The following is a 244,322-nucleotide window of genomic DNA, read 5'->3' on the forward strand; positions in this document are numbered from 1 at the left end:
AATAAAAAAAGACTTTCTACCTAGAAACTAAAAAAGGCTTCAGTTAAATACTTGTTGGGTAAAGGGTGAAATACAAACTGAAATAATGGAATTAAAAATAATAATAATGAAAATACTATGTATCAAATCAATGAGATACATTTAAAGCAGGGTTTCTCAACTGGGGGTGATTTTGGCCCCCAGGGGAATTTTTCAATGTCTGGAGATATTTTTGATTGTTACGAGATGCAGAGGCCAGGGATGCTGCTAAATACCCCTCAATGCACAGGATAGAACCCCACAATAAAGAATTATCTATCCAAAATGTTCATAATGCCATGGTTGAGATACCCTGACATATAGAAATTAGGAGAAAAAAATCCAGAGATCAAAACAATATAGAAGAAAAAAGAGTAAAAATAACAAATTAAATTCAATAATCTAAAAAAAAGAACGATAAAATAAACCAAAAGAAAGCACAAGAAACAATGAAATTGAAGCAGAAATTAATAGAGAATACAAAAATAATACATCTTATTAATAAACCCAAATCCTAGCTCCTTAAAAAAATTAAAACAGACTAACCTATAACTGGCCTAAGAAAAAAGGGAGAAAGAATGAATATACAAAATAAGGAACGACAAGAAGTAATAATCATCAAAAGAGAACAATTTTCTTAAATCATGAGGCTACTTGCAGGCATCTATAAAGATAAATCTGAAAACTTAGATGAAATGGATAATTTTCTAGAAAAACAGAGTTTACAAAAATTTATCTAATTAGAGATTGAGAATTTAGAGTGGTTTCTGTATAAGAAATAGTTTGTTTTTTGTGCTTTTTAAAAATCCCATGAAAAAGCAACAGGGGTCAGACTTTGACTACTATGGAGTAAAGAGGTTGGTGAATCCTCTTCCTAAAACACAAGACCAGGCAAAAATTAAAAACAAACAAACAAACAAAAAAGAAAACCTAAAACCAAAACCAAAAACAACCCATAACAATTAACTCTGGAAATTAACCAAAGGCAAAAAACAAATTGAGAAGTATTTATTCATGATAAGTTAGAATTCCACTTAAGGACAATGGGAGTCTGTGGCTTCTTACCAGATTCTGCTGCCATTCTTCCTCTACCCCCATCCCCCAGGTCAGCAGGTACAGCAGTTCTATCACTGTGAACTGGCCATGAAACAGAAGCCTTAGTCCAAGAGAAAATGTGCTTGACATGGCTCAAAACTGTGACAGGTTGAAAACCTATGACAATACTGTCAGTAAAATTCTTATGAATTCAGTAGGAAACAAATGGGGAAAACCCCCACAGCGTTGCAAGCCTAAGGATGTGGTTCCAGTAGAGGTGAGCTGCAGACTAGCCAAAAATTTATGGGAAGATCATGGAAATGAAAGAAACATAGAAGGGTTAGGTTGGCTTTACATATCTCTGGCTAACTGGGAAACTATGAGGAATGCACAGGGAAGATAAGGGAGGGCCTTGAGGGAAGTTAAAGCTGAGGAAGATTTGAGGACTGACTGGACTATGAATGCACTCTCCAACGCACACACTGATCCACTGGAAGAGGGTGAAAGACTATGGCTAGAGTTATTTAAGTACCACCACTGCCCAAATTATTGGTGACCACTAAACTATGCAGACAACAGTGAGTCCTAGTGAGCCAGGCTAAAAAATAAAAAACTGAACACAGACATCAACATTCACATACTTGAAATGAGATAGATTCTGGAATACAGGCAGGTTGCAAAAACAAAAACAAAATGAACCCACAAAAAAAGCCCTCAGGAGAAAACTGGAATCCAGTATAGATATATTATCTAAAGTGTCCAGTTTTCAATTTAAAAAATTATGAGACAATGCTAAGAAAAAAGAAAGTATGCTGGCTACTCAGGGGGAAAAAAAGGCAATATAAATGGATTCTGTATGGATCCAGCTATTTTATTAGCTGACGAAGACTTTAAAGCAAAAATTATAAATATGTTCAAATAATTAAAGCAATATAATTTAAAGAATTAAAGAAAAATACAACACTGACTTAATAAATAGGAAATCTCAACAACAACAACAAAAGAAAAGTAAAAAAAAAAAGAATCAAATGGAAATTTTAGAGTCGAAAAGTACAACTGAAATGAAAAATTCACTAGGTGGGCTCAACAGCAGATTTGAGATAGCAGAAGAAAGAATCAATGAATCTGAATACAGATTAATAGAAAAAGACTAGTATGCAAGACAGAAAAAAAACTGAAGATGAACAGAGCCTCAGAGGCCTGTGGTACAAAATAAATAGTACCAACATAAACGTAATGACATTCCCAGAAAAAGAAGTGAGAAAAAGGGGAAGAAAAAAAATATTGAAAGAAATAATGGCCCCAAATGTTCCAAGTTTAATGGAAAACACTAATCTACAGATTCAAGAGCTAAATGAATCCCAAGTAGGATAAACATTAGGAGATCCAGTTCTAGATACATCATAGCCAAACTGTTAAAAACCAAAGATAAAGAGAATATCTTGAAAATAGTGAGAGAGATCCATTCACATACAAGAGAACAATATGCCTAATGACTGACTCCTCATCAGAGAAAACAACAAAAAAAAATCAATAAAACAGAAAGCTGGTTCTTCAAAAAGATCAACAAAACTGATGAACCTTTAGACTAAGAAAAAAAGAAAAATTACTCAAATACAATTACCTACAGAAATTAAAAATGGTTAACAGAAAAATACCAACGGTTTTATGCAGCCAAATTAGACAACATGGTTGAACAAATGCTTAAAAAGACAAAATATTAAAACCGACTCAAGAAAAAGAAAATCTGACCAGGTCCATAATAAATGAAGAAACTGAATAAAAATAAAAAATATGCCCACAAAGAAAAGGGTCAGATGGCTTCATAGGTGAATTCTACCAAACAGTCAAAAAAGAACCGATACCAATTCTTCACAAACTAGTCCTAAAAATAGAAGAGGAGGAAACATTTTCTAACTCAATCCATAAGGCCAATATTACCTTGATATGCAGTCAGGCTAAGCGATTACCAGAAAACTACAGATTGCTATTTTCATGAATATAGACACAAGAATCCCCAACAATATAATTGGCAAACCAAATCCAGACACATATGAAAAGGATTATATGCCATGACTATGTGGAATTTATTTCAAGAATCCAAGGTTGGTTTAATATCTGAAAATCAATAATGTGTAACACCATAATAACAGCATAAAAGACAAAACCACATGACCATTTCAATAGACATAAAAAAAGCATTTGACAAAAGCCAAAACTCATTCATGATAAAAATCTCAATAAAAATAAAAAATTAAATGAAGTTAACCTGCTTAAGGGTGAAAGACAATGCTTTCCCCCTAAGGCTGGGAAAACAATTTTGCTTTTACCACTTCTATTTAACATGTTATTGGAAGTTCTTCTGTTGCAATAAAGCAAGAAAAAGAAATTAAAGTTATATAGATTGGAAATGGAAAGTAATGCTGCCATTATTCAGAAATGCCATGATACCATATATAAAAAATCCTAATGAGTCTATAAAAAAACAACTGGAACTAATGAACAAGTCTGCAATGTAGTAGTATACACGATCAATATACAATAATAAATTGTATTTCTAAGCACTAGCAACAATTTGAAGATGAAATGAAAACAATTCTACTCACAACAACAAAAGAATAAAATATTTAGAAATGAATTTAACAAGTGAAGTGTAAGACCTATACACTGAAAATTAAAAATATTTCTCATGAAATTAAAGAAGAGATAAATAAAAGGAGAGAAATGTCATGATCATGGACTGTAAAACTCGGTAAGTTATCTGTTCCCCATAAATTCACTGACAGATTAAATTCAATCTCTATAAAAATCTCAATAGATGTTTTTGGGGGTAAAAATTGACAAAATGGGGGCACCTGGGTGGCTCAGTCGTTAAGCATCTGCCTTCGGCTCAGGTCATGATCTGGGGGTCCTGGGATCGAGCCCCTCATCTGGCTCCCTGCTCTGCTGGGAAGCCTGCTTCTTCCTCTCCCACTCCCCCTGCTTGTGTTCCCTCTCTCGCTGACTGTCTCCCTGTCAAATAAATAAATAAAATCTTTTAAAAAAATTGACAAAATGAACCTAAGATTGATATGTAAATGCACAGTACCCAGAACCGCCAAAGCAACCTGGAATAAAAACAAACTGGGAAGACTTACAATATCTGACTTCAGATTTTACCATAAAGTTAGAGTAAATCAAATGAATATGGTATTGGCATGAAGACAGACATATATACCAGTGAAACAGAGTAGAACATCAAGAAATAACTCTTTTTATTTATAGCCAATTGATTTCGACAAAGATGCCATGGCAATTCAACGAAGACAGAATGTTTTCAACAAATGATGCTAGGACAAGTGGTGTCCATATGTAACAAAATAAAAATAAAAACAAAAAAACTTAGATACCTACACAATATACCAAAATTAATTCAAAATGGATCACAGACCAAAATGTAAGAGCCACAACTACTACTGACTTCTAGTAAAAATATAGGAGAAAAATCTTTCTGACCTTAAGTTAGGCAAAAATTTCTAAGATCTGACGCTAAAAGCATGATAAAAGAAAAAAACTGATAAAATTGAATTCATCAAAATTTTAATCTTTTGCTCTTCACAAAAACTGCTTTATTAAGAAAATGAAAAAACAAGCCATAGACTGAAGGAAATATTAGATTAGGAGGATTTGTATACACAATACATAAAGCACTCTTATAATTCAACAGGCAGCCAGATAACCCAAGTTAAAAATGGACTAAAGATTTTTTTCAAGTAAACTCTACCCCCAACATGGGACTCAAACTTAAAACCCCAAGATCAAGAGTCACATGCTCTACCAACTGAGCCAGTCACCCCAGAAATGGACAAAAGGTTTGAAGAGACATTCCACGAAAGAAGATATACAAATCGTCTCATAAGCACATGAAAGGATGCTATTAGTCATTAGGAAATGTAAATTAAAACCAAAATAAGATACCACTACACACACACCAGAATGGGTAAAATCCGAAAGACTGACAGTATCAAGGATTGATAAGGATGTATAGAAACTGGAACTCTCACACATTAATGGTGGGAATGTTAAGTGGCACAGCCCCCCTGGGGAAAAACAGGTAATATCTTAAACATAAATTTAACATAAAGGTTAAATATAAAAAGCAATTCCACTCTTTGGTGTCTACCCAGGAAAAATAAAAATATATGCTTATACAAAGACATGCACGCAAGTGTGTATAGTACCATTATTCGTAAGAACTTCAACTGAAAACAAACTAAATGTCCATTAACTGATGAATGAAAACCCGTGCAAGGAAATACTTGTTCAGCATTAAAAGGAAAGCACTGGTACATGCTATTACGTGATAAGCATAAAAAAACACAACTGAAAACATAGGCCATGTGAAAGAAACCAGACAATTCCCCCTTCACACACATATTGTATGATTCCATTTACATGAAATTTCTAGAAAAGGCAAATGTGCTACTGAGAAGGACCCAGCATCTCCTCAGTGGTACTGTTGCCCGAAATGCAAAACTTGAATCAAATCATGAGAAAAAAGTAGGCAAAACTTTGGCATCCTACAAATAACTGGCCTGTGTGTTTTTTTTTTTTAAATGGTAAAGTCATAAAAGACAAAGGTCAAGGTACTGTTCCAGAAGGAAGGAGAATAAAAAGATATGAAAATGAAATGTAATGTGTGATCCTAAATTGAATTTAAGATTGGGATAACTGAATAGTAACACTGGGATAATTGGTGAAATCTATTGACTGTGGATGAGGTACTAAATTTCCTGATTTTTGGTAATCCGTCCTGTGGTCATGTAAGAAAATGTCCTCGTTCTTAGGAAATATACACTGAACTACTTAAGGGTAGAGGCACATGATGTCTGTAACTTACTCTCAAAAGGTACAGAAAAATTAACATACATGTAGTTATACATGAAGAGAGAAAGGAAATGATAAAACAAATGGAGCACAATTAATGAATGTAGATGTATGGGAGTTCATAGCACTTTTCTTGCAAGTTTGAAATTCTTATATCAAAATCAAGCTATTTAAAAAAACCTACATATGGTGGGACTGAAGTGTCTTAACTCACTTTTTTCTGCATATTTACTTCTGTTACACCAAAAACATCTTTCTCAGATATTGTCCTTCCTCAAAAATGTCTCATGGCCTCTGATGCCACAGAATAAAGTTCAGATTACAGTCCTTTACACTCTGGTCCCAATGGACCTTTCCCACATCGCTTCTCAAATTCCTCCCCAAACACTTTCAGATCTGTCTCTGCTTATGCCACTGCTGGGAAGGTCTGACTCTGAAATCCTCATCTTTTGCAGTTCAACTCAAATGTCCTTTCTTTTATCCTCCCCCAATCCCCAAAGCCAAGCTCTTTCTCTGCACACATCCTATGCTCACAACTCCTCTCGCTCCTTTTTTACACTTTATTCATTACACCTGACTTGCATTCTTAGCCCACCGGCTGGCACCCGGCAGGTGCTCAACCTGTTGAAGTCCTACCATAATTTTATTCTCTAACCTTTCTGCTAAATACGTAAAATAATTTTCTGTTTTAAGTGAAGGAAATAATCACATTTTGATTGTTAATACAGCACCTGCGCAGGAAATCAAGATCAAGCAGTGATATAGCCACTGACAGGGAATAGATGAAACTGGTTGAAAATATTTTTCATATCATCAGTGACCTTCATCTGAATTTACATATCTCTTGGCTATGGGGCCTCCTGACTTCAAAATTCACTGAATACTTGACTGTTAATTAAGTTCTGTGTACAAAGGCAAAAACAGATATAGACTTGGGCCCATTGGTAGATATAGCAAGATTATTAGAGTAGATAAGATACGTGAGTGGATCATTAAATTCTTTGAAATTTTCCTGTTTAATTTCCTTAGTCTGACGGAAATGATGCCCACAGAAACAGAGAAAACACTGGGAGGCAGATTATTTTCCATGACTGCATCACAAAACAGGTCCTGAGGGCTCAAGCAAGCCTATGGAATGCACTGGGGGAAGAAAAACAAAATTAAGAAAGGGAGAGTAATGGGATGAAAAAAATACTAATTTCCTAATCTTAAGTTTATAGGAAACTGGTGTGAACAGTGGTGTTAGGAACGAGGGAAGCAAGGAGATATTTTCAAGACCAGGCCAGCCCAGTTCAATTCTGCAGGCTTAAAGTCACAATGTGCTCTGCTGTTTATTGTTATTTCCAATGCACCCAAACTTCTAGTATTCATATTCAATAGAACTGATCAGGAAAATGGGCTGCAAACGCATTCTGCACCTGTCTTACGAACATAACACTGAATTACAGAACTGCAAAAATACACACACCTGTTAATCAACGTCTTGGTGATAGTACAATCAGGTTAATTAAAAGCATCCCCAGGAAACCAGAAGATCGTATAATTTATATAATCCAAGAAACGAATTTTGTTTAAAACATCACATTTCGTATGTACACGTATCTGGAAGCTTGGCATAGTCCACTTTACTTCCAGGCCTCCAAAGCGGTCTCGACCCTTCAAAGGCAGTCCAGCTTCTCGGCCACACACGGGTCTCCCAGGGCGCAGGTGCGCGCCCGGGGCCCCCTCTGCCACCACCGCAGCCGCGACCCACCTGCCGCCCTCCCGCGGCAGCTCGCCTCCTCAGGGCCGCACCTCCCTCTAGCCCCTAGGGAGCCGCAGCGGGTGGGGCGTGCGGCCGGCGGGAGCACCCCGTCACCTCTAGCCCTCGCCCCCACCCTGCCTGTCCCTCCGGAGGCTACCGGACGGGGACGCTCCCCTGCCCTCAAGGAACTTTCCCTTATATGGGAGCGTGCATACAGACCCCAGTCCTCTCTCCCTCAGTCCCCCGCCCGCCGACAGCACCCCCACTTACGGCGCGGACCGGGGGGCGCCCGCGACGCCGTCTCGCACAGGCCGGAGCGGCCCGACTCGGCTGAGGTCGCTGTGCGCCGGCCGCCACCCGCCCAGCAACTGCGGAGCGCAGGGCCGCGGCGTCTCCGGGGCAACCGGACGCTCAGGGAGCGCGGGCCGGGCGGCTTCCGGAGCGGTCCCCCGGCGTCCGCCGCGCGGGAAGCCCAGGCCCCGCCGCCTCGCCCGGGAGTGGGGTGGGGCAGCCTCCCGGCAGAGCCATAAGGTCGGGGTGCAGATGCGGCAGCGGTTTCTGCTCCAGAACCCTGAAGATGCCCCGAGGAAGGCGCTCAGGAAACATTTACACTACTTCTCCTTGAACGCCGTGATTGCAGGCAGTCCTGTCCTTTCCAAGTCCTCAAGAGCACGGAAAACGAAGCCCACCTAAACGGTGAAATGAGGCCGCTTCCCCGCCTGGGCAGAGACCTTCAGTTTGTCAGAGGCTCTCTTACTAGTCAGTACTTCCCAGTCCTGCTTTATTGTCCGCACTCTTGGGGAGGCTCTCCAGTAACAGGCAGCTAGCGGCTGCGGGGCACACTGCGGCCATGTCCACAGTTCAGCAAGCACTGTGGTACCTGGAGCGGATTCAGAACCCGACAGATATGCCACCCAGGGGGAAGCAAGTCCGGCAAATAATACGATGAATGCCAGATTGAAGTAAATGGATTAACGCTGCACAAGCTCGTTTTTGCCAAAACTTACCCATCTTGTTCCCAAATATGAACTTTAAAATACTGTATGTTAATAAGCACATACATACTTGTTTAGCATCAATAAAACGCTCCCCATCATGCGGGATTTAGGGTGGTCATGCTTCCCCTTCTTCCCTCAGGTGACTGTGCTCTTCCTCATCTTCGATTTTCCATTTGCTTCGGAAATAAAACCAGAAACCACCTTTATCTCTTTTCTCTTTCAAGACCAAGTATACTCCCAATAAACTCACATCTACTCATTTCTGCCCTCATTAGGCCATAGAACCTATTCTCAGTAAGGATACAAGTCACCACCGACGCACAAACCCAGAGGCCTGTTTTCGTGGGCGTGTCTGGTCGCTGCAGTTCCTCGAACTGTTGACTGTGGAGCTTGCAGCTCCTTTTCTCATTAGGAAGCGCTCCACAATCAGGCCCAACTTTGTTTTCTAGCTTTGCGCCCGTCGCTGTGCTCCAGGCGCTCTAAACCAAGCTCAGGTGCATTTACGGTCACCGCTCCCCGAACCTGCATTCAAGGTCCTTGAACCTTAGTCTAACCTACAGCTCACTACCCTTTCGTCCCGCACTTGATGAACTCTTCATCTGTCAACAACCTGGTTTATATATAACCTTCCACACAAAGGCCTTCTTTTTCCCAAAGCATAATTAGGTGCAGCCTTTTGTACCTTTTTTTTTTTTCATCCAAGTGGGCTCCTTGAATACTGGAAATGATGCCTTTTCCATCTTTTTTTCCAGTGTCAGTGAGGTGCCTGGATAAACTGTTAAATGATATATGTTGGTTAAATAACTGAATATCTCGCAAAAGTAAAAAGAAAAAAAAGTCTTTGCAATGAGTTTTGACTAGACTTAATAAGCTTTAACTGTAAAGTTATTTTATGCAAATCCTTTTATTCTAGTACAAAACACTTTGAATAAAGAAAAATGCTTTTTGGTAAAGCCAAAAAATTAAGACAGGAAGTTAATTTCTTTTATTTCGAGAGATTGTGAAAATCAGAATTTGAAATCCAACTGCTGGAGAAAATAAATCTAATTTCTGGGGGGAAAATTCTTCATGTATTTTAGAGAGCAGTGGATACACTGCTTGTATTCTGTGTAATACATACTTTAGGATAGTATTTAAAGGAATACACTTTGAACCGAGTGGCCTGGGTTCAAATCTTAGCTCCACCTCTTATCAGTTATATTTTTTCGCAAGTTATTTAAGCTTTCTGTGCCTCAGTTTCTTCATTTGTAAAATGGCATTAACAATACCTACCCACTGGGCTGTTCTGGGGCTTCCATGGGACAATCTGGTAAAACACGTAGAATCACACCTAACACGGATACATGCACTGCATACTTACTATATTCCCTCAAGTAATACTCTTAGTGCTTACCCATTATTTTGTATAGCGTACATTTTCATCTTTCTTCAGTAACGGTGAAAACTGCTATCTGTCCTTTCTCTCCTCGTCTCTCCTAGAATCCGTGTAAGCTGAATGACAGCAACAGGCCCAGAAACCACTGATCTCATTCTTCTCAACACTACTGCCTAAGAAACTAGCTAATTAGATAGACAGCTTGAACTTCAAATGAAGATGAAATATATTGTCTCCAACATTTAGGTGAGTGGCTCTTTTCCTTTTGAGTGAATAAAGATCCTTCATCAAAAGTTACTAGGTGGAGCTACAAAATTTGCATTTTTAAGAGTCATCAAAGATTATCCTGAGGCATATATCCTTGGAAAACTTATTTAAATTCAGGTCAACCAATGTTTCCCACATAGGGACTGCACATCAGAATAATCTGCATGACTTTATAAAAATAATAGGTTATTGGGCTTGGCCCCCAAAGATTGATTTCGGGGGTCTATGTTTTTAAAAAGCCCATGAGTAACACACAAACCAGTAGTTTATTTTCTGGAAATAATTTCAAGTGTTTGACAGTTAAATATGATTGTTAAATTTTTTGAGATGTGACCCTTTATATAACTTACAGGACTTGGAAATTAGAAAAAACAGTGGCCCAGAAAAAGGATCAACAACCTGGTCAATAAATGTCAAAAACGGAATCTTGATTTCTTGAAAATCTTTTCCATGAGTCTGTTTTTCAACAAGTTGACAAAATGTTATACTGGCAAAGATGCGTTTTTAAAACAGTCATTATTCAGTCATTAATGCTAAGATCAGTGACAACGTATTTATTTGGGAAAAGAGATACATATACACAACTGCTATGACTATTAACACCTATATGATTTAGAAGTCATGTTTTTAGATAAGGAAACTGTTCTAGAGTCAACAACTTACCTAAAGTCACAGAAAGGTAGTGGGACTAGCAAAGGTAGAAATGGTGCCTCATGATCCACCATCCAGTTCTTCCCACCTAATTGTCCCCTTCTTCAGTCTCTAGAACTGCATTCCCCAACTCTCCCCTTCCTTTCCATAATCCGGGAGTCGGCAAACTTTTTCTGTAAAGGGTCAGATGGTAAATATTTAAGGCTTTGTAAGCCATAAAGCTTTCTTGCAACCACTCACCTCTGTCACTGTAGCACAAACACAGCCATAGACAACACATAAATGAGTATGTGGTGTGGTGTTCCAATAAAACTTTATTTACAAAAACAAGTAGTGAGCAGGATTCGGCTGAGGTATGTTTGCCGACACCTGCTCATACATAAGACTATGAATGTTTCATTGATTTTCCTGATCAGAAAGTTGAAGATTTTATAAAAGATACCCCTTTAGGAAACTGAGATGACAGTCAAATAAAAATATGATCTGAGGGACCAGAATGGGTATATTGGATTCAATGCAGAATAATTAAAAAACTGTTTTTCTCCTTAATATATTTTAGTCTTACTCTATATAGATTAAGCCAGATGACAAGCTACTATACAACCGCATGTTAAAAAACATGTTTATTTTACACTATGTACAATCAGGAATATATTTAAAAGCATTATCAGTTAAAATAAATGAAGACCATAAATCACAATTTAGTTTGTTCCTAGTGTATATACCCACATTAAAATATAAAGAACATATACCAAAAAAGAGCCAAAGTGTGCATTTTGCTAAAACTTGGTATATACATATTCCATTGGGAAAAAAGCAATAAAAAATGACTTTAAACGAAAACTAAGTTCCTGTGATGTGTAGTAACCATTATATTTTTTATATGAGGTAGTAACTAAATTATTTTGGCCATGTGTTAATACTCTAAGTCAAAAGAAATACGAAAATGATCATAAAATAAGGCCAACCAAAGTAAAAATTTCACTAGAAATTTGAACCACTCCACTGTATGGAATGTTATAGGTCTTCAATGTGATTCTATGAAATGTTTAGTGTGGACTCTTTAATAATGCTAACTTATTTTTTGTGCATACTGTAATTCAGACAACTGCAGTGTTACACCACGGTACCGCTATTCTGGGATTCAAAAATTTTTCAAAGGTATGTTTTTAAGCACAGATAAACAATCTTACAGGATTCTGCTTAAATATAAAAAGACCAGTTACTACAACAGGTGGTTAATTGGTTTGTTTCACATAGAAAACAATCCAAGTACATTTAAAAAAGATGTTGTGGAGCCAAATGCACATTGACAATGTCACAGCTTACTTTTGTGACTTAATACATCACATATCAATACTTTGTGCAAATATAAACACCAGTGTACTTGCATTAAAATTAAAAACAAGATTATAAAATGATTATAGCCTCCATTACAATTTGGAAAGTTACAAGATCTGTATTCATATTACTAAATTACATATAATAAAAATACAATAGTGTTAAATGTACGGTTTCATTGCCAGCATCCCATTTTGTAATATAGACACACCCAAGAATATACTAAGAATTCTTAAAATATTAACCCCAAATGCATTTTCATTAACATTTACATCTGTACAGATAAGACACGTACTTGTACATCTCATAAAAGTACATTATCTACATAAATTCGTAGTGTATGTCTTCAGCAATATGAAGTTTCACAGAAAAATACTGCCTGTATGTACAAAGATTACATAACAATGAATTAAGCACTTGTGTGGTTCAATATGCTAAATATATCCATACCACTGAAAACAAAAATTCTCCCCATCTCGTCTCATGCCACAATAAATTACAAGGGACTGAAGCCAGGTCACTGCAGCCTCTGTACAGCTTCAAGCTTTCGTCCACGGTGCAGCAGTAGTGCTCGTTCCAACGTTAACTGTCAAAGCACAGTCTTCTTCAGTAACTGTTCTCATGGCCTGCTAGGATGTATAAGTTGCTATTTGCCGTGGGGTTATCAGTTGGCCTACTTTCCAAAACCACGACCCTAAAGGTGATAAACAAACAGAAGTTATTCTTGAAAACTACGGTTAGCAGAAACATTTTCCATGGCTTCTTCATTTTATGCCTCCATAAATGCTGTTTGATTTGTGGGCAGGAAATGATTTGCAAATCACTATGATTAAAGAACCAATTCCAGCTCCAGGAAGTACTTTTGCTGCCCACCACCTCCCACCTCTAAGCCAGTGTTGTAAGAGTTAGAGGTGGGGAAAACCTGTATTTGGAATAATCTGGGGGAACTTAATTCTCACAAAGTATAAAACAACCTGTCGTTCAAGAATCAGAAAGTATATCGGAATAGAACCCAAAAATTCTATTTGGCACTAAAACCAGAAAGTTTTATTTGTTAGCATATGGTATTTTCCTCTTTCTGGTGCTGTAAATCATACTTTAGACAGCACGTTTAATGCAAAATCAGTACTGACAGATCTATATATTCCTGTTACTTGGAAGATCAGGCACAGTCTCAAAGGCTTTATAACTTCCTGACTTGTGAATTCTTTAGTGTGAAAAATACAATGTTGAATATATTACTGTAGAAATTTCAATTCCCTTGAAAAAAGAAATCAGTTTCTTGCTGGATTTATAGAATGCATTTAGTACTCCATATTTAATACAACCCCTTTCCATACCTGTCAGAGCCAAGCAGTCTGAAAATTCTTGTGTTATCTGAAATTTCTTGTGTTACCTGTTCAATTAAAATACAAACTTAATTTCTGGATTAAAGGCACAAAATTTTATATGGGCATTCAATTTATAACTCTATAGAAGAGAAATATAATTCCTAAGATGAAAACAGATCCCTATCCCTGCATGAGTGTTAGTTTGTTAAGTCAGCACATAGATACATCAGTTAGTTTAGGAAAAAAGTGCCTAATTTTGAATTAATCATAAAATAGGAGCGTAGGAAAACTATTTACTTATTAAATTACAGACCTAAAGGGAAAAATTTAAAAGCAAGCACGCAGTCCATTTATTTATCGGAAACCCGTCAGTTACGTTAATGCTAACAGCAAGGCCAGTGCAGTAGCAAGCCACCCAGATCTGGTCCTTTTACTTCAAAGGCGGCACTGTGGTATGATGGGAGAAACTCAAGACTGGAATTTGAATCCCAGTTCTCCTCCTCACTAGCTATGACACTGGGCAAGGCAGTAATTTGCTGAAAATGGGTTGTCTTCTGTAAAACAGGAGAGAAAATCTCTACCCGGCAGCAGTACTGTGTGGTCTTACAAGCAGTAGTGGGTATAAAGCCGAGCTAAGGCAGCGCTCAACAGATGATTTTTCTCTCTTGCATCTCCCCCAGCCTCCCGAAATAGTATATTCTGATGTTATATATTCTTTAGGAAGTCCTCAGTGAGACCCATTACCAGTTGGGGAGTTAAAGAAAAGTCTACGGGAGAAAGAAAAACCCACTATGCCACTATTTGTTGCTTACTGAATACAAAACATTCCAAATTGTTATGACAGTAACTTCTCCCCACAATTTTATAGGCTGAAAAAACAATTTGATTTCCAAACTAAATGTATTCCATTAGTACCTCTACAATTAGTTATTCTGGAAACACCAGCGATTCTCAACCTCTTTCGGAACCCAGCACACCTGAAGGATACAACATGCTCACTACAGTGATAGTGGCTCACCATGACTGATCTTCATTGTGTTTTGGGGTTTGCCCACTAGAAGGACATAACATTTTTAGAGGAACAGTACTCAGTAAGGGCTGCCGGCACAGTTTGAAAAAGTCCCTCAGGTGATTTTTTGCACAATCTTTTTCTTTTTCTTAAACTGCTCTCTGGTATCCTGCTTACAGAGTCTTTCTTTCTCTGCCCAGTGTTTATTAGTTGTTGACTGTTCTTATCTCCCTGCTCAATTCCCCGAGGTGATTTTAAAAACATCTTCCTGAGCAGCCCTCTTGTGGGAATAACTACTAGAAACACATTAGCTATGAAGTTTCTTTTCTTTTCTTTAAAGATTTTATTTTTAAGTAGTCTCTACAACCCAACTGGGGCTCGAATTTACAACCCCGTGGTCAAAAGTCGCATGCATGCTCTACTGGCTGAGCCACCCAGGTGCCCCTATGACTTTTCTTGAATACTTACTATAAGCCAGGCATTATGCCAAGCACATTACGTGCTTCCTTTCATTTAATCTTAATAACCCAATGACGTAAGTACTATTTTGTTATCCTCAATTCACAAATGAAAAGTACGGGCAAAGAGAAGTTAAGTGATATGCTACGACCACGGTCACAAAACAGCAGGGTGGAGACCTGAACCCGGCGTTTCAACTCTGGAACTCATGCTCACGGTCCCTCTGCTATAATGTCCACTTGGTTAGAAGAAATATTCCGAGCTTAGAATGACAGTTTAGGACACAAATGAGCTACTTTCTTGCTTGAAGCACCTAAGGTTCTCCTTTCCTTCCTATGCTCAAGAGAAAGTTGTACTACTGAAGACTGGTCTGGGGTACTGGGAGAGTTTCTGATGATTTTACTGGCCTGGATATCCTTGGGGGCAACATCTTGCTCACATCTGTAACCCCAGCACTTTCTGGTGGAAATGAGGAGCAGAACAGAGTATGTCCTAGGACTTGGGAGTTAAATTGTTCCTAGAGTTAAATTAAGGTAGGAAGAAATGGGGGCGGGGCGCCTGGGTGGCTCTCTCGGTCAAGCGCCCGATTCTTGATTTCAGCTCAGGTCATGATCTCAGGGTCGTGAGGTTGAGCCCCGTGTTGGGTTCTGTGCTCAGCTCAGAGTCTGCTTGGGACTCTCTCTCTACCTTTGCCCCTCCCCTACTTATGCTCTTTCTCTCTAAAATTTATATAATATATAAAACATATGTGTATGTAAATATATATATTCTATATATAAATATATATATTCTATATATATATAGAATATATACATATATATATGAATAAAATCTTAAAACAATCAAACCAGAACATACAATTGGCATGTCTCTACCAAAGCATCTATTAAAAAAGGGGGGGGGGGCAGCAAAGAATCTTACAAATGTCAAGTGAATCAGGGTAATTACCAGGCTGAATACAGTAAATATTAATAAAGTGAGCATATCAAGCATTCCTCGTATCATTTAAGAATTTTCCAAAGTTAAAGAAAATTGTTCAAATAGAATTTGATAGTTTCATGACTATTTAATGGACACAATTTTTAAAAGATTACTTACCTCATTAGATCTAAAACTTCTACCTTGCATTCCGTGTTTCCAGAAAGCTAGCACACTGTCTTGTAGGCAAACTAGCAGGCAAGAACAGCTCAGTTACTGTTAATAGTACAAAAGTTCAACCGATAAGCATCATTTTGTCCCTCTATCTTGCATAGCAATACTTCATTTAGTAACTAATGTCAGCTATTCCATATTTACGTAGTATCTTTACTTTTGAAATTAAAAATATACATATACCAGTTAGAACTTATTCATCTTTTTGGCAAGAAAAAAGAAAATTCGAAAATATTGTTCTGTTTACAGAAATTTTTGTTTTGATAAAATGACAATATTTGAAAATAAGGTATTTCAAACAGATAGAAAAATATGAGAATAACACAGAAACATGTACCTACCATTTAACTATCAAATCCTAACATTTTGCCATATTTGCCTTTTGTTTTAAATAAAACCAAATACAGCTGACATCCGTATACAACCCCTGCAATCCCATTCTAGCCCTTCCTTCCTCCCTGACATAACCACTATTACCAATTTGGTGCTTGTCATTCTCATGTTTGTTTTTACTATTACTACACAATATCAAACTTTATATTGAATGCTTCCAACTTTCATACAAGTGATCTGATGAACATTTAAATTGTTTCTAGTTTTTTGTTATTAGCATCTATAACTAAAACATTCTGTGCCTCTTCTTGAATACATGTGCAAAATTGTCTAATTCTAGATACAAAATTATTGGGACACAGGCATATGTACTTTCTAAAAATATTAGCTTTGCTTTTAATATTTACATATTTATATACGTATTTTTATGTGTTTTCAGTGAGGAAAATATCTAATTTTGTTTCCTGCAGATAACCAGCAGTACCAGCATCATCTGCTGAATGTCCACCACTGCCCACAGACATATGCTGTAAGTTTCCACTTAACAGGTAGGCCCATTTCTGAACTTCTCTTGTGGTGCCACTGTTCTGTTTATTTGTCCCTGTGTTGATCCCACACTGTCTTAATCATTATGGCTTTGTCAAAGTTTCAATACTGAGTAGGGCAAAATATTCATCAAAATTTTACTATTCTTGGCTTTTGGTACTTCCATACAAATTTTCAGATCAGCTTACCAAGTGGCACAAAACATCTTATCAGGATTTTTATTGTAAATGCACCCAATGTGTGGTTTAACTTACAAAGAACTGACACCTTTCTCATATTCAGTCTTTCTATCCATGGACATGGTATAGTTCTTGATTTGTTTTCAAATCTTCCGTTTTTAAACAATAATTTGGAATTCCCTAGATAATGGTCTTAAACATTTTGATTACATTTATTTCCACATACTTTATTGCCATTGTCAATGAGATCTTTTTTCCTATAAAAAATTTCCTAATTACTGGCACACTGAAAAGCTATTCATTTGTTTTAGTCACATCCAGCAACTCTGAATTCTTCTAGTGGTTCAGTAGTTTATTTACAGCTGTACATTCTATATAGATAATCATACCATCAGCAAAAAAAGGATCTTTTACTTTTTTCTTTCTAATCCTCACAGTTTCCTTTTCTTGTCTAGAAAGACAATGTTGAAATGTGATGATGGCAGGTATTCTTATCTTGTTCTTGACTTTAATGGGAGAGTTTGATCACTGAAATATGAATATTTTTTAATAGGCTTTGCTAGATGAAGAACATTTCCTTCTATTCCTAATTTGTTAAGAAGCTGGGTTTTTTCCCCTTAAATCATGAATGACTTCGATTCTTTTTGTGTATTTACTGAAAAATTATGTGACCTTTTGCTTTAAAAATTTAATGTGCTTTATTACATAAATTTTCTGATGCTGAACGAACCATCCTTATTTTTCTGAAATAAAGTCTTATTTGATGATGTGGAATTCTATTTGCTAGTACTTTGTTTAGATTTTTTCAAAATCTATATTCATGAGACTGGATTATTTTGTTTTCTGTACTAATCTTGCTTGATTTTAGTATCAGTGTTAAACACTGATTTGTTCAGCACTTCTTCTTTGTCAATAATCTGAAATAGTTTGTATAGGAGAGCGATGATCTCTTTTTTTTAAGAGCGGATAAAAATTTCCTATAAAGCCATCAGGCCTAGGTGAGGAGAGTCTTGGTTACCAGGCCCCTCAAACAAGGAGCATAGTTCTGGCTCCCATCTCCTGTGGGATCCTTTTAGTCTTCTTTATCACCAGGAGCCCAGCACATCTGTTGGCTTCAGGCCTGCATACTGCTTTGAGTTTCTGTTCTTTATCTTACTTTGGCCCTGGCTATGTGTTTTTAAGCATGGATTCCATTTTAACATCTTGAAGAGCTTTCCCCTCATTACTATCATCAGCATTTGCTTGCTGGCAGAGAGGCATTCTAGTCGGAGGAGAGAGTAAAAATAGAACCAGGAATAAGACAAATGAACTATCTGCCCCTGGCCCTACCCTCAACCAACATATATATGTGCAAATATCTTTCACTCATAACGAAGACCAAAAAAATTGTGTCTAGTTAAATACTGAAGTAGCTCTCATTCATTTTCCTAGCACCATCTCATATATGATCATTTTTACCTAATTTTTCTAGAATCTGATCATTTTAGAATACTGGTTCTGTAAGAAATCCTTTTTCAGAAAACACTCTAGTCAAGCAAAATGTGACAATGACGAGGAGATTCCACAATCTTATGGAGATGCTTAAAATGCTCTGATCAGCAAATACAATAACAAAAATACAACAGAATATCCTAAGTCCTAAATTTTAAAGTACTTATAGGGAAACTCTACAGGAGTTTGGAGGAAATGGGAATTCATAACTGTGTCATGAAAAATAATATATAATTGTTTCTTTTGAAATGTCAAATTCTCTAAGGAGGATAACATTATTTATAGATTATATCAGTTATTAAACTATTTCAGAGAATGTATAAAAGTGAAGATGATACTGACCTCATATTCATCATAGCCTGTATTTTAAAAAAATGTGTCCTTAGTAATATCCCTCTGTAATTTCAGATAATTATCAGGTAACTTATTTTAAGCATTTACTACTGCAATCAAACAAGAAATACAAAACTTTCACTTACCTATTGATTCAATCCGGAAATCAAAGGTGAGTTCAGATGATAATTTTCTGCTAGATTTTAATCTTCCTTGGAGATTTACTATTTTTATACAACCTAAAGAAGGTGGGGAAAAGTCACTCAGAAACGAAGATAAAATAAAATGTGTTAAAGGAAGATGTTTGTAAATAAAAACTTACAGTCCAAGCATACAAGAATGGTATCTCTCTCCAGTTGGGTTACATGAGTAACGCTTGTCTGTGGGCTATCTGTAACACAAACAAACTCAATAAACTTACATAAAAAAGTAATAGCGAAATCACAGAGATGTAAATACAAGAATTCTGAACATCACTGAATTTGAAATGGATTTAAATTTTTGGTTATACATATGTAGTGGCTGGGCCAGGCTGCTTGGGTCTTAACTCTCATGCAGTGCTACTAAACGAAGTGAGTGCTCGGTGGAGGGCTGACTATTGTCCTTACTACGGGTGATGTCATCATTTCTAGTCATACGTGAAATCAGGAGTCTCATCTTCTATATTACGGTTAGGAATGATTTCTGCTTTTAAACTCAGAAGGCCAGGGACTATGCTTTGTACACCATTATATGGTAATGCTTGGCACCACACGCAATAAATATTTATTGAGTGAATGAATCAGAGTGTCAAACAAATTACTTCAAGCACAAATGAATTAAAAGAAATACTGAAGTATTTTGAGAACTATCAAGTATTACCAAAATGCAAAGAGGCATTATTTTTATTATAATGATTTATCAAAATTCTTACAACCTGACAATGTTTAAATGATGATTTGCCATAAAGTGAAAAGCAGAATATCCCAAACTTTGTATGAACATCAAAACTAAAATTGCTGAGCTATAGCGCTTTTTTCGGGCCTTATATTTCCTGTAGAGTGAGTCTGATGACCTATAGTCTACCATTTTCTCCTTCCCACAGTATTTAGTACTAGGCCATCCAAGGACTGCCATATTTCAGACCTTCAAACGTAGTTTAGACCCAGTACTTCTGTAACCAACCAGGGTTGAAAGAACATGGAACAAGCCAGCAAATCACATCTTTGTAGCTCTTATACACATGGGTGAAAATTAACAATCTGAACATATCTATACAATCTACTTCAGTTCAGGAAGCCAGTCTAGCATTACTAGAGAGAAAGTTAGGAAAATAAGGTTTTACCAACTGCTTCTATCAGTTAGTTACCAAACACTGGAATCATCTAGAGAACTTTAAAAAATACTGATGCCTAGCAGCCACCTCTAGATTTTCTTATTTAATTGGGAGTCTGTATGACTTGAGGTATCAGGAGTTTTAAAAGCTTCCGAAAGTAGATTCTAAACGGCAACAGAGTTTAGGAAGCCACTGGCTTAGAATTTCATATGATTCTAAAGTCTAACTCTGCTTTCTCTCTCACTCAATTTTTATCTTATAATCTCAAAACCAGAGATGAATGATACTTATCATATTTAACCTTAAATAAACGGATTTCCTTACAGTAAGAGAATGAAGTCAAAGATTCCAAAGAAAGGTACCCACAGCTGTACAAAATTCTTTTGTGAAGAGACTAGGCCCTTCATTTAACAATTAGTAGAAAAGGATTTAAAATTAAAATGCTTGGGAGAAATAAGGCATTAACTGAAATTCACTAACAATAAAGTACCAGTCACCCAACAATGCGTTCCTATTAAACAGGGAGGGAGAGATCCGGAAAGCAGGAGTGCACCTGCTGTCCGAAAGAGAAGATGGGTGTCTAAGGGAATACGCAGTACAGACACTTGGAGGGAGCCAGAGAAGCCACATTTGTTGCTAGGGGCAAACCATGTTTTCCTTCAACAATGTGTCCTTAAAGGAAAGCTGTTTCAAGTCTCCTGGGCTTCAGTAAGTCATGTAACTGTCTCTAGGTTTTTGTGAATGTGTTTGTGATTTTTTTTCACAGCCAAAAAACCTCAACTCTGAATTTCTTTCCTTTTGTGAACACTCAGGCTTCCAACAAACTCCTGACTAATCAGTATTTATTGGCAAACTGGCTTCTTAATATTTCCCTAAGAACCCAAAGACTCTGACAAAAAGCCTCTGCAAGACCTTTAAAAATTGCCTTTTAGGGTCGCCTGGGTGGTTCAGTCAGTTAAGTGTGACTCTTGATTTTGGCTCAGGCCATGATCTCAGGGGTCACGAGATCGAGCCCTGCGCTGGGCTCTGCACTGCGCGTGGAGCCCAGTTAAGATTCTCTCTCTCTATCCCCGTCCCTCTACCCTCCATGCCCCCACTCCCTGCTCTCTCAATAAATAAAAAGTGCCTTCTAAAATGGTCACTGTCTATTTTACAGCAAAACACTGTACAATGTTATTTTTTAAGGGAAAAACAGCAAAAAGAGCTCCACCATAACACAGTGCTTATAAATAAGAAAAAAAGATTGTTCAGGTCAACCTTTTTCAAGTGTAAAAGTTCAATCAGATTTATTTACCACAAAACACAAGTTTTATTAATGTGTACTGACTGCAACAAAATCGAAGGTTTCAAACTATAATCAAATTTTTGTAAAAAGCTCATTAATTGGAAATATTTCCTAAGATACTAGCTATGAAGGAAAGATCTGCTATGCAACTGGACAACACAGATCAAAATTTAAGGAAAAACCTTATATAAAAGAATTATTTTCAAGACTCTCTAATATTTCAGAAGGAGCTGTTTAATTATAATTTATGTCCTAATTACAAATCATTAAACATGTATGGAAGTTACTGCATAGTACCTGTGTATGAATTATAGGAATATCATGGAAAATAAACTATACTTAATGCAGTTTTTCCTTTTATTTAAATAAACTTTTCTAGGCCTGAGGTATGTGTGTATGTGTAGTTCTCGGAGTGTGGTTGCTGTATCTGAATCCTCAGCGCCACATGGGAACATACAGAAATGAAAATCCACAGGCCCCACTCTAGATCTACTGAAAGGAGAACTGGTGGTGGGGGCCAGCAAGCCTCTGGGTGATTCCGACGTATACTCAGGTTTGGGAATGCATGATGTTTTAAATGCCTCAAACAAATTAGCTATTTTAAAGCAAGCCATCTTCTCTTTATTCCAGTTTAGTAAGTTATTCTAGATTGGCTTTTTATGCACTGTTTTTGCCTAATGAGAGATATGGTAAATTTATTATTTATAAAATCAAATGTATTGGCCTTAATTCAATAAAAATCACAAACCTGATTCTGTAAACCATGAAGAGGTAGAATTTGGATTGACTGTTTCAAATCGAACCACTTGGTTGAAGTCTCTCCCTCTACTGACACCAACACAGACTAAAGGGTACTCTTGTTCCGGAACTACCAGCATCTCAAACACTCTAAGTGGACATGGTATAGGAAAATCTATGTGCTAGAGAGAGAAACAAAAATATATTAAACAAAGGAAAACAAAAGCCAAATAATTTCATGAGAACATTATTAAGAATTTTTAGCTTTATGAAAATATAGACAATAACTCTCTACTAAAAAGACTGCTCTTGTCACAGAAACTTTGGATATGCAGAAAAATACACATTATAAAGTATTTGATTTTAGGTTTGGCACCATAAAATTTTTTAAGTTAAAAATCACCTAATTTTAGGACATTAGGGCTGGAAGGGAACTTGTAAGTCACCTTTTCAGAGGTGAAAACAGAGACCCAGAAATTTGGTGACCAGCCTAGGGTCCCCCATCCCTTTGTGGCAGAGTCTCCTGCCGCCCGATATGATGCGCTTCAGTTATACTCCCTGTCTTCTTATCCAGCTGAGCACACACGGATAAGAGCACTGAAACGCTCATTAGCAAGAAACACTCCTCTTGTAAATGGACAGAAAAAAAACACAAATAAGAGAAATTTACCCTTATAGCTCAACTGACTACTCATAAACTCACAGTTATGATGCAACCAATTTTAATTTTACATAACTTCAAAATTATTTTTATATTGCTACAAAGAGACTAAATAAATTCCTATTTCTTAAGTTAGAAAAATAGATGGAGAACATTAACGTCATCAGTCATCAGGAAATGGAACTACGAGAGACTATCCATATAGCCACCTGAATGACTAAAATGCAATGACTGACAATAACAAGTGTGACTAGGAGAGCAGCAGACGAATGCTCACAAAGTGATGGGGGCCTGACCTGTATGGCAGAGCCACACTGGTTAACTACACTATCTGTTCCCGTTGAAGACACGCAGTCATACTCCGATTATATGTTCTAGAGAATACGAGCATGCACGTGCAGAGGAGGCATATGCAAAAATGTTCACAGCAGTATTGTTCAAATAACAAAAACCTGGAAGTAACCCAAATGCCCATCACAGTGCATAGATAGAACAGTGGCATATTCACACAGTGGGAAATTACACAGCACTGACAACGAACGAACTATAACTACATCCAACGACACAAACACGATGCTGCACAAAAGCCAGACATGAGTGAATACACACTTTATGATTCCACTTACACGCTGTTGAAAGATCAGGTAAAATTAATTCTAATGTTTAGGGGTGCGTATTTATACAGTCAAAATGGAAAGGAAGGGAGCTGACTTGACAGGGGGTACCATGGGGAGTTCTGAGGTGCTAGCGATATTCTTCACAATAAAAGGTTCCCTCCCAAAATATCGGTCTTATACATGCTTTAACAACCCCACTGTTAATATATTTATATTTTTGTTGCTCATATAAATGGGCTGTATTTGCATTTTATTTCCCAAAAGGTTAGCATTACTAGTATTTAACAAAGCTACTGAATTTATTTTTTAATCTGGCAACTCATAAATTCTAAAGAAAATAAAGTCTGGAGAAAAGAAACAGGTGAAATGGGGCTACTATAACTGCTATTCTTTAGGTGTTAGAAAATACAATGTGGTCCTTGTGGTTAGAAGGTGAAGCTGTCTGTGCACCTGTTGTCCCCACCCATATCCCTTCCTTCCCTGGGACTGCCAGACACTCCTCATCAACACTCTCCAAATCTCCTCTCTAGAAGCTTTCCCATTACCTGGGGAATACGCTTTGCCTAAAACCGGTCAGATTTTTAATAAGGCAAAAACATTCGAAATAATCCTCTTTGAAATGTGATAAAAGCAGTAAAGCAGAAAACAAAGCTCCTGTTCAATTTTTTTATCAGCAAATAAGAAAACCAACAGATTCTGAATAATTCTATTTAGCTTCTAATAATGTGTGTTAAGTCATTAACAGAAGAGGACTCCCGTCCAAGAGCTCTAAATCCAGTTGCTACTGGTGATGGTCTTTGAGGCCAGTGACTTTATCTTACTCACTTTTGTCTCTCTGGTTAAAAAGCACTATTCCTGGTTTATAGTAAGTACATAATTGTTTGCTGAGAAGGTCTTTAATTTCTAACTTTTACTTATGACGAAAATGTAGTCTAATGAAGGAAAAACTGTCAGAATGTCATTAAGAGGAAGAAAGACTACAGAAAAGATGAAAATGTTTTTGAATACATCTTATAAGACTGTAGAATAGAAACATCATAAAGAGTAATCCAAATAATGTCAAACAGAAACAAAATACCCACAATATCTTGAAGTAGACAGGGGAAGGAGAGTTGGGTTAAGATTCAGGGTAAGAGCCCACAGAGAGTTAAGGGAGTTTAAAGAAAGTGGGAAGGTGCGAAGTCTCGAGGGAGATTGTCTTTTTTTTTTTCTTTTTAGATTTTATTTATTTATTTGACAGACAGAGACAGCCAGCTAGAGAGGTAACACAAGCAGGGGGAGTCGGAGAGGAAGAAGCAGGCTCCCAGCGGAGGAGCCTGATGTGGGGCTCGATCCCAGAATGCCGGGATCACGCCCTGAGCCAAAGGCAGACGCTTAACAACTGAGCCACCCAGGCGCCCCATTGAGGGAGACTGTATTCTAAGTGTAGTATCTTAGAACAGTGGCAACAGGCCTCATTAATTAGGCAGGCCAGGCTCCCTGGGATTACAGAAGTCGTGGAAAAAGAAGACGTGGATGGGTAATTTTTACGCTTCCCATGTCTTCAAAGTATATATTCTCTCCTGCGTGTTCTTCATACCTAAAATTCCTTTAATAGAGAAAAGCGTCTTTTGTTATGTTAGGAATAAGTGGTATAACATATCAGGTAACACAGAAAAATCATTCATCCTAAGGTTTAATCAGACTGTATCTATGAACACTGACATAATGAAACTATTTTTCATCCTGATAGAGGCTAGGAATGAAAGGAATAGAGAGGACGTATCTAAAACAGACTAAAGGGGTAAAGGCAGAGAGAAGACAGGGAAGGACTGCAAAAAAAATCAAACCGGGTACACTTTACCACTCCATCTAGGAGAAGGCATGCTTTGTCAAGTGGGTAAGAACAAAGAGGCGCCAAGAACAAAACAGTTTTTGCCATAAATGGGCTGTATTCAGAAGCTCTGCCACAGACAGTTTATAAGGTTATTTATTTTTCCCCTTCAGCTTTTGGTTTAAATAACTTTTGTTTCAGTGATTTGTGGCAATAGCACCTCAATGGGTTCAAAACTCTTGAAGCTGTTTTTCCATTTCTTTAGCCCTACTTAATGCTGAGGTTAATAAACAGTGATAGGAAATGAAAAATAGATTCCTTAGTCACTTACAGAAATTCAAACAGCAGGAAGCCAATACTTTACATATCCTAATGTTGTATTATAAATCTTAGGAAGAATCCACCCCAATTATATTCTGACCCCAAGTTCCAGGGAGATCTCAAATGCTCAGGAAATAACACTACTTAACTTATATAAAATAGCAAAGAAAACAGCTTCAAAAATTCATTTGGTATTTCCTTGGTGTGAGTGAACCATTTTATTAGTTTTCCCCCCAATTTTAAGTTACAGCTGAGTAATGTTAAATATTTTAAAGAATAGTCATTAATTAAAGATTCTAGAGAAACATAGGCACAAAAAACCATCCATGGGAAGGCCTGGGCAAATTAACAGCTAGGCATATAACCGAAATAAATAAGGTCCCGCTCTCTATGGTTATCCCTAGTCCTCTTAGGCCAAACACCAACCTGGAGGTTGCTTCTCTGCTGTGATGGAGCAGGTCAACTAGAGAATACATTCAAACAACATTCCACTGCTTCTTAACACCTCCTGTTCTGGACATGAGACTGTATGTGAGAGGCTATTTCTCGCTCCCACTGCCGTTTCCCTGAACTATTTCTCTAGTCTCTTTTAAAACTTTTATCTGGCCAACTGATTGCCTTACAATTGGGCAGATTTTTACTACCCTGCCACATAATCCAAAACCATGAAATTAACTTGAGAAGAAATGAGAAAAAAAGAAAAAATGGGTTTTTTGGTGAAAGAGCAGGAAAACTGACTTAATGAAGCTTTTATACTAAGAATTACTTAGGTTGCTTTTCATGCTTACCTTAATTAACATAAATTTCTGCATTGGTTCAACCCATTCTAATAAAACAATGCTAGTCTGAAGTGCCCCACATAGGTACTTATGGCCTGTGTAAGGATTTCGCACTGTCAAGGCAAAAAAGTATATGTAAGTTCCTTTGCAACACAAAGTCCTAACAATAGCAGTTGCATGCTCTGAACACAAACAAACAAACGCTGGCTGCCAGTTCAATTTCTTAATTAGACTGCAGGGTGAAAACACTTTCAGTAAGAGCTGGAAACTCCTCCATCACTTGCAGGAGTTTTGTCTTGAGCACAAATGAAGGTGGTGGTTGTTATGGGATCTGGCAGTGGGAAGAGAGATTTTAGGTCTCATGGTAGCGGGGAGATTAGGTGAGGCAGCGAGATCCCGAATGAAGGATCCTAAGTAGATCCGGGGAGAATATAGCACAGTAGGGACAGGTGACTAAGGGTGCTTTCGGGAGCAATGTTCAGAGGCAGTGATGCTTTGGTTCCAGCAACATGAAGACATTATTAATCAAATCTCAAAATATAGGTTTAAAAATAATAAAGCCTCAAAGGTTTTTAAGGGAAGGAAAGAAAACTCTTTTTTCCTTTTGCTATATGCAAATAAAATAGATGGTTGTGATGGGGGTGGGGGAGGAATTTAGGATCGTGGTGTGTGAACAGGGAGACTATAACCTTCACGTCACAGGCATAAGGTTTCACATACTAAAGGCATGAAAATATATGCTGAATGAATAAATGCAGTCTCATAAGCCATTGCCGAGCAGCATAAGAATGATAAAGAACAGGCCCCCTGGAGAACAGGGTATGATAAAGAGCTGTAATAAAAAGTCATCCTACTTTCTCCATTTATCCAGTCAATAAATTATCTGCAAAACAACTGTTATGTGCAAGGTACTACATTAGGTTTAGTTTACATGGAGACTGAATGGCCAAGACATTTGTTTTACTTAAGGGGGAAAAATAAACTATTACTGGCAGAATGCCCTGGAGAAGTACTGTTTTATACTAGATTTAAAAACGAGTCTCATAGTATTTTCTTATCTACTCTGCAAAGCAGGACAGCTACATGTTATGGATCAGTTTACTTACCAACACAACATTTCTGACACCACTTGGTTTCAGGGATTTTTGCTGATACAGCAAATTTCCTAAATGTAAATGAAAATGAATATATAATACATGTAGGTGAAGTTAGTATATGATAATGGTATCATTACAGATCAGTGGAGAAAGGATGAGTTGTTAAACCTACTAGGTCATCTATAAAAAATAAGAATACACTTGATCTGTTTCTCATCCCTCTCCCATCAATTCCAGATAGATTAAGGATTTATTAAAGTATGAAAAACAAGACTATGAAATATTTAGATTTAGAAGAATATAACCTTGGGATTTCTTTAAAAAATGCAAAAAGAACAAATTATGCAGGAAAATATTAATAAACTTTGATATATTTTCATGAATGGATCCCTATCACCTTAAACTACAGATGACAATTTGTTGAATGAATTTGTTGAATATATTAGTAACTTTGGTTTATCAAAAGATACCACTAAGAAAGTAAAAAGATAAGCCATAAACTGAGGAAAGATATTTTTGGCACATGTAATAAATTTAAGCTATGTAAAATCTTGTCTTACCACGAAAACAATTTGTAAGAACTTTTTTTAGACATTTTTATTTCTCTACTCAGGAAGAATGGGGTATAGATTTTCTGGCAAAGGTCCTTTAGAAAGGTTCTGCAAACATTTGATTCAAACTTAATATGTAAAAATCCATTTAAAATAAGTTTTTAAACTACAATTAAAAAATACATATAAACTCAAATGTCTTTTATAATGAAAGTTGATAAAACAGACTGTTAGTGCTAGGTTGTGCACATGTCAAATTATACTTCTCCATTTCTGTATACATATTTAAACTTCTTTTACATGTGTAAACATGCCACAGATTAGATGTCATTGGTCTGCATGTCTTTTAAAAAACAACAACAACAACAACAACAACAACAACAAAAAACAGAGTTGTGCTTTGCTGGTAATAAAATAGCTAAGCATGCATGCTCAATACCACTCCAAACAAGCTCAGAATAATCATGCTGGATGCTCTTGTCACTGTACAACTGGCAGCTAAGTAGTAACGAAGTATATAATGCTGAGGAATTGTAATTTTAGCTTTTAATATGTTTTATATACTGATGTTTATGTTTATAAAAACTTTAGTAACTATTGCTAACATTTACTAACACCTTACTGTTTGCCATGAATTTCACATGTTCTGTGTCAGTCCCTCCATGAGATAGGTCATAGCATAGGAATCTGAGGGTTAGATTTAATAATTTCCTCAATGTCATACAATTAGCAATTCTAGGAAGAAAGAATTTTAATCTAGTGTCTTAGTTTAACGGTAGCGTTCATAGTGATACAACTTAGGAAAAAAAAATCCATTTCTCTTTTTATGATTCTGGATCAGTTTCACTAAAGACTATTCTGAGCTTGCAAGAGAAGATGTTAAAATTTGTTGCCACTTGTAAGTACTTTATCTGTGTGAATGAGAATTTTGTTAATAGTATGGTACCTAAACAATGACACAAATTTGTCAGATACTGAGGCACTAAATGACAACGTGCTCTAAAACACCTTGATTTCAAATTTTGGGTTAAAGCACCTATTGTTCCCCTCAACTATGTTCATGTTGGGAAGAGTTTTAACGTTCCAATTCATGCATCCCATTAATATTTATAAAAAGGCCCCTTTCGTATACAGTGAAAATTTCATACAGCTTAAAACAAAGCAAAAATTCTCCACACCTTTAAATTAAGTAAACTGCTTGAACCAAAGTGCTTTTTCAAGTTTAAAAAAATCTAAATCAAGGTTTTGATAGATTTGCACTGCAACGAGCTTAATGTTCCTGGCCCACACTTGTGAACTCGTCCCCTGGTCCCAAGGTTACTCAGGGGTTAAGTTACTGAATCTGTCAAAACCAGGAGGATTAACTAACTGCAAGGTTCTGAAAGATTGTAAAGAATACCACACAGTCAATACAAGATCAACTACGAAGTACAGCTTAGTGTTAACAATGATGAAACCATTCCAAACAGTTGTGAGCAGCACAATGAAATGTTATAAGTTTATAATTTTCTACAGTGTTCTACACAGACTTACCTTGCTTTTAGTCATGATTTTACAGTAAGGCAATAAAATTTATTTACCAGCACCCAGTTAACTAGAATCCTAAGTGAACCAACATTCTCAGTGTATTTGATGTGAGATATTTTAGGGTGCATTACAGACACGGTTCAATTTTACCACGCCTGACAACGATGACAACAGATCTTATTAAGAGCCTACTGGGTGCCAGAAACCATGGTGGATACCATACATACATACTTTTATCATTTTAAAAACAACTTTGCAAGATAGGTGTTTACTGGCTCCATTTTATAGATGAGAGGTTGTATAATTTATTCACGGTCCCAAACCTAGTCAGTTTAGGCAGGATTTAAATTCAAGTCTACCTAGATTCTAAAGCTTACGCTTTACTACAGAGGCTTTACAGTACAATACAATGAGTACCTAGACTTATAATGAGAACCACGGGACATTATAAGATGTTCAAAGGAAGTTTAATCTGTGCTCACTTTGCAGTAGAGGAACTGGTACTAATACACAGATCAAATCTTACCATGCAAAAAAGGTTTTCACATTTCCTGCCAGTAAATGAGAGAATTAAGAGTAGATTTTACAATAACTGATTCTTGATAACAAAACTGAAGACAGTGGGAAGGACACATTGGTGAGTGCTACTAACACTGAAGACTGACTGTAACAAAGTTACATGAAATGACAGCCCAGAAGTAAAGCACTCTTAGAGGTAACATCTTCCTCTGGAAATTCCTTAAAGGAAGAGGTCATATATTATTCCGTTTTGTTTCAGGTATATACTAGGAAACTTTCTTCACGTCTAGTATATTCAGTAAAATTTGAAGAACTAAAACACAGCTACAAATAAGCTCAAATAAGCTATATATGTCTCTATTCTGACAAAATGATATAAAAAAGTGAATACATTAAAATTTATGTGCTTTACATTCCTTGGAGGGCTCTTGTACCTTACATATAGTTTTATTATTTTTTTTAGAGATTTTATTTATTTGACAGAGAGAGAGAGAACATGAGCAGGGGGGAGGGCAGAAGGAGAAGCAGGGTCCCCGCTGAGCAGGGAGCCTGACGTGGGACTCGATTCCAGGATCCTGAGATCATGACCTGAGCTGAAGGCAGACGCTTGACCGACTGAGCCCCCCAGGTGTCCCCCCTTACATATATTTTTAAAGCTTGGGGTCAGTTTCCATGCCAGAGGAATTTAGGATTATCAAGTTAGACAGCTAGATGGAGATGTGCTATATAAGACAGAAAATCAACAGCACCAAGTGGCAGCTGGGAGAAAAAGAGGGAGATAAACTCTATGTGAAGAAAGAAACTCCCTGACCCCATTCTTGGGGCTAGTAATAGCTAACTCCAACTGTAGATATTATAATGTAAGTCTAATAAATCAAGTTCATGGTTGCAACTCTGAGTCATCGTGAAAAGGCTCAATTAAACTCAATGTGGTCTATTTTAAGAAGACAGAAAAGCATGCAGTATAACTTTTAAATGATTTTCATCAAAAAGGTTAATTTTTAAAGTCTTTTGCACAATGGGGCAAATTTAAGCTCTACTGTAAACTCAGCAATTGAGAACAACAGCTTTTCAAGGTACTTGAAAGCTAAGGTTATACATTAGTTTGTCTACATAATGATATGGTAAAGGAAGAATGGCTATAGTATAATGTTTTTGTAAAATACGATTTATACCAGACTCAGAGACCTTTTGGACAACAAATGAAGTGCAATATAATAACCAAAGGAAGAGAGAGAAAAATGAAAAATTCCTGAAAGTAGAAAAGCAAAACTCCTCAATTCCTAAGTAATTATCTTCTAATGTAAAAAATTTGATTTAATAAATCATTTTGATTTTCTAAGTTTAGAAACTGTACTTAGAAAAAAATTCACTTCATTCAAATTAACACAAGTATGTCGAAAGCACTATATGTGATGAAAAATTACTAGCAAATTATAGAAAAAAATTAGTTTTAACCTTGTAGAAAATACTAATCAGTTTTAAAATTCCAGAGGTGTCTTCAGTTCAATTTTTTCATTACACATGATTTCTATTAACCCAACCTGAGTGCTTTTTTCAATTTTTGTAGTATGACTATTATTTAGAATTAATTAACATATTATCTCTAAGGATGAAACATAATTAAATATACAGTTACCTCGGCAGTATTCTGTCAGGGAGTTTGTGTGCTGGAATAGACACAGGTAACTTTTGCATTTGTCTTGCATAATCAAAAAGCCCTGGTAAATTATGGGAATAAAGCTGAGAAGCTTTACCTGTAAAGAAAAATAACCATGATATAAAAGCTAATAACATAAATAGGAACACTTGTAAGATATGTAAAAACTATAAGACTTACCAGATATTGATAGTAAGCAATTGTTCATTACATATAACCATGTACACCTTCGGGGGAATAGCTGGTTAAAAAAAAAAAAGTGCAGAGTTTATAAAAGATAACAGACAAAAGAGTAATGTAAATATGTACATAATTAACCATGTAAGCTGTCTTATCAACAGGCCAGTTCTTAAAAAAGAAACTTATTTTTAATAGGAATTCATTTTAGAAGACATTTAAAACAAGACAACATACATACACATACATTTATATGGGAGAAAAGTAAGTAAATTAGCAATGTAATTTCATTACCTAAGTCTCAACAAGATACGATTAGTGTGAGTCTCCCTTATGGTTAAGAACTATAAAATCCCAAACTACAAGGGGAGAAAGGACATTTTCAAACAATGTCTACTCCTTTATTTTGGTTGTGGGGTTAAATAATTAACTTTCCTGTGTACTTCTCCAAACACGTTTGTATCTAGGCATTCGGACATGCATGGCTTCTGGAGCAGCAGAGATAGAAAAAAGGATCACGGTGCAGTGGAACACAGGGTATAGAAACACTGGGTATGGAGGAAAAAAAGGTTGAGGGAATATGATGAAAATGCACAAATAATTAAGAATATAGATACGGAATTCATTTCTGAAATACAGTCCAAAAGAACTGAGAGGCACCTCTGGAAGTTTGAAAGTGATTATTATTTAGGGCAAAGAAAAGGGGATTCCACGGAATGCAGTCCATGTACTTTGAAGGAAAAACATAACTGCTCTCATTAATACATTTTATTATGAAGCCCAGTGGTATGTATTGCCATGAGCACCGGGTGTTATACGCAAACAATGAATCATGGAACACTATATCAAAAGCTAATGATGTACTGTATGGGGACTAACATATCATAAAAAAAAAAAAGCCCAGTGGTTCTCAAAGTGGTCCGTCCATCCACATCAGCATTACTAGCATCATGGAGGCATTTGTTAGAAATGCAAATTCTTGGACCTCACCTCAGACTTACTGAAGTAGAAGCTCTGAAGGTGAGCCCAGCAATTTAGGTTTTAACCAGCCCTCCAGGTGATTCTGACGCATACTGAGGTCTAAGAGCCACTGTTGACTATGATTAAGCATTCTGATTTCACAAGCCTGAGTGCCGGGCTAGCTCTGGAAGCTCCTACTCCAAACAGGCTGGGATGTGGGCAGGGAATGAAGGGATGAATGAAACATAGCAAGGCCTCAAAGGGCTTTACTTTATTAAAGCACAAAGTCACAATGAGGGCCCTGAATAATTAAAGGAGAAAAGGTAATAATAAAAGGGAAAGAAACAAAGTAAAACCTATTTTATATAAAACCTGATTGTTTCATTTATTTGCAAAATATACTCACATAAAGTATCTAATTTCTCCAAACAAAACATGTCAATATAATTTCAAAAAGAATTATTACGGAAATATAGTTGACATACAATGTTATATAAATCTCAGGTGCACAGCAGACTGACTGGACAATTCTATAGCTTATCCAGTGCTCACCACGGTTAAGTGTAGTCACCATCTGTCGCCATACAATGTTATTACAATATTACTATGTTCTCTAAAATGTGCCTATAGCTGTGTCTCAGACTGAAAGGACATAAACATTTCCTACTTTATGCTCGTCATAAAAAATTCACAATGGAATTGGGAATTCGTTGGCTCCCTTGAGAAAATAAGGCAGAAAGAGGGGCAATAACTTATTATAAGCCAGACAGCAGTATGTTATCAAAGCAGAAGAAAACTGATTTTTATTTAATACTGTCTTGAACTGGGTTGATCTTCATAAAAAAACTTAGAAAGTATTTCTCTGGTATTAAGTCTATAGCTTATTGTGAGGAAGCATATACACAAAGTATCAGGGTAAGACACAAACGCCTCCATGATAAATTACCAACACAGAGACAATGAAAAAGTATTGATGCAAAGTTTTAAGTGGATTTCACATTGGATTTTTGTTTTCAACCACATTTAATAAAACCTTAAGGCTTTTCTGGATTTCTAATGTCTATTTCCCTAAGCAAAGTAGGCTCTAGGTGAAATAATCCGTTAAATGAAAGTACACAGTAAAGAAGAGTGGGTTCTACAAGGCTGCGTGGACTCAGACACCTGCTTTCTCAGTGACTGTGACTTTGGATAACGTGATTTCTGCGAGTCAGTGTTCTTACTTGTAACACAGAGCGCCTATACCTAACAGAGTTGCTGTGGCAATTAAACCAGAAAAGGGCGTGGAAGACTGGCGCACGCGGAGCACTCAGTGAATGTTAGCTATAAATAATAAAAGCAGATAAAAAATTTAAAACCAGGATGCTGTTCGGTGTCATTTCCTCTCCTTCCAGCATCTTCTCCTATCTAGCAGACTCATGCCTCCTGGTCTCTTTCCCCCAGAGGACAGAGAAAATCCACCTAATAATTTAATAGCAAGATGAAAAAAAACCTCAGGATCTCACATATTCTCATTCCCTACTCTCAAAGGCTTCCTCTGCGAGGGAAAAGGTTTCACTTCATAGGGCATGTATAGCTCAGAATATATTATTCAAACAGTGTAGTTTCCAGCGCTGAAGCATCTCAGGAGATTACTTCCTGCAGACTGGGACCGGGTGGGGTTGGTGGGCACCTTCACTTAATTGTCCCTTGAATTAGGTAGATAAATGCTTACCCCACCTATGCATGAAGTTGGTCTTGTTCCTTACAATTAATATTGCTACCTGTAAGGTGATTTTTAGATATATTATATCCAAGAAAAATATTACTACCTTTGAGTTATTTACTAATTATTATAAGTAACAAGACCCTTTTCATTTTTCTCTAGTTCCTAGTATTTTTCAGCCACCTCACTGTATGTCACTTCCAGATTGAAAGATTTAGAGTATATCATGCAGTTGAGGATTTTGTTAGAAAATCTAATTTAAAAATGCTGCTTCAAGTAGAAAAGACGGAAATGTCTGGTTATGAAGAAAATACCATTACTTACAGATTTTTTTTCTCTCCATTGTATTTGTAATCAATTTATATTGATAATAGACAATCAGTTATACATCCCACAGGCACCCAAAACTCAATGTGACCAAACTGCATGCAGTATCGCGCCCTTCTAATCTACTTCCCTTCCTGTATCCCATACCCTGACAGGTGGTACTGTCGTTCACTCTAGCTGGAGACCTGGGGTCAACCTAGACTTTTCCTGAGCCTTCACGTTGAAGAGGTCATTTAATATGGCCAATTCTAGCTCTTTAATCTCTCTCTAGGTCTGGTGTTTGTCTACAGGGGCCATACAAGTGGGAGAGGCAGTGTCGTGAATTAGTTAAGGACACAGACTCTGGAGCCAGCTGGCCCGGGTTCACATCCCATCCAGTTCAGCTACTTAATAGTTGTGGGGTCTCTGAAAAGTTACTGATCCTTTCTGTGCCTCAGATTTCTCATCGGAATGCTATCCATGATGGTATCTATCTTTGAGAGTTGCTGTGAGATTAAATATGCAAATTATGTAAAGCGTTTAAAAACAGCATCTAGCAATGGTGCCTGGGTGGCCCAGTCAGCTGAGCATCTGATTCTTGGTTCCAGCTTAGGCCATGATCTCATGGGTCATGGAATTGAGCCCTGCTAATCAGGGAGTCTGCTTGAGATTTTTTTCCCTCTGCCCCTCCACCCACTTTCTTTCTTTCTCTCTCTGGAATAAATAAATAAATCTTAAAAAAAAAAAATGTTGAAAACAGTATCTGGCACATAGTAAGTCTTATATAGGTATTACTTCCTAACACCATCATTATCGTTTTGCAGGTTGGTTAGCATTGCTGGCCTTTGGGTACTAAATGCCAAAAGCTTCCCCCAATCACTGGGACAAAAGAAATGTCCCCAAGCAATTTCAAACCCCACTTTTTCCTTTCTGTCCTCCCCACTTCTGCCCTGACTCAACACTTCTTCACCCTTTGACCAAAATCTCTCCTGCCATCTCTCACCACACTGCAAACAGACCGTTCTAAAACACGGACCTGGTCATCAGCATGGTACATGAAGCTCGGGGGTTTGGCAGCTGCCTTCCCCATCCACCTCCATTTACTGTTACTACTCTGCCTCATTTTATACTCTAGTCAGACTGTCTGTTCATGGTTCCCTGTCCTTGTCGTTTTGATTCACAACTCATATTTATCCTCCATCCACCACTGCCACGAATGGTTTCTTCTCACCTGCCCACGGGAGGTGCTAGTGACTTGCAACTCTGTGGCCTCTACCTTGTGCTCACTCCTAGCATGACACCTGAATGCTGCAGTGACTGCTGTGTCTCGTTCTCTATTACATCATGAGGTCCTGCAGGGCAGGACTAGTCCTGTGAATGTGTCCTCAGTACCTGACAAATACAACATGCTCTCTGAAGCTCTGATGGATCAAAGAGGCAGAAAATCCTAGAACTGAACCTTATTTCTTGTCTAGTATCTATATATAACTTTAAAAAAGGGAAAATACAAAATAACACACCTGTTCCATTGATGTTTCATGAAGTTCATTAAGATTCAAAGTATAAATCCCTTCCTCGGCACCAAATATCAAGTACTGATCTGAAATGACAAAAATAATTCACCGTTCTGATATGTAAAATACTGTCCAAAAGGATTTATATACAAATTAAGTAAATATGTATCAACATGAAGAAAGAATTACTGTGATTGATAAGCAGTAAATATATATTTTAATACAAGTAAGTGGCTAAATACTCTACCTTAATGAACTGAGCTATATGTAAATACCAGCCTCAAAGCAGAGAGGAAAACTTTTATGTCAAAGAGGTTTTGAAGTCTGGAATGCTAGGGCTCCTTACTCGTCAGAGGCTGCTGAGGCCTGGCAGGGAATCTATAGCTTCTTTTCTAAAATTCCTTTAAGACAGGATCATGTACAATCAGTGTACAGAATATGAGTAAAGAAGAACTGATACAGATTAAAAATATTTTTTGCAGATGGGCTACCATTTTTAGCAGTAACATCAAAACACCAGGATCTTAAAAAAGAACAAATAACAAACAACAACAACAACAACAAACCAGGACCTGGCTACTGCCTATTCAAAAAGTACCCTAAAACTTGGATGCACACCTACTAGGGTACTCAATATCTGCTGGAAGATGGCAGTTTAGCCATGGTCCTGTCTGATCTGCTTTTGATAATAGAAAACAACAGGTCAAGAATTTCTCCAGACTAAACTGAAGCATGCTGAGAACAACTTAAAATGCGAGGAGCACTCCTCTACTGCCCAGTATTTAGGATTAGTGCCGGCAGATTAAAGGCATAAGCTTTGTGGTCAGACAATACAACCGAACTGGGTTCAAAGTGCAGCTCCAACCCTGACTGGTAATGAAACAATGAACCTCTCTGAATGTCATTCTCCCTACTTGTGAAATACAGTTCCTACACCTTGGATTTTTAAAAGATTTAGTAAGAAGACGTGTGGGCATGTATTCATGTAGATCTTATATAGTGAGAGCATGCTGGTAATCTTTAAGTCAGTGACTGATGACAACGATCCTTATTACAATCCCCTTTAAGGTGGAGAGGTCCTCCAACGTGTTCACTACACCCTGGACCCTTAGCTGTTAAACTCCTTTAACAGCTGTACCTAAAACACAAAGATACGTGCAGCTACAGAAAAAACTTCTCTGGAAGAAATTAGGGTGGCACAAAGTATATGGTTTCACTCTGTTGACATGGGGACCACAGAGTGAAATTTCAGTGTCACAGGTCACCTCAAACACTGCTGATAACATAGAGAAACATATTTACCCTAAATAATTTTTAAAAATTATAAGAAAAATTTTTCAGAAAGGTATTCAGAACATGAAGAAAACTGAATGCTTTCATGGTCTCAGTTTAAAAAACAATTAGAACGATAACAGATATAAACATATAGTACTACCTCTTGTATCTGGGTTTATCCATGATGTTGCACAGTGAATTTTCAAGGGACATCCATTAAAAACCTTTGAAAAACATGCACCCATCTGGAAAAACAAAGAATAACCAAGTAATACAATATTCCCTGATAAGAAGGAAATCATAACCTCTACAAAGGCAAAAAGTTTCTTATTTCATTTCATGACTTAAAATGTTATTCATCATTAAATTTAATATTACAACATGAAAGAGGTATAGTTGATTTCAAATTCATATCATTTACTTCAAAACATGGGTCTGTACCCGCTTTCTAAAAAAAATAAGAAGAAGCTTTATTTATGTTAATATTTATGAAGCCCATTTACAAGTCTTTCATATAATAAACACCTTATAAGGAAATACAGAATCATTCATTTGAATTTTTTTTTGATCTTCAAAGAGTAAAATGTTAATTTTGGAACTGTTGTTCAGGTTAGAATAAATAAAGAAAGCTTATTCATTTAATCACTTTTTCTACCAACAACTTGGGGGAAAAAGAATACAAAAATATCTGGTGAGAAGAAGTGCATTGTGCATCATTTTATAGCTGGAATATTTTCTTCACAAACATGGAGATGATACCCAGAGACAGAACACATTACTACAGTTAATTATAAGGGATTAAAAATATTAACATAAAAAAAGAAAATTATAAACCTTAAGATTTCCTTTTTCCTCATAGAAACCTACCAACCAATACTATTAAGATTTTGGTACCAAAAAACAACAACAACCTCGCAATACCAGCAGGTGTAGGAGACCAATAAAAAATGTTTTTAAGGTGTAGGGCAGAAATTGTATCATTTAACTAATTCCAATAATTATTTTTTAAGATAGCTGCCAAAATTTGTATGTGGAGGTGCTGCCTAACCCCTAAAAATCCAAATTGACAAAATGAGGTGCCAAATAAGCAAACCAACCCCAACCATAAGCTAGTCCGGAAGCTGATCATACCTGGCTTTCCGGTTATGAGCTCTTCCCTGTCAACCGCGCACCTGACCTGAGAGCTTTGCGCTGTAGACAAACAGGAAATTGTGTCCTCTTGTTTAAGTGTCTCTGCTAGACTTGGGAGCCTTTTACTCTCCAAACTTTTATTTTTTTATTTTTATTTTTTTTAAAGATTTTATTTATTTATTTATTTGACAGAGATAGAGACAGCCAGCGAGAGAGGGAACACAAGCAGGGGGAGTGGGAGAGGAAGAAGCAGGCTCATAGCAGAAGAGCCTGATGTGGGGCTCGATCCCATAACGCCAGGATCACGCCCTGAGCTGAAGGCAGACGCTTAACCGCTGTACCACCCAGGCGCCCCCAAACTTTTATTTTGTAAGATAAGGGATAAATATTCAGATCTTTAATACTAATTACAAAGTGGAGTAAGAAACTAAAAAGACTACAAAAGAAGAGTCGAGAGGGTACAGACTAGAAATGCAGTGGACACCTTCTAAATTAGCGTCACACTACATTTTAGGTTACAGGTTTGCAGCGGCAAAAATGCAGTTCTATCTATACTGATGCACAATTACACTGAGCTAATATAATTTTAATTCTAAGGCAGCACGGTCTAATAAAACAAAACAAAACAAACCAGGACAGAGTAGAACACAGGAGTGTACCTAGGAACTGGGTGGAGTTCTGTGATCTTGCAAAGATTCTGGGGTCTCAGTTTTACTCACAGTCAAAATAAGAGTTTGGGCCAGATGGTCCTTTAATGTTCCTTCTAGTTTTAAACTTCTGTTTTTGATAATTGAGAACACTAGGAAAAAATGTGTCAATCTACATTTTGTACTTCCTATTGTACCCATGTGCCTTAGAAGATATCAACACATTTTGGGATAAAGGAGCTTTAAAATGTATAATTTACCATAATTTTGTCTTGTAAAGCTACTTTTCAGATGTAACATTTAAATTAGCAATCTTCTAGATTTTTTTTTTATTAATAAAGGAGATTCTTTCAAACAGATAAAAATCTAACCAAAGATACACAGTCAAGCAATTATCTGTCATTGTATTTAGCTTGAAAACAACCTAGTTGATATTTATACTTACATGCACTTTAGGTGTTGGGGGTAGACCATTACTAATAGGCTTCTAGAAAAAGAATACATGCATGAATATACTTCTTTTGTTGCTGTTTGGTGTAACAATACTGTAGTTCAAACACACGTATCAAAATAAAATACATGAATACTTTCTTTTTGTAAAACGAAACAATACAGATAAGGCTGAAAAGTTCCCTATAGCCCTTGTATAGTCCACTTATTCCTGGTACTTGTCCCCCCCGCGCCCCCAAAAAAACTGGTTTAGAGTGTACCCTTCCAAGCCTTTTTTCTAGACAACGATATGCACTCATGTATTTGTGTATATTTCCATACCTCCTTTGTATGAATCCCCACAGAAAACACTGTGTGTGTGTGTGTGTGTGTGTGTGTGTGTGTGTGTGTGTGTTTTAGAACATGAATAGTTACGCACTGTTTTATCAACCTCTTCTTCGCCTTAATGCTGGATTTTGGACAGATCTTCCTATCAGTACACACAGATCTGGTCCATTTGTTTTAACTGTAGCACGGTATCAACATAATACTTTACTTAGCTATTACCTAATTATTACGGATATTTAAGTTATTTTCCATTTTTTACTATAACAACAATGCAGAAATGATCACCCTTGCATATACCTTACTATGGAATGTGTGAATAAATTTTTTAGGGTATGCTGTGAAGAGAGAAACTATTGGAACAAAGGGCTGTACCCTTTTACATTTTGGCAGATATTGACCGCCAAACTGTCTGAGTGCTTGCTCATTTCATATCATACCCACCAGCAATGTAGGAGCTCCCTGGTTCCTTATGGTCTTACAGACACTTAATGTTACCAAACTGATCAGTAAAAAATGTTTTCTCCTTACTTTGCATGGCTCTGATTGTTAGGAAGATTGAGAATATTTAAAAAACAGTTTATTCTCTTCTGTGAATTGTCTTTTCCCATTTTTTTAAACTGAGTTATTTTTTTCTTATCTATTTGTTGGAGTTCTTTATATAATCTAGATTTGAATACTTTTAAAAAAACATTTTATTTATTTATTTGTCAGAGAGAGAGAGAGAGAGAGTGAGTGAGCACAAGCGGGGTTATGGTAGGCAGAGGGAGAAGCAGGCTCCCCGCTGAGCAAGGAGCCTGATGTGGGACTTGATTCCAGGGCACCTGAGCTGAAGACAGACACTTAACCAACCAAGCCAACCAGGTGCCCTAGATTTGAATACTTTATCTATTAAATATATTACAAATGTCTTAACCTAATCTGTAAATTATCTTAACCTTGCTTACAATGTCAATTGAAGTTTTACATTCTGATGGATTCAAATATATCAATCACTGGTCAAAGTATACTGATAATTATAAGGAGAGTAAAAATAGCATAATCGTTCACCTACAACATGCTCAAGAATACCAGATATTTTTCCAAGGGGCTGCATGCCTGGAGTATACGACGTGTCCCCTGGAGAAGGAATCTCTTTGGAGAGAGATGATACTTTATTTATTTTTTTAAATGTAGTCTTTCCTAATTCAAGATAAACTCAGCCACTTTTTTTTTTTTTAAGATTTTATTCATTTATTTGTCAGAGAGAAAAAAAGAGAGAGAGGGCACAAGCAGGGGGAGTGACGGGAGAGGGAGAAGCAGGCTCCTGCTGAGCAAGGAGCCCGAAGTAGGATTCGATCCCAGGACCCTGGGATCATGACCTGAGCCAAAGGCAGATACTTAACCGACTGAGCCACCCAGTCGTCCTGAGATGATACTTCAAACATAAATTTTATGAAAGTCTAGATTTCTTTGGAGGTTAATCTAAATATTTTAAGGAATGACATCCTAATTTTTTTTCAATCTAAGTCAAAATTATCTAAATGATGTGACAAAAATTAACTAAAAAGCTACTTTCATATACATGATACAGATGAAATATTCTATGTAGTACTACTTCTGTAACTACTGATACTTTTGAAATTGAGACTATTTGAAATTTTACTTCATAGATATGTGTATGAGGATGTACAGCCTATTATGGCCACTAATTTCTGATAATGTTTTTCCATTTTGCAAATAATTTATGTACTTAGTTCTATATTGATGTCCTTAAATTATGTTAGATCATCTACTTCAGCAAAACATTTTTAATTAGGGAGCTCTGAATGCCAGATTTACATTAAGTATCGACAGAACTGGCTATAAATAATTTCAAGCTGCAGAAACTGTAATCATGTTTCAATATATCATGGATACTGTTTATCCTATAATACAGTCATGGACATATTTCAGAATTACTGAGACTGTTAGTTTCACTACTACCGTATAGCAGTTCCTTACCCTAATCACACGAGCTAACACAGTGATAAAAATGCATACATAAAAAATGTATACATCTCTCAAAGGTTCTTATGCTGCACTATAGAGTCATAAGGCTGTATATTTCTGTACCACTACATTAAGAGGGCTGCTAAAATTTAAACTGATGAAAACAAAAGGGCCCTGCTCGGTTGGGCAGACTTCATAAAAACTTACTCCTGAAGGGCATTTTATGCTTTTGTTAACAATGTCCTACCTAAATTTCACAAATTACAGTGGATAATCCCAGTTAAGTGCTTTAACTGAAAATAAAAAATGGTATATCATATTATGTCATGAAATCTTAAAAAAGTTGATTAGATATAGTACAAAAGCCTCTAGCAATGTGCTTACTACATAAAATCATAGCTATATGCACATAAACATTTTAAATGTATTATAAATATCTACAAAAACAAACTTTAGTATACACAAAAACTTTAAAAAAATACCATCTCATCTCATGCTGAATTGGGGATTTTAAGGATGTTTTGTTGTTTTAAGTTCTATGATGACAGACAAATGTCTTCTGATGATGAAGAGCAAATTCTTCACAAATGTTAAAATACTTTAATCCCCGATAAATAATATTTATTTATCTGTAACAGGAATAGCTGTTAAGGTTAATTTCATCTTTCCTGAAATGATATTTTATACCTACTGGAAAATTTTCCTCCTTGTTAGGTATTTTCTTTGAGTAAGAGTAGTAATACCATGAATTATGTAGCCTACAGTTAAAAACTTGTCCTAAGTTCTAGCTTTCCTTATGTGTCCATGTTCTTCTTCCCGTAACTTTTTTTTTTTTAAGATTTATTTATTTATTTGACAGAGAGACAGCCAGCGAGAGAGGGAACACAAGCAGGGGGAGTGGGAAAGGAAGAAGCAGGCTCCCAGCGGAGGAGCCTGATGTGGGGCTCGATCCCAGAACGCCGGGATCACGCCCTGAGCCGAAGGCAGACGCTTAACGACCGCGCTACCCAGGCGCCCCTCCCATAACTTTTTGAGATTGAAAAAAGAACTAACTTTTTAAGAATCAATCTTATCTCCATGAGAATAATAATAGTTACCTGTATGCAGAAGGCCACATTTTATAATACATCATTATAACCAACTGGCCATCATTCAAAGTTTGCCACAGCAACGTTACTTTTTTTTAAGATTTAAGCAATCTATTATTATAATTAATATATTAAATACCATATTGTAAAATATGTAATTGCTAGTTTCATTAATTATAATAACAAAACTAACTTAACTATGAGAAAGAAAAATACAAGGAGAGCTTATAAATATAAATACCTACTGGTACATCTTTCTTTTCTTTCCTTGAAGGGTTTGTGCCTCTGTGTTCATTCTGTTGTTGATATAATGAACCATCTCGTTCACCATTTAACTGGAAGGAGCTCACTCCATTTCCTTCAGTGAGATGTTTAAATATATTTAAAAAGGATTAATTTTCATGAAAACTTTCATTCAGAAAATTACCAAGTAGGAAAGAAAAATCCGATCTCTCAGATGGTTTTCTGCCTTCATTTGGGATCACCCCATCAGAAATATTTAGTAATGAAGAACGAGTCTGATGCACATGTTCTGCTCCTTACATCTCTTTTTTCATATAGACAAATTTACAATCAGGTTATGTCTAAGCACATGTATTTGTGTAAAAGACAAACACTGAATATATAACTACTTTCAGGAAAGGGGCAATTTACACTACGTTATCCAGGAAACTTTAATTATTCTTTTTTAAATTGCGTCTTATGCATAATATGCAAGAATATAGTATTAAAACAACATCTAGGATTAATTTGGAGGCAAACACCTAGCAATACTGACAATCTTTTTCTAAAAATGATAAAATAAAATGAAGAAGTTAGAGTACCCTCCTCTTTTTCTAAAACACAAGTAGCCTACAACCAAAAACACACCGTCCTGTTTGGTCAGAGTTCAGTCTCTTCAGTTGCCATGCTAAGATAAATGATGAACTGAACATTCCCAATTCTCCAGAGGGAAGAGGCTAGATATGAGATGAGAAACAAGGACATCTGAATCCCAGAACGGGTCACAGGTAATCCTGTCATATAAACACTACAAACCATGTGACAAAAAGCAGAAAACATCTCTATAGTTGTTGTCTTCCTCTTCCCCTCTCTCAAAGAAATTTCAAATACTCTCTTAAAATAAAGATACCCTCCATTTTTTTCACACAGTACTAAACCCTGGTAACATGCTTATCTCACCCTCCCTTCCCCCATTACCTAAAGCAATTGGCTTTTGTGGAGGTAATCTGGGAGGTGGTGGTCTAGGCGGAACTTGGGATGGTTTTGCTGGGCTCTCCGACGTGGGACATCTCTTGATGGTTCCTTGATTATCATCCTCAGTAGAATGAGTTTCCTGTGGTATGAATATGGACTTAGGCTGAAATAATACAGAAAAGGAGACCAATGATTAAACATGAAATTATTCATGTTTCATTCAAAAGGAAAAATATGAAACATTTTTCCTGAAGTAAAAAGTGGGATAATTAAAAAAAGACAAACAAATATAACCACAATCATCTATATCATGGTTGGTAACTTGTTCATGATTTTTTTTTGTGGATCCCAAATGAAAATAAGCTACAAAGAAACTATTAATACAGTACTACAGTGGCAGAACAATCACACATACACACACACGTTAACTCAAATTGAAAAACAACCCTGCTTACCTTTGGTGGCAAAGGAGGTGGAACTTTCGCTTTCATGGTTGAACTATAAAAACATGACAGTTCAGAATCAGAATTGAATTATTACTAAAATATAATTAATTTTTCATAGATACGGAAGAAAATTTGCATAAACAAGTTCCTTTTTCTGAGATTATGAGCGTTTTCCAAAATATTCTGTGAAATGCTCAAGTTATACTGAATGAAGTTTTATTCAGAAGTAATTAAGGAGATATGTTTTCTTGGTTTCAAATTAAAACAGGAAAAGATAACTACAATTCCAGTTTATATCAATTGGAAGGTAATTATAATAAAAACATAAGCAGCAATTAGTTTAGGGAAAAATAGCAAAATGATATAGTATAAAAATATATTACAATGTAAGCTTTTTACTACTTTTAGGTATGAAATATCTCTGATAAAGCTCATCAAAAGCTACGTACATTTGCTGCAAAATTTTAGGTAGAATTTATTTGATTGAAGCTAAAATTCATTACAACTCAGGATTGGCATTTTAGATGTACAAAAAAATTAAAAGATGATCGAGCATTAACTCTCAGATGAGGAGAGGGAGGCCCCAAGAGGTTAAGTGGCCTGAGTCAAGGTCACAGAGTAGTGAGGTACAAAGGAAGACCTATGCCTCCATGCCTCCAGCTGCTAGTCAGGTGTCACTCTACCATGAAACTGCACCTTTCTTAAAAGGGGGAAAAACAAAAATCTAAAAAAACTACGTATCAATGCTTACATAAGTGAAAATATTCCCTCTTTAAAAATACACTTATATCCAATGTATGTGTTTATTTAAAACATATCAGATGAAATTTATTCAACAAAGTACAAGCCTCTGTAGTTGTAGTAATAATTATAGCATCTACCAATTACTAATTTACAACATTAAATTACAAGATATATTTCCTGTGTTTGTCATCAATTAGTTTCTTTCAAAGTTCTTTGTCATCAGTCAGTGCTATGAACTGAGTTTTGTCCACCAAAATTCCTATCTTGAAGCCCAAACCCCCCACGTGATTATTATCTGGACACAGGGCTTCTAGAAGGTAATTACGGTTAAAGGAGGTTCTAAGGGTGGTCCTGACCCAACAGGACCTTATAAGAAGATGAAGAGATTACTCTTTCTTTCTCTCCATGTACACATCAAGAAAAGATGATGCGAGGACACAGCAAGGAGGCAGCTGTCTACAACCCAGGAATAGGGCCCCCTACCAGGAACTGAATGGGCAGTTACTTTATCTTAGACACCCAAGACTCCAGAGCTGTGACAAATCTCTGTTATTCAAGTCACTCAGTCCATGGTATTTTCTTATGGCAGACGGAGCTAAGACAGACTTGCTTGGTACCAAGAAGTGGGGTACTGCTATAACAAATACCCAAATATGTGGAAACAGCTTTGGAACTGAGTAACGGGTAGAGGCTGGAAGAGTTCTAAGGTACATGCTAGAAATATGGACTTTAAGAGTGATTCTGATGAACGACCAGAAAGAGGAGAGATGGAGGAAAGTTTCCATCTTCTTAGAGAATATATAAATAATCACCAACAGAATGTTGGTAGAATGTGGACATTAAAAGCCATTCTGCTGGGGTCTTAGATGGAAATGATGAATATATTATCGGAAACGGGAGGAAAGGTAATCCCTCTGAGAGGAGACAACTTGGCTGAATTGTGCTCATATTCTAGTGTTTAGTGGAAGGTCAACCGAGGTCATAAGAGTGAGGTCCTCATGAGACAGGAAAAGGGGGAGAGATTTCTGTCTCTGCATGCCTGGACTGAGGAAAGCCCATGTTGAGAACATGGTGAAAAGGCAGCCACGTGCAGGCCTGAAAGAGACCTCTCACCAGGAACTAAACTGGCCAGCAGCTCGAGCCCGAACCTCCCAGCCTCCAGAACTATGAGATCAATTGTTTAAACCACCAGGCTATGGTTATTTTGTTAATGTTGCTTGAGCTAACACAACTAGAATAGAGAAAGAGATAGAAACTGTGGTATAACCCATAATACTATGTTACTAATGACATTAAGATTACTGCCAATATTAAGCTGTCAGATTTATGAAATTAAACCAAATGACACGTTTTCGTTTATCAAAAACAGAAACAGAACTTACTGTTTAGATTCATCATCATCCCCTTCATCATCTTCTAAATGCGCCACATGCCCTCTAAGGACAAAGGATAATTCCACTGTTACTAAACGGACTTTACCAAATGGCTTAAGAAGAAATTTTAGAAAATGCAGGAAGGGCTACTGCAAGACAGAATTTTATTTCTGCAGCTTTATAGTATTCAGAATTAAACAACAACAAGACAACCTTCGGCTACGTGACAGAGAAGGGGGCAAAGAGACTTTACTCATCTATGACATAAAGTTTTTTAAGCTTAATTAAAAATCAAAATTACCGCTGATGTAATTCTTCTTCAACAGACTTCAGAAGACTCCTTAAAAGAAAACAAAAGCAAGAACAAAAAATGTGAATAAATAAGCAAAGGTATAGCAAGTACATATTTTCATCACTTTTACCTTACCCACAAACTTTTAAATTACTTTTTACTGTTCATTAACATCCGCTACAATGATCTCTATACCATAGGACGTCAAGTTATATTTAATAATATATCTATATTTTCTGTTGCTAATGTCTTTATACATGTATTTGAAATGAACAAAATAAATCCTAATGTTTACTGAAAAATACCAATTCAAACAGAGAACAACCCACCATGAAATGTCACAATAGGACTGACAAAACCATAATTGCAGGGTCATAGTCAGGGGTTTCCAGGACTCAAATTTTACCTGGAACATTTTACCTGACACCTGAAATTATATTTTCTTTTTCTTAAAATAAGGAAGGTGACACACTTTAAAAAAAACATGCTCTCAGGCAATCCTACAAAATGAAACTCAACAGGTTGGATCTCTGCAAAAGCATGCATGCATGTGATGTGAATACATGAATGTAGTAGCACTTGGCTTTCACGGAAGACGCTCACTTACCTGAAGCATCTGTTCTCCAGTGGTGTACTGGCAAACACATTTACACTTTTGGGAGACTAAGCCTGTATCAGACCAGGTGTGAGGATTTTATCATTAGGAGCAATTTATGAAACTTTGATATTCAGGAATGTAAGAGAGCACTCGTGGCATTCCTGAAGTTCCCTTACTTCTTGTCACTGCAAGTTCATGCAGCGTATTTCCTATGTTACACTCTTCAAGCATAAAAACTCCATAGCTTTCTTAAAGCCAATGGGATAGGAGGATACATGGTTACCAGATTACGGAGGTGAAAGTGAGTCAACAGAAAACTTACTCTCCTTGAAAGTTGTAAGGCAGTACCTTCTAATCATTCTCCCCCTCTGATATGTATTGGAAAAAACTGCCCTTAGAATTATCAAAACATAAAACCAGAGAAACTGAAAGGAATGGTTAGCTGGTATAAACAATTAATAGAACAGATTTTGGTCTTCAAATATCTTAATTAGGCCAGCTTACTAACAATCTAAATATTAAAAAACGACAAAGCTCTAAATCAAGTGTAAATGACATGGGAAAGCCATAAACTAATTGCAAATCCTGTTCTGCAGATCAAAAAAATTGCGGTATTTCAGTCAAATCTATCATCTAACTCACAAAGCTCTTCAGGGGCCAGCTCTAGGAAGGCAGGAGCCTCTGACTAGAAGCAGGATGGCAAACCGATGCCAGGTTATGAAGCAAAGTGAGCCTGAATCTGAGTCCTGCCTCTGTCCCTGTAAGCTGCGTGGCCTTCAATAAGTTATCTGCAATGCTTCAGTTTCCGTATCTATAAAACAGGAATTATAACAATTATAACCTACATCGAAGTGTTTATCTGATACACTGAATATGGGTAAAATGCTTAGAATAGTAATTCAGAATACACTAAGTACTCAATTAGTATTTTCTTTATTATGACTGACTGAGCAACATTTCTTTAGCAATTCTGTAAGTGTGGTCTAGGGATCTCCAAGGTCCCTTGGTCTCCTGTAGGGGGTCTGCAAGAACAAAACTATTTTCATACTGCATATAATAAAAAAAGCATTTACCCTTTGCACTCTTGTTCTTTCATTGAGAATGAAACTCTGGAGTTTTCCAGAGATTACAAAATGCATGTTAACAGAACAGATTAATAGCAGATACGAGAATCCAGCTGTCTTCTACTAAGCCAGATATTAAAGAGATTTGCAAAAAATGTAAAACAATGACACTTTTTTTTTTTTTAAAGACTTTATTTATTTAGTTGACAGAGATAGAGACAGCCAGCGAGAGAGGGAACACAAGCAGGGGGAGTGGGAGAGGAAGAAGCAGACTCATAGCAGAGGAGCCTGATGTGGGGCTCGATCCCGTAACGCCGGGATCACTCCCTGAGCCGAAGGCAGATGCTTAACCGCTGTGCCACCCAGGCGCCCCAACAATGACACTTTTCTTACTATTACTTTGTTTCAGAAAAATCTAGCTGTTTTTCATAAAAAATGTTATTAGTGGGCCTCAACAAAAAGTCAGTTGAATTACACTGACATATATAAAATCTATTATCACAATTATTTGCTGCTCCTAAGTCTCATGAGAGGAATCAAGTGGTGTTACAAGGAAGGTATCATAAAGCGGTGGCATTTAAATTGATCCTTAATGATGACAAATTTTTTTTAATACACACACACAAAATGTTATTTATGATAACATGTAACGAGTATATTACTATTTTAAATAAGTAAATATTTTGAAAAGTTCTCAGTGTAAATTTCTGATACTATAAATATTGACAGTTTTAACCCATAGAAACAAAAGCTCACTGGAGTTCTCAATAATTTTTAAGATTGTAAAGGATCGTGAGACCAAAAATTGAAGAAGCACTGCTTTAAACTATTCTACTAAGTTAAACATAGTAACTCTGAAGTATACAGTGGGCTTTTATATCCTTTTAGAAGATATGAAAAACACTTTCTTACACACATGACAACAGTTTTGGGGGCACCTTTTTCCAGCAGAGAATATTCAAATTTGAAAATAATTAAAAAGGAAATTCAAAATGTAGTTTATTTTCAATTACCATATTTAATTGGACTTACATGGCATTCCACTTTTTAAAAAAGAATCTTCCTGAGAGTGTTAGGTTCTCCAAGAATAAGAGAGAAAAGCTTAATAAGATCATAGAAAAGCAGCTAGCCTATGCCTAGGGACTCACGTAAATTTATTGTTTATTTACTTGTAAATCTCCTACTATGTGTTACAGATACTTTGTTAATACAGTTATACGATTCATGAAGTTTTAATGAAAAGTAGGATATATGATTTGCTTTTCAGGCTTTACAAAAGAAAAAATGAAACACGGCTAAATCTGCTAGGAGGTTCATTTACAGTAAATACTGTATCTTGAGAGCCCTAGAGAAATATGTGACACTGATTTAATCACTAAGATTGGGTGCTCTACAATAAACAGTGTCAATATTCACTAGCCCATGTGGATTCTTCTGTTATGGAAATTTTAGAAAGTAATGAACAAAATAAAACAGAACGATGCCCACAGATACTGAGAGTTACTAAGTCAATCGAAAATAATTAGGAAATCTGGATGAAAAGTTAGAAATGGAACAATATGCAAACATAGATTTAACTGGTGAAGTGAAGAAACTTATACAGGGAAGTAAAAACCACAGCCAAAATATTCAGCATATTCAAATTAGCTAAGAAATTCACGCTGCTGGTTACTAAAATCTGAAATTGCCTAAATGGCTCAAAAAAAATCTTTATTGTCCCAATTATATTTGAAGACAAAACAAAAAAACTTCCTATTTCTTTAAAACCAAAGAGCAATTTTATTCACTTGTATTCACTTGCTCTTAAAATCAACAATTACTTACTGAGTAAATACTACAGATAAGGGCAATTAATAAGTATTTATTAAACCCCAACTGTCCTAAATGCTTTGCAATGATTACTACATTTCACCCTTAGCACCCTACCAGGCAAGAACTATTATAATCCCCATTTTACTAGAGAAAACTGAGGTTAATTTCTCAAAGTCACATAGCTTACAGGAAGAGAGCGTTCTGACTCCAGATCTGACGTTTACTACTACTACACACAATTGTGCCAGGAACTGTGTAATTCAGTTTACTCTTTTCACCATTATTTAAGTCTTTAGAAGAGAATCTATCGTTAGAATTTCTGCTCTACATTAAAAACAAAATCAGAAATAATTTAGTTTTCTTTTAAAAATAGTATTTTTTTGGTTTTAAATGATCAGAAAAGTTGATCCTAATAATAACAGCATTCAAAAGAAAAGAAAACCCAGTAAGTCAAAATACATATCATTCTTTTAAAAACAAAACAAAACAGGGGCGCCTGGGTGGCACAGCGGTTAAGCGTCTGCCTTCGGCTCAGGGCGTGATCCCGGCGTTACGGGATCGAGCCCCACGTCAGGCTCCTCTACTATGAGCCTGCTTCTTCCTCTCCCACTCCCCCTGCTTGTGTTCCCTCTCTCGCTGGCTGTCTCTATCTCTGTCAAATAAATAAAAATAAAATCTTTAAAAAAAAAAAATAAATAAAAACAAAACAAAACAAAACAACCAAACTATCTTAGTTCCTGTTTGGTCTGGAATAGGTAGAAACCCATAAATGGAAATCTGTCTGCCTGATCACCTATGGAGAAAGCAGGAAATCCTGTGAGTTTTAAAACACTGCCTAGTCACAAGAATAAAGCAGACGTATCAGTACAGTAAGAGAAGTGCTACATCCATGCTCATGTCACATGTATGTATATACCTGTACACGAAACACAGCCAAAGGTCAAATTTTTGGCCAACCTACCTTGCCAGTGATTCGTTATATAGAATACAGTTCCTTAAGCAGGGATCCAATTAATCAAAAAATGAAGGTTGGGCAAATTATTAACATTTTACCTAGCCAAAGTAACTATATATTATGAAAATGTCTAACAATTAGAAATGGGAACTAAGGAATCTGGAAAAGCATTTAGTGATGGGTCATATTTTTTTTTGCATTCCTGCAAGTATATAATTTAAAAATAATTTCAAAATGAACCAAAAAAGGACAAATGAAATATTTCTCCAAATTATCCACTGTCTCTTAAAATTTGCTAACAAGGTCCTTAAAACCAGTGACTTTAAATTTAGACAAAACAACATAAAAAGCACTTCAGAATTTTTATTTGCTAACCACTATGAGACAAACTTTCTTTGCTGTCTATCAACGAATCAGGACAGATTACAAATAGCACATAGTTACTCTTTAGATAAAATTTCATTTGTCTACGAGGGAAATTTTAAGCTTATTTTCCATTTTAGGAAACCTAAATCAGGTTAATTTAAAAAAAAAAACAAACACCTCATCATATTTAACTGAAGTTTTAGCTTAAATCAAAACTAATGCATTTCTCTAGGTTGTCATTCAAAGTCTTTCCTCAGTGTTGAGAAAAGAGGGTGTACTGAAACACTGAGTCTATAAAAAAGGAGAGAGACATGATTTTGCATTACCTTTAAATGCGAGCTACTCGTCTTTAGTCACCATTTCTCAACTGCTTAAAGTATGGATGTAAGTATATTTCTCAACTCTCTAATGGAAGTGAAATCATATGTTGAAATTTTAAGTTGTTCTGATTATTAAAATAGTATCTACCTTGCTGGGAGATTTTGGCAATTTAAACAGTATTTCCTTACAAATTAGATTTTATAATGACAATCTATTCACGAACTCGGGAAATAAGAACCTACTGGGAACAGCAGAGTCCTGTCCCCTTCCCTTGCTGACTCAGGACTGCAAGCACCTTAAATTGTTACACCTTGTAAGCTGCCTTTTCACCACAGTGCTGCACCATCCAGACAGGTGCCTGGCATAGAGGAGGCCTTTAATAATTGTTGGATTTACTTCTTGCATGAATTGATAATTCTTAAGACACCAGACACATTTTAACTACTACCTACTTTTTGAAAAGCTCTTAATGGCTAAAAAGTCAGGATAAAGGTTTCTAAACAGTATGAATATTCCCAGCTATTTTTAGAGCCAACACACGTGGGACATGACCAAAGCAAGTTTTATAAGGAATAAACAGGTCAACTTTAAAAATAAAAGAAAAAAAATCCTGAAACATATATTGTCTTCAGTTGGAATGTACTTCATTTTTTTCTAACAAGTAAGGTCTACAGAGTAGCATGATATAAAAAACTTAAGGTGATCGTCCCCATTATGACAGCTACTGACTAAATAATTAGCAAAGTAGCAATGAAGAAAAGTTAAAAGCATATTATAAAACATATCTACCAGACTAACACATTTAATTCTGGAAATATTAAAATATATTTATATATTAAATATTATATATAATAAAATATACAATAAATATAAATACATAATATAATAAATACATTAAAGTATAAAGTAACTCAATTGTGAATTTAAATTTAATTTAAAAAGAACTTTACTTACTTGTTTGCACCCAAAAAGTAACTACTTTGGTGTCCTTGTCCATATTCTAGCTGTAGATCCTAATAGTATAAAATAACATATTCAGCAAAAGAGTAGTATATTACAAATCATGATACACAAATAGATATATTTTAAAAGAGAAACCCCAGACTGCAAATAAATCTGTATTGCTATATGTTCTTTAACAAAAAAAAGGCATAGTAGGACTTCCAACAATGAAAGATGTCAGAAGTTTGTAATTGTGATTTAAGTATTTATTTAAGTTCAGTATTTTTCTGGGAACTTGTCTGAATAATAAACACAAGTTTCATTTATGGTTATTGCTTTTGTAATTAAAATTTGTAAAAATCAGTTTTTAGAAAGAAAAATGCTCAAATAAGATATTTGACATCAAGCTATAATGAAGCAAAAATGAGTACAGAAGAAAACAAGCAACAAAAATCTTGACCTTGTATATAAGATCTGTGATAATTATGTATATATACACATTGACATATTTCTACTATTGCTTCACGCAGATGATAATTTTTTAAAGATATAGAGTAGGGTGCTCTTTTTAAGTAAATTACATAGATGAATATGCACAAGGTTGTAAATTATCCTTAAAGGATTTTTAATAATTTTTTAAAGAGTTAAGCAGAAGAACTTCAAATGAGTATTACCAAAGTCGTTCCTTAACTAAACATTTCCACTGAATGCTACAGGCTGTAGAGAGTTAAGAAGTGAAATTTAAAGGGACTAACAATATGTATCAATTCAAATGCCATTTCGAGAAAAAAAAAAAGTTTTCTAACAACCATGGAAAGTACAAAGTAAAGCTTCACTTCCTCCCTTTTTTTAAGTCACTGTATTTCAAGCACGGTTTTAACAATAAAGGGGGAATATTTAACATCTTATGTGAATTTTATTTTCATCAGAATATAGTGTACTTAAAGTGTTTTCTAATTACAGAAGATATTGCCAAATGCACAATCAGGATTTAGCGCAAAAGATACTTCCTTTGAGTAGCCTTCCAAGACTGTGCACGAAAAGGTGCGACCTTTTCCATGTCTCCACAGCATTTAATACAAGTTCTCCTCTAGCACTTAGACTGTCTTTTAATTAATTTATTTACCAGTCTATAAAAATAGGAGCCAGGCTGTGAGCTCCTCAAACAAAGGGAAGCTATTAAATCCACCTTTCTTTCCTACAGCCCAGGGTCTAGAATAGTACCTGGTATACACTAACTAGGCCCTTAAATAAATGCTTATTTATTTTCTGTTTATTTTCCTGCAAATGGACAACTAACACTTCAGCCTTGTTAAGATACACAAATTCTAGATCACAAAAAAATTAAGCCTAGGAATATGAGGGTTCTAGGCAATACATTGCATTTAAGTGAAACGCACTTTAACGTTTAAGTACTCAAGCACCTGTCAAAAAGTTAACTGATGAAAAACAGAATCAAAATCCTGGTTCAGACAAGACTCAGATTTTGTCTTCTTCAGTATTTCCGTGCTTTCATGCATAATAAATGGTCTTACCAGTGACAGAAAAGTAATATATCATAAACAAATAAGATCAGTCAACTCTCACACTGGTATCACATGAAATTCTAATGAAAAAGGATACCTGTTCTAATTCATAATAATATATCTTAATGGGATGATAGCACTGTTATCATAAGACTGCCAAACAACTATGCTGCATAATTTAAGTGGTCATGACTTTGTACAGGAACCTTTAAACTTCGGCATTCAGTAAAGAGAAGGACTAATCTCAGTTAACGCACTTCTAAATTCAAGTCTGTTTTCTTCAGCTATAGGAAACTGCACCACCTCTACCATATCAGCAATCTCTTTAGCCAAAAGACTCTCTTAAGCCCTTAATCGAATAATGGCTTCTAGAAGTGTGCATTTGTGCAGAGTGGCCATGGTTTCTGTTACATAAACACAGATGTGGCTGTTGTAGGAACAGTCAGCTTATGATACATGACAACTACCAGGTTGATGACAATGATTTTTAAAAAAGTTAATTGAGATTAGCAGACTACTTAGGAAGGTAAGAGAAGAGTCTAAAATAACTAGTGTAGTATTTTAATAGAAAATTGAACATAGGTTCATATGCAGAATAACATTCACGCCAGGGAGAAGTTGCAGATACATTCAAGTCAGATGATTAAATGCGTCATGTGTCAAGCCCTACCAGGAAAGCTAAAATTAAAAGGGGCTCATTCTTTATTAATTCCTTCTCCATAAATCAAGTTATGTTTTTAGCAACCATGGAACAAAAACAATCTGCTAGGAATGTCATCAAGTAAAAGAATTACACTAAGTCCTTTTAGTAAGTATTGAATCTCATTTAACTCAACTAGTATTTACTTAGAACCTATTATATGCCAGGAATTCAGACAGTAAATCATTCAAGGAAAATGAGAAGAAATAAAAAGAAAAGGCAGAAAAGTAAAACTTGGGCAAAGTTAGTAGCTATTTATATAGCTTCAGAACAGTCTAAGAAAGATTGATCTAAAATGCTTGTCAAGTAGTACTTGGAAGCTTTTCTATAATAGAAAAATGCTACCAAAATCATGCTTGGAAAAGCACTCAAGATAACCCTAGACGATGGTATAACACAGCAATCCTTTGTAAGCTAAATAATAATATATTTGAACATGCCAGGAGAGACATAAAAAAAAATCAGTAGCACAAATGAGACATCAGCTTATTAACGAACGACAATGTTTAACTACACTGTAAAGTCAAATAAGTAACAAGGACTGAAAACATGCAACAGTCTCCTCGTATAGATTCAACTTGAGTGCTCATGCAAAAATTGAAGGTGGTCACTCTAGCCCAGTGAAAATATCTTTTTTGGGTCAGAAAATCCTAACTTCAATTTTAATGAATGGGGAAGCACAGACAGCATCTAAATAAATAAATAAAGGGCAGAACACAGAACATAGGAAAAAGAAAATATATGATCAAGAAAATCTTATTACGGTTTTTTCACAAATCCCTTGGGAGGTTGCAAAGTCTACACCTGATGAAAAAACAGCAGGAAGTTAACAGAACTGGCTACCGAAACATAAAAGAAAAAATACTTCAATATATTTTAACCAACAAAAAAGAGAATAGCCCGAGGAGAGTTTTTTCCTCATCAAAAAATGAGAAAATTGTGATATGAATAAAGTCATTTTAAGATACCTTTTAATATTGTAGATAATTTATAGAAGTAAAAAAAATGAATTGTGGACAAAGCAAAAAAGATTTTATTTCTCAAAAAAAGAGAAGCCCGTGAGGTCAGAACACTAACAAATGAACACTAAGCAGTCTTCATGACTCTTACATGGCAAACTTGGAAATAGAGATCAGAAGGGTAGGTTTGCTGTTCCAGAAAATGTCCTGTCATTGTGCAGCTATGGAATGAATTCTCCTTAGAAACTGTCTTCATTATGTACCAAGTAAAAAGAGTAACCACGGCACATAAACTTAATGATAAGTAATAGTTTAACAAACTTGAAATAAAGCTGGCATTTACTGTTTCTTTTTCAAAATAAATTTAACTTTATTTTTAGACTTTATTCAATTCTGACCTAATTAAGGGGTAATCTTAAAGTACTTTTGTTAGGGTTACTGATAATGATCAATTGGGTGTATCTTTCTGATGTCTTTAATTATAATTTAAATATTTTATTCTTACTTTTTCAGGCATACTGTAAGTTTCTTCAGAGCAAAGATTATGTTACTATTTATGCTCCTCCACAGCAATTAACATAGTGTTTTGTATATAAGTAACTTTAAATATATTTTTCTTGGCATATAGGCTAAAATATCCAGTAAAATTAGGCAAATTAGAAAAAAATTGGCCATCAGTTAAACAGATATATAATCCTTTAATCTGAAGACGGCATCTCACATCAGATAAACCCATTTTATGGTTATGGGCCAAACGCTTACTATTTTTTAAATAATATATTTTATTGAACCAACATATCCAAAGTATTATCATTCTACCATATAATAAATATAAAAATGATTAAGGATATGTTTACATTTCTTTTTTTTAAAACAGAAGTACAGTTGACACTTATTACATTAGTTTCAGGCGTACAACATAGTGATTCAAAACCTCTATACGTTATGCTGTGCTCCCCATAACGGTAGCTGCCATCTGTCACCATACAACATTATTACAACACCACTGACTATATTCTCTATGTTGCACCTTTATCCCTGTGGCTAATTGGTTCTGTAACTCGAAGACTGTACCTCCGATTCCCCTTTACCCATTTTGCCTATCTCCCACCTCCCTCTCTTCTGGCAACCACCAGCTTGTTCTCTGTATTTATAGTTCTGTTTCTGTTTTTTTTTTTTTGGCTTGCCTGTTCATTTGTTTTGTTTTTTAGATTCCACATGTGAGTGAAATCATATGGTATTTGTCTTTCTCTGATTTACTTCACTTAGCATACCTTCCAGGTTCATCCATGGTTCTGCAAATGGAAAGATCTCATCCTTTTTTTTATTGCTGAGTAATTAATATTCCTGTGTGTGTGTGTGTGTGTGTGTGTGTGTGTGTGTCTACCACAGCTTCCTTATCCACTCATCTGTTGATGGACATTTAGGCTGTTTCCATAATTTGGTTATTGTTAATAATGCTGCTATAAACATCAGGGTGCATGTATCCCTTTGTAGTATTTTTGTATTCTTTGGGGAAATACCCCCGTACTGCAATGGTTGGATCTTAGGGTAGTTCTATTTTTAACTTTTTGAGGAACCTCCATACTGTTTTCCAGAGTGGCTGCACTATACACCCCCACTTAACAAGTGTACAAGGGCTCCTTTGTCCCATATCCTTGCCTTGTTAATTCTGGACTTTTTGATTCTCGCCATTCTGACAGGTCTGTAGGTGATATCTCACTGTGGTTTTGATTTGCATTTGCCCAATGATTAGCGATGCTGACTATCTTTCCTTATGTCTGTTGGCTATCTGCTGTCCTTGGAGAAATGTCTATTCAGGTCCTCTGCTCATTTAACTGGATAGGGGTTTGTTTGTTTGTTTTTTGTTTTGGTGTTGTGAAGCTTTTTTTTAGGTATTTTGGATATTAACCCCTTACTCAGTATATCATTTGCAAATATCTTTTCCCATTCGATAGGTTATCTTTTTGTTTTGCTGATGGTTTCCTTGTCTGCAAAAGCCTTTTATGTTGGTATAGTCCCAATAATTTATTTTTACTTTTGTTTCCCTTGCCTTTGGAGACATATCTAGAAAACTGTTGCTAAGGCAACAAAAGAGATTATGTTTTCTTCTAGAAGCAAAATTCTTACTATTTAATTATTGTATCATGGTGAGGTTTTTTAACTGGTATCTTCTCAAAATTTGCAGACCTCTTTTACTAACGATTCTGGAAATCAAGCTCTGTTCTCTGGTTTCACACATTATGATTATCTAACTTAAAAAATCTGTATTGTAATAATGAAAACTGAGATGTAACAGTCTCAATTCATTTACAAAATTATAAAATGAATACCCTTAGCACTTAAAACAATAAGAAATCACTGATGATACGGGACTTTTAAGCAGCAAAGTCTTTAACGGGGTAAATGTTTTGGGGCGCCTGGGTGGCTCAGCTGTTTAAGTGTCCAGCCTCTTGATTTCAGCTCAGGTCATGATTTCAAGGTCATGAGCTCCAGCCCCCCATGGGCTGCACTCAGTGTGGAGTCTGCTTGAGATTCTCTCCCTCTCCCTCTCCTTCTGCCCCTTCCCTTGCACATGCCTGTGCAGACTCTCTCTCTCTCTCTCAAATAAACAAATAAATAAATAAAATCTTTAAAAACAAACGAAAAAAGGGGTAAATGTTTCTCCTGGGTCCCAAAAGATGTACACTTGTCATCTTGGTGCCAAGTGCCTACTAAGATGACAGCCAGACATTCTGGGTTCATCAGGTTTCTAGTGGCAACAAGTATTTGTAACAGTTGGAAATCCTGCTCACAGTGCCAAAGTGTTAGGACTGATAAAATTAGGCAATTGAAATAGCTATGGACACTTCACACCCATTAGGATAGCTATTGTTACTCTCACACACACAGACACCCCGAAAATAACAAGTGTTGATGAGGATGTAGAGAAACTGGCGCCCTTGTGCACTGCTGGTGGGAACTGTAAAATAAAAACAGCTGCTATGGAAAGAGGCACGGCATTTCCCTCAGAAATTAAACGTAGAGTTACCACATGATGCAGCAATTCTCCTTCTTGTTATATGCCCCAAAGAACTAAAAGTAGAATCTCGACAGGTATTGCACACCCAAGTTCAGAGCAGCATTATTCCCAATAGTACAAAGGTGGGAGCAATCCAACTGTCCACTCATAGATGAACGAACCAACAAACTGTGGTAGAGAAGCGCACACACACGCACACACACACAGACACAAACATCATTCAGCCTTAAAAAGGAAATTCTGACACACGCTACACATGGATGAACCTTTAAAGATGTGACATGATGCTAAGTGAAGGGAGCTAGTCACAAAAGGACAAGTATTATACGATTCCACTTATGTAAGGTATGTCAAAGAGACAGAAACTAGAATGCTGGCTGCCAGAAGCTGGAAGGAAGGGGGAATGGGCATTATTGTTTAATGGGTAAGGAGCTGCAGTTGGGAAGACGAAAATGTTCTCAAGGTGGATAGTGGTGACAGTTGTACAATATGAATGAACTTAATGCCGCTGGACCGTACACTTAAAAATGGTTACAATGGTAAATTCTGTGTTGTGTATATTTTACCACAATAAAAAAATAACTATGGAACATATATATACTGCGTAAAAAGAGAGATTACGAGTGCGAGCTCAGTATTCGTGGAAAAAAACTCGATGACATGGGGTAGAGGTAAGACGGACAGTGGTTAGGTCTGAATTCCTAAGCCAGGCTGCCCCAATCAAACCCCACCTCGGCCATTATTTAGCTGGGTGGTAAGAGTAATTTCAACTTCTTTAGACCTTAAATCCCCTCATTTGTAAAACATGGATTTTAAGTTAACACATCAGAAGTGTTTAGAATGCCTTGTTTAAAAACCCATAGATAAATGTTAGCTTTTATTACCATCAGAAGTGAACTCTTAAAGGTTGATTTTATAAATTGTAGAATCTGACAAATAATGGCATTCATCCCTCTTCTGTCAGCACTATCTAACTCGTTAACTATCCCTAAAGCCCTCTGTCGTAAGAAATCCTGATGACTTGGGGGTAGGGGCAGTTCCAGGGAACAGAGCCCAGATAACTTATTCAGGTTACCAGGCTAGTTCCAGAAACACAGGCCACAGAAAAGAAAAACTGGGATTCTAAAGACTATGTTTCTGGGTTTGTTGTTGTTGTCTTTTCTAGACAATATTAATAAATAAGTCAATTTAAACTTTTGATTCTGTGGTTTTTTATTTCCACAACAAATTTCACTAATTGTCATTCTAGCCTACATATGTGTAATTCTGAAAAAATCTTTAATCCGAAAGTCACGGACTGTTTTCTTCAGACATTTCATCTCTCTTTCCCCTTTGGACAGTTAATTCCCAATCCTTATACTTTCTGGTCCTCTCTGGACGATTTGATGCACTCTTCTTTCATTTGTGACAGTCCATGTACTGACTCTTTCAGCTTTTCTACTGCTTCTTCCCTCTCCCATGTTGGTTCTACCTTTGACTGCAAAACACAGGGATCACCCACTGTGGTAACCAGTTTCCTACACTCCTTCCTCCTTCAGCCCTAACTAGCGAACACACACAATCTCATGGTTTCATCTATCATTTCTTCTTTAATGACTTCAATTTTCCTCTTCTGAGCTAATCCCGTAATTCCAGTAGTAGTATGACCATTTCCATAATTTCAGCTCTTTATCTGCCATCTCTCAAAACTGTGGTCCGTGCTGATGAGCATTCCCATATCAATTCCCATGAAACATTGGAGGCATCCGCCCATTCTCTTCCTGAAGACTCTATAATGGTTCCTACACTACAATGAAATCAGTCTTAGTCCCTTCCGGAAGCCAGATAAACCACATTAACCCAAAAGCTTTTCTCCTCTGATTTCCACAGCACCTATTACATATGGTAGCCTCTTATCATTAACACCACCTGTTGGCAATCCACTATATAATATTGTTGTATGGCTGACAGTTTATACATCCAAGTGTTTTCTGCCCATCAAGACAGCAACTTCCTCCAAGCGAAATTATGTGTAAATAGTCCCTTCCATGTTCTACAAATATTACAGGGCATAGATTTAAGAATTTATATAATCATTTAAATCAACCAGATTTGAGAGAAGTATGTTATTACAGCAGAGAGAAAGGAAAGAGAAGGAAAATTCCAATAAAAAGGCAAAAAAGTATAATCTAGGAGTAAATATGCAGGCAACTTGGAGCCCTGGCTAGGTACAGAGAAAAAAGCCATTTAAAAGCAACTATTAAAAGTATTATTTATTTAATATTTACCAGGGTTAATTTTCCTCTTTTCTTACCTAATGGTAACACAGCCTTAATATTTGTAACTTCAGGGGGGCTTTAAAATCCAAATTTCGGCCTGAGAAAACTGGATATTACCTAATGCTACAAAGTTAAAATTTCATCTAAGACTCAATTCATTGTTAATTAGGGATGTTATTTTTTAAAATTATATATGCATACATTGATATGTAATATATAAACGTAATATATGTGATACATAAAAGTAGTTTAATATATATGAATGGATATGTGTGTGTATATATATGTATGGATGATTTCTAGTTCACTAAAATAAGTCACATTATTAAAACAACATTTTTATAGGAAAATTTAATTTAAAAAATACATTTGAGAAAATTAAGTACTTTTCATAAAAAAAGGAAAATTAAAAAAATTTTTAATAATATATTTGAGTAGATATATTTAACTTGTTCTGGAAAAAATGGCTATATCAATATACAGAAGCTTGCTAAATGGCAGGAATGTATAAAACAATGCTTAAACTGGTTCATTAAAATTGGACAAAATATTTGATCAAAAAAACGAAAAACAATTAAGACTAAACAATGCTGACAAAGAAAATCAGAAGATGAGAAATACCAGATTAGATCTTGCAGTGTAGTATATTTCTTCTGAACTGTCCAAAAAACCATCACTGTCGGGCTGTTTAGCAGAGACCAAGAAACCCAAGTTATTTACACTTAGACTAAAAGCCACAAATTCACAAAGGGAAACTGTCACAAGTGAGGTAAGTCCTGCTAACATAATTTTATTAAGGCAAATGCCAAGTCAAATCATATTAAGGAGCTTCTAAAATAGCAATAATGCAACGACTTTGCTCTGTGATGCAGTTATTGAATTAGTACAGAATTTAAATACATGCAATGCCAACTTAAAAAAGGAAACAGAAAACAAACTCCAACTGACTTAATGAAATGCTATTAGCATTTAAGAACATCACGACTAGACTACTTTTTGTTCTTAACCTTCTCCATCCTCTATGTAAATGTTGGGCTTAAGTAGTTTAATATCATCATTTTACGAATTTTTATTTGACACTCCTTTCCTCCATGCTGGTATACTGAATTAGAATAACTCCATAATTTAAAGGCTAAAGATTCACTTTGTACGTATGCCTTTAGTCAAGTGGGATAAAATAAGCATTAAATTTAAGAAGAAAGTTCCCATTTCAATCATTAGTACTTATTAACAGTTACTTTCTTCTCAATATTGAAAAGAAAAAAATGAAACATGTAATCTGGAGCTGCAGGAAACTAATTTCATTAAGATTAATTTTGTTTTTTAAGTCTTATTTTTTATTCTTCCATAGAATATTATCATCTCAAATATCTGCAAAACATCTTGCTTCTAAGACCGCTTCTAAAAATATATTATCGTATATCTGGAAAGGCATATATAAAACATTAAAAAGAATCATGAAAAGAGCATTCATACAGTTAGCAAAGCCTTAAATGAATGCAGATTTGATCTACTACATATGCCTCAGTCTCTCCTGAGTTTTAGTCCAAACAGATTTGACTCTATCCTCATGTTTAGAAAACTGGCTTACATTCTTAAAAGGCTGCACATAAATTCAGTGAGATGTGCTTTTATTGGTCCAACATTCTGATTTAAAATGGTGGCATTTGTCCCAATAAATGCATATACAAAAAGCCCCTCAAACACTGAGAAACAAAAATGGAGGAAAAAAAAAAAGGCCAACATTAAAAACATGTAATCAGGGAATGGTAAAACTAGTTTCTCCTAATTTTGAGAATATTTAATCTCAGCAACACAGATTTATTTTTTATAAATTTCAGAATTACTTACCTTTTTATTTCCCCAAATGCTTTTGAAAATATCAGTAACTAGTAGTCAGTACCAATATCACAAAGACTAATTAACATCTTTATTTTCAGTGTTAACATTCCAAGACTACACTACTTACAAGTTCATGATGTGGTTCTGTTTCCTTCCTTAAGGGTGGATCAAATTTTACTTGGCCAACTAAAAAAGAAAAGAAGTAAAGCCATGATCTGTTTCTATGTTCTTAATGATGTAATAATTTTAAGTTACTCTATGGCAGAACATATAATTTTATCACCTACCATACAGCGATTACAATCCAAAGATTTAAATGAAAAAAATCTGTTGGCTGAAAAAAGCCCAATAAAGTCTAGGCAGGATAAGAAGCTTAATCTGTTAATCCTAGGCCTCTTCCACAGTAAAAAAGATTAGCAAAATTACAATCAGGATCTAACTTGCTACTTCGCTGTGACCCAGCATTAACTAGAGGCAAACTTAACTCAGGATTTAGGTGGGTAGACAGCAAATGAGGCAGGCTGCTGTTGGAAGCCAGCCTGCAAGATGGCCTCTAATGACTCTTGCCCTCCTGGTGTTTATAAATGTGTGCAGTCCCTTCTCATATCACCAAAGTTGGTCTATGTGACCAAATGAATATGGCAGAGTGATGGCCTATCACTTCCAAGATAAGGCTTCTTCAATAGTGGACTCCTCATGCCTGTCCATACATGATCACACATCAAGGACCACGGGATAACTTTTAGTAAGGTATTAAATTAGAGGCCTAGTGAACAGCTCTCACCTACATTTGTCATCAACTAGGAAAATTAAATCTGTAATAGAGTGAGATGAGGACAGTTTGTGCATCTATCTGCTTTGTGTTATTATCACATGTGAACAGGCCTGTTTCCCCCACATGTATTTCTTAAAGTAAGTTTTTGCTTATCATATTTAACTGAAGGCAGAGAGGATTCTCAAAAGGGAAAGAATAACACCTTTTCTGCAAATGAGTCCATTTTCACATGTATGTTGCCTAAACACCATTTAGTTTAATAAAGAGAAAACCCTGGTTGCATGGAGAGATACCATGTAACTGTGAACATAAAACATTATCAACAGGAACAAATATACACAATTATTAAAATAATTTTCCAAAGTCTGTCTTTATAGTCAACAGCATCATTAACTATTCTATCACATCTCACATAAAATCATGAAATATTCTAAGAAAGCAGATATTAGAAGACTGCATAAGATTTAAAAGCCTCAAATATCAAACTCGTAAATTATTCAAAGTGGTGGCTGCTACCTCAACACACCAGGGATATGACACCTTTCTTACTGGCAAATGGGGGAAAAGGGGGGGGGGTCCATCATACTTCACCTGCTCCCATTAAAGGGAGGGCATATCAGAATCTCAGAGAAACTGGGGTATAGGCATCTAGGTTCAAATAGCATATAAAGGCATACGCAGTTAGCAGCTGAGAATCACTAATATAAATTTGTAAAGAATGATTCAGAAAGAACTGCACTTTACAATAAAAAGCCTAATATAATTTTTTTGAAGAACTGGATAACAAGATAAAAGTACTTTATATTAAATTTTCAATAGTACTGAACATAAAAAGTTTTCTAAATCAACGACAAAGGTATCACCATTTGTATTATTAAAGAAATGACAAAGACATCTTCTAATTGCTTTATGTCTATTAAAAAATAGGAAATGCTTATATACTACGGTTGTCATTTTCAGAAAAATATGTCGGAGGGAAATTAGCAAATTTAAGTGAGCTTTAAAAGGTAATCTTAAATATGGTCACACAACCATATGCTGGCAAACAAAGTACCAAATCCCAGTCCTGAGCTCTTTGTACAATGCATGGTGCTTTCTTTCAAGAGTTTCCTCCTCTTAGGAACATTTTCAAGTAGCACCAGCACAAAGCTTTTCTACCTAGTTAATACACAGTGTATGGTCCAGCGGAAGTTTCAAAGGAAAATCTGCAAAGGATGTGCAGTGTAAAATCCACACAAGTCTGAGGAGGTGGTCTCTGAAACAGCAGTGTTGGTGAAAGACCACGGGGCTGGAAGCTGAGAGATCCAAGGCTTGCTGTTCACGTGGTGTATGACTTTATCCCACAGGCAAATCTCTGCATCTTGGCATTTCTTTTGTTTTTTTTTTCTCCTATTAAATGGTGACAGTGTCTGCCACTACTTATTTAGCTTTTCAGACAAAGAGATGGCTTCGTCGTAAAGCATGAAACGTACTATTATTATCATTACTAATCTAGCCAAAAATTGGCAACAGTTTCTTTACAGTAGTTATCTTAAGTTACCATGTTACCTAATTTCACTAAAGTCATTTTGGATATCAGGTCCCTCAGGACAAATCTTTAACCCACAAAAACTGTTATCAGAAGCCTCACTGCACTAAATTAGCATTCTAAGTCATAGAGAATTAATGCTTCCAAGAAGAAAAAGGTTTAGGCACGATTACCACAGACTCCTGCTGGCAGAATTTACCACTGATGAGCTGACAGTACCAGATTCCATGGAAATGAATGGTCCGTCTCAGTGGGCCCGTAATGCGACTGTCCGTGAGAAATACCTGGAGGGCTCTTTTACAAGACAGATTCCTGGGCTGACCCAAGAGCCAGTGAATCAGGATCTGTGGAAAAGTGGGGCTGGGAACCCACTTTTAAAGGTGCTCAGGTCACTCAGATGCTAAGCCAGTTTGCAGATCTCTACACTTCTCCTTGCTATTCAAAGTGTGGCCCTGGAACCATAAACATCTACATAACTCGGGAGCTTGTGAGAAGAACCTCGAGTCCCGTCGCAAAGCCACTGAATCAGAAATGGCACTTCAACAAGCTCTCTAGGTGAGTTCTACACACTTACCAGTTTAAGAAGCACTGCCTCAATCACTTCTGTCCTGCCTAGTCAAGGAATTTTATTCCTCCTCCCAAACAATAACAACATAAATACATCCCCTTTCTTGCCACAGAAAATTTCTCAGGAATAATATAAAAAGGGAATTCTTACTGCCTTAGTTAAACTCTACCTTTAAAAAGATTTACTAAGAAAGACTATTCGGAAGAAAATGAAACAAAAATAATTGTAACTAAATTGCAACTTGAAATCTTATTTCTCACTGTTAAATTATGAAGCGTGTATAGTATATACTTACAGTTTATCTCCGAGCGTGTTTTTTCTTCTCTTACATTTCTACTTGTTGAGTGAATTCTATGTGGTACAGCAACAAGAGGCTAGGAAAGACCAAAATCAAGGACATGAAGCATTTGATAATCAAGTCAGAGTCTGGCCCACAAAACTACTCAAATGTGAAAGAGATATTCCATTTTATGCAAAAATGGGACAAAATATCATGAATCTGTGAATATTTTTTTCAAAAAGAGGCAACTACAAACTGGGAGCTTCTAAGATTATGGATATATTTTATCCATAGCAGGTTCCCAATAAATGTTCTCTGAGTTGAATATATATAAATATATAAAATCGAGTATTTCAATAATTCAACAGCTGTTCAAAAGCTGCAGCTTTCCTTGTTGCACAAGAGAATATTTTAATTAAGAAAATCTGCCTCAAGTTCTTTTATGAAAAAGAATGAGATAAATAAATGAAATGATGCTAAAGGTATTCCTGATTTGTGGTCCTTTTACTTAGTAAACATAATTTTTCCCCCTTTATGTTTTTTCTTGTAGGAGCAGTGCTCTATTTTCTTTCCTTTCATTATATTAAAATCTCTCTGTGTGGGGCGCCTGGGTGGCACAGCGGTTAAGCGTCTGCCTTCGGCTCAGGGCGTGATCCCAGCGTTATGGGATCGAGCCCCACATCAGGCTCTTCTGCTATGAGCCTGCTTCTTCCTCTCCTACTCCCCCTGCTTGTGTTCCCTCTCTCGCTGGCTGTCTCTTTCTCTGTCAAATAAATAAATAAAATCTTTAAAAAAAAAAAAAAATCTCTCTGTGTATCGCCACACTCAGAGAGAAACAGCAAGGTGGAGTGGTGATGAGTTCTTACTGCTATATCCGGGGCATTCCTCCGACCTTTCGGGGAGTACAAGGGGCCCTGTCTGTAAAACCTCTGCAGCTCCATCCCATACACTTCAAGGTCTCACCTTAAGAGGTGATGTGAGCATCTATTTCATGTACCAAACAGGTTTTTTTCTGTGTGTGAAACACTTTCCTTGAAGTTATTACCTTTGAAGGAGATACACGCTTAGACATTCTTTGTGGAAAATGTAATTCACAAACACTTGAGCTCAAATGATCAGATTTGAAAGGCAGATCAAGAACAGGACCCAAGTTAACTAGTCTCAGTACAGGCACATCTCAGGAAATAAAGCCATATGAATCTAAAAGACCCCAAACACTGAAATACTGACAGTAGTAAAATAGTAGCAAATGTCATTTCAAAAATGAAGAATTTAAACTTTACACGTACACAGTGATTTGTAGTTTACAAAGTGCTTTCATACACCTGAGCTCATTTTGTCCTCAAAATAAATTTATGAACCTAGTACTACTCTTGATTTTATAGATAAGAACACTGAGACTCAAAATTAGGGCACTCAGCTAATTAGATGCAGAGCTGGGAAAAAGAACCCTGTACTTCTGATCACAATATACACTGGCAAAGATAGGCATCGTGTCAGGCTAGTCACACAGATTGCTATTATCAGTGAACATAAATAAAACCTATGATTGCCTATGAGAAGAGCTTTACTTTCCCAGCTTAAATGGTATCACTATAAAATGATTAATACTCAGAATGCTGTGCATAGTAAATGGGTTAACATGTAGGAGAAGAAAATTATATTCAGTAAAAATAGGAATCACCATTACTGCAGTGTGTGGTACCTCTACAAGAGAAACTACATGGGAACCCAAACTTCCTTCCAGCACTGTATGACGCATGATGAATTTCAGAGACTGTGGTAGAGCTGTGATAGTAGAGGTGCCAAACATTTCCAAGAGTGGTCAGCCTCCATACAACAGGCACAGTATCACAGCAAAGGCTGACATGCTAGTTAGATACATGCAAATTGTGAGTGACAACACAGCACTCAGCAATTTCAATTACAAAGCATCTGTAAATAATACGATTATGAATTTCTCTGGGAAAAGCATTCTCTTAAACTATGATGAGAAGACAAGTACTCCCTCCAACCTACAATTATAATACCAACAACACAGTCTTCATAAGAAAGATGAATTTCTTTCTCTGCCACATGAGAAAACTTCAGAAGAAGATTCCACCGACTGCTTCTGTATTGGCTTATTATTTCTCCTCTTTAAATACGTTTTCAAAAGGACTTCATAATTTAGTAGGACAAGTAAACAGGATGAGCTAAGACACAATGATGCAGCATTCAGTGCACTGGGAGAACACAGATGGTCCTTGCCTTGCAGTCTCTCTTTTTTTTTTTTTTTTAACATTTTATTTATTTATTTGAGAGAGAGAGAGAAAGCGAGCAAAGAGGAAGAGAGAGGGAGAAGCAGACTCCCTGCTGAGCAGGGAGCCCCATGCGGGGCTTGATCCCAGGACCCTGGGATCACGACCTGAGCCCAAGGCAGACGCTTAACCAACTGAGCCATTCAGGAGCCCTGCCTTGCAGTCTTAATATGCACGAATTTCAGTTACCACGATTTAGTTAAATTACACTGATCCTTGAACAACATGGTTCGAGTTTTAGTCAGGAGTATGTTAATTGTATGATATTCTATAATATTCAACATATTAATATCATATTAATTCAGTACATTCATTGTAACTGCATGATGTACAAACTTCACTGCTAGCTCTCCACTCAGGCCACAAATCATGTGACTAACAGATGCACGTCATGTCCAGTGACTAATCACATCACTTCTTTCTAAGTCTGTGACTGGTCACTGAGCATGTTGGTCAGTTCATGCACAGACAGCAAAGTGGGTAGTTGTGCTGCCTCCTTGGCTTCCAGTGATAAGAGTCAGGTGACATTTTAATAAAAACTGGTAGCTGAAAGAGGGAATTAGCCAACAAAGATAAAAGCACTGAAAAGAAATAAAAAGTGATAACCCAAGGATAGCGCTGGCAATATAATCTGAATCTAACACACAGTTACAGAAGGAAACAGCTGACTATGAGAACGTGGACCCCGCTGCTGCTCGGGAGACTAGAGACGTACAGCCGGAGAGCTCAGTGAAGGTGAACTGACTGATATAAATGAAGAAAGCAGTTGTGATTAAAAAAAGACGAAGAGGCCCCAGAAGGAGTGGCGTTAGCAAAAAATTTCAGATCACAGGAATATGAACACTGAGATATTTCATGCACTGAAAGTACACAGGATAAAATGTTGCAAGCTGATCCAAACTCAGAAAGGACGAGGACATTCACCAAGGCAGAGAAAAGATACTCTCACTCTGTCATAAAGTTAGGACAGGAAGAAGGCATGCACTGTGCAATCTACAGTGAGTAGGCTACTCGATAATTAGTAGTAGCCTACTTACCAAGTGAACAATTAGGGTTTTAGTCCCTAACAAAGCAATCCTATGCTTTCTACTAACCACTAATCATTCATGAGGTACTGTACAAGGATTCTTTTAAAGAGGAAAACTGAACAGGAATTTTGAGTATATTCTAATATCCGGTTTAAATGCCTCCCGTTTGTGTTCTCTCTTTTATAGTGGCTGATGACTACTCTGAAGTAACTACAGTAATTTCACCAAGTGGTTTAGATGATTATGTCTTTGCCATTTGCAGAAAACAGTCACCCAAAAGAAGCCCGTAAGAAAAATCCAGCACATGACTTCCCTAAGAGGGACCAAGTCAAAGAGTTAATTATTCCCTTAGGAGATTTTTATTTAAATTAGACCCAGAACTTCAAAAAATTGATTCTGAGATGCACATACCTATATACAGGTGTTAAATATGCTAGCTGATAAAAACAATTCCTACCTCAGGATCATCATCATCTAAATCATGGTAAGTGGAATGATCTGGATTATTCACTTTATCCAACAGTTCAATTGCCAAAGACCGTGTCAAAGGTTGTGTGACAAACGGGTGCTATAAAAATAACATAGTACAGAACACGCATTAGAAACCTGATTGGATGACATTTTATCTTTTGAAAAAAGACATATTTCAGGGCAAAAATAATACCTGTAGTAACTTCTCAGCAGTAGGTCTTTTTTTTGGATTTTTGGTAAGTGCCATTTTCACAAAATGATGAAAACTATTTGACCTAAGAAATTTTGAAAATTAGATTTTTTAATTTTAAATATTTTTTTTTTACTCATGATGATGAAGTAAATAACACAGAAATACTTACCACTTCATTTTATCCTTTAGTTTAGGAGGCTGAAAATTACTTTTTGTCATTAGAAATAACGCTCTGAAAAATCAACAAATCATTACACATCATTTTAAGATTTCATATTTTAATATATAATATAAATAATTCTATTACTATTAAATAATTCTATTACTACTAATAAGGTAGAGCAAGACTAAGAATATTATTTGTTCATGATGTAATAAATACTGGGCAGGGGGAGGGGATTACCCTTAATTTAAGCACAGAGTTCTTCAGTTATGACACACTGACCTCATTGGGTGCAAGTCAAACATAGGCGGCTGAAGCTCTGCAAGTTCTATGGCGGTGATTCCTACTGCCCAGAGATCACAGAGCTGATTGTACCCCCCTTTCCTCTCAACGGCTGCAACTTCTGGAGCCATCCTGAAGGAAATATTCCAGGAAAACAAAACAAAAATCAAGAAAACAACTTCTGTTTATTGTATTTTCTTTCGTATTCTCACCAGAGGCACCTGGAACTACCAGTATCTAAGCTGAGGCCTATTTAGGCCCTGATATCTGAAAAATATGTAGTATTTCGAAGATCGCTTCCAAGATCTTGACTTGGTAAGATCCTCCACCCCAAGACCTGTCGACTCCTTAGTTACTTTACTATACTTACTATAAAGGTTTATAAAACTTCACAATTATAATATAGCAACATATCCCAAATTTGTCCACATCTCCATCTTTTCCTCTGTACAACTCTGCAGAATTTTACAGAGAAATAACATCTTGCAATAAATGATCTATAATTTTTAGCTCCACCCACTTACACCAATAAACTGCAATCTGGCCTCTGTTTTCATGTGACCAAAACTATTTATTGGGGCATCAATAATCTTCATTTGGTACTTAACTCATATTTACTATAAAGTTAATTGGCAGTTTCTCAATTTTATTATAATGGTGGAAGTTACAAAAATGAGTGTTTGCTTTTTAAAACTGTATTTATTTAGAGGAAAGTGACCCAAACTTAGCTTTCTTTTTTTTAACTTTCCTATGTAGTCTTATTCTAATTATATCTCTATAAATTAGTATTTAACTGATTTAAATGATTATACTGATTTTCAAATATAAAAATTTTAAATCCTAAACAATAGCTTTAAAAATAACCAACTCTTACATATCAAAAGGATGATTTAATAAGTAGCTTTACAAATACACATTTGTCTTCCTAGTATGACTTCAGACAAGTCAAGTAAGTCAGTGAAGTTAAACACACACACACACACACACACACACACACACACACAAAAACCCTCTAACTTTCAAGGTGCTTGTTCTTAAAATCTTTCTAATCTTAAAGTACTGCTTAAAAATATTCAAATTATTGTAAGAAAAGTAATTTTAAAGTATGTCAGTTATTACTTTATTGATGGCTAGGTTCCAACTTGTTGCTGGGAATGCACTAGCAGAGAATCAAAGTGCATCAAGCTGATATGCCTGGCTTGCTGTGTGAGGGGACGTTCTCCATTCCTCTGTAAAAATATGAGTGGAAGTATGCAGCCAGTGTACTTCTACTTCTGCCAGTTAGGCTGTATGCTTATCACTGTCAACTGAGCTCATCTCTGAGCCTGTTTATTCATTATATTATATGTATTATTATACAATAATATAAATATTTAATTAAATGTTCTGAAAAAACTGACTTGTTATGGAGTTAAAAAGAGCAAGTTATGAAAATTAAAGTGAATGCTTTCGAAAACCTTGTTAAAGATAAGTTTCTAAAGACAAAACCAAAAAACCTGGCAAACTAGGTAAGAATATGACAACTATAAGAGACTAGGAAGGCTATAGACTATATAATTCCATTTGTACGACATTCAGGGAAAAGACAAAACTATAGAGACAGAAATCAGACGGGTGTTGACAGAAGTTAGGGATGAGGGAACAGAATTTACTAAAAGGGGACAAAAGAATACTTCCTTGGGTGGCGGAAACCTATCTTTTATACTGATTCTGGTGGTATTTCTCACCACCACAGCACACAAGTTTCTCAACCTTGGGAGAACTGCACACCTAGTAAGGCTGAATTTATACCTCATACGTCTGGCTTAAAAAAAGTCACATGCTTTTTACGTCCAAGTTTTCACTGCACTTTAGAGAAACACAACGTGGGAAATACAGCTGAGGCACTGTGGGTGTAGTTTATTAGGTCAGAACTCTAATTAGTGAGCCACTCAAAGAAAAGGCCTTGGTCCTATGGCAAAGAAAAGAAAAAAGTACACTCATATGCCTTAAATTAAAATAAAATGTTTAAGGTACATATGCATTTATTTTGAGATATGCCACTGAACAAACATTTTTTATGACCTGAGTTAACGGCCAACCTTAGTCACCTGGGACAAGAGATTCCATTCTGCTCTACATTCCTAGAGTTCATGTGGAAAAGACAAGATACTAGAAAGAGACATGAAGTGTGAGAATGTTCTCAAAATTTACTTTGCCTAATTCACAATTTCACATGCTCCCAAGATAGTTCCTACTTTCTTATAAGAGGAATAACATTAGTTTTAATCTCTGAAGCCAGAGTTGGAGATCAGTAATCAACAAACATTTACTAAGTATGCGTAAAAACCATGCTGGACTCCACAGAGTCAATGAATTCCTTTATCTATCAAGGTTCCCAAAAGCCATTATCCATCTTTTTAAAGCCTTTTCCACTTAATGAAAATAAACACGATAAAATATTCTTTGGCTGTGTAATCCATCCAAAAGTGTACACGCCTAAACTGCTTAAGCTACTGATTATCTTCTTAATCTGTTTTAGTCCTAAAAATTTTGACCAGTCTATTTTTTTCAAGAAATGCTGTATTCAATAATGATAGAAAAACAAAAAGTTATATTGTCAATTAAAATACAATTACCAATATGGTGTACCAATGAAAGACTTCCGTTTGGCAATTGTAGCTGTAATCTGTGCAGATACTCCAAAATCAGCTATTAAAAAAATAAGAAACATTTAGGGGAAAAAAAGCTGAGGGAAAGTAAAATTATTTACAGTAACATGAGAAGAAACTTTTAATAGTTCTTTTCATTAAACTAATTTCACAAAATGCGATATTCTTAAACATCATATTAAAATTTTTAACTTCTATGGGTTAGCGCTAAAATACCACAAAGTAGTCAGTATGTATCACAGCCAAATAGATTCCCATCTATCCCTGCATGAATCAAATGACAACAAAAGTCAAGATCAAATGACTTTCATGAGAAAGAGACAGCTGAGAAAATTTAAGCTGCCAGACTTAATAAAATCATAATTTCAAATTCCCAGGACCTGAAATTCAAGGACTATCACTGGAAGGGACCCTAAGTAGCAATATATTCCGTTCACTTCCTGCCACTTTCATGATGACTGACATCAAACAAGCTAATAATCTACTGGCAAATCTACCCTAGCTTGAAAAAGACATCCAAAAAGAATATTCTACAAAACCTCACCTCAGCAATACATTCTAATACCAACACCAATCACTACCAGGAAATCTGTTTTTATGTAGGATTTGTTGCTATTCTTGAAGTATGTTGACTTCTAAATATTTTCTAGTTTTTAATGGTCATTTCTAAGTCCTTATCAACCAAGATATATATAGGTTGTCTGCCAGGAAGGCACATAATATTAACACAAAATATTAAACTGACAAACTGTTCACTAAGCCATCAATAGTTAAACACTTTTTCATCTTTAGAGGTGGTCTGGAAAAATTTTATTACTCAAGTGTTAATTTTCAGATACATACTTTTAAATCTGATTGCTCCTACTGTAGGCTATAGTTCTAAATAGTTTTATTCGTGCTTTTACAAATGTTATTGAATTCTAATTTATCTTATAGTAAAATGTAATTCAAAATAACTTTCTTGTTTATTAAATACTTCATTTAACACCTAACAGCCATGATTTTATTTACAAAAACTACTATGCTATAAATATTTCCAGTCTTAAACTTTCAAATTCAGTTATTATTTAGGGTTTAAACTCTATTTCAGTCATAACCAAAAGTTACAAAATAATAAGTACAGTTTGAAATAAACAACATCCAGCATCGATATTACATTCTTATATAAGTAATACTGTATTTCATTTTAAAAGCTAATGTAAAGAATGTAGGATTGCTGGTATAATTGATTTTTTTGGCTTTTATTTACCTTGTTTTTTGGTTACCAGGTAATTTTGTACAGATTATTCTTACTAAAAGTCACATTCCTCAGGTTACCGGTAAAAGAATCTCTAGAGAATTATTATTTTATTGTATCTTTACACCAAATCTGTCATACGTGAAGGGCAGACTTTATCCCCATTTAAGAGAAGAGAAACCAGATACAGAGAGGTTACATATGCCCAACAATGAGATTTTCACCTAAAAATACAGAAATGCTGAGGGAAAACCTAGTCCTAACAGAGGAAAATATAAACTTACTATGTTCTGGAATAAATTTGCACAAATGACAAAATTTTAATTTACTTACCCAATTTTACATGACCATTATCCGTTAACAGAATGTTAGCTCCCTTCAAAGTGAGAACATTTTAAAGTAAGAGACATTTTCTCAGACAGCACATAGAATAGATCAAATATACATATTTAAAATAATCACAAGTGGCAGCCCTAGACGTAGGAATACTTGAAATTTGAAGTATCCCCAGTTAAAATGTTACATCATTATATTCACAGGAAAACTTATCGTCTACATTTTAGGCAATTTGACTATTCTTATAAAATTTCCACCTTGCAAAAGGCTGCTATTAACACGATATGAATATTATTATAAAAATGATGTATTATTTTTCATCTAAGCGTTATTTTCTTACAGATCATACACTGTGACTGCACTAAAATGTGACCTTATATCGGCATTTTCAATTCCTTGTATTACATTTTAAACTTATTTCCTGTTCAAAAACCCATAAATTTCCCTTTCTAGGAATTGATCATTGATGAAACAGTGCTGGTATGGAAGCCTGAACCTTGCTGCTTAGTACATGGCGCTGTCTATCCTAACGTGTCTGCCCACAGCTTAGGCCCGTTCAGAACATAAACATAAACAACGAGCCATAGGCCCACCAAATTAAAATGTCACCTATCTGCATGGACTGTGAGATAACAGTTTCTCCCCCGGTTTCTGGCATGGCCTTCTGGAAACCCTGGTAATTTCCTAAGTGACAAGAGCACTGGGAGCATCTTTTGTCTAATATATGGTCTCAGACCCTGGTTCTTGACACAGTGCTCTTGAAACATTCGTAATTTGGGAGGTGACAAGAGTGTCTCCTGTTCTAATGAAGCAACTCTGGGTGGGCTCCTGGACAGCTCCTGGATGAGGGATGGTCACCGGAAAGGCCAAGCCATGATTGGAAGCTTGGAATTTTCAGCCCTGCCCCACATTCTCTTGGGAAGGGAGAAGAGCTGAAAATGGAGTTAATGACTGATCATGCCTCAAGAGGAAGCCTCCACAAATCTCAATAGTATGGGGTCTGGAGAGCTTGCAGCCTGGAGAACAGGCTTAACTGACTGACACAGCAGGGATTTTAACTTGATCTAGGCCCCAGCTATCTAGATGTCTGCTGCAGTGCTCAGTTTGGTCCTTCCCCAGCTCCAGGTTAATGTTCCTAAATTATAGTTGATATCATATCACGTGCATCTATAGCCCTTGATGCTCCCTTCTTTCCATCCTTCCGTTCCTCTCTCCCTGAACAACCAAGTGCTATTTCAAGTTCTAGGGTTATAGTAATAAATACAGTAATAAATAAGAATCAGTTCCAGCTCTCAGGAAGTTTACATTGAATAGGAGAGAAAGAAAATCTAAAAATGAATACACACATACACAAACGAATGAATGGACACAAGGAATGATTCAAAGGCAGGATCAGATAAGTACTTTAAAGACGGTGATATCTGAGCAGAGATCTGGATGAAGTGAGGGTACAGAGCCATGCCAAAATCTGGGAGAAAAACACTCCAGAAAGAGGGCACAGCACATACAAAGACTTGGTGCCAGAATGAGTTCCACATATTCCAAAAACATCAAGTTTGGTGTGGCTGGAACAGAATGAGTAAAATGGAGAAGAGTGTGAGATGAGGTCAGAAAGAAAAGCAGGGGCCAGATCATGGATAACCTTATAGGCCATGGTAAAAAAAAAAATCCGGATTTTACACTGAGTACGGTAGGAAGCCAAGGGTGGTTTATAAACAGAAGAGTGATGAGCTCTGATTTAAAAAGAGCACTCTGGCTGCAAGGTGGAGAAGTGACTATAGAAACACTCGAGCAGAGCAGAAGGATGCTCCGGAAGTGCAGGTGAGAGAACAAATCGGCAGACCAGGGTAGAAATAATGGTGATGGGCAGAATCTCCCCAGTTAGGCTCCAACTCTGAAGTTCACACAACTCTTCATGTAACAGAGCACGAAACCACCTGGTCAAGCCCATTTCCTGTTACTCTCATACTTTCTCTTCTCTTTAATAATACGGTGCAGCTTTTATGCTCCCTAAAATGACCCTGCAATTTCTGACATCTGTATCTTTGCTTACATTGCTCCCTCTGCTTAGAAGGTACTCCAACCTCCACTTGTGACAAAAATCTATCAGTCTTTTCAGATCACCTAAGTGCTGATGACACAGTACCTTTCTTCATTTACTTATGTTATGATCTCTTCTCCTTTGAAACTCCAAAGCTTTTTGCTTATGTCTTTTAAGTGGCTTATAAAAAATACTTAAAGGATCTCAGCAGGTGATCTGCCAGTCTGCTGAAATTTCATGCAAAATATGAAGGCATGTGCATAAGGACATTTCCTGAGAAGACAGTCATGGCTTTCATCAGAGACTCCAAGAGCAACAGGATACAAAAAAAAAAAAAAGTTAATAACCTTTACGCTAAAGAAAACTTCAGAAAACAAAAGGGGGAAAGAAGTAGAAGAAAAGACGAATGAAGAAGAAAAGAAAAATAAACGAAAGGAGAAAATAACTAAGTTGGGGAGATGGCAGTATGTTTAGAAATAACTTCAGGAGTCCTGCCATAGCACCTAGTTTACCACAGAGCTAACCCCAGCACATCCAGTGTACCTGCTCTTCTCTGCCAGTTAAATCGAAGACCATCAGAAAATGTTACAGTTGAATTTACCCATTTTGAGACATTATTAATGATAGTTCCTTAAGACTGCCAAAGTTTACTAATATTCAAAGCATGAAATGTTCTAAAAACCCTCACTTAATGGAAGCTGACGATCTAATTTGCTTTTTACAAATAACTACAGATTAACTAATACAGGTTATTACAACACTAATTCACAAATGTATACTTTAAAAGGGTAATTTTATGGTATGTGAATTGTATCTCAATTAAGCTGCTTAAAAAGGTAATACAACTCTCAAAAGTATCACTCAATTTTATTATAGTAACATAGTTCAGGTAAGAAATTCATCAAATAGATTAAGACAATTGCTCAACAGTTTGATCCGAGTATTTAAAAATGAAGAGAGGCCATGAAGTTAAACATATGATGTATACCTTTATATCTCTGTGCATTTTTCCTTTACTGTGAAGATAGCATAATCCCTGGAGTTTCAAAAAACAAAAAACAAAAATTAATGAGACTTTATTACAGAGCATATTTCAGGATGTGAAGTGATCAACTGAATAGTTAATAGTAGTTTCTCTTTTTTATTTACTCATTACAGAAAGTCTAGTGGTTATCAGTAACTCATTTTACTGAAATAGTCTAAAAGACAAAAGAATCAAAATGAAAAAGGCAAAGCTCAGCTGGAACCACTAATTTTCTTAAGACAAATACTTTTTACTAAACTCTGCAAATAGTCTGAAATAATGTTTAAAAAGTATAAATATAATTAGTATTAGAATGAGTTTCAATTCCTCTAAGAGTGCTTAATTTTCAAGCCTTTCTTTGGTATTAAGAGGAATATAAAAACATAAAATAACAAATCCATAGCACTTAAATTTTAGGAGGTCATACTATCACACTGAGGCTTTACAGTGTTTATTTGCAAATATAATTTGCGTTTACTACACAAATAAAAATGTTTTCAAATCCAAGAGTTTAACAAACTAGAATGCTCAATCCTTACTTAACAGATAATGCACAATTAATCACCAAATCTAATAAAGAATGGTACTTTTTAATTAGCACTGCATTTACCTGTAGTGTTTCTCTGCTAACATATGCAATTTGCAGTTCTGACAGAGGTCCCGTTACTATAAGAGAAGAAAATTATATTAGTGAAATTAGTCAAAGCATGTTTTTCAGTAAATGACGAAGTTTTACTAGTTCCATTACGCAATAGCCCTGATACACCTCAACAACTGTACTACAATGTAAGCTCCACGAGGGCAGGACTTTTTAAAACTGATTTTCTCATTGTTGTATCCCCAGTGTTTAGAACAGTGCCTGGATGGGAAAGCTGCTAAATCAATGTTTGTGGAATGAATAACAGACTGAAATAGTCTCTGAAATTAATTATATTTTCATTTTTGCACCTCACTATCAATATTACCTTTTAAATGTTAAAAGAAATAAATCATGGCCAAGAGGCTTAGCTACTTTTTATTAAAGCTTTTCTAAAATTGATATGTAATGCATGTATTAAGGCTAGGTTTTTTGTCTGTTTGTTTGTTTGTTTAAGAGGGGTGGGCAGAGGGGTGCATGGGTGACTCAGTCAGTTAAGTAACTGCCTTTGGCTCAGGTCATGATCCCAGGGTCCTGGGACTGAGCCCCACGTCAGGCTCCCTGCTCAGCAAGGAGTCTGCTTCTTGCTCTCCCTTTGTGCTCTTTCTCACTCACTTTCTCTCAAATAAATAAATAATTCTTTTTAAAAAGGGCGGAGGGAGAGGGAGAATCTTAAGCAGGCTCCACACCCGGCACAGAGCCTGAAGCAGGGGTCAATCTCACAACCCTGAGATCATGACCTGTGCCAAAATCAAAAGTCGGTTAACTAACTGAGCCACCCAGGCACCCTGCATTACAGATGGTTTTAAGTCAATATTTTTCCCCTAAAATTATTTGCTTTATAGCTATAAAATTAATATGTTCACTATAAAAATCCAATCAATAGACAAGTCTGGAAAGTAAAGGTCTCTTCCTTACCCAAACTATTACTCGATAATAGGCAATATCAATAGTTTGGCCTAAAGTCTACCAGATAATTTTATATAGAGACACATTTTAAATAATGTATGTATAGATCTCACAGAAGAATATGAACGTAATCATATTACACATACAATTCTAAAACCTGCTTTTTTCACTTACCATGGACAACTTTCCATATCAATACATATAACTCAATCATAATATTTAAATAATATTTCTCTGTGTGCATCTATCCACTACTGAAGACATTTAAATAGTTTTCTCTTTTTCCCTACTAATCACTTTAGAATAAAGTCTCTCCACATTAGGTGGGAGAGACTATTGAGACAATTCTAAAAAGTGAATTAAATTCCAATGATGGAGTCTTTTGCTAGATAGTAACCTCTTTGTAAAACTGTTTACTTTGGGGTATTTGTGGTACTTTACAATTGTGAAAGAGAGAAATCTATTTCACTTTAGTTTTGTTAAGGACAAGTCTGGGTTTGAATGTCTGAAGATAAGCCATATAACTCATTCTTATGGTTTATAAGCCCCTCTCATTCAAGAAGATGGGCCTCCTTTATATTTTTGTTTCCACAATATGGCAAACACCCTGAAAACCCTGAAAACAACACCTAGAAATGACAGAAAAGAATATTTTAAATAACCTTTTAAATTCCTAGCTAAGTTAAAAAGTAAGAGGCTTTCCCAGGAGCCAAAAACAAAAGGGGAAATGAAAATCAGAATGGTAAAAATGTGAAATTAGATTCTAGCTGTCTCTAAGGGAAAGGCCAATCTTAGTAAGCTGGGGCTTTAGTTTTATCCCCTACATGGGAAACAGAAGAAAAGGCCATTGATCTGTAGAGGAAGAGTTAAAACAAATATGCCCATAAAACCAGAACCTTCAAAGGGCTACACCCTCATCTTAAAAGGGCAGACAAGGACAAAGAGAAGACTGGGGATTTTGTGTCATGGCCTAGGATCTGGATAGGGGAAAATATCTTCTGGATTCTGTCACCACAGGCCTCTTCTTCACTCAGGTTTAGGATTCAAATATATTGGATACACCGAGGTCTTGGAAAAAACACCACCACGACCTAGACTACCACCGCTGTGGAAGGACCCACTCTCAAAAGCCATATGGAATTCCTNNTGAAGAAAAAAGTAAGTAGATGAAAAGCAATTCCCCAGAAATGACACAACAGAATGTAGAAAACTGTTAAAGAACAATATTAAACAGAAAGAAAAATGTTCAATGGAAAATAGAGGAAAAAATGCATTATATTGGGACAATGAAAGGTTCCAATGTTAGTTCTTCAAAGAAAAAGTAAACAAAAGGAGAGAAGAAACTCATGAAAAAGTATAAATTCAAAACGTATCCCCCCCCCCACACCTGTGATAATTCAAAACATGTCCACGAATGCTTTGATAGTTTCCACCTCAAGTGTTGGAACTTAATTCCCTTCCTGAGTATGGGCTAGACAGAAACGACTTGTTCTAAAGAACAAGATATGGCGGAAACTTCTCCCACTACATCATCAAAGGCTTTGTGGCTTCTTCCTTGCTCTCTGAGAGGGCATGTCTGGGGAAGCCAGCTGCCATTTCGTGAAGACACTCAAGCTGTCCTACGGCTAGATCCACAGAGTAAAAAACTGAGACCTGCCAACAGCCATCAAGGACCTGAAGCTTTCTGCCAACAGCCATGTTAAGTGAATTAAAGTGAAAGTGAATTCTCGAGCCCTACTTAAGCCTGCAGAGGACTGCAGTCCCAGCCAACAGCCAGACTGTAACTTCATGAGAGAACTTGAGCTAGAATTACCCAACTAAGCCATTCCTGAATTCTTGACCCTCAGAAACTGGGACATAATATTTGTTATTTTAAGCTGCTAAATTTTGGGATCATTTGTTATATAGCAACAAGACAACTAATACAGTTCCCTCTTGTAAGAAGATTTAAATTTTTAAAAAATCGTATGGAGTGATGGCATTAAGAACAGTAAAACAAAATATAAAAATTGGTTTAATGATACTTTAGAAAGCAGAAATAAAAAAAAGGAGAAACAACAAAGAAAAAAGCAGGCTTTGCATATTTTGCATGACAGATCAAAATATGCTTTGCATACACCTATAAAAAAGCAAAATCCCACAAGCATTAGGGCTATTAGAAAAGAAGAACTTCTCTTTCACTAGATGAGGTAACCCAAGTTAGTACACTACTCCCACAGAATGACAATGTGATAAAAGAGAGAAGAGAAAGAGAAACACAGAAAGAAACTGGAAGTATCTGTCTTATGTGGCTGTGCAAGTAGACAGCACTACAGACTAGCCAAAGAAGAGTATACACATCGCCACGAGGAGGTCATTTGGTGGAAATCAGGATGCAGTCTGGAGTGAACAGAGACTAGAGTTTTGTATAAGCATGTAAATCCCTTGTATGTATGTTTGAGAATATCCAGGGTGTTGCAAAATTATTGTTTCTTCCACTGACCCACTTGCTGAGCAGTATAAATAAATCAGTATTAAGAAATTCATATTACTTTGTTATTTCCAACATTTGATTGAAATGGAATGTCAACAATCATGATAAAATGATTTCTGTAACTAAACTCGTCTTCTTGCTTCTTCATGAAGAAAGCAGAACCAGATACCTAAGAGCAAGCATATATATATATATATATATATATCTGATGGAATTACTTCAAAATCTGAGAAAGACTGAAGAAAGGTATGCTTAAAAAACTAAAGATGTAAAAGAAGGAATGAAAAATTACAAGAGAATAAGACACAAATATAAAATGAAGGGAGGCTTGAAATAGAATCAAATACTTTTTAGAAATGAAAAAATACAGTCACCAAAAATTAAAACAGCTGTACTAACTACAGCTGTAAAATCAGTTAACTATAAGATGGTTCTGAGTATCCTCAGTGCTGTACAGAGGGATTAAAAAGTGCAAAATATACAGCTGAGTTTAAGAGACACAGAGAAGGTCTAATGTCTATCTAGCTGACATTCTAAACAGAGAGATCAGAGAGACTGGGGTAGAAAAGATCTGAAGAGATAATAACTGATAACTGTCCAGGCTTGATGAATAAACTAAATCCTCTCTGGTAAGCACTTTAAGTCGTAAGCAAGAAAAGTAAATGTAAATCCATGTTTAGATACTAAAAACACCAGAAATTAAGAGGAAAAAAAATCTTAAAGTCAATTAGAAAGGAAGATCACCTGAAAAGGATTAATACGTAGTTAGAGTGACAGAAGATACCAACAACTATAGAAGGTAAAAGACAGTGGTCTAATATCTTCAAAATGCTGACAGAAAATATCTGTCTATGCCCCACTTAAACTATGATTGAAGAGTGAGGGTCAAAGACTGAGCTTGCTCCCCTGGAAGACCCAGCTGAAAGAACTTCAGGACGAAGGAAATTAAATGAATAAGTATGAAAAAAAAAATTGTAGGCAAATTAGTCCAAATTAAGACAAAAAAAAAAAGGGAAATAGCTTTTTGAATTTTGAATAGCTTGCAGAAACACTATGTCCTGCAACACAAAATAATGCCAAGTATTTCTCAAGTTTCACTGAACCTTTGAAATCAAAATGTCATTAATAAAAAAATTCTGAAATATAAAGAACAGCCATACATAATAAAAAAATATTCTCAGAAAAGAAATAACTTTTCAAAAGCAGAAATGTTCTCATGTTCTTCCACCTGGCTTTCCAGGTTCTCCGTATCTGACCCTATTCCCCAAATAGAGACCCTACACCAATGACAGTGACCTCACACGTCACACCTGCATGTCACTGTACTGCTGTTTCATCTCCTAGGATGTACTTCTACCTCTTCTTTCTACCTAGAGTGTACGTATCTTTTAAAGACCAATTAAAAACCCATTTTCTTCATTAGCCTTTGAAAACAATTCCAGAAAATCTATCACTTCCTTTTTCCCATTCCAGCTGTAGTTAGTAGTACTTTAAAATGCTATTACATTAATCTTTATGGTAAGTAAAATCTACACCAAGAAGATACAGTAAAGTGAAGTGAAATAGAGGCAGTAAAATTCCTACCCAAATAGTCTTTTAACATCTGCTTTATTACAATCAACCCCAAAACTACTTAGGAGGCCCTAATGGGAAAACCTGAGCACAAATCCCATATCAAGAAAAATAAAAAAATTTCCCAAAATATTTTCTCGTAAAATTGACATATGACTTATAAAATAGTATTTTATTTTACATTAATCAAAAAGCACAGCTCCGTAAAAGAATAAACCTACTCTGCAGTTCGTGACAATAACCCACTCACAGAACCAGGATGGGACAGGAAGAGAGAGAAAAAACCGTATACACTGTTACTGTACTTCATACATCTTTCTTACATACTCCACTGAAATCTCAATTAAAAAAGCTTTAATAATTTTTAACTCCCCAGAATCTAGTATTTAAAAAAGTAAACAATTTAACTGATGCTTCTTAAATACATGAGAACAAAAATCAGTTATCTTTATATTAATACTATTCATGTATTAATTGGATATTCTTTTGGCTTAGTGTTAACCATCAAGGCCTTTACATGTTTCTTCAAACCTGAGTTTGAAATTTTGAACTATATATAATATGTCTTCTTTACAATTAGCAAATAATTCAACTGCACATAATTCTGCAACTTACAATGCAAGTGCTCCTTTCATCCGTATGGATCTTAAATTCTTTTATATTATCTAAACAGTAATAAAACATACTTTCCTCAAAACAACATTAATGCTTTAATATAGTAAATAATTATACTTTAAGAAATTCTACTGAATGTGTATAAAACATAACTTTTGTCTTACCATGATAAATATCCTGTAAAGAACCACCTCCACAAAACTCCATGCAAATCCAAAGTTTATCTCTCCTATAAAGAGAAAATAAGCATGTATCACACTGTTAGGATTAAAATTATATGAGGTAACAAGTATTTTAAGGTTGTATCCTATAACCTTGAAAAACCACATACATGCAAAGTGCTAAGTAAGAAAAAAGCTAGTTAATCTCTATGCGTAAAAGAATGACTTAATATGTTATTATACTCAACCCAAGGTTTTAATCCTTAAAAATACACCATTTGTAGGATATAAAAATGTCATCAGGTACATCCAAATGAGAGGAAATTTCCCTTTAGTTAAAAGCTTCCCCTCCCCTATAGCTTACCCATCTACCCCAAGATAGTATTATAAAAGTTAAATGTTAATTAAAACATTCATACCAAAAACTATGTAGAAAATTCATTACAGAATGCTAATAAATCTCAAAGCATATCACTTTAATAGTGCTGTCATCAACAAAACAGACAAAATGTATACTTTATCCTCGCATCTATTCAACAAAGTTCTTTCCAAAATAATCTGTTAAAATTTATCACTGTGTTTAGATAGCATTTCTCTCTCACACTCACTTAAGATACCATAATCACAGTCAGAGGAGAAATGATTAGCAAAGACTTAATGGCTTATTCCTGTTCAATCTTCAATCTTCATTACTTCATCTCAAAATGTACCAGGAAATATACTATTCTTAGGGGACAGAAATGGAATAGGAAGTCTGAACTCAGTAAGTTTAATCAAATGCAGAAGATTCTGCCTTACTATGTCTCTTTCTCACCACTGCATTCACAGGAACTAGAAGAGCCAGCAAACGAATATTTCATAAATGAATGAATGCAACAGTGACTGAAAGAAAAAACATATGGATTAGATCAAGAGTCAGCAAACCATAGCCAGTGGGCCAAATCTAGCTTGCTGCCTGATTTGTACTGATCAGAAACGAAGAATGGTTTTTATATTTTGAAATGGTTGGGGGGCAAAAATCAAAAGAAGACTACTTCTTGACATGACAATCACATGAAATTTAAATTTTAGTGTCCATATAAAGTTTTACTGAAACACAGTCACACTCATTTATGGCTACTTTTGAGTAACTGTGACAGAAACAGACAAAGCCTAAAATATTTACCATACAGTCTTTTACAGAAAAGACTCCTGGATTAGATTATAATTTGATTAAATACATAATCCAGACATGTATAAAGTTCTATGAGAACCCAGAGGTAAGAATACCTAGGAAAGTCAAGGGAAATTACGAAGGAAGAGATATTATTTGACTTGGGTCTTGAAGTTAAAGTAGAAATTCATCATAGAGACAGGGAAGGGGGCTGAGCAGAGAATGAAAATTTGAGAGAAGATGCCACACTTGAGAGATTGTGGGTGGTTCAGTGTGAGTGAAACACAGACTAGTTGAGACAATGGCAGGAAAGGGAGCGAGAACAGGTTGGGTCACTCTGTAAAATAATGCTTGGTTTATAAACTCCTGTTTAGTTATCTTCATCCGGACAGTCTCTACATTGTCAATGTCTTTTAAAACGCGGGCTCCAGAATCAAGTATTGTTCTAAGTGTTGCATAAACAATGCAGCTGTTATCAGGAGTAAGTCACACATGGTGGTGGTGGTGAGATTAACCAGACCTAAGAGGTGAGCTGACCTGGGTGAATGTGATGGGACAATGCAGCATGTAACAAGGGAACACAAGTATCTGAGCACAAAGGTCAGCAAACTTGGAGTACAGAGTGAAAAAATACTGTGATTCTAGAGGCAAAGCTGAATATCAAGAAGACTGGAAGAAATCTGAAGTCGCTTTAGTATCTAAAATTCCCAGGTGGTCCACACACCAACGAAACCAAGGCATGACAGTATGTTACAGTATGAGCTAGCGGCCCCGTGGCCTGCTTTTGAGAACTCTGAGAATGGATGCCAGGTGCTGGCAGATGTGTGGCCTTATCCAAAAGAATGAAGGCATTTATGACTGGTGATTGCTACAGAGGGAGAAGTCTAACTACCCCAGAGAATCTAACAATTATCTCCTTTATTTGAACACTTATATTTCTATTCACTTGGCTAAAGGCTATCTTCAGGTTCTCAGCAACTGCTCTAAAAACTGCTGGTTGGCAAGGCTGAAGTTAACTAAAATCTCTGGATCTTTTCTTGTGTAAAAAGTAGTCAGATGATTTTCTCCAGCTCCACATTTACCTGGTTAATTAAAAATATGCAGAGAACTTCATCCTCATTTGTTAAATCTCATTATTTAAAAACAAAAAAAAGTCTTGATTCACATACTTTGTTTCTGACATATATCTTATTAGCTCTCCAATTGTTTTCCTTAAAATACCTGAGCACAGACAGTGTGACACACATTTCTAATTGGAAACACCCCTCTGTGCTCCTACCCACACACTCCAGAAGTGGCTGATTGAAAGACCCTGAGCGGAAGTCTACCTTCCAGAGGCAGCTACTACAAGGGCTTTGCTTTTAAGCTATTTTGATCTGTATGAGTGATTGTACTAATGAGCTTAAGGAATGTTAGAAATATTTTTTTCACTGATGACATAAATGCTACTCTGTATAGATTGCTTACAATTACCATTTGGCACCTCTCTCTCTGCCTTTGCTTAAACTGAGGTGTAAGACTGGCAAGTCCACCAACCAATAAATTTGGGAATGCTGCTTTGGCTCCAGCTTGATATGTGTAGATGCAGGATACCACAGCCTGTTCTTTCTAGGTTAGCTGGATCCTTCCTCGAAGAACAGGGATTCTCAAAGTGTGGTCTGGGGGCTCCTGAGGGGAAGCCTTTCAGGGAGTCTTTCAGGGGGGCAGCAAGGTCAAAACGTTTTCATAATAACACTAAAAAGCTATTTTCCCTTTGTACTCTCTTGAGAATCCAGAAGAATTTTCCAGAAGCTAGACAAAGTGATGATGATGTCATCCCTCTGACAGCTACTGCAATATGTGCTTAAGTATTCCTTCTCCAAAATTTTCTGAAGTTTTATTCTCTAATATAGTAAATATCAATAGATATAACCCACATAAACAAAAGCTCTTTGTGGTACTCGATAATTTCTAAGAGTGTAAAATAAAAGGGTTCTAATACCAAAATGTTTGGGAACCACTGCTCTAAAATATTTTCACATCTGCCCCAAATGAATCTTTCATGTAAAATACCTGTCCCGGGTGCTTCAGGAACAGGTACTGGGGACTTCCTCACATATCTTATAAAAACTGGGGGGATGGCTGTTTTGGGGTCTGCTCAGGATAAAATGAAATAACATGTAAACTGCTTAGTACAGGACCCAGAACACAAACCCAATAAACGTATGCTGTTTTCTACTTCTTTTGTTATAATTCATCTTGCAGTACATTTATGTAAGTCACCTAAGTTGCTCCTGGAACTGAACGAAGATATATATAAATAAAACTGGCATTTTAAGAAGATGTGGTCCATATCTACAATGGAATATTACTCAGGCATCAAAAAGAACGATTTTACAACATTTGCAGCAACATGGACGGGACTGGAGGAGATAATGCTAAGCGAAATAAGTCAAGCAGAGAAAGACAATTATCATATGGTTTCACTCATTTATGGAACATAAGAAGTAGGAAGATCGGTAAGAGAAGAAAGGGAAGAAGAAGGGGGGGTAAACAGAAGGGGGAATGAAGCATGAGAGACTATGGACTCTGGGAAACAAACTGAGGGCTTCAGAGGGGAGGGGGGTGGGGGAATGGGATAGGCTGGTGATGGGTAGTAAGGAGGGCACGTATTGCATGGTGCACTGGGTGTTATACGCAAATAATGAATCATGGAACCTTACATCAAAAACTAGGGATGTACTACTGTATGGTGCCTAACATAATAAAAAATTTTTATTAAAAAAATACTGTTTACTTTGAAAAAAAACTGGCATTCTCTTTTTCAAGAAAACAAAACAAGGAGATGGGATTGACTGACATGACTTCTTACTAAAATCACGCTAATCACCACTTCTTTCTTTTAAGTGCTCACTAATTATCTGATTAATAATTTATCCTACTGGGGGCTGATGACTGACATCAAGTTTAACAGTCTACTTTGTAGAAATCACCTCTTCATTTCTTTTGCAAATTGGTCACTGATGATCGCTAATATTTTGGTACCTCTCCTATTTGTCAAAAGACACTCACTGATAGTGGGTACCAATCCTATTTGCTAACTTTTCAGTATGATAAGATATAATTTATCTAAGTCTAAAAGCTTAGATTCACTCAAAAGTGTCTAGCTGTTCTATAATTATCTCCTCACCTATGTTGTGTTTCCATCCCTTCTTAATAAATGCTTTTCTTACCCTTTCCAATTTGAAAACGATTCTCCTCAGTAGAGAAAATGGACACAGGAAATGAGTTCTTTGCTTCCTTACATATTTCAATATTACATCAGCCTCCACTTGATGCTGTTCTATCCCCTTTTCCCATCCTGCTTAAAAACGTGATTTTCTAGTCATTCTATGAAAAATAACTTTTCAAACTTAAAAAATCAGAATTTGAGAAAATATATACTATATATATACTTTACTTTTTAAGATGCCTAAAATATTTTTAATTTATAACATTCTATTAAGTCTGGTATTATTATCAAAAAAAGTTGACTATTCAGAGTCTATCAGAAAAAGGACTTCCATCTGTTCCATGAAAGACCCCCTTGTGATGACAAATCTACATCTGCTTTTGGTCATTCACCAAGCCATCTGCCTAATAGGAAAAGGACTCAAGTCAATTGGCCCATTTTATGCAGGCCAGTACCTTCTAAAATCTTTGGCCCTAGGTATCTGAATTGAAACAACCACTGAGGTAAATATTCGAGGTATCACTAAAGGTATCAAATTTCTTTAGAATTCTTTTCTCTTATTTTGTAAAGTTGTCTTTCTATCTTATAAGGAATAGAAAAATAAATAAAGGGGGGAAGTTCACCACTTTAATCTTCTAGTTGAATGCTTACTAGAGCATACAGGAACTAACACTCTAATATTAATTCTATTTCACTGAACTGACAATCTTACAATTTCTAAAACATACTTTTTAACACATCAGACTTTAAACCAATTAAACAATACAGAATTTACATATTTTGCCCAAATATAACATAATTTAAAAAGTAAAATAAAATGTGAGCAAGATCACCAAGAATCCGCAGCTCTAGAATGTCTGCTAGAAACCGGCATACCAAATCATTCTTGCTGAGATGGGATGGCCAGCCATGGCCCCACACTGCAGTCCCCTGATCCCAGTACTTAACTGTGGGTTATCTTGGTGAACAAAAGTATTTGCTAATAGCCACTCCACCATATTCAGCAAAATAATTCAACTCCTAACTAGAACTATCAATGTGAAATTAAAAAGTTTAATAACTGCTAGTTGTTTTAATATAGCATAAACTTATTTAATGTGAACTGAATTTAAAATGTTCTGGTGTATTTTTATATTTTTTAAAGATTTTATTTATTTAGAGAGAGAGAGTGTGTGTGTGTGTATGTGTGAGCATACGCGCGTGTGAGCAGGGGGAGGAGCAAGGGAGAGAGAGAAAAAGAATCTCAGGCAGACTCCCCTGAGTGTGGAGCCCAACAAAGGGCTCGATCTCACAACCCCCGAGATCATGACCTGAGCCAAAATCAAGAGTCCGACGCTCAACTGACCCACCCAGGTGCCCCGGTGCGTTTTTAAACAGACATGCAAAAACCACTGCCTTCCAAAGGTTATAGGTAATTCATCTATCTGCTTCCCCTTTAACAATGAGGGATAGTTCTGTATTCAGGGATATAAGGTAACCTATTTATCTATAATTATACCTAACAACCCCCAGTTCAACCTACTAATTTCCAAGGAATAGGTGACTGAACAGCAAACCTATGGGAAGTATACTTCCCATAAAAAAAATCAATGTACAGTTAAACCAGTTTTAGAAATGTCATGTACTACAGTCTTCTCTTGGAAATTAAAATGCCACTGATATATTAAAGGCTCTAAGAAATCCTGCAGTGAGGCAGGGGGAGCTGACAGAAGGAAAGGAGGAAAAGGTGAGGAGAGGAGACAGCAGAAAGGAAGGAAGAATGGGGATGGAGAAAGTTGGGAAGTGGAGAAAGGGGAGGAGGAAGAAGGAGATTAAAAAAGGGGAACAGATAGGAAAGGGGAAAGGAATAAGAAATATAACTTCTTTAATTTTGTTTCGTTCACTACTTTCCCAAATTACTTATTCCATAGACACATTTGTTCTGTAGGAAACACACCAGCAATACCAGTATAAGGAGGTATTCTCATAAGAGAGTTCCACCAATTTTTTTGCTTAAAGCAGTGGTTCTCAACTGGGGGTGATTTTGCCCCTCAAGGAATACTTGGCAATGTCGAAGACATTTTGGGTTGTCACAACTGGGGAGGTGCTACCAGCATCCAGTAGAGGCCAGGGACACTGCTAACTATCTTATACGGGTTTGAAGTAACTGCTATTACTACGACTCCCATTGTACTTGAAGGAAACAAATGATGCTTGTGGCAGTATAACCAAAAAACTAATAACAAAACAGGAACACTGTAGAAAACTGGTGAAATCAGTACGAAGTATCTTAGTTTGGCTAATGGTATTGTACCAAAGTTGATTTCTTCGTTTTGACAAAAATACCATGGTTACATAAGAGGTCAGCATTAGGGAACACTGAGAACTCTTTGTACTATCTTTACAACTTTCATGTAAATCTAACATGTTCCAAAATTAAAAGTTTCCTTTTTTAAAAACAGGTAGTTAGTTGTAAATTAAAGTGAACTTAACTATAATTTTTATTTCCATAGTGTGAGCACTCAAAAAAGCATTTCCAGTTATTAAGATCCTGTGGTTTCTTTCCCTCTCCGGCCTCACCTTTAGCTCTAGAAAAAAATTTCTCCCAGTTTCTATGTAACTCAAGACACAACCATCTCTTTCCTGGATTACTATAACAAATGTACTGTAATAAAATGAACTTACTCCCTTTCTCAATCCCCTACACACCAGGTCCCTCCTCCACAGAATATATCACTCTGTGTTAAAATTTTTAGCGAGTATGCTCAATACCTACACGTCCTAATTAAGGGATAAATGGTTCCTTTTTGGCCACATCTCCATGGCTTACCTACTGCAACTACACCCTTTCCTTTTAAGCTCTAATGAAACTATTAGTTGTCTCCTGAGAACGTCATGATTTTTTTTCATGCATACATTTCCTTTGCCAGACATTACGATTTTCTACTCCCTTACTTTGACAAAATTAGATTTTCTACCATCTTCATCACTTTGGATCTTACATGGAAATTATTATGGCACCCAGCATATTATGTTGCAATTATTTGTTCATGTGTATTTCTTCTATTAGATTATGAACTCCTTACAGGCAAGGGGTGTGTTTTATCTGTCTTTACATCTCAAAAAACCAATACAGCACTCTATACATCCTGAGAAATGTAAAAACACTTTGTGAATAATGGTGGTGATTTACAAATGTTAGGAGATAAATTATGCTCACCCTAACTAGTACTCTTGATTTCAAAGGTTTAAAATATCTGATCCAGGGGCACCTGGGTCCCTCAGATGGTTGAACGTCTGCCTTCAGCTCAGGTCATGATCCCAGGGTCCTGGGATCAAGCCCCATGTTGGGCTGCCAGCTCAGTGGGGACCTGCCTTTCCCTCTCCTTCTGCCTTTTCCCCTGCTTGTGCTCTGTCTCTCTCAAATGAATAAAATCTTTAAATATAATAATAATAAAATATCTGATCCAAATGAAGTTTTTTACCGTACGGTTCTGATCTATTGGCTTATTTTTTGAGAAGCATTTGTTGTTTTTCAACTGCAGCTTTAAGAGTTCAAACTGGAGAGAATTGTCTCAATTTTCTTAATTTGTTCTGAAAGGATATGTTGGGCTAGGAATGCTTAGAAGGAACCTGAAGAGTCATTATTCACTTAAAAGAAGCAATAGTTAAGGTCTACTGGGAATAAAGAATAGGTCTATGATGATTTAAATCTGTTGTTTTATAAATACACACAAATCTACAGAAAAAATATAAATCAAACCAAGACTATTTACTTCTGTAAACTTCAGAGAGAAATTTTGTCCATTCAGTCCTTCTTGTACAGTATAGGTACTTAAGCATTTAAAAGACAATAGGCTTTTAATGATATTGAAGAGAGGAGTAGGGAATGCCCTATTAAGAATAACACTAGTGGGGACGCCTGGGTGGCTTGGTCGGTTAAGCGTCTGCCTTTGGCTTGATCCCAGGGTCCTGGGATTGAGTCCTATATCAGGCTTCCTGCTCAGTGGGAAGCCTGCTTCTCCTTCTGCCTGCCACTCCCCCTGCTTGTGCTCTCTCTCTCTCTCTCTGACAAATAAATAAAATCTTAAAAAAAAAAAAAAAAAGTTAACACAAGGCATTCTGTTTTTCAGGAGCTCAGTTTCAGTACTTCTTCAGGAAATGAGCATAGCTCCATTATTATAAAAGAGGCTTCTGAACTTAATTATATGCTGGTCATCTATTCATGAAATTCATAGAGTAAGTCTGAGTTCCTGAAGGGGAGATGTATTAATGGTAAAACCACATTAACTCAATTTCCTCGATTCTTTTGTCTTAATTTGTTGTAACAGGCTATAATGGCCATAAGAAGGAAGAAAGTTGCTAAGAACAGTATATATTTTAGGGGGTTTATATCAAGTTCAAAAAAATAAGCTCATTGTCTTTTGTAAAATCATTTGGTAATGAGAAGGAATCCAAGAAACCATGTTCCCTTTGAGATGAAATCTGGCCTTCCCAGGCTGGGAAGTACACCAAAAAGACAGCCAACCAGGGATCTGCAGGGCCTGGTTTAGATCCATCCATCTTTGGATGACCTTTAAAGAAGTCATTGACCCATGGGGCGCCTGGGTGGCACAGCGGTTAAGCGTCTGCCTTCGGCTCAGGGCGTGATCCCGGCGTTATGGGATCGAGCCCCACCTCAGGCTCCTCCGCTATGAGCCTGCTTCTTCCTCTCCCCCTCCCCCTGCCTGTGTTCCCTCTCTCGCTGGCTGTCTGTCTCTGTCAAATAAATAAATAAAATCTTTAAAAAAAAAAAGAAGTCACTGACCCAGCACCCCATTTTCTCATCAGTAAAAAGCATGGGCCTGGTGACAAGACCCCTTACTTAGTTCCTTCCAGCTCTAACACCTTGCAAGTCTAATCATTAGTATTCCATACTCTAAATTTGGCTGAGTCTGGACTTTAATTAGGAAACAAGGGAAGAATCTCTACAGAAAAGAAGAGCTAGAGAGAGGATTAATTGCTACTCTGTTATACTATTGTTTGCTTTCCTATCACTTTTATCAGCTATGCCAGTTACAGAATAAAATCATCTATTTAACCAGGATTTCTTATGTTAGATCACGCAACTCCAAACTACCACAGATAGCTCTGTTGAAAAAATGACTCTCATTCTGTCTGTTTTACTTTGGTTTCTGGGCAATTTTGCTCTGCATATTCTTATATTTGGATTAAAAGTACCCTTTAAAAAATTCATCTAGCTATACATAAAACATAAATTGTGTATTTTCTGTATGTACATTATGCTCCAATAAAAAGTTTACTTTAAAAAGGATATTCAGAATATAGTCAGAATACATTTCCTGAAATCTAGAAGTAAATACAATTTTTGTTAAGCATAACTTAATTGGCTCTCTCGTAGCATGTCTAGAAGTAAAAGTTAATGGGTGTGTCACTAAAGAGTTGCACTATTTTGCTCCAAGCCAAAACCAAGATGTATCAACAAAAATGGATATAAACTCAAGAGGAATTCACATTTTAGTGGGTAACAAGAACAAACTTTTTGCTGCCGAACTTGTGTAGGAAGACTCGCCTAAGTAACCCAGACAAATGTCCAGTTTTAGTTTAGTGTTAGGGGTTTTTTCCGGGGGTGGGGGGTGGGGGGGCAGGGGCAGTTTATTTCCAGCTCTTTGGCAAGTAAGAGAAAGACTAAGTCAAAAGTCATATGATCCATGAGCACAATAGTACAGAAAAAACTAGAACTCGAATCTGTCAGTAACTTGAAATTGGACTATAAACACTTGATCAAGCATCTTATTTATAAAATGGAAATAGTATCTACCAGAGTAGTATCAGTGTTGTTGAAAAGATCAAATGAGATACTAATATGATAACACTTAAAAATAGTTAAGAAGCAGAAATAGTAATAGTAGCAAAAGTAGTAGTAATAGGGGTTAGTATTTATGAAGCATTATATTTTAACCACTGTTCTTAACACTTTATATGTATTTACTCATTATCTTCATAGTTATCATGTCATGTATCTATGACTATCCCCATTTTATAGATGAGGAAATGGAGGGTCAGAGTGTTTAAGTAATTTGCTACAAGTCATTCAGTTAATAAATGATGGAGTCATGACTCAACCAACCCAAACAATCTGACTCAGTACTCAAGCTCTTAACTACCGAATATGCTATTGTCTCAATGGCAAAAAGACCAAGGTTAACATATAAATGGATGAGGCTATCCCGGAATAATAGGTTAAGCTTTGAATGGTCCCATAGTTTCAGAAGACTCAGACCATGTTTGAGAAATACTCTTAGATAAAAGACCTGTTTGTCCTTGGGGGAGAAAAACATTTCGTGATGCTTCTCAATTGAGTGTAAGTAGGTCATTTTGTTAGGACCAGTACCAGTAAAATTGCTTTGAAGTGATGATTTTAATGCATTGGCACAATCGATTATTTTTATCACAAACTTCACGGATTTTAAAGACTGTTTCTGGGGCACCTGGGTGGGTGACTCAGTCGGTTGAGCACCCACCTTTTGGTTTTGGCTCAGGTCATGATCTCGCAAGGGGTCAAGCCTTGTGCTGGGATCTGCTCAGCACAGAGTTTGCTTCAGATTCTCTCTCCCCTGTCTCTCCCACTCTCTCTCTCTCTAATACATAAAATCTTTGTAAATAAAAAAAAGAGAGAAAGAGAGAGACTGTTTCTTTGACCTAATACAGTAAAATTGCTTGTGCTGGGTCTGTCCATAAAATAAAGACTGATGCAGAAACTGTGTAAGGTAACTGTTTGAACCACTCACCATTAAAGTGGTTTTAAATTGGCTGTTATAGAACCCATTCAAAATGTGTTAACAGTCATTGACCTGGGAGTAGTTCCTGTCCCTATGTTAACTGAAGTCTCCATTAAACCCACTCTTCAATCTTAATGAAGGTGGGGCAATCAAAACTGTTCAAGGGTGGTTAGAATCAAGAAGAGTTGTTCTGGTTGGCTTTTTGCGAGCTGGGTAGAAGAGAGAGCAGAACTGCCCTGTCTTTTCCATATACGCTGTGACTGCATCAGGACAGAAGTGGGGTTTTTTATACCTGGATCACAGGACAATGGAAGCTGCAATAAGCTACTTCCTTATATATCTCACAGTAAAGCAGAATAAAATGTTGAAGAGTTTTTTTTAATACATAAGAAAACATTTTCCAATCCTCCTTTGGGGAGGAACCTTAAAAACAACTAGGTCACAGCATTCAGCTATAACTGCACACAGAAGTGAATGGAAAAACAGGATTTGACCTCGAGGTCATCCCCTATGGACTATGACCTGGGGAACCCGGCGTGGTCCTGCCAAACCAAAGAGGCCGCAAATTCACGGTCTAAGTTTACTTTACGATCTGGGAAAGTAAGAATCAGTGAAATAATTACAGTTCCTAGTCCTTTGGACAAAATGAAGGGAAGGGATGACGCAGTACCTGGAGGCCAGAAGCACAAAAGGAGGAAAAAGTCTCCACTAAAACCCTAGCCGTTAGAGGTGCTCCTGACTTTCTAAATCCACCCAAGTCCAGAAATAAGGGGCAGTGTGATGGCATGGTTAGATCTCTAGTCTACCACAGGAAGAGTAACCGTGGAGGTCAATTTTTACTCGTCAGCCTCCTCACTGAAACCACATCCAGAATTCCCAAGAGTACAAGATAAAAATCACAGACTACAATATTGGTCACAGAATTAACATAAACAGGTCAGAAATAAAAATTTCATTCACTGAAAGTATTCTGTATCTTCAAAGCATGAAGAAAATTACAAAACATGCGATTAGAGCTAATTTTATTTTGTTAAATGTATTAGGTGATGGGAAAAAATGTACCTGAGATAGCTTCCAAAATAAGCAACAATATTTGGGTGTTTACAGTCTTTCATCATAATAATTTCTTGCTGTACAACTGCGAAGTCTTCTCCTAGAATAAAAAACAAGCATGTTGAATATTCAGTAGGGTAAGTTTCAAAAGGTCAACTTGTTTCAAAACATAATAAATAATGTTACTGATGTTATATTTAATTACATTTTCAATCTTGACAAAAGTACAGTGATTAAAAGCGTGAACGCTGATCCCAGACTATCTAGATTCAAATACTATCTCTGTCCCTCATAAGCTGTGTGAGCTTGAGCAATTTACTTGACCTTTCTGTGCCAATTTCTTCCTCTGCAAAATGGGGACAAAAATAATCATAACCATCTCATACGGCTGTTGGAAAAGTTAAATGGGCTAATATATGTAAAATGCTTAGAACAGTGCCTGGTACAGAGTAAGGGCTATAGCAGCATTTGCTTTTAATATTATGCCTTGGACATAATCATCATATAATTCACTAGAAAACATAACATGGCTTTGTTCTTTTACTACCAAATAACACTTAATACAATTTGAGCACAAGGAAGTAATTCTTTTTTAAGTTAGGGCAGGAACCCTTATACACCAGGAGTGTCAAACATACCTCCCCAGGCTCCTGAGCTGAGAGGCCTACCCTCCAGCAGTACTGGATTACCAGATGGCCCACATACACAGGCTTCTCTTGGATTCAAGGGCCTTGCTCCAACTGCACTGGGATGCAGAATGGGATTCTATTTAGCCTGGTCGGACTATTAGTAAATAATCGCTCTCCTACTCCCTTCTTGCCCAAATTCTTCAAAATAAGATCTAGCAATCCTATAGCCGTGTCACATGCTCTGGCTCCTGAAAGAACACTTGTGATAGAGAAAAACACAACTGCAGTGAATGCAAATGTGGTGAACCAGAGACCGTGCAGAAAGAACAAATGGAAGGACTTACATCCTAATGAAAGTAGCTGTGCATTACTAATTCAGTTTTTAAAGCATTATATACTATGAATAGCCTAACTAAAAGTATATTGATAGCAAAGTAAGAAACAGGTTTCCTAAGTTAAGCTCAAATCGTATCAGGTCATTATGTCAAGTCCTGCCATTTCTTGCCTTGGCATTTTCCTACTCTAAATGTAGCTGAGACTTAAAGTAGCCTAGCCGTGAACCATTTGAACCCTGTGTCAAAACCCCACCCTACTGGGGCGCCTGGGTGGCAAAGCGGTTAAATGTCTGCCTTCGGCTCAGGGCGTGATCCCGGTGTTACGGGATCAAGCCCCACATCAGGCTCCTCCGCTATGAGCCTGCTTCTTCCTCTCCCACTCCCCCTGCTTGTGTTCCCTCTCTCGCTGGCTGTCTCTCTCTCTGTTGAATAAATAAATAAAATCTTTAAAAAAAAAACAAAACCCACCCTACTGCCCCAGTTACAAGGGAAGAAGTAACAGAGAAAAGACAGTATGTCGGGTTCTTAATTTCTGCAATCAAGTGAGTACAAAGTCAAAGATTTCCAAAGGAAGAAAAACAGGAAATTTCTAGGTTTCCAAAACTTCAGAAGAAAATCACTGAACTAGGATCCTCTTCTGAGTTTACTTCAGACCATTAAGAATTCCTGATTTTCATTATATTAAGAAAAATCCAATTAGAAATAATAAATTTAAATAATCTAATTAGAAATAATAAAGCCAAATAAGACTAACACCAATTTTCAAGGATGTACTAAATACTTTGAAAGTTCTAAATTTTGCTTTCACCTCCCCTCTCAATTGAACTTTCCCCAAACCAGTGAAGGGGTTACATGAGATCAAAGTTGATCTAGTCAGAATGAACATTAGGACTTTAGTTTGATGGTTGGAGGACAGCAGCTCTCTTTCTGGGGGTAGTCACTGCACAACTTTAAAGGGAGCCAGCATTAGAATAAAGCTGATCTGCAGAAAGCATTGAGGAAAAAGAGGAAAACAGGGGAAGGAAGAAGGCTCACTTGAGTCTCCGTAGCAAGCCTCATCTGCTTCTGTGAGCTTCAGATATACCTGCACATGATCAGTAAATTCCCTGAATTGTTTAAACCACCTTGAGTTGTGGTTTCTGTTACTCACAACTGGTTAAGCATTGCATCTTCTACTGTGATCTTTGCATGTATCATAGCTCTCACGACACTGCATCAATGTCTGAATTTCTACGTTCTCACTAGAATATTATATCCTCTAGGACAGGATTATGCCTTAATCATCTTTGTATCCCTAGCAACTTCTATGTGATCCACAAAATTGTTGCCTAAATAAATCTATGATATGACATAATTCCTCTGTATGTTGACTCCAAATCAAGAATGTCTGTTTTTGCTTTAATTTCAACCAGTTATTACCATATTTTATACAATTAATTGCTTATTTGCTACTCCTTTGTTTTACAAAAACCTGCGAATGGCTTTAAGTCTTCAACTACATCTTTCCCAGAAAATGGTGTTAATCCAAAGTGCCTCCTTTTTCCTATGAAGTCATTTTCTATGTGATCATGAGAATGGTTAAAGTCAACATTTTTGTGGGGAAAAGGAATTCAAAGAAAAAAATCCACAATTCAATTTTTAAAGGTAACTGAAAAAGCCAGATTTGGGCAGGAAAAAAGAAAAGAGTTTCTATACAGCAATAATCCAAAACGGCCTAAGAGATTTAAAGTACTTTCTTCAAAGCTCCAGAGAAACACACTCCAAAGAATAAACAGGTACCCCCACCCCAAATCCTAGCACACTTAATTGGATACTGTAGACCAGGGTGGTTAGACTAGATAATCTCTAAAAATTCTTTCCAATTCTGAGAGTCTAGGATTTTTCATAAAATTTTTAGACATTAAAGTGAAGAATATATCTTCCAAAAAGTGGCAGGCAGGAGGCAGGACGGGCGAGGAGGAAAGAAAGAAACCCTAATTGAGAAAAACAGGCAAGCCTACAAGCAGAGCAGATCATGAATAAACCAAGTAAACAGGCAGAAAAATACAAGGACTTGAGAAGTTCTCAGAATAAATATAATACATATTAAGTGTTCAACAGCAGGCTGAGTAATGGCCCCAAAGGTAGAAAGATCCTAATCCCTAAAACCTGTGATATTACCTTATATGGCAAAAAGGGTTTTGCAAATGTGATGAAATTAAGGATCCTGAGATGGGGAAATTATCCTGAATTATCTAAATGTAATCACAAGTGTCTTCGTAAGAGGGAATCAGAGGGAGACTTGAGTTTAAGATAAGAAGCAAGTGCTATGCTTTGAAGATGGAGGAAGAAGCCAAGAATTAAGGAGTGCAGGGAATGGAGCTCTAGAAGCTGGGAAAGGCAAGGAAAAACATTCCCCCTGTGAGTCTCCACAGAGAATGCAGCCCTATAGACACTTGGATCTCGACCCAGTGAAATTCACTTTGGATTTCAGAATTCCACAACTCTTAAGAGAATAAATTTGTGCTTTTCAAGCCACGAAGTTGGTGGTAATCTGTTTCAGTAGCCAGAGGAAACTAATACACTACTACTATCAACATTACTACTATTGTGACAGAGCTGGCTAGCTATTCACAAATAATCTGTGTTCTCCCTTCCATTGTGTAGAAGTTATTGGTGGGAGGCAATCATCTAGTCAAAGACATTTCCCTCAGGGTGAACACTAATGTGCCCAAGAGACTAGTTCTTGCCAATGCAAAGTGAGCAAAAGCAATGTGTCCTTGGTCCCGCTATTTACTTCCTTATCAGCAAACTACATGACACTGTGAGGCAACAGGAAATGCATGAAGTCCGGGTCCCTGAGTCACTAGTAGAAAGAAATCATCTAACACATTGAGCATCTGCACTAAACTACATAAACTTGAAATAAAACTTTATTATGTTAAGCCACTCATATGTTCTAGTTTAGTTATTACAGTAAATAGTATCCTATGCTGATATAATAATTACCATCCATTTGTAAAAAAGGTTGTCCAAACTGTAATAGGTGCTTCACAAATGTTTTAGTGGATTAATAAACAAGAGATTAGTTCCTCTATTTAATAGAGAACAGAACCAGATTATAGGCATTTCTATTTGTTATATAATGCTTTCCTGTAAACAGCTGTATTTAGTCATATGTGTAAGAACAAAAGAGGAGACTTGAATGTCAAGGAGGTGGGGTCTTTCCCTGAAAACTATAATAAAACACAGAATCCCTAATACCTCCTTGCCTTTTAGATACAAACTGACAATCACTGTATTTCTAACATTTCATAAAATTCTTGACTTTTTCTTCAACAAAATAATACATAACCTTAAGTCAAATGCATACCTAACTGACCGCCATTTTGGTATGCCTAATTATTTCACTGGTGTAAACTGGGTACATTTATAAAGTCTACTCTTCTTCCATTAACATAAGCATTTTGAATTAATAAACTATCCATTTACTTTTTTATAAAATTATAACTAAAAAAATTCAATAAAATAATTATACAAGTATTGTTGTTTGGATGAATATGGTGAAGCTGTCAAAACAGAACTAATGGTTGGGAGGCAGAACTGTCATTTTGCTCTGTGTAACAGCTTATGCATCTAATTCCAAGTCATTGTATGAAGGCAGCTGACATGTCTCTTCAAACTGAAGAAGCAGAGGTTATTTCAAAACCAAACTGGGAAAATTTAAGGATTATCTGTATTGGGAGAGAACCAACAGAGAACTAAGTCTTAGTCTATTTGGAAACTGTGTATCCTATTTCCTTTCTGTCCCCTGTGAAGTAAACACAAATTTACAAGTCATCCTCAATTTCCCTTTGTTTTCTTACTTTGCTTCCTATTTCCTATTTTGTTTCTTTGCTTTCTTATTTTCCTTTAGTCATCTTTATGTCTCTCTTCTAAATGTTTAACATCTTCATAACCCTAATAAGATGATATGGTTTGATAAATGTCATTATAATGAAATAAGTCTTTGCATTATCAATAGTAATTTAGCACAGTAACTAAGAACAGAGCAAGTTGAGATTAAAAATGCTTTTAATTATCATTTCTTAAGTTTTAAAAGCAAGTTTTCTCAACTTGTTATACCTTCCAGCTTATAATTCTGTGAAGAGATACCTGTGTGAGTGTACGTTTGTGTATATATGTCATTTGTGAAAATATCTAATGCTTTAATTTGGATAAAGGTGAACGGTTACTCTTTATATGGTCTCTCTTGAGAATATATTCAACAACCACCATACACTGAGCAGCAAATATGATATAAAAGAGAATGTTCTAGAGACTAGAGCTAGAGGTCCAGAAATGAACAAGACTTTCCTTGACTTTAAGAAACTTAGAGGGGACATAAAATTTGTACTATAATAACTGTAATAGCTTAAAGTCAAACCTTAAGTAATTCCCTTATTTCTAGAACATCAAATCTATACTTGGCTACTGGACTCACCATATCTAGCAACTCACCGTATCTAGCACAGTGTCATGAAAGCAAAGAAACAAAATAACAATTTTTAAAAATCCTTAAGTTAACAAATTAGAATATATCAAATTAAATTATATATCTAAGGATAAGCTTTAAAATTTGTAGGCCATAAATAAGATATTGTGGGAGATAAAAAATGGAAAGAAACCTCACTTTTTTTTTTTTTTTTAAAGAGAGAGTGTGCGCATGTGAAGGGGATGGGGAGAGGGAGAGAGAGAATCTCAGGCGCAGGGATCAATCTTATGACCTTGAGATCACGCTCTGAGTTGAAATCAAGAGTCAGACACTTGACTGATTGAGCCACCTTGGCACCCTGACACTTCACTTTTGAAGAGAAGAATTTACTATGGTAAAGATTGCAACTGTCTCATGAATTAATCCCTGAATTAATGTAATACCAATCAAAATACCAACTATAAAAAATTAAAATTATATTCATCAGAAAAAATAAACATGGGAGAACCATTTTGTAATTGGCATTACTTTAACATAAGTAGCTCTTACTTAAGAATTGATATACCCAGAAAAATTCTCATCTTTTTTGATTCTTTATCTGCCCTGGATCATATTAAATGTTCTCTGCCACAGAGATAAGTAAAAGAAACAAAAAGCATCCAAACTGGAAAGGAATAAGTAAAATTATCTGTTTGCAGTTGATGTGCTCTTATGAGTAAAAAAAAACAAAAACAAAACAAAAAAAAAACCCTAAAAGATTCCATAAGACAACTATAAGCACGAAAAAATGAATTCAGCAAAGTTGCAGGATATAAAAACAACATGCAAAAATTAGTTGTGTTTACATATCTGGGCAATGAATAATCCAAAAAGAAAATTATGGAAAATCTCAATTATAATCTCATCAAAAGAATAAAAGACTTAGAAATAAACTTAAGCAAGGAAGTGAAAGACTTGTACACTAACAACTATCAAATATTGCTGAAAGAAATTAAAGAAGACATAAATAAATGGAAAGATATCCCATATTCAGAGACTGGAAGGCTTTATATTGTTAAAGTCTCCTTACTACCCAAAGTGATCTATAGATTCAATGCAATCTTTATAGAAATCCCAGTGGCATTTTTGGCAGAAATAGAAAAAACAATCCTAAAAGTCATATGAAACAACCACAAAAGATTCTGAATATCCAAAACAATCTTGAGAAAAAAGAACCAAGCTGGAAACCTCACATTTCTTGATTTCAAAACATATACTACAAAGTTACAGTACTTACAACAGAATGGTACTGGCATAAACACGAACATACAGGCCAATGGAACAAAATACAGAGCCCAGAAATAAACCCACACATATATGGTCAACTGATTTTGTACAAGGGCACCAAGACTGCAGAATAGGGATAGGGATAGAATAGTCTCTCCAATAAATGGTGCTGGAAAAAATTGGATATCCACATGCTGAAAATGAAATCAGACCCTTATCTCACACCATACACAAAAATCAACTCAAAATGAATTAAAGACTTAACTCAAAACCTGAAATTGTAAAACTTCTAAAACTTCATAACATTGGTCTTGGCAATGACTTCTTGGATATGACACGGAAAGAACAAGCAACAAAGGCAAAAACAGACAAATGGGACTACATCAAACTGAAAGCTGCTGGCACAGCCATGAAAACAATCAACAGTGAAAAGGCAATCTACAGAATGGGAGAAAATATATGTAAACCATGCATCTGATAAGGGGTTAATATCCTTAATATATAAGGAACTCCTATGTCTCAAAAGCAAAACATCTCAAAACAAAACACCCAATTAAAAAATGGGCAAAGGACTTGAATAGACATTTCTCCAAAGAATACAAACAAATAGCCCACAGACACATGAAAAATGTTCAACATCATTAATCATCAGGTAAATGCAAATCAAAAACCAAAATGAGATATCAACTTACACCTGTTAGGACAGTCAAAGAAAGAAGGAAAGAGAGAGAGAGAGAGAAAAAGAGAAAAAGAGAAAGAGAAAGAAAGAAAAGAAAATAGGAAAGAAAGAAAAGAAGGAAAAGAAAGAAGAAAGAAAGAAAGAGAAAAAGAGAAAGAAAAAGAAAAAAGAGAGAGGGAGGGAGAGAAAAGAAAAAACAGAAAGAAAAAAGTGTTGGTGAGAATGTAGAGAAATCTGAATACTTGTAAAACTGTTGCTAAGAACGTAAAATGATACAGTTGCTATGGAAAATAGAATAGAGGTGCTTCAAAAAATAAAAAAATAGAGCTACCATATGATCCAGCAATACAACTTCTGATTATTTGCCCAAAGGAACTGAAATAAGGATCTCACAGAGGTATTTGCACTCCTATCTTCACTTCAGCATTATTCACAATAGCCAAGAGGTAGAAACAACCTGAAAGTCCCCTGATGAACAAACAAACAAATGTGGTGAATATATACAGTGGAATATTGTTCAACCACGGAAGAGAAGAAAATCGTGTCATATGCTACAACATGGGTGCCCCTTGAGGATGTTATGCTAAAGTGAAATAAGCCAATCACAGGAGGAATTCCACTTATGTGAGGTACTGAAAGTAGTCAACACTCACAGAAACAAAAAGTAGAATGGTGGTTGCCAGGAGCTGGAAGAGAAATGAGGAGTTATTGTTCAATGGGTATAGAGTTTTAATTATGCTAGATGAAAAAGTTCTAGAGATCTGCCGTACAACATTGTGTTTATAGTTAACGATACTGTACTATACACTTAAAAATTTGTTAAGAAGGGTAAATCTGTGTTTTTTACCACACACATGCATGCACACATGTGCACACACAATCGTCCTATGGCCAGAGAGAAAAATTTAAGCTTAGACTATGGGAAACAAATAAGATTCCCATCTTATGGGTACTTCATTCACAAGCCTTCCTGCTTCCATTCTATTTTAAACACACAGAAGTGGGAAAGTCCATCTATGCTATATGTAAAAGTATTTCACAGCTAATTTCAATTTACCTTTAATCTGATATGTGGTACCTTTCAAAATACATTATTTACGAAACTGTATTTCATATTATAGAAACAATAAATGGAATTAACAGTATTTCAGTAATCCATGGCTCACTTCCCAGAGCTGTTATTCTTAAACAAGCTGTCAACTACTGTCTCAAACTACCAGAGTACCAAGAAATATCGAAATCCAATTACTATCTTAAACTACCAGAAGACCATGAAATCCAAGGGCTGATCTTAAAAAGATAAGAAATTGACTTTAAGTAATTACAATATAAAATTATAAAATAGTTTTTTGTAAAACCACAGGACTAGTAACCAATTTTTAGTTTTGGGAGGAACACTCAAATCACACTTGGTACCACACAGAAGTATAAAGGAAGTATTTAATAATCCTATGGACTTCCAGATATTCCAATATAAATGAAAAAACTAATTATGATAGCAGTATTAGTATTCTTAAGGACTGCACATAAGAAAATGACTCTCTAAATATATCATCTAATGAAAATACCTTAAAGTCTATTTATTTGTTTGGCCATCTTTTCATAAGTGTTCATGATTAACAACGCTTCAGGTAAGTATACACTTACATTTGCATAAATTGTTACAAATCAACTTTGACCTTGTGTTCAACAGGATCAAAAAGAAATTTCCTTGCTGCAACTAAACAGTAAAAGATTAAAATATCCTGATTGGTGTACCAAAAGAGTTTCCAACAGATGACTAGGTTTAGTTTTGCCACAGATACTGTGTGTGTGTGTGTCTATCTGTGCTGTATCCATAAAAAGAGTAAGATTTTTTTTTTCACACCCAAAGAACCAAATTCTATCCCCTTTTCATTTTAAGAAAATATCTGAGAGGGGGCGCTTGGGTGGCACAGTCGTTAAGCGTCTGCCTTTGGCTCAGGGCATGATCCCGGCATTCTGGGATCGAGCCCCACATCAGGCTCCTCCGCTGGGAGCCTGCTTCTTCCTCTCCCACTCCCCCTGCTTGTGCTCCCTATCTGGCTGGCTGTCTCTCTCTCTCTGTCAAATAAATAAATAATAAATCTTAAAAAAAAAAAAAAAAAAAGAAAAAGAAAAGAAAAGAAAGAAAATATCTGAGAAAACATTCCCCAATGTGAACAGACAGTGAGGTTAGAGTGGCTTAACCTGAAATTCCTGACTAACCTGCTAGGTCTCCTTTTCTCTTACCTGGATCCAGCTCTTCTTTTGAGAGCCTGGTTTATCAATGTAGCTCTGATGGAAGATTCAAAATAAAGTAGGTACCCATAACTCAGAAATGAATTCTCAGTACCAGTCCTCTGGATTACATCCCTCCTACTTTATTAAAAATTATAGCAGCATACCTAGAGTTTCTTTATGTAAAGTAGGTCTGTGGTAAGCTCAAAAAACATTCTGGAGTAAGAACAGAAAAAGGAAACATAAATCATGGTATAGTTTTTAAACCAAGTGAAGAATTTAATGGGCAATAATTTCTCTATTTTTATCATGCTTACCAACAAGAGCCACAATCCTATTGTTAGAGATAGTTCTACAACTTCGAGATGCTTCAAGCTCTCTGAAGGTCTGGTTTTCTCTCACAAGGCTTGATTTAAAAATACAATTTTCTAGTGGCTGCTGGTACTGAGGCTATGTAGGCATAAAACCCAGCTGAATAAAAGTTAAGAAAATATCAGTCCCTAAAATCAACACAGTACAGCAAAACTATTCTCCCCAAACCTCAATTTGGATATACACTGTTCCGCTCCCTTTCCCCTAGTAACCTACCAGTCATGTTTCAGTCCTATCTTTCCACCTTAAAATCTCATGCAGTCAGCCCTGCCTTCCATGCCACTCAACTGTGGCTGCTGTAAGTGTAACAGGTCTTCTTACCCCCAGAGTCTCTCTTCTCAATCTGTACACTGACCATGCTACTAACCTGTAAGAAAAAAAAAAAAAAAAAATCCTGCAGTCCACAGGATAAAGTCTAAATCCTAAATCTTTGGGCTACTACTTAGAGTTCTCCATAAACTATCATCAATCTGCTTTTTACATCTTATTTCCCACTACACCCAAACACAGCATATCACTCTAGTCTTATTTCCCAAGTAGGTCTAGTATGCCAACACCACCTTTGTTTTCACACCATCCTCATACGATATACCTTCCATTCTCCTATAGCTTGCAAAATCCTAGCCGGCCTTGGAGGCTCAGTTGAACTGTTCTTTTCCTAATTATACCAAGTGAAATGAACCTCACAACCTCTATGGAACCCACCAAATCAAGCAGGATATATGAGCTACTCTGTCCTATTAGTGTCCTCTCACAGAGCATCTTGCCTAGATACTCCCTATCTAGAGCATTTCACAGAGTAAACAGTCAAAGCCAGCTATTCATTGACCTGGGAACTGATTAAGTTTTTCTAGTCACAGCTGTACCCCCATCCCTTACTGCCAGCAGAATTCATATACACACACACTTGGCTCAATGAGTGAATCCTTGTAGTCTGGCTGCTACATAAACACTCTAGTTAATTTTCACACTGGGTAACAAGCTCCTTGAAGGCAGGAACCCTGTCTTTGTATCTTCTATTTAAACTAAATTGAGTGCTAAATAAATATTCATGCAGTTAAACCCACTGAAAAGACACACAGGATTGGAAATGAAGAGTAAATGGCAGATATATTAAATAAAAAGTCCTTTGTTGTTTGTTTTTTTATTTTTGAGCATTATTACCCTTCAATGTGTAACAGTATAGTCAGCCTCAAGGCCACAACAGGCCTCGAATATATTGAAGAGTGGCTAAGCAATCCATGATTAATCTTTGAGAAGTAACTACCATAAATGATGTAACAATGACTCTCTTCATTCTGGCAATAAACACAGTGCAGCGTGGAGTAAATAAGTGGCGGTAAGGGATCTGCTACAGCACTCCAGGGAGCCAGGAAAAGGAGCCAGATCAGTGATTTCCCTGGTGTCCTCCACTCAAGATGAAAGTAAAGGGGAGAAAGCACCTCTCCTACCTCTCAGGAAAGAAAAAACTCATGTCAAAAGGAGACAGGAAAGAAAAGAAAATTTGTAAGACGTAACTTCAGAGAGCCATGAAAAGCTAGTGGAGTGAGGGTCTTCCCAGTGCCAATCACACTTTCAAAATTTCGCACAATTTAAAAAATGTCGCTCTCATAGAAACAAAACAGAATACTCTATTCTTCTTACTATGAATTTCCCTGCTCATCAATCAATATACCTTCAGTGTGCTGGAAAAGGAATGAGTTTCCCCATTTAGAAGAAATGAGATTTTTCCCCTGAGTTGCTACCTAATTAATCAGTGTTATCTGCATTTACATTCTACTTTAAAAACTGGTGCTACAAGCAATACCGCAAATGAGTAATTAGAAGTAACTGTAATTAAATCCTGCTTTTTAGTGTGAAAAACTAAGCAATGGGCCATGAATCAGAGGAATCAGATCCACAAATAAGATGTGTGAGTTTGGGCAAATTACAAATGCGGTGCCTCCTTTTCAGCAGGAAATGTGAGAGTCAGGTTTAAGAAACTGAGTACTTCCCTGTCACCTCATCTTTTCTATGACAGAAGTTTTCGAAGTTGTGAAACGTGAAAACCAATGAGAAAGAAGACCTAAAAAGTTCCTTATGGCTCTAAAATTGACTTTTAAAACACACAAAGAAAAAAAAGACACTCAAGAGACCCACAATGCAGATAGCTATCACACCTTCGAAGAACTGGAAGGTGAAGTGTGGTTCTACTAGCAAGCTCTGCCATGAGTTCTCATCCTGAGTCATTTTTAGTTTTCTTTTAAAATAAGTCTCCAAGAGTTGGCAGTGAGCTACTGCAACTGGCTTAAGGACCACAGGAACAAACCTGTAGTCTGATAATCAGGTTTCCTGATGCACTGCACGGAAGAAGACCACACGCCAGAGGAAGCTTGAGCCATCTCACAAAACAAAGGAAAAGACAACAGTTACTGTAAGATTTGGGGAGGAATGGCGTTTAGGTGAAATTTACATGAAGTTGTGCTGTGACAACCTTCCAGCAAAGCGGAGTATGTAAAGGGGTCTACTTCAGGACTGGACTGCAGAGTGAACCCAAGGTCCTCTTTCCGTAGCAACTACCAAGTTAAGATACACGCTGATGGTGTATCCAGAGACCCCTTATCTGCCGCTGCACATCTCGGCTGTAAATCAAGATTGCTTCTCAATAACAAAATGACTTACAATTCTCCAGGCAAGAGCCATGTTTCTGCGGGTCTATGATTTTCAAGAATAAAGTTTCTCAGGATATAAGCAAGCCAAAGTCACTGAAAGACAGTGTTACTACAACACTTTCCAACTGCACCAATCTTGGGAGAAATACTGTCTGAGGTTTTTATCTGGGTCTGTTACTCCAGCCTGATAAACAGGCAGGCAAATTTTTACTCTCTCCATTAGTTACATGAGATTCCCGTCTCCATTCTACATGACTGTGAAGAACAACTTGCTAATTAAACTGTTTACTTGATGTTCTTTAGAAAGAATGGTTTATTTGCTGGTTTATCTTTTGGTTTGTTTATTATGCATTAATTTCTCCACAGAAGATGTCCAATTCAGGCAGATATACAGGTTTTGCAGAAACAGTTATATCTGACCCCCGTGAAGTTCACAGACTCATTTATGTGCACAGAAATCACTCCGCTTGTTAAGTGGTGTCTCCACCACAAAGGTTTTCATTGACTAGCTCTAGGTTAAGTGGACATCCAGCTGAACTCGACAGCAGACAGTTTCCATACACTGTCAACTCCTAAGAGCAGGGCGAGAGCAGGCTCTGGAGCTCCATGGCCAGGGTTCAAATCTAAGATCTACACTACTAGGGCAAGCCATTTAAACTTGCAGTGCTTCTGTTTCCTTATCTATAAAAAATAGGGACACTAATATAATGATTAAATGAGTCAACAAAGCACTTCATACAGAGCCTGGCACAAAGTCTGAATAAACACTAGCTATTTATCAGCAAAAAAACCCCAAAAGAGTCCTGGTTTAAACCGATGCATCTCTAAGAAATCTCTAAGATATTTTCTGTTAAGTCTCTATATACTCATTATTTTGATTTATTCAATAAATACTTCTGAGTGTTTACTAGGTATCAGGCAATTTATCAAGCACTGGGAATCTTATGGTAAAAAAAAAAAAATGAAGTTTGCCCTCAACAGAAATAACAGTCTTGTGAAGACTTGAGGACTGCCACATTCTTACCAATAGTTCTATCGATTTTTTTTCTACTAAAAACACACCCTTGTTGCTGAGGAAAAGATGTCATCTTCTCAAAGAACTGCTGTTATTAGACAGTGAGCTCCTTTAGAACAAGGACCACATCTTGTTACTGATAACTCTAGTGCCTAACTATAAAGGTCTCAACAACAGAAGAGTCAACAAATATTCTGTGGTGTTTCCCTAATTCTTGGTTCTATAATTCATTTTTTTCCAAATTGAATTTTACTACTGATACATACATTTAATGTGTATTTCTCCTCTGTCATCTACACACACACACACACACACAGCAAAAAAGCTGTTATAAATCAGCAGCAGATCTTACAACTAGGGTGACCAACCTTCTCTGTTTGTCCAGGACTGAAAGACTTCTGGGACATGGCACTTTCAGTAGTAAAAGTAGAAAAATCCCATGCAAAATGAGATTTTTTGGTCATTCTGCTCATCAACTCAGAGCTGATGGTTTTGGAAAAGTACAAGTACAATTGCATGTCAAAAATAAAACAAAAGACAAAAGCTAATCAAATTTCACAACTTCACAGGTTCTGACCATAAAAACTAGACAAGAACATCCTGTACTGTGGGTACCTGCCCAACACCAACCCTTCCTCCTGATTATCAGGAGTCTCCCTACTTGTCCTCCTTCCTCCTGCTTCCCTCCAGGTTGTTGGTTATGGCAGTTAGGCTACCTTAACCTCTGGAGCTTTCCAAAGGACAGCACTGTTAGTCACTTTTCTTCCCCACTCTTTTTTATTTTTGCTCCCAACTCATACCATGCTCTTTTCACAAATGTTTTTATCATTAGCAACTCTGTAAGGAGACTTCTTTCTCAATTCCAAACATAACTTATCTTTTCCTACTCCTGCATTTTCTTCAACCCTTTCCTAGTTACCACCATTTCTCCACCTTTTTGCTAAGTAAAAAAAGTAGCTGTCCCAGCAGTCCTACTAGTATTTCTAGTTACATACGTGTAACTGATAAGAGCCCAAGTCTCTATTTTTACTTGCTTCTAAATTTAAGTATTAATATAGCAATAAGCATTATTTTCTAGTATTAATACTGCAATGAATACTTTTAATAGGTTTAATGAGACATAATTCACCCAAATGAAGTGTACAATTCAATGGTTTTTAATATACTTATAGGATTGTACAACCATTATTGCAATCAATCTCAGAAACTTTTCAAATCTCATTAGCAGTCACTCCCCATTCCAATCATTCCTCTCTCAACCCTAGGAAACCACTAGTCTACTTTCTGTCTGTACAAATTTGCCTTTGATGGACATTTCATAAAAATGGAAATACACTATTTATGGTCCTTTGTGACTAATTTCTTTCATTTTGCATAAAGTTTTCAACATTCATCCATACTGTACATGTATCAATACTTCATTCCCTTTTTTTGGTAAATAATATTCCACTGCAGATACACATTTTACTCATCCACTCACGGTTGATAAATATTTAGGTTTTTTTCTACTTTTTGGCCATTATGAATAATGCTGCTCTGAATATTCATGTACAGGTTTCTGTGTAAGTGCAGATTTTCATTTATCTTGTGTACATACCTAGAAGTGGAAAAGCTAAGTCATATATAGCTCATTGTCTAACAATTTTGGGGAGCTACCAAACCATTTGCCAATTTACATTACCACCAGCAATGTGAGAGGGTTTCACTCACCCCATGATCCTACCAACACCTGTTATTGTCTTTTTTCTTTTTTATTACAGCCATCTTCATGGGTATGAAATGGTACCTCAATGTTTTGCATTTTCCTAATAACTAATGCTGCTGAGCATCTTTTGAGCCTGTACCTATTGACCATCTGCGTTTCTTTTTGAGGAAGTGTCTATTCAAATCCTTTGCCTGTTTTTCAATTGGGTTGCCTCATTTGGGGGGAGGGGGAATAGTCTCTTTTTTTAATTGAGTTGAAAGAGTTTATATATTCTAGATATAGTCCCTTATCAGAAATATAATTTACAAACATTTTTCTCTCATTCTGTACACTATCTTTTCACTTTGTTAATTATCAATCATTTTCCAGGACAAAAGTTCTTAATTTTGATATAATCCTTATCTAGTTTTTCTTTTTTCATACTTTTGGTGTCATATTTAAGAAACATTGCCTAACCCAAGGTTACAAAAACTTATTCCTATGTTTTCACTTAAAGTTTTATAGTTTTAGCTTTTACATTTACATGTATGATCCATTTTGCATTAATCTCTGTGTATGGTGTGAGACAAGAGTCCAATTTCATTCTCAGCATCGCTTATTTAAAAAAAAAAAAACATTCTTTTTCCCACTGACTTGTCTTAGAGACGTTCTCAACAATCATGACCATAAACGCAAGGATTAAATTCTGAATGCTCAATTCTATTCTACTGATCTATAGGTCTATCCTTATGCCAATGAAGACCACACTGTCTTGATTACTGCAGCTTTGTAATAACTTCTAAAATGGAGCAGTGTTAAGTGAGCCCTTCAACTTTGTTCTTTTTTTCAAGACGATTTTAGCAATTCCAGGTCCCTGGCATTTCTGTATGAATTTTAGGGTCAGCTTGTCAATTTCATTGTGCCGAATCTGTGTATCAATTTTAGGAGTACTGCTATCTTAATAATACTAAGTCCTCTATCTATGGAATGTCTTTCCATTTAGATCTTCTTTCACCAGTGTTTTATAGTTTTCAATGAACAAGTCTTGTGTTTCTTTTGTTAAATTTGTATCTAAGTATTTTAATCTTAGTTTTTTAGCTTGTCGTCTTAATTTGATGCTATTATAATTAGAATTACAATTTCACGTTCGGAATGTCATTGCTTGTATACAGAAATAAAATTGATTTTTGTATATTGATCTTTTATCACGCAACCTTACTGAATCTATTATCAGTTTTAATAATACTGCAGTGGATTCCTTAGGATTTCCTAGATACAGGATCGTATTACCTGCAAAAAGAGATAATTTTACATTTTCCTTTCCAATCCTGATGCCTCTTACTTCTTTTTCTTGCCTAACTGTCCTAGGAAGATCTACAATGATGAACACATATGGTGAAAATGTACTTCCTTGTCTTGTCCCTGATATTGGAGAAAAGGCATCTTTGTCTTTCATCATTAAGGGTAGGTGTTTTATACATGCACTTTATCAGGCTGAGGAAGTCCCTTTCTATTTCTAGTCTGTTTAGTTTTTTTTAAATCATAAAAGGGTTTTGGATTTTGCCAATTGCCTTTTCTGCATTGTTGAGATGATTTTTGTTCTTATTCTATTAATATGTTATATTACAGTACTTGATTTTCAGATTTTTTAATTTTTTTATAATAATTTTTTTTATTATATTATGTTAGTCACCATACAGTACATCCCCGGATTTTGATGTAAAGTTCCATGATTCATTAGATGCGTATAAAACCCAGTGCACCATGCAATACGTGCCCTCCTTACTACCCATCAACGGCCTATCCCATTTCCCCACCCCTTCCCCTCTGAAGCCCTCAGTTTGTTTCTCAGAGTCCATAATCTCTCATGCTTCATTCCCCCTTCTGATTACTCCCCATTTCTTTATTCCTTTCTTCTCCTGCCGATCTTCCTAGTTCTTATGTTCCATAGATGAGAGAAACCATATGATGTCCTTCTCTGCTTGACTTATTTCACTTAGCATTTTCTCCTCCAGTGCCGTCCATCTTACAGCAAATGTTGAGAACTCGTTCCTTTTGATAGCTGAGTAATATTCCATTGTATATATGGACCACATCTTCCTAATCCAGTCATCTGTTGAAGGGCATCTCGGCTCCTTCCACGATTTAGCTATTGTGGACAATGCTGCTATGAACACTGGGGTGCATATGCCCTTCTCTTCACTACGTCTGTATCTTTGGGGTAAATACCCAGTAGTGCAATGGCTGGGTCATAGGGTAGCTCAATTTTTAACTTTTTAAGGGACCTCCACACTGCTTTCCAGAGTGGCTGTATCAACTTGCATTCCCACCAACAATGTAGGAGGGATCCCCTTTCTCCACATCCTCTCCAACAATTGTTCCTTGCCTTGTCAATTTTTGCCATTCTAACTGGCGTAAGGTGGTATCTCAGTGTGGTTTTGATTTGAATTTCCCTGATGGCTAATGATTTTGAACATTTTTTCATGTGTCTGTTAGCCATTTGTATGTCTTCATTGGAAAAGTGTCTATTCATATCTTCTGCCCATTTTATGATTTATTTGTTTCTTGTGTATTGAGTTTGATAAGTTCTTTGTAGATCTTGGATACCACTCTTTTATCTGTAGTGTCATTTGCAAATATCTTCTCCCATTCCGTGGGCTGCCTCTTAGTTTTTCTGACTGTTTCCTTGGTTGTGCAGAAGCCTTTTATCTTGATGAAGTCCCACAAGTTCATTTTATCTGTTGTTTCTCTTGCCTTTGGAGACGTGTCATGAAAAAGGTTGCTGTGGCCGATGTCGTAGAGGTTGCTGCCTATGCTCTCCTCTAGGATTTTGATGGATTACTGTCTCACATTGAGGTCTTTCACCAATTTGGAGTTTATCTTCGTGTATGGTGTGAGAGAGTGGTCAAGTTTCATTCTTTTGCATGTAGCTGTCCAATTTTCCCAGCACCATTTATGGAAGAGACTGTCTTTTTTCCACTGGATGTTTTTTCCTGCTTTATCAAAGATTAGTTGCCCAAAGAGCCGAGGGTCCATTTCTGGGTTCTCTATTTTGTTCCATTGGTCTATGTGTCCGTTTTTGTGCCAGTACCATGCTGTCTTTGTGATCACAGCTTTGTAATACAGCTTGAAATCTGGCATTGTGATGCCCCCAGCTTTGTTTTTCCTTTTCAACAGTTCCTTGGTGATTCGGGCCTTTTCTGGTTCCATAAATTTGAGACTATTTTTGTTCCAGTTCTTTGAAAAATGTCATCGGTTTTTGATTGGGATACGCATTGAAAGTGTAAATGCTCAGGGTAGCATGGGACAGCTTAATATGTAATTCTTCCGATCCATGAGCATGGAATATTTTTCCCTCTCTTTGTGTCTTCTTCAATGTCTTTCAAAGAGTGATTTATAGTTTCTAGAATATGGGTCCTTTGTCTCTGGTTAAAGTTAATTCAAGTGTAACTATGGTTTTGGTGCTATTGTAAATGGGGCCGGATTCTAATTTCTCTTTCTTCAGTCATTATTCTGTATAGAATATCAACTGATTTCTGAGCAGTTGATTTTGTATCCGCCGCATTACTGATGTATCTATAACTTCCTAACTCTATTTGGGGGTGGATTCTTTTGGGTTTTCCATATAGAGTATACATCATCTGTGAAGAGACATTTTGACTTCTTCTTTTGTTTGGATGACCTTTTCTATCCCTTTTGTTGTCTGACTGCTGTTGCAAGGACTTCTATACTATGTTGAATAATAATGACGAGTGGGCATCCCTTGTCGTGTTCCTGATCTTAAAAGGGGAAAGAGCTTCCAGCTTTTCCCCGTTGAAGATGATACTTGCTGTTAGGCTTTCCATAGATGGTTTTTATGGTGGTGAAGAATGTACCCTCTATCCCTATACTCTGAAGGGTTTTAATCAGGAAGGATACTGTATTTTGTCAAATGTCCTTTTCTGATCTATTGAGAGGATCATATGATTTTTGGCTTTTCTTGTTGATATAATCTATCACACTGATAGAATGCAAATGTTGAACCCTTGCATCCCAGGGGATGAATCCCACTTGGTCATGATGGATAATCCTTTTAATGTACTGTTGGATCCTATTAGCTAGGATCTTGTTGAGATGCTTACAGCGTCCAAATTCATCAGGGAAAATCGGTCTGTAATTCTTCTTTTTGATGGGGCCCTTTGCCTGGTTTGGGGATCAGGTATAATTGGCCTCATAGAATGAGTTACGGTAACTTTCCTTCCCTTTCTATTTTTTTGAAATAGCTTTAGGAGAATATGTATTATTTCTTCTTTTGTGAATGTCTGGTAGAATTCCCCGGGGAATCCAACAGGCCCTGGAGTTTTGGTTTTGGAAGGTTTTAAATCACTGTTTCCAATCTCTTATAATTAACTGGTCTGTTTAAAAAAATCGAAGATTTCTTCCTGTTTCAGTCTTGGTAGTTTATAGGTTTCAGGAAGGCCTCATCTCTCCCACAGTTGCTTAATTTATTGGCATAAAGCTGTTGATAAAAGTTTCTAATAATCCTTCCTATTTCATTGGTGTTGGTTGTGACCTCTCCCTTTTCATTCATAATTTTATTAATTTGGGTCCTTTCTCTATATTCTTTTGGATAAGTCTTGCCAGTGGCTTGTCTATTTTATTCTTTCTAAGAACCAGCTTCTAGTTCTGTTGATCTGCTCTACTGTGCTCCTGGTTTCTAATTCATTGATCTCTGCTCTAATCTTGATCAACTGCTTTCTCGTGCTTGGATTAGAGGCCTGTTCTTCTGTTGCTGTTGCAGCTTCTTGAGGTGAGAATATAAAAACTGCATTTTAGATTTTTCTATTCTTTTGAGTGAGGCTTGGATGGCTATGTATTTTCCCCTTAGGATTGCCTTTGCAGTGTCCCATAGGTTTTGGACCGTTGTGTTTTCATTCTCGTTGGTCTCCACAAATTGTTTAAATTGATTTTTAATTTCCTGCTTTATCCAATCATTCTTGAGCAGGATGGTTCTTAGTTTCCAAGGGTTTGAGTTTCTTCCAAATTTTTCCTTGTGATTGAGTTCCAATTTCAAAGCATTGTGGTCTGAGAATATGCAGGGAATAATTTCGGTCTTTTGGTATCAGTTGAGAACTGTTTTGTGACCCAGTATATGGTCTATTCTGGAGAACGTTCCATGTGCATTTGAAAAGAATGAGTATTCTGTTGTTTTGGGGTGTAGTGTTCTATACATATATCCATGAGGTCCATCTGGTCTAGTATATCATTCAAAGCTCTTGTTTCTTTGTCGATTTTCTGCATGGGTTCTCTATTGCTGATAGTGGAGTGTTGAGGTCCCCTACTATTAACGTATTTTTATCTATATGTCTCTTTATTCTGGTTAAGAGTTGGCTTGTGTATCTTGCTGCTCCCCTGTTGGGGGCATATATATTTATAATTGTCATATCCACTTGCTGGATACATCCTTTAAGAATAATATAGTGCCCTTCTGTATCTCTAACTATAGTCATTAGTTTAAAATCCAATCTGTCTGATATGAGAATTGCTACCCCAGCTTTCTTTTGAGGTCCATTGGCGTGAAAGATGGTATTCCATCCCTCTACTTTCAGTCTGGATGTATCCTTAGGTTCAAAATAAGTCTCCTGTAGACAGCAAATGGATGGGTCATGTCTTTTTATCCAATCTGCAACCCTGTGGCGTTTTATGGGAGCATTTAGGCCATTTACATTGAGAGTGATTACTGAGAGATATGATTTTAATGATGTCATGCTGCCTGTAAAGTCTTTGTTTCTATAGATTGTGACTTTCTGTTTTGTATCACTCTTGGGGCCTTTTTACTTTTATAGAACCCCCCTTAATATTTCCTGTAGGGCTAGTTTCGTGGTTACAAAATTGGCCAGTGACTGGTGTTTCTAGAAGGTCTTTAACTCTCCATCAATTCTGAATAACAGCCTTGCTGGATAAAGGATCCTTGGCTGCATGTTTTTCTCTGAAAGAGCTTTAAAAATGCCTCCCCGACCCTTTCTCTCATTCCAGGTCTGTGTAGACAGGTCTGACGTAATTCTGATACCTTTGCCTTGGTACATGAGAAATTTCTTTGCCCTGGCCGCTTTCAATACTGTATCCTTGGATCTAATATTTGCAAATTGCACTATGACGTGACGTGGCATAGGTTTGTCGTGGTTGAGCTTGGGAGGGGTCCTCTCTGTCTCTTGGATCGAATGCTTGTTTCCTTTGCTAGATTAGGGAAGTTTTCAGCTACAATTTGTTCAAATATCTCTTCTAGAACTCTGTTTTTCTCCACCCCCTCGGGGATGCCGATGATTCTGACATTGGAGCGTTTCATTGAGCCAGTAATCTCCCGTAACCTACATTCTTGAGATTGGATTTTTTTGAGCCAAGTTTCTGTTTTAGCTTTCTCTTCTACTAACCCATCCTCCAATCTGCCAATTCATTCTTCTGCCTCATTTACCCTGGCCGTCAGAGCATCTAGTTTTGACTGCATTTGATTCATAGTATTTTTAATTTCTGCCAGATTTGCTCTCATTTCTGATTTTCAGATGTTAAACCAGTTTCGCATTCCTGGGATAAATCCCACTTGGTCATGGTGTACAATCTTTTTTATACATTGCTAGATGTGGTTTGCTATGATTTTGTTGAGGTCTATAGTTTTCTTGTTAAGTCTTTGTTTGGTTTGATATCAGGGCAATACTAACCTCATAGAATGAGTAAGGAAGTGTTCCTTCCCTTTTTTTGGGGTGCAAGGGAGTTGTGAAGGGCTGATATTCTTATTTAAACATTTGGTAGAATTCACCAGTGAAGCCATCTATTCCTGGGTTTTTCTCCGTGAAAAGTTTTCTGATTACTAATTTAATTTCAATTTGTTACAGGTCTATTCAAATTTTCTACTTCTTCTTGAATCAGTTTTGATGAGATGTATTTTTAGGAATTTGTCCATTTCACCTATGCATCTAACTTGTTGGCATTCAGGTATTCATAGTAGTTTCATAATCCTTTTTATTTCTATAAGATCAGCAGCAATGTCCCCTCTTTCATTCCTGATTTTAGTAATTTTAGTCTTCTCTCTTTTCTTCTTGGTTGGCCTAACTAAACAGTTGTCAATTTTGTTGGTCTTTCCAAAGAACCAATTTTCAGTTACACTGATTTTCTCTATTGTTCTACATTTTATTTATCTCCAATCTAATCTTTATCATTTCTTTCCTTATGTTTGCCTTTGGTTTAATTTGGTATTTTTTAATTTCTTTCTTTTTTTGGTTTACATTTCTTAAGGTGGAAATAGCTTATTAATTTGAAACTTTCTTTTTTAATATAGGCACTGACAGCTATAAATTCCCCTCTAAGCACTGCTTTGGCTACATGCTGTAAGTTTTTATATATTGTATTTTCATTTTTATTCCTCTTGAAGTACTTTCTAATTTCCCTTGTGATTTCTTCTGAGTCATTAGTTAACTAAGAGAGTGCTGTTTAGTTACCACATATTCGTGAATTTCCCAAATTTCCTTGTGTCACTAATATCTGACCTTATTACTAATCTTGAAGAATGTACTTTGTATGATTTTAATTCTTTTAAATTTACTGAGACATGTTTTATGACCTAGCATATGGTTTATTCTGGAGAATATATATGCTTGAGAAGAATATGTGTTCTGTACTATTGGGTGGAGTGTTCTATAGATGTCTATCAGGTCTAATTGCTTTATAATATTTCTATTTCCTTGTGGAACTTCTGCCTAATTATACTATTAATTACTAAAAGTGGGGTATTGATGAAGTTTCCAATTTTTATTGTTTCATTGTCTATTTCTCCCTCTAATTGTTAGTTTTGTTTCATATATTCTGGGGCTTTGTTGTTAAGTGTAAGTATTGTTTTCTACTGTTTTTCATAACCATATATAGAACTTACATTGTGAGCTAATTTTGTTTCCTTTTTATTATATGCTTTTATCAACCTCTCCCTATTTCCCCACCCTCTATCCCCAGGCAACCACTCTTCTACTCTGTGTTTCTCTGAGTTTGGTCTTTTTTTATTTTTGTTTTTTAAGATTCCACATGTAAGTGATACCATGCAGTCTTTGTGTGTTTCTAACTTATTTCACTTAATATAATGCCATCAAGGTCCATCCATGTTGCTGCATATGGCAGCATTTCCTTCTTTCTGGTAGCAGAATAACATTCCATTGTGTATGTACAGACTACATCTTCTTTGTCCATTCATCATCAACAGACATGTAGTTGTTTCCAAATCTTGGGTATGGTAAATTAATGCTACAGTAAACATGAGACTGCAGGTATCTCTTCAATATCCTGTTTCATATCCTTAGGATATATATGCAGAAGCTGGACTATTCTTTTTTTTTTTTTTATATTTTATTTATTTATTTGACAGAGATAGAGACAGCCAGCGAGAGAGGGAACACAAGCAGGGGGAGTGGGAGAGGAAGAGCAGGCTCCCAGCAGAGGAGCCTGATGTGGGGCTCGATCTCACAACGCTGGTATCACGCCCTGAGCCGAAGTCAGGTGCTTAACCGCTGTGCCACCCAGGCGCCCCAGAAGCTGGACTATTCTTAATTTCTTGAGAACCTCTAAACTGTTTTCCATTTAGCTGCACCAATTTATATTCCCACCAACAGTGCACAAGGGTACCCTTTTCTCCACATCCTCACCAACATTTATCTCTTGTCTTTTTTACGATAAAAAACTAAAAAGCTCCTGCACAACAAAGGAAACAATCAACAAAAAGGCAATCTATGGAATGGGAAAAAATATCTGCAAATCATATACCCAATAAGGAGTTAATATCAAAAAATATATAAAAACTCACAGAAGTGAACAGAAAAAAAAAGTCTGAAAAAAATGAGCAGAAAAACGGAATAGACATTTTTTCTAAAGAAGACCTAGAAGTAGCCAACAGGTACCTAAAAAAGGCATTCAATATCATTAATCATCAGGGAAATGCAAATCAAAAGCACAAGATATCATCTCATACCTGTTAGAATGGCCACCATCAAAAAGACAAGAGATAACAAGTATGGGCCAATATTTTATTGTGAGGAGCTCTAGGACTACAATTTCCATTTATCACACATCAAGGAAATGTATGCTTTGTTAGAAGTAATAGTCTTAAAAGGAAACTGGACTTTCTTCTATACTGGTATTACATGAAGGCGCAATAAATATTAAAATTTTGTTTGCGGCATTTCATGTTAAATATCAGGAGTCACTGACACATTTGGAATCAAGAAGACTTTATGCAAAAGGATGAGATAACGGAGTGACAAATTATGGAGTGACATTTCTCTTTTCTACTAAAAGTACTTCTACCTCTCATTAAACATTTATCTTGGTATTACTGGGGGTTTTTTAACCCACTTTATGAGTAAGGCTGAAGATAAATTATGAATAGATGCTTGTTATCCTCTGAGACTTTGGAGAACAGGTAGCATGGATGCATAATTAACATGATAGGGACAGGAATTTCACTAATGAGCAGTTTTTAACAGAGATGAGTTTCCCTACCTGGGAGTAGTACCTTGTCTACTTCCATTAACACTAATTTTCCCTTAACTCTAATTTCTATAGAAGAGAGAAACTTTTAATAACTGAAAATTGATGACATAATGTTTTTAGGTAATGTTCTAATGATAGTTCTTGAATAGTAACATATCTATGTTAATGGAAACAATAAAAAAATGGTTTATTTCTAACTTCAGTTAGGCATGTAACACTGTACCAACAGCCCCATCACTGGTAACTGGTCAGTTTCTTCTTCCGTTTCCTATAGTGGATCCTAAAACAACAATAAAAAGTCACTTCTATTATCCTTCAGATATCCTACCTACCTGCCTCTACTTTGCTCTCAGCTAAGGACCAAGCTTCCTCCGAGAAAATGGAGGCCCCATTGCAGAGATCTTTTACTACCTTTTTAAAGCTAACTTGTATTTGTGCCCACTCCTGGCCCTTTACAAAGATGTGAGCCCAAAAGAGGTACTCTCTTCCTTTGCAAAAGAGGTACCTCCTGATCCTATCTCTTCCAGGTCTTCTCAGAACCTTGCTTCATTATTTATATTCTCTTTGATGCCTTTATCTCTACTACCACTCCTTTTCTTTCAGCCTACACACATGCTCAAACTTACTTCAATGTAAAAACTTTGCCTCAACCTTCTCCCCTGTTAAACCTGTCTCCCTACTGCTTTTCACAGCCAAAGTTCTTCAAAGAGTAGTCTCAGCTTGGCTTCCTTTTCATGACTTCCATCCGCTCCTCAAACCACTACAATCTATTTTTCACCCCAGGACTCTGCTGAAATTACTCTTGTAAAGGTCCATGTCATTCTTAGGTCTGAATCCAAGGCCTCTTATCAGTTCTGAAGCAGCATTTAATACTAGTGGCCCCTCCTTTCTTTTTGAAAACTCTTCAACTACAACTATTACCTGAACAATGATTTTCAAACCCATGCCTTCAGCCCAGTCTTGGAGCCAGGTCAGCTCTCTCCTGAGCTCTAGACCTCTAGATCAAATTGACAACTGTATGTATCTACACAATCTCTGAACACCTCATAATCAACATGTCTCAAATGAATAGAAACATATTCTCTCTTTTCATCCTACCTCCTAAATATCTCTCAACTCCCGCCCCACTATAACTACCATGGTGCAAATCCTCATAATAACACTCAGATTGCCTCTTGGGACAGACTGCTATTTTTGCCTCCAAGAGCCATTCCTTCCTTCTTAGACATATAGCTGCCAGGCTAGAGACTACATGTCCCATCCTCTCATGAATTTATGTGACCATGTAAGCAAGTTCCGGAAATGGAAAATGAGCAGAACTGGTGGGTGACTTCCAACTCCACTTGTTAAAAGAAAAGTTGCTTGCCTTAAAATAACTCTGTCTCTCTTCCTACCAGCTAAAGATGGACACACCAGTGATCTAGCTTTACAACAGCAAATGAATGTGTGCACTACCAGCTGATGGCATAACATGGAAGGAACACACATCTCTGAATGAGCTCATGGAACAGCACTGAAGTACCAACCTGGGCTCACCTCACAACTGTTACATGAGAGAGAAATAAATGTCTATCTTACTTAGGTCACTTTATTTAGGAGTTTCTTTGTAGAGCAGTTAACCTGAACCCTAACATCCCTCTCTATATAACTCTTAACTGGTCTCCCTATTTCCAGTATTAACTTACATTTCAGTACATTTGCCGTATTATTGACAGTTATCTTTAAAACATAGAATAAATATTAGTCTTCTCCCTAATAACCTTCTAGGACTCACAGCTCCAGATGTTTTGGCATAGCACAGAAGGGTCGTGGTATACAATCTGGTCTTAATATCTTTCTAGCTTCCACCTTTTATGACCCACTCCCACCCCACACAGATACTTTAAGCTCCAGCATCATCAGACTTCAACTTTCTCCAATGTTAGAGAAAAACAAAACATAACCCAAAAGCTCTGCAGAATGAGAGAAGAGGTAAAGAAAATTACTTTAAAGTTTGATGAAGCAACCAAAAAAATGTGTGAGTAGACAAAGTATACTTCACACATTGTCATTAAAATGATAAACCTTAGGTTTTCTTCTTTGTGGGAAGCATTTGAAGATGCACTGCCCATTCCATGGGCTAAAATGGTGAAGCACCAACATCCATGAGAAAAATAAAATAAATGGCTATTTTAATTATATGGATAATGCAGATTTTTGAGATGAAATCCATATAACAAAGTGTACAACTCAGTGGCATTTAGTACATTCATGATGCTGTGCCCCCATCACCTCTAATTCTAGAACATTTTTATCAGCCCCAAAGAAAACCCTATACCCATAAGCAGTCACTTCCTATTCCCTCCCTCCTCCCCAGCAACCACAAATCTGCTTTCTGTCTCTATGGTTTTACTTAGTCTGTATATTTCATATAAATGAAATCATACAACATGAGACCTATTATGTCCAGCTTTTCTCATTTTAACATGTTTCTGAGGTGCCTCCTTGTAGCATTTATCAATATGGAGGACATAAATTTTACAAGCAACATACTGGAACCAACCTAATTGCTCACACATAGGATGGTGGCTGAATTAACTATGGTACATATATATGATGGAGTACTATGCAGAATGAGAAAGATCTCTAGCAACTAGTGTGGAGTCATTTCCCAGACATGCTGTTTAGCGAATAGAACAAAATTCAAAGAGGTATCTATAGTATGCAACCTTTTGTGAAAGAAAATAAGAAAATATTCATGTATCTCATTTGGGTAAAAAACAACAACAACAATAACAACAAAACAGCACAAGAAAACATGGAAAGGGAAACCTGAGACCAAAGACAGTGGTCAGATAGGGTAAAAAGCATAGAAGAATAATACTTCCCTAAATATGCCTTTCTACATAGTTCTGCCTTTTAGAGTCATGTCAAAGTTTCATATACTTTAAAAACACTCTCAAAGAAAATAAATAAAATCAAAGATGAGGGAGACATCCCCAAAATGAATACAAACAGAAACAAATGAACTGGCCATATGTCATGGGTTGAACTGTGTCAACCAAAAAGATACAATGAAGTCTTAACCTCCAGTACTTGTGAATGTCAGTGACCCTACTTGGAAATAGGGTCTTTGTGGTAATCAAGCCAAGATGAGGTGTTTAGGGTGATCTCTATGACTGGTGTCCTTATATAAGGGGGAAATTTGGACACAGAAAGCATGCTGTGTGATGATGAAGGCAGAGACTGGAGCCTTCTACAAGCCAAGGAATGCCAAGGACTGCAGGCCATCACCAGAAGCTGGAGAAGCATGGAGCATATTCTCCCTCAAGCTCTCAGAAAGAACCAACTCTACTGACACCTTGATTTCCAACTTCCAGCCTCCCAGAACTGTGAATTTCTATTTCTACTGCTTTAAGCCACCTAGTTTGTGGTATTCTGTTATGGTTGCCCTAGGAAACTAATATACCATAGAGATAACAAATGAATAACATGAACACTTTTGAAAAGGTAAGGGAGGTGGGGAACCAGACATTAGAACAGTGTAGGTTCTAGAGATAAACAGAACTCTAAACAATGATCTCTAGTTAGTAGCTGATTTCTCACAGAGGCATGGATTAACAATTCTGAAATTACTTTTGTGTTCAAGGATAAAGCAAAGAAGAGTAACAAATATGAAAAGCAGAGAATGTACACTGTGGTGTTAGACTAGTATTGGTTTTAGATAGTCCGGATGGGTAGAGGGGCAGGGGAGGTATGGGTAAATGTGTATTTATGTGTGCATATACTCAGGATGTCTTTCCCTTAAGGCAGCCTAGTAACAAGGACGCTTCAGCAGCTATAACGACGCCTAGAATCCAAAACAAAGGCTCAAGAACTCTTTCAGATTAAAGGAAACTAAAGAGACCTGGCAACTGAGTGGAACACATGATCTTGGATTTTCTTTTGCCTTTAAAGGATATTATTGGGGCAACTGACAAAATCTGACTAAGGTCTGTGGGCATCGTATCAGCATTAATTTCCTGACTTTGATCATTGTACTATTATGTAAGACAATGACATTTCATTGTTAAAGGAAATACACACTAAAAGTACTCAGCGGAAGATAGTATCTTTTAGTGTAGGAAAGAATAAAGTAAAAATAATAAATCGAGTACTGAAAGATCTGGGTGAAATACTGCAATTCTTTGTACCATTCTTTTAACTTTTCTCTAAAGTCTACAATTACCTTTAAAAACTTAAAATTTAATTAAAAATTGAATATAAAAAGTTAAATATAATAACAAATAAAAATTATATATTATATAAATATATAATTTTATATGTATATTATACATATTACATAAATATATACATATTTTTATATATTATATAAATAATATACTAAATAAATAAAATTAAAAATAAATGAACATGGGTTCTATAGTAGAGAGGCAAACTTTCAAAGAGCATTGCTGGAAAACCAGGAATTATTCTAAACATTCCATGAAGCATCTGTAAGGCAATACACATAATAGCATAGGCTCTAGAAAAAATATAATCCTGGATTTGAATTTGCTCCACTGCTACACAGCCCTAAGGCAAATTATTGAATCCTTCTTTGCCTCTATTCTACATCTGTGAGATGGGGATGACATACCTACTGCAAGATGTTAATATGAGGGTTGAGACGATGCATATGAAGAATATGGAGTTTGACATGCAGCCCTAAGCAAATGTTCAAAAAGTGGCTTCTGTGACTTTTATCACCATTATTGTTATTGTTATGTAGATATGTGAATTTCAGGGAAAAAAGTCCATCATCTGAAAAAACACTAATAGGAAAGTGAATCCTGTTAAACCAAGTTCTGCACATCATTTCCTAGATTTCTGGCCCCACTTGAATTATGCTGCCAAATTCTCCCCTGTATCTCCTCTGACACAGAAAACAGAAAACGAACCCAACAGGATAATTGTATTCTCCCTGCCAGCATTTCAGAGCCTATCAATACTACTGAGATGATACAGACTTAATTCTAAGACTATGTACATACTGAAGATCTAGATCAAATATATAAGATCGATTTGAAACAATCAAAGAAAAAAAGCGACAAACCAAAAAACAGACTCTTACCTATAGAAAACAAACTGATGGCTACAAGTGGAGGTGGCTGGGGGATAAGTGAAACAGGTTAAGGGGATTAAGAGAAGAGAACACTTCTCATGATGACCACAGGGTGACGTATAGAATTGTTGAATCACTATACTATAAACCTGAAATTAATATAACACTGTAAGTTATAATATAATGAAATTAAAAATTTAAAGAAAGGACTGATTGGTTTATCATGAGATTCTTGATTTTATCTTAAAATAATAAAGGCTCTTCTCCATTTTCTCCAGAGACTAGGATGATGGATAGCCTACAAAGGGCTAGAAAGTTACCCTGTTCCACGAAGTATAAGAATTCTAGCAACTGAACTCATAAGTGTTTTTCTTTTACATAAAAACCAGGCTTTGTGGCTGACAAATTACTCACTGCACTGACCACCAGTCTGGACCACCTCTGTGAGGAACCCGGGACACCCTGGGGAGTGGTGCCCACTCACATGCATCCTTATTTATTCTCTGCAATGCCTGTTCCCTGGTTCAGTGGTAGGCAAGCAAATTAAGCTCTCAGTAGTATATCCTTGCCAATCTCTGGACTCCAACCAGCCCTTTGAGGTCCACATAATTGTGTGTGTCCTCATTTATATACGTATGCATGTCTGTATATAAACAAAAGAAAATCTGGAGAAAATCACCAAAAGTTGACAGCGTTCATACAGCTGGTAGAATGATGTTTAGCCTCCTCTTTTTGTTTAATCGTATTTTTCTTACTTTTACTATAATGATCAAATATAATCTTTGCAATTTAAGTTTAAAAATGTTATAAACTAATATCACACTGTATGTTAACTAACTGGAATTCAAATAAAAACTTTAAAAAGTTGTAGTCTGTTGGTTAATCAAACGATGACTGAGAAAAGCAAACATAAATTAAAGCCACATGGGGGTGCCTGGCTGGCTTAGTCAGTGGAGCATGCAAGTCTCGATCTCGGGGCCATGAGTGTGAACCCCACATTGGGTACAGAGATTACTTAAAATAAAATCTTTTTTTTTTAAATAATAAAATGAAGCCACATGAGTAAGACTGGAAGTCCCAGTGACATATGTAGACTAAATTGACATTTAAACAAACAATTTTGTCCACGTGTTTGAATAAGTTTTCATTTAGCTTCAGGTTCAAATTAGATATCTGTTGTAAAAAAAAAAAAAAAAGGGAACAAAATAACAAACTTTGGATGCAGATTCTTCATTACATTACACCTAAGTATTTCAGATTTCGTTTTTGTTTTTCAAAAAGTTGTAGACAGGCCATCGGAATTCTAATTTAGAAAAATGTGAACATACCATCATGAAGCTGTCTGCCTGCACCACATTCCAATCAAATCTGAATCTTACCAATCCTCTGAGGCTAACAACCAATTCACAGAAGAACATATTAAATAACACCACAGGAAGGCAATTAGCAAAATCCAAACCGAGGGAATAATTCTACACTCAAATAATTAAGTTTCTTCAACAAAAAACTTCAAGGAAAAAGAAGAGATTAAAAAAAAAAGAAGAGATAAGGAACCTACAAATACAGAAGAAATCTGAGACCCGCGGACTAAGCGCATTATGTGGAACTTATTTGTTGTTAGGAAGCTACTGTTGAGAGACAGCAACGGCACGTGGTTATATACTTTCATCACTTTGTTACGGCAGATTCTAAAATCATGTAATTCATCCAGATCGTGTGTACAATTCGACAGGTTTTTTAAGTAATTTACCATGTTGTGCAACCACCACCGTAACCCAGTTGTAGAATATTCCCTCAATCAGATCCCTCATGTCCATTAATTATTAATCACCACGCACCCCCGCTAGTTAGTCCACTAATCCACTTTCTGATTCTACAGATGCGCCCCTGCTGAACATTCCGCATAAAGAGAATCGTACAATGTGCCGTCCCTTGGGTCTGGCTCCTTTCACACGGCATGTTTTTAGGTTCATTTATTACACTGCATCCATCAGCAGTTTGTTTCTTCTCATTGCCGAATAATGTTGCATTGTATGAACATATTTTGTCTTTTCATTTACAGTTGATGGCAGTTGTTTCCAGCTTCAGACTATGGTGAACAAAGCTACTGCGAAGCTGTGTGTGAACGCTGTGTATGCAGGTGCACAGGAGCGGAACTGCTGGGTCATTACGGCAAACTAATGTTTAACTTTTTAAGACAACGCCAAACTGTTTTTCCAAAGTAGATGTACCATTCTATGTCCCTGTAAGAGTTCCTGTTTGTGGTAATACTTTGAGTTCTGACCCTTTAGCCGTACACACTGGAAGATTAAAGCCTGACATTATACGGTATTTGGAATCTGATGCAAAATTACAAGCAGGGGAAGGAGAGGGTAGTGGGTATAGACCAAACAAAGTTGGTCATGTTTCTTTTTAAGATTTTATTTATTTATTTGACAAAGAGAGAGACAGAGAGAGATAGAGACAGCCAGTGAGAGAGGGAACACAAGCAGGGGGAGTGGGAGATGAAGAAGCAGGCTTCCAGCGGAGGAGCCCGATGTGGGGCTCGATCCCAGGACTCCAGGATCACGCCCTGAGCTGAAGGCAGACGCTTAACAACTGAGCCACCCAGGGGCCCTGGTTGGTCATATTTTGAAAACTGTAATACTGTTAGCAGTAATAACAGCTACTTACCACAGTAGGTACTACAGTACTTTGTTCCAGGCACTATTTTAAGTGCTTTAGATACATCGGCTCATTTAATCCCTACAACAACCTTTAGAGGAAGCTACTATTATTACTTCCATTCTAGAGATCAGAAAACAGAGAACCAGAAATCTTAAGCAATGTGGTCAAGCCAGGACTACAATCAAAGTAGCAGAGCTTTAGATCTTTACCACCAGGCCATATACTTCAGGCTTACCAACAAGTGACATGTGACATTAAAGCAAAGAAATTAAATGCTAAAATTCAGGTGGCTTCGATGAAGATTTAAGCAGGGAATCCAATGTTAATTTAAGGATATATCTAATAGCATATATATGATAATAACCCTTGTTATCTCTGGATGATAGAATATGATTTTTCTTCTTTTTATTTAATTGTATTTTCTACTTTTAAAACAATAATCAATACAGGCATGGCAGTGTTCGAGATTAACATCATAAAAACACAAACGCTGCATTAATCAGAAAACAAGTGACTTGATGAATAAGATTTTTCAAGTTCCTAATTTTTTAAAGGAAATATTAAGAGGTACTGAACGAGTACTATGCACCAAACACAAAGGTCAGTGCTATGGACACAAACTTGATGAAAGCCTAGAAACAAAGAAAGGCAATTCTAGAATGACAATACAGCTGTGGTAAGTGCTATAAGGGAGCTATTCCTGCAGAGGAGTCCTCTTAATCAGACCAGGGGCAAGGAAGACCCGAAGGAGAAGGCACTAAAATGACTTGAAGGAATGATCTATGTATAAACTACTTCTAATCAGAGATAATTTCATCAAATAACATAGCCACTTCAAGATTACAAATGAAGGCCCTACTTCAAATGCCAAATCTTCCATTTTTCTTTTACCTCAGATTTCACCAACTTCACATACAAATAGCCAACAAACACATGAAAAAATGCTCAATGTCACTCAGCATCAGGGAAATACAAATCAGAACCAGGATGAAATACTGCCTCACACCAGTCAGAATGGCTAAAATTAACAAGTCAGGAAACTACGGAGGTTGGCGAGGATGCGGAGAAAGGGGAACCTTCTTTTTTTTTTTTTTTTTTTAAGGCTTATTTATTTATTTATTTGACAGAGACAGAGACAGACAGCGAGAGAGGGAACACAAGCAGGGGGAGTGGGAGAGGAAGAAGCAGGCTCATAGCTGAAGAGCCTGATGTGGGGCTCGATCCCATAATGCCAGGATCACGCCCTGAGACGAAGGCAGGCGCTTAACCGCTGTGCCACCCAGGCGCCCCGAAAGGGGAACCTTCTTACACTGTTGGTGGGAAGGCAAACTGATACAACCACTCTGGAAAACAGCATGGAGGTTCCTCAAAAAGCTGAAAATAGAGCTACCCTATGACCCAGCGATTGCACTTTTAGGGATTTACACCCTAAAGATACAACTGTGATCTGAAGGGGCACCTGCACCCCAATGTTTATAGCAGCAATGTCCACAACTGCCAAACTATGGAAAGAGTCCAGATGTCCATCAACATATGAATGGATAAAGAAGATGTGGTATACACATACACACACACACACACACACACACACACACACAATGGAATACTACTCAGCCATCAAAAAATGAAACCTTGCCATTTGCAATGACGTGGATGGAACTAGATAGACGGTATTATGCTAAGCAAAATAAGTCAATCGGAGAAAGACAATTATATGATCTCACTCATGGAATTTCAGAAACAAAACAGGAACATAGGGGAAAAGAGGAAAAAATAAAGCAAGACGAAATCAGAGAAGGAGACAAACCATAAGAGACTCTTTATCATAAGGAACAAACTGAGGGTTGCTGGAGGGGAGGGGGGAGGAGGGAAAGGGTGCCTGGGCGATGGGCATTAAGGAGGGCATGTGATGTAATGAGCACTGGGTATTATATAAGACTGATGAGTCACTGACTTCTACCTCTGAAACTAATAATACATTATATGTTAATTAACTGAATTTAAATGAAAAAAGCAAATCTTCCTTTTTTACTTTCCCCTCAGAATTTACCAATTTCAAAAATCCCCTAAAACATAGGAGATTCAAAGAAAAGCCTGTCTTATATGTTAAAGTGTTAATTAGACTATACAAGATCTGTAAATATATATAACTGAGAAAGTATTTTTTTATTCATTATATTTAAGTGTGATTTGATCACAGTCTATCAACACATCCTTAAATTTCATCTTAATGCCACTCTAGAAAGTCTACTGATGATCTAAATCAGGGGCGGGCAAACTACAGCTGTAGGTGGCCTGGTTTGCTAAGAATGGTTGTTCAGCTAAGAATGGTTTTTTTTCATTTTAGAGGGAGAAAGGAGAGAGAGAGGGAGGAAAGAAGGAAAACTGTATGCAGAGACCACATGTGGTCCACAAAGCCCAAAATATTTTATTGTCTGGACTTTTCAGAAAAAACTGCCCACCTTTAAAAACAAAAACAAAAACTAGGGAATGGGTTTCTGCTCACACCAAGGATAAAACCTGTTTTACCAAATTCGTGTATCCTCAGTTTGGAGTGGCGGAAGCCATTAGAAAGGCACTACCATCACTGTGGAACTCAGTCTAGACACTAGCACAATTGCTTGCTTGTGGCAGAAAAGAGAAAAAGAGAGAAGGACTTCTAAGAGAGAATAAACAAGACTACGGTAGTTACTCAGAAAGACATGGGTTTTGAAAGGCATGGGGGATTTCAGAGAGAAAATATAGGTGAAGCAGGAAAAAAATACAGAGTCATCCTTCGGGCTCTACAATAAGCTGCTCAAGTTGGAAGGTGACTATTATTACAGCTTAATGAGCATAAAATGTAAGGGCTAGGTCTACTGAGAAAACTGAGGCTCAGAAAATTACGTGCCCAAGTTCACACAGCAAGAGTGTGGGACACAAAGAACTGGGCTTCAAGCACCCCAATCTCAGTTCAGCGCTTTCCCCTGCATCACACTGCCCTCTCACCACAGGACAGGGTTAACCTGGAAAAACACCACTAGCAACTGGTGACAAGTTAGCTCAACTGAGTTCAGAAGGAACAAAGCCTCTTCACAAGTCGCCTCCCTCTCCCAATTACAAGTTATTTTTCAAGGAAGAACCGAGCCAGGTGTCTACAGGTCTTGAAGAGGAGGAGGAAAGAGTAGACCCCACTTCTGTTTTACAGAAGATGTTAGGAACAATCAGAGAATGCTGACCAAACATCATTAAAATTAGCCTTAAAGTAATCCAGTGGCTTACAGCAATAAGAAACATCAAATTTCAATTTACCTGGTTCCAATTTTATTACTTTAATTGCTGCCAATTCACCAGTGTTAACATTCCGTGCCTAAAAGAGAAGAAAAGATAAGTGTGAAAAAGAGCTTTCATAAAAAACTTTATGAAATATAATTTTAGTTTACTGTTTATTTTGTTATACAGAAATATTTTTTAAAGCAAGAATTGCAGGAGGGGTTTATATTTACAAAATAGCCAGTATATTCTTCACAATGAATGTCAACATTAATTCAACTGTAAATTTTTATTTTTAAGATTTTTATTTATTTATGTGACAGAGAGACAGCCAGCCAGATAGGGAACACAAGCAGGGGGAGTGGGAGAGGAAGAAGCAGGCTTCCAGAGGAGGAGCCTGATGTGGGGCTCGATCCCAGAACGCTGGGATCACGCCCTGAGCCGAAGGCAGACGCTTAACGACTGTGCCACCCAGGCGCCCCTCAACCGTAAATTTAATAATGGTGATAAGAACTTAACTTACACAGAGACTTCTGTATGTGTGAGGCACTGTTCTAAGTGTTTTATAGTAATTCATTTCTCTCCACAACAATCTTATGAGGTAGGTACAACTATTATGTCCATGTTGCAGACAAGAAAACTGAAGCACAGAGAAGTTAAAAAACTTGCCAAGGCCAGATGCTAGTAAGCGAGAGCAGCAAGATTCCAATCCAAGAAGTCTGACTTCAGAGTCTGAGTTTGTTGTTGTTGTTGTTGTTGTTGTTAAGATTTTATTTATTTGAAAGAGAGAGAGAGAGCGGGAGGAAGAGCACAGAGGGAGCAGGAGAGGGAGAAGCAGACTCCCTGCTGAGCAGAGAGCCTAACGCAGAGCTAGATCCCAGGACCCTGAGATCATGACCTGAGCCAAAGGCAGACACTTAACTGACTGAGCCACCCAGGCGCCCGCAGAGTCTGAGCTTTTAAGCATTACATTCTACTGTCATTCATTCAAAGGTGAGTTAAAATTTTGATTTGATTAGCCTTAAATTTTTAAACTTAAAAATCTTAGAATACGGGGTGCCTGGGTGGCTTAGTCGGTTAAGCATCTGCCCTCAGCTCAGGTCATGATCCCAGGGTCCTGGGATCCAGCCCTGCATCAGGCTCCCTGCTCAGTGGGAAGTCCACCTCTCTCTTTCCCTCCCTCTGCCCCTACCCCCTCCTGTGCGCACTCTCTCAAATAAATACAATCTTCAAAAAAAAAAAAAAAATCAATCCATAATATTAGATTGCTGGTATTTACAACTGTAATTATGTATAAATAAGTAGAGGCTGTCTTTTCAATTTGTATGAAAATGGCAGTAATTGTCAACTTAAAATGCTTTACAATTGGATCAGAACTTTCAAAATACTTCAAACTGTTTTAACTGTTACATAATACTTAAACTGCTAACTGAAACTTGATTTTCATAACAAGCAATGAAAATCAATATATACAATTCCCTGATCACAGAAGGATACGTCCCTGTGGGCAGAATTACTCTTAGTTGCAACACTCTATTTTTTTAAAAATATTTTATTTTTAAGTAATGTCTACACCCAACATGGGGCTTGAACTCACAACCTCAAGATCAAGAATTGCACATTCCACTGATACTCTCTTATTAATGGATTGATGAAGATCAGTGAATCACCCACAAGGAATGCTAACAGCATTAACAGTGGAATCCTTCTAAGAACACTGGAGCATTAAAAATGTCAGATAAGAATCTAGGAAGGTAGATATGGGACACAGCCACTGCTGCAATATAAAATTTAACCTTCAACTCAAAGAAGAGCAAAGGTATTAAAAGTTCTCTACCACATCAAGGCGCCTGGCTGGCTCAGTCAGAAGGACATGTGACTCTTAAATCTTGGGGTCGTGAGTTCCTGCCCCACATTGCATGTAGAGATTACGTAAATAAATAAATATTTTTTTAAAAAGATCTCCCCATACAAATCAAGAAAAATCAATTTAAATTAAACTGGCAGGGAAAATTCATTCCTTCTGAAAAAATCTCCATAACCAATGAACGCTTATCATGGCCAACTTATTACTGGCAGTACAAAACAGATTTGAACAGTTATTTCAAACTAACTTTAATTTCCGTTAAATGAGATACACATTTCAAATATAGTGCCAGATAAGTGTTCATTCTGAGAAGAGACTCTGTGTGTGTGTGTGTGTGTGTGTGTGTGTGTGTGTGTGTGTGTGTGAAAGAGAAATAAAATCAGAACATCATTCTGGGAGCATTTTGTAAAAGGAGGGGGCAGAGTGTACCTGTAAAATATTCAGGTATATCACATAAACATGATTCATAAATCTCCTCAAACACTATCACAACTACTTGCCTCTCCTCACACTTCATGAACTTTCCCTGTTCTCCTCCTAGATATACTCTGTCCTCTAACTCCCATCTTTTTAAAGTAGTACTTCTCCAAATAAAATAAGACAAGACGCTACTCTCCCCAATTCTCAATTCTCCATTTAAAAATCTTGCCATGGTTTTGTTTCTGTTTATTGAAAAGAAATTCAGAGTATGGCTGATTCCGCTATAGAAGAGTAGAGACAGTATGAACTCCTAGAAAGCCAGGATGGTTTTTTTATAGCTGAAATGTGGTTCCTAAGTGACCACGAGAGGGCACCACCGACAATGCAAGTTATACAAAGTGTCCAAAATGGCTACTGTACACAATGTACTACTCTTCTAAAACCAGATTTACTAAAAGTTAACACCAGCACATATTTAACAGAAAAACTGTGACAGTAAGTGACTTATCAGTAGCACTTATCAGACAAAAGTCAACATTTACTATAGGCTTGACTTAAAATTTTTCAAAATTTAAATCAGTCCAGAATTTTCTTGAGGATAACAAGAGTTTTTAAACTTACGATTCTTTAGAATGAACAACAACAAAAACAGCCAAAATGATTACTGCTCTTTTTACCTACTGAAATATTTTCCAGTATGTAACTTATTTGACAGAATTAAGGCAATTCACAAAGGGGGAAGAAAAATAACAACAAAAAGCCCAAGTAAGTTGAATTTCTGAGCTTTTCTGCATCAAAATCCAGATGTTTGCTAATGAAAAATCTTACATGCTTTTTTTTTAAGATTTCACTTTTTATTTATTCAGAGAGAGAATTTCCACCAGGCTCCCTGCTGAGCTTGAGGCCTGACACAGGGCTCAATCTCATAACCCCAAGAGATCATGACCTGAGCCAAAATCAAGAGTTGGATGCTTAACTAACTGAGCCACTCAGGAGCCCCTAATGAAAAGTCTTTAAAGCATTATGATTCATCAAGAATCTTGGTATTCTGGCTAAATCATATTTTGCTGTCTCTAAATTTAAAATAGTCAAGAATACTCACTGCGATAAATATAAAAATTAATAGTATCTCCTATGTTCTGCAACTACTGTTCTTTTTTTTTTTAAGATTTTATTTATTTGACAGAGAAAGAGAGAGAAAGAAAAAGAGAGAGAGAGGTGAGGGACAGAGGGAGAAGTGGACTCCCCGCTCAGCAAGGAGCCGGATGCAGGACTCAAGCCCAGGACTCCAGGATCCTGACCAGAGCCGAAGGCAGATGCTTAACTAGTGACTGAGCCACCCAGGCGCCCCTGCAACTACTGTTCTTTCAGCAATCACCTAGAGCAATTTATTAGGAAGGAAATGAGACCAAGGTAAATAATGTAAAATAGCACCATGTATAAAGTTAAAAAAAATTAAGATTTATTTAGATTTATTTGAGAGAGAGAGCATGTGCACGTGCCGTGGAGAAGACACAGAGGGAGAGAAAGTCTTAAGCAGACTCCATGCTGGGCACATGGCCCAACACCGGGCTTGATCTCACAACCCTGAGATCATGACCTGAGCTGAAACCAAGACTCAGACACTTAACCGACTGCATCACCCAGGCGCCCCTAAAGTTAAAAATTTTTAATTCAGTGTCAATAACAGAATGCTCAGACTTGCTCAGGGCAGAAAACTAAGGATAAATATTCTAAGCACCTAGACCAAGGAGTCTTCTGCCACCTCATTGGTTTGACCACCATCTTCACTTGCTCTGAAAATGGTATTCAGATCATGTCATTATTAAGTTGAAAACTCTTGAGGAATACACATCATGGTTTAAAGACAAAATTCAAATTCCTTGTCAGAAAATTTAAAATTTTCACTAACTACAGCACTTCTCATAATAGCTTTTATTGACATATAATTCACATATCGTAAAATTCACCCTTTCAATGCATACAATTCAGTGGTTTTAGTAAATTCAGCTACGTAACCATCACTACTATCTAACTTCGGAACATTTCATCACCCCAATAAGAAACTCTAGACCACTCAGTTAGCAGTCACTCCCTATTCCTCCCCCTCCCAGTCCCTGAGAACTATTGGTCTACTTTCTACCTCTATGGATTTGACTATTCTAGATATTTCATATAAGTAAGATCATACAAAATGTGGTCCTTTGTTTTTTTTTTTTGTTTTTTTTTTTTAAAGATTTTATTTATTTATTTGACAGAGATAGAGACAGCCAGCGAGAGAGGGAACACAAGCAGGGGGAGTGGGAGAGGAAGAAGCAGGCTCATAGCAGAAGAGCCTGATGTGGGGCTCGATCCCAGATCGCCGGGATCACGCCCTGAGCCAAAGGCAGACGCTTAACCGCTGTGCTACCCAGGTGCCCCTAAAATGTGGTCCTTTGTGACTGGCTTCTTTCACCAGGCATAACATTTTTGGGTTCATCCACATTGTGGCATGTATCAGTAGTACTTGACTTCTTCCGTTATGGAATAATACTTGATTGTACAGAAACACCACATTTTGTTTACCCATTTATCAGCTGAAGGATATTTAGGTTGTTTCTACTTTTTAGCTATTATGAATAATGCTTCTATGAACATAAGTGTATACATTTTCTTTGAAGATTTTATTTGAAAGAGAAAGACCGCGCGCATGCGAGCACTAGCGGGTGAGGGGGGGAAGGGAGAGGGAGAAGCAGGCTCCTCGAGGAGCAAGGAGCCTGATGAGGGGCTCGATCCCCAGAACCCTGGGATCATGACCTGATCCAAAGGCAGGCCTTAATGTACGCGTTTTTGCTTTTAATTCTCTCGAGTACAGAGAGTACAGAGAACTGCCGAATCATACGGTAACTCTACGTTTGGCTTTTTGAAGAGCTGTCAAATTTTTCTCCAAAGTGGCTGCACCTGGATTTTATATTATCATCAGCAATACATGAGGGTTCCAATTTCTCTGCATCCTTGCTAATGTTTGTTGCTACGGTTTTTATTTTACCTGTCCTAGTGGGTGTGAAATGGTATCTCATTGTGGTCTGATCTGCACTTTACTAATGATGTTGAGCATCTTTCATATGCTTATTGGCCATCTGAGTATTTTCTTTGGAAAAATGTCATTTTCACGGCTTTGTCCATTTTTGTGCTGTCTTTTTATCGCTGACTTAGAAGAATTCTTTATAGACCCTGATAGGTCTCTTATCAGTTACATGATTTGCAAATATTTAATCCCATCCTATGGATTGTCTTCATTTTCTTGATGGTATTCTTTGAAACACAAAAGTTTTTAACTTTAGTCAAGTCCAATTTGTCTATTTTATGTTGCTTTGCTTTTGGTATTATAGCTAAGAAACCAATGCCTAACCCAAGGCCACAAAGATTTTTTTCCTATGTTTTCTCCTAAGTGTTCTATAATTTTAGCTCTTCCATTTCGGTCTACTATCCATTTTGAGTGAATTTTTATATGGTGTCCAGTAGGACTCCAATTTCATTCTTTTGCATGTGGGTATCTAGTTGAGAAATACAACATTGCAACAATAAAACTTTGCACTATCTTGCCCCAGTCTGTCTTTCCAGTCACTTCCTAATTTGCACTTTATGCTGCAGCCAAACTAAACAAATTGCCATTTCCCAAAGCTATCCGCACATTTGCTCTTTGGAACACACTGCCTAGACAAACGCTTGCCCCAACTCCTTCCTGGGCCTAACTCCCAGATAATCCTTTAAAGCACAGTTTAGGTTACTATCACTTCCCACAAGCCTTTTCCCTATTGCTACTCTGGATTAGGCATCCCACACTCCCATAGTTCCTGGGTAACCTTTCCCAAATGGGAGTGGGCCTGGTTAAGAAAGTCCTGCAGATCTAGAATTGGTCTCAGTTTAGAGGGGCTCTTGCAAAAACTATTATGATTCAAAGCTGTCCCAGAAGTCATTTGGGTCAGTCAGCCTTTTAGAAGTCATTCATATTAGAACTGATTTGGGAAAGAATTTTTCTGAGATGATTTCATGCTGACTACTGCATTATTGCCAACTATCAGAAAAGTATTCCTTGAGTGTGAGAGTAGGAGTAAACATCTTCAAGAAGCAATCATTAAGAGGCAAAAAGTATGCTACCATACAACATAAAGTGAGTCAGAGACAATCACTACCAATAAAATAATCTGACTACTGATTATGTACCAAACACGCCCACTCAAAGCTTACTCAACACCCAGTACTCAAAGCTTACTACTTAGAAGGGTCTGTCCAACATTAATATGAAGAAAAGCTCAGAAATGGGAGCGAAGATATACAAAGTTTAGCCCTGGCTCTGCCAGTAACTAGCAGTGGGATCTGAGCAAGTAATTTCCCTTCTGTCTTCTTCCCAACCCCTCCCCCCCAATTTAAAAACAAGAAAGTGAAAAAAGACTATTTCTAATGTTCCTTCTAATTCTAAAAGTCAGTGTTTACATCAAATAATGTTAAGTCTAAATTAACAGATTCCAAATACTAAACCAGCTGGCTAGTTATGTAAGAATATTAGGAGTTTAAAAACAAAACAGTAACCAAAAAAAAGGAAAAAGAAAACACCACCACCACTGATTTTCAATCAACAGATTTAAGACAGGAACCATGGATCTGTATCTAAAGCTACTGATGTGTTTCTGATGTTCAGCCAGGTTCGGGGACCTGGTGAAGGCACTGTACCATATGAGTTTTATATAATATAAATACCAACTTCTAAGTCTGAAAGGAGTGTTACAGGGATGGCTTTATGAAGGAGATTACCATTTAAGCAGATGTGTACAAGATGGGCTGGATTACAACAAACATAGAAGAGCAACGGTAAAGAGAGCATAGGGAGAAAAGCATGAGCAAAGGCACAGGGACAGAAAACACAGGCTATTTTGAGTGTATATGGTGAGCCAAGCCTCAGGATGCCTCCCATATAAATACTCCCTTTCAGAGGGAAATGGCTAACCCACAGCCCCGGCTGAAGGAATAGTTTTGACCGCTTTTCCACAGTTACTTGAACTGGGTGTGAGCCTACCACAAGGGCAACTAAATATACAGGAAGACTGATAGAGCGACCTCCGTCCCTGGTTTGCTTAGGACACTCCCAGTTTATGCCTACTGTCCTAGCGGAATTCTTAATAGTGCCCACTTTCATTCTCAAAATTAAATTTTTATTAAATTTGGATGATAGAGTATGAAGTCACTTTACCAGTAAACCCTGAGCTGCCATGAAAAAAAGACAGAGGCCAGATTCTCTAAAACAAGGGTCAGCAAACATGTCCATTTTTTTAATTCCAGTGTAGTTAACATACAGTGTTACATTAGTTTCAGGTGTACAATACAGTGATCAACAATTTCATACATCATTCAGTGTTCTTCCTAAGTATACTCTTAACTCCCTTCACCCATCCCTGCCCCACACCTCCCCTCTGGTAACCATCCCTTTGTTTTCTATAGTTAAGAGTCTGTTTTTTTATTTGAAATAGATCTGTTTTTATAAATAAAGTTTTACTGGAACACAGCCATGTTCGTTTGTTTAAGTACTGTCTGTGCTTTCACAATACAACAGTTGAGCAGTTGAGATGGAGACCATATGAAGTACCTGTAAGTGTTTATTTACTATTTGGCTCTTTAGAGGAAAGACTGGCTGACCCCCACTCTAAAACAGCATTGTCCAACAGAACTTTCTTCACTGATGGAAATGGTTTATATCTGTACTGTACAATGGAGTAGCTCCATGCCACATGTAGCTATCAATCAACTGACATATGGCTAGTACAACTGAGGAACTGAATTTTATTTGTATATGCAATAAAATACTTGAATTGGGGAGTTTTAATTTTTTTGAGATATAACTACATTTAAAATTTATTAGTTTTAAGTATACAACATAATTTGATATATGTATATATTGCAAAATGATTACCACAATAAGTTTAGTTAACATCTATGATGTTAACATGCTTAAAAATTCTTTTCATTATGATGAGAACTTTTAAGATCTATTCTCTCGGCATCCTTCAAATATACAATATAGTATTGTTATAATTGTAGTCACCATGCTGTATGTTACATCCCCAGGATTTATTTAGCCTATAACTGGAAAAAATCAACTTAAAACAACATAGTTCTGGTAGTTTTAACACATGTATAAATTTGTGTAACCACCATCACCAGCCAGAAGCAGAGAAGTTCCATCACTGCAAAAACTCCCTTGGAAGTTACATTCTCGCTTTACCTTAACCCTTGGCAACCACTGACCTGATCTTTGCCACTACAGTTTTGTCTTTTCAAGAATTTCACATAAATTAAATCATTCATCATGTAACTTTTTGAGACTCTCTTCTTTCACCAAGGGGCTGCATTTACCATTAGTTTGTTCTTTCTCATTGTTGAATAGTATTCCATTGTATGGATACACCACTGTTTATCCACTACCAGTGGAAAGACATACTAGCTGCTTTGAGTTTTCAGCAATTATGAATCAAGCTGCTATGAACATCTGAGTACAGGTTACCAAAATACCCAGGAGTGAAACTGGGTCTTATGATAGGTATATGTATAACTTTGTAAAAGACTATCACTCTTTCTACGGTAGCTGTACCATGCTCATTTCTAGCAGCAATGTATGGATGGTCCCAGTTCTGCATCCTTGCCGGTAATTGGTATTGTACTTTCAATTTTGGCCATTCTAACAAATGTGTAATAGTATCTCGTTGGGGTTTTAGTTTACATTTTCCCACATGCTCATTTGCTATCCTTTGGTGAAGAGTGTTCTAGTCTTTTTTCTATGTTAATTGGGATGTTTATTTTCTTACTGTTGAGAGTTCTTTATATATTCCAGATACAAGTTCTTTATCAGGTTTGTAATTTGCAAATATATTTTTTCTCAGTCTACAGCTTGTCTTTTCATTCTGTTAACAGTGTCAATCCCAGAGTGTTATGGACTGAACTGTGTGCACTCATTCATAAAATTCATTTAACGTCCCTAATACTTATAAGAAAGGGATCTACAGATGTGCACACAGAGAGAAAAAGGCCATGTGAGAACACAGCAAGAAGGCAGCCACTTGCAATCCATGGAGAGAGCTTCGGGAGAAACCAACTCTACCAACACCTTGATCTTGAACTTCCAGCCTCCAGAACTGTGAGAAAATAAAATTTCAATTGCTTAAGCCACCCAGTCTGTGGTATTTTGTTATGGCAATCCTAGCAAACTAATATACAGAGTAAAAGTTTATACTTTTGATAAAGTCCAATTTACCAACTGTTTGATGAATTATGCTTTGGTGTCATGTCCAAAACCTTTTTGCTTAATCCCAAGTCAGAGACTTTTCTCCTATGCTAGCTTCTAAAAAAACAAGTTTTACATTTAGACTTATGATATATATTGATTTAATTTTTGTTTAAGGTGGGGCACTTAGGTTGAGATATTTGTTGTTTTTGCATGAATATGTCCAACTGTTCTAATACTGTTTCTTGAAAAGACTATCCTTCCTGCACTGAACTGCCTTTCACTTCTGTCAAAATCAGCTGGCTATACCTGCGTGGGTCTATTTCTGGATGCTATATGGATCCACTGATCTTATGTCTATCCCTTACTATTGCTATATACAGTCTTGATTACTGTAGCTTTACAGAAAGTCTTAAAAATCAATTACTGTGATTCTTCCAACATTTTCTTTTTTGAAGTTGCTTTAGCTATTCTAGGTCTTTAGCCTTTCCTTATAAATTTTAGAATCAACTTGTCCATATATTTTCTTAAATCCTGCTGGGATTCTGTTTGGAACTGCATTAAATGTATTTATCAATTTGGGGAGAACTAACATCTTTACTATGCACAGTGTTCCAATCCATGAACGTTAATCTCTATTTAGGTTTTCTCTGGTACCTTTCATCAGTGTTTCATAGTTAATAGCATACAGGTCCAACACATTAACAGCCACGTGTAGCTAGTGACAACTGTATTAGACATCGCAGCTTTAAAAAGTTTGAACTTGGAAATACTGAGAAACAGTACCACCATGCAATGTAACCCAGCATGAAAACTAGGCCATAAAATTGTGCCAGCGTCTTAGCAAGCAAAATCTTTGGAAAAGTGAAGATTTGAAGAAGTAGAAAAGATACAATGAGGAGATAGTCAAAGAGCACAGAACAAAACAAATGCGCAGAAAAATTTGTAAGAGCTCACGAGAAAGTAACATCTCCAAAGCTGCCCTGAGTTACTGACAACATTCCAGTTCCATGTCACATATATCTCTACAATAGCATCTTTTTTCTTGAATTACCTTAAATGGCTCTTTGTTTCCTGAAACCAGATGATTAAAGTTCTAAATTTCTAGGACTATATGATGCTCATTTCTTTTTAAGATTTTACTTAAGAGAAAAAGAGAGCATGATCAGAGGGAGGGACAGAGGGAGAGGGAGAAGCAGACCCCCCGGTGAGTCATGACCTGCGTGGAAGTCTCCCACTCAATCGACTGAGCAAACCAGGTGCTCCCATATGATGCTCATTTCAAAAAGGAAAAAAACAGATTGAGACTATCATGCTAACTTTTTTTAAATGCACTTAGCTAATGATTGAATATAGTGGAAAATAATCTGTGAATGATAAAAAAACATATCAATAAATTACATTTCAAAGTTTAATTTAGGATTCAAAACGGGCTTGTTCAGGGGCACCTGTGTGGCCCAGTCAGTTAAGTGTCTGCCTTCAGCTCAGGTTATGATCCCAAGCCCCACCTCAGCCTCGCTGCTCACCGAGGAGCCTGCTTCTCCCTCTCCCTCGGCCTGCTGCTCTGCCTACTTGTGCTCTGTCAATAAATAGAATCTAAAAAAAAGGGGGGGGCTTGTTCTGTATCACTAACACTTTTAAATGGCAGACTACAAATGTCAATTTAACTAATAACGTAGCTAAAACTTAACAGAGGCATTGAGTTTGGGAAAACATAAGGGTTCAGGTAAACAAATTCCAACTTCCCACTACAGAAGCAACAGCAGTACTTTCTCTAGCCCAATGGTGCTCCAACTCCAGTGTATATAAAAATTACCTGAGGTTTTATTTTGGAAATATGTTAGATGAAATATGAGAATCTCTCCCATTACAAATACCTAGATATGGCAAATAAGATACAGTAAATATTCTTTTAAATTCACAAGACATCCACAGGCAGCAAAAACAAAGAGAAAACAGTAATTAATCAAAACTATCTGTTGAATGCATTTATTTAATGAAATCAGAGTGGTAAGAACTAAAGCCATGATCTTAGCTTAAACTTGGAATCTAGAGACTTGTATTATAATTTTTTATTAGATGTGATAAAAGGTGGAATTGAGACAACTGCATAAAACCAGCAATGCCCTTGAAAGGCCATACCCCTCAGTGAATGGGTAGGCCTGTATGGGGGTGGGGGGTGGGGGGAGTCTGTCCATTGACAAAGGCAGGAAATAAAAAAATTGTATGAATCAGGCCTTCACTGGAATGGGGTCCACTGAAAATTATTGCAAGCCTGTTCTCAGTTAAGTATAAATATACACTTCTTGCAAGGATGAGGAGCCTCAAGCCAATAAATGAATTTAAGCTGTTTCTGGGGTGGTGGTAATGAAAGACACCTGTCAGAAAGAGCAGCAAATTCTCTGAGTGAAGTCAAACACACCTTCAACCCACGTGATTCCAGGAGATCCCTAAATATTACTATTAGCCAAATATGAGATTAAAACAAAATTATCAAACCAAAAGGAAACAAACTACCACAGCAGCAAAGGCTATAAAAAAACCAGATTAAATCTTCAAGAAATTCAAATTCTGGAATTAACAAATAATACATAAAATTACAATTAAGTATGCTTTAAAAGTTTACAGAAATAAAAGAAAATATTAAATATATAGGCCAGAAACGAGATGAAAAAATGACTTGGGAGGCAGAGAAGAAAAGAACCGAAAAGAATTTCTGGAAAAAAAAAAACAATCCTTGAAATTATAAACCTAATTGGAGGAGATAAAGAATTAGTAAATCAAATGACAGATCTGAATCAATAAAGAAGAAACAAAGGATGAAAGAGATTAAGAGACATTTTAAAATCATCTCAAATCATCTCATGAAAGAGATTAACATATATCTAGTTACAATTTCAGAAGGAAAGAATAGGGAAAAAAATGGAGAAACAGCAATATTTCAAGGGACACTGGCTGAAAATTTTCCAGAATGAACAGAAGACCTCGTATTCAGGAGACACTAAAAGTCCCAAGAAGGATAAATAAAAAAGAAATCCACATCCAGATACATCATGCAAAACTGCAAAATGCCAAAGGCAAAGAGGTGATCTTTAAACCAGAGGAGAGGAGTCAGATTACCTACAAAGGAACAAACAATTAGACTTTTCAGAGAAACTTTAAAAAGGTCAAAATAATACCGTGCTAAGAGTAATTAAGTCACTTTAGAGTTGCATTCCTAGGTAAAAACATCATTAAAAACTAGGACCAAAACCAACAGAAAACCCATATTCTTTGACAAGCAACAACAGAGTTTAACCAACAAAAGGCAAGGAATATATTCTTCTAAAGGTATAGTACAAGATTAAAAAAAAAAAGACTCAGAAGGAATGTCTAAATGCAAAAAGGAGGAAAAATAAAACAATTTGGCAACACTGGGTCAATCTAAACAAACACTGATGACTGTAGAAAGCAGTAATAATAATAATGTCTAATTTATGAAATTTTTTAAAAGTTAGAACTCAAATATTGAACAAATGGCATGTAAGGTGTGATTGACCTTAAAGTGCTTTAAGGGGAACACCTGAGTGGTTCAGTCTGTTACGTGTCCAACTATGGGTCTCAGTTGAGATCTGGATCTCAGGGTTGTGAGTTTAAGCTCCGCACTAGGCCCAGTTTATTTTTTTTTAATCTAATTTATCTTTGCAAACAAAGAGAAAATCATTTTGAAATAAGATATTATTTTGTAGAAAACAAAGGACAACCAGGGAGACAAGTGGCATTGCAGGACTCCCAGCCACACACCAGGATAAACTAACCATTTCCTTATTTTGCTGGCAGACTCCTTGAGACCATGCTCTCCTTGTCCCTATCAATAAGCATAAAACCCTCCCTTTAACAAACCTAGAGAGAAAGATGTTTTCTTCCTGAGGGAAGCCAGTTGCTCTGCCATTCTGCTAGTCCAGCGTCTGTCTCACTTCACAGCCCTCCTGAGGTGCTACAGAACTTCAGAGATGTGAGTACGATTCACTGAACGGATGGAGCAGGGACTTGGCTTCCCTGACCCCAGGACTCAGCAATGAATGAGACTCTTGCTGAGGCCCATCCACTTTAAACTTTTTTGAAAAGGATTTGGAAATTATGAGCATGGAGCCTAGTTTTAAAAAAGTGCTCTAAGGAACTTGTATTGTTTCGGAAGTGTGTAGACTTAGTAATGTGAGGTCTTAGATTAGATATATGTATTAAATTATTAAGAGTAACTTCTAGAATAACATAAGTAGTACATAGCAATGATGCTTAATTAGGGAGGATACTAGCCCTTTATGGTAGAGAGGATGTGTTTGGGAGTGTGTGAGGGCATTCTGCTTGTGCTAATAACTGGGGATGATAATGGCATCTGGTAGGTAGGAGTCAAGGATTTTGAATGTCCTGCTGTGCCTATTAAGTGCCACACAGTGACAGTCCTGGCCAAAATGCTAATAGCCCTACAATGGGATGAAATAATATATACACCTACCAAAAATGGAGCTTATATAATTCAACATGGAAATTTAACAATTAAAATCACCTACAAATGTGCTTTAAGTCACAAATTCTTGGGTTCCACAAATAACAGACTCTGAATCAACAGGTCTGAGGTGAGACCCAGGAACTTATGGTTCTAATAACTACCCAAGCAACTGTGATGCAACAGTCCATCAATCACACTTCGAGAAACATTACTGCCTAATGAGGGTGAAGTGGCAGATCAAGGGGGTTTTAAAGATTCCCATTACAGGGAGAGGCTCTGGAGCAAGAGCTGCCCCTTGCTGAGGAGAAATCTAGCAACAGGAAGTAGGTGGCGGCAGAAGTTCACATGCACATACCATTAGGAGTCCCCAAATTGGACTGCAGATTGAAAAGAAAAAGATTTTTCTAAATTAATAACAATATAACTAGAAAAGTGCCTTCTCATTACATAAAATGCTTTTTCTTTTAATTACTAGAAATGAAGTTATAACAGAATGGATCAGGACACCATCAATAAAACAATTCAATCCACAACCTGCAAATTAACCACCTATAAAACAGATGGTGGGAAGGTCTGTCTCAGAAGTCCCAACCATATTCTGACCTACACTCTCTGAGTAAATGCCCTTCATTCACCAATTCCTAACATCTGGGATGTGACTGCCTCAGAGCAGCAGAACAGTATTTCTGAAAGATACTAAACATATTCTTGGGGGAAAAAAGAGCTCCTTATACTGAAAATAATACTATGTTCTCTTCCTAGAGATTAACGATGCTCAACGTACATTAAAAAATTCTGAAGATTCTACAGTAAGGAAATCCATTTGCTTTTGACTCCAAATTTCCCACCATGAGTTGATTAAAAGGAACTCCCAATTCTTCCTCATTTTCATTAGAAAATTTAAGATTTTGAAAATGATGTTCACTTAAGTAAATGCTTTTTATTCCCTGCTGTACCTCTGGCACCTAGGACAGTGTCTCAAAAACAACAGGCACTCAAAAAGATGTTTGCTGAATGAGTAATTAAAATCAGCTGCATGCTGGTAAATGTTTAAAAATCAGCTAGGGGGAAAAGGGGAGAGCACGCCTTGATTGGTGGTATTTCAGCATTGTAAACACTCCCACCATGGCTACCAACGTGAAATCTCTGAACAAAGAGTTGGAAAGAGATGCTCATAATCTCACTAGGACAAAAAGGCTCCAGGACATCAATGATTAAAATGCTAAATGTAGCTTATTTTATGCAAATGCAGAGAAACACCTCACAACCCAGTATCCCTGAGGAATGAAGACGGAGTTTTCCAGATAATGGGATAAATGTTAAGTGGAAAGTGTACATTTTTTCCAAAGAAATATTGTATATTTATTAAGTGTGCGGTACAAAATTTAGCATTTTCTGTTAACTCAGTATTGAAATTACCTATAAACTGTGATAAAGTGACGTTCTTAAAGGTTACAATGGTATGGAAAGCTAAATGTCCTTTACTCGATCATGGGTTCTTAGCCTGGGGCCCAAAGATGAGCTTCAAGAAACCCAAGAATCCCGACACTGAACACAAACTGGTAACATGTTTATATATCTTTCTGGGAAAAAATTCTATAGCTTCCATCAGGCATCTCAAAAGTGTCCATAACCCAAAGATTAAGAACCACTTCTCCAAGAAAGGAACTGAAAAGAACTACAGAAACAACCATAAAAAAAGGAACAAAATGGCATGAGAAACTACCGGTCAATAATTACTTTGGATATAAATAGACTAAATGCTCCAATCAAAAGACACAGGGTGACGGAATATATAAGAAAGCAAGACCCATTTATATGCTGCCTACAAGAGACTCATTTCAGACCTAAAGATACATACACAATGAAAATGAAGGGATGGAAAGCATTTATCATGCAAATGGAAGTGACAAGAAAGTCGGGGTAGCAATACTTAACATCAAACAAAACAGACTTTAAAACAAAGAGTAAAACTGTAACAAGAGAAAAAGGACACCACATAATCATAAAGGGAACAATCCAACAGAAAGATAGAATTGTAAATATTTATGAACCCAACATGGGAGTATCCAAATACATAAAGCAGCTAATAACAAACATAAAGGAAGTAATCAATAGTAATACAATAGTGGTAAGGGACTTTAACACACCACCTGCATCAATGAATAGATCATCCAAACAGAAAATCAACAACGAAACAGTGGCTTTGAATCATATATTGGACCAGATGGAGGTAACAGATATATTCAGAACATTCCATCCTGAAACAGCAGGATACATTCTTTTCAAGGGCACATGGAACATTCTCCAGAACAGATCACATATTAGGCTACAAAACAAGTCTCAGTAAATTAAAAAAGACTGAAGTCATACCATGCATCTTTTCTGACTAGACATCAACCACACACACAAAAATCTAGAAAGAACACAAATACATAGAGGTTAAATAAGATGCTACTAAACAATGAAAGAGTCAACCATGAAATCAAAGAGGAAATAAAAAAAAAATACATGGACGCAAATAAAAATGAAAACACAATAGTCCAAAATCTTTGGGATACAGCAAAAGCTGTCTTAAGAGGGAAGTTTATAGCAATATAGGCCTACCTCAAGAAGCAAGAAAAAAACCTTACACCTAAAGAAACTAGAAAAAGAACAAACAAAATCTAAAACCAAGGAAAAAAAGGAATAAAGATTAGAGCAGAAATAAATGAAATAGAAACTAAAAAAAACAGCAACAACAAAAACAACAACAGAAGATCAATGAAATCGGGAACTGGTTCTTTGAAAAGAGCAACAAAACTGATAAACCTTTACCCAGACTCATAAAAAAGAAGAAGAGAGAAAGAGAGAGAGAGAGAGCGAGAACTCAACAAAACCAGAAAAGAAAAAGGAAAAATGGGGGCATCTGGGTGGCTCAGTCGGTTTTAACTGTTTGCTTTAGGCTCAGGTCATGATCCGGGGGTCCTGGGATTGAGCCCTGTGTGGGGGGAAAATCTCTGCTCAGCAGGGAGCCTACTTCTCCCTCTCCCTCTGCCTACTGCTATGCCTACTTGTGCTTTCTGTCAAATAAATAAATAAAATCTTTAAAAAAAAAGGAAAAGGAAAAATAACAACCAACACCACAGAGATACAAAGGCTTTAAGAGAATATTATGAAAAATTATATGCCAACAAATGTGACAACCGAGAAGAAATGGATAAATTTCTAGAAAATGTAAAACCTCCCAAATCTGAATCAGAAAGAAAAAGGAAATTTGAACAGACTGATTACCAGCAATGAAATTGAACAGTAATCAAAAACTTCCCAACAAACAAAAGTCTAGGACCAGATGATTTAACAGGTGAATTCCACCAAACATTTAAGGAGGAGTTAATGCCTACTCTTTTCAAACTATTCTAAAATATAGGAGAGGAGGGAAAGCTTCCAAATTCATTCTACGAAGCCAGCATTACCATGACACCAAACCAGATAAAGACATGACAAAAAAAAGAGAACCACAGGCCAGTATTTCTGATGAGCACAGATATAAAAATCCTCAACAAAATATTAGCAAACTGAATCCAACAATATTTTTAAAATATCACTCATCAAGATCAAATGGGATTTATTCCTGGAATGGTCCAATATTCAAAAATCAGCCAACATGATACATAAGATCAACAAAAGATTTTTAAAAAATGATTTCAATAGATGAAGAAAAAGCATTTGACGAAGTACAACATCCAGCCATGATAAAAACCCTCAACAAAGTAGGTTTGGAGGGAACATACCTCAACATAACAAAGGCTATATATGAAAAACCCACAGCTAATTTCCCCTAAGATCAGAAACAAGACAAGGATGTCCACTCTCTCCACTTTTATTCAACATAGTATTGGAAGTTATAGCCACAGTAATCAGACAAGAAAAAGAAATCAAAGGCATCTAGATTGGTAAGGAAGAAGTAAAACTTTCACTATTTCCAGATGACATGATACTACATATATAGAAAACCCTAAGGATGCCACCAAAAAAACTACTAGAACTGACAAATGAAGTCAGTAAGGTCATAAGATACAAAATCAATGTACAGAAATCCACTGCATTTCTCTACACCAACAATGAAGTAGCAGAAAGAGAAATTAAGAAAATAGTCCCATTTACAATTGCACCCAAAATATTAAAATACGTAGGAATAAGCTTAACCAAGGAGGTAAATGATCTGTACTCTGAAAACTATAAAACACTGATGAAGGAAATTGAAGATGACCACAAACAAATGGAAAGAAAGTCCATGCTCATGGACTGGAAGAACAAATATTGTTAAAATGTCCACACTACCCAAAGCAATCTACAGATTTAATGTAATCCCTATCAAAATACCAACAGCATTCTTCACAGAACAAGAACAAACAATCTTAAAATTTGTATGGAACCACAAAAGACCCTGAATAGGCAAAGCAAAAGCAATCTTGAAAAAGAAGAACAAGACTGGAGGAATCACAAGATTTCAAAATATGCTATGAAGTAATCAGAACAGTATGACACTGGCATAAAAACAGACACATAGATCAATGACACAGAACAGAGAGCCCAGAGGTAAACCCACAATTATATGGTCAATGAATCTTTGATAAAGGACGCAAGAGTACGCAATGGGAAAAGACAGTCTCTTCAACAAATGGTGTTGGGAAAACTGGACAGCTATACACAAAAGAAGGAAACTGGAGGACTTTCTTACACCACACACAAATATAAACTCAAAATAGATTAAAGACCTAAATGTAAGACCTGAAACCATAAAAACCCTCAAAGAGAGCACAGGCAGTAATTTCTCTGACATCAGCTGTAGCAACATTTTTGTAGCTATGTCTCCTAAAGCAAGGGAAACAAAAGCAAAAATAAACTATTGGGACTATATCAAAATCAAAAGCTTCTGCACAGAGAAGTAAACAATCAACAAAACTAAAAGACAGCTTACTGAAAGGGAGAAAATATTTGCAAATGACATATCCAATAAAGGGTTAGTATCCAAAATATATAAAGAACTTATACAACACCAAAATCAGTGATACGAGAAGGACATACATATGTTTTTATGACACAGAATTCCAAAGTTAAATATATTTATAAGACAAACAGACTAACTTAGCTTCATCAAATCAATGAATGTTATTTTCATAAAGCACTCCTAGCGGTATTAGAGACATACTACATAAAATTTTTCTACCTTTATTCCTCCTTTCACTAAAAATTCACCTATTATTACAGGATAATCCCCAATATGAATACCACATTTTTCACATTTCTCCTCTGCTCCTAAAACCCTTCAAATGCATCTCATTTGCTTCTATTACTGCAGGGCTTTTACCTCAATTACATTACCATAATCTCAGAGGATAAACTGAAGGAGGAGCCAGTGGAAGATGGGACAACCTTTAAGGCCATACTGTACTAGAGCAGGCCTGAAATGATGATCACTGGAACTTAAGAAATTTAATGGGAATGGACAAAAATGATTAAAATTCTACCTCACCTCACATTTTCCAGTTTGTGGTGTCCAGAGCCAAAATTGACAAGAGCCACATTATATTCGCTTAAGCAATTATTTTCAGGAATAAGCAGCTATGGTTTCTATTGCACTTTCAATCCAGAGTTGTCTAGAACAGTCTTCAAATGAAGAGCCACAATAGAGCTGGGCCATTCTTCTCCAATAAAGCTGGACCTGAGCTCAGTCAGGCTGCCAAGTATCAAGACAGCATATCCTCAAGTAATTTATGAAACAGCTTGGCCAGATGGACAGGAAAAAGAAATGTAAGAGCAGGCGATGGAAAAAAGAAGACCAGTTCACAGAATAAGACAGGAGAAAATGTGGTCATGAGGCCAAAGACAAGACTAAACAGACAGGCATGGCAGTGGCTAGATAGACAGATGACGGACAATGACTGGAACTGATCTCCCTGGTGTTGCTGAATGATTTTCAGGTACCACATTTTGATAGGATAGTTTGTGGTTTCCCATGGTAATCTTACGTAAGTCTTTAAGGGCTGAAGTACAGAAACTGGACAATGAGTTCCTAACTGCCCTTGGTCACTGTTCTATCCTCCTCTCAAAGTCAGCCTTGCCTGGAAAGGGACCTTCCTGTGACTCAGATGGAATGTGAATCCATTAAACTGCTAAAGTAATCACTCTCTAATTATTCCCCCAGAATAGGAAATGCACAATGTAGAACAAATATCTATGAATTCACAACTCTAGTCTTTTTAAATATCCATTTTTTTAAATCAGAAAAGTGAACATTTCACAAGGATCTCCCTTTTGTTTTTTTGTCTCTTAATCCCAGGGACAACCTAGAATAATCCCTCTAGAAACCCTTATTCCATTAAAATCAACAGGTAAGCAGGCAAGATGATACACATATGCACCCAAACATGAATACATACAGAGGCAATAAAGATAGTGGTTATGTATATGTTCTAGGAATTTGAGTCCTATCTCCATCCTTTATTATGAATACACACAAAATACATTTGTTAGCCTGTATGACGATGAGCAAGTTCTTCAACCTCCATGTGCCAGTCTCCTCATCTGTAAAATGTAGATAATAAATGAGGTAAACTAAATAATGAAGTAGTTGTGAGGTTTAGTAAGTACTTATAAAGTGCTTAGAACAGAATAGTCAAAAATTAAGTATCCACTACCAACTATTGTTCTATTATTAATCAAACCCACTTATAAATGCATGAAATTTCATTTTAAATTTGCAGCAGGGCAGGTAATGTTTATTCTCTTTATTACAATGTTCTGTTTCCTAAATATGATCAGATAGATAAATATTTTCATAACCAGAAAAAAATCTAATTTAAAAAAATAAAAATCTTAGTTAAAAATTTAACAATTTCAAGGCATAGCTAAGATTAAAGACATGGTATGGGATTTTTGTAGTTTTCTACTGTCTTAACACAGTGAAGTGAGTCTCAAAAATAAACCAAGAAAATACTGAGAAATCTACATGAATCTGCTTTAAATGAACTATATTAGGTATATTCAGAAAAAACAGTAATTCCAATTTCTGTGAAAAAGCATTTAAAATCAAGCAGGAACTTCAGTTAAGTGTATATAGGAAGATGACATTTGTGCAAACTAATCATTATACAAAGTAAAAAATCATCTTTTAAAATTATGTCTTAGAAATGCAAATTTACACGAAGCTGTTACCCAAACAGTAGAGACTGCTGTAGTTTATCATACCAGTTAATCCAAACTTGGTCTGATTATGTTGACATAGTATATCCTACTACAACATGAAAGGGTAGAGCAACAGTAGTAAAGCAAGTAAGTATGTTATCTCGAATTGTGCATGACACAAACACACTATCATAATAATTATCCAATAGTATCTCGGTTATAAGAAAAGACTTCTTGTAAATCTGAGCAAATGAAATAGCTCCAAAAGCATGATTTTTTAAAAAAAGGTCTATTTGGCATTTGTAAAGTTCACTCTATGCCGCCAGCAACAATGGAAGGGCTGAGAATGAAGAAACCTAAAATCATAACCTGATGTACTACGACTGTTTCCGTTCTGATTGGCTAGTGTGAGCGACACAAGGTTAGGTGCTATACACCAGTGCTGAAGAGCAGAGGCAGAGAAGGCAATAAAGTGGCTTCTCATGTTGGTAAGCAGCTCAGAGAGAACAGAGCAGCAAAGAGAAAAGGTAAGAGGCAGTGACAGTCAGTGACGATAATCACTGGAAGTAAGTCAGAAGACGGTATGGTCAAAGCCTTGCTGGATAAGCGCAGAGTATCAGAGCCTAAAAAGTCATAAGTTCACAACCTAGAAGAGCAAAGGGCATGCCATCCCATTGCACAAATTGTGCATTTTGTCTAGAAAATATGCAAAGAGCATTCTAAAATACATTTGGAAGTGAAAATGTGTGATTAACCACGGAAAATTTTTCAAAGATTAATGAAAAGGATAAACTGCTATATCAAGTACCAAAACATATGAAAAAGTCACAATAATTAGAAAAGTATGTTTTTGGCATATGAATAGACAAATATCAATGGAATAAAAGAGTCTAAATTTAGAAAATGATAAAGATAGAAATTCAAATCAGTGGAGAAAAGATCCTTTTAGAAGTATCCATTCAGGTGGGGTAAAAAAAACTAGACTCCTATCTCTTGCTATAAACAAAAATAAATTCAGGTGTTTTAAGACTTAAATATAAAAAGCACGACTCCTGAAATACTAGAAAAAAGATAGTGCATTTTGATAATCATGGAACGAGGGCCTCTCAAAACTAACGTGAACCCAGAAATCACAGAAAAAGTAGCAACACATCTAACCACATACAAATTACGCGTTCTACATGGCAAGATAAGTAGAAAATGGGCAAAGGATGATACAAAATAGCAATTTGTAGGAGAAATATAAATAATAAATATTACTAAAAAATTATCAAGCTCAGTAAAAATCAAAGAATGTAAAGTTAAAATAATAAAATACATTTTGGCATACAGGTTTAGCAAAATTCAAATAAATTAATGACTTGAATAGACAGGAATGAAAGGAAAAAATAGGAATAAAAGGACATCCCCACATATTCATGAGAAAGGTACTAGAATAATAATTTTTTTAAAGATTTTATTTATTTATTTGACAGACAGAGAGAGAGAGCGAGCACACACAAGCAGGGGGAACAGCAGGCAGAAGGAGAGGGACAAGCAGGCTCCCCGCAGAGCAGGGAGCCTGATGCGGGGCTCGATCCCAGGACCCTGGGATCATAACCTGAGCCGAAGGCAGACGCTTCACTGTCTGAGCCACCCAGGCGCCCCTCAAATAAATAAAGATTAAATATTATAAGGCAAACAACAATTCATAAGATTGATGGGATTATGTTACTTTGTCAGAGCCCTCATTTCAGACCATGATCTATCTCCGACAGTTCTGCAACACCAGTACCAGGCTCTTTCAGTCATTCTTGCCAACTCCACTCTAGCAGCAATTTCTAGTGTGAAGCAGATGAAAACCAACAATCTCTTTTATGTATGTTAATATCATAAGGGCTCAAAAAGTATAATCAATCTTTGATGATTACAAATATCCTATAACCTTCAAAAAAGTATATTTACTAATTACCTAGAATAAGGTAGGTTATCTTTAATAAAATATTAACTCATAATCAATAGTATATTTTTAGTACCCTAATACATCAAAATATTAATTTTATGTAATTTTACAGCTTTCCTGCCTGGAAATGTTTTGTCCCTGATTCAGCATATGAACCAATGTACTTGCTCAGAAAATGATAATGTTAATGATACCACACGAGCAATAAACACAAAAGAACTGCCTCTTACCAAGCACCTACTACGTGCCAGACATTGTACCAGAAGCTTTATGTGTAAAACTTACTTACTCCACAATGACCCTATAAGGTAGGCCACTATTATTACATCTATTTTATAGAATACATAACTGGCACTCCAAGAAATTAACAAATTTATACCCGGACTGTCTTGATTCTAGAAAACTATGCTCTTAATCACCAAGTTACCCATAATCAGGAATGTTATTCAAAAACAATTCTTTGAAAATGAATATTCATTATCAGACACTATATATACTTTCAATTGCCATGTGCAAAATTAAAGATTTAATTGTGAATTTCACTTGTGCCTCGATTTCATTTTTGAGGAAAACATTAGAGAATTCCTGCAAAGTCCCCAATTGCTTCGTTTAACAAATACTGAGTGCCAGGAGCTGTGCAAGATGTTCTTTATAATGAGCTCTTGGGGGAAGACGGTCTAAGGTAGAAGAAAAACAAATACAGGGTTGGAAACTTAATACTGTGCTGTACGAAAAACTATGAGAAGATATTTAGGTTAAAGGAAGTCAGGGAAGGATTCTCTGATGACCCAACTGTGACCTGATATTACATGTAGGATATATGCTTTTTTTTTTTTTAAAGATTTTATTTATTTACTTGACAGAGAGAGACAGAGAGAGACAGCGAGAGAGGGAACACAAACAAGGGGAGTGTGAGAGGGACAAGGAGACTCCGGAGCAGGGACCTGGATGCGGGGCTCAATCCCAGGACCCTGGGATCATGACCTGAGCTGAAGGCAAACGCTTAACGGCTGAGCCACCCAGGCGCCCCAGATATATGCTTTTTGAAGATTTTGAGCCTCTGAAGTACAAACACATACAAATACAAAAGATTTTTATTTCCTAACTCTTAATAATCTGAAGCAAAAATAAAACAAAGGAAATGATTCCACTGTGATAGCAATTAGAATCTATCAGTTGAATTAGCAGTAAGAGCAAATACTAGTGATTCAGACCCTCATGAAATTAAACAAGTTTCTACCATTCTAATATCCAGCCCAAAAAATAGATGCCATTGCTTCCATTCAAGAAATAACACCAACTCATAACAAAGCACTAATATCATAATGTGCAATAAACTCATCTCATCTGCAAGGGTCTCGATGTGTGAAAAATACCACAGAGATTAAGAGTAGAAACTTGACAGCCTGCCGTTCACAAATCTAAAACAAGTATATAAAAGACATTTAACCAAACAACCTACACACACACACACACACACACACACACACAGAGATATTTTTAACTCACAGTGGTTTTAATAAGCAAGTAGTTTTTTCCATACCAGACAATACTGGCTTTTGTTCACTCTGTCAATCAATACATACAGTTAGCCATCAGATTCTCATTAACTATGCTACATCTAAAAAAGGAAAATGTAATGCCTCTGAAACTATTCTCTTATACAGAAATCATACAATTCAACTTGACTAGACTATACAACAGGCTTCTTTTCTTACTATTAAGTGCCATCAGATTTTACTGTGACTTAAGACTCTTTTTACTAAAATCTACTGTGGCATTCTATATTTAGTCCAATTTTCAATTCTCTTACTTTCTCACACTCATCAAAGAGTGAGAAATCCAAGCACACTACATTACGAAGTAAAACAATTGATAAAGTAATTCCTTCCCCATTTATCTTAAAAAAGAGAGAAAACAAGAAGAAAAAAAAGGACTGAGACCTCAGTTACTCTTAAAAATATTTCCTTATATGCTTTATTTAAAACCTGAAAAGTTTAGTATCCATAAGACTAGAGCCTTTTAAAAAGTTCAGGATAATAGATACTGTGTTAACTGTACAGAATATATGTATACTCAAATATTACAATATCAGAAAAGCAAGGAAGGGAAATACAAATATTTTTAACTAACAGCCTGGTACTCCACAGTCCCCCTGGGTAAAATAAAAGACAATTCAGTTTATGTTTCTGAACTCTGGGAATATTTTTTTACTCAAGACAACATGCTTTAGCTTCAAGCCCCAAATTTTTAAAAGATCAGAGTAAAGCACTTTTCACAAAACAATTTCAGCAAAAATATTATCCCCAAACAGTGCCCTTTCTTCCCTTCTTACAAGAAACCATTCTTGCTTTTCAAGAGAAGTAGATCTTTATTTCTAAAATATGAAAAGACCAGAAAACTCTTCAAGTAGGGCCTACACTAATGTGAAATCTTGGTCAGCCACAGTATAAATCTGCCAAGAAACGAGTGAAGTCTTATAGACTCCTTATACTTGATATTTATATAAAGAAAAAAATAAGAACTTGATTATACCTAACGAAGATTATATGAGATACATTATAAAAATATATATTATAAAAATTATTACTAAATTATTCAAAAACACATGTACCAACTCAGTTATTCGACTTAACTAAATTACATCACATACCAGTAAATGTTTGGACTTCATATCACTCTTAACACATTCACCAAATAAAAACCTTCAAATTTCAAATCAAAGAAATTACTCTTTTTCGACTTGCTAGGGTTCATCATACTACACACCTATACCAGAAAAAATGTACAGTGTAATAAATAAGGTCTCTTGACCAAGACTTTAGCACCACCCCCACTGCAAAAAAAGCAAGCTATATAACACTATCACCTCTTTCAAATGTGCTTTAAAACAATATTTAAAATTGTGAGCACAAATCTGAGAGAATTCAGTAAGATGGTAGGCTATAAAATGAATGTACAGAAATCAATAGCCAATATGTATATATGTAAACAAAAACACAAGATTTAAAGGAATGAAAGGACTCATTTCCAATAGCACCAAAACAATAAAATATTTGTATACTTTCACTTGACCAGAAATGTGCAAGCTTACGAAGAAAACTTTAAAAACCTTTAAAAATAAAGTAAAGAGGCGCCTGGATGCCTCAGTCAGTTAAATGTCTGCCTTTGGCTCAGGTCACAATCCCAGAATCCTGGGATTGAGCCCCACATTGGGCTCCCTGCTCAGCGGGGAGCCTGCTTCTCCCTCTCCCTTTGCCCCTCCCCCTGCTTGTGCTCCCTCAGGCTCTCTCAAATAAATAAATAAAATCTTAAAAAAAAATAAAATAATCATTCTTTAAAAAAAAAGAAAGTAGGATGGAATGAAGAAAAAGCTATAATCATATTCTTACAGATGGAATAAACAGCACAAATGCATCAACTCTTAAGGTAATTAATAATTTACAAAATCCAATAAAAATGCCAACTTGTTTTTCCTCCAGGAACTAGACAGGCTGATTCTAAAGATCTTACTAAAAAATAAGCAATAATTACCATGAAAACTCTGAAAAAGAACAATGAGAAAACAGCTCTAACATATAGTAAAGTTTCTTACAACGCCTCAAAAGTTAAAACAGAGTTTAAGTGGCAAATAGAGAAACCAATTTCTCTATTTCTACTTGAAATAGACCAGAACCTTATAATTTATAGAACCAGAGAAGACAATCTGATAGAAAAGTAGACAAACGTGAAAAAAGAAATACAAATGGTCCTTAAATATACAGATAAGATGCTTAACCTAACTCATGAAAACAAAAATGCAAAGCAAAAAATACACTGAGATAGTGTTTTTATGCAATGGGCAAAATCTGATGGAAATCCAACCACTCTCTACTCAAGCTGTAGGGAAATGGATGCTCCAAGGACCTCAGACACTCCTGGTGAAAACATGTACAACTTTTATATAAAGGGAATATAAAAATCCCTTTCAAAATTATAAATGCATTTAATCTTTCACTTAGCCAACACATTTTCTAGGAACCTAATAAACAAGACACCACAAACATAAAAAATAACACATAAACAAGGTTATTGACTATGAAATTGTAATAGCAAAAGATTGAAGACATTCAAGTAACGGGCAACAGGGAATGGGCTGAATAAACTATGGGATCTACACACAACTGAGTACTACCCAGTTAAAAAAAGGAAGATCTTTATGTAGGGAGATGGAGAGAGAGCTCCAACGTATAAACCTGAAAAAGAAAACAAGGTGAATAACAGTAGTATGCTATCTTTTGACTAAAAGGAAGAGGAAATAAAAATATATATTTGAATTAGCTATTTGCATAAAGTCTGGAAGAATAAACAGAAATCAGTAAAAATAAGGACATGTATTGGGCTAGACAGGAGGAGTAGATGAGGACAGGCAGGACAAAGACTCCTCAGAGTATAGTTTTTAAAAATAGCATTTTGATTTTTGAACCATATAAATACATACATTCCTCATTCAAAAAGAAGTTAAAAACGGGGCGCCTGGATGGCACAGCGGTTAAGCGTCTGCCTTCGGCTCAGGGCGTGATCCCGACGTTATGGGATCGAGCCCCACATCAGGCTCCTCCACTATGAGCCTGCTTCTTCCTCTCCCACTCCCCCTGCTGTGTTCCCTCTCTCGCTGGCTGTCTCTATCTCTGTTAAATAAATAAATAAAATCTTTAAAAAAAAAAAAAAAGAAGTTAAAAACAACTAATCCGAAATAGAAAGATGAAAAGAAGGTGACCTGGCTGATATTTGATCAAAAAAATTTATTGCACCACGTTTAAGTCTTTCCCCTGAGTGATATTTAAAATAACTGAAATTACAACAATACTAATCACTGTGTGAAACATCAACATCACAAATATAACCACGTTTGTCTGTATGTTCACACCAAATTTCAAACCAATCTATTAAAACTAGAGAATAGTCTTACCTTAGAAAACTCATGTTGTACTGTGTAGCAAAAAAGCATACTATTCACCTCGTTCAAGCTTGTAGTTGCACTCTACAGTCAACAGAAGTCAGCAGGAGGAGTAAACACTCATGACAGGTAGTAAATACTTCTGACAATGTAAAGGTTTTAGTAACAGCCAGCTCAGCGCAGGTCAGGCTGGGATTATGCTAAAACTGGTAAGCAGTAGCCTTAGATCCCGTCAAGGAATTGAAAGCATAAAAGGAAAGGCCACTTCCAGTACCTGCCACATGCTCTTCTAATACAACAAAAAAGGACACGGGAGCCATCTTTCTTCCATCTTTGGGTGGCTGAATATTTTGCTTAGGACCAGAAGGAGGAAATAAAAAGTTTACATTTAGCACCTCACTGACATAAGTGAAAGTGGAACATTTAAAAACTGTTTTAGGAACTTCATTCATTAAATGAAAGCTAAGACAAAAGGGCTATATTCCAGTAAAGGCTGCCCCAGCTCCCAAGGAGCGGGTCAGATAAGCCTGGCAGTGACTTCTGGAGAATGAGAATCTAAGTCGTAGCCACATCACTCAGAGAAATCTGAGGACTTACATAGAAACTGTGCCAACAAGTTCAGGGCTCCTGTTACAAGCATACGTTTTAGTGTTTATTACAAGAGACTGCTCTCTAAGTAGGCTCTTTGTTCTCATATCTAAGATCGAGCTGGGTAAATAATACTTATATGGGGGAGGGTTTACTGATTTTTAAAAAAGGTATTTTATATTTCTGGGAACACTTAAAGGCATGCTCATAAAAAGAAAAACAAGCAGGTGAATATAAAAACAAGAACCGAATCCTAGGGGGCGCCTGGTGGCTCAGTCAGTTAAGTGTCTGCCTTTGGCTCGATCCGGAGTACTGGAATCGAGCCCCGCATCAGACTCCCTGCTCTGCGGGGAGCCTGCCTCTTCCTCTCCCTCTGCTGCTCCTCCTTTTGTGCTCTGTCTCCTTCTGTCTCTCAAATAAATAAAATCTTAAAAAACAAAAACAAAAAAAGAACCCAATCCTGTAGCAAAATAAGCAGACCCTTTACTCAGACTTTTATAAGCTCAAGACCCACAACTAGACAATCTCACTTGCCCCACAATATACCTCAACCTAACACTTCAACCCTTCCCTGCCATTCCCCACCTCTTCACTCACAGAATTATAAATGTCCTTTTATTTCTGTTTCCACTCCTCATGCCCTTGTGTTCTGGCCATAGACTATCATCTCTTCTCTGCAACACTAACAACAATCTCCAGCCTAGATCTTGTCTTTTTTTTTTTTATTAAAGATTTTATTTATTTATTTGACAGAGAGAGAGAGACAGCCAGCGAGAGAGGGAACACAAGCAGGGGGAGTGGGAAAGGAAGAAGGAGGCTCCCTGGAGAGGAGCCTGATGTGGGGCTCGATCCCAGACCTGAGCTAAAGGCAGACGCTTAACGACTGAGCCACCCAGGCACCCCTAGATCTTGTCTTGACTGTATAATCCCTGCATCTAAGATTTCACTCTTATTAGTATAAATTGCTCATAACATTCCCTTATGAGTTTTTAAATATTTGCTATATTGGTAAGTATGCCCTCTCTTTGTTACTAATATATTACAATAAAAACTATTTATGCCTTCTTTTTTATGTCTTATGTGATCTTGTTAGAAACTGATCTTTCTTACATATCTTTTCAAATATACAGCTTTAGGTTTTATTAATCAGCTTTTTCAAAATTTTTTTCCTATTTAATTTCTGCCCCTCCTTTTTATTTAATTTTTTCCACTGTCTATAAGTTTCCTCTGTCCTTTTTCTGATTCTTTGGGGTGAATGCTTAATCTTTTTATTTTTTGTTCTTTCTTGTTTTTTAAGAAACACAACTGTATAAATCAGACTGTATTAACACAGTCCTGGGTAATTTTCAGGGTTTGAAACTATACATCAACAAAGCTGGAAAAGCTATTTAGAAGTATATTTCAGGAAGAAATCATAAGAGATAACCTTAGTGACCTTGAGTTTGACAAATTATTTCTTAAATACAACAAAAATAGCACGAATAAGAGTCATGGGGGAATAAACAAATTGTGTTATACCCCTACAAAGGAACAATACTCAGCAATAAAAAGTAAAAAAAACTGATACATGCAACAAGGACGAATCGCACAATAATTAAGTAAAAGAAGACAAACAGAAGAGTACATACTATATGATTCCATGCATCTAAAATTCTAGAAAATGCAAACTAATCTAAACTGACAAAAAGCAAATGAGTGGTTCTCTGGAGACTAGTTAGGGACAAAAAAGATTATTTGGGGGCATGAAGAAACTTTTGAGGATTATGCATATATTTATTATTTTGACTGAGGTGATGGCTTCACAGATATCTACATATGTAAAAATTTAAATCATACAATTTAAACATGTGCAGCTTACTTTTTATCAATTATACCTCCATAAAGCATTTTTTAAAAAGAAAACTTCAAGGTCACTTTTTCCTCCCACATTGTGACTTTTCTTGGCATTCTCAAGCAGAATCTGTATTCATACCACATCACAGAACTTAAAATATACTTCTAAAATAAAATCCCAGTTGTTACGCTTATTTGTACGTCTGTCTTCCCTGTTAAGACTGTGAGCTCCCAGAATGTCTTATTCATATTTTTATACCCAAGACACAGTAGAGTAGTGCTTATGCATAGTAAGTGTTCCATACATGTACACTTAATTGAATTTATGTTTAATTTTTAAAAACCAAATGCAGAGTCTTGAGTAAATGAAATTTGGCCTGAAAATAGGTACTGGATGGAAATATGAAAGGGAATCAAAGATAAGCATTACTGCTAAGCCTCAATAAAGATTCAGTTGAAACTGGATTCAATGCTTCAGTATAAAGACTTAGCCACTCTGTGAATTTATCCAGAAAAATTTAGTGTGAACAGAAAATCAGAAGAAAAAGTAGACACTGAGATAAACTCAGAGGTAAAAACTAAAGACAGAGCAATTTAACACTATGGACAGAGACAGACTAAGAATAATTACCCAGTTTCTACACGCAATTGGTGGTTATGTTAGAGTCTATATAAATGCCTATTTACCAAGTACTATAATAAATGTAAAGACAAACCTCTGATTCACAGGCACGAAGATAAAGACAGTGTGGTTAAAGGAAGGAATAGCTTTAAGAGGGTCGATAGTGCATAAGCACATAGTTTCCAAGTGCTAGTTCCAACAATGCACTGAAAATAGCAGAGAAGCATTTCTATTGCTAAAGGTATTTTGAAAACCTTTCCATGGACCTGAGACACAAAATGCTGCACAAGCTTATGTCCAACATTCTTTAGGTTTCTCTGATTATATCAGAGAGATAACTCTGGCTAATCTCTTTGGTTTCAATTACACCTAGGTTTGGGTGGGAGGACAGTAATTTAGAATAGTGGAAGAAGGTCTACTAATCTGTCTTTTAACAAGAAGGCTGATTCCTAGTTCAGGAACAGGCCAATTGCATTACTTAAGTAAAAGAGGCAGAAGAATCCCAGATGGATGGGTAGGATACACCACAAATAGCCAGAATCAAGAATCCTGAGTTCCCTCTATTCATGCAACAACCTGCACCCGATTTTAATAATTTAGAGTAATATAATCACAACAAAGCAACTGGTAATATTGAAAAAAATCTCAGAATTTTTTTAAAGCTTTGTATCTACAGAAATTTTGATTCTATGCCCATATATTACAATAACAATTTCTACTGAAACCATTATATTCATTAAACTCTAACAACCAAGAATCTTACTACATGATTTTAGAACAAACACACAAGTGTATGAAGAAAAACAGAATTCGTCTTCAAGAGACAAACATTAATGTACTTATAATGAAAATGATACATATTTTTCTTTTTCTTAAGTAGGCTTCACGCCCAGCATGGAGCCCAGTGCACGGCTTGAACTCACCACCCTGAGATCAAGACCTGAGCTGAGGGGTGCCTGTGTGGCTCCATGGGTTAAGCATCTGCCTCAGGCTCAGGTCATGACCACAGGGTTCCTGGATGCTGCCTCAGGCTCCCCGCTCAGCAAGTAGTCTGCTTCTCCCTTTCTGTGTGCCTCTCCCCCTGGCTATGCTCTTTCTCTCTCTCAAATAAATAAAGTCTAAAAAAAACCAAAAACAAAACCTGAGCCAAGATCAAGAGTGAGATGCTTAACTGACTGAGCCACTTAGGTGCCCCTAAAAATACGGTATTTAAAGGATTATCTTCTAAAGGCTCTTTTGGTTGGGGGTGCCTGGGTAGCTCAGTTAAGCATCTGCCTCCAGCTCAGGTTATGATCTCAGGGTCCTGATATTCAGTCCTGCATCCCTAGCGGGGGGTGGGGGGGGGTGGGAGGTGTCTCTGCTCAGCTGGGCGTCTGTTTCTCCCTTTCGTTCTGCCCCTCCCCCTGCTCATGCTCTCTCCCTTGCTCCCTCTCGCTCAAAAATGAATAAAGTCTTTAAATTTTTTTTAAAAGATTAAAGGTCTTTGGTTGAAAATCATAACTAGTACTTTTAATAATATGAAATATAAAAAATTTTTCTAACTTTTGAAAAGCTTTCTAACTTCTCAAAGGTGAAACTTTCTTACCTAGCAATTAAATCAAAATATAGGAAATAGCCATTTGAAATACATAAAGGCTGGGGCTCCTGGGTAACTCAGTCATTTGAGCATCCAACTCCTGATTTCCTCTCAGGTCCTTTAGATCGAGCCCCCTGCCAGGCTTCATGTTCAGTGGGGAATCTGCTTCTTTCCCTCTCTCTCCCTCTACCTCTTCCTTTGCCTCCCCCCCCCTTGCACATATGCATGCTCTCTCTCTAAAGTAAATAAATAAATCTTAAAAAAAAAAAGAAATACATAAGTGCTATATGGTATAATGACATTAAAGGAACATACCTATCATAGTTATTGATACTAATGTTCTGGCATTGCTCTTTTATATTATTTTTTCATTCAAATGAAATATATCCACACCATATAATGTACACAGGCATTAAGTAAACCTTTTAGAAATAATTAAAAGTGTTTAAAAGAACCAAAAATTTTGATGTCATTATACCATTTTACTTGACATTATAGATAAACGGACAAAACCCAGTGTCATCTTAAATACAGGACAATAATGAAACAGTAACTTTTTAAAGGTATACTCTATATAATTTTATGCCTTAAATTGAGAGTGAATTTCCTGAGAGTACTAGAAAATGGACATCCACATCCAAGAAACAAGTCTTCATGACCTCTATTTTTAGTTAAAGCTGTTATTTAAGATCTAATTTAAAAGCAGAGTACAGAGAGATAGCCAGTAAATTTGAGTCCCTTACTACTGGCATAAATGCAGATGTTTTGCCTGCCTTTTTCCTAGTTAAAAATGATACCACACAGTTATAGTGCACAATCCAGACTGAATATACAAGATTACATTCCCTCTCTTAACGGTGAGTCCATTTTACTATGTAAGAGAATGGTGCATGATTTCAGTGTCTTTTTCAGTTATTAAATACTTACTGGGAGCCAATTACATGCCAGGTGTGGTACTAGGTGTCAGAACACAAAGCTATTATTAGCTTACACTTTATGTCTTTGTTATATGGTAAAACTACAATGTTAGAATTCTGAAAGTCCACCCCCCTGGAAGACCAGGTGAGACTGGTGAGAAAGCGGATGGAACTAGGGAACTCTGATCTAGCAAGGGTTTCATCATTCATCCAGTTCGGGGTATATCAAGTATCTCTGTTCTACACATGAGCACAGAAATCTTCCAGAGTTGAGTAAGTAATTCTATGGGTAAGAAGAACTGGGATTATTAGTACTGGAAAAATGTGAGGTCTGCAGAAAGGGAAATGGAATGCCTTCAGATTCCAAGGATATCTGCTACATTTACATGGTGGGTAAAAGGACTAGGTTTAAATTCCTGACAAGTAATGCCTTATGGCACTCCAGAGAGTTCTCAAAGTACTTTCACACTATTTCATTTTAATTTTAATTTTCCTGAAATCATAACTTTACATGGAAAGGAACTAGAGAAGGTAAAGCAGGTTTTTAGCAGTAGGCTAGCCCTGCATTTCCCAAACTGTATTCTGTGGAACTGGGATATTATAGTTATTAGGTAAAAGAATAAATAAATACACTCTCCAAAAAAAAAAAAAAAAAGATAAATAAATACATTTGTTAGGTTCATGATCAACTAATTTAGGAAAATAAAAGTTAAAAAGTACATCTACTACAGGACTTCTCAAGAGTCTTCACTACGCTAATATATAATGCAAATCTCCAAGTGGAGGAAGGGAATAATATCAATTCTCAAACTCATTTGATCACAGAATCCATTAATCTTCTAATTAAGTATCATTTTAAGCATCTAATGTTCCAGAAAACAAAGTCTGGGAAACCGCACTAATGTACCAGACAAAATAAGGATCAAGTCAGAGGAGAACATACTTAGCAGCAAAATCTGATAGCCAGAAGGTCAGAGACCTCAAAAAAAGACCACAAAATAGCTCTTGAGAAGGCCAAAATGTCCACCATACCTGGCTGCAAAGTCAAAGCCATCTTCCCTTGGATATACACACTGAACAACTAAATGTAGCAATTAACAGCTTCCTCCAAAATATGTACTGAGCAACTACATTGTTCCAGGCACTATGCTACACGCTAGAGATAGAACAATGAATAGTATGGAGAAGGTCTGTGATCCTATAAAGCTTACATTCCAGTTGGAGGGCACAAAAACAAGAAAATATCAGATTCATTAGTGCTATGTAGGAGGGAAAACAAAAATGTGGATGATGCAATAGAGAAAATATGACTGAGTTGGGCTATTAAAAAAAAACATAAAATAAATGAATGAATATAGGCTCAAACTTAGGTAAAAATAAAGAACAGGAACAAGTAGGGGCACCTGGCTGGCTCAGTTGATAGAATATGCAACTCTTGATCTCAGGGTTGTGAGTTCAAGCCCCCCATGTTGGGTGCAGAGCTTACATAAAGGAAAAAAAAAAAAAAAAAACAGGAACAAATACTATTACAGTAACAGTTAACACTTACAAAGTACTTAGAATGTGCAGGGTACTATACTAAGATTTAAAGCTTTATTATTTAAACCTCACAATAACCTTTTGAGGTAAGTAGTATTAATCATTTCCCCATTACAAATGAAACTGAGGTATAGAGAAGTTAAATTAGGTGCTCAAGGTCACAAAGCTAAAAATCAGTAGAGCTTAAATTCAAATGCAGCAATCTAGGTCAAGATGATAAATTCCTATCTGGCCACCTGACCAAGCAGTATCTACTTGGCAGATACCAAACTGCCACTGCAATAATTTTAAAGACCTTTTCCACCTTCTTAATGTCTATTACATATAACTAATTTCTGTCTACCTGCCTGAAGTCACCAGCAGAGAGACCCAATAAACGATTATATGTGCTTTCTTCCCCTCAGGAAAAGCAGAAATTTGCATCCTGAAATACAGATTTATCAAAGAGTACACTGTGGCAGTTAAAGACTCTGGCTAAATTCCTTGGATGAGAAGAAAACTATAGCTGTAAGTGGTTAAGTAACTAAACCACAGTCATTTACCTAAGTAACAAGGGAGCCAGGAGCAGAACCAACCTTACTGTGTCTCCATCATTATCATCATGCCTTGAGAATGCGGACCAGATCAGCGCAGAAGATGGCCTGAACTGAGTACAGAATCAGTGGTGAGTCTATATCATACTGGTATTGGTAAGTAGAGCAACACAAAAGCAACGTTATCTGATACCAAATCTTCTGTAAGCTGTAATTCATTAAATAATGGTAATTTATTTATCCAAAATTAAGACCCAAATTCACAAAGAATCATGCCTACGGCTGCCAACAATTTTTGGAAGAACTAAAAAGTTCAAGAGGCTATGCGCAATCTCATACGCCATGTATAACGGCCTCTAACTTGGGTATGCTTCACAACCAGATTTTCTTTTCTGTCAAATGACAGCCTGTATTTGGTAAAGTCCAAACTCCTCCAGGAAGTGAGGTGTTTTTTTAGAGTTATGGTTCTCAAACAGTTCTAAATGTATGGCCATCATTTAAGAATCATGTGGTCCATTGGGGCGCCTGGGTGGCTCAGTCGTTAAGCCTCTGCCTTCGGCTCAGGGCGTGATCCCGGCATTCTGGGATCGAACCCCACATCAGGCTCCTCCGCTGGAAGCCTGCTTCTTCCTCTCCCATTCCCCCTGCTTGTGTTCCCGCTGGCTGTCTCTATCTCTGTCAAATGAATAAATAAAATCTTAAAAAAAAAAAAAAAATCATGTGGTCCAAATGAAGATGCATCAAAATTAATGATTAAAGTTACATTTTCTACACTAACTTATCTGACTTTGCTTAGGCAACAGGAGAAATTTAACATGTTCCACACTAAAGAAATGGAACTTATCAGCACACAGAAAAAAGATCTTTACCCTTTGCACTTATTGATAGACAAGCAATAAATACAATCCAGTTTCAACTCAATTATGACTTGGTTCAAACAGGTTTATGAGACTAAATGCCCTTAAAACTGAGTGGGAGAAAAACAGACAGTAAAGAAAAGGGAAAACAGAATTATGGCGAAAACAAGGCAATTGTGTGCATCATTTCAATGAGAACTAAACCACATTCTGATAGTTCCTAATGCTCTTAATGTCTCTCCAATCTTTACAAGTTAATAATGTTAGGAACAAACAGTCACCTTTGGTTTCAGTAATAATGGTTAATATAAAAACAGAATTACAAATCAACATCTGGAAGAGTAAATTCCATCTATCACCAACTTGTCTCTGATTTTAAGACTCACCTTTAAATCAGACTGGTTGTACAACTTATTGAATTGTATACTTTAAATGGGTGAATTGTATGGTATGTGAATTATCTCTCAATAAAGCTGTTAAAATTTAAGTCAGATGCTGGGGAGAAGGGGACAGCAGTGTTTGAAAACAATGTTCCAGAATAACTAAACTTTTCTATATAAGCTGACCAATGAAACCAAGTGATAAACAGGCTCTGGTGAAAGAGAATAGACTGGATGTTTCTGGCATGTTAATAAACAAATCTCTTCAACTGATTTGGTCCAGGAGCCACCTAAACGCCTTTGCTAGCTGCAATCCTGACCCACTCCTCAACCCTCTGCAAGAGACATACGTGAAGAGGGTGAGAACCACATGCTTCTACCAGAAGGAAAAATAATCTTCTGGCAATTGTGGTGGGGTGGTTTATGGGGGGGAAAAGCTGTTAATTCCAGAACACTTTCAAAAGCACCAACTACTTTCCTCACAAGCATAACCTCAAAAAATAGAAGAAAACATACTACCTTATCTCCTAAACTTAAGATCCATTTCTCCATAGTGGCCTTTTTAAGGAAATTTACTCTTTTCTAACCACTGTCCCTTCTCATGCTCAGGGAGAGACTCTGGGGATTTTCTGATTATCACTCAATCACTTCTGACCCTCCTTCCTTGGCAAAATATAATACTCTTTTAAAAATGAGAAACCAACATGACAGACGTATAGCTCCGTGTTCACACACCTACTTTCGGCAGTGTAGCCAAATGCATGGACTCTACAGACAGACTGCCTGGGTTCGGCTGCTGCTCTGCCATTTACAAGCTGGGGACTCGGACTACAGCTCTTGGTGCCCCTCTCTTATCATTTGTAAAATAGGGACAGTTATAGTTCCTACATTATACCACGGATTAATTTACTACTAATTTTGGTCTTACCAACACTTTGCGCGTGCTATATAATTATAAATATTATTACTTCAAAGAGTGAACTAGCAACTTAAAAAGTTGAGAACAGTTTGGTTCAAAAACTTACAGAATTGTGACAATTCCTTAAAAGCTATACAGATATACTGAGACTGAACAAATATGTAAATGGATGGCGAATGGTGGGAGCCAAGTTTCTCACTAATGGAGAAGGAGTCTACAGATAAGCAGTGGGGAAAGACTAGCATGACCATGTGGTTAGTGGATTAGATTTGGAAATAACAGTATGAAATCATGTTCAGCTTGAAATAGATAATACTGTTAAATACAGAAATAACTACATATATGTATGTATACATGGGTGAGTTACATATATACATACTTATATTTAGTTAGATTAGTAATACAGTAATTTAGTAATACTTTCCTAGCTCTATCCACTGAGAGGGCCTAGAAGTAATAACACACCAGTAACAATAAATAAACCCAGGGCCTATATCATGTTCTTATTCTATTTCCACTAAAAGGAACCAGGCATCCTTAGAGAAATGGCTAGTTATAAGGCTGGGGCAGGGAATCTACATGATGAGCCTGGAACATCTCTACTTCCAGAAAGCCAGGAAGTGTTAAAAACAAAACGATGGAGACCATCAAAGGGACACAAGAAACAACCTGAAAGAGCTCCCAGTGGCTAAGCTGAAACAATGTGAACAACTTGACTACTGGATTATAACCGCAAGTATAAAATAAATATCCATGAATCTACTGGATATAAAATAACTGAAGGACAAAAATACAAATCTCCATACAGAGGAATTCCAATTTATGTAGTTACTTCCTCCCTCAAAAAGATGAAGTTTAACCCCCTAAGTGTGGGGCTTAGTTTGGTGATTTGCTTTCAGAGAGCACAACAAAGAAAGGTGGGAAAAAATATATAAAGTGTAGAAACCTAAAAACACTACCACCATCAGGTGACAAAAGTTAACATCATTAGCAACAAGTCACGTTAATAGCATGGATACTTTACCCTCCCCAAATTTCATAACACAGCCTAACCATGAGAAAAATACCAGACAAATCTAAATTGAGAAACACACTACAAAATACCTGATTAGTGTTCCTCAAAACTGCTAAGGTCATCAAAAACAAAAAGTCTGTCGGGGCGCCTGGGTGGCACAGCGGTTAAGCGCCTGCCTTCGGCTCAGGGTGTGATCCTGGCGTTATGGGATCGAGCCCCACATCAGGCTCTTCCGCTATGAGCCTGCTTCTTCCTCTCCCACTCCCCCTGCTTGTGTTCCCTCTCTCGCTGGCTGTCTCTATCTCTGTCGAATAAATAAATAAAATCTTTAAAAAAAAAAAAAAAAAAACAAAAAGTCTTGTGAAACTGTCAGAGACCAAAAAATTCTGCTTAAAAAGACGACGAAGAAATGTAATGTGCTATCCTGCAGGGATCCTGGGACAGAAAAGGGGCATTAGGGAAAAACTAATGAAATCCAAATAAGCTGTGGAATTTGGCTAATAGGGACATACGAACTGGTTCCTTAGTTGTGACACATGTACTACAGTCATGTAAGAGGTTAACAAAAGGGGGAAAACTGGGTGAGGAGTACACAGAAACTCTCTAGTATCTTTGTGATTTTTTTTTTATAAATCTAAAATTATTCTAAAATAAAATTTATTTTTAAAAAATCTTAACTAAAGAGGGGCATCTGGGTAGCTCAGTTGGTTAAGCGTCTGCTTCAGCTCAGGGCATGAACTCAGGGTCCTGCCAGGTGGGGAGTTTCTCCCTCCCGCTCTGTTCCCCCACCGTGTGCACATGTGTGTGCATATGCATGTGCTTGCACATGCTCTCTCTCTCTCAGGTAAATAAATAAAATCTTTAAAAAAAAAATAAATAAATGATCTTAACTAAAGAATTAAACATACAATTTAAATGTTTTTTAATGTTATGAGTTTAAAAAGGCAACTTTAAATCTTGGCTGATAAATAAAAAGGTATTTGTCTCCCAAAACAGCTGATCATATTTGGTAAATAAATAATTTCTGCAAACAATGTTGCTAAAAAAAATTATATTGCATAAGCTTAGTTTCCAAACTTCTAAGAACCACCAAAATAAATTATATTTTTTAAATCCTTTGTCTAAATTCTTGTAAAACAGTCTAAATTAAATTTCACACATTTTATATGATCGCTTCCTATAAAAGTTGTTATAGAAATATTCTTTAAATTTTAATTCAAATGTTGCATGACAACATGATAGAAACAGCTAGAGAAATCTCAACACAAACAATTTAAACCTAATGTAAAAATAGCAACTCTGCCCAGTAATTAACAGAAACCTTCAATTTTGGTTTTTGAAGAAAAAAAAGTTTGTCGAACCTCATGTAACCACAGTTCACAGAAGGAAAAAAAAACCCTCAACTTTCCAAATCAAAACCTCTTGCTCCAGCAGTGTTAGAGAATCAACATCACAGCACTAACCAGAAACAGCAGACCCCAAAAGAAAAATATCAACACAATGACTGAAATAAAAATGACAATGACTGACATTACTGTTCAAGCTGAATGACATTCAAAAAACTTAGCATAACTGTGTGTGGCAGGTTTCTGCAAAAGGCTTTATAGTCTCTACCTGATGCTCTTCAGAAGGTTTGGGGTTTGAGTTTTTTTGAAGGGAGGAAGGGTGGTGGAGCACGGGGTGAGCAAGGAACAGAGAAGGGAAAGATGGAACAGGTTTTAATAATGACACTGTCCAACCGGTTTATCACTCAGCACCTTCAATGCTTTATTTCCGTCAACTTTGTCACCTCCTAATGACATGGAGGGAGAGGAGTGCACAGGGACAGTACCTACTCCTGAGGCACTGTAAGGATAACAGGAATCCAAAGGATGTACACATGTTGAAAGAAAACTCTGATAACAACAACAGTGGGTAATCTTTACCTTTACCTGTATTTACTCCATTATTCTTACCTGTTTCAACTAAAAAGTATTCAGTAACTTGTAATATTCCACCTTTTCCTGAAGACTTGTAACTTCCACAAACATGTATACTTACATCACAGGTCTTTTATATCATATTTCATTCATTCACTTAAACATGCCTCAAAAGAAAGCTTGAAACCATGAATCTTGAATTCCTTGGATATTAAAAGTGAAAAGAAAATTAGGTAAGAGCTTTTCTTCCTTTGAAAACTAAGGACAAAAGATGTCCCTTATCTAGGCTCCCATCACTAAATAATTCCTGTTTTCAAGTGTGCTCTTTAACTGTATCTCCCTACCAGTCCCTTCAAATGTGCTAGTCTACCACTTCAGGGGTGGAGGAGAAGGGGATGGCACAACACCTTTGTACTTAAACATATTCTCTCAATCAACTCATCCAAAATCTAACTCCACATCTCTCTTCACTCAACTTCTTCTAGGGCATCTATGTCCAAAATTCCCCTGTTGTTAAATGAAGTCACATCATTACCTTCACTCTTGGATGGGTACAAGACATTCCAGATAATATGAAATATCAGACTGAAGATTAACTGTTCACCCTACATCACACCCACCTATCCACCATGGGACTAAGTGGTTCCTGCCATGAAGTAGTTCCTTATCCACACTTCGGTTCAAACATCTTCAGTGGTTCCCTTATTTCTGTCATATTTAATCTGCACTCTGGAAACAGTTTCTCAAGACATATTTTGGTCTCAACCACCTCTTTGTAGAAAACAGTGACTACAAAGCATAGGTTCTGGAGTTAAGACTGCCTGAATTCAAATTCTAGTTTTACCACTTACTAGATGTATGACTTTGGGCCTATTCTTGACCTTTCTTTTTGAGCCTCAGTATCCACATCTATAAAATGGAAATAACAACAATGCCTACTTCATGCTTCTGAATCACCTGCAATCAAGATTCTTTGCCAACCATTCCAACCTCTCAAGAAAATGACTCTACAGACAGCAAGTATATCCTCCTAACTAGACTCACTGGTCTCCCAGTACTCACCTCCCCTAGTTCTCTCCTGTATGTGACTCCAAATTACCACTTTTTATTAATCTCAAACTACTGTGGTTGAATATGAACCATTAGACGGAAGGCCATGTAAAGACACCAAGAAAAACCAGTTATTTATAAGCCAAGGAGAGAATCCTTGTAAGAAACTAACCCTGCCGACACCTTGATCTCAGAATGGTAGCCTCCAGAACATTGAGAAAATAAATTTCCATTGGTTAGGCCACCCAGTCAGCAATACTTTGTTAGAAAGCTCTAACAAACTAATATGAGAACCCAGAAACAGTTTCATACAAATACAGTCAAGTGATCTTTGACAAAGAAGCAAGGGCAATAATGGAAAAAGGATGGTCTTTTTCAACAAATGCTACTGAATCAACTGGACAGCCATATGCAGAAGGAAGGAAGGATGGAAAGATGGATAGACCTAGAGAAAGAAAGAATCTAGACACAGACCTTACACTTCTCCTAAATTAATTCAAATGGATCAAGACCCACATGTAAAACACAAAACTATAAAAGTTCTAGAAGATAATTGAAAATCTAGTTGACATTGGTTTGGATCTAGAAGTGAGTTTTTAGATATAACACCAAAAGCATGATCAACAACAGTAACAAAAAACTTGATAAACTGGACTTCGCTACATTAAAAAACTTTTGCTCTGCTAAAGACACTGTGAAGACAATGAAAAGACAAGCCATAGATTGGGAGAAAATACTTGCAAAACACATAGCTGATAAAGGACCTATATCCAAAATACACAAATAACTCTTTTTTTTTTTTAAAGTTTATTTATCTATTTGTCAGAGAGAGAGGGAGAGAAAGCACAAGCAGGAGGAGCAGCAGGCAGACAGAGAAGCAGGCTCCCCGCTGGACAAGTAGCCCCATGCGGGTCTCTATCTCAAGACTCTGGGATCATGACCTGAGATGAAGGCAGATGCTTAACCGACTGAGCTACCCACACATACCCAAAATATACAAAGAACTCTTAAAGCTCAACAATAAGACACCAATCCAATTTTTAAAAGGACAAAAGATCTGAATGGAGGCCTCATTAAACAAGTTATACAGATGGAAAATAAGCATATGAAAAAAGATGCTCAACATGCCAGGTCACTAGGGAATTGCAAATTAAAACAACAATGGGTATTAAGGAGGGCACGTATTGCATGGAGCACTGGGTGTTATATGCAAACAATGAATCATGGAACACTACATCAAAAACTAATGATGTACTGTATGGTGAATAACATAACATAATAAAAAATTAAAAAACAAAAAACAAAAAAACCAACAATGATACCACTACACACCCATTAGAATGGCCAAAATCCAAAACACTGACAACAACAAATGTCAGCAAGGATGTGGAGCAACAGGCACAAGATTTGCGGCTGCTCGGAACGCAAAATGGTGCAGGCACTCTAGAAGACAGTTGGGCAGTTTCTTAAAAAGCTGAACAGTCTTATCACACGATCCAGTAATTGCACTCCTTGCTATTTACCCAAATGAGTTGAAAACTTATGTCCACACAAAAACTTGCACACAGATGTTTATAGAAGCTTTATTCATAACTGCCAAAACTTGGAAGCAAGACGTCAATCAGTAGGTGAATGGATATATAAACTATGGTACAATCATACATTGGGATATTATTCAGGGATCAAAAACAAATGAGCTATATCAAGCTGCAAAAAGACTTGAAGGACCCTTAAATGCATTTTGCTAAGTGAAAGAAGGCAGTGTGAAAAAATCTACCTAGTGGGGCACCTGGGTGACTCTGTTGGTTAGCATCTGCCTTCGGCTCAGGTAATGATCTTGGGGTCCTGGGATGGAGCCCCGTGTCAGGCTCCTTGCTCAGCAGGGAGCCTGCTTTTCCCTCTCCCTTTGCCCTTTAACTCGTGCTCTCTCTCAAGTAAATGATAAAATCTTTAAAAAAAAAAAAAAAAGGTCTATATACCCATGTTCCTAAATATATGACATTCTGGAAAAGGCAAAACTAGAAAGAAAGGAAAAAGATCAATGGTTGCCAGGGGTGGGGGTGGGGGAGTTGGGGCAGAGGTAGACTCAGATAATTTTCAAAGCAGTGAAAATACTCTATAAAATACCATGATGGATACATGTCTAATACATTTGTCCAAGCCCTAATGTAAACTTAACTGAAGTCCATTAATGTACTGGACTTTAGTAATAACAATGGATCAATACTGTTTTGTTACTTTTAACAAATGTATTGCATTAATGCAAGATATTAATAGGGGTATATAGGAACTCTGTACTTTTTTTTAGGGAGGGGGAGAGAGGGAGAGAGAGAATCCCAAGCAGGCTCCATGCCCAGAGTGGAGCCCAACGCAGGGCCCAATCTCACAACCCTGAGATGACCTGAGACGAAACCAAGAGTTGGATGTTTAACTGACTGAGCCACCCAGGCACCCCAGGAACTCTGTACTTTTTGCCCAATTTTTCTGTAAACCTAAAAACAGCTGAGTCCACAAAAAATAAAAGTAAAACACTGGGTACCATAAATGAAGGAAAATGGAAAAGCAGAGCTGAGGCTTCCACCAACAGTGGCACACAGATAAAAATAGAAGGGCTGGGGAAGGAGAGAAATCGGCCTCTGCAAACTAAATGTTTAAGGTTTTAAAATTACTTGAGGAAAGGTGAACGCTCTTGGGACAACTCAAAACAATATGTTGGAACAGAGACCCCTGGATAAAACTAGGGCTTTGGAAAGGACTGTGCCCTCAGTAAAGTAAAAACAAAAACAAAAAAAGCAACCCACAAGTGCAGGAGGAGGGTAACAACAAAGTCTGTCTCTGCTTGGACTTTGAACAGGAAGAACGGAAAAAGTCCCTTAAGAATTCAAAACCAAGAGCCCAGCTGCTCATTTGGGTTTGGGGTTCAAGTGTGCGTTATCCATAAGGTGTGGGGAATTCCAAACAGAGAAATTAACATAAAGATCAGTCTGAGACCAAAGAGACTCATGAGGTTCCTGGAAGAAGCAAAAGCAAACTGTTTTGGAAAGACACCCCCACAATTTGAGCCACAAAAAAGTCTTACAGAAAAAAACTTGATGAATTCAGAATTAAAATAGAATTCTGCCATAAGTGAGTCAGCAAACACAACAACAAACAGCAAGATTAAAAACCCTCAAAATCTGAGAAGACAGAATGGTAATTTGAAAGAGAATGTTAAGTATGTTAAAATGATCAAAATTAGAAAAGGGAATCAAAACTCTAAGAACAAGAAACCATGTAAAAAGAACATACAGACTTGAAAAATAATAAATTCTAGAAATAGAACTATTAAAATTTAAAAAACAAAAGGGGCGCCTGGGTGACTCAGCTGGTTAAGCATCCAACTCCTAATCTCAGCTCAGGTTTTGATCTCTGCTCATGAGTTCAGGCCCCACACTGGGCTCCAAAACAAAACAAAAACTGAATTATGCTCCACCCCAAACACACCAAACTGTATGTTGAAGTCTTAACCCCCAAAGTGATGGTGTCTGGACATGCAGCTTTGGCATATAGTTAGGTTTAGATGAGGCCATGAGGGTGGGGACCCTCATGCTGAGATTAGTGCCCAGAGAGCTTCTGTCATTCTCTGCCATGTCAGCATAGTGAGAAGCTGGCCGTCTGTAAATTAGGAATTTCTCACCAGAAACCCACTGTGCTGGCACATCCTGGTCTTAGACTTCCGGTCTCCAAGACTACAAGAAAATAAATTTTGTTGCTTAAGCCACCCAGTCAAGGATATTTTGTTTTGGCAGCCTGAACTAAGACAGAATCCAAATGACCAAATCTGAAATAGTTTGAACATTAAGATAAATGATAGTGATGAGTTAGAACCCAATGAAAAAAATAAAAATCTATAAGTCCAAAAATAAAGTAAAAGCTCTTCATCACAATAGAATGTCAACTAATAAATGCAGAAGAAATTAATGGAATTAGAAAAGCACTATTTTGTACCATAACAGTAATAACTCAAGTATGACCTATCAGTGGATATTAAAACTAATGGTGCAAGTTAGATGAGGAAGGAGATACTATACAGTCTTAAAATATCTCCCCACAAATTATTTATTAACGACAAAAGGAAAAAATAATAACTTTATACTGAAGAAACCTGGCAGATCCATGTTAACCAAGTGATCAAAACTAATATTAATAATATAACAAGTGAGCATCACATGCCTCCTGATATTGAGAACATATCACTTATGTACATTTCTGCCAAAACTGTGTAACCTGAATTTGAACAAAAGGAACACCAGATATATCAAAAATGAAGGACATTCAACAAAATAAATGATATATACTCCTAAAAAGTGTCAGTGTCTAAGAAGACAAAGAAAGGCTGACAAACTATTCCAGATTAAAAGAGACTGAAGAGTCTTGGAAACTAAAAGTGACATATGATCCTGGATTGGTTTCTGGACTAGGGGGAAAATGCTATTGTGGATATCACTAGGACCACTGGTAGAAGTCTAAATAAGATCTATAAGTCAGATAACAGTATTGTATTAATATAAAAATTTTCTGATTTTGATAACTGTACTATGGTTTTATTTAAGTGAATATATTTATTTTGAGAAATATACATTGAATGTTTATGGGTAAAGGAACATGATGTCTGCAACCTACTCCCAAATGGTTCAGATAAAAAAAATAGTACGTACATAGAGAGAGAGAAAATGCGGTAAAGCAAATGTGGCAAAGCATTAACCATTGGTGAATGTGGGTAAGGGTGAAAAGAGTTCTTTGTATTATTCTTACAATTTTCCTATGAGTTCAAATTATTTCCCCCAAAAAAGGATTTTTTTAAAAGTAACAAGAGATTATACACAGACACAAATAAAGATACTAAATATATGAACCATAATACAAGATACAGAATAAAGAGTTGGAAAAATCACAGCATTATGGGACAGGGTGAAAGAAGAAATATCCTCTCTCTCTCCTATTGTATGCTTTTGCAAAAGTCAATCAGAGAGAAAAAACAGATTAGCTACAAGAAACAACTGATAACAGACTTCTTTTATTTTATTTTATGACAACATACCTCTTAGCAACAGCAACAGATAACCAGAAGACAACAGAATATCTTCAAAGTTCTGAGAGAAAGTTACTGTCAAGAGTGCTATACCATGCTGAATTTTGATTTAAAGTAAAGACACAATAATGACATTTTCAAGAGGAAAAAAAAAAAAGACTGAGTTCACCTTACACAGTCCCTCACTTGAAAGAGAAAGAGAGAAAGAAGATTAAAAAAGGAAAGACAGAAAGAAAAAGAGAACCCTTCCAAATAATGCTCACCAGGAGGAATACTGAACCCAGAACGCAGGAGCACAATGCCAAGACACAATGGTAAGCAATGAAACCGAAAACATATGGGTAAATGTAAAGAACTGTCTGTATAAAACAATGTTAATATTAAAACACTCATCAGGGAGATATAAAACAATGTAGAACCAAAATAAGAGACAACACAAAAAGGAAGGTTAACTGAATTAGGCATTCTAAAGTCCATGTACTTACCAGAAAGAAAACAGAGATTTTTTTTTTTAATTATTCTTTTTTTAAAAGATTTTATTTATTTATATGTCAGGGAGAGAGAGAGCACAAGCAGGAGGAGCAGCAAGCAGAGGAAGAAGCAGGCTCCCCACTGAGCACGGAGCCCCATGTGGGGCTCAATCCCAAGGACCCTGGGATCATGATCTGAGGTGAAGGCAGACGCTTAACCGACTGAGCCACCCAGGCATCCCAAAAACAGAGATATTGATTAACTTTATTATGCATGTTGAAATTTTAAGGTAACCACCCAAAGTGTGCAAATAAAATGTATAACTTTTAACTCAATAGAGGGGAAAGAGGGGAAATATAAGAAAAATGCACTGAATGCCATCCAAATAGTGACTTAAGCAAGGTTAGAAAGGTTAGAAAGACAAGATTGGCCCTAATGAATTTGGAAAATTTTATACTATAAATCAAATGAGTTCATATTCTTCAGCTGGCATCCACTTGCCTGTATCTTAGGTACCTGAAACATTATCTATCACATTTCCTAATATGGACCCTTACTTTGTCAGAATGGCTATCTGTAACCTCTACCCACTTTGGTCCCACAGCAGTATTTTTTTGAGATTTTATTTGTTTGGTTGTTCATTTATCTGAGACACAGAGAGTGTGTGTGCATGCAGGGGGAGGGACGGGGGAAAGAGACTCGTAAGCAGACTCCACACTGAGTGCAGGGCCTTAAGCGGGTCTGAATCCCACAACCCTGAGACCATGACCCAAGCTGAAATCAACCAGCTGAGCCACCCAGGCAGCCCCCACAGCAGTATCTTTACCCATATTTACACTTTTGGAATTGTTTCCCCCACAGTTCTCTACAAATGCAAACCCAGTATTTCGTTAAGTCCTAGGTGCAGATATGCTCTTCCAGGAAGCCTTTACCAGACTAACCCCAGCTCATCTTACCCTTAAACTGAATTTCTACAGAATTTTTAATATGTCATTGCTTTTTTAATTGTTAAGATACTGCCTTAGAAATGTTCCTTAAATGTTCCATTTAGGCATATTTTGTTTCCCAAATCTGAGCATAAACTCCTCAAAATCAGAATGAAATTTTTTAGGATCTCCTAAACAATCTGGCACAGTGTTGATTATTCACTTAAGGATTAAGCAAACTTTAAGTTATTTTTCTTCAATAAGTTCAAAAAATAGGAAATCTGCAAAATATGCACACATAAACACATAGCTCATATATAAAAATATCTCAGGTTTTTAAAGACTTTGTTTTAATCTTTAGATAAGAAAGCTAAAGTGAACAGATTTTAAATAGTCATTTCCCGTTTTCTTTTCTTTTCACTTTTGCCAATTTTAAAAGGAGTCCACATGTTCAGAGTTAAAATGTACAGGGTCAAGTGAAAGGAAGTCAGACATCAATATGGTGAAGATTTTAATAAAAACTGAAAATGTGCCCCACATTCTGATTACTGCACCATCTTGAAGAAGTATTATATAATCACTATCTTTTACTACAGTATTAGAAGCAAAGGCTGAGGATAAAATTTAGAAGTTAAAAGAAAAGCAAAACATTGATAAGATAAAGAAGATCTAAATAAATGGAGAGAAATAACATTTTCATATATCAGAAGACTCAATGCTGTTAAAATCTCAGATTTCCACAAATTGAGCTGCAAATCCTACATAAACCCAATAAAATCCCAGCAGGCTATCTACATGATAAAATGTCACAAAATTATGCACAAAGACATGAAAAAAAAAATGAGAGCATGCAAAAAGTGGTGAAACCTAAGGTCTGGTTAAATGCACTGTGCCAATCAAGCTCCTGGTTTTGATAAGGCACTACTGTCATATATAAAGATGTCACTATTGGGGGAAGCTGGAAGTTCGGTACACACCAGACATCTTGCACTTTTTGCAATTTTCTATGAGTTTATAATTATTTCAAAATAAAAAGTTAGAAGAAAATCCCAGCAGACTTTTTTATATAATTTGAAAAGTGATTCTAAAATTCATATGGAAAAAACAAAGGACTTAAAATAAAATAAATGGAACGATTTTGAAAAAATAGAACAAAGTTGGAGGACTCACTACCTGAATCCAAGACTATATAAAGCAATAGTAAGCAAGACAGTGATGCATTGGTAGAAATACAGCCCTACAGCTCAAGAGAACAAAACAGAGTCCAGAGTATCCCCATACATGTATCATCAAAGGTGCTAAGGCAATTCATCTGTACTTCATTTACATGAAGTTCTAAAGGAGCTTTTACAGTGACAAACCAGAACAGTGATTGCTATGGAGGAGAGGGGTGTGAGACTGAGTGGGAAGGGGCTTGAAGGAACTCTCTGAGGTTAAGGAAATGTTCTATCTTAATAAAGGTGTGGGTTACACAGTTTTATGTATGTCAAAACTCTTCTAACTGAAACACTTAAGATCTATACATTTCACTGTAAGCAAACAATAATTTTATCTTAGAAATATGTAACAGCATACAAGCCTTACAAAATACTTGTCTATAAAAAAAAAACAGAAGAAAATACATCAAAATACTGAGACTATTTATCTACTGGGAGTTAGATCATTGTTTTTTGTAATATATTATTATTTAAAAACGTGTATGTACACATAATATATATGTTACAATAAGAACAAAACAAGAAAAATTTTTGAAATGTATGCCACGATAAGGGTGCCTGGGTGGTGCATTCAGTTTAGCTTCTGATTTTTGGGTTCAGCTCAGGTCATGATTTCGGGGTTGTGAGATCGAGCCTGTGTTGGGTTCCGCACTCAGCACAGAGTCTGCCTGAGACACTCTCTTCCTCTCCCTCTGCCCCTACCCGCTGTGCACTCTCTCTCTAAAAAACAAATACATCTATTAAAAAATATATGCCACAATAAAAATATCCAGCCCATATTCTACTGTTCCACTCACTAATTCCTACATCAATTACTCTCCAAATCTGTAGCACTGTTCAACAGGAAGACATCTTTGCAGGTCTTCCTAGTAATCCGTCAGTAAGAGCTGGGAGAAAGGTACTGACCCTTATCGATTTCCATTAGTCCCAAGAACACAGCTAAAGAATTGTTAAACTCCACAGAAAAAGGAAAAATCACTATTAGTGCTTCTTTAGAGAAACTACAGCAAGAAAATAATGAAATGAAATCTCACAGATATCTCTTTATTTTCTAATATCCCAACTTCCACCATAGCTCCTCCCTCTCAACTTAACTGTATTTGTAACTTACATCGTTCCCCCACTACTAATTTATTTGAACAAATATTTTATGTGCTCCTCAGTCAGGCTTAAAATTTTGAAGTCCTCTTCAAATCATCTTTCTCCATCCTCATATTTCTTCACAAAGCCTCATCAAATGTTTCTCCAAGATGCTTCTCCTCAATTCCTTCCTTTCCATTCTTTACTACTTTTCCCTTTTGTTCACTCCATCATAACTTACCTCGCCCTTAGCTTACTCCATATAATCTAGCACAATTCTGTGAATCCCTGAGAGCCCCAGGATTGATTCTTGAGGGCTTGAAAGGTCAAAATGATTCATAACAATATGAAAATGTTATTTCCTCCCTTTTACTGTGTTGACATTTGCACAATAGAGCAAATGCAACGGTGATAAAACTGCTGGGCACCAACCAAAACAGTGACCCCACAATGTACTACCAATCACTATATTCTTCACTGCCATGCACTCAAAAGGAGGGAAAAAAAAAAGCCAGTTTCACTGAAAAATGTCCTTATTAAAGCATGAACATCATTAATTTTATTAGCTCCTAATCCTTACTACAAGTCATTTTGATATTCTATTTGCTGAAATACATAGAACACTTCCATTGCACACCGAAGTACAACGGTCGGCTCAAAGAACAGCATGCGTGTGCGATTTTGAGTTGCAAACTGAACTAGCCACTTTTTCCACAGAACACCATTTTTATTTGAAAGAATTGACAAACTGGTTATTCATGCTTAGATATCTGACATTTTACTGAAAATGAACTACAGATGGGGCACCTGGGTGGCTCAGTCAGTTAAGAGTCTGCCTTCGGCTCAGGTCATGATCTGGGATCAAGTCCCGCATTGGACTCCTTGCTCAGCAGGGACCCTGCTTCTCCCTCTGCCTGCCACTCCCCCTGCTTGTGTACGTGCCCTCAAGCTCTCCCCTATCCTGACAAATAAATAAATAAAATCTTAAAAAAAAAAAAAAAAGTAGTAGAGTTGAGAATCTGTCTTCTATTTAACCAAGTATTAAACTTCTCAGGTGTAATTGCTAATAGAGTCAATAGCAATATTTATAACTAACATACACGATCTTGGGATTCTTAATGGCATAAAGGGGCTCTGAAACCAAAAAGTTTAAGAATCACAGATTCTATTTAGAAGATATTTCCATCTTTCCTCTCTGATCCATTCTCATCATGATTGTCAGACTAATCCTGAGCACTTTCAACATTACTCCTTGTACGGAAACCTTTAAAGCTCCTACCACTTCATATCTAAATGACTTTATCTAGCTTCCAAGTTTATAAATTGGCCCTACCTTATCTAGCAAATCTTATTTCTCCATGCTCCCCAACACAAGCCTTCTGTGTTAGTCCCCAAGCCTTTAACAACCCCTGTAGTTACACACACGGGAATACCAACGTCCCCATTCCCTTCTCTGCGGACTTTCTCTCCCTGTCCCCTCCCAGCTATCTAAACTTAACTCATTCTTGGGGGCCAGAGGGCAAAAGGACAGTGCTGTGAACATTAGGCTTACAATGTACAAAAGAGGCAATGTACAAAAACTCTTTGACCAGGAGAGGGTGGATGACCATCTTAAACTTCTATAAAGACCTTAATCAAACAAAATAAATGTCTCCTTTGAAATAACTAAAATTTCATGGTCAAATCTAAAATTCTTACACAGAGTTTAAGGACTAAGGTAAACAATACATTGTTACACTAGGAATCCAAACCTATAATCTCAGGTCAAGGCAGCCTGGAACTCTGAAACGTGGCATCTTCCAGAACAAAAAAGACTAAAAAACAAAGCTAAAGCAGCAACCAAACATGTTCTCATCTCTTGAATATAGGGCCTTTTGGTACTGAACAAAATTCTTTTCTAAAAGCCCAATTCTATTAGAAACAAAAAACCAAAATAATACCAATATGTAATAGTTACATATATTCACTAGTCACTAAAGGTCTTTAGTTTAAAATGACAGAGTATCTTCGTATGCACAAAATAAGTATAACATCACTTAATACGCAAAAGATACATTAAGCCTACTGATTTAGTTTACGCCTAATAATCCACAGCGCTTAATTTATTCTGTACCCACTACTGCCAGAACTCTAAGTCAAGCCCAATATCATCTCTGTAAAACCTGCTATGATTTCTCCCAACCAGAAACAATGATCTCCTTTCTCTAAACTCATGCAGCATGTGGTTTGTCCCCTTCAAGTCGTTCATTCATTCATTCCACAAATATGTACCAAGAGTATAATATGTGCCAGGTACTCTTCTAGACTCTAGAACACAAAAGCGAACAAAACCAAACAACCAGCTTCTTGGATCTACACTATAGTGGGAAGAGAAAGGTAACACACAACTAAATATAACGTGACAGACGTCATTATAAAAATGAAAATTAGGAAAGAACAGAGGTAAACTTTCTATAAAGCTAACAGAACTCAAAGTTCAGCCTCCCTCACTCACGTGGGCCTCTGTGAGTGCTGAGAATTACTGGGACGTGCAAAATGCCAAAGAAGGTGGCCAGTAGCAGCCAGGATGCTAACAGGGAGCACTTTATGAGAGCATTTCTTAGTAAATGCCTAAAGAAACCTCAGAAGAAAAGGACCTGACCCTAAGGTTACAGCATCTTGTTGGGACATCTTTTCTCATTCTAAATAAAAATTTTCAGGGGTGCCTGGGTGGCACAGCGGTTAAGCGTCTGCCTTCGGCTCAGGGCGTGATCCCAGCGTTCTGGGATGGAGTCCCACATCAGGCTCTTCCGCTATGAGCCTGCTTCTTCCTCTCCCACTCCCCCTGCTTGTGTTCCCTCTCTCACTGGCTGTCTCTATTGCTGTCGAATAAATAAATAAAATCTTTAAAAAATAAATAAATAAATAAAAATTTTCACTTCAATACCAAAATTTTTATTCTAATTTATTTGTTTACTTAATGAGGGCCCCCAAAACTGTATAAACTTCAAGCCCTACAAAATCTGGATCCATCCCTGCCAAAGACAGAAAGTGAGAGTAGGGTGCTATTTCCTATAGGGAACACATTTAAAAGTGACACTTGAGCTGAGACCCAGGGGAAATGAAGAAGCAGCCCATACAGGTATTGGGGGAGGGCAGAATTCAGGCCCAGAACACCAAGCACAAAAACCCTGAGGCAGGAGCATGAGAAGCAAGGTATGTCAGGACAGTTGCAGGAGAAATATAATAATAAGTAATACTAAATACTAGAGCAATTAATGGTTACAGAGTATTGTGTGTCAGGCACAGTCCTAAACACTACTCTAAGCATCTCTTCTTTGCAGCTGAGTAAACTGAGGCACAGAGAAAAGGATTAAGTAATTGGCTAATGGGTGGTGAAACCAGGCAGTCTGACCCCAGAACCCAGCTCTTAAACCACTTTGCTAAGCTACAGAGAGGTCGGTTGTCCAGATTATGGAGTGTCCAGACAATCTCTCAACCAGTCAGAGCGTTAATATGCCAGAAAAGAAGAAATCAACAAGGTTTTGATCTCAAACTATGATAGCTAAAAGTAGGTACACATTTTAAGTCCCTATAAATACCAAGGGCCAAGTCTTGCCATTTTTGCTCCTTCACTCACAGTCCCTAACACATTTCCTTTCACATTATAGGTATTCAATATAGGACAGCTATTCAATGTACTCTCAAGAGAGAGCTAGTAACTATTCACTCTCCATGCAAAATAACATATTAGACGTTCCTTCACAAGTAAATACATATACAATCTTGGAGGTAAGCACTTCCTTTAGGGGATCAGATCCATATCAAAGTCAGATGACCTGTTCTTTTGTTTTTTTAAAGAATCCATTCCACTGTCACTTTCCATCTCAAATAAATACTGATGCTGGAAAATTCTATCTTAATTTACCTTAAATACTCAAACAAGCTTTCTGAAGTTTAGGACCATTTCCTCAGGTCCCTCTAGACTTTGTACTCCATGAAAGTAAAAAATAAGCATAATCCCAGACAATCATGCTTTATTTTCCTTCAGCTATTCTTTTCTAATTGCTTAAGGTATTCATGTTCCTCAACAGCATGTCGGGTTTCAGAACTCAGTTTTCTTGTCTTCTAAACACTTACTATAATGAAAGAATTAGTCTTTGATGATACTAATCAGAACACCTTGAAAGATACAGAACTACAAATAAGCCAACACAATTCACTAAATGCTTGAACAAATTAATTTCCTGATCTCACTGCCCAATCTTCCATTTTTCTCCTGTCAGCTTTCGTTGAGACTCTGTTTACACAGACTACCATGTGAATGGCTTTGGAGCTTAGCAACACTGCAGCCTCTGCTTCGTAGGGAATGGCTTCCAAATGCACACAGATAAAATCAGCATCAACATTTCCAAAGCATGTTCTCTACAAGACACTAATGCTAAGGACAAGCAATATGTATTACAAAGACAAAGAATCCCACAGTCAAGTTAAGTTTGGAGTTTGCTGGATTAAGCAGCACTCAACAGGTTTCTTTACCATGTGACTCCTCAATCTTCAGTATATTCATAGTAATGCTTTCCCTGGAGCATCCCCACCACATTTTGAAATGCCTACGAAGTCCTGCCCAGAATAAAAGATGATTCCAAGGCCCCAAGTCTTAGCAAATTGCCAACAACTGGAGTTTCAACCAAACTGGGATACAAGGAAAGGCCCATTTGGAGGGAGATGTCGTCTGTGAAGAGGTCAGGTAGAGACAATGGGCTATAGACTGAAGCACATGCTGGAGACACCTGGGAGTCAATCACTGGGATCGGGCTTAAGTCGTGAGACTAGACAAGATACTTCCTTTAGAAACACAGTAATAAGACTGATCTTTCAAACATCCTTGCCTCACCCCATCTCTAGCTTTAGTATCTTCGGCTTCTCTCTAGAAATAAATCTAGAAAAACATCAAGACATGGGGTAGGAATAAGGCAAATCCAATGGAAAAATTGCCTGTGAAAAGACAGCACAATGCGTGTGAAAATCCTATCAATGCTGATAGATGTTGATAATGTAATCTGGTACAGGACTACCGAATTTCTCCAAGAGAACTCTTTGAGAAATGACAAACCTAGAGATGATTCGTTCTTTTCTTTTTTGTAAATGTAATGAATGCTATAAGCCATCTCTACAGAAACACACACACACACACACACACACACACACACACAATATTAAGCCTATTATTTTCAGAGGGCTTCATGGGCCTCCTGAGGCCCAACCACTGAGCTCTCTAGTTGTCAACTCCTAGGTCCCTAGGTAACCCCGGATATAAATACTCCATCTCACAAATGAAGGCCATAGAGTTACAGGACATTTAAAAGTATGACTTTTTTTTTAAAAATTTTATTTTCCATGTACTTTAAGATAGTGCAGAGAAAATGTATACTTGTATTTTTCAGCCTTGAAAACATGAAAACTTATTGGTTGAGTAAAACTCAAGTCATTTATCTAACACCATACACAGAAGGGCATACGATGATAACACCTTCACAACAAAACAGCTGAGAGGCTAAATGATTTTACAAGGCCACACAGCTAATAAATTCCAGATCTTCCACATTCTACTTCAGTGCTTTTTAACTAAACCATGCCACCCTTAATAAGCATATTATTACATTGGGTAGGACACAGTTTTTAAAATAAAAATCCCTTGAAACACCCACCTTCCATGAGTGACTATAAATAATTAGGTCTCTAACTTATTTACTTAATCTGATCATTCCATTTTTAGCCCCTAAACACAAATTAAGGAGCAAATTATACATACTGGCTTTTGAAAACAAACCCTCTAATGCACTCCTCTCTAATCAACACAATTGCTATAAATAAGAAAAATCTAAAACAGCAAAACAAATACAAAAAAAAAAACACAACAACCCGTTTATCTCTATACGTGGACATGATTACAGACAAAAATACAAATAGCTTAAGCTTTGGGTTATTTAGCAAGAAGGGGATATGATGCCAAAACCACATGGAGTTTCTCTGCTTTGCGCCCCTGGTATGGGAAGAGTCTGGCTGGCGGGGATCAAGCATCTATTATCTGATGTCCACTTGGCAGACTCTACAAAAACAATGAGGCCCAGCTGCACAGCAGGAGTTGGGTATTCCAACTACTGATCCACTCTAATAGAGTATGGCTACAACTCACATGCTGAACTAAAGGTGTACCTTAATCTCTCCACTGGAAATTCAGTAATACGTTTTATGCCCATGTATCTTTATAGAGGCAGTAATGCTACTGTTAAGAATGCAGTCTCGGGGCGCCTGGGTGGCTCAGTGGGTTAAGCGTCTCACTTCAGCATCAGGTCATGATCTCAGAGGTCTGGGACCGAGTCCATGTTGGGGCTCCCCACTCAGCAGGGAGTCTGCTTGTCCCTCTCCCTCTCCACTTCCCCCTGCTCATGGTCTCTCTCAAAATAAAAATAAAATAAAATAAGAATACAGTCTCTAAAGGGCAAGGTTCAAATTGTGGCTTTGCCATTCACCAACTCTGGCAAGTTACTACAACTTCCTCGTGCCTCAATTTCCTCAAATGCAAAATGGGAGTTAATAACAGCACCTATTTCCTAGGGTTGCTGTAAGGAGTAAGTAAATTAATACATGGAAAAATCTTAGAGCAGTGCCTAGCAAATAATAAGCACTCCATAAATGTTAGTTCTCATTATCATTACTTTAAACAGATGACAAGAATAATCAACTTATACCTGTATTGCACTTAGATGTCCTTAGGGAATTACAGGCCTTAATTTTTTTTACTTTTTAATCATGTGGCTTAACTACCAGCTGCTTTTCTAAATACAGAAAATACACGGCCAATTATTTTTGTAAAGAACTCAAAAAGAACTTACTGTACACACTGCCACCTAAGACTGACATGCTAGCGAAGTTTTAGTTAACTTTTCAACCGAATATAACTAGACTCCTCTAACACTTCTAATATACTTGGATCCATTCATTTCTACTTTCATAATCACCACCAATTCCAAAACAAAGCAATGGTTATTCTTACCTGGACTACTGCAATGGCTGCCTAACTGTTCTTTCCCCTCCAATCTACACTGCAGTACAGATAGATCTTTTAAATCTAATTTTACTCCTCTACATAAAACCCTACAATGGCTCTCCATCGTCTTAAAGAAAAACCTGTCCTCCTTAAAGATCTAAGAGGCCTGTATGATCTAAGGCCATTCTCTTTCACTGGCTGCTCAAGCCACTGAGGCCTTTCAAATCCTCACCCCTGTTCCTTGGGGCCTCACAGCCTTCATGGATTATGTTCCCTCTATCTGGCATAATCTTCTCTCCCCATTGCCTCTGACTACCAAAAAGAGATCAGGTCCTCCTGTTACATGCTCTCATAACCCTAATCCTAATCCTCTTTTCTCCTGGGCAGCACAAAATAAAACTGCAATAAAATAATCTAAGTGGTTGTTTAGTTTCCTCTTGTCCCTCCCCCCCCCCAAATATAAACTCCAAGATTTAGGAATAGGTCTACCTTTACCTGCTATACCCCAAGTGCTTAGATGTCCAGTACCTTATACGTAATAGGTGTACACAAAACACCTGTGTTATCTCATGGGAAAAACTGATGAGACAAATGATGACAGACAGCAAATCATCCACAAAACAAGACTAATGCAGAATCCTGGCTGCACTGTGAGTCACTGTTACACTGAAGTAAAAGCAAAAACCTATTGCTTAAACATGGGCAAAAAGTTCAGTTAGAACTAAACTTTCCAAAGTAAAATTAAGTTTCTCTATGCATCCTCAGATGTTATGTGAAACAGGAGGAGTTCCACTTCAGTCACCAGTAAGAAGATACACTACTAAATCAAGACTGCTGCCACATTTGGCACTATCCGCTTCTTGGCAGTCTCTGCGAGGCCAAGAGTTGAGCTGGCCAGGGAAGAGTGATTTATCTCCCACATTTAGAAGGGGTCTCTCTACAACAGGAATGCTGTACTACTAATGGGCTTTGAATTCTAACCTAGTCAAACCAGTACCTTTCTGGGGTATTCAATTCGCTTTAAAAAAAAAAAAAAAGAGGCTGAATTTTGTGTGTCACTGACAAAAGCAAGTTTAATGAGGCATCATAGTTCAATTTGATTTGGAGAAAACAAAGTTGCTTCTTCCGCCAAAACAGGAAAAAAAATTATACTAACTATATCTCTTTTACAAACGAAAGTCATTACTCGGAAAATTAAAAGACGACGGTACGCGGATGCTAAGAGGCGAAAGGTTGGGGGACTGTGGGTGGAGGCTGCCCAGTGTAGTAACTACCGCCGGGCCCGGTGGGCGGCAGTGCCAAACCTACAGGGGACCGGCCCAGTCCGTCTGACCGACACGGGTCTGACATACGCCAAACCCCAGCCGTCAGGTTCTTCGCACTGACCCTGCCAATGCAACAAACGGCCAGACCCTCTCGGCGCTGTGATGAGCAGAGCGGCCCGCTCGCGTCCAGCCCTTTCCCGGCACCGCGCGTCCAAGGGGAGCGCTCAGGTAAGGGCTCCGAGGTCTCGGGGTTACCCGTTTGGCCCTTTGTTCGTTCCAAGGCAGAGGAGCCCCGGGCGCCCGCTCCTCCTCCCCCACAGCTCCCGGGCGCCCGCGTCTCCCGCGGAGGGCCAGCGCGGACGCGGGCGCCCAGTTGGCGGCGGCGCCCCCCGCCCTCCCTGCGGCGGGTCCCGACCCCGCGGCCTCGGCAGCGCGCGGACCCTCGCCCTTACCTTGTAGACGTCGCCGTAGGTGCCGCTGCCGATGCGCTGAATCAGCTCGAAGTCCTCCTGCGGATTCCGGCGGGACAGATCGAAGCCGGGGTTCATGGCGGGCCCCGGGTGCCCCCCGCCTCCCTCCCGGGCAGGGGAGGGGGGGCGCTCAGGGGGCCACACGGAGAGTGGGAGCCGCGGCCGGCCCCCTGCTCCCCAGCCGGTCACAATCGCCCGGCTCCACGCTGCGGCCGCTGCCGCCGCTCCTCTCACGCCGCCGCCGCAGCCGCGGACGACGACCGGGCTAACCGTCCCCGCCCCCGCAGCCCGCCGCCGCGCCGAACCCGGGTCACACCCACAAGGAGAGGAGAACGCTCGCAGCCCCTCACTCGGGGTGCAACTCCAACATGGCTTCCGCCTTCGCCGCTCCTCCCCCTCCCCTTACTCCGGCTCCTCCACCCTCCTCCCCCTTTTCCCGGCTCTGGCCCGACTGCGCAGCCGCGATCCCGAAGGGAGCGCACTCCGGCCCAGCGCGCGTGCGGCCCCGTGCGCGCTCCAGCTCCGCGCGCCTGGCGGGCGTGGGCGGGCGGGCTGCCCAGCAGCACCGGACCCCGAACTCGCGCCGCGTTCCCGGGCCGCCGACCCGCGCTTGACAGCGGCCGAGACTTGCTGGGAAGGCGTGGCTGCCCCAGGGGCCGCGGGGGAGGTACCTCGTATTGGCTTCTGATTCCCTGAACGGCAAAGTTTGACGTTGCTGTTTCACGTCCCGACCCTAAGCAGGTAGTATAGTTTTAATTTGCAAGACAGTGTCCCCAATTTATTTTTAAAAGCACCTACACATAGGACACAGCCGCGTACCAGAGACTTTCTGGGATTGCGGCGAAGGGGTGGCCCTGAGCAAAGCCCCTGAAAAAAGTGAGCCGTGCTAGCTTTGATACAGGACACTCGGGGCGCTCGGAGCTGGCCGGCCGGGGTGCAAAAGAGGGCTGGCTTGGAGGGCAGCCAGGAGGCGTGTGTAGTGGCTAGGGCGTGGGAAGCTCTGGGGAAAAACACGCTGAGCAGCCGCCCACCAGCCCGAGTGGAGGGCGTGGGAAGCCGGCAGAGCCTAGAACTGAAGCCGTGATTGACCTCCAGAGACGCTGGATTATCAAAGACCCGGGCGGGGACAGTGCGAGCTGTAGAGCAACCTTGCAAAGGAGAGGTGGTGGAGGGTGGAGCGTGAACAAGATCCGTCCTGCACCTGAAATGTAAACACATGATGATGCGGAAGCTCTTTAGTTTACCTACCCAAGGCCCCACCCTTCGTGAGTCCCAGATTGTGAGCATTACATCCAATCTATTTGGACACCAGCGCAACTGTTAATACCTGTCCAAGAAAGTATGTGGAGGGTTAATTTTCTGTTCCCAATAAACTGCCCACTAGGCATTTCCAAAAGCTTTAATCAAGTAGGTGATGGCCACTTGGATGATACCACCTTGAGTTTTGTTTCAGAAATGCCTTCCTAATAGGCACCACACCTTCTGATCACTAGTGTTCCCTAATGCCTGGTGGCTCCTGAGAAACTAGGTCTTATCAAACTTAAGGATAAAATAAGTATAATCAAAGAATAGTCAAGCTGCATATAGTTACCCGCCTCATACATTTTTAGCTTTTCAATCCTTTCACCTACAGTAAGATTGCATATTTATTAAGTTCTCAAAGAAGTTGTTTACCTGAAAATCTATTGACGAGATGTTAGAAAATGACCATCTCTTCCCCTATACAAGTAGCCTTCCAATTGTCTAATTTGTAATTAAAGCATCAATAATATGTGCATATCACTTAAATTACTGCCATGTGAGTGCTTATCATTGGACTTTTTCTAGCTAGATCTCACCTTAAGGCTCTGGTATCTTGAGAATTAAACTCCTGAATATAAATGTTAATTCCATTCTGGCTTTTGCCTATTTACGGCACTTGCTGGGGACCCAGACTGCAGGCCTTTCTTCAACTTGTCCTCGTTTGGAGACTTGTTTGGCCTCTTTAAGCCAAACATGAGAATAATTAGTCCAGGATTCAGATAAGCAGACCCAAGCAACTATCCCAAAAAGGAATCAATTCTGCTCTCTTTCTCTGTCTTTTTAATGCAGGAAAGCCAAATTCTTAGCATGAGAACCTGGTAATGGTTTCACTGTTTTCTTTGCTAGGATTATCATCTGTGCAGATAACTTTGCACTTGCATCACTAATAGACTTCTTTCAAAGGGAAAAGATATTTCAGTAGGGCTCAAACGGTCTTCAAGGTTTTGTTTGTTCCATTTTGGCAGGACCAAGCTATTCCTTTTGAAAAAAGATTGATTTTCATGTAAGGGCCTGATTTGCCATATGGGTTACAGCATAAATAAAAGGGCTTTTGCAATTAACTGCTCACAAAGAATAAAATATTTTGTTCTTTGTAATATATACATGCAGATGCCAAATCTGATGTCTTTGTTTTTCCCCTTCCAATGCTCCTCAACCTTGCTAGAAGTAACACTAATGACCACGCTTTCTTTGAATCTGAGAAATTGCTTCCCTCTTCTATGATTAGAAGCATCCTTAGAAGTCATCTAATCTTATCAATTCAAGAACTGCTTTTACAGCATCGCTCCTGAATTTACTGGTACTTGAATACCTTCAGGAAAAGGAAACTCACTGCTTCCAAAAGCAACCCACCGCATTATGAGATAGTGCTAATGAGCAATCATAGTAACAATAATAAAAACAATAGTAATATCTAACATTACCAAGTGCCTACAAGGTGCCAGGAACTGAGTCAAGTACTTTCCATATGTTATCTCATTTAATTCTCACAACAACTTGATGACATAGGTATTATTATCATAATTTTTTGAGGTACAGGCAGATTAAGCTGGTTCAGAGTAACAGAAAGCTGAAATCTGAACAGAGGTAAGACACAAAGGCCGCTTTTTTAAAAAGATTTATTTATTTATTTATTTATTTATTTATTTATTTATTTATTAGAGAGACAGCAAGCAAGCACAGGGCAGGGAGGGTCAGAGAGAGAAGCAGACTCCCCACTGAGCAGGGAACCCAATGCGATGTGGGGTTGGATCCCAGGACTCTGGACCACCCAAGCGCCCCAGAAGGCCAGACTCTTAGCCACTAATCTATACTCTGCTTTATAGTATATTTTTAAGAATTTCTCTTAGGCAGGGGCACCTGGGTGGCTCAGTCGGTTAAGCATCTGCCTTCAGCTCAGGTCATGATCCCAGGGTCCTGGGATTGAGCCCCACATCGGGCTCCCTGCTCCGCAGAGAGTCTGCTTCTCCCTTTCCCTCTGCTGCTGCCCCTTGCTTGTGTGCTCTCTCTCCCTCTCTATCTCAAATAAATAAATAAAATTTAAAAAATATATAAAATAAAAATAAAATTTCTCTTACGCTAAGCCAAAATCTGCCTCCTTGTCATGCATTTAGAGTCAATGACTATTAGATTCAAATGGTACAGAATACAGAGAAGAAAACCACAGTGCTTGCCATCAGGGAGTTTGCAGTCTCACAAAACTGTGAGAAGCACAGAAGCGTGGCAGGACTGCAGACAGGAAGATACAGGAAGGATGCTAAAGCTAAATCGTAAAGAATGTGTTGCAGTTAGCCAGAGGAATAAAGGGGAGGTGGTACACTCCAGGCTGGTCAGGTAGAAAAGAAAGAATACAAAGATCATTAGAAGGTGGAATTGAAGGTTTGGTGGGGTGAGAAAGCAGGCAAACAATCGGCGACATGTAGGCTTAGACAACGGGAAGGTCCCAAGAGGGTGATAGCATTTGCCATAATAGACAGTATTAGGGTTATTGGGGGGAGGGTTTTAGCATTGGGTCAAAGTAAATGATTCTGTTTCATATCTGTTAAGGTTGAAACTTTCAACTAGAAATGTAAAATTAGTGACAAAAATAGAGTTGACATTTAGAAAAGATGTCATGGCTAATTTTTAAATTTTGGGAGTCATAGTTAGGAATATTTATTAAGTACCTATTATGCGCCAAACACTATATTATGTTCTAACAATACAATAGGGCATGGTCCCTGAATTCAAGTGAGGCTACAGACAAATTCTCAGATAATTCCTTTGCAAAGAGATGAGTCCTGAGGTGCAGGGAAGCAGAGCCAGAGGGAGATATTAGGTGCTGCTTAGACTAATAATGTGACTCTTTTTCAAGCCAATATATATTTTAAAATTTCTTTTTAATATATTTTTTAAATCACGTATGCAACATTTATTTACAGGTAAGGTGGAGCTCTGCATGGGGAGTAGGTGGCGATGGGCGTCCTCAGGTGTCAGCTTTCAGCTTCCACCCTCATATTCTGAGCAATTCAGTTCTGCTCCCAGATTTGCATGTGTCCCAGCACAGTATTTCTCAATGGAGGTTTTATTAGCATTTTGGATAGGACAATTCTTCCTTGTGTGGGGCTGTCCTCTGTTTCAATGCTGCTCCCAGCCACACTGATATCAATCACAAAAATAGCCACACATATTTCTGAACGTTTAGGGTTGGGCTGGGGTGAGCGATGGGAGTGACTGGATTGAGAATGTTTGCCTATCATGTCCTTGAGAGAACCGTCACCCACACCAAACTGTTTATCCTAGTATTCCTTTCTATCTCATACAGAATATTCCCTGAGACAAGTTCTGATATGCAAAATATTGTCCGTCTTGTTTCCAATGCTTGGCACCCGATCGGGGTTTCACTGCCCCCGGTAGATGCACAACCAAGAGTCCACCGCTCTTTATCACATAGGTCCTGGGGTCACATAGGAGAGGACCAGATCTAGTCTTTGCAAGTTATGGAAGTCTTCACAGAGGAAGGAACCTCTAGGCTGAGACTTAAAAGACAAGTAGAGAATTAGCCAAGCAAGAAGGTATACTCCCTACAAAGGGTACAGTGGTTACGTTCAAAGAAACGAAAGTAGTTCTGTTTAAGGAGAGTGACAGATGAGGTTAGTGTGGTAAGCAGGGACCAGTCCATTAAGGAGCACATAAATCATGTTAAATAATTTGCATTTCTTCTTGAGAACAAAAGGGTGCATTGGTGGATTTTCAGCACAGGAGTGCCATGATCTCATTTGCTCCTTAGAAATACTCCGCTGGCTGTGGATGAAGAATGACTTGGAGTCAGGTGGCAGGACTGGAGATGAGTTGGGAGAATAGTTCAGAGGTCATTGTAGCAGTCCAGGTAGGAGAAAATAATGGTCTGAGTTAACATATGAACTCAGCATCAACAGTCAGTCATGTATTTAAATTGTGGGTTGAGATGCATTTTCATAGGGAAAATAAATGGAAAAGGCAGAAAATGGGTTCCTAGAAACCACCAACATTTAGATGGTGAGCAAAGGCAGAGAACCTAGCAAAGGAGACTAGGAAGGTGAGATCCAATATGCTATATGGAAATGGAATGGTATGGGAGCCATAGGAGTGCACCACTTAGGACTCCCTTCATGGAAGCATGTGCTGTAAGGAGTGTGAACCACTGACAGCCACTAGCCTCCATGCCTTTGGGATTCATCACAACATTCACGGAGAGGTCTCAGTCTCCCCGAGGCTCCCAACCGATGACTGAACACAGCCAGCCATTCTTGCCCAATGCAGTTTCCTCTAATCGGCAATCTTTGCTGTGGAGCACCCCGCTGGCATCATCACTGAGCTAATCTCAGAGCCTCCCTGCAGACCGAGGCTCTTCCTACCCAGTCCATCTTCCTTCTTTCTCTCCTTTCACAGGTACTAAGTCAAGCACTGCAGTCTGAGAGTCTTCCTTCCTACTCTTGTTCCCTTTCCTCTTTATCCTTCACAGGTGCATTTTGCACTTCGAATTCAATTTTACCATCTGCTGAACTCGTACAATTGATGTCAATGCAGCAAAGGAGGGAATTTGAAGAGAGTGATCAAGCTGTGTTAAATGCCAGAGAGAGACTATGGAGGAGGGAGATAGAAAAGTTTCATCAGATCTGTCATTTGGAGGTCAGGGCTAATCTAAGCATTGAAGTTCATAGTCCCTCTTCTGCTTTTGTCTCCTCTTCTTACCTTCTCCCAGATCCTCTTCAACTTCTGTTGTACATCGTAATCTTCATACGGCTCATCAAGACTCCCTCATTATGAACTCATTTAATTTGTTAATATCTTTTTAAACTCTGGCACTAGGAAGTGAGTTCAGTATTCCAAATACAGTCTGGTCAATGTTGACTATGGGGAGATTATAACTACCTGTTATTTGAACACTCTATTAGAGCCTAAACTTTGATTCAGATTTTTTAGAGCCACAAAAAACTCAGGGCCACCGTACTGCTGAACGTCAGGGGATGCCATTCAGATTATATAATTCTCAAGCCCAACCTGGCCCCTGGGTCCTGATTTTAAAAATCTCCAAAACCCACCTTTGCTCCCCTCTGAATCAGATCATCAGAGGTGCTCTTGAACACTCATTGTCATAAAACGCCAGGGAAAGAAACCTGGTCTCATGCATCCTATTGTAAAGTTCCTGCCTTGCCAACAGTTTGTCGGACCAGATATCATCTTCTCATCACCGAGCCATATATATCAACACCATGAACAAAACAGGGCACAGAGTACCTCTACCCAATATTGCTTCCAGGTGAGATCTTGCAAAGACAAACAAGTTAGACAAAAGCCTCGAACCTTGTTTAGATAGACAAGAACTTCCAATCTTCTTGAGGAACCAGGATTTCAAGGGGGTGCTCTTCGGCTACCACTGTAGGTAACTGATCTTTTTTATTAGACTCAGCTCATTCTTGAGGGGTGCAGGCTATGTGAAAAATAGACGATAAAGTATTGAAGGATTACAAAGAAGTACAGGTAGAATACAGGCTGGGTAAGAGACTAAGAGATGCTGAGATAATCTTATTGATGAAACTCCTGATTATATTCGTCTTTTATCCCATGATAGATTAGAGCATAATGTTTCCCTGGTTCCCTTTTACATAATATCTAGCCTATGGTTCCCCTTAGATCCCCCCAGGTAAATGGTGTTCCCTGTACCTTCGTTCCCAAATACAGAGTGTGACCACTGTTGGACCAGATCAAGTTGGTCCAGAACAACCAAAATGTGGTTACATACACTCTGTTTCCAGAGTAGATTACTGCCCAGAGTGTTATCCTGCTGGCCTTTTTTTTTTTTTTTTAAAGAAGCTTTATTCTAGTTACTCTTACTCCCTTAGGAAGACTCCGACCCCTATTCCCAACAAAACCTATAATAAAGCAATCTGCTTATAGCTCTAGAAAGTTCATCATGTTGGAAAAAAAAATCATCTAATTTGGTTTAAATCTGGACTGAAGGTTTGTTTTCTTGATCAAAACAGACAAAAAAATAGAAATAAAAGCTCTGTTAAATAATTCAAATAACATGCCAGGAGGTTTCCATTATTCCTTACTCCGTGCTTATAGTTCATAGTGATGTATAGATAACCCAAATCTCAAACTGACCCAGATCACTGCCCCAGGGGATGGATCCATTTGCTGGGTCTGAGCTCATAGCAGAGCCCATTTGGATCAAGGTATGCCTCTTCTTGGTATTAAAGTCAAAACTTCTGGGGCGCCTGGGTGGCTCAGTCGTTAAGCATCTGCCTTAGGCTCAGGGCGTGATCCCGGCGTTATGGGATGGAGGCCCGCATACGGCTCCTCCACTGTGAGCCTGCTTCTTCCTCTCCCACTCCCCCTGCTTGTGTTCCCTCTCTCTCTGGCTGTCTCTCTGTCAAATAAATAAATAAAATCTTAAAAAAAAAATAATAAAGTCAAAACTTCTGCCTGAAATCTGATCATCTGGGTTGCTTAAAGATACTTTAAAAAAAATATGTATGTTTAAATCAGGACTCATCTGGTAGTATGAACTTTCTCAGCTAAGCATCTGATACCATCAGAATAGTTTAAACATGTGTTGATGGAATCACAAAAGGAAGGAAACTCATGAACATTTCCTTGCTGCTTTGTATTTTGTTTACAAATGTCTAAGCCACTATACGAAATTTGTGAATAGCCTTTTTCAAGCATAAATGTGGTGCCTCATACAGCCAGTCCTTCTCTGTGTCAACCTCAGAACTGTTAACTGGGCACCAGTATCTGAAAATGTTTATATGACCTTTTTTTTAAGTTTAAATTCAATTGATTAACATATAGTATATTATTAGTTTCAGAGGTAGAGTTCAGTGATTCATCAGTCTCACCTAACACCCAGTGCTCATTACATCACGTGCCCTCCTTAATGTCCATCACCCAGTTACCCCATCCCCCACCCTCCACATGAACTTTTAATGCTGAAAAGTATAACACTCTTAAGTTGCTGATGCCAATATTTAGGGTTTACCTCTCACCTAAGGAGAGCACTCTCCAGTCATTCCAAAGAAATCGAAAACACCATGTCTGCAAATCTGAATGCGGTCTGTTTTCTGCTACGTGGTGCAAGTCTCTTGATTAGTGTCTCTGGCCCCATTCTCTTCCTCTTCTGATAATACTACACCTGGGCAATAAACATGTCTCTTAAAATGCCAACAGTGGAAATATGGAAGTCCTGAGGGGAAGCTAAATTTGGAATGAATGTGAGTTCACTTTGAAGCGTGTTGAGTTTGAGGAGATGAAAGGGCATTAAGGAGGGGACATCACAAGGACAGTCACAGATTTAGGAAGTGCAAAAGGGAATTACATTGTAATGTGTAAATGTGAGTCACAGAAATAAAGATGGTAGGATCACGGGATCTCCAAGTGAAAAGCCTGAGAGTCTAGAGCAGTGGTGAACAACCTCTTTTTCTTTCTTCTTCTTCTTCTTTTTTTTAAAGGACCATTTAGGGGTGTCTGGGTGGCTCAGTGGGTTAAGCATCGGGCTCTTGATTTCAGCTCAGGTCATCATCTCAGGGTCGTGAGATCAAGCCCTGTGATGGGCCTGCTTGAGATTCTCTCTCTCTCCATCTGCATACTCCTTCAAAAAAAAAAAAAAAGAACAACTTAAAAGTAGCAAAAAATGTTTATGAACCTTGTTTTTAAAACATTCAAAGTGAAAATAGTGTGACTGACTTCCATAACAAGAACTTATGTTCTAGAATGATTATTAAGATATGAATATCTATTCTTCTCTCAAGCAGTGTTTTCTAGCCTGCCTACACTGATATTTTTGTGATGTGGAATTTAAGGTAAGGGAAGTGTAGACTTGAGTGGAGAAGTGAGAAGAGAAGGGGGATAAGTTAGCCAGAAAGGAGCTAAGTCAACGTTTAAAGTGTTGGAAGAAAGGGAGAAGGGAGATGACCAAAAGCCCAATAAACTGGGTTCTAGAGAAAGAGTTTGGAGGTTATATGTAAGACCAGAGGAAATAGAATGGAACTCCAGGGCGGCTCGGTAACCATAAACGGGTTCCTCTAATGTTCTTTGAGAGCAATAAAGGTAAATAAAGGTTGGAATACCTTTTTAAAATTACTGTGATCCTGAGCAGAGTCTGGGGCACGTGGAACCCCAGGACTTACAGGGGTCGCAAGAAGAATGCCAATGAGAAATTTGGCAATGATTCTGAACTGCTAAAATGTTATCTGCTCATAAGAAGTCATGACACAGAAACAGCTTTCAAATCTTTCGTAACTTAATTTACATTGCTTTTTAGAGCTTCTATATGTTTTCACATTTATATCTTCTTTTACCTTTGGAATGATTCCTTAAATTATTATCATCCATAATTTGCAGATGGGGAAATTGAAGCTTAGAGAAGTGAAAGCCAGGAACAGATCAGGATTCACGATTAGTTCCAGTCAATTGAACATCTACTGAGCCTTGCTTATGGAGATTCAGGTTGTGCTAATATATCGGGGACGTAAAAATGATGAAAATGTGCATGCAATCCTCTGCCATCATACCATTCTTTCTTTACTCTTTCCCAGTTCTCTCTGAGAGGACTGATAGCTCCTCTAAGCCTGGGCCAGGCTGGTTCATAAAGAGACCCAACTTGGAGCATCCCCGACACAGACAGCAAGTTTACAGGAAGAATCAACACCAGGGTCCTCTGGCAGTTCCAAGCCTGTGATGCAGTCATCAGAATTGCAAGATAAGGAAGAGATGGGAACTCCCATACACCACTGAGTGGAGACTAAATTGGCACAATTACATCGGAAGGCAATTTGGCAATATCTATTAAAACGAAAGGTGCCCTTATCTTACAATCTAACATTTCTACTTTGCTATATATATCCAAGAAACTCTCCCTTAAATGCATAAGGAGACATGTAAATGAATATTCATTGAAGCATCGTGTATAACAGGAAAATAATTGGAAACAACCTAAATGTTCATCAACCTGAGAGTGGTTCAGTAAATTGTTGTATGATCACGGAGTGGAATACTATACGGCAGTTAAAATGCATGAACTAGAACTAGAGCTATAATACGCATCAATCTCAAAAAATAGAATATCTAGTGAACACAAGAAAGTGGCAGGAGATACACAAAGCATGCTACCATTTACATTAACTTTAGACCCAGGAAACAGTAGTACATATTTCTATGTGTGATAGTGATTTTAAAATATTCATAGTAATAATAACTCTGAATTCAGGATAGTTGTTACCTCTGCTGAAGAAGGATAATGACAGAGTATGAAGAAGGCTTTAGCCAAATCTGTATTCTGCCCCCCTCCAAAAAGTGGATCTGAAACAAATATGGCATAAAGTAAATATTTGACAAAATTTGGTGGGAAAGGAGAGTTCGTATTATTATTTTCTATACCCTGTATGCTTGAAATATTTCATTTAGAAGTATATAGGGGTCTTCAACCCTGGGATTCTGGGATTTTTTTTTTTCTTTGTGCAGAAATTTCTTTTTTTTTTTCCTTTTTTCATGTTGAAATTCCATCTATTCTTTGATATTTAACTCAAGTTTCACTACCTAATTGAGAATTTCTGTGACAATCTCATCAGTCCATACTATGTTCTTATAAAGTTCTGTAGGTCTATAAAATTCTCTTCTATTCTATGATGATTTTATCAAAATGATTTTCATTCTTCTGAGTATGCTAAAGCCACGTATTAGGTACTGAGAAAGAGTAGAAAAGAGTAAAGTTCTCTTGTATGCTATGTTTGTATGACCAGAATTCTTTCATGTTGTTGTTTAAATATATTTTGCCTTGCGTTAATATTTGGCTTTGTTGTACACAAACCTTGTTCCTCCAATTATACTGTAAGAGCCTTAAGAGCAGGGACAATGTCTTGAACTTTTAAAATTCTTCCCCCGTGCCCAGTGGAGCCTAGCCAAATACTTAGTAACAAAAAGTGATATATAAACCAATAATTATTACCCTTCCTACACAACCTTCATATAGAAAGTTGAAAATACCAGTTGGAGCTACATTTGCTTTTATTTTCCCAGAGAGAGAATAGTAATGAGCTGTGAAATGACCAAAACTCAGGCAGCAGAAGGGAAAAAAAAGAAAAGAAATAATGGGTTTGTATATTACACATTCTGGATAATCAGCTCTTGAATGATTAAGTGTGGAAAATCTCTTATGAGTAAAAGCAGATTTTAAAATTTTGCTTTATGACTATGGACTTGTTTTATAGATCATTTCCAGTTTTCAGATGATCCCAGGCCAAACTTACAAATTATCTTGGAAAAACATTTCCTCTTATGATAGGCTACATAGCCACACACAATATGCCTTGTTATCATTTTGCTTTCATTCCAATATTTACTGGGCTACACATGGGAATGGTGGTCCAGGGAAACTAAAACACAAAATGTGTTCCACCTGTGGAATCAGAAAAGGATTTTGGAGAAAAACAAATTACTTTGAGTCTAATTTACCCCTAGGACCTCTTGTAAGAAGTGTTTGGTACTTGAGGCAACCAGGTTGCTTGAAATCTTTGAGTAAAAGGTTGGTCTCTATTACTCCGGGATTAAAACTAAAGAGCATAGGGAAGGGTAAGAGGTCTGGATTACATTGCCTCTCCTCAGAACTGAAAGTTGGGTATCGAAGAATGAGATAAATTTAAGAATCAGTGCAGTTACTTTTAGTAAAAGCAGTATCAGCGAGGTCAAAACTGCTACCATGTTTTGTCTGAAGAGTTTCCTAATGAACCTTCGTACTCTTTCATTAAACCAGGCCACTATCTCGTGGTTCTTTGGCCTCAGTACTGTAACACTCAAAATATAGTTCTCTAAGTTAAAACTTACCCACATCTGTACATATGACTGCATTTTAACACCACAGTGTACCTCAGGGAATTTTATCTCTTATTACCCTTCTCTATCTCTATGTCATTTTTATCCTAGTGAAGACAACTAAAGGCACAAAAATATCTTGCAATTTGGTAAGAGATCATACATTCCCTCACTTTCACTCATTTATAAATGTTAATGTTGTAGCAAAACCCTGAAGCAAATTGACCAGAGTATTCCTAAAGTAATGAGGAGCCTTATCATTGGTCTCTGCAATTTTTCCTTTCCCTAAATAAAGTGAAGTAAAAAAAGTGCTATTATACAGATAATATATATAATGAATAGATTGGGTTTTCAAAGCTCCCTAAAGGATAAGTGTTTGTAACTTGGAATTAATTTCCCATGGAAGTACTATGATTATGGTTAGATTTAAAACTTAATATAGTAGTAGGTGTGAGAGGATAGTTGATTAAGAAATTGTATCTTGTTTTCTGGTCTATAAACCTATCATAGAAAAATGAGAAGTATTTTTCCCTCCTCCACTCTAGAGGGAGGGTTAAGATGGTGATTTTCTAAAGCTTCAGGGAAGCAGAAAACAGAACTATCTGGCAGGGGAAACAGTCCAAAAAAAAAGGGAAATGGCTTGGCTTCAGGAGAATTTGGATCTGTTGGACACCGAAGGAGAGAGAACCAGACAAGAGTCAGTGTCCATAAATGATAAGGATCTATGTCTACTCCCAGATAACAGATCAGAATGGTATACATGTCTGATGGGGGTGCCAGCAAGCATATCTTGTCTCAGATGTAGTTAAAGTATTAATTTATGCTAAGCTGAAACAAGTCAAGGGTACATATTATAAACTCTAGGGTTACTATTAAGAGAATAGTAAAATTATGTATAAACAATATAATGCATAAATAGAAGAGAGATAGTGTAATAATTTTTTTAAATAGTTAATGAAACCAAAGGAAGGCAGGAAAGAAGATAAAAAGGAGCAAGTAACCAGTCGGATAAATAGAAAACGGAACAGTAAGAAGTTAGCTATGAATCCAAATATATCATTAATTACCATAAATATAAATGGTATAATAGTCATTAAAAAACAAAGATTTCCATACTGCTTTTAAATATACGGGGCGCCTGGGTGGCTCAGTCAGTTAAACATATGACTCTTGATTTTGGCTCAGGTCATGATCTCAGGGTTGTGAGATGAGGCTCTGTGCTCAGCGGGGAGTCTGCTTGAGATTCTCTCCCTCTCCTTCTGCCTGCCCCACCCCTGCTCATGCATGCACATGCATGTGTGTGTACACTATCTCTCTCTCTAAAATAAATAAATCTTAAAAATATATATATTTAATAATGTAATATTATAATAAATATGTATGTGCTTTTTCAAAAGATGTAAAAGTTGCAGTCTAAAATAATACCACAGACGTACCTGAGAGTGTGCCATGCCCCTTCAGACTAGCTGCTTCCATTAGATTTCCATGGTCAGAGTCCCAGTTTGAAGCTGTAGTGCCTCTGGATGGGGGTGGTGCTGGGCTCTGGCCTTTTCACAGAAAGAGGTCAAAGACAGGGTCAGTATTGTGGGCATGTGTATATCTTTCCAAGTTCGCTTACAGTCCTGTTGGGACTCCCCGACTTATTTTGGTTGGTTCCTACTGCTACTTCTTTTACAAAATAGACTTTGTAGAACTGATTAGGTCACTTTGTTTACTTAATGTGAGTTTGTGCCTTTTTCCCTCAATCTTCCAAAACAGGTATATAGGGGGGAAAAGCAGTCTAATAAAATCCTAGACAGAGGATAAATAAATAAATAAATAAAATAATACCACAGAAAAGTTAAAGGTAAAAGAAAGAAAGACATTTTATGCAAAAACTAACCCCAAGTAAGCTGGTATAGCTATACAATAACATATAAAGTAGACTTTAAGGAAAGAAACATTATTAAAAATAAAGTGTGATGTTTCACGATAATTAAAATATTAACCTATCAGGAAGATATAACAATTCTAATTTTGTATACAACTAACAATCAACTACAAAATATATAAAGCAAAGGAATTACAGAATCTGCGAGGAATAATAGATAAATCTATAATCACAGTAGGAGGCTTTAATACCTCTGTCAGTGTCTGAAAGAATAAGGAAACAAAAATTAGTAAAGGTACACAACATTTAAACATCATGACTAACAAAATTGACACAACTGATGCATATGGCATGTTTCATGTGACAACCACAGAATTCACTTCTGTTTCCTGTGAGCAGTGAACATTTATTTTAAGTGACAATAACTTGGGCCATAAAGCAAGCCTCACCATATTTCAAAACATCGAAATTACACAGAGTATGTTCTTTGAGCAGAGGGGAATTAAGCTAATAGTCAACAATTTTTTGAAAAGTACAGAATTCCTGAACACATAGAATTTAGGCAATATACTTCTAAATAACCAATCAATCAAAGAAAAAATAACAATGGAAGTGAAAAAACATCTTGAACTAAATAAAAATAAAAATATGACATATCAAAATTTTAAGATGCAGCTAAAACTGTGTTTGGTGGGAAAATTATAATCTTAGGTGCTGAAATGTATAACTTTAAGTAAGAATTACTTAAGTATCCATCTCAAGAACTTAGAGAAAAAAACAGTTAAACCTGAAGAAATTATTAAAAAGGTAATGATAAAGTAAAGAGAAAAAAATTAATGAAAAAATGTACGGTGGAGAAGAGTCACTGAAAAAATAAACTGGTAAATCCATAGCAAGACAGATCACACATATAAAACAGAAACAAAAGCAAAAAGGGTACATATTACTTCTATCAGGCTTGGAAAGGGGGACATCACTGTGGATCCTACAAACATTAAAAAGTTGGAGTGAAAATATTTTAGACAACTTAATGTCAATAAATTTGAAAATTTAGGTGAAATGGGAAATTCCTGGAACAACCCAACTTATAATAAATGACACCAAAGAAATAGAAAATAGTCCTATATCAACCAAAGAAACAAAATAGTGATTAAAAATCTTCATACAATAGATCTCCGGATTCTGATGATTTCACCAGGGTATTCTTCCAAATATTTAAGGAAGAAGTAACACCAATTGTATATAAACTCTTTCAGAGAACAGAAAAGGAAATGTCAGCTTATTTTATGAGGTCAATAAAATGTTGATCCCCAAACCTGAGGTCATTACAAGGAAAGAGAATTACAGACCAGTCTCTCTCTTATCAAAGATGAGAAAACTTCTGGGGCACTTGGGTGGCTCAGTTGGTTAAGCATCCGACTCTTGATTTTGGCTCAGGTTATGATCTTGGGGTCATGAGATCAAGCCCCGTGTTAGGTTCCATGCTCAGTAGGGAGCCTGCTTGAGATTCTCTCTCCCTCTTCCTCTGCCCCCCTTCCATCTCTCTCTAAAATAAACAAGTAAATCTTTTTTTTTTTAAGATTTTATTTATTTGACAGAGAGAGAGAGAGAGAGAGAGCACAAGTAGGGGGAGCAACAGGCAGGGGAGAGGGAGAAGCAGGCTTCCCGCCGAGCGGGGAGCCCGATGCGGGGCTTAATCCCAGGACTCTGGGATCATGACCTGAGCCGAAGGCAGACGCTTAATGACTGAGCCACCCAGGTGCCCCTAAACAAGTAAATCTTTAAAAAAAAAAAAATGGAAAAACTTCTAAATTAAATATCAGCAAAACAAATCCAGTAATATATTAAACATAAAATGTGTGTTTATTTTGAGCAATCAAGGTTGGTTTAACACTAAAATCTCATTATATACCCAATTAATAGTATAAAAGAAAATGTATATATTTATCCTTATAGATATAGAAAAGGAATTTGATAAAATTCAACATTCATTCATGATTTAAAACTCTTAGCAAACTAGGAATTTCCTCTCTTTTTGGTAGTCTTTTATTCTGAAATAATTTTAGACTTCTAGAAAAATTGCAAAAAAGAGAAGGAACTCCTCTATCACCTTCACCAAGATTTGCAATTATTTACATTTTATCACATTTGTTTTATTAATGCTTCTCTGTCTATATTACTTTTCTGAACCGTTAGAGAGTAAGACATGATATCTCTTTATCACTAAAATACTTCAGTGTGTATTTTTTAAGGACAACCCACTTACACAGCAAAGTAAAATTACCAAAACTGGGATATATTATCTAATTTAATCTACAGACCTTACTAAATCTCACCAATTGTCCTAATACTGTTTTTTGTAATTTAAAAAAAGTGGTTTTTTTTTCTGGTCCAGGATCCAATCCAGGAACACACAGTACATTAGTTATCATGTCACTTTAGTGTTTTAAAATCCAAAATAGTTCATTATCTTTACTTTTTATTATATGACCCTGACATTTTGAAGAGTACAAGCTTGTTATTAAGTAGAATGTACCTCTACTGGGTTCAATTAATGTTTCCTCATGAATAGATTCAGAGAATGCATTTTCGGCAGGAATACCAAAGCGGGGGCATGATACCTGTGACAATGTATTACACCAGGATGCCCATGGTGTCGGTTTGTCCCTCTACTGGTAATGTTGACTTAAATCACCCAGTTAAGGTGATATCTATCAGGTTCCTCTATTGTAAAATCACATTTTCCTCTTTATAATTAAAAGTATTTTATGTGGAGATATTTTGAGACTATGTAAATATCTTGTTTTTCATTAAATTGCACCCACTAATTTGTAACATCTTTTGATGATTTTTTCCCAAATTAATAATTACTCTAATTACAAAATAATGACCTTCCAGGGATCCTGGGTGGCTGTTGGTTAAGTGTCTGCCTTCGGCTCGGGTCATGATCCCAGGGTCCTGGGATCGAGTCCCACATTGGACTCCTGGCCCAGCAGGGAGACCTCTTTTCCCTCTGACCCTCTCCCCTCTCATGCTTTTACTCACTCTCAAATAAATAAAAATAAACTCTTTCAAAAAAATGATGATTTTCCAATCTAATCATTCCTTATATATTGATTGTTTAGAATTCCAAAAATTGGTTAGAATTCAAGTCCAAGAGACTTGAACAGGTACTTCAAAAAAGAGAATATCCAAGTGGCCAATAAACACAGCAGAAGTACAAGTCAAAACTGGAAGATGTGATACAACTAGAACTCTCTTCTGTGCTGCTGGTAAGAATGTAAATTGGTATACCACTTAGGAAAACTGGCAGTTTCTAAGAAAGCTGAATATGTGCATAACCTATAAGCCAGCAATTTCATTCCTATTTGCAGTGGCCAAAATTTGGAAACAACCAAAGTGCCCACCCATAGTAGATTAGACACCTAAATTATGTGTATCCGTGCAATCCAATGCCACCCAGAATGAGAATGGGTGCACTGTTGCTACACATGGAGGAAGCTTATAAGCATGTCGAGTGAAAGAAACAGTATAAAAAACGGTGCATTTGTTTAAGGTTCAAAACCAGAAGAGATTAGGTTATTGCGATAGAAGCGAGGACTGCAGTTATCTGACAGGAGGTTGTAGTTGAGTGGGAGCGTAAGGGGGCTTCTGGAGTGCTTGTAGTCCTCGTTGATCTTCATACCGGTCACATGGGTGTGTTTACTCTGTGAAAATCCATTGAGATCCTACCCTTATGATTTGTACCATTTTATTTATTCATGGTATTTTCAATAAAAGGTTTATTTAAAAAGTTATACTCACATGAATACTTGTATACACAGTCACAACACAGAGCACGATTTACAACCAAGTAAATTCTATTTGTTTGAATTTGCCCAATCTAAGACTATGTTATAAATGGAAATCCAAACATACAAAACAGAAAAATACTTGTAGCACAAAAGCACCTTTCACTTTACAAAGCAAAACATCAAATGCATGAAAAGAACAAGGATAACACCCATAGCAGATCCATTTTTCAATTTTGTAAATTTGTCCTAAGGAAAGAAATAACTCAACACACAAAGCTTGCTGTGAAAATGTTCATTTTAAACCTTATGTCTGCCAGCAAAACACTAAAATCAACTCAAATATCCAACCACTGGATCAAGAGTTAATAAATTATGATATGCTGGTATAAGAAAATAACGTACATTAAACATGATATATAGAAGACTTTATAGAAACACTAAAACCTTTTGCAGGTACAATGTTAGGTAGAAAAATTCAAAGGTAAGATGATACGTATGCCATGATGCTAACTACACAGACGTGAACCAATAGGTAAGATGAAAAAATTAAAACCCTTGTGTCAGAATCGTAGATTTATGGATTTTTTTTTGAGGGGGTAAAGTTCCCTCCATCCCCTATGAATATTCTTTGTCTCTCTCTTTTTGAAGATCTAATTGGCTTTATTCAACAATTCATGAATGGGACAGCACCCCATCTAGCAAGTAGAAGGGCACTCTTCTCCATGCATATTCTTTATTATTATTTGGTCAGTTAGAGTTCTTTTGTTATAGGCAATAGAAGCTAAAATTTAAAAAAAAAGAGAGAGAGATTTATGGAGCCATGGAGGAGTAACTTCCAGAATCAAAGGAATAACTAAATGCCCAAGAGGAAAGAGGAAGAGCCAGGAAGTTTGCAGAGATCTTAGAAACTAAATTCTCCAACCAGTTCTCTGGTATTCTGCCTCCTGATGATTTGTTTTAAATGCCTTCTGTCCCTGTGTGCCTCTACTCAAGATTCAAATTATTGGGAGAGAAAATCTGATTGTCCTAGCCCGAGTCAAGTATCCACCCGGTCCTTGGATTGGCGACCACCTCAGAATAACAAAGAGTTGGGGAAAGGCACTTTCCAAAGAGCGGGTGAGAGGTGGGTAGTGTTGTTACTGGGTGAACAGGGAGCCAAAAGATGCTGGGGTGGAGAAAGCAACCGGTCCATGAAATCTTAATCATTTCAAATCTAAATTTGCACAATTTAGAAAAGTATAAAGTAAAAGAGTAATGAAAAAGCAAGCATCTTTATCCCACTATCCATAACCTTGTGTTTATTATCCATGGCTGCGTAACAGATTACCCTCAAAACTACAGTGCCTAGAGACAGAAAGTAGATTAGTGGTTGTCTAGGGCTGGGAGGACTGGGGATGATAGCTAAAGAGGACAAGATTTCTTTTTTTTTTTTTAAGGATTTTTTTTATCATGTTCTAAAATTAGATTGTGGTAATGGTTGCACAACTCTGAATATACTAAAACCACTGAACTTTTAATGGAAGGATGTTAAGGTATGTGAATTCTATCTTAATAAAGCTGTATTTAAAAAACAGTAGGGTAGGGGCGCCTGGGTGGCGCAGTCGTTAAGCGTCTGCCTTCAGCTCAGGGCGTGATCCCGGTGTTCTGGGATGGAGCCCCGCATCGGGCTCCTCCACTGGGAGCCTGCTTCTTCCTCTCCGAATCCCCCTGCTTGTGTTCCCTCTCTCGCTGGCTGTCTCTCTCTGTCAAATAAATAAATAATAATAAAAAAATAATAATAAAAATAAAGAAATAAAAAACAGTAGGGTAACCAACTATCCCAGTTTGCCTAGACTTCTCTGGTTTTAGCACTGACAATCCCATATCCCAAGGAAACCCTTCAGTCCTGGTAAAACCTGGACAGCTGATAATCCTATACAAAATGGAGCAGCTTAAGACAATAAACATTTGTCATCCCACAGTTTCTCTGGATCAAGAATCCAGGAGGAGCTTAACTGGGAGACTCAGGGTCTCTTAGAAGGTTGCAGTCAAGATGTCAGTAGGGCTGTGGTCATGTGAAGGCTCGACTTGGGCCAGAGAATTTGCTTCCGAGCTTACTTGTGTGGTTTCGCCAAGAGGCGTCAACGTCTTGCCATGTGGGTCTCTCCACAGAGTGCCCTCGTGACATAACAAATGGCTTTCCCCAAAAGCACATGATCTGAGAGAAGGAGCCGGAGACTATCATGGATGCTGTAGAGTCTTTTATAACCTAATCTTGAAGGTTGTGTGTCATCACTTCTGTCATATTTGATTAGTCACACAGATCGACTCTGGAACAGTGTGAGAGGGAACTACACAGGGGTGTGACTACCGGGAAGCAACAATCACTGGGCTGTCCTGGAGGCTGGCTCCCACAAGCTGTAATGCCAACTCCAACCCCACCAGCATTTTACTAACATTTTGCTGATTTTTTAAATTCAAACAGACCCGTTACGGAACATATGGACAATATAAGAGTACAATAGAGAAACATGTTATGATGAATACTTTGTGTATAAATTTTACTTCTATCTCTGATTAGATAGGATAGATCTCTAGATGTGCAATTATTAGAGCACATGGCTTAAGCATCTTAAGACCTGTTCCATATTGCCAAAATGCTTTTCGGACACTTGCGTTGTATCAGAGTGCCCATTTTGCCACACCCTTGCTAGCCTTACATATTACTGTTCGTCACTCTGCCAATTTCTATGTGAAAAAATGTATCTCCTTGTTTCAGAGTGCCTTTTTAATAGTAAGGTTAAACATCTGTCCATGTTCAGTGGCCATTGCTAATAAGTAAGCATATAACAGGTCATAAATCCTTTCCAGATACGTTCATGCATTCATTTAATATTTGTTGAGTGTCTACTGTAAGAGCACAGAAGGGTCCTGGCTCCCAGGATGCTCACATTCATGTGAGAGGGACTGGAGAAGGAAGCAGTTCGATACTTCCTAATCTGAGGACATATTTAAAAAGCGCAGAGTCGAGAAACCACTGGAGCGCTGATGAAACCTGCAAGTACTTTCTCTTGTTGGAGCACCAAGTGCAGAAGTGGAGGATAGGAGAGTGAAAAGAGAATCAGACCAGACTAGGGAGCTCAAATCAAATCTTGTTGGCTTTCTCAGCCCTGTTAAGGTTAGACCTTATTGCTGAGGGTAAGGGGAAAGCAGGAAAGAGTTTTTTTGTTTTTGTTTTTTTGTTTTTTAAGTAATCTCTATGCCCAACATGACCCCTAGATCAAGTGTCACATACTCTACTGACTGAGGCAGCCAGACACCCCAGGAAAGAGTTGTAAACACGGGAGTGAGATAATCATGAGATTAACATGAGATTCATGTTTTTGGAATCTCCCTTTGGGTAAAGTGTGGAGAAAGAACCAGAGAGGGGTAAAAATGGACATAGGATGGATGGATGGCCAGATAGGAAGCAACGATAGTCCAGGAAAGAGATAAAGATGGTCTGATCCTGGGGAGCAGTGGGAAGGATACTGAGAAATACCTGCAGTTTAAATAACATCGCTTGTCCCAGTCCAGGTTTCTGAGAAAATTAAGTAATAAACGATTGGCAGATAGACTCCAAAACATGCCATTTTTGGAGGAAAAAACCATGGTGGAGGTTTTCGCTGAGTGTGAAAGCCAAATGAGCTGCGAAGTCAACCCCTGGATCAGGACAGGCCTCTCTGAGGTCAATGTGGTGTGCCACCTGGATGCCTCTTCAGAAATAAAGGACGCATTCCCCTGGCTGCTGGGAATGCTGCGAGAACCCTCAGCGAGCAGCCCTCTTTGGGGATGGCCTTGGCTATAGAGAACCACTAGCCCAAAGTCATGTTCCCTTCTTGTGTCCCTGTAGGGGTGCCTGTCAGGCTTGGTTGGAAAAGCCAGCGACTCTTAATCTTGAGGTCATGAGTTTGAGCCCCACGTTAGGTGTAGAGATTATGAAAATAATAATAATAATAATAATAATAATAAAAATAATAAACTTAAGGAACAAACTTGCCTGTAGCTAGCAGCCAAGAGAATAAAGGGTGGTTCAGAACATGCCCAGTTTGTCCTTTCCGAATATACAAATCATGGGTCCCTCCACCTTCCCTGAGATGCCGCGGTTAAACGTGTAGAGAGATGCCAGCCATTACACCACCTATGTTTTGTTGACAAAGTAGGAAACATTAGGACAATATTGAGACATGAAAGAGATAGAAGCTTTAGGAATTAGCGTAGTAGATACAGGTAAGGAAAAATAGGGCCAGTTAAGAATTACTCCTAGGTTTCTTATTTGGGTAACTGACGAGACGGTACTGCCATTTACTGAGATAAAAGAAAAAAACGAGTTTGAAGGGAAATAGGAATTCAGTCTGAGGTGTCTTTCGATGTCCAAGTAGAGTCATTCATTAGGCAATGAAAGGTGTAAATATGGAGTGCAGGAGCGTGACCTAGAACAGCGAGAGAAATGTGAGGACTCGGCAGCGCGCGCCTGATGACGAGGAGCCCACAGAGAAATAATTCAGGGAATAGAAATACATTTATTAAAAAAAAAAAACAACAACCCCGACCACCTCTAATTAGTACTTTCAGAGATTCGAGAAGATGTTACCTACCTAAAACAAGAGCAAGAATGCTATAATGTAAATGTCCAGAAATATGAGGAAATCTTGGCAATGAAAAGCATGATTGGCAGACTTAAAAATTCACTGGAAAGATTAGATAGTCGATAAAATATCTCAGGAAGTAGGAGTAGAAGGTGAGAGACATAAGGGTGATTCCAAAAGATCCAATAGTCAGTATTTTTATGTGGCCCTCATCCTGGTTCGCTTTTATTTGTTATCTGTCCTTGGATGTTTCTGGACCAGCTTTTAGCAGGAAGTTCGTACGAGGAAAGGCCAGGGTTTTGTGTTGCACCGAAGGCAAGGATCCAGCAGAGGGGAAGAAATGGAGGGGGGGAGGTAACCGATGGGGTGCTCTCCCTGAGAAGACTAAAGGGGGTAGCTGCAAAAATGCGGTGCAGGGGCTCACTTTAATTGAGAGGACACCCTTTCTTTGTGCAGGATGGAGAAAATGTCTGCAGGGAAGATTGCTGTGATAGACTGAGTGGATGATAAACAACAAAAATGTACTTCCTACAGTTCTGGAAGCTGGAAAATCCAAGATCAAAGCATGGTACATTCAGTGTCTCCTGACAGCCTGCTTCCTGGCTGTTTTCTCGCTGTGTCCTGATTGGGGGTGGGGGGTAGCTCTCCAGGGCCTCTGTTATAAGGGTGCTGATCCCAGCCACCACGGGTCTACCCTCATGACCTAACCACCTCCCAAAGACCCCACCTCTAAATACCATCATCTTGGGGATTAGGCTTCAGCATATGAATTTTTGGGGGGGGGGCACAAATAATCATTCTATGTAGGTGAGGTGATTAGAAATGAAAGGAGTCCTTTTCTGATGGTTTGTATTTTCTCTCTCAAGTACGAGCACTGTCATCAGTTGAGGCTAACTGTGCAAGGGTGGGGGCTGGGGTGGGACGTGGGTAGGGAACTCCAAGGAGCATGGAGATATTTTTTTTTGAAAGAGACTACAGGAAGGATGAAAAACCCCAAAGCTGCATAAGGAGACAAGAAATGACTGCCAGGCTACTCTGAGGGCCCAGGTGAGTTGTAGGCCAACAGCGGTGGCTAATTGAAAGTAGACTTTGACAATAAGAGCAAAAGTGAGGAATCTCTATTCAAAGGAGAGACAGACTATTCTTATAACGAAGAGGCTCCTAGGTTCTTCTGAGAGGAGAGTTGTCAGAATGAAAAATAGAAAAACATCCTCCTCTGAGTCATAGGCCTCGTTTTCATCAGCTCCCCGGTCCTGCTTATTTTCCTTTGATGTTTGCAAAGGGCCATGTGATTACAAAGGGGAAAGGTGAAGGGTATAATAAACCAAGGGTGCTGGAGGCGGAAGGGACGGGAGAGTCGAAAGGAGGGAAGGAACAGCACGCCCCAGGGGAGAGGAAACAGCCGGGGAAAGGGTTTCCTCCAGCCCTCTCCGTAGAGCACCCCCTGCACAGCAATGCCCTGAAGGCATCAGACACTTGGTTGCCTTCACTGCTCTACCCTCTGCATCTAGAACAGAGCCCGGCACGGCAGAGGCGCAAAGCAGACATTTGGTGACTGAATGAAGTCCACAGAGCAGTTACTGGCTTTTTCAGGGGCTGAGCACACAGAAGTTTCCTTCCCCCCCCCCTTCCCTCTTTACAAAAAGTTTTCAGACAGCCTTTGGGCCTGCTGGGGCCTTTTCAAAAGACAAATAGTCCTACCGCTGTTCCAAAGGACCCACCGCCCACCTTCCATTCAGAACTGCCTCTCTGTTCTTGTTGGAACGGGAGGCACAGCTTGCTTTGCAAGAAACTTGCATAGGAAATGGTGCAATCTGGGCTGTTTTTCAGCCTTTTCAACCTCATTTCCTAAATTAAAGAAAGAAATGTAAGGAATCTTAGGAATATGAAACTTCTCCGGAATAATCTTTATTGAGCTGTGCTTGGAGCCAGCTGAAATCCTGAAGGGCTGTCAAGGCAGCCAAGAAGAAAAGAAAATGAGAAAGAACTTCAACGGTCTTAGCCAAACTCTGAAAAAGATATCTAGAGCAGCTGCTATTTTTTCCTTCCCAGAATGGTTTGCCTTTCCCCCAGTTTGATGATTGTTTTGGGATTATTTTGGGGTATAAGAGGAGAAAGGAGGAGGGAATCCAGTGTTGAGGAAGTAGCGTGATGAGGTTAGTCGTACCCTGTAAGCTTTATAATTTACACAGCTGTTTTATACATGCCGACTTCCTCTCCTTTTCGGATGCCACTGACTGGTAAGTAAGGAATTTATTCTTGGCCTTCTCTTTAGGAAGTTGTTCACAGCACTCGGGCTCCCCCGCCCCATTCAGCATATCTTTGTGGTCTATGGATCATCTCTCCAGAGCTTCACGCATGGGGGTGAAGGGCCATTTTGTCTGCCCTACAATTATCCACAAAGAATGCAAGAAAAACTGCATAGTCTGCCAGATGGGCAGGGAACACTTGACTGCACTAAAAAATTTCCAGCCATGGTATCCCCAGCTTGCCCTTTTGCTGTGAGCAGTGCCCCAAGTCCACAAGCATTTCCGCTGCCTCTCCACTTCCCCACTGCCAGACGGGTTTGGCTGGTTACCAGAGGCTCTGAGAAGGTGGGAGGAGTGGTGATTTGCTTGACCCCCATTCTCACTCCATTCTGTGATATGTGTTCCAAAAATGAGCTGGATACGAGAAAGGAAGTGACATGGATTTGCCCGTGGTCCGTCCTTGTGAATGTTGACACGAGAGTGAAGCACGGAGTGGCTGTACCGGGCCTGGGCCTGGCCCCGGGGCACCCTGGGCTGACTCACTGCTTCACCAGGAATGCAGCTAGTCTGGAATGCAGTGCAGGGGCCCCCCATGCCTGACACGGAGGAGGACTTTAGAAAGGGGAAGGTCTTTTCCTAAACAGAGGGAAGACCTACATTCACAAAGCTATAAGGACTCTTTAAAAAAAAAAATCACACACTACAGATGAATAAAACATTTTTCTTCCCACCCTTCCTCCCACCTCCATTTCAGGTTCCTGCATTGGGCAAACACTGAGCTCAATTTGGAATGTATCTTTTCAGATATTTATATATCTGCATTGTTTACCTGTATATTATATATTTTTATACATATGTGTATGTGTGTATACACAAACACACAGATTTAGAGAGAGAGGAAGAGGGAATTTTGCATATCATATAGTGTGGACTGTTCTTCAATTTTTTTTTTTTTTATTTAGCCATGTCTCTTGGAGATTTTACTGTGTCTGGGTGTTCTAATTCTTTTTAACCAGCGCATACTCTTACGTAACTCAGACACTTCGCTGTTTATTTAACTGTCCCTCTTTCGATGATCTAAGTTTTTAATACATCAGTGAACAACCTTGTCCCTGCTTTCTGTTTGCCCATTTCCAAGTATTATTTCTGCGGGGTAGATACCAAAGTGTGAGATTGCTCGGTCAAAAGACAGACGCGTCTGACTTTGGAAGGACCACTGCCCAATGTGTTTCCCAAAAGAGCTTGACCAGTTTATATTGCCAGCAATAGTATAAGAGAGCACGTCTTTCCCAGAATGCTTGCCAACACTGGATATCGATCTTTCTTGTTTATTGCCAGTCAAATGTGTGAAAAATGGTATCCCCTTGTTTTTATTTGCATTTCCTACCCCCGCCCCCGGAAACTGATGAAACTGAGCATCATTTCAAATGTTTCAAATGTTTGCCACAGGGGCGCCTGGGTGGCTCAGTCGTTAAGCATACGCCTTCTGCTCAGGGCGTGATCCCCGTAGTCCTGGAATCCAGACCCGCATCGAGCCCTGCATCGAGCCCCGCATTGGGCTCCCTGCTTCTTCCTCTCCCACTCCCCCTGCTTGTGTTCCCTCTCTCGCTGGCTGTCTCTCTGTCAAATAAATAAATAAAATCTTGAAAACAACAACAACAACAACAGTTTGCCATTGCCATGTATGTTTCCTCTTTTGTGAATTGCCTGTCATATATTTTGTCCATTTTCCTATTCTGTTGATATTTTTCTTGAGGACATAGGAGAGCAAGTCCTTTGCTATATATGTTTCAATGTGCTTTCCCAGTCTACAACTGGCATTTTAATGTCATTTACAGTTTCTTTTGTTGGACAAATTTAAAGTGTTAGTAAAGTAAAATTTATTCAGTTTTCCAACCGTTTTCTTTATGGTTTTTGCATTTTGTACATTGTTTCAGGAGATCTTTCCTACCCCCAAGGTCATAAACATGGTCTTCTATAAATATTTTTTTAACAGTTTGATAATATTTTTGTTTTCCTACCTAAATCCATCTAGAATTTCTTTTAATAAATCACATGATATAAAAAAGTAACTTAATTTTTTTTTTTAAGATTTTATTTATTTATTCGACAGAGAGAGACAGCCAGCGAGAGAGGGAACACAAGCAGGGGGAGTGGGAGAGGAAGAAGCAGGCTCATAGCGGAAGAGCCTGATGTGGGGCTCGATTCCGTAACGCCAGGATCACGCCCTGAGCTGAAGGCAGACGATCAACTGCTGTGCCACCCAGGTGCCCCAACTTAATTTTTTTTTTTTTAATAGCCAACCGTTTCAACATCACTTCTTCAAGAGTCCATTCTTTCCCTCATTATTTTGAAATACTACCCGTATAACATATGAAATTCTCATGTATCCGAGCTTATCTCTGGGCTCTCGACTCTGTTCCATTGAGCTATTGATCAATTCTGGTTCTATTGGAAATGTATTGAATTTATGAATAATCTGGGGACAATTATTATCTTGACAACATTAAGTCCTCCTATTCAGGTCTTTGTCTAAGTTTTACATCTTTTTCTTGGAGCTCTTTTTTTTTATAATAAGTTTCTTTTTTAAGATTTTATATATTTATTTTTGAGAGAAGGAGAGAGAGACAGAGAGAGCAGAAGCAGGCAGAGCAACAGGCAGAAGGAGAGGGACAAGCAGGCTCCCCGCTGAGCAGGGAGCCTGATGCTGGGCTCCATCCTGGGACCCTGGGATCATGACCTGAGCCGAAGGCAGACACCTAACTGACTGAGCCACCCAGGCGCCCCTTTTTCTTGTAGTTCTTGCACATATCTGCAAGATATGGTGCTATTGGTGACTACTTTCAACTTTTGTTGCTATTGTAAATGGAATCCGTTTTTTTCTTTGTATCACACTTTCTATTTTTAAAATGATCAGTTTGTTGACTTTTTTTTTTTTGCATTTGACCTTGCATCATTAGTTTTTGGAAGTTTTTCAGTTGATTTTCTTGGATTTTCTACGTAGCTGCTCATGTTATCTGCAAATAGAAATAGCTATGCCTCTTTGTTTTTGTTTTGTCAGGAATCTTTCAGGTAAGAATAAAAGAAACATAATTCAAACCAACTTGATTAAAAAAAGAAACTCATGGGCTCGCTGAACTGATAAGAAGCCAGTACGACTGGATCCAGGATACCAGGATATCAAACACTGTCGCTGGACCTTGGTCTTGCTTTCTCCATCTCTCTAGGATACTTCTCTCCGTCTTGGCTCCATTTCGAGGCAGGATCTCCCTGTGTGGTGACAAAAGTCTGCCAGAAGCTCCAGGCTTACATCCTAGTCTCTCAGCAATACCCAGAGGAAGTCTGCTTCTTTTTTAGTGTTCCTACCCACAAGAATTTCAGGATTGGTTCTAATTCATCGATTTGCTCACATGCTCATCTCTGAGCCAATCATGGTAGTTAGGGGGTTAGAATATGCATACAGGCAGGGAGCAAGTCTGGTTCTCCAAGGAAAATTGCAGTGTTGTCATCAAGAAAAAAAGACACAGATGCTGGAGAGACAAAAAACAAGAGCTGACCACTCCACCATATTTAAACGTCTTTCAATATTTCAATATATAAACCTCCAATTTCTTTTCTTTGTCATATAACCTTCCCCTCCATTTTTGGTCTGGAGTGAACTCTTCTTGGTGTTGTTGCTTCTATTTTGGGCACTCTTTCTTAGCTCTAATTTCCTCCCACCCACCTTCCCTCCCTGCTTCCCTTCCTTCCTTCCTCTGTCCCTCTGAACTCAACCTTCCCTATTTAGTAGTCCTGTGGTTATTTCCATCTCGTTTCTGGGACTCTCAGGCCAGACCTTGGTCTTCTCGTATAGTATTGTACATCCAGTCTCTTCTCCGGGATCGGATTCTGGCCATGAGACTGTGTCTGATTCTTCCAGCCCCTTAGGTATCTCGGTTTGTACAAGCCTGTAGCCCTAGGCAGCTCCCGACTCTTGATCCTAGCCCTTGACTTCAGATGGGTCTTCTGCCTCACGTGGAGATGTTTAGCCTCCGATGCCCGGAATGACTCCAGCTCCTGAATGCCTCTGTTTGCATTTGGCAGAATCCAGCCACTCACCATATTGTTTCCTTTCCATTTCTGGGCTGCAGAGGTGTTTTTAAGTGTGAACATGCCTAACATTTCTCCCATTTTATATTCCATCTGTTAGCACTATCATGGTGGGTTGGAGTGGTCCTCCAAGCACCACCATGGCTGCAAGTCTACTCCCTTTTGTTCTCGGCTATCTGTGGTTTAGCTTCCTCTCCTGCTTTTCTTTTGGAAACCACACTCTCTGAGGTCCCCACTGTCATTTCCCAACCACCCAACTGAACAACTTTTCTCTTTGGTCCTCATTTTCCTTCACCCCTCAGCAGCATCCAACAACGTTGACTGGTCTACCATTATCCCTCTCTCCCTTTGTCCGATACGATGCTCCACTGTCCTGGTTCACTCCCTCTTCTGACTCTTCCTTTTTTTTTTTTTTCAACTACTTTCACTTCCTCCTCTCATTTTGCAACTGTGGGTGTCCCACATGGCCACGGCCTTTGCGCTCTGGTTTTACCCTCTCTTTTTTAAATCATTCTCAAGTCTTTGGTAATCTCTGCGATGATTCCCCATCTTTACCCTAGGATGTGTTCCCCCCTGAGCTCTACAGCTGTAAATTGGTTGTGGTACATCTGCTTGATGTCCTGCTGTCCCATCAAATTTCCTTCCCTTTTTGGATTAAGAAACCACAAACTTCCAGTTATGGAATATATAAGTCACAGAGATGAAAGGTACAGCATGGGGAATATAGTCAATAATATTATAATAACATTGTATGGCGACAGATGGTGACTACACTTACCATGGTGAGCACCGAGTGATGTCTAGAATTGGGGAATCACTATGTTGTACACCTGAACCTGATACAACATCGTATGTTAATTATACTTCAATAAAAATATTCTAAAATTTAAAAACTTTCTTCCCCTTTTGAACTTTTCAAATTCCATCACAGATACTATCTTTCTCTTAGTTGCAAAGACTCCAACTCATACCCCCTCTTGGTTTCTCCTATTTTCTCCAGAGCCAGTTAATTATACCTTCTACCGATCCTTTTTCCTTGAATTTTTTCTTTTTGCCATTGCCCTGTTCATGTGTCTGCTCTGGTCCCTTATCACTGCTCTTTTAGACAATTTTGGGGTTTTCCCAATGAAGCAGGATAGTTAAATGTGGCAATAATTTGATGAGTTTGTGTCAAAGTGTATTATTTTAGAAACCCCACCAAAAAAAAAAAAAAAGGACTTAACATAAATATTCGTAGCTTTATTGCCTTTCCCACCCCAAAGGAGGTAGAATCCTCTGTTGGGCGGACAAAAACATCGAGGGCGATGTGTTGTGCTGATCTGAGGAATGAGTTCAGTCTAGAAAGGCTAGAAGTTTTTATTAGAAGGAGCAAGACACTATCAAAAGAAAATTCATTCAAGCTGGGACTTGAAGGTTGAGTAGGAACTATTTAGGCAACCCAGGGAAGAGAGGCTGGTAATTCCACACAGAGGGGGAAGCATACGCAAAACAGACAGGTGAACCGACATGATGCCTCTGTGTGTGTGTGTGTGTGTGTGTGTGTGTGTGTGTGTGTCGGGCAGGGTCTAGAAGGAGTCACTGTGAGTGAGGGGCAGGGGAGATCTGAGGTTGGACGGAAAAGCTTGTTACCCCAGGTTAAGGACTATCATGTGGGGATGTCATGGAAGCATTGGAAGTGGGGATGAGGTCCCACGTGTGGCCAGGTTTCTAGTTTGGATGGCATGTTTGTCAAGCAGGACGGGGGGAGGGGGGAATGGGCATGTGTTGGGGCCTCGGATGAGACTGTGAACGCTGCTCTGCACTGCTTCTGTCAGGCCGCTTGTGAAGGGCAGAACTGCTAACTGGGGGAGTCTCTGGGGGGGGGGAAGGAGTACAGGGCAGCTCTCAGAAACAGGGCTCCTGGGGGAGTCAGAATGTGTTTGCCCAGTGGGGAGGTAGAACCAAAGGTTAGAACAAAGGAGCTGGCACCATGCTGGGAAGATGACTGTGTGGTTATCATATGTAAAAGGGGTTCCATAAATGAAAAAGGGCAAGAGTCAAGTTGACGCCTCAACCCCTCATTTCACTGCCCCGCTGCTTGTGGTACTCCTCTGTTGGCCCTTCAGGGCTCATCTGGAATGCTAGCTTCTGTCTGAAGCTTTGCTCCAGCCACCCCTGGAAGTTATCTCTTTCTTTTTAGGACCTCTATAACTTGTGGTTTACAAGTATTTTATCGCTTTGTATTTCCCCTTAGGGGTAAAATCTCTCAAGACTGGCTTACTTATCTTTGAACTTCCTCCATCACCCAGACGCTTCTCTGTATACTCTCTGTACTGAAGAAAATGATAATTGAACCGAATCTTCACTTCCACAGAAAAGTACATCCTACAGGGTTTAATAAATATGAACCTTATATAATAAAATATTTCATGGAATTTGAATATTTCAAAGCTCCATCCATACAAAGCCCGAATAATTCATGTAAATACTTGAAGGAAAGAAGAAAAACGTATCTAATTATTCAAGACACTGGTTTTTTTTTTTTTTCAGACATAGAGAACATTTTATTTTCTTACTTTTGAAAGCGTTATAAGATTTTCCAGCATTAAAATTCATTTCCAAGTTGGATGATCAAGAAATAACAGGACACTAAATTATATAGTTTCAAAATTTGCTGTGGCTCTTTAAGCCCCTGAAAATTTCCCAGAGCAACACTTCTGGGCAGGCGCATTGCTGCTTTCTTTGGTTTCTACTCCTCAAGGCAACAATGGCTCCATCTTTAGTCGCAAACTTCCAGGGAAAGCGCCTACCACAAAGGGTCCCAAATTCAGCAGTCTGTGCCTACATTGATAACAGCTCCTGGCCGATGGGCAGCTGTCTGGCCACGTGCCATGTCCAGTATGCTATTTTGGTCTTGAAAATATTCTCCCTTTCTTCATCTACCTTAATGTCATATCCAGTTTTAAATAATTCAAGAACGTTGATGTCACAGGCAATGGAATTCCAAGTAAGCCTTGGCAATCTTTTTCTTTTTTCTTCCCATTTCCTTCTTTAATTGATTAAGCTTGGGCATTATTTCTGGAACAGCTACATAAAAGTCTGATTGAATTTCATCATCCCAAATCTTCTGAATCAGATTAGTTCCTCCTCAAACAGCAGCTCCATTTTCTTCTGCTATTTTAATCTCTGATGCATTCTCTGGAAATACAGCAACTTTATTGATTTCTGGAACACATGAGTATGGAAAACTAAGAACACTGGCCAATGGCTCCCCATTGTTCTTCTTCCCCAGTGCCGTGTCTAGTGTCAAATCAAGGTAAACACTTGGCTTTGGATTAGTGAAGTTCAGAATTTGAAATGTCTTAAGTAAGCAATTAGCTGTCTCCACCTCATATAGTTGCCTTGGATATAAGCGGGTTTTGTTGTTGTTGTTCTCGTTGTTGTTTAAAGATTTTATTTCTTTATTTGAGAGCGAGTGAGAGTGAGAGGGAGCACAAGCAGGGAGAGTGACAGGCAGAGAGAGAGGGAGAAGCAGACTCCCTGCTGAGCAGAGAGCCAGACTCAGGGCTTCATCCCAGGACCCTGGGATCATGACCTGAGCCGAAGGCAGATGCTTAACTGACTGAGCCACCCAGGTGCCCCTGGATGTACCCATTTTAAGTAGACCTCATCCTCAGGCTCACCTTCCATAAAGGTTCATCTTTTTTCTCATCTGATGTTTTTCTCCGCACTTTTTCTGTTTTCTCTGCAGGATTTGTAGAGCAATAAAATGTCCGTTGGGCACTTGAACATGGATAAGGATAAACAGGTGTCTGAGCAGCCATCTTGGAAAGACTATGCCTTTGATGATATATGGAGGCTCTATCATCTTACGGCTACCACCATGTTGACTGTTCCGGATTTTGTCCAATATACCGTTCTCTGTTCTGGTCCATGATCAGAGACCTCGTGCTTGGTGGAAAGCTCAGCTCAAGAAGCTTTGAAATGCAGATTTGATTAATTACACCAGAATTATATTTGAAAATTGAAAAGAAGCATTTTCTAAAAGGCAAATTCCAAATATATGCCTTTTCAAAGGAAGTGTCATTTGGAAAGAAACTGAATCACACCATGAAATCTGTGGCATTTCTTTTGGTTTCCACTCTCTTCTATACTAGTGGTAGGCTCATGTGATATGTAGAAATGTGCTTAATCAAATTTAGCTTGACTTCTCAAGTTAAAAAAATGTATAGGCAGTATTTCTGAGATAAGAAGAGGCGCATTCTTTTTTTAGCACACATCCTTCCTATGTGGCTGCTTTTGCCTTATTCCCTTATTTGAAAAATTGGCTGTGCTTATAAAATCTACAAATTTCTATTTGTTTAGAACGGGGCTAGAATAGCCTGGGATCCTATGGAGCTGAATGGTATTTTAGAGTGCTGATTCTCGTTTTCTCTTCAATAAAGATCACAACACGTTATCTGCACGTATCTTACAGCACACACACTGGGGATTACCCACCTGGGAAAGGGACCCGGGTTCTGGTGCAAGCCTTCTGCTTGCTGAGGGCTCTGTGTTGTTGAGCCAGTCACTCAATCTTTGAGGTAAAATGAGGGATTCTTGCCTAAAACTCCGTGATTCTGTAGTTTAAGTATAATCAACTCGAAAGTTTGATGATTTCTTCGAAAATTAAAAAAAAAATGCTAGTGACCATAAATACATACTGCTGAGCCCTGAGTTTATTTTTGAAATAATGTAAGACAGGGAGAGAGGTTTGGGAGGTCCCTTCCTTTATATAAATTTTATATGGGATATGTTTGTCTAACATAGCACATGCCAAGAGTTAGGGGTCTATAGATGCTACCACAATTAGAGACCTAGAGATAAGGATAATGAGTTTTTTTTTAATTCGAAAAAAAAAGTAAAACAGAAATGAGTGTCTAATTTTATTGCAAATAACTTGTAGGACTGAAAACGAATACACTGTCACACACTGCTACACTGAATAAACACCATGCAAAAGGATCAGTTACAACACAGTAATTTACCAAGATTAAAAAAGAGTCTCATTTTTAAGAGCTCATTTTAAGGGTTGTTGATTTTTAAATCAATTTGCTTCTTGTTTCTTAGTTTATCTTTTGTTTTGAGAAGCTTTCTCTCAGGGAAAGAAATTTTATGCAGGAAATATATGTGATCGTCTTTGTGATGTGTTAAAATTGGAAGAAAATTAAACTTTAGTAAGAAAAATCATACTAGATGCAGAAATAGACGAAGAACCACATACCCGATGTAGATTAGATATAATGTATAAAGATGATTTTTTATAATGGCTTTTAAAATTCAACTTTAAGATGCAGATTCTTTTTTACTGAGGAAAGGAGAGCAATGTATTTGTGTTGGAATTTAATATGTGTTTATTCATATGTGTACGTCTACATATGAATGCCGGTGTGTATATAATTATATGCTATATAATGCACAAATAGTATACCCACACATATCTGTCGGCATTCTTGTCTGTTCTGTAGAAAGAAAACGCTGCTATATTAAAATATGCCGAGCATTCAGTTAATCACATTGTTTCTTGGCTTTTTTTGTTACTTCCTGTTGGCCTAGTGGCAATGACTCATTATAATGTAATGTAATACATACGGTTTCCAGTATCACATGATGAATATAAATGGATATGTAAGAAATCTGAAACACTGTTCTTGTTTAAAAAATGTAAACATTGAACAGAAGCTTATTCATCAGAGAATTTAATGTCACTAGTGCTTTGATTTCAGTAATACTAAGACCCTGATAGAACTAATCTTCAGTGAAGGAAAGTGACTGAATTTCACTTTTTAGTAATTATTTTATAGCTTATATGTAAACACAAACAAACAAAGAAACCTTTTAAACCAGTTCATTGTCGCTTTCTGCAAATAGGTCACGTATGTTTTCTTAATATTAGGTCATTTCAAAGTAGGAAAAACAAAGTCCCCAATAATTAACTTGAGAGGGGGAAAGAGTAAACAGAAATACAAACACAAAAGAACAAATATTTTTGAGTTAACATTCTCCCTAAGGAGAACGGCAGAATTAGATTAACAAACATTTCAATTGAAGAAGGTCTTAAAGTTTAATCTACTAATTTAATGATAAGTAATGGAAATTAGTGGAATTCAAGAGTGAAGAAATTTCTACAATTATAGCTTGAAAGAATGAATAGAATCTTGCTGGAGAAGCTGCTATTGTTTTTGAAGCGAAGAGTTAACAATCAAGCAGTAAATTAGGAAACTAACAATTACATGGTAAAGAGAATCCAATATATGTAAATTACCCTCACTGTAGGTAGAAAAGTTGTTTGATTTTATTTCCCTAAACCACCTCAAGAACCACCTCCCAATAAAGTAAGTTACATCTTTGGGCTCAATTTTCATTATCTGGGTAATATTCCTGGGGCGGGTAATCATCTCCCTTTGCCGCTGGAAACATTCGCGTTAGAAATCAATCTACTTCTAAATGATGTATTTGATTTCACCTGATCTTCATCTTGTTCAGTTGAAATTTGTTGTTTTTTCAACAACAAGCTGGTGTTCCAATAATATTAGAGATATAAAAAAATACAATTCTGGAGTTCTGACTGGACTTGGCCAAGTTTCAGAATTGTCAACGATAAACCACGAAGGGCCTACAGTCATGGTTCTCCTCCCCCAAAGGGTTAAGGGGCTCTGAGGTTTCTAAAGAGATTGACTTCACAAGTATTCCAGAGATTCTTTTGCTTTTGCTTGGCTCATTTCCTTCTTGATAAGATTCTATTTCCTTTCTCTTCCTCTTCACTCTGTTACTTAGCACAGTTTCAAAATATGGTGTAGCCCTGTTGAACCACTGCTTTCAGCAAATGACTCATCATGAGATAACTGAAGATTTGGGGGCATATGTGTTACTTTTGTTCCTGTTAATTCTTTGCTTTCCACCCCACTATGAATATAATAAACTTCCATATTTGGCACCATTTTTTTTTTTTTTTTTTGCTACCGTTCTGGCATTGAAACATCAGCCTGTTTCATTTTCTTTGAACCAAGATTAAGCCACAATGCAGTCTTAAAACAATAAGTAATGGATTGACTTATTGTTCTTGACCCTTGGTTTAGTAATGAGGAGTCTTGGAAGAAAATGAACCTCTTTCACTCTTTCAAGAATGGTACAATAGACTGAATGTTTGTGTCCCCCGAATTCATATGTTGAAACTTAATTCCCAATGTGGTAGTATTTGGAGGGTACGGCCTTTGGGAGGTGATTACCTTGCAACAGTGGGGCCATTCTGACTGGAATTAGTCCTCTTATAAAAGGGACCCCAGAGAGCTCTCTTGTCCCTTCCCCCAAGCCAGAAGATTGCCATCTGTGAACCAGGAAGCAGGCACTTGCCAGACACCAAATCTGCTAGTGTCTTGATCTTGGACTTCCCAACCTCCGGAGCTGTGAGAAATAAATCTCTGTTGTTGATAATCACCTAATCTATGGTATTCTGTGATAGCAGCTTGAATGGACTAAGACATATGGAGACCTTGCCTGAGGAAAAGAAGGGGGTCAGGGCAATATGGATCCCTTCTCTTCCGCATACACGTCCCATCCCCTCACCTGGCAGACGGATCTTTGCTGCTTGGATACCCTAGTCAAATGGGTACTTGCTCCAGATGATTCCACATCTTGCTCCCTCATCCCAACCCCTTTACACCCTAAAGCTGGCATTGGTTCTGTCCCCCGAAAGTTCTGTGTAATTCCATTTATATTAAAATGCAGGTTAAGAGTTGTAATGAGGGGTAACTTGATCTTGATGGATTTAGAATCTTTTCCTAATATTAGTCAGACCTCACGGACCACCTTCATTTTCTTCATTTTTCAGGTACATGGGACAACCAGGGAAGTCTGTGACACTGCCAACGTGAGACCAGGGATCTCCCTGCCAAGAAATGTGACAGAAATGAATCTCTGCCCAGTCATGTCTCCGATGCTCATCCCCATAATTCTCATTTGCTGTCATAACTACTGTCTTCTACCTTCATTTCAGATGAGGAAATTGAAGCCCTACTAAATGTTAGTTTAGGGCAGGACTCACATAGCAAATTAGAGACACAACAAGGATTTTAATCCTTATCTGTTTACACTTTTTCCTAACAATTCCCTTTGCTGCCTTCTGTGTAAATACCTGGGTAACGCAGGAAGCAGAGGATTATGGCAGATTCTGGTCTCTCAGTGCCATAGATTCACTTCATATTAATGCTGTTCATCATCCGATTATTGTCAAATCGATTTACATCTGGTGGGATGAGCATCTCCTGAAATTCGGTGCATTTATTGAGCACCTACTGCATGCAACACAGTGTATTAGGTTCTGTCTGGGGAAACTAAAAGAAAAAGATATGGCCCTTGACATGTCGTGTGTTATACACTAGTTAGGAATCCAAACGCACAGAAAATGATAACATATTTCCTTTATCTCATCAGCAAGATGAAACTGTTTTCCTTTTCAGTGGTTGTGATTTTCCACAGCATTCCCATCACAGCCAAAGACTGTTTTACTATGGCCCCTCAAAATAAGTGATCTTTTGCTGTCACAGTGGAGTCAAACCCGAGTGCATTTCTCCCACATTTCCTTGGCACATCTCTACAGTCCGTTTAGCAACTTGTTTGTGTCCTCTTACATGTGACAATTCTTCATGAGGCAGAAACTAGGTGTTTATTGGTGGATCTTATGGGCCATTTATGGTTGACTGGATTCCCAAGGGAGCGTCTCATGGTTGGGGCTCAAACACACTCTTTCTCTGGCTGCTTCAATGTGAAGGCCTCCATGCAGCCTGAGGTGCATTTTTTTTTTCCATCAGTAATCTCTACACCCAACATCGGCTCGAACTCATGACCCTGAGATCAAGAGTCACATGCTCTACCGACAAAGCCAGGCAGGACCTCAGCCTAACGTTCTTTTTTTTTCTTCCCCCCTCAGGGCTGCTTCCTCCTACTTCCCCCGGGTGGATGGAGGCTGGCCCAGAGTGAGGACCTTCCATTGAATGGCCATGCTGGGCACAGTTAGCTGCTGAAGTTGGGACTGTACCTTTTGGGAAGTTCTTCCTTTCAGGAGCTAGAAGAGGGCAGAGGAGTCAGGATTGCTCCTGCCTGGAAGGAGACCTTGCCCACTCCCCACCCCACCCCAGCCTCAGTTCTCCGTTGGCCGACTTCTTACTCTTGGGCTTTGCTCTCTGGTGGTTGAAGGAAGACAGCTCCATTGGCTGCTTCAGTCTGGGGCTTCTCTAGCGTGATGACCTGGGGCAGCAGCCCGGATAGTGCTGTGCTTGGTAGGGGACACACGCTCCGAGCTGTTGCTGCTTCTCTCTGGCTGGTGTGTGCTTTGCATGTGTCAACTCATTTGATCCCCACAATGCTCTATGAGATGGGCCCTATTTTTAGCCCCACTTCACAGCTGGGGAAATCAGGGCACAAAATTAATTAATTTGTAAATATCACATAGTAAGTAGTAGAGCCGGGATTCAAACGCAGTCTGGCTTCAGAGTCCATGTATTAAGCTCCATTCCTATTTCAACAATTTACAAACTCATCACCTTCATCTGGACATACTTTAAGTTTTCAATATTTGCCCCTTAAAGTGTGGAACCCAGCTTGAAAAGAGTGTTCCAGTGATGTGATTGACCAAAGATGTGATTGTTCCAGATCATCATGATATCGATTCACCATTATATTAGCCACACTGCCAACTTTGTGCCTGATGTAAATTTGACAATTAGAGCCAGTACTCAAGGATTGGCTGTAGGATCCCAACGCAGCTGTGGTTTTCTGTTTTTCGTTTTTATTTAGTTATTTTTTTGTCAAGGAGAGGCAGCAAGGATCAGCTGAGCTTGATAGCTCCAGCCGATCACTGAGGCAGCAAGAGAAACAGTTCCAAGACAAACACATGGTTCATTGTGTAGCCTGAGGGGAGAGAACTGGCTGGAAGGGCTGAGCCAGGCAGAGGTGAAGGGTGAAATAGGATACTGTGTGGGTGAGAAGGTTGGTGGCTGGTCAGGGCAGAAAGCACAGTGGAGAGGCTGAGGAAGCAAACTGGAGTCTTATAAATGAGACAAGTTTGGATCAAGGAAGACAGAGATTCATTCATTCATTCATTCATTCATTCAATATTAATTGACAACCTACTACATTCCAGACACCATGCTTCACGCTGGTAATACAGTGATGAGTAAGACAGACCTGGTCCCTGCCCTCAGGGGTTTCTAATTCTTGTGGGAGACTGACAAGATAAAACCAAACCAAAGCAGACAAGAAAGCAGACAAATAAATCAGTGCAGGTTGTCATGAATGTCCTGAAGGAAAACAAGGGTCAGAGATGGTGAAACCAAGGGACACCCTAGCTTTAGCTGAGGTGGCCAGAGAAGGCCTTCAGCTGAGGCCTAAAGTCAGAGAAGTTAAGCATGGGGAGAGGGCATTCTAGGGAAGAACCAGCTGTGCACAGAGCCCCAGGGTGGGAATGGAAGAGAGGCTGGCAGGATCTTGGGGACCCATAGTCATCCATTGGGAATGGGTACAAATTGATGTAAGGATTAACACTGAGAATAACCAATATGAAACAGAATCAATTGGCTTTGACAGCCTGGTCAGTTCTCATCTGGAGTATCCTGTTGAATTCTTGACATAGCAGAGTGTCAAGGCTCACGAGTGATTGGCTGCCATAGCCTCTGAAATTAGGAAAAATTGCAAGTCCCAGCATCTTTTATTTGGCCTTTTTTTGGATTTAAAGGCATCTCTGACAGGCAAGGGTCTCACTGAGGTTCTAACAATCCTTACAGAAAAATATTTGTCTAGGTTATTGTGATTAAGGGCAAGGGCAGGAACAAAGCACAGGGTGTGGTCAGTGTGGAGAAGTCAAAGCACACTGACCGTCAGACTCTTCTCTGATCTCTCCATCTGGCAGACCTATCGCAAAGGAGAGGTTGGTCTGGATGCCTCTTTGGGTAAACTGCTAGCAGTTCCTAGTGATCAATGCATTTTCTAAGGCTCCTCAATGACCTTTTAGGTGATTTTTCTAGAGCTTTCTAGAGAGGAAAACGTAGTTCACCAATCTATACTTTCCAGAATCTGTCCTTTTCTACTCTTTTGAGAACCAGAGCATTTGCCATCCCCCAGGCCCTCTTCAGTAGTCACCTGGATTATTGTATTGGTGTCTTACAATGGGTCCCCCAACTCGTCTCTCACACCTACAGTCTGTCATCCACAGAGCTTTCAGAAAGATTCAACTGAAATTCACTTTGTATCTTGTCTCTATCCTTGGCTTAAAGTGATTCCTCATTACCGTTAATAAAAATCTAAACTCCTTTTGTTGACATTCAATGCCTTTTGTGATCTGGCCTTTGCCTAAATTGTCACTCTCATCTCCTGCCATATCTCTCTACTCTGAATTATGGCCATACCGTGCTACTTGCTCTACTGAAATAACCATGTTCTCGTATCACATCTCTGCTTTCTCATATGAGGTTCCCACTTGCTTCTACCTCAACTAATTCCTATTTATCCTTTAAAATTGAGTTCAAACTTCACCTCCTTTAGGAAGTCTTCCTCGATTTCCCTAGTCAGGATGAAGTGCTTTATCTGAGTTTGTAACACATTGTACATGCCTCTGTTACGACACTTACTGTCTAACTCCTTTTCTGTCTTCCCTACAAAAATCTTGAGCTTTTCGAGGGCTGGGACTGCGTCCTTTAGTGCTTAACTGTGCCCTACACATAACACATCAGAAAGGGCATTTGCACTTGCCACTTTCTGGCTTTATTGTAGTTTGCCATGATTCCTCACAGATTACAAAGAACTCATGTTAATTTCTACATCACATATATTCTCCATCTCTTCCTCCTCTTTTGGGGAGTAGGGGGAAACAATTTGCTTAAGCTTAGGTCTAGAGACCTATTTCTACCTCATTTATCAGTCTTGCAGAAATCTCTAATGCAAATTTTTTATTACCCATGGTTTAAGCCAAGTATTTATATCTTGCTATGATTTAGGATACCAAATTATAGACTTTTAGACCTAGAAAGGACCTTAGAATGATCAACTCCAGTATTTCACTTTATAGACAAGGGCATGAAGGTTCAGGGAGAGGTAAAGTGACCACTCTAAAATCACCCTGCTAGTCGTAGTTGGTGGCAGTTAGCCCTAGCAGCTAGGTCTCCAACCCCCCAGCCCTGGGTCCTTTTCCCAAAATGCGGCCACTCTTCAAATCTTTATCATCTTTTGGTGTCAGAGACCACTACGAATTTGACCTTGGTTTATTCACCAAGCTGAGGTTTTAATTTTGCCTCTGGAAATAGTCACTTGGTTATTAGCAAACGAATTAATATTATGCTTTTTCATTTGGCGGCCTGCTAAACTCTGAACCTCTTTCTTAAATCTTCGGGGGACTTAAGAAAAAAAGAAGCATAAATAAATGTTGGACAGATTGTTAGTCTTTTCTTGGTCTCTCAGGAGCCCTTCATTCTCTCACAGATTGGTTCACAGCAGAGTAGCTAATAAGCACTAGCACCTTCTTTATAATGCCAAGACATTCCCGTCGTCTTTTTTAAGAATGTTCTAGAAGGGAAGTGGGAAAGTTACACATAAATATTATCTCCCATAGACGCAAATAAGTTCCTTTACTAGAATTTAAAATGAGTTTGCTCATTTTTTTAAAAAGATTTTATTTATTTATTTGACAGAGAGAGAGACAGCCAGCGAGAGAGGGAACACAAGCAGGGGGAGTGGGAGAGGAAGAAGCAGGCTTCCCGCTGAGCAGGCAGCCCGATGTGGGGCTTGATCCCAGGACCCTGGGATCACGCCCTGGGCCGAAGGCAGACGCTTAACGACTGAGCCACCCAGGCGCCCCAGTTTGCTCATTTTTTACTTTAAAATTTTTGACTATTTATTAGATTTGGTTAGTAACACTGTGGACTACTATTATAAAGATTGAGCAATACTTCATTTTAATATAGACTATTTCCTTTTTTTAAAGACTTGTTAATTTATTTGAGAGAGAGAGTGCGTGCATGTGTGCACACACAGGGAGGGTGCAGAGGGAAAGCGAGTCTTAAGCAGAATCCAGGCTGGCCGTGGAGCCTGTTGTGAGGCCCAATCCCATGACCCTGAGATCACGACCCTGAGATCAGGACCTGAGCTGAAACCAGGAGTGGATATTAGCCAACTGCACCACCCAGGCACCCCAAGAATATTTCAAACATAAAGTACAGAGAATAATATAGCAAAAAATCATATATCTACTACCCAGCTCAGTCATCTAATAAAATTGTGGCCTGTTTGCTCCAGATCTCTCTCTTCCTCATTCTCTCCCTCCCTCCCTTATTCTTCTTTTCCTCTCCTTCTCCCCTCCAAATTAAAATCTTACACATGTAGTTAAAGTCCCTGTAACCAAGCTGCCCCATTCTTCTCCTGCTATTGGCAGAGTTAACACCTAACTTGAATTTTGAGGTGTTTTTTTTTTAAAAAGATGTATTTATTTATTTTAGAGAGAGACAGAGCATGTGAGTGGGCGTAGGGGTAGAGGAAGAGGGAGAGAGAGAATCTCAAGCAGACTCTTTGCTGCTCATAGAGCTGGATGAGGGGCTTAAGCCTAGGACCCTCAGATCATGACCTGAGCTGAAATCAAGAGCCAGATACTTAACCGACGGAGCCACCCAGACGTCCTTTGAGGTTTTGTTTTGTTTGGGTTTTTTTTTTTTTTTTTTTTTTTGAGCAGACTCCATGCCCAATGTGGGGCTTGAACTCATGACCCTGAAATCATGAGTCCCATGCTCTACTGACTGAGCCAGCCAGGTGCCCCGACTTTTGAGTTTGAATTTTTGTGTTTTTTTTTAACTTATACTATAAATATATCCATAAACAATAATGGTTTTTGCCTGTTTTCCATCTTTACGAAATGATATATTCTACACTTTCTCAAGTTTTCACTCAACAAGTATTAATACACCTCTTCCAGTTCATTTAAACGGTTATATGGTATTTCATTGTATAAAAGGGCCACAAGTTACCCATGCTCTTATTATGCATCTCTAAATGGTTTCCATATTTTTCTCTTATAAACAATGTGGGAATAAACATGCTTGTACTCATCTCCTCTACTTACATGTGGTGTCACTAGGTTTTGTCATAAGTATTGAGACGAATTTTCATTTGATAGGAAAACAATCTGATTAGTTACTTCAAAGGAAAAAATGAAGTTAAAGTAAGTGCTGGGAGAAACAGAATGTCAGGAATAAGAAATAAAATAGTATGGAATGGTAGGTGACTAAGAACGGTATGCTTCTTTTTTTTTTAATGACTCATCTTTTGACAAAAATGTAGATTGAACATATAAGCAAATGGAACCACCACCAGAAGCCACGGATTTTCATCTACATTTAATACATTGTCTGTTTTGAAAAGTAATTTCTACACCCAATGTGGGGCTCGAACTCACAACTGGGAGATGAAGAGTTGCATGTGCCGCTGACTGAGCCAGCCAGGTGTCTCTAAAATATGACCTTTTCTATCATTGCTTCCATGAAGTTTCTTAGAATTTTCATTGTTTCTACTGTGAGAATTGACTACTTCCTCCTTTGGGCCTCCATTCCATCTACCTCTATTACGTGACGTGTTGTGTGTTATATTTGCTATCGTTTGTTTACATGTCTCTCTTAATAGGCTGGGTATTGTTTGAGGGCGGAGGTCATGTCTTATTTGTGTCCCCAAGGTGTGGTGCACGGAAGGCAGTTAACACAGTCCAAGGAATGAATGAAAAATCCAAATCCCGGAAGATCTTCTAGCCTTGGTTTCTATTGACAGGATACTTTCGTATTCATATTTTGGCTTCGGATGGAGCGTCAATTGGAAGTTTCATATAAACTTTAATAAAAATGACTAATAAAGCAGAGAAATCACTTAAAATTTGACTGTAGACACTTGCAGTGTATGATTTGTAGGTATCAATATACAGTTAATTTTAGGAAAACTTTAGTTTTACAAATTACCAAGAAATCGCCTGCAAAATGCTTTTTATTCTCATTTAGGGATTTAATTCTTCATCAACAATTAAGATTTTCAAAACACTTTATTCTTATAATCTGGGATACTGGGATTTTGTCTGATTAGGATTGCTGATTAAAAGAAATCGTTCTTCTAAAGTGCTTAGCCCAAAGTTTGGCAAACAGTAAGTAACTGAATAAATATTAGCTTTACTATTATTGGCTGATTTCATACTTAGATTCCTCTCATTTATACCATGTGCTTCTTGGCATGTACTTGGTTGCCTATCCATACGTTTGGAGTAGTGCGTTGATTCGTAAAGATTCCAACTCAGAAAACGGAAGGCATCTCCAATCCAGGCCTTAAAATGAAGCACATAATGGGAAATTCTTGAATATTTAGTGAGTCAGGTATGAAAAACATAAGGGGATTATGTATTATAAATATATTTTTCAAAATGTGGAAAAGTCACTGGAATATTATAAGAAGGCTTACTCCTAAGAATCGCTAATTATGAATAATAGATCACATGCATGAAAGAAGGCGGTAGCTAGTTTTCATTTCCCCCAAAACACCTTTCCAATGGTAAATTTGAGGCAGCTGTGGTTTGCCAAAGTATAAACCAGTGAGGTCCACCGTAACTAGTATGTGTTTACAGTTTGACTCATGGAGCCTGTCAGGCTGTAATCACAGGGGAATAAGTAATCTTACTCAGACTTCATTGTTTAATCTTCCATTCACTTGTTTTCCAAGTTTGTTTCAGTCTGTGGAGAGGCTCCTCTTTGATTACAACATGTAGTCCTGATTTGTGCAATTTATCTTCATTTACCATTTTGAGGTGGCTATGAGAATCCTATGATAAGCTCCTTATTTCCCCAATCCATGTATATAAGCCTCATTGAGCTGGATTCATCTTAAATACATTTTGAAATCACATCAGCACTTTCAGATCAGCAAGTGACTTCTTAATCAATTACTGTCTTACCATTAGATGCTATTTTAAATACACGAAAGAGAGCAGTTTCCAAATGTGAGCAGCCGCTTCCAGGGAATAGTAAACCGGAGCCTTTAATGAAATGAAAGTCCCACATTTTTATTATGCTGTCACGGGATATTTGGATAACTCGTTGTAAATGAGTTCTATTTGTACAAAAGGAATTTTCTAAATCCAGTTGTCCCTATTTCAAAATATAGTTCTGGGGTGCCTGGCTGGCTCAGTCAGTAGAGCATCATGCATACGACTCTTGATCTTGGGGTAGTGAGTTCAAGCCCTACGTTGGGGGCAGAGTTCACTTAAAATATATTTAAAAAAAATAAAAATAATATATTAAAAAGGTAAAGTTCTAGTCCCCGGGCAAACCTGGAAATGGAATGGCCACGTCTCTGTTGTTAAAAAAGAAAAAAGAAAAGAAGCTTACAGCAATAATCTGAACCAATAGACAGAGGAAGACAAACTCCGAGCGCCCCACCCCACTTTTTTTTCCTGAACTGATCAGACAATTTACTCAACCATCTTTGTCTAGTCATTAGAAAGTCAATGCTTCACTCTAGAATTTCTTCCACTCAAGTAAACATTTTGATGCATACAATTTGGGTTAAAAAAAATCCCTCTAATAAAGATCTAGGTATATGCCTTGAATAAGCTCCCTCATTTGGGTCACAGAAATTTATTCAAAGAAAACCCCAACAGAGATAATAATAACATTAATTATCATTTATTGAGCATTTCCTACGTGACAAAAATCTTACATACTTTAGACCTTACGGCCAATTTGTCGGATGAATTCTAGGTAGGAGGAAATTTCTGCTCAGATTGGTTAAGTAACTTGCCCAAGTTTGCACAGTTGGTAAGTATGAAGGCTGATATTAAAATCCCAGCCCATCTGGTAGCAGTGCCCAAGAACATTTGTTCTTTCCTTTACAAAACAGTTGATGCAAAATGAAATTACTTTATGGTCACTTTGTTGATTTTTCAGAAAAGCTATAAGACATGGATTCAATGGTGATAAAAATATGTCCAGTTAGAATACAATTGCATTGTCCTTTATTTGTCATCTGGTTTTCTCTTTCCCCCCTTGAGATATTTGCAGAACGATACTACGAACTAATCTACTCTTCCCCTCTGTCCACTCCCCTCCTGCTCCCACACACCATTAATGGAAAGGAATTTCCTTTCAAATGATATAACCAAATTTATAACTCACAGACATGATTATCACACAGAAACATTTATTAACCTAAATGATGGCCACATTTTTGCCAAGATTCACCAGTTCTGAAGTTATTGCACAAATAGCAGATTTCTCAATAGTTTGGTGAAATCAGGTGCCAAATTACCCGGAGGATGAAAGCCAATTACCGCCGGTCCTGTTGGCTAGTCTGCTCAGCTGTTCACTGAAATTTCCAGTGTCTTGAGAGAATTCAGCCAGGAGGGCCCCCCAAATCTGCACTGTGACTTCACCTACTGATCAGGGTACAAAGGCTGTGAACAGACCCAAGAGAGGCTCGGGTGGCAAGCCAAGCAGGAGCTCACAGAGTCTCAGGTCACAGTGGCTACGCTAGCTACCACAGACAGACCAGCTTCTAAGAGCCAGACGCTGCGCTAGGAGCTGTACACACACGATTTCATTCTTCTTCTTGGGCCAGGTTGCGTAGTAGTTCACCCCAGGGACTCAGAGCCAGACTAATATGGCTGCAGGTCCTTGGGCAAGCAACGGCAACTGTGTTTCAGTTTCTGTGTCTTGTAAGATACTTCGTAGAGTTGAAGGGAGAAATGAATTCAGTTACACAAAGCCTTTATTTTTTTTTTTTTTTACTTTTTTTTTTTTTTTATTTTTTTTTTTTTTTTTTTTTTTTACACAAAGCCTTTAGAACAGTCTGCGGTGTGGAGACAGCACTCAGTGTCCTCAGTATAGGTTGGCCCCGTTCTGCCCGTCAGGACAGGGTACACAGAGCGTGCAGAAGAACCTATCATGTCAGCCTCAAGGCCTCTTGCTGCCATGTGATGACTGGCCCTCGCATGACTGATGGGGACGGTGGCGAAGCATTCCGGGGCTTCCTCCTTCCAGATGGGAATGGGAACCATGCAAACCTCCGCAGCGAAGACTTAACCACAGCCAGGTGACGCCACCAGTGGTGACGACAGTGTGCACATGGAGAGCAGGAGGTGGGAGCCCTCGCACACCTGCAGCCCTTCCTGTCTCCCGGCACAGTCATATCCCCTGGCAGAGATCAGCTAGAGAAATCCAGATCCACTCACCCAAACCTCAAAGAGAATCACACAGCAGACTCTTCTGCCAGTTGGATGATAATTAGAATCGAGCTTCTAGTGTAAATCTTTTCAAAAATCTTATGCCGTAGGTATAATTATCCCATTTAAGAAATGAAGAAATTAAGGCCCACAGGAATTAGGTGAATTGCCTAAGGTTATCACACAGTTTATAAATGGACCACTGGGATTCCAACAGCGGTTTAGATCTTAATCCCAAACCCTTGCCATGTCCCTCTCACTATGCAGGGATTAGTGCTTCTCTGGCTCGAAGATACTGCAAACTCATTGTTTTTCCTAATCTTTTTGTTGCTATCGCTTGACCATCTCATTTTTTATCACTGATTTTATCCAAGAGCAAGAATATGCTTTGGAATTCTTGGAGTAGCTGTTGAAATTAAATGTTCTCATTTAAGAGATTGCATTACGGATTGTCTGTGGATTGTTATTTCTCCATACTGTCTCTTTCTTCCTCCTCCCACGTCATATATTTGACATCTGATTATTAGACTCTTTTTAAGGGTTCTTGAACACGCTCATTTGTGGGAAAGTGCTAGTTAAAATTATTACAGGCAGACATTTGTGTTCTCACAGCCTTTCAATAGAGGGGAGAAAGGAACTTCTGGGTTCACAAAAATATACACTGCAAAGGTTTTCTTAAAATTCTCCACAAGGTGTAGATAATTGGTCAATTGTAAACAAATAATTAGTCAATACAGTTACAAAATCAGGAATGGTTATTGGTTTTGCTATTTTGAGCTCTCAGCAAATTATTCACTCTGATGTTCAAAGTCTCTGGAGCAGTCAGAGGACTTGAATAGCCTCCGCTGTCACTCTTCGGTGCTACTGAAGGGACTGAAGCTTCATACACGCAGACCTTCACCCTCCCAGCTCTGACTCTCCCCTTCCTATAGGTCATGAACATGTTGCCTGCAGTAGGTATTTGTCAAACCTTTTCATACCATCTCATCACTGTGATGATCAACAAATGTGTCCTGAAAATCTTTTATGCACACCTTGCAGTCAGACATCAGACAGTCTGCGGGGCAGAGTCTGGTCCTTGTACACACGGGACCATAAAGGGCATGCACCACATCCATAAGTGGTAACCTCATTCCTTAATGTTGAAATAATTTTACTTTCCTCTACTAGCAAGGATAGCAAATACCTATCTGGCTTTTATTTCCTTACGGCATATATATATATATTTGCCATATCTAGCACATTATGAAATTGGAAAGCACTGATTCCCATAACCAGTCTAATTCAGGAAGACATCTTACAACCACCAGTCCCTGCCAACACTCCTTCCAGTGGCCACCCCCACCTCCAATTTCACGTAAATATCAAATACTCTGTAATATTTTATCTACAGGAGACACTGTTGACTTGCAGGAGTAGTAACCATATTTGCTTATTTTTTTCATGCAAGAAGCTTAAAAATGCTTCTATGCTCTACAAACAAAAAGAAAAAAATCTGGAAGAACTTACCTCTGTCATAACATCATCCATTACAAATGATTTTAAGATGAAGACTTCTTCGTGAGAAATAAAACCTGCTGGATTTAGCATTCAGCTCTCACTTTCATTAAACAGAGTTGTCATTTTAGACCCAGGCTTTCCCTGGAGACAGTGATTCCACCAGGGGAAGCAGTATGCGAAGTTATTGCAAGAAAGTTTTTGTGTGAAATTGTGACTCCTGCCAGAAATGTCATATGTTTTACTTAACTTCCTTCCAAGAGCTAGGAAAATTTCCCAAGCCCAGATACATACAACTGGACCGCTATTCAGAAGTCAGTAGCATGGGGCTGACGAGAAAGACTGAATTTTATACACTCCATTTGTTTCTGGAGATAAAGCCTCTATCCTATTTTCCTCAAGGTGAAAGTCCAATTCACTTTGACAATTGTAAAGCCTTATTCCATGGGAAGGAAATGATTATGACTTCTGTCACTGTCATTGCTATTTATACCATAATAAATTTACCTAAGGAAGGTGATAGCCTCTACCGGATTCCTTCCAGAGCTCCTTAAGGAGTAAAACCATGCCACGGACAACCTACGAGACATTCTGTTCTGTCTTTTGCTTCTCAGCCCTTCAGTGTGGCAAGCTATCTACCACAACACTGCTGATTAGTGACTCTGCACAGACACCGTGCAAGACGGATTAATGTTCCCCATGCTGACTCTCGGGAACTACAATGCCATGAAGTACTCTCCAGGATTATCAAGGTGAAATTAAATTACGCTCAATACAGTTTGAGAGCAATTTTGCTCGTGGTTTAGAGCACCTCCACAGGGATGTTCTGAAGTTGGTTCCTACGAGCTTGTGAGTGCCAATGGTTAAATACGGAGGAATTGTGCAAGCCAGATGGTAAACCTTTGCGACCGGGCCACAGCGAGACTCTTGATCCCAGGAATTAGCCTCCATGCTTCCCTTTCCACTTCCTCAAGGCAATAGCAATATGGATTACAGAGAGTACCTTTTTCTCTGGTGGGAAAGGTTCTCTGACCTTGCCAGCTCCCTGCCTACCCTCCTGGAGAGCCCGTGACCTCCACCCCCATGAGGGTAACCGATGCTCAAAATGACCTTTGCTTTGTTTACATGCTAATCTCCATACCTCAAGACCTTCAGCGGCTTGAGAGCAAAGAGGGTATCTTATTTTTAAATCTTTACTAACTAGCATAACTCCTGGGACCTGGAAGGGGCACTACACATTCTCAATGAGTGGAGTTTGAATAAAGTTTTGACTTTTTGAAATGGAAACAAAAAAGAATAGATTTAATATTTATTCTGATATTCTAATTCTCATCTTCTTTGATGGGAAAGGAGACCGATGCCATTGCTGTTTTGTACATCCCTTCCTAAGCCTTGTTTACTTTGGCTTTTGTTTGGCTCTTGGGACAGACAGAGGCAATGTTCAACTTTGAGACTTTAGACCCTCTCTGAATGACTAATTACTGACATACTGGATTTTGGCTCTATTTCATCATTTTGTGACTCAGACTAGGGGAAATTTGGGGTTAATATAATGGGGAGTGACGTGAGCCTACTATTAACAGGACAGCTAATGTCTGAGGGCCCAGAGCTAAGTTCTTTGTGCACAGTCTTGCTCGATCCCTTCCACACCCCCATGGAGTAGATATTATTATTTCACTTATTTAATAAAGAAACGGAGGCATAAGGAGTGACTAGACCAGGGTCATCATAGGGCTAAGATTGAGCCTGGGTCTACGAGACTTTAGAGTCTGGCTTTTGAATACCGTGCCACAGCGCTTAGAGACTCGAGTGTTTGAGCTGCATTAGAGAGACGGTTCTGAGGCAGAGAAGGTGATTCAGCCTTTCCGTCCATGCTGAGTGGGCCCTGTCTTAGCTCTGGCTTCCAGGGCAAAACATCATCACGGGGTGGCTGAAACAACTGACATTTTTTTCTCCATTCTGGAGGTTGGCAAGACCAAGGGCAAGGAACCTGTAGATTCCGTTCCTGGCGAGGTCTACTTCCTGGCCTCTCTGTGGGCTCACATGGCCGTTCCTGCGTGAATACAGGGAAGAGAGAGCTCCTACTCTGCCTTCCTCTTCTTAGAAGGGCACTAATTATATCATAAGAGCACCACCCTCCTGTGTCATCCGAACCTAATTATCTTCCAAAGGCCCCACCTCCAAATACCATCACATTGGAGGTGAGGGTTCAATAGATGAATTCTCTGGAATGTGCTAGACAGAACTGTACACAAGAAAACAGCACAGCAAAGTCTGGACTCGGGCTCGGTAAGCAAAGGACCTCGGGCTCCTCATGCAAGGAGTCACCCACCCTCATGTGTCCCCCGTGAACTCGAACAACCTGCAACTCCATGAACCCATGCACCTTGCGTGCCTCGTCCCATCCCTGCAGCACCCACCATCCTTGGCTCTTGGGGAGCTCAGTGTCTCAAAAGGGCCTGGTATCAGTATGGGTCAGAACAGGAGGGAGAAACCCCACCATAACTTGAACAGGAAAAGTTTAATATAAAAAAAATTATTAAATAGCAGTTTATTGTTTAGAAACCCTTGACACAGAGGAAGAGACTTGGACAAGGGAAGCCAAACAAGTTTTGACCTTCAGGATAAGGCTGAGGACTTTGTTTTGGCCTTCAGGCTACGCCTGAGCGAGCACGACTTGCCCTATTTCTTAGGCAACAGGATTCTAGGCAGCATTTCCTTTCAGATCACCCCAGGCATTTAGGCTATTTAAAAAATCTAAATAACATCTCAGTCATGCTCACATTCCGAGGGTGAAATGTTTTAATCTGTCTTTTCCCAGAATGGCCCTTAAGTCCAGGAGGGAGCGCAAACAGGCTGGGTGATGGTCGATGGATTTGGATATTTATGGGAACCCAGAGGTTTTGGCAAAAGTACATAGACATCTTTTTTTTTTTTTTTTTTAAGATTTTACTCATTTATTTGACAGAGAGAGGGTGAGCACAAGCAGGAGGAGCAGCAGGCAGAGGGAGAGGGAGAAGCAGATCCCCCCTTCCCCCCCTCCCTCCCCCTCTCTCCTCCTCCTTCCCCCCTCCCTGCTGAACAGGGAGCCTGACACTGGACTGGATCCCAGGATCCTGGAATCATGACCTGAGCCTGCGGCAGACACTTAACTGACTGGGCCACCCAGGGGCCCCAAAAGTACATACACATCTTAAAGAAGATTTAACTAGAATATGTGTGTGTGTGTGTATATATATATATAT

At 37.7% G+C, this 244,322-nt stretch overlaps 1 protein-coding gene, 1 long non-coding RNA gene, 1 other non-coding gene and 1 pseudogene across 5 annotated transcripts; 2 read left to right on the top strand and 2 right to left on the bottom strand.

Annotated features, from left to right (window-relative positions):
• Positions 1-11,250: 11,250 nt before the first annotated feature.
• On the bottom strand, positions 11,251-192,794 carry MAP4K3 (mitogen-activated protein kinase kinase kinase kinase 3). Of its 3 annotated transcripts, none has more exons than XM_040623136.1 (34): positions 192,572-192,772; positions 133,266-133,323; positions 97,405-97,495; positions 85,221-85,285; positions 79,461-79,516; positions 78,815-78,862; positions 75,783-75,825; positions 74,180-74,252; positions 71,562-71,693; positions 71,286-71,348; positions 71,117-71,198; positions 70,910-71,020; positions 67,140-67,218; positions 64,101-64,159; positions 62,753-62,815; positions 53,679-53,737; positions 47,618-47,656; positions 47,326-47,379; positions 45,209-45,251; positions 44,757-44,916; positions 43,802-43,914; positions 40,169-40,210; positions 38,106-38,190; positions 36,677-36,756; positions 32,192-32,252; positions 31,991-32,108; positions 27,764-27,822; positions 26,667-26,770; positions 22,477-22,648; positions 19,451-19,519; positions 19,275-19,367; positions 16,193-16,263; positions 13,636-13,691; positions 11,251-12,989 (listed from the first exon to the last, which is right to left on the bottom strand). In XM_040623136.1, exons 1-34 carry the CDS (start codon positions 192,665-192,667, stop codon positions 12,902-12,904), a joined length of 2,685 nt encoding a protein of 894 aa, XP_040479070.1. In that variant the 5' UTR covers positions 192,668-192,772; the 3' UTR covers positions 11,251-12,901. The 3 variants fall into 3 exon arrangements, 2 of the variants coding, with proteins under 2 accessions (XP_040479070.1, XP_040479071.1); XR_005832815.1 differs by having other exon boundaries at positions 12,923-12,989; positions 16,193-16,288; positions 192,572-192,794; XM_040623137.1 differs by lacking the exon at positions 62,753-62,815 and having other exon boundaries at positions 192,572-192,771.
• On the top strand, positions 191,765-218,826 carry LOC121099749. The gene is made up of 3 exons (XR_570960.2): positions 191,765-192,347; positions 215,452-215,563; positions 218,694-218,826. It is a non-coding gene; the product is annotated as an uncharacterized LOC121099749 (long non-coding RNA).
• On the top strand, positions 203,534-203,608 carry LOC121101090. Its single transcript, XR_005833047.1, has one exon. It is a non-coding gene; the product is annotated as a small nucleolar RNA SNORD59 (small nucleolar RNA).
• A 5,170-nt stretch (positions 218,827-223,996) lies between the features above and the next one.
• LOC103671736 lies at positions 223,997-225,136 on the bottom strand (annotated as a pseudogene).
• Between the last annotated feature and the right edge of the window lie 19,186 nt (positions 225,137-244,322).

Source organism: Ursus maritimus, unplaced genomic scaffold (assembly GCF_017311325.1).
Source record: "Ursus maritimus isolate PB19 unplaced genomic scaffold, ASM1731132v1 scaffold_6, whole genome shotgun sequence".
NCBI lineage: Eukaryota > Metazoa > Chordata > Mammalia > Carnivora > Ursidae > Ursus > Ursus maritimus.

What these genes read in the sequence shown, in the direction of transcription:
- MAP4K3 (XM_040623136.1), bottom strand. Translation starts at nt 192,667, where the DNA reads ATGAACCCCGGCTTCGATCTGTCCCGCCGGAATCCGCAGGAGGACTTC. An exon ending in AGTAATAAAATTGGAACCAG is followed by an intron (nt 97,496 to 133,265) that starts GTAAATTGAAAT and finishes TTTTTATTCTAG; the next exon opens with GAGAAGACTTCGCAGTTGTA. An exon ending in AGAAATTTATGTTAATTAAG is followed by an intron (nt 22,649 to 26,666) that starts GTAAGCATGAAA and finishes TTCTCTCTCTAG; the next exon opens with CACATAGATTTTCCTATACC.